Below are 288,358 nucleotides of genomic sequence, written 5' to 3'. Positions count from 1 at the left end.
CTATAATAAAAGGGGATTTGTGAGTATATTACAATGACTCTACCACTAGTACTAAAACTACCACCACTCTACTATATTCAGCCCTCAGGATCCCAGATTTTTCCCACCCAGCCAACCTCACATGCAAAACAGTATTTTTGATCCAAGGATGCAGAAGGCTTATTGTCCACATTGTCCTGTGCCATTTTATGTAAGGAACTTCAGCATCCAGGAATTTTGGTATGCGCAGGGGGTCCTGAAACTGATCCCCATGGATTACAAGAGATGACTGTACTACTATATGATACTACTACTAATAGTAATAATGGAAGTGTCACCAAATGCTCCAGGTAGTCCTGACTGTATTCTAAAAAGAAAATAAGTAGTAGCTTCTTGAATGTAAGGGTTTGTGCTTAAATCAATTAACTTGGCCAGTGATTTTTGAACAGAGAACTGACATTCACTTAAGAAAAGATTGAGCTGAAAAGATTTGAGTAACAAATTAAAATTGGGGGGAAAGGGAGAGGGACTAGATAGGCATGTGTTGCAATGAATAATCATATATATCTGAGATGCTGACAGTCACAATAAGGCAGATGTAATATACATGAGAAACACTGGAATTACTAGTAACATCTGTCTAATGTGACAGTGAATTAGATGTGGGGGATCAGAAAGCAAAGTTAGCATTCCTTGGTCGCTCTGAGTTTTCTTAATGGAGAAGTGGATGAGAGGGAGTCAGGGTAGAGCTGATTCTGGCGGGATCATGCTTCCTTTAGATTCGCTTTGGGAAATTAAAACCTCAGTAATGCCTGAAGCCATCACAGCAGAGGGTTCCACAGAAGGGATCATTTAGATATGGAAGGATAGAGGAGGAAAATCTGACCAATGCCCAGCTTCATGGCCTGAGAGAGAAATGAAAGCCAAGTGCTGTGGGAGAGCAGATGAGTGCTCCGAATTGAGCCAAGAGAGTTTCTGACTTTTCAAAGTGCAACTTCGTTTGCCAGAGGGAAAAGTCATTATAAGGCAGTAGAAATAATGATATACTTTTCCCAAGTACTCAGGAATGCCCGTATTCTGTGCTGCCCAAACTGCTTGAATATTTTCAGACTTCGTTATCTGGACTTAAAAATACACATCTGTACTTATCTCCAATTAGTCTCAAGTATTACACAAGCACAACTACTTTAAATTCCTGAAACTCTCTTTCAATAACCTACCTATGAAATATCTCTGCTCGACATCTTGTCATGTCTTTAAAAGCTCACTTATACAACCCCAAGTAGTCTATATTTTACCTTTTTCCCCATTTAACTTCCTTTCCAATTACACCATTAATAAATGAATAGTGTTATATCATTTTAATCATAAATATATATTTAATGGATATATTTTAAAGATTATCTCACCCACTAAAATTTAAAATAGTCTCTTAATATCATTGTATAGCTATTCTGTTATTTTTTCCACAATTGTCTCAAAAATATTTTTGTACAGTAATATTTTTGCACTGGCATCTCAATAAGTTCTATTTTGTGATTGGTTGGTATATATCCAAAATCTATTTTAAGGTTTTTTGGTTTGGAGTTTTGTGGGGTTTTTATAATTGTATCATTTGTTCTGAAAATTTTTTATATTCTGCATTTTTATTTGGCTGAATGTGTCCCAATGGTGTCATTTAATATATTTTTCCATCACCTATATTTTCTGCACATTGGCAGTTAACTTTAAAATCATAACCATTTTTAAGTCTTCCTTTCTTCCTTCCCTCCTTCCTTCCTTCCTTCCTTTTTTCCTTCCTTCCTTCCACCTATTTTCCAAAGGCAGTGCTGTGTATTTCCTATAGTATTTCTATAAGGAGAAATAATGTCTGTTTGAGTCACTTCAACTCACTTTTTGAGGCCCACTCTTCATATTACTCCCCAAGATATTTTTCTGAATTCTCATAATACTCCTCTGAACACATGAGGGTGAGCAGGCCAGCAGGGGAGGATAGTAGGGGGAGACCCAGTTCTGCAGAGAAGGACAGTTGGGGGCAACCAGGCCAGCAGGTGAGTGCAGCTAGGGCTGACCAGGCTGGAATGAGAGGGCAGTTAGCGGTGACCAGGTCAGCAGAGGAGTTGGAGGAGACCAGGCCTGCAGGAGAGGACAGTTAGGGGCAACCAGACCTGCAGGGAATGATAGTTAGGGTGACCAGGTAAGCAGGGGAGGGCAGTTAGGGGCAATCAGGTGAGCAGAGGAGCAGTTAGGCATCGATCAGGCTGGCAGGGGGGTGATCAGGCTGGCAGGCAGAAGCAGTTAGGGTCAATCAGGCAGGCAGACAAGTGGTTGGGAGCCAGCAGTCCTGGATTATAAGAGGTATGTCCCAGATTGGAGAGGGTGCAGGCTGGGCTGAGGAACACACACACACACACACACCCTCGTGCACGAATTTCATGCACCGGTCCTCTATATCCATCTAATGCTTCACACAACTGTGCAGTCAATCAGTGCTTAACAATTGCATGCCAACTGCATCTTACATGCTATGCAACTTGTTTACTATGCATCATCTACCTTTCCAATATATTTCAGGCTACAGCTCTTTGCTCAGGAAGCTCCTGTCACTAAGGAATCTCTTGTCACATTGGAAAAGGCAGTGGGGTTAGCTGCTCCTTTGTGTTTGCCTAGGCCTGCTGCACTGAGCCGCTTCCTGTGTGGCTCCAACAGCACTGCTCCTTCTCAGACAGCTTCCCATCTCCCTGGCAGGGGGAGGCTCAGTAGCTAGAAGCCACGCCCGCTATGCTCTCCCTTGAGCACTCTATTCTGAGCTGCACTGTTTATAATGACTAAGTCTTTACCAGGTATTTTGCCTTCTTCGTCTTATCAGTTTTGTGGGGTTTTTTAATCTATATTATTACCAAAAGTTCAACTCTCACTCTTATTTCTCCCTTATTTTTACTATTCCTTTTCCCCACTCGCTGTCCTCTTCCAGAAGTGAGAGGTCATTTTCTCTCACTGTCTCCCTGGCCTCCATCCCCTGCCCTCCAGTGGGAGGGAGTCGCCAGGTGCTCCGAAAGAAGGAAAGCAATCCCAGGAGCAGGGAAATGGCCAGACCAGGGGCTGGGGTTCTGCAGATGTGGCGCTTTTCACAAATGCACACATAGCTCTCTTTCAACATCAGAGGTCTCCTTGGTTTCCTTGGGAAGAAATATACACATATTGAATGGAACATGCATATTTTTAATTATGTGATAATAGTTGTTATAAAATTAGCACAATATATCCATTTGTTGATTTCAAATGAGATCTCCTTATGGGTTGGGCATTTAAGGGGAAAATATAAGAAAAGCCACATGCTATTTAAAGATTTCCTGGTCATTCAATTATAGTGACTTTGATTGAAGCTAAAATGAGGGCAATTAACCTCAATGATGAGAGTTTCGAAGAATTAACCACTAAGACCTAACCCTCCCATATGTTCCTTGCCTCTCAGCTCACAGAAGCCATAAAGGTAACTTAAATTTTGATGAAAACCATTCTTCAGGGTACAAAATGGTAAAATAATGGATTAATATTTCATGTTAGCTCTATGCTTTACTCGGCTCACATAAGTAGTAAAACAAACACCTTATGTTCCAGGTTTGTGCTACATCTATAAGCTGTCTTTAAGCCAGTTCATACGTTAAGTAGACTTCACATATAAACGATGAATCATTCAAATTAAGATGGAAAATTCTGGAATGGAGAAAGAGGATCTTTGTATAAAATTTAAGCATCATTTACACCTTCCTTAGGCAGCAAGTAGTAAAGTATGTGTGCACATTAGGTCTGTACAAAGCTCTAGGCACTTTACAAATGGATTACAATTATGTAATTGCTTTATCAACAGAACACTTCCATGAAATAGATCTTATAATTAGCACCATTTTTTAAAGAATAAAACTGAGGCACAGAAAAGCTAAATAACTTGTCCAACTTTATAAATCCACAATACAGTAACCCCAGATATTAAATATAGAGAATTTGACCCCAAAGACTAAAATGAACCATGATGTTCTGTATATGTTTTCCAGGCTGTATGTGCCATTCACCCCACACACACATAGACACACACTCACATACATAATTATTTTTAATAATGTTTGCCACTGAACTTGCTACTATACCTTGTATATACACTGCATTATTTTCCAGTAACATTGTAAAATGGGTATAGTTTATTCTTTTAAATATGTCTTTATTGTTGAAAGCATTACAGATACCCCCTTTAATCCCCATTGACCCCCTCCACCTCACCCCTGCAAGAGGTATTATTTTTATTCTCATTTTATAATTGAAAAAAATATAAGATATAGAGGGGTTAATTAATTCTTCTAGAATCACTGAGTAATACACAGTTAGGATTTGAATTCAGCCCTTTTTCCTTTTTTCACAGCCTCACTCCTGAACAGACCTGGCTACTGTCTCTCAATATTTTTAAAATAAAACTCTATGTAGGACTCCACTATAGATTTCAAAAACTGGTATGCCGAAGTATAATTCTAGCCCATTCTATTATAGCTGTAGGAGAGTCCCTGTGCATGAAGACTCGTGCACTGGGTGGGGGGAGAAGAGGGGTTCCTCAGCCCGGCCTGCGCCCTCTCACAATCCAGGACCCTCAGGCAGGGTCTCTAGGCCTGGCCTGAGATCAGGGCCTATCGGGAATTTCCTCCCCTTGGCTGCAGGCAGCTGGCCCCACCCTGCCTCTGCCACTGCTTGCCATCTGTGCAGTGCTGCCCCTCCTCCCTTGCTACCAGTGGCCTCCTTCTGTAGGCAACATGTGTGGGGTGGGATGGCTTGGCTGGCCATGACATCCCTCTGTGGGCGATTGTTGGCCGGCTGCACACCTGCCACAGAGTCGAAGTTGGTAACTTGGTCCTCACTTTTTCTTTGCTGGGGGGTGGGGCCATCTGCCTACTGATCGCCCTTAACCACTTGCCTGCCTATCTGATCACTCCTAACCACTTTGCCTGCCTGATTACCCCTAACTGCTTGCCTGGGGGCAGAGCCATCGCAGGGAGGGGCCATCTGCCTACAAGATTTCTCTTAACCACTTGTCTGCCTACATGATCACCCCTAACCACTTGCTTGGGGGTGGGGCCAACCCGGCAAGGGGCTGTGGTGGTTCTAGTCTCTGGTTATTCTGGTTGTTACACTTATGGTGGCTGGCCTTTTATTATACAAGATAAGTCATACCAGTTTCTTGTGGCTGATGTAATAAATTGCCATAAACATTGTGTCTTAAAACAACAGAAATTTATCCTCTCACAGTTTTGGGTACCCCAAAGCCAAAATCTCAGTGTTGGCCAGGCTGCACTCCCCACAGAGGCTCTGGTGACTGTCAGCATCCCTTGGCTTGTGGCCTCATCTCTCTAGTTATCAAGATCATCCCTTTAAATCCCTTTTCTGTCTTTTCATTGCCTGCTCCTCTGTATAGAGTAAAATTTTCCTCTGCCTCTAGTTTGGATGGATCATATGAAGGCCTACTTGTATAGCTCAGGTAATCTCCTAATCTCACTTCAAATTCCTTAATTTAACAACAGCTGCCAAGACTCTGTTTTGTCATATGATGTAACATTCACAGGATCCAGGGATTAGGAAATGGATAAATTTCTCAACTATAAAATACTCCAAATTGACTAATATTTTAGCCATAATTATCACATTCTTCTGGACCCCAGGAAAAGAGCAAGCTTATTTCTTTGCCGAATGAATCTTATTGCCTTGTACTAGAGATCCCATTCTCTCTAGTTTTATGAGAGGGCCTTATCCCATAAAGTTATCCCCTTACTCGCATCTCTTCATCTCCCATAGAGGCACCTTCCCTAACACCTAAATGCAAGTTTAATTCTGTCCTGCCATTAAAAACAAACAAAAAGGAAAAAGCTGTCCACCTTCATTCATATTTACCTTTCCAACAAGATCCTGCCCCGCTTCTCTTTCTTTTCATCATCAAATTTCTTAATTATATCAGCATTTCTAATTCTCGGACAATAAGATATCTGATACTCCTCAATTGCTTTCAGGATTCAAGTTCAATTTCTTTTTCATGACATTTAAGATTGCTCTGATTCTGATTTCCACTGCTGTCCTAATCTCACCTCCTACTCACTATATACTCCTATGACCTCATTTTCCAAATGTGCATGTGATGGATTAAGTAGGAATGCTGAATAAATCCTTTACAAATATACCCCACACACACACTCCTCCACCACCATCACCCACCCACCTCCACCCCCTACACACACACATCTTTAATCTGGAGAAGCCTTGTACCTAGATGCATCATTGCAAAATGATGAGATGACACTGTCTGCCATAGCAAATGGGCAGCTTCTGTATCAGCCTCCTGGAACTTCCTTCTTCAGCAATCCTCACCCACCATGTGAGCCGTTGGACTATCTGACAACTATCCTGGAGGGCTGAGTGCTGTCACTATGATTAATAAATAGTCTGAGCTGAGTCTCCCTCTCCTGCCACCTTTGACCAGGCATCAGGCACATGAGTGAAGCTGCTCTGGTCCCCCTCTAGACTAGCCCATCCACCAGCTGGATACTATTGAGGGGCCTCAATCAATACCACATGGAGCACAAGAGTTGGCCTGCTTGAATTTCTGACTCACAAAATCACGAGATAAAATAAAACCCATACTGCTTTAAACCTCTCATTTTAGAGGTAATTTGTCGTGCAATAAGATGGAATTTGGAATTTGGAATCATCACTGACCTTTGGACCATGTGGCAAGCAAAGTTGGATGAGCCCAGAGGAGCTTCTTAATAAAGATCTGGAAGGTTCTCAATGTACCTATGGGTGAGGGCTGCAAGGACAGAGAGGAATTTGTAGTCGGTGGTTAGAGAAAATGATACCGCTGTAACGTGTGGCAGAAAGCTTGGCAATACTGTAGAAAATAGAAAGGGTACCTACTTAACCTGTGGTTCTGGCTCTGAAGATTTCCAAACAGAAAGCAGAAAGTGACAACTCAGCCGAAACCGGTTTGGCTCAGTGGATAGAGCATCGGCCTGCGGACTGAAAGGTCCCAGGTTCGATTCCAGTCAAGAGCATGTACCTTGGTTGTGGGCACATCCCTAGTAGGGGGTGTGCAAGAGGCAGCTCATCGATGTTTCTATCTCTCTATCCCTCTCTCTTCCTCTCTGTAAAAAATCAATAAAATATATATATATATATATATTTTTTTTTTAAAAAAGTGCCAACTCATTGCTCTTCAATGCCTATAGAAAAAAGGAAAGGCAGCTATGAACTTCAGTAGGAACGGCTCAGCTTTGGAGCACACTATACAGACAATATAAATGAGCAAGGACTCCCTGGTTGGAAAATCAGTCTGCTTCTCTCCATATTCTCTACCAGCAAAAGATTCTCTAAGTAGGAAATGCTTTAGGATCGATGCCAAATCCAGCCTACAGCTGAAACCTCTGTTAAGACCTCATGAAGATCTGGGGCAATGCCACACTTACCGTTTCAGCGAGCCCAAAGCCAAAGGGATTGCTGTCCTCATCTATGTCACAAAAAGCCAGTGGCCCTAAGGCCATAACGACCAAACAACCGGTCACCATGAAGTGCATGGAGCACCTCTCGGTCCCTCCCCGGCAACCCACAGGTTCTGATGGCAGCAAGGCTTGTGGCCGGCAGGTGGGCAGGGCTGCGGGCAGGTAGGTCTTATATAACAGTGTTCCATCGCCTCAAGAAGCCTCACACAGCAACGCCTTTCCCAAGATAGAGATGAGTCTATCCGATTGCGTGATCTAAAAATACTCCTTCAAAAGCCATAACACTTTGTAGAGAATTATAGTCTCAGAAACTACAACAGCTTGGACTAAAAGGGACAGAGATAGTACAAAATGAAAAGGCCTTCCACCCCCATTGTCTCCTAATCAGGCAGAGAAGGCCATGTGGTTGCGAACATGGGCCAAGAAGGATAGTGCAGAGGACAGAACCGCCGGCCCAGGAGACAGAGCTGAGAGCCAGAGGAAGTATTCCCAGGACACTGGGCTCAGCCCTAATCAGGAACTGGTGACATCTTCCAGGCTGAGCTGCAGGGTTGCTATGAAACAGCGACTTCCATATGCCTCAGAATTTCCTTCTCTTTGATTAGAAATGTCTGTTGTGGTTATCCCATCTCAGTTTTATCATTCTGCGGCGGTTTTGGGGAGGAGGAGGGGTACAGCAAACTAAATTAGTTCACACACTTTTAGAACGAGAAGCTCATCCTCAAGAAATGACCCTAACACCTGCGTCTGACTGATATGATAAGATCCAGAACTTTGAGCTAATGCTGTTATTGGGATGAAATTCTAAAGGCCTTGGAATGTAGTGAATGTGTTTTGTTTCAGGGCAGAAGATCAGCATATAAATAATATGTGACCAGAGGGAGAACTACAGTTTACTAAAATTGATCAAATATTCTTTAAATCTTCTCCCATCAAGAGGTGGGGCATGCTTTCTCTCCCTCAACTATGGGAGGACTCTCACTCCTTTGACCACCAGAGTAAGACTGAAGGGAGACTGCCAGGTTTTTGTCTTAGTCCTTAGGACAATGGCAGTAATATGTCCTATCCTTGAGAGACTCCCTTTTAGACTCTAGTTGCCAGGTTGTGAGAAGTGAAAGCCACAGAGAAGTGCCACATGCAGGCACCCAAGGAGACAGCCCTGAGTTCCCAAAGGGCAGCAAGGATCAGCCCCCAGCCCCCTGAGTGTGCCTTCATGGATATTCAGCCCAGTTGAATTTTCAGATGACTGCATCCCCACCCCTAATTGACTGTAACCATGAAAGATTCCAAGTAAGAAGGACCCATCTGCTCCTAGACCAACCTCAGTACCATGGGAGATAATTGCAAATTCTAGTATTAGGCCACTATGTTTGGTGGAAATATCTCTATACTAAAGAGCCAATCACGACCTTCATGTACAAATTTCATCCACCGGGCCACTAGTATTATATACTAAGCAAATGAAAAAATGAATTACCTGATTTTGTTGCTGTCGAAAAATTTTCATAGTGTCTCCAAACTTGTAATTTTTGCTCGAAGTAGTTGTGCAGCCATGGGCTATCTTTTGCACACCTTCTTATATTCAGGGGTGTCTATGAGATGATTTTACCAACTGAAAGTGAAGAGAAATGAATTACTTTACCTAATCCACCATGTCTCTGCACAAAATTTAATTTCTGCTTGAATTAGTTCATTTCTTCTTCTTTTTTTTATCTATAAACTAATTCAGTATTTTTTTTTTTTTTAGGTCAATTGAAATCTCACCTTCTACTACACAACTGCTTGGCACATTTCTGTCACATTGCAATAGTACCTCTTTCTCTGTTCTCCCATCCCAATTTAATATAATTATTTTTAACTCATTATAAGTAGTTAAACAGATCTCCCCATTATTGTTTTAGTCTATTGGGGCTGCTGCAACCAAATGCAATGACTGGGTGGCTTATACATAATAGAAATTCATTCCTCACAGTTTTGGAGGCTGGAAATCCAAGATCAGGGTGCCAATATGCTTAGATGACAGCTCCAATTTATATGCTCAAATTGCCAAATGGGCTAAGGAGCTCTATGAAATCTCTTTCATAAGAGTGCTATTCCATTAGTGAGGGTGGAACATCCAAAGGCCCCACCTACTAATTCCATTGCCTTTGAGGGTTAGGTTTTCAACATGTTTGGAGAGGGTGGGGGAGACAAACGTTCATACTATAGCAAATATGTTAACATCTTGACATCCAGGAATTAAATTTCAATTACTACTTAATCCAAGGCCAGATACATAGTACCGTACATATTTTAACAATGCTGAATAGAAGATGAGCACATTAATTAGTTGCAGTCTTTATTTAAATTCCTTAGCTATATTAAGTTACATTTTAAAAGCCAAATTTTAGATATTACATTTTATATCCTTTATAGACCCAACTAGAGACCTGATACATGAAATTTATGCAAGAGTAGACCTTCCTTCCCCCCAGTTTCCGGCACCGGCTTCCCTCTGGCACCTGGGACTTGGGCTTCCCTCGCAGCCCCAGCTTCATCTGGAAGGTCCTCTAGAAGGATGTCCAGTCTAATTAGCATATTACACTTTTATTAGACTAGAGTAGGGGTGTCGAACTCAATCAGAGAAGGGGCCAAAATCTAAAATCCAGCCTAAATCGCCGGCCGAATGGTTTACTGAACAGTCATAAACTGTCATTGTGATGGAAACGCAGCGGAGTGCAGTGATGACAGCGCGGTGCGGGCCACATTGCAAGGCCTGGCGGGACGGATTTGGCCCGCGGGCCTTGTGTTTGACACATGTGGACTAGAGGCCTGGCGCACAAAATTAATGCATGGGATGGGGGTCCCTCAGGCCAGCCTGCACCCTCTCCAATCTAGGACCCCTTGGGGAATGTCTAACTGCTGGTTTAGGCCCACTTGCCTGCCTGATCAACCCAAACCCCTCTGCTTGCCTGCCTGATTGCCCTTAACCCCTCTGCTTGCCTGCCTGATTGCCCTTAACCCCTCTGCCTGCATGCCTGATTGCTCCTACCTGCCTCTGCCTGCATGCCTGATCACCCCTAACTGCCTCTGCCTCAGCCCCCAGCTTACCGTATTTTCTGGCATATAAGATGACCCCCTAATTTTACAGTTAAAACATAGGTTTAGGCCTATATTTGCTGTAAAAGTCTACCCCCCACTTCCGAGGTAACACCAGTTCCTTTTTAATAGACCGCCTCTCTAACTCAGCCAATCCAAGCAGGCTTTTTAATGCATACAAATTATACATGTTCTGTACCCGAAGCTACACTGTGTTCTAGTAAAAAGCCTGCTCAGATTGGCCAGAGTCAGAGAGGCGGTCTATTAAAAAAAAGAACTGGTGTTGCCTCAGAAGTGGGGGTTAGTCTTATACAGCGAATATAGGCCTAAACCTATGTTTTAACTGTAAAATTAGGGGGTCGTCTTATACGCCAGAAAATACATAAGCCACAGTCTGGCTTCCCTCTGTGGGAGGTGACCTGGCAGATGAGGGGAAGACGCTGCCTCCATCACCCAACTGCTGCTGCCACTGCCAGTCTCCATGGCTGCCTGAGCCTGGGGACTCACAGTGGACAGCGGCTGCCTGAGTCTCCACCCTCAAAGCCGATTCAGCTTTGTCCAGAAGACATCCAATCTAATTAGCATATTACCCTTCTATTAGTATAGATAGGTAATACCTTTTAATGGATTCCTTAATGGCTTTTTCTGTAACAAATTTTTACATTATTTTTTTTGGTAGATACAAATGAAGGGATGAAAAAATATATTGAGAAAGTGACTTGAAAATGAATTCACTTCAATTATCTTCCTCCAAAAAAGGCTTTCACCAAAGTTGGAAAACATTTGAAATTGTATGAAGTAAATTGGTAAATTATTACATTTGAACGAATATTGTTAAATCAGCCACTTTGCCGTAAGTTTTAGGGTGTAGAAGCTATTAAGATTTTTAACACTAACTCTTAGCAAAGAGTATTTCCCTCTTTCTATGGCAACTTCCGGCTGAATAATCTTCACTTCTTCAGAGCAAGTTAGAGCTTTTCTTTCATATACTTTGAGAATGCCGGTACCATTTTAGAGCGAACACAGAGAAAAAAAATTCCAAGCTGGAAGTAGATTATTTATTTTATATTTATCAGAGAGTAACATTTATCAGTTCAATCTGTACTGGCATGTGTCCTTAAAACTTTCCTAACAGAAAACATACCCTAATTCGAAATGCTGTTTCTTCCTTAAAGCCCATGCATGCAGAGCATATGTTTGGAAAAAATTCAGTGTTTTTAAGATAACTTCAGATGAGAGACAAAATGTGTTGTCTCTTTGGTGCCTTACGATGCTAACTATTTCCCTGCACCATGGAATGCGGACCCAGATTATCTTTCTTTTGCAGGGAAGTGGCCTGCTGGAGTCCCAGACCTTTCCGTTGGAGTGGTAACCCTGTGTCATTTCAAGCCAACACTTGGGACCAAGGCAAGGAAGGAAGATCTTGTCAGCACTGGGAACTTGCCGTTAGATGAGGGAAAACAGTCTCAAAACACTCCTTTTGCGTTTTTCCTTCCCAACATTACTTTGCATTTCAACATTTTTATGTTTGGGGAAAACAATATGCTCTGTGACCTGTAAAGTATAAAATATCACTCCTTTGACTACCAACAGAGGAATGGTTTTTAAAACGTAATGCTAAAAGAAGCCTGTAGTATTATGCTCAAGCATGAAGTGTATGTGAGTATATACCTAATGATTTTTCTGCTAGAATGTGTAAGATGCTTAGGTGTATGAAGTGATTACATACTAATATGCTGAGAGCGAGAACTGATACTTTTGTACTTCTAATTTTGTGACATTCTTGGTAGATATGACTAATTCTATTTAATGGAAATTCTACTTTAAGTGTCTAGTTTGGCACTTTACTTGTCTACAAAGGTAAGTAATCTAAACTCACGCCCTTGCACTTTAAACCAATAGAGCATATTTTTATTTATTTTCCTTTTTCTCATCAAGTCTTAACCTGTTCTTAATGTGTGATTCTATTCTTGATATTTTAACCCTTTGCACTCCGCTGCCCCCTCTCAGGGGACATCGGAATTCTAGCATATCACGCGGATGTCCCCTCTCAGGGGGGACATTGCAGTTTATTAGTGATTACGGGGAATTGAGTTAATTCAACGCACGTGTCTGCCGCAAAGTAGCGTCGAGTAGCCGGTAGCCAATGTCCAGAATGGTTCGGAGTGCAAAGGGTTAATACATGCAAACTATATACATTCATTTCTTTGAAAGTTAAGGATAAATATTTTTCAGTGTAAGAAATCTTTCCCTACTTAGAATTCATAAAAATATTCTTGTCCCTTTTTAATTTTTAGGATCTCATTGTTACACCATCTGTGTTTATCTCTATAATCCAATAAACATGGTTTTGAATACAGTGTCAAATATGTGACCAAATTTTATTTATTTTTATAATTATTCCATTCATTCTGGGAGTATTTATGAAAATATAATCCTTCTCACTGCTTTACAGTACAAGTGTTGTTAAAAACCAAGTATTCAAATATGAATGGGTCAGTTTTTTTACTCTACTGTGATTTATGAATCTATCATCATGTCAATGCCGCAGTCATCATTCATGTTACTTTATGAAAAAACTAGAGGCCTGGTGCACGAAATTCGTGCGCGAAGGTTGGGGCTGTCCCTCAGCCCAGCCTGCACCCTCTCAAACCTGGGACCCCTCGGGGGATTTCCCACTGCCGGTTTAGGCCCAATCCTACAAGGATCAGGTCTAAACCATCAGTCAGACATCCCTCTCACAACCTGGGATTGCTAGCTCCCAACCACTCGCCAGCCTGCCTGCCTGATAGCCCCTAACTGCTTCTGCCTGCCAGCCTGATCACCCCCTAACCACTCTATATGCAACTTAGAATTAATTAATTTTAAGAGTAGCTTTAAAACTACTCTTAAACTTAATTTGAGAGTAGTTTCCACACTGAGCCAGGCTCTAAAAGAATTGGTGTTTCTTCAAAAATACTCTTACATTTTCTTTGTACTATTGTAATAAAGATAAGGAAGCCTATGAACAATGACTGCTTTAATTATATATCATGTGCTAGGTACCCACTGCTACAAAAGAAAAGGATATTTCCATGACATTTTATAATTGTTTTTTTTTTGTTTTTTTTAATGTGCTTTGAGTAGAAAGATAATACTTTCAAGTGTAGATCATTTCTACATCTCTGGTTTCAAAGACAGAGAATAATATGCATACAGTTGTTGCCTTGGAAACATCTTAAGTTTTACATTCTTGCTAATTCTGTGTAGAATTGTGGAACATTGCCCAGAACCTCAAGTAAAAACCAAACAAAAACAAAAAATGTATTTAATTATAAAGATAGTTCTTAAATATTGATATTGTTTCAGGGCTTAATAGTACAATAGTTTGATAAATTATCTAGGATGGTTTTTTCTAGAAAAAAATACAAATTACATAAAATTTTAAAATATAAAATGAATACAGGATGTATTAGTCTCCTAAGCAAATGGTTAGGTTTTAATATTTTTAAATATTAAGTGAAATAATTTTTACCTAGTTGGAAGGTTCAGTTGAAAAATTGTCAGGTTTTATCCAACTTTAAAATCCAAGTGTTCTTTATTATATTCTGAGAGATAATCTAGTTTGAAACAGTTATTCCCCACAGTGAAATGTTAAATCAGCAGGCCTTGATTACTTACACAGTAGGATGCTTTTGAATTGGTTAATTCAAATAACTGTCATGTTGGACAATTCATAGAGGACTAATGAAGTGGATGGAAACTGGTAAAAAGCCAAAACAGACTTTTGAAAAGGAAAAACAATAACCATGAAAATTATAAGTCACTCAGTTTAGGTATCCACCTCTTAAGTTATATTAGTTTATTACACAAATGCGTACTTTAAAGAAAGAATCTGTACTGACAACCAATTGGTTTAGATTCTAATCAACACCAAAGAAAATAGATAAACATTTTAATCTTGTTCAAACCATCTGTGTTTGATTAAATCAAAAAGTTAGAGTGAAGAAACTTATACGAATAAGCTTCTGTTAAAATTTTCCACTTGTAATAAAGAATCGTCTGTCTCCCAAACCAAAGTTTATTTTACATTTAATTGCTTGCTACTGGTATAAACATCAATAAAAAATAAAATTTCTGAATATTTTGAACATTATAAAATTTTTGCATTCATGATATTAAGAGGTCACAAATTTACAGGAAATGTTTATGCTATTCAAAAGGGAGAATTTCTTATGACAGGAGAAGCCATTTCTGGATTAAATTAGTGAACTTAATAATTCAATTTAGCATCTCAAAATCAAATTAATGGATTTGATTCAAACAAGTCCATTTAATGCTATTTTACTTTTTAATTTTTCTAAATTTACACTGAAACTCAGTAAATTTTTCCGAATGATCTGTGGGGTTTTTGTTGTTGCTGTTAGGCTTTTGATTATAAACCATTAATTAAAACGACATTAATTTTTCCAATCCCTGTTTTTTAAAATGATTCAAAATTTTAGTAGGTGGAAAAGTTAAAGATGCTTAATGTTTTAAGCACAGAGTGACTGAAATTTAAAAAGTAAAAAATAATTAAAATCTTGAATTTTTATCAATTCCTTTATGATATTTTTTAATCTTAATCATTTTCATCATCACTAGCTCAATGCCATTTCACTGAATACTTTGACAGTTGCTATAAATTCTTAATAGACTATGTTTTCACACTGTCCCTCTATCCCAATACAAATTACATAGTCTGAGAATAAACCTTTTTCAAAATTTTAATAACTCTCTAATATCTAGCAGAACAAGTCCATAGCTTTTTACTATCATATTAGAACTCTTTCTCAAATTACTCTTCATTTATGTTACTAAATTTGTTTTGAATGTTTTCTGAACAATATCTTCATTCTTAGACTCTATCTGATCCATTTGTATATTCCACAGTTTTAAGCCTTTTGATACCTATGGTCAAATTTTTCCTGATATTACAGCTCTTGAGGTACTTCACTGCCAATATTGCATAATTTTGTGTGTTTTCAACAATATCATCTAATTGTATATTCATGTTGTAGTTCCTTGGTTGGTAAGAGTTAATAAAATTAGTAATAGCAAATAGATGTGTGAAAATAATTAACATAAGTAAAAGTTTGCCATTTCAGAACCACTGTGTTAAGCAGATTATATGTATTAATGCATTGACTATGCTCTATAACACTGTTTTATTATTTATTTTTTTAAAAATATAGTTTTATTGATTTCAGAGAGAGGAAGGTAGAGGGAGAGAGAGATAGAAATATTGATGACAGACCGAAAACGGTTTGGCTCAGTGGATAGAGCATCGGCCTGCGGACTGGGACTGAAAGGTCCCAGGTTCGATTCTGGTCAAGGGCATGTACATTGGTTTGTGGGCACATCCCCAATAGGAAGTGTACAAGAGGCAGCTGATCGATGATTCTTTCTCATCGATGTTGCTAACTCTCTATCCCTCTCTCTTCCTCTCTGTAAAAAAATAAATAATATATATATATATTTTAAATTCTTTAAAAAAAGAAAAAAGAAATATTGATGAAAAAAAGAAAACCATTGACCGGCTGCCTCCTGCATGCCCCTAATGGGGATCAAGACTGAAATTAGGGCATGTGTCCTGATCTGAAATTGAACTAGTAACTCCTAGTGCGTAGGTATGATGCTCAACCAACTGAACCACACTGCCAGGCCACTATTTTATGACTTAAATGATATCTAAAGAATGTAAATAATGCACCCAAATTCACAAAACTAGGAAGTGATATAGATGCAACTCATGCCTATACTTTTCATTGCTCAAGTCACTGTTAAGAATACAAAATGGGATTCTGTGTATAACTAAAATAGCTTTATTCTTGATATGCCTTAAATGTTCATAAAATAGTAACTTAAAAAATACAAATTCTGAGCAACTTGTGCTCAGAAGCATAGCTTATTAATTTTCATACCTGTCACTTCAAAGCAAATGACTTGGGACATGCAAATATTCAATAAATGTTGGCTTAATTAAATTATTTTTCTGATATACATATAGATATAGATATTTTAATTTCCTAATTCTCTCCCCTATACTGCAAAAACAGACCATTTACTTCAATAAGGGATATGATTATACCATCAATTGTTTGAATTTTTTCTAGAAAGTAGGATCCATTATCATTAACTTGTTCATTATTTAATAAATATTTATTGAACATCTATTATATGCCATACACTGTTCTAGATGCTGGGGAAACCACAGGTAATAAAACAAACAAACAAATCCTTGGCCTGATGGATTCTAAATTGTAACACAGGACACAGACAATAAACAACCTAACAAACAAAATGCATACTATATTAAGTCATGATAGTGATAAATGACAAGAAGAAAAGCAGAGAAGAAAGAAGTGTGTGTGTCAGAGTGTGGGATTTTAGGTGGGTTGCCAGTGAGACTTCATGAAAATAACTCTAAAGGACCTGAAGGATGTGAGACATCACATGGATTTTGGGGGGCAGAATTCTACCTAATGAAAGAGTAATATGCAAATTAACCATCAGTCCACTCAAGCCACACGCACCAACCATGCCCACCAGCCTATCAGAGCAAGTATGCAAATTAACCCCAACCAAGATGGCAGCAGTCACAGAGAGCAGTTGAGAGGCTTGGGTTTCCCTGACAATAGAGGAAGCTAAGATTTCCACACACCCTGACTGGCCTAGGCCTCCACTCAAGGCTACAAAGTTTCAATTATAGAAGGTAAAAGAATCCAAACAGGAATGACTGCAGCCATGGAGCAAGCAGGAGGCTTGGCTCTGCTCCAGGCTACAAGGTTTCAATTGTAGAAGGTAAATAAATTCCAGATACCAGGGCCTCTGCTTGGGAGGTGTGGCCAGCCTGCAAACCACCACAGGCCCCTTGCCCTGGCCACCCCACACCCCAAGGAAACCCCCAGCCTGATCTGGGACACCCTTCAGGGCAAACCAGCTGGCCCACACCTGTGCACACGGCCTCTATCCTATCTAATAAAAGAGTAATATGCAGATTGATCATCACTCCAACACACAAGATGGCTGCCCCATGTGGTCAAATATCCTGCCTCTATGTGGACACAAGATGGCCACCATAATATGTCCAATAGGGGAAGGCAGTTGGGAGGCACCAGGCCTGCAAAGGAGGGCAGTTGAGAGGGACCAGGTCTGCAAGGGAGGCCAGTTTGAGGCAATCAACCCTTAAGGGGAGGGCAGTTAGGCGTGGCCAGGTCAGCAGAGGAGGGAAGTTGGGGCAAATAGGATGGCAGGGGAGCAGTTAGATATCAATCAGGCTGGCATGGGAGTAGTTAGGAGGTGATCAGGCTGGCAGGCAGAAGCAGTTAGGGACAATCAGGAAGGCAGGCAGGCAAGCAGTTAGGAGCCAGCAGTCCTGGATTGTGAGAGGACTGTCCAACTGCCCGTTTAGACCCAATCCCAGTGGGTCTAAACGGACAGTTGGACAGTTTAACATTCCTTGAGGGGTCCCAGATTGGAGAGGGCGCAGGCTGGGCTGAGGGACACCCCCCTTCCCTCATGCATAAATTTCATGCACTGGGCCTCTAGTATTTTAAATAAAGAAGAAAGAACTACCAAAAACTAAGATGGTATGTGCCTAGACCAGTGGTTGGCAAACTCATTGGTCAACAGAGCCAAATATCAACAGTTCAACGGTTGAAATTTCTTTTGAGAGCCAAATTTTTAAACTTAAACTTCTTCTAATGCCACTTGTTCAAAATAGACTCGCCCAGGCCGTGGTATTTTGTGGAAGAGGCACACTCAAGGGCCCAAAGAGCCACAGTTTCTAGATTATTCAATAAATAGTAAAAGGCCAGAGTAGTGAAAGGAAAGGGAAGGAGAACAGGCACAGGAGATGATGCAGAGATCATGTGGGGCCTTGGAGTCCATCAGCAAGACTTGGTCATCTGCTCCCAGTGAATTGGGATGCTGCAGTAGGATTTTAAGCTAAGGAATGACACAATCTGATATGTCTAAACAGGATTTTTCTTGCTCTCAGTATTTTTCTATTGAGAAAATACTTAAGGGAGAAACATGAAAGAAGGGAGGCCCATTCAGATGTTATTTCTTTTTCTTTTCTTTTTTTGTAATATATTTTATTGATTTTTTACGGAGAGGAAGAGAGAGAGATAGAGTGCTAGAAACACCAATGAGAGAGAAACATCGATCAGCTGCCTCCTGCACACCCCCCACTGGGGATGTGCCCACAACCAAGATACATGCCCTTGACCGGAATTGAACCTGGGACCCTTCAGTCTGCAGGCCAATGCTCTATCCACTGAGCCAAACCACTTTTGGCCAGATGCTTTTTCATAAGGTAGGCAAACACATAATGGCAGCTTAGACTCACAGTATGAGAGTAGGTAGAAGGGGTTGCTCTACTAATAGACTGATATGATTCACCCACGGATATCAAACAAGTTGTTGGGGAGAGAACAGTCAATGATGATTTCCAGATATTTGAACTAAATAATTGAAAGAATGGAGTCCTCATTTCCTGAGATGGAAAAGATCATTAAAGGAATTATTAGAAGGGAGGGGACTGAGGGGGATTAAAAGTTCTGTTTTGGACATTTAAGTTTAAAGCAGAAAAGTATCCTAAAACCCAAACTCTTCTGGGGATCAAGCCCACAACCCAGGCATGTGGCCTGACTGGGAATTAAACTCCAGGCCATTCAATCGAAACTCATAGTGCGAGAGTAGGTAGGAGGGGTTGCTCCCAGCCTTCTCCAACCTGCTACAGTAATTAGCATATTATGCTTTTATTATTACAAACTAAAGGCACAGTGCACAAAATTTGTGCATGGGGGGTGGTCCCTCAGTCCGGCCTGCACCCTCTCATAATCCAGAACCCCTTGGGTAAGGTGACCAGATCGTCCTGCTTTTGGCCGGACAGTCCTGATTTCTAAATTTTTCCCATGTCCCGAGGCGTTTTTGAAGTCCCGACTTATTGAAAGATGACTGGAAATATTCTTTCCAAAAGTTGGGACTTTTTTAAAATGCGGGACGCAGGAAAAATTGTTAGAAATCAGGACTGTCCCACCAAAAGCAGGATGATTTGGTCACTTTACCCTTGGGGGATGTCCGACTGCCATTTTAGGCCCGATCCCACTGCGGCATCAGTTCTAAACTAGCAGTCACACATCCCTCTCAAAATCTGGGACCACTGGCTCCTAACTGCTCACCTGCCTGCCTGATCACTCCTATCCATTCTGCCTGCCTGCCTGATCCCCTAAAATTTAGGGCCTAAATACTCTGCCTGCCTGCCTGATTGCCCCTAACCACTCACCTGCCTGCTTGATCACCCCTAACCACTCTGCCTTTCTGCCTGATTGTCCCTAACCGCTTGCCTGCCTGACTGATGGCCCCTAACCACTCACCTGCTTGATCATCCCTAACTACTCACCTGCCTGCCTGATCACCCTAACCATCTCTGTCTTGGCCCCTAAGAAAGATGTCTAGAATGACGTCCAGAAGGTCATTAGTCTGTCTGGTCTAATTACATATTATTATTATAGATGTTTATACAGCAGTTCATTAATTAATTGTGCAAACAACTTAGACACATGTATATTAACAAATCCAACAAATATTTTACAGGATACTGTTGTTTTACTTTGGGGTATTTATTCCAGAAAAATCAGTTGATGTTTTTTGAAAAAACAATTCATTAAATTACAGAAGAGAAATTCATGCAATCAACAACAAAAAATCATTTGATAAATTCAATGACTGTTCATAAGAAAGAAAATATTGCAAAACAAATAATACACAGGAACTTTCTTATTGCGATAAAGGTGCTGTCAGCATTTTACAATCGTTGTATTTAATGCTTAAAAACTTCTTAGAAAGCAAGAAAAAGACAGACATGTCCACTTTACTCCCCTGAAATTTACAGACACAATGCTTGTGCAGTAAAGCAAGGAAAAGAAATAATATGTACATATTGAAATAAAAAATTAAATTATCATTATTTGAAGATTTTATAATGGTATGCCTTGACTATTCAAGGGTCTATAAGTAAATTATTAGAATTAAAATATTTGCAAAATGTGGCTCAATATAAATCATCATGTTTCTAAATACAATCCATGAGTATTAGAAAATTAAAACCAGTTTATTTATGCATACCTTTGCAATAGTTTTTAAAATATCTCAAGTAAGTAGGAATTAATGTAATAGCCATTCTAGAAGACCTCTAATGTTTCTAATCAAAGGAATAAAACGTTAAGAGAAATCTAAAAAGACCTAAACAATTAGAAGGGTACAACATAGTTATTATTCAAAAGTCTCAATAGGGTAAAGGTGTCACTCTACCCATGGTTTATAATTCATTCAATCCCAATCAAAACTTGCTATGCTGGTCTAAAAATATATAGCAAAGCACTAAGAACAACCAAGGAAAAAATTTATATTTAATTGAAAGGACATACTGTAATCAATTTAAGACGTTCTTTAGGTTCCAGTGAGAAAAGAATTGTTGAGGAGGATCTTCAAAAATAAGGAGGAAAGCAGCAATTGAGAGCAAATTTCAATAATGACCAAGAGGAGGAATGAGGGCCAGAACAAAGAGAATGGAAGTAGAAACAAAGGAAGGAAACCATTGTAGAACAAACATAAGCCTTGACGATGGATTGAAGATGAGAAGCAGCAAAGGGAAGAATTTCTTCAGAATGAATCATAGGTCTTGAGAGTATGACTGGACAATTATGGAAATATTAATAAGTAGATTATACTTATGCCCTGGTATGAACACACAGAGAGAACTAGAGATATAGATAGAAATAGAGAAAACCTACATTTTCTTTTCAAACTGTTGAACTTGAACTTGAGCCTGAAGTCATAAGAATAGAACTTCTCAACCAGAAATACCATATAGACGGGACTTGAAATTAAAGGAGTGGTACCAGTACTGTAGAGAGACGTTCCAATTCAGCGTGCAATGTGGGTCTTATCAATAATCAAGTTTCTTTATGGTACAAGAAGAAAGGGAACACAAAAAGAGAAAAATGATTCTTCTTGGAGGCAATTGTGTTTAATTAGCTCTTTACAAGTGGTGTAATAATTGGCAGCATTCAAATTGCTGACAGCTTCTCTTTCTCACTTCTTTCTTTTACTCCCTTCTTTTTTCTCCTCATTTCTTTTAAAAGAAGATCAAAGCTGTAGAGCTGAGTGAATGCTAATGGCGCATACATTTATTTGAAATGCTCTATGCCCTTGAAAATCTGCACATAACATTTTTTTTTATTCCCAAATGTCTGCCTGTAAGTGTATTTGATACTATGACAGGCATTATCTTTACTCCCCACCCCCCACCCCCCGCCCCCGTCCTTTTCAAAAAACAGACAAAAAGAAAACAAAACAAGTCTACTTTAACGTTTTGGGAAAGTTGTTTAAAAGGAGAATTCCATAACCTTTTTTGACTCCCTACAATAGATACATTTCGAACCACACACTTGCCATGGAGTTAATGAGTCTTCCTCATGCACATGGACTTGCTGTCACAGTGTACGCAGGGTGGGAGGGGCCTGTGAGCTTGGGAAAATGATTAAGCCTCTTGTTGGCGAATATATAACTCTGACAGGTGGGAGGTATTGCTGCTGCATTTTGTAAAGAAAGAATGGAATATTTAAATTGAACAAAAACTTTTCCCAGATTCTTAAAGGAACAAAATGCCTTTACACTTTTCTCAAAATTGTAAGAACTCCCCATGGCAACTTTGCAATACTGGCCCGGAGTTCTTTGGGAAAACAAGAGCTGAAAAACGTTAGTGCTGATGGGATGGTTAGGAGGAATTAATTTTCTGAAGCATTGGCTGAAACTTCTAGTGTTTGATTTTGGGGTTTTACTCTTTGGATATGCACTGTAATAGAACATCTGGTGTTGTTGAGTGTTGTGCTTAGCCAGGTTTCAGGGTACACAACATGTACCTTGACAGTCTGAGATGCAGAATGCCTTACTTCACCAGTCATTTTTGTTCAGAAATGAGAAAGAGAAGAAAGAAAAGAGGGGGAGGAAATAGAAGACTTAAAGTACCATAACACTCAACGACCTGAGGAAGCTGTCTTCATTTTCCTGGTAGTATCTCCCATTTTTCTGGTAACATTACAGAGTCAAGAATGGCTGCCTTGTGTTAAAATGACACTCTACTAATTAGAAAACACAAACAGACATGAATATGACTAACCTGAACTAACCTCAGAATTTCAAGCACTGGGGGAGGGATACAAGCACCTGGAATTCGTGCTAAGAAATAGACCTCCCAATGCGTCCATTTATACGGTAGAATACTGGAGGGGAACATTTTCAACTAAGACTCCCAAATGTTACACACTAGCCACTCCTAAATTCCCAAATGTGGTTTAATAATACCCTGTGCACAACACACTGAGTCAGGCACCCCTCTTTTTTGTCTCTTGGCTCTTAATGCCTTCCCCTTAGAGTATTACAGAGGGTAGAGCACAGGGGCCAGAGTGGAGGGAACTAGAGTATTGCTTTACAGTAAGACTAGAGGCGGGGAGTAGCAGGGGTCCCTCATCCCAGCCTGCAACGACGCTAGCATCCCACACCCCAGCCTCTGGTCAGAGGACCCCCACTCCCTCTGCACATCTGGGGCATGGGATACTGGCCTGTGTCAACCCCAAAGGCCCCTCCCTCCCTCCATGTGGCCAGGGCACAGAACACTGGGCTCTCATCACCAGGCCGATGCCACCAATGTCCCACCCCGGCCGCTATTGGCGCTGAGGGAGTGCTGGTTAATTTACATATTGCCCTTTTATCAGATAAGATTGTTATTCACCTTAGACACCCACTGATCACACCCCCCAAGCCAGCAGAGACCAGGAGAGATTCCTTTTAAAGGCGGTGCAGAATTTTGACAATTTTACAGCATGAAACATGTTAACATTATAAAAGTATATTATAAATTGAGATCCGGGGGAAGAAAAGTCTCTCAATTGTATTAAAAAAAAAAAAAAAATGGGCCAGAATTATCCCAGTGAGGCCCAGCTGGCGTGGCTCAGTGGTTGAGTGTTGACCCATGAACCAGGAGGTCATGGTTTGATTCCCAGTCAGGGTACATGCCAGGTTGTGAGCTCAATCTTCAGTAGGGGGAGTGCAGGAGGCAGCTGATCAATGATTCTCTCTCATCACTGATGCTTCTACCTCCCTCTCCCTTCTTCTCTGAAATCAATAAAAAATGGTTGGAAAAAGAATTGTCCCAGAGAAAATGGCTGTCGTAGGAGCCGTTGTCGGAGAAGAAAGCATCTTTTCTGATTATCCCCAGTGAGTCCTACTTAGTCAACGTACTGATCATACTGGACTTGAAGGGCCAACGTTTGCTTCAGAGTTAACTTGCAGAACCCTTCCTATGTTCAAATCTCCTTCGTGACCATTTTCTGGCAAAATTAAATCCAATTCAGGAATTTGAACAGGGGTGTCTCGTCCTCACTTCAGTCCTTGTCAGTCCTGTTTGTTATTTAATACTCGGCTATCTCTATGGGTCTCTATGGTAACAAAGAAGTGTTTTGGCAGTGACTGGAGAGGTTCAGATGATTGAAAGGGTGATAAGAATTATTATTTCTAAAAATTCCAGGCCTCCTGCCAGTATTTTAGAAACCTGTCCCTCTCCAGGCTTATGAAATTGTTTAACTGGACGTTTTTACAAAGGAAGCGCTTCCTCAGAGGAAAAGGCTACGTCGTTGCGAGGGCAGTCCTGAAGCTCTTAGTAATGTGCTGGCGAACAAAGAATGCTAAGGTGTTTATTCGCTTTTAAGCCCAGATTGAGAACTGATTGTAAAAAGCAGGATAACGAATTCTTATTAAGTACTCTGAGCTTTTTATGTGAATTACTTCATCGAACGCTCAGAGCTACAATGAACAGTAGGTTCCCTTCTCATTACCACCCTCTTTACGTAATTGAGGGAACTAGAGAGTCAGAAGTGCAAAGAACTCCTCAAGGTCAGACAGAATTAAGATTGTATGTAATCTGAGTGGAAGCCCCATGTTTTTAATCAGTTCACTGTCCTATGGATCTCACTCTTCTTGGTGGGCGCGTCCAGGAATTCTGTTGAAATAAGTGTGTACTTGTTCTGTGAATTTGTGCATGTGCGGTATGTGTTTTTCATAAACGCTACAGTAATCCATGTATCGATATATATATATATATATATATCTCCTGTGATCAGAATGCCATAATGACCATAACAACAGGTCACTATGATGCCCACCATGGCCAGTGAACCAGCTGATCAGGGGTGGGGTGAACCAGCTGATCAGGGGTGGGGTGAACCAGCTGATCAGGGGTGGGGCTGGCTGGCCAACCTCCCATAGCCCCTCCCCACTATCTGCCCCAGGCCCAATTGGCCTCTCCCACCACAATCAAGGCCTGGGCAGCTGGCCTACACCCCCACCCCCGTGACTCCTCCTCCTGTCCAGCACCACCCCTGATCAGCTCCCCTATGCCAATAGGGGATTGGGCTGGCTGGCCAACCTCCTGCACCCCCTCTTCCACTCAGCTCAGCCCAAGACCGGCCCCTGACCCTGATCAAGGGCAGGGCAGGCCAGCCAACTGCCTGTGGCTTCTCTCCCTGGCTGACCCTGCCCCCAATGGGCCTCCACCACTCTGATCAGCTTGTGACACTTCCACCCAGCCAGCTCCACCCACAATGGCCCTGACTCCAATCAGAGGCAAGGCTGGTAGATATTGCCCATGGCCCCTCCCCCTGGCTGGCCCCACCCCTGATCAGTCCCCACACACCAATTGGGAATAGGGCTGGCCAGCCAACCCTCCACAGCCCTTCCCTTGGCTGCTGATCACTAATGGGCCCCCTACATCAATCAGGGGTAGGGCCCACCAATCTCCCAGAGCCCCTCCCCCCAGCTGGCCCGGGCCTGATTGAGCCCCGATTAAAGCAGGCCAGCCAGCCAATCTCCTGCTGTCTCCTCCTTCCAACAGGCCCAGGCCAGCCGAACCCCATTCATGCATGAATTCATGCCCTGGGCCTCTAGTTTATATAAATAAAAGCCTAAGAGACCAAACAATCATTGGACCATTGGACCATTCCATTGGTAGCTATGACGTGCAATGACCAACAGGGGGCAGACACTCAACGCAGGAGTGGAAACCACAGGCATAGAAACATGGGACAGACTGATGAAACTCAGAGGGAAGGGGAGGGGGGAGAACAGGAAGACATTAACTAAAGATCTTATATGCATACTACCCTGTTTCCCGGAAAATAAGAGTGTCTTATATTAATTTTTGCTCCCAAACATGTGCTAGGTCTTATTTTCAGGGGATGTCTTATTTTTCCATGAAGAAGAAATATGGTACACATTTACTGTTAAATGAAAATAAAGGATATTTATTACCTGTATATGGTACAGTAGTACGGTAGCTGTCAACACAAACCAGACAAACTGTGAATCCTACAGTATCAAGAATTTACTCATTTATTCAATGACAATAATGTCATCATCTTCTGGAACATCATCATAACAATCCAATTCCTGAATTTCCTGGTGAATTTCTTGTGACTCCATTTCTTTCAGGATCAGTGGACCAAATCTCTCATGTTTAGCCTAGGGGGGTCTTATTTTCGGGGGATGCCTTATATTGCACTCAGAAGGAAACCTGTAAGTAGGTCTTATTTTGGGGGAAACATGGTAGCAGCCTGGTGCATGGATTCAGCCTGATTCCTGCAGACCAGGCTGAGGGACCCCACCAGTGCACCAGGTCTCTAGTTTCCATATAATAATAAGATCAAATCCTAGCTTTCACTGTCTTGAGAGACAGGCTTTAAGAAAATAAAAAATAAAAAATAAAATCTCTTTTCTTGCCTAAACCAGTTTGGCTCAGTGGATAGAGTGTCAGCCTGCGGACTGAAAGGTCCCAGGTTTGCTTCCAGTCAAGGGCATGTACCTTGGTTGTGGGCACATCCCCAGTAGAGGGGGTGCAAGAGGCAGCTAATTGATGATTCTCTCTCATCGATGTTTCTAACTATCCCTCTCTCTTCCTCTCTGTAAAAAAAATCAATAAAATATATATATATATATATATATATATATATATATATATATATATATATATTTTTTTTTTTTTTTTTTTTTTTTTTTTTAATCTCATTTTTTTTTCTCCCGCTATGGCCTCGCTCTCTCCCATCCTCTCTGGCCTCTGGAGTCCAGTCTGACATGTCTGGTGAAGGGCATGATGCCAAGGCCAGGCTGGATCTGCTGTTTGCTTTGATGCTCCTCTCGCTCTGAGGCCCAGCATGTAGGGTGGGGCAAGGGCACCTTCTCCTGGCTAACCCGGTGACCTGGTTGATGAGTCTTTCCTTTCTTTCAGGTCTGCCACCATCCTGTGCATCACCTCTGTATGCATTAGAAAAGAGTGCTCCTCGCTCCTGCATTGGGGTACAGCCCGAAGAGGGGAGCACAGGCCAGATTTCATCACCAGCTGTGTGTGCTTGTACAGCAAGCACCCTGCACCAACATGTGCAGCAGCTACTGTGTACAGACTAAAAACTGGGCAGCTCCAAAAAAAATGGCTCTCCTGCCTCAGATGCTTTATATTTCTGGTTAACAACAATGCTCCACAGTAGTATCTCTTAGTTAGAAGAACCAGAAGTGGAAAATATGAAGCCTGGCTGATTGATGGAAATATCTGGGAAAACATAGAATTTGCTTCCTCTTATTCCTCCTGCCTGTTTCTAGCAGGGGCATTCCACTCTTAGAAGTTTTTTTTGTTTGTTTGTTTAATATCCTTTTATTGATTTAGGGAAAGAGGGAGGGAGAGGGGTGCCCCCACTGGAGATTAAGCCCCCAGACCAGGCATGTGCCCTGACCAGGAATCAACCTGTGACCTGCTGGCTCATAGGTCAATGCTTAACCACCACACCATGCCAGCCTGGCCACTGTTGGGGTTTTTATTCTTTCTCTGGCTTAATGCTTTTCAATTCTGGCTGGATATTAGGATCGCCTGAGAACTTGAAAAATAATTCACCCTCAGGTGCAACTACAAACCAGTTAGATCAGTGATTCCAATGGGCAAAGTTGAGCATCAGAGCTGTGTGTAATGATAGAATTATGCAATCATCTCCCTTCCTCGGACCAAACCTCATTTAACGAGTCTCTGTGACTTACCTTACTCATAACATAAAAGATCCATTTTATTATTTCAAAATTCTCAACTACAGAGTTCAACTCAAGTCAATTAATGATCTTTCTTCAACAAGATTATCGAAATGGCTACATCCACGACATTGCCAATTAATTAAACAATGCATTATAGGTGCTAATAATTTTCTTTCTAGAAAGTTCTAGGGGAGTAGCTGCAAATGAGCATTATCTGGGTATAAAGATGCAGTTTCTGCAACATAAACAATCTTGAAGGAATTATTCATACTAGAATAGTCTTTCTTTAACTTTTAACTACAAGAATTACAAAAAAATTTTTTAGCACCAAACAGTTCCCTTTCCGAATAACTGTTTAATAATAAATAATCCATGAGTTATAACAGTACCAATAAACATCACCATCACTAGTCCTAGTGCTATCGTAGCATGTTACAAACCACAGCTAACAGAACAAATATTCTTGGCTCTGGAGAGGTAGCTCTCCAAACACAAATTAATCTCCTTAATGGATTTTCCTTACCTTCATGAAAAATGCATTATGGTCTCTTAAGTCACACTCAACACATTGTTAGGGTTTTATGTGATGTGGGGTTGGCACAGAGATGATTTTTCTTTCACACTGTGGGTAAGAAAAACAATGAGCTGGGTGGTTCGGAGCCAGACCATTTAATCACTAGGTAAAGATTGGTTACCAAGAGGAGCTGCTTTATTCCTCAGCTCCCTCTTCCTGCAAGAGGCCCGTCAAGTTTGTGGAAAGTGAAGAGGAATTGCATTAAAGGGCCTAATACTTGTTGAATTTTGAAAGTACGAAAACATGTGTCCCAGTTGACCTTTTTATGAATTGTTTTGATTTTCTCAAAAGCTGACTAAAGGACAATTGTCCTGTCCTAACTACAGTCACTTCTGGCATGCCCTGCCTGCCTTTTATAATGATGACTATTTCTAGGTCACCATTTCCTAGGCATGTGTCTCCCGACATACATGTCTATGCAGAGGGACATCCTTTCAGGGTGATGGGCCACAGGACCCAGGCCACATGCATTAAGTCACCGCGCGGATACTGCCTCGGACACCCCAATGTGGGCAAAAGGGCTGCGCTGCCACAATCCCAAGAGTGTTTGACCAGAAGTGCAGCCAGCTGTGACCTTGGTAAGAACGTTTAGAGGACAGATGAGTGGCCCTCATGGCCTTCGGGGCACGCTTGAATTTTATGGCAGAACCTGCCTTGTCTTTCCCGCAGCTTCCTCCATTTCAGTTGTGTAAAACTGTTTTTAAAACTGCCAAGTTGTCTTTTAAGTAGAGGCCAACAATCAGCCTTCACATGATTCAAATTAGTCAACAGAGCTCAGAGGTCAGTGACCCGTGCCTAGAATATGGCCATAACCTGGGCTGCAGAAAGCACCTGCGGCAGAGCCACCAGGTGAGAGAATGTGCCAGCTGGGGAGCCTTCCTCCTTCAAAGGACAGGACCCCATCTGGTTGGCAACACAGTGTCTCTCCGTCACTGCTGCTGCCTCCCGCCCTTAAAGGATCTGGATTTGAGAACCGTCCAGAACAATGTCAGGGATTCATAGCAACCCTGAGCTTCAGGCACAGTGTTTTCCAAACACATCCCACACATAAATCAGTGACCTAGATACTTGGCTTTGTCAACCTGAGGACCATATTTCATCACAAACCAAGTGAGGAATTGTTCGAAGGGCATTACAGAATTTTATGAGCATGGACGAAGTAATGGGGCTGGAGCCATCAAATTGAAATCCTGGTGAGAACGATCGCTGTGATTATTGTGTCTTAGATTAATTGTTCTCGGTTACATAATGCTGGAACTATTTTCTTTTCCAATTAACTACGTGCAGCAAACCATATACTTCTTCTGAGAGTTTACTGCTGAACTCTAAACTCAAGTAAAACCGAATGTGTTGTATGACTTTAATTTCCCAAATTTTACAGTTAATGATTTTTCTCACGTAGAGGCTAAGAATCAATGCTCCTTTTTAGAGTGAACTAAGCTAGTAAAATAAAGTATTTTATCTCACAAACGCCAGCCTAATTGTTACTTGCTTTACTATATGAAAATATAGAAAACAAGTCTTTATTTTTACTCTCACTCGACTCTAACCATTGTCCACAGAACAGGTGAGATAAATTAGGTCATGTAATTTTCTTGATTGGGGGAGGGGGGGAGAAAGCTACCCCACAGATTCTTCTTGGTGTAATAAATTCACACTGAATAAAGAAGCATCGTCGGCCTCTGCTTGTACTCCTGTTTGCCCCACAATCTCAGATCATCGGTCCCTCCAGGAGGTTCAGGGGTGGTCCCCCAAAATGTCCACATCCTAATTTCTGGAATCCTGTACGTCACCTGACATGTAAAAGTAACTGAGAATGTGATCAAGTTAAGGATCTGGAAAGAGAAGATTATCCTGAATGACCCAGTTGGGCCCAGTATCATCACATATGTCCTTCGACCAGGGAGGCAGGAGGATCAGAGCCAGAGAAAGAAATACGAATGGAAGTGGAAATCAATGAAGAGAGATTTTGTGATGCTGCCTGGGAATGTGAAGGAAGAGGCCACAAGCCAAGGAACACAGGAGCCCTCCAAAAGCTGGAAACAGTGAGGAATGTTCCCTTAGATTCTCTAAGGAAGTTGACCTCCTGACCTTTATTGTAGTCTGTTAGGGAGGAAACTGGACTTGAACGGCTGGGGTGGGGCCTGTCTCAGGGCCCTGACAGGGCAGGACCAACATTGCCTTCAGACTGCCTCTCTCTGGACTGCCTGGCAGTCAGCAGTTTCTGAATCAGACCACCAGGGGGCAGGTTCTGAACTAGCCAGTTCTTGGTGAAAGCTCCTAGGAAAACATGACCTCAGTGCTAGCTTACTAGGGCTCCTCCTTAATTACAGTAAAACTAGAGGCCAGGTGCATGAAATTTATGCACAGAGGAGGGTTTCTCATCCCAGTCAGCACCCATCCCAATCTGGGACCCCTTGAGGAATGTTTGACTACCAGTTTAGGCCCAATCTCCTAGGGATCTCAAAATCTGGGATGACTAGCTCCTAACCACTCACCTGCCTGCCTGCTGATCACCCCTAATTTCTCTGCCTGCCTTCCTAATTATCCCTAACCCCTCTGCCTGTTGGCCTAATCACTCCTATCTTGACCCCCTGATGGCCTGATCATCCCTATATTTCCCCCTGCTGGCCTGATTGCCTCTAACTTCTCTGCCTGCCTGCCTGATTGCCCCTAACTGCCTCTGCCTCAGCCCCCACCACCATGGCTTTGTCCAGAAGGAAGTAAGATGTCTGGAAGATGGCTGGTTGACCTGGTTTAATTAGCATATTACCCTTTTATGAGTATAGATAGATTATATAGGATAGGATTGATTAAATGGGAGGAGGGGGGGCCTTTTTCAGCAGGAGGAGATGCTCTTGGAAGACAAAAATACAGAATCCCTATATCTGGACTAATAGCCAGCCATATGCACTATACTGCCAAACCAGTCATTAAAAAATTGAACTGCTTTCTTACACCTTACACCAAACAGATGTTGCCCTTAAAACTCCTCCTCAGCCCCCACGTTAGGTTCTGTCTTTGCCATTCACCCAGATTTGTTTCCGATCGGTCTGTTTCTATGCCAGTCAGCTTCAAAAGCTCTGCCTTCTAGGCAGCCATTGGCTCCTTGCAATTCACCCAGATTTAGTTCTGACTGCTCAGTTTCTATGTCAGTCAGCATTTCCAGGCCTATCTCTGGGCCTGATCATAGAGGCAGGGCTGGGCAGCAGCTGCCTCAGGCTGCTGGCAAGCAGGCTGAACTGCTGACCTCTGAGAGAGAGAGAGAGAGGCTTGGCTGGTAGCGAGGCCGGGAGAGAGAAGCAGGGTCTGATCACCAGCTGTGTGCTCAGCCTGGCGTTCAGTTAAGCCTCTAGTCGTTGTGGGTGTTATGACCCTGGCTCTTTATATATTATATATAGCTTTGCATTGCGGTTTTGACCACCCCCACTGTATGCATTACGGGTAAATGCATGTGTTGAAGAAATACAGTTATATAACCCTTTTCTATCCATCATTCCTGAATGCAAATGAAAGTCACCCAGAAAAATCCCTCATTTGAACCCAGGGAGTTGAGGGCCATTGTCTCTCTTGACTGGCTGCCTCCTCACTTAAAGTTTATTTTCGATAAATCACACTTTACTTTTGTTTTCCGTGGCCTTAAAAATCTTTTCTGCACCAATGAAAGGAAACGAGGTCCCAGCTGGTAACCACAGTCAGTAACAAGCCCAGTGAAACTGGCTTTGGATTTCTGACCTCCAGATACGTATGATGATAAACTGATGGTGCTTTGAGACCCTGCATTTGTGGTCACTTGCTATAGCAGCAGTAGGAAACCAATGCAGCCACATGGTAGTCTTTCCTTTTCTAACATACATGGGACTCTTCCCCTACTAGGGGTGTCGAACTCAATCAGAGAAGGGGCCAAAATCTAAAATCCAGCCTAAATCGTGGGCCGAATGGTTTACTGAACAGTCATAAACTGTCATTGTGATGGAAACGCAGCGGAGTGCAGTGATGACAGCGCAGTGCGGGCCACATTGCAAGGCCTGGCGGGACGGATTTGGCCCGCGGGCCTTGTGTTTGACACATGTGCCCTACACAGAGGCAGGCAGGTCTCCAGACTCCAGGAGGATGAAGGAGAGTCCCTACCTCTTCTTCCTCCTTGGCTCCTTCCCAGGGAGGCACTGATAGAAATTCATTAAATGAGGGCTTGATTAGATTAGCACACCTAACAGTAAATGTGTTTACCTGGGAGCTACTTTAGGGAAATGACATTTCGTGTCCCAACAGGATCATTAGAAAAGCGTAAATAGGAAACTACTACCCTGTTTCCCCGAAAATAAGACAGTGTCTTATATAATTTTTGCTCCCAAACATGCGCTAGGTCTTCTTTTCAGGGGATGTCTTATTTTTCCATGAAGAAGAATACAGTACACATTTATTGTTAAATGAAAATAAAGGAAATTTATTACCTGTATATGGTACGGTAGTACGGTAGTTGTCCACACAAACCAGACAAACTGTGAATCCTACAGTATCAAGAATTTACTCATTTATTCAATGACAATCATGTCATCATCTTCTGGAACATCATCATAACAATCCAATTCTTGAATTTCCTGGTGAATTTCTTGTGACTCCATTTCTTTCAGAATCAGTGGACCAAATCTCTCATGTTTAGCCTAGGGGGGGCCTTATTTTCGGGGGTATGCCTTATATTGCACTCAGAAGGAAACCTGTAAGTAGGTCTTATTTTCGGAGGATGTCTTATTTTCGAGGAAACACGGTAGGTACCAGGTGTTATCTGATTCACTGGACATGTTCTCATCCCTCATTCCCCGAGCTCTGTTTCTACACAGATGTCCTTTAGATAAGGCCCTAGAAAGGAACCCATGAGAGCAATGGGATATGAATCACTCATCTTCCTTCCAAAGTGCCAACCGAGTCCCTGATTACTGCAAACACAAGCTATCACCCATTTTGTGATATCTCCAGCTGCTGTGCTCTCAGACCGAGAGTGGTCGTTTTCCAACAGACACACCTGCCATCAGGAAAAATATCGCAAAGAGCTATTCCTTAGTGATTTCAGAAATGCTGCTAATTGATTGGTTGTATGACCTACTGATCAACTTGTGTCAAAAGTCTTCTCTTGTACCAACTCCTACAATCTTATTATATCTCATTAAAGAACTTCCTATTGTTCAACTAGTTCCAGCAGAAAACAAACAAACAAAAAAACACTAGCCTTCTTTATTAATTTTTCATACTTTTTAATGTCTGTAGACATTCTAATTTATACAACTGACAGAAGATGATGGATTAGAGCTTGTTTTACAAACCATATTTTAACATATCCAAGTAAGAGCACCTATAAATGTTCTTTTCTGTGCAATTAGGAAAAGCCAAGTTTTTGGATTTTGAGTATTTGTTATTAAATATCTTGACCACATGTAATTTACATTTGCTATTCTTTTTTAAACTGTGATTTTAAACACTCTTGTTCTTTTAAAAATGTGAACCACACTTTGTATGTGCAAAGAAACAATTTTAATCTTTATATTTATACCAGTATTTTGAGTAATGTATCAATATAGTGAAATCACATTATTTTATTGATTAGAAATACTTACACCAGGTTTGAAAGTGTAGGATTGTTTCACTTTCACATTGATTTATGAAACTATGTCCTCTTTAGAGAAGAATGCTTTATTAAATTTTTACAAAAAAAAACCCACTCTCATCTGGCTTTCAAATCTTTTATATTTATTAAAGTCATACTATAGTTTTTCTTACAAATTATCTAAAAGCTAGGAATCATTTTCTTTGGGATAATTTATGGAAGCTATTGTGGAATTATGAAATTCCAGAACTTCTTTTTGTTAGATCTAGGCTTACAAAAATACAGTTTACAGAAATTTTCTACCTAAAAAAAGGTAGCATAATATACTCTATTAAGAGTTCAGGGAAACTTATATTGACTTTTTTCCCCCTTAAAATTTTATTTATTTACTAGAGGCCCAGTGCACGAAATTCCTGCGTGGGGGGGAGGGGTCCTCTCAGCCGGGCCTGCACCCTCTCCAATCTGGGACCTCTCAGGGAATGTCCGACTGCCTATCACAATCCAGGACCACTGGCTCTTAACTGCTCTCCTGCCTGCCTGCCTGCCTGTTTGCCCCTCACCCCTCTCTCTGCCTGCCTGATCACCTCTAACCACCTCTGCCTGCCTACCTGATCACCCCTAACTGCTCCCCTAACCACCTCTGCCTTGCCCTGCACCTGGGACCTGGGCTTCCCTCCCTCTGGCTGCCCACAGGCACTCAGGACCAGGCCAGTTTTGCCCAGGCCAGCCACAGCTTCAGGGGACCATGGGCAGGCAGCTTTGCCTGGGTCACAGCCCCAGGCACTGGTGCCAAAGAATGCAGGGCAGGCAGCTTGTCCCTCTCCTGGGCTGCAGGCACAGGCTCAGCTGCTGACACCCAGGACCATGAGGCAGGCAGCTTGTCCCTCTCCTAAGCTGCAGGCGCAGCTGCTGGTGCCTGGGACCACCTGGTGGGTGGTTTGTCTCATTCCCCAGCCACAGCCTGGCTGGTCCCCATTCCTCTCTTGTGAGCTCATTTGTGCCTGGCTGGTCTCCATTTCTCTATCCCTAGTGTTGAGTGTCTGAGCTGTTATTGTGTAATGGCATGACAACCATTTGCATATTAGCTCTTTATTATATAGGATTTTAGAGAGATAAGAGAGAAAGAAAAACATCAATTTGTTATTCCACTTCCACTTATTTATGCACCCTTTGTGGATTCTTAATTATGTCCCCTGACAGGGATAGAACCAGAAAACATGGGTATCAGGACTGGTCATGAGATTTAAATCCCATGACCTTTCCTCCATAGAGATAGCATCTAGAGGCCCAGAGAAGCCTTGGTTGACCCTAAGACCAGCTGCATTGGATAATAACACCCTGACCTGGCGAACCAATCAATCAGTGGAGACCTAGACCCTGAGAGGACACACCTGGAAAGCTGCTGAATATATTGAGACCTTCCTCTGGAACCGGCCCTAAAAACTCCATCCTCAGAACCCTTAGGGCCAGGGACCCCGTGTGCTCTCCCTCCCAGGAGCCTGCCCACGCCTTTCCCCTCCTCTTCCTTTCCCCATCCCCTTCCCCTCCCCCCTTCTCCACAGGCCCTTTCTTTGCCTCTATTTCTTCTATGAATTAGTTCTACCTCTGGGAATTTGTAAATAAAGGTCCTCTTATGGGTTAAGTCTTGGCTCTGAATTCTCAGAACTCAAGTACCAATGTTGCTGAACCCAGTCAGCCTGACCTCACTGGTCTTACCCCACCACCGCCAACAGGATATTGCTCCGACCGAGCTGCCCAGCCAGGGCTATGTGGACTTCTTGATAAGGGAAAATGACTATAAAACAAATAAAATATATAACAAACACGCACACACACACACACACACACACACAAAACAACAAAAACCTGAGATCCAAACTTTTCTACCTGAGGAGGCTAATGATAAAGGATGAACAAGTGCTTTCTTTAGTAGCTTAATGAGGAACACAGAGAACCATATTATTGTTAAAAACAAAATCGTTTTTTCCCCCCCCCTAAAACCTGTAACGGAAAAACTCCTGCTAAGCATCTAAGACTAGCAATGGATGTCCTCTGGGAAAAAGAACATTTAATGATTTTCAGTTCCGTTCTAATTTTTTTTTTTTAGCTTTCTTTTCTTTTTCCTTACAAACTCTTTCCTTTGTAAATTGTTTAAAGGAAGAAAAGATTACATCTTTCTACAAGAAGTCCACTTCAGTTAAAGAGACTAGAATCCAAAACCTGCAAAGATCATATCAAATGTACAACTATGCATTAAAAAATTATCTGCTTTGCTACCAAGTTACACAACTTCAGCTGATTCAAATTATGTCCATGTCCTGGAAATAAAAGTCAGGAGATTAATTTGCTACTGGAGGGGGAAAAAAGATCAGCTGGCACCAGGATTAAACTTCCCTTGTGTTCCAAGTACTCTCTTTTTTAAAAGTTAGGCTAGACACCAGTGAATCAAAAATCTTGAAGTAATTCTTTTGAGAAGTTTTCTTTTGTGCCTTTTCATTTTGATATCTTAATGTCCCAGACTTTCTAAGTAACAAAATTAATTAGCAATTTTATTTTAGCTTTATTTTTAAAATTTGTTTTTGTTAATCCTCAAAACATATTTTGAGGATATTTTTTAAACTGATTGTTAGAGCGTGGAAAAGAGGAAGGGTGGGGAGAGGGAAACATCAGCATAAGAAAGTCACAGCCATTGCCTCCCGCATGCGCCCTCACTGGGGCCTGAGATAGAACCTGCAACCCAAGTACATGCCCTGGACCAGGATTCAAACCTGAGACCCTTCCATGCACAGGCTCTAACCACCGAACACACCAGCCAGGACAAGTAGTAATTGTAAGTTCCATTCTGGAGCCCTGCGGATTGCTCTGCCCTTCAGTGAACGCCACTGGGGAAATTTATCTTTCAACAGAAGGACATTCTGGAGTTTTGACTGTTATTGACTAGAAGACTGAGCAGCGTGGGAGCTGGGAGAAAACAGAAATGAGGGACTGTAAGCCACTGGGCTTGTCGGAATTAACTGCTCACATCAGACAGCCCGCTTGTTTTGCTCCAGCCCGAGTTTACTTACTAAACTTAGAAGTGGTTTCAAGCATTATTACTACATTTACAACATAGACAGACAGCTAATTGCCCTCTGTTGAATATTTTAATGCCTTCCTCTGTAATACCATTTTTAATGATAGAGAATAAATTAAACTTACGTCGCAGGAAGGAGGAGAATCTACGAACCGCTGCCTCCTAATTGTTACCAAAGGAAACGTCCTGAGGACGCGGGGCCGAGGGGAGGGCGTTAATAATTCAATCAACAGATGGCTAAGCGTACCTCTGCAAAACACAGGCACATTAATCCTCCTTTGCTCCCAACAGTGGGAGGATGGAAGTAGAATTATGACTTTCTAGCTTAATATAGTTGAATTATTTATATGTCAAGATATTTCCTGGAAATAAGCTGCTGTAAATAATAAAAGGCTCGGAAGGGTTATTCTGAGAGTTCCACACCACGTTAGCTTCATTTGCAATTTAGTGTTAAGAGCATCTCACGTGATTACACTTGAAGCTCAGCGCTAGTGAAGTCTCTGTGTCATGGGCTTTTGATGGGCTCTGCTACAGTAACAAACCCCCCATCTCTCCCTGGCTGACGAGAAAGATTGCTTCCTCGCTGGCAGTCAAGTTCCTTGCAGCCCCGGGTTCCAGCCCCCTAGGGGAGCCGCCGCCTCTGCCTGCTGTAGGCTGTCCTCCTGGCAGAGGGAACGGAGCGAGGGTGTACCAAGAGGATGCTTTCAAACTGGGGAGCACAGTCACACATAAGGCTTAGATTAGACGCGACAGAAAAGTGAGGAGACAATACAGCTCACTATCAAATACGTTGCCACGTACTTGCAAGTTTCCTCAATTGGCTGAAAGTCAAGGAACCTGTTCTGATGATCACTCAAAGACCTTCCGAAAGAGGACAGATCCCTTTGTTAATTAAACTATCCTTCTGCTCGTAGGTCTGGTGGAGGGCTAACGTGGCCATATCGAAAGCCTGCAATTAGAATCAGTTCACTTCCTCTTCTGCCCTTTTAATCAGTAGCATGCACACATACCTAATCAATGGATATATCGTGTATCACTGGGTGAAAACTTTTAGAAACAGGAACAGTCCTATGGATCATGCCCTGTTGTTGCAAATAAAGAGATGGTGATAAGAAATCTCTCTATTAAACCCATGTTTTAATCCTAGGAGTGGGCTCCTTTTTAATCATTGGCAGTATTTTAAGAACAGCTCACAGTTTACTAAATACCAGAGCAATGTCAGAGCAGAAAGATGCTGCTCCAACTATGAAGTCATCCGCAGAGCCTACAGATTCATCACCCGGAGCAATCAGGCTGAGCTCTGAGCCAGAGGAACGGGGCTGGCAGCTCCCTCGCTGAAGGCAGGATGCGGCCCCAGGAGCTCACTCCCCAGGCCCGAGAGAAATGTCTCCATCTTTAAACTCACAAGAATAAAATTTATTAGTGTTTTAATTGATATTACATCATGAGCAACAAAGATATTTTAATACCCCAATAAATCTTGGTCTCCATGCTATATATCTCCATCTGCTTTATTTCTTGTCTGAGAACCCTAATCATTTATGTTCCTAAGCCAAAAACAAAAAGGGGAAAAAAAAAAAAATATATATATATATATATATATATATATATATATATATATATATATCTACACCTCCAAATGTCTTATTATTCTTGTATTTAGGGATCAGATATTATATAATTTCAAAGTATAATTCACTCAGAATTATATCAACATTTTCTATATTAACCTTCATTCTCCACACCCACACAAATTCAACATAGAAAAACATAGCTTAAAACTTTGAAGTCAATTCTAATTAGGTGTCTTAAATCATTCCCTTATCTATGGAGACATGATTTACCCAGTCTTCAGAAAGCCTTAGAAAAAGATTTCAGGGGTGCAAGAATGGGGCACTTCATGCACATTTTCAATATATTTGCATTTTGCATTGCAGTCTACATTTGCATTTTCATATCATTGAAGATGAGAGAATTCATCAGCTGGGCACTCAGGGGACATATTCAGAAAAGTAGCCTTTATTGCAGATTGCACAAGCACCGTGACCCAGGGGAGTCAACCTCCAAATCCTGAGTGGTGAATGTGAATGAAGCTTTCCTTTTATATTTGTAGTTCCTTTGTTCGCCCAATATGGGTCAGGCTTCAGGCCCTTTCTTGGTTTTGCAGCCCCTCTTCCCCCCACGCCACGAGTTGGGATAAAGGAAGTGAGACCACTCCCAGAGGTTTGCCAGCACAGGCACCAGCCCCTCCTAGGATTGTACCAAGTATATGGTTCATGGTTTGTGGCCTGTGTAAAATGGAAGTATTCTAGGAAACAGGTTCTGCCAAGGCAGGACAGGCATCACAGAGAAGAAGAGAGTTTGATAAGAATGGAGTTTATTGGCAAGCAAAGGTGCATGTCAGAAGGCAGGTTGCTGGCACAGATTCAGACAGCCAGCTCCCATTCAATGCCTTATTTTCCCCTTCAATGTATTCTACTTCATTGAGCCTCTTGATCATTGGGAGCAACTTGACAATTGAGCTACTTGATCAATGCGCTTCAAACTGAGGGTGTGCTGGCAGCCCCATCCCTAGGAGGCTGTGCTCAATAAGCCCAGTCAGAGGAGCACCCTCAGCCTCCTACTGCAGGGACACCCCCCCCATCCAGGCCTCAGCAGGAGGGCTCTGGCATTCTTTGTTCCTGGGCTTTGTGTACTGTGCTTCACATAGTGCTTTCCTCTTTCTTCCCCCTCGGGCGGGCTTTTCAGGTGGAGGAGTAATCACTGTGAAACATCATCTCACTAAACTGTGCTCAGGAGGACGTTAGAACAAAATAAATCAGCACAGTGAGTGTAGATGTGATGAAATAAAGGGAGAGAGAATCTGGTACAACATTTTATCGATAATAGAATTACAAGAATTCAAAGATAAGGGATGCTTTGTCCTTGGAAACTTCAGTTTCCACTAACGTTATGTATTTACATTTTAAAAAATATGTTTTTTAAGGATTTTAGAGAGATAGGAAGGCAGATGGAGAGCGAGAGAGAAATATGACCAGCTGCCTCCCACATGCCCTCTACTGGGGATCAAGCTTACCAACCCAGGCATGTGCCCTGACCAGGAATTGAATCTAAGACCTCTCGGTGGGTGGGAGAGCGGATCCACATTTGTTGGGGCATTTGGTGATATTTTTAATTCACAAATATCGGGCATAAGAAAACTCAGGATTTTATAGTAGTACAGTTTCCTAAATAGGTAAACGAAACACTTCTATTTATATCTAGGCCGGATATTTTTACTGTAACATCTTATGATCCTTAAGAGAAAATAGATTATGTCTGGCCCCTGTGGCTCAGTGGTTGAGGATCAACCCACATGAACCAAAAGGTCATTGGTTGGATTCTCAGTCAGGGCACATGACCAGGTTGCAGACTCCATCTCCAGTAGGGGGCGTGGAGCAGGCAGCTCATCAATGTTTCTCTCTCATTGATATTTCTTTTTTTAATAATATATTTTATTGATTTTTTTTTTTTACAGAGAGGAAGGGAGAGGGATAGAGAATTAGAAACATTGGTGAGAGAGAAACATTAATCATCTGCCTCCTATACACTCCCTACTGGGGATATGTCCGAAACCAAGGTACATGCCCTTGACCGGAATTGAATCTGGGACCTTTCAGTCCGCAGTTCGATGCTCTATCCACTGAGCCAAACCAGTTAGGCTCTCTTTGATATTTCTATTTCTCTATCCCTCTCCCTTCCTCTCTTTCTAAAAAAAATTCAATAAAAACATTTTTTTTTTTTTAAAAAGAGAAAGTACATAACACAAAGTGATTCACACAACTCACAGAAACAGGAAATTAATTTCTAGACAAAAGCAATCAACTAATGCTGAGTATTTTAATGCCAATTATCCTGGGCAATGTGAATATTGACCAGCAGTTACTAATGTGGGCATCAATGCAGCATTACTTAAGTGACAACTAAATCAAAATATATACTTTTGAATAAAGTGTGGATGGGAAATGTTTAATCCTTAACATTTATTTTTGGGACTTGACTGGAAACGTACCTTTGTGGTCGGCAGTTCGACAGACATGAGCAGAGCAAGGACGATGGATCAGGTCCAGAAGGTCACCAGGGTGAAAGCCTTGGATGCCTAGAAAAGGACAATGGTAGGATGGGACCCCCCATGGTGAACTTTCCTCCCTAGAGATAACATCTAGGCCACAGCTCCAGCCCAGACTAGCAACAAAACCAGCCTCGGATGACCTCAGGACCAGCTGCATTGAAGAACGAAGAACAACCCAGGTGCTACCCAGTAATCAGTGGAGAGGACACACCTGGAAACTGCTGATTATTCTGTGGAGATCTTCCCTGGGATGGCCCCTAAAATCTCCCCCTTCAAACCCTTAGGACAGAGGACCCAGTGTGAGTTCCCTTCTCCTTCTCCTCCCCCAACAAATCCCCGCAGGCGCCACTTCACCTTCCTCACTTCCAAGCTCCAAGGGTAAGGTGAATAGGCGTCCCGCTTTTGGCGGGACAGTCCCGATTTTTAACAATTTGCCCCGCATCCCAGGCCTTTTTAAAAAAAGTCCTGATTTTTGGAAAGATTCTTTCAAGGGTCCTTTCTTTACCTCAATACCTTTGCAAATTACTTCTACCTCAATGATTTTCCAAATAAATGTTCTCTTATTGTTCGAGTCTTGACTCTGAATTTTCTTTTAGCCAGATTTAAGTACTGAGGTTGCTGAACCCAGGTCAGTCTGACCCCACGGGACTAACACCTGGCGCCCTTCTCACTACCCCCAACACCTACTCTTTGTTCAGCACAGTTCTGTTCTTTAGAACTTATTTGTCAAATACAAGATGTCAAAAGAAGAAAACCATTTTTGAAAAATTAAAATGACCTTTTCCAGAGCATTGTTACTTAAGAATTGTAAAGAACTTCAGGGGTACTTTCTTGTCTCGAGAATGCCACTGCCTTGCTGTTATAATGTTTTATAAATCAGCACACTTAGGTTAAAGGTTAAATTAACAGCTACATTTTTGAGTGATGGCCAGTGTCTACATCAATTACCTTAAGGAAAAATGAATTATTTATACATTTATGATTAATTGATTATTTAATTTTTATCTAGGAAAAGGCTTATAAACCATATGAGGTTTTGTATTTCAGCAAAGATTCATTTGTAAGTTTTCAGTATCATGTCATTTTTTTTTCTCCAGTATTACTGAGATGTAATTGACACATAACATTGTATTTGTTTAAGGTGCACAAACCGAATGATTTGATATATTTACATATTGCAAAATGACTACCACATTGTTTAGTTAGCATCCGTCACCTCAGATAGTTACAAATATTTTTTTTTTCTTGTGAGGTGATCTTTCAAGATCTCTTCTAGCAAATCTATAGATATAAAAGCCTAAGTGACCAAACACCTGGTCAACACGTTGCTATGATGCACACTGACCCCCAGGGGGCAGATGCTCAATGCAGGAGCTGCACCTGGTGGTTAGTGTGCTCCCAGAGCCAACCTCCAATGGCTGGCCAATCTCCCATGGCCCCTCCCCATGGTTGGCCAGCCCACCTGATTGGCCCTGAGGGGGCAGCCAGCCTGCCAACCTCCCTTGGCCCCTTTGAGGGGATGGGCCTTAGGAGGTTGGTTACCGGCCCCTATTGGGACTGAGCAAGATGGCCCCAATAGGCCCCTATTACCAGCCAGGCTGAGAAACCCCAGCAATGCATGAATTCATGCACCAGGCCTCTATTGAATAGTTTCAAATAAGTATGGTATCCTTAACTGTAGTCAGCATGCTGTGCATTAAGGTACATCTCCATTACATGCTGGCAGCTACCAATCTGTTCTCAGTTCCTATGAGTTCGTGTGTTTTTTTATTTTATTTTTTATTTGACTATAAGTGAGTGCATGCAGTATTTGTCTTTCTCTGACGTTTCACTTAAAGCTTTTTTTTTTTTTTTTTTAGTATTCTATTATCTCACAATAGAAATTGATGAGCAATATTACTAAACACAGGGTTTCCCTTTACAAGAGCACTGGTTTTCCCGGAGACCACATGACATTTGTAACGCTGGTACTTGAGAAAGATGCTGAACTGGCTGCTCTCAAAACCCTTACTTAACTGAACCAGCTTCCATTTCTGCCTGGCTGCAAACTTCTCTGGCTGAGAACTGCAAGGGAAAACAATTTCATCTCAGCAGAGGAGAAACCTTAACTTTAGGTACATAAACCAATGCAAAAAACAAAAAACAAAAAAACAACAAAAAAAAGACTTTCTGAAAAGAATATACTTTTGACAAGAAATATATAAAAGTCTGAACTCATGACCTCCAGTCTAATAAAGCATCCTGACTACAAGATACATCGCAGTCGCTCATTTCCAATCTGGATACAAACCTCTAAGCTCTTCAATTGAGAGCTTTATATAGCAAATGCCTTAGAGGCTTGAAGTAATATCAGAAAGATCTTCCACATTTGTTTTCCTCCTCTGTGGAGCACGAAGCATATATTTTAAAACCAGAAATATTCGAGGACTCGTTTAGCATTTTTCTGTTCCTTTGACTAGAAGCGAAATCAGATTCCACTGGTCTGTGACAGCAAGCCCAGCCTCAGGATTAAATCTCTGTAAAGGAGCTTCATCTTTCTCACGGCCAATGAAGTTCTGATACCTGTGAGGCACTCATGGTCTGCACACTTGGCCTGAATTAATCCACTTAGTCCTCACACCACCGTCCTGTGAGTGGGTACTGTTATCATTCTCATTACTCACATAGAGGAACGGCAAAGTAGAAGTAATGGAAGAAGCACATTGGAGCAGGGGCCGCCAGATACACAAAAAGAAAACAGCGGAATGAGCCAGCTGTGTAAGCCACGCTGTAAGGACACACCATGCGAGGAACCGTAGGCAAAAGTCAGGGCATGGTGACCAGTAGAGAACCTTGCCTAACTCTCAAGTTATTGGGACACTTAGTAACAACATTGACTTTGAACTCAGAAAGACATGGGTTTATATCACAGTTTTACCCTTAGTTCAGTTATAGAACTTAGAACAGATCCCTAATCCTCAATTTCTTCATATGCAAGTCAGAGAATAAAATCACTACTTCTTTTTCATTTTAATTGTATTTTGCAATTACCGTTTACTTTCAATATTATTTTGTATTAGTTTCAGGTGTATAGTATAGTGGTTAGGCTAGGGGTGTCGAACTCAATCAGAGAAGGGGTCAAAATCTAAAATCCAGCCTAAATCGCGGGCCGAATGGTTTACTGAACAGTCATAAACTATCATTGTGATGGAAACGCAGCGGAGTGCAGTGATGACAGCGTGGTGCGGGCCACATTGCAAGGCCTGGCGGGACGGATTTGGCCCGCGGGCCTTGTGTTTGACACATGTGGGTTAGGCAATTCCATACTGTGTTCCCCTTATATTTTTAGTACCCACCTGGCACCTTATATAACTATTAAAATATTACTGGCTATATTCCCTATGCTATACTTTATATCCCAGTGATTATTTTATAACTACCAATCTGTACTTCTCAATCCCTTCACCTTTTTCACCAGCCCTCCACCCTCTCCCCTCTGGCAGCCATTATTAGACTGTTTTCTATATCCGTGAGTCTGTTTCAATGTTGTTTGTTTATTTTGTTCTTCATATTCCATGTGTAAGTGAGATCATATGGTATTTGTCTTTGTCTGATTTATTTCACTGGACACAATGCCCTCTAGGTCCATCCATGTTGTCACAATGGTAAGATTTCATTTTTCTTTTTGTCTTTTTTATGACTCAGTGATGGGCCATTGTATATATGTACCACTGCTTTTTTAAAATTCTCTCCGTGGGGGACCTGCAGGAGGCAGGGGATCATGTATCCCTTTCAGATCGATATTTCTCTCTCTTTGTCCTTCTCCCTTCCTCTCTCTTTAAAAACCAGTAACATTTTTTTTTTTTAATTGCAAGCTCCTTGAAGGCAAGAGTCAGCTTCATGCGCCTGATCTGCCCTAGTGCCAGGCACACTGTGTGGAGCAAATCAAAACATGAGTGAGGGCATCATCAAGCCCTCCTTGCAGGCTGATTTGTAGGGAACATGGTAAGTAGTTATGCTCTAATTTGCTGTCGCACAGACATGCTTAAAAGTGGCCGTTCAAATGCAGAGTGGCCAGGAATTGTGCTTTAATCCAGATAGTAAGCTCTCTATAAATTAGAGATAATTGACTTTGCCACTTTAGATTCCATTGAGTGTTTCCTGGACTCATTCTGTGCTTGATGTGAAGCTGTGTAAATTAAGGCCATTTCAAATGCAAATGTACTTCTTTTCTACCTCATGCCGCTGGCGGCCCAAACTGTCCTCTTTCAGGGAGCACTAGCCTATGCTCGCTGTCTGTAAAGCGTAACAGAAACAGAAATGCTGGTTTTGATTTGCTTCCCAGATCCATGCACGTGTGTGTAGCACATGCTACCTTCAGCCCTGTGCCTGGGTTAGAAGAAATATTTCTTAGACATGAGCGGTTTCCTGTTAAATAGGAGATGATTGCCAACTAGAGTTTCTCCATGGCAGGCCTGCCGAAGTGAAGGAGAGCAGCCCTCTTTTCATTTCTGATTTATCTGAAGCCCTTTCTCAACTTGATGTTTCCCGTTGAGCCCATCTCCTCCTCGGGATGTCCCACTCACATGACCCCCGATTCGGCACAGGGGAGCTCTCTCCTCCCTCAGACTCACAGCTGTAAAAGAATCCATGCAATGTTAGAGCCAGTTACGCTGCCCTCGGTTGTCTTAACCTGGCTGTTGCTCTAGTCTAAGGAACATTTCTCTGGAATTCTAGAACGTTTCACTTCTTGACTCCGCAGTCAAGTATCAGTAACTGCTTTCAGCAGCCTGCAGGCCTGAGGCCTTGCACAGGGTCAGAAGCGGATGACTGGAGTGAGGAGACGGCTCTGGCAAAATGGAATTGTATTTTGCTCAGCGTCTGGACCCCAGTGTGGTTTTAATCTGAAATGGGGAACACAGGGACATTGCCAGAGAACTTTGTACATTGTTGGTTCTTTTATTTGGGCTAGTGTGGTACCCAGATTGCGGTACCAAACTTTCTGCCAGAAAACCCTGAGGACTGCACTCTTTACTTAGCAACCTGGTTTGGGAGTTTGGCAAACGGATTCATAAGTTAACGAAATTGGAAGTATCCAAATGGGTCCTCTGAAAGTTATCTGCCTGTAAGTAGCACATGCTAAATGCTTTGTGGGTCTTTCCGCTTTAATGATATATCTTCAGATATGGAGACTCACTCACAAAGGGCTTCAGGATATCTCCCTTGAACATGTCACAGGCTACGTAAGAATTGGATGAATCTGTCATTCCTCGGCATATTCCTTTAATAAGTTCAAAGGGTTCTTAGGTTAGCTGTGTGATAACAATTACACATTTTTCTGAATTGCCTATGTGAATTCTAACATATGCATTATTATGAGTCTGACATATGCACATTATTTATAATAATAAAAGCATAATATGCTAATTAGACCAGACAGCCGAATGACCTTCCAGACGTCATTCCAGACGTCCTTCTGGATGAAACTGTAGCGACGGGGCCAAGGCAGAGGTGGTTAGAAAAGATCAGGCAGGCAGGCAGAGTGGTTAGGGATGATGAGGCAGGCATGTGAATAAATACGGGTGATGAGGCAGGCAGGAAAATAAGTTAAGGGTGATCAGGAAGGCAGGCAAGTGGTTAGGGGCAATCAGACAGGCGGGTAGAGGGGTTAGGGATGATGAGGCAGGCAGGTGAACGGTTAGAAGCCAGCAGTCCTGCAGGGATCCCAGAAGGATTGGGCCTTAACCAGAAGTCAGACATCCCCCAAGGGGTCCCGGATTGTGAGAGGGTGCAGGTTGGGCTGAGGGACCCCCTCCTCCATGCATGAACATGGACCTGGCCTCTAGTCTACGTATATAAAAGCCCAGTGACTAGAATGGCAGAATGACCAGAATGACCAGAATGACTGGTGTCTATAACATACATTGCAGCAGCCAACCAGACTGATCCAGTCATGCCCTCCCTCTCCCCCATTTACACCCAGTACCCCAATCGGGAACTGCCCGTGGCTCTTCCCCCCTGCCAGCCTGGCTCAATGGGTCCCCATCGGGGCAGGCTGTCCAGATTCCATCCATGCATGAATTTATGTACCAGGCCTCTAGTAGAGTACATAAAATACTTCCTCAAGAGTTTTCATGGTAAATGCCAGAACTATGTCTGTAGCTTAATCCTTAATTCACGACACTGGCCTTGGATCCTTGCTGAAATTTGAACATACTGTGACCAAGGCTTATTAATGATGCAGAGATGAAAGTGAACTACATTCATTATGAACAAACCAACAAAAACTCATTAAAATTTATTTGAACAGTCTTAGTTGCCTTGAATTCAGTATAGATTTATCCTTGTGTCTTACAGATGCATTTGCCATCATTTCCTCCCACCAATATAAATCTATCTCCTTCTACTCAAAAAGTTTCCCTTTACTTTTAATAAGTCAATTTTTTAAAATGAAAATTTCTGTAAACTCCTAATCAGGAGATATCTCATACTTTGCATGTATAAATGTCTCAGCAATAACAAAACCTTCAGACCCTCTATCTTTCTGTTAATATGCCTACAGGTTTAGCTCAGTCCTTGGGAACAGGATGACTGTACTGGTGTTAGCACAGACATTCATCTCCACTACACACGTATCTCTGTCCATCTCCTGGACCTTGAACATTAGTGCACGGTGAATGTATATCTATCTACATTCTCAGGATTTACTTTGCATTTGGAAATGCTCTTATTTTGCAAGATAATACACATAAATAAAGATTTGCTTCAACAATAATTCTGTTTCTGCATCTGTTCTGAATTATCATTCTTATTCTATCTTCATGTTCATTCATCCCCAAGGTTTTTGTGGTACAGTATTTGCTGATGTATTGGCAATGATCTGGCTTATTGACTTTCCTGCTCTTCCTCTACATGGAGTATTTTCCCACTCCACACCTCCCCATGCCTCCCCATGCCACAGCCTTTGCCTGCTGCCATGTCACCCATGTGTGTCCATGGCTCCCTCTCTAGCCTCAGTGGGCAGTCAGCTCAAATGTAATCTTCTCAGAGGTCTGCCCAAATCACCATCTCCCCCTTACTCTGCTTCAGTTGGCTTGCTGGCACCTGTCTCCACAAGATACTACGGTACACAATTATTGCTGTATTTGTTGGCTGATTGCCTAGCACCTCTATTGCAATGTAACTTTAATCAAGGAAGGTACTTTGTTTTCTTCACTATTTTATTCCATGTTCTAGATGAGTGTTTGGCATGGAAAATGTACTAATTATTGTTTGTGGTTGAATAGATTTACCCAGGACACTGAACTTCTTTACGTCTGTTATTTCTCTGTTGAAGGATATTATTGTACTTCATGGTCTTTAGTTAAGAATATATTTGTTTGCAACGATATCACAGATGCACAGTTTATGTGAGGATCTATTCATTAATACTTATTATGCACCAAAATTTACAGGAACTGTGTGCCTTTCCCCTTAATAATAACAAATGAAACTATTAGATTTCTTTATCACACTGACCTATAACTCCTGGACCACGAGTACTACCAGGTGGCTAAGTGGTGGTAACCATATAAATTCTTAATCATGTGGCATTTCATTCAAAATATCTTTAAGGAATATACAAAGTAGGAGGTATCACAATACCAGAGTTATACTACAAAGCCATTGTAATCAAAACAGCCTGATACTGGTACAAGAACAGACATATGGATCAATGGAATGGAACAGAGAACCCAGAAATCAACCCAGGCCATTACACTCAATTGATATTTGACAAAGCAGGCAAGAGCATACAATGGAGTAAAGACAGTTTCTTCAATAAGTAGTGTTGGGAAAATTGGGCAAGTATATGCAAAAAAATGAAACTAGATCACCAACTTACATCATACACAAGAATAAACTCAAAATGAATAAAAGACTTAAATGTAAATTATGGAGCCATAAGCATCCTAAAAGAAACCATAGGCAGCAAAATCTCAAACATCTCTCTTAGCAATATGTTTACCGATACATCTCCCAGGGCAAAGGAAACTGAGGGAAAAATAAATAAACAGAATTACATCAAAATAAAAAGCTTCTGTACAGCAAAAGAAACCAACCATCAACAAAATGAAAAGGGATTTAACTTTATGGGAAAACATATTTGCCAATGATATATCTGATATATAAATGTCCAAAATATATTTAAAAAAAAAAAAAACTAATACAACTTAACAAAAGGAAGACAAACAATCCAATTTAAAAATGGCAGAAGACCTAAAAAGACACTTAAAAGTGTCCACTCTAAAGAGAACATAGAGATGGCCAAGAGACACATGAAAAAATGCTCAAAGTCACTGATCATCAGAACAATGAAAATTAAAATGACAATAAGGTACCATCGCACATCTTTCAGAATGGCTACCATCAACAAATGAGCCGAAACCGGTTTGGCTCAATGGATAGAGCATTGGCCTGTGGACTGAAAGGTCCTACTTAGGTTTGATTCCGGTCAAGGTCATGTACCTTGGTTGCAGGCACATCCCCAGTAGAGGGTGTGCAAGAGGCAGCTGATCGATGTTTCTCTCTCATCTATGTTTCTAACTATACCCCTCTCTTCCTCTCTGTGAAAAATCAATAAAAAATATTTTTTAAAAAAACAACAACAACAAAAAAAACACACACAAAAAAACCAACAACCAAAAAAAAAAAAAAAAAAAAAAAAAAGACAAGTGCTGGCCAGGATGTGGAGAAAAAGGAACCCTCATGCACTGCTGGTGTGAATGCAGACCAGTGCAGCTACTGTGAAAGACAGCATGGAGTTTACTCAAAAAATTAGAAGTAGAGCCGAAACCGGTTTGGCTCAGTGGTAGAGCGTCGGTCTGCGGACTGAAAGGTCCCGGGTTCGATTCCGGTCAAGGGCATGTACCTTGGTTGCGGGCACATCCCCAGTAGGGGGTGTGCAGGAGGCAGCTGGTCGATGTTTCTCTCTCATCGACGTTTCTAGCTCTCTATCTCTCTCCCTTCCTCTCTGTAAAAAATCAATAAAATGTATTAAAAATAAAAAAATTAGAAGTAGAACTCCCATTTGACCCAGTGATCCCACTTCTAGGAATATATCCTAAGAAAAAACACCAGTCAGAAAGAATATATGCACCCCTATATTCATAGCATCATTATTTACCACAGTTAAGATTTGGAGACAGCCCAAGTGCCCATTAGCAGATGAGTGGGTAAAAAAACTCTGGTACATCTACACAATGGAATAAAATGCAACTATAAAAAACCCATTGAGACAGCATGGAGGGACCTGGAGAACATTATAAGTGAAATAAGTCTGTCAGAGAAAGGCAAGTATCATGATCTTACTTGTATGTAGAATATAATGAACAAAGTAAACTTACAAACAAAATAGATCCAGAGACACGGAAGCATAGGATAGACTGACCAATCTCAGAGGGCAGGGAGGCAGGGGAAGAGATTAACCAAAAGAACTTATATGCATAACCCATGGACACAGAGAGTAGTGCAGTGAAGGCCTAGGAGTGGGGGGTGAGGGTGGGCACTCGGTGGGGGGAACAAATTGGAGAGGGATGGGGATATCAGTAATACTTTCAACAATAAAGACAATTTTTTAAAAAGTGAACAAAACTTCCAGCACAGAGAAATTAAAATAAAACATACTAGATTAATCACAGACTTTAATACTTTATTTCACACTAAATGCTCTAATAGTTGTATGCTGTAACACATTATATTTTAGGTTTGTTTTTCCTAGGGAATGTAAATTTAATCATCTAAAAATGTTAGTCCATTAAAATTAGATCTATAACATAAACTGGGAAAAGTAAAAGTGCATTGCTGAATTATTGATTTAAAATTTAAGAATTATTTCCACCTTTTACAGACTAATTTTACCAGGATGTTGAATTTAAGTAAGTAAAAAAATGCATTTTCATGAAAACAGTGACTTGTGCTTAGACAGAGTGTCTGGAAGTAATCAAATCACGTGGTGATAGATTTGACTTTCCTTTATAAAAAAATGTTTATAAAGGACATAACTTTCAATAGTTTGTCAGTTACATTTCTCATCAACCACAGTGTTGGTAAACGTTTTTATAGCAACATGTAAGGGAGAACCATTCCAAGCCCTTCTGATGGTTCCAATACCTTCTTAAGATAATTTTATTTGATTTGAATAAGCTATCAATACAATCAGCTAATTTAGAAAATTCCAGAAACAATCTAGAAAGCAGCAGCAGTGTGCTCCTTGAGAAGAGAGTGAGTGCGTCCTGTGCCAGGTCGCCAGTTCAGGCCTACAGATCTGAGGCCCAGTGCCTGCCTCTGCTGGCCAAATGGCCAATGAGTGTTCACAGTGTGTGCCTGAAAGAAAACGTTTGCACAAAAGCCCCAAAGAATGACTGGTTCCAGGTGGTCCAGGAAACCCTTACGGGGGCTGGATTAAAATTCCCAGGTCATGATTTTGGGTGCAAACATACCAGTCCAGGCCACTATTAGCCATTTATTTGAGGGAATTGCTGCCTTGTCAATTTGTCCATAACCTCCTGGTAACCACAATACACACTGCATGGCTTCACTATTTCAGTGAGTGAAGCATGAATCTCCATTGCAAGTGAGACTTTTGTCCCATACGTTTCTGATTTGTTTTGCTGTAAGTATTGCTTGTGCTTCAGTGAAAAAGGTTTCCAAGAAAAACCAGACAAGAAATTATCCTAGAAAAGTCCCGAGTCCCAAACCGGGATTGATTAATGAAGGGAACGGCAATTCTCTGTCTCACAAAGAATTCCAAAGAACTGGAACACAGTCTTGGTGTCAGGTTCTTTCCCCTTAACCCTTCCTATAATCGTGTTGATCAATTTACTTTTGCTCTGTTCTCAATTGTGGAGTTTATATCCTTGAAGACATTGAGATGCTTCAGTGTGTCTGCAGAAAAAACACACCCTGTATTCTGTTTTGAGTTATACCGTGCAATCAACATGTTCCCACATTTGGCTCACACATTCATAATACCAACACTCAGAGGGAAATAGGAAAACATGTTTGGTCCTCACCGGTGACAAAAAAAAAAAATTGAGTGTCTGACACTCAGGCTAAACCATGCTATAGGACTATCATAATTTAGATTAAACTCACATTTGATTTCCTCTTCTGAAACCAAAAAATGCAATCCCAATATTATTAAATGACAAAATAATTCTGGCCTAAATTTCAGTTTGTTGGTACTGATTTAAAACTATTTTATTGACTAAAAACTTCTACATGTTGTTAAAAACCCCTATTCAATCTAGGTCAGTCAGGGGTGCAGTTGGAAAATCATATTCTCAGCAAATATTAGGTCTGGGGCAGATGTTGAATAACTGGTTCTGAGACTGTGCCGAAGTCCTGTTCTTCAGATGTGACTGTTTATGCACAGACGGATCCTGTCCTGGGCTGGGGTCCTTTCCTGAATTGTTTCGCTCCTGCAGGTAGACATTTGTCTTGGCGAAGGTAGCAGAATTCGTTCCGAATGTGTGCAGCGGGAGATCAAGGACTTAGACGGGCACGAGGAGGTGAGCTTTCACTGCCGTTCTTTCTGTACCACTGGACTTCAAGGAAATTTGGGAGAAAATGAAACCCAGACATTTTTTCCATAATTAGCTTTAATTCACTGCTGCTTCTATAACGATAAGCCTGGTCCAAAGCTGGCCTTCAGTGAACATACTCTGCTGGGAACGTCCAAACATTTATGGCCAGAATGCTTACACCAAGTTCACCACCAAGTTAGTCCCCTAAGACCCAGGCTAGTCGAGACGCATTATGCTCTTGGGAAGTCCAAGGACTCTGACAGGTAGGAATGCACTAAGTCAGCCTTAAAATATCTGTTCTGGCAACTACCCACACACGTGTTTTTTTTGAAAGAAAATGAAGTTACCCATTTGCATGGCTCAACTTGCCACGCCCTATGGACAAGCAGAAACTATTTTCAGATGGGTGAAGAAAAGAATGCCTAGAGGTGAAAGTTTAACATTACACTATGAATGCAACATATTTTAAATAAATATTTTAATTCTATTGTTGGCATTTTACAAGTAGAAAGCATACAGTATGTTACAAATATCAAAAATGTGAAAAATATGAACGTTACATAAGTAACAAATGTAAAAAAAGTATTTTCTTACCTTCCCAGAAAGTAAGAAAACTATTCAGCATAAGAAAATATCAGTATCAAAAACACAGCTTAGGTGTAAAAAAAAAAAACAACCCAAAAACACAAAACACGTTTTTACAAGGTATTAAAAAATGATCTACAAAATGACAGAAAGCAAGAAGTGATGAAATTTGACTCTATATAAATTATAAAAACTGGGTACTTGGGGTAAATGCTAACTGGTTGAAAAGTATGTCCAATCATAGGCTTTGCTTAGGTCAAATCTTTAAAAATTTAAAAGCATAGAACATTTTTTTTAATAAATAACTTTCAAAAGTGTCTCTGAGAGGCGCGGCTGGGCCTTATTCCACGGCAGCAGGCGGCAGGGTTCTGGGACAACATGCAATCACTTTGCTCCTTAGCGGACGCCTCATGAAAATACGAGCACCCCTGTTTTACACAGAAAAGATTCAGAAGTTTTAACTCAATTTCCGTAAGAAAGTTCTAAAGTGCTGAACACCATGTGACTTCATTTTAGTACCCAAGGTCATATACAAGGTATTCCAAACCCTCAGACGTTCTCGATAAGCATCGAATAGGGAGACTATGATCCTGAAAAGTGTTAATACTTAGTCTTTCGTTCAAGGGGTATGAGGAGGGCTCTTGGCTACAAAGCTACAAGGATTGGTTGAACCTCAGGGGTCTGGCAATGCAAAAACATAACAATAGCAACACAACGGCAACAATACACAACCCCACCGTGACAGCGACAGGTTCATGTCTGCAATGGCCATGGGAGTCATGTTCAAAGTCACACCGCGGGGCCTTGGTCAAAAGTAAGAAAGAAAACCCTTCCGAATGCTGCGCCCCTATCACGAGTCACACCACACGCAGCATGCATGCAGGACCATAAACTCCACGGAGCGCGTTTACATGAATAGAGAGAGAGCTGTTCCGAGCCGGTTTCAGCAGCATTGTGGTTATTATTTTTCAGTCTCCCTCCAGCACCTGTCAGTCCTTCCTGGCCGGCTTTGCAAACACGACCCGCCCTGCCCTGAGGGCCTCTGGGCCACCCCTTGTGTCTCTGTCTTTGTGTCCTGCCCCCCTCACCGGTCGCTCACACATACTGTTCTGCTTCCCCGTCTTTGGGGACAGGCTGACTCGTCCCGCTTTTGCCGTCCTCGCTGGCCGCTGCCTTTTCTGGGAGAGATGCCAGGTCTTTAAACACGTCCACATAGTGCCCGAAGCCGGGGCCCCAGTTCAAGAGGTTGTCCCAGTTGAAATTCCCTGCCTGCTGCCCCAGCTTCAGGGGCAGGGTGCTGTCGGCGGCCGCCGCGGGGGCCTGCGCGCCCACGGGCGCCCCCTCGGCCCTGCGGCCGTGGCCGTGGTGATGGTACCTCCTGGGCTTCAGCCTGGCGCCGTAGTTGTCCTCGTCGTCGGCATCCGACTCGTTGACCTGGGACAACTTGGGCATCCTGGACGTGTAGACCATCGGCTTCTCCCGGTCGTACTCCATCTCCGAGCAGGTGAAGGACTCGTGCGAGTCGCTGTCGGAGGACGACTCCGGGGCCGGGATGCCGTCGGCGGGGTTCCGGGTCCGGGACAGCGGCCTGCGGCAGTCCTCCTCGGAGGAGGAGCGGCCGTGGTCCGCGCTGCAGATGCTCGGGTTCCTGGGGCGCGGGGTGTTGAGCCTCTCCACCTCCTCGATGGACAGTCCCACGGGCGGGGAGGACTCCAGCGGCATCTGGCCCATGGGCTGCTGCTGCTGCTGCTGCTGCTGCTGCTTCAGGCGGCTCCCGGGCCTGGAGCCGTGCGGGGGGGCCAGGGCCTGGGGGCTCTTGCTCCTCCTCCCCAGCCGCGTGGGGTAGTTGAAAAGGCCCGGCTGGCAGGCGTCCCCGTGCATCTCGGCCACGGTGCCGTCCCGATCGCGCACCCCCGGGGGCAGGTGCAGCTCGCGGGCCGGGCTGCTGCGGTGGTAGAAGGTGGAGGACTTGGAGAAGGGCGCGGGGCTGTGGCGGGACAGGGGGTTGGGCGTGGGGCAGGCCGAGTGGCTCAGGGAGCTGGTCCGCAGGCCCGGGCCGCCGTAGGCGGGCTGGTAGGTGAGGCTGCTGGCGCCCAGGGGCAGCGGGGACTGGCGCGCGAAGCCCAGCGGGCTGTGCCGCTGGATGGCGAACTTGGGCGTGTGGCTGCGGAACTGCTTGTAGTGCTGGACGATGTCGGCGTCCGAGGGCGCGATGCTGCTGGCGTTGTCGATGTCGTAGTGCTCCAGCATCATCTCCTGCTCCGGGGAGGCCAGCGGGGCGCTGGGCAGGGTCTCGCTGGCGGCGGCGGCCGCGCTGTGGTTGTGGGGGAGGTCGGTCTCGTCGTAGATGAGGTAGGGGTTCTCCCGCTCGATGATGTCCGGCTTGGGGTTCCCCTCGGGCTGCTTCCTCACCGTCATGTCGTCCCCGTAAGGGGGGATGTTGTCCGGGTCGTCGAAGGCCACGTTCTCGCTCCCCTTTTTCTTCTTCTTCTTCTTCTTCTCCTTGGGAGGCTGCTGCTTCTTCTCGTCCTTGGGGGGCTTGGTGGCCCTCTTGCCCCGGCACTGGTTGCAGAGGATGAGGCTGAGGACCAGGAGGGCCAGCACGGTGGCGCAGCTCCCCACGATGGCGGGCACGGCCCACAGCGGCAGGGAGAGCTCCTCCGGGCCCGGGCCCAGCACACAGACGTGCCCTCCTCCTCCTCCTCCTCCGGGGCTGCCGGCCTGGCACACGCGCCCCTGCGGGCACACGACGCCCAGGCAAGCCACCACCGTCTCGCAGGTGCTGCCCGTGTGCGACTCCGGGCAGCTGCAGGTGAAGCCCGCGTGCAGGCCCGGCTCGCAGCTGCCCCCGTTCTGGCACGGGTGCGAGGCGCAGTCCCCCGGGGGCACGCACTTGTAGGCGTACCACTGGTTGATGCACAGCAGGTCGCCCCAGCAGGGGTTGCTGGCGCAGATGTTGGGCCCCCGGCAGCCGATCTTCACCGAGGGGTCCGTCTTGGAGATGGAGGCCAAGCTGTGCTTCCCGCTGAAAGGCAGGCTCTCGCCCCCGTACAGCACGGAGGAGATGCAGCCGTCGAAACCTGCGGGGAGAAGGAGCCGTGGGGGCATTTTTTTTTTTTTTTTTTTTTTTTTTTTTTTTTTTTTTGAGAAAAACCAAAGGCTGATGGGATCTGGTCTAGAGAAGCTTCACAGTCAGGTCACGGGCGCTTAGAGAGAACCGTCTAGGAGCCACCAGTCCGGTTCCAGGGCAATACATCCGTGCATGTGACACGCTACCTTCTTAGCAAGACTTCCACCAGAACATGGGGGTGGGTCGCTCAGACCCCACTCTTCCCGAACATTTATGGGTGACCCGGGTGGGCTGGATTGGCTTTTTCTCCTTCTTTTTATTTATCTGGTTATCTATTTGTTTTATTTTTGTAGTCTATAGGCCAAGAACTGCAAGTGCAGAAATAACATGTATTTGAACAAATACTTATAAAGAACACGAAATAGGCCAATGGATCCCATCATTAGATCGTGCATTCTCAATGGAGGTGATATTGCTTCCAAGGAGTTGAGAAAAGAAAAAGAAAAAAAAAAAAAGGAAGCAAGAGAAATGCCTTGTGGATCTTGAAAGGGCGGATATAGAGTATCTACAATGGCTCCTTCAAAGGCAAAGATTTTTTTTTTTTTTAAGAAGTTGAGAAAACGTTGCTAGACTAGAGTGTGCCAATCTTGCTAATGCTCCTATTAGCCCAAGACTCTGTTTTGTCACTAACAAAATGCCTGATTTACAGTGATTTGTTTTTCTGAAACACCCGAAATAATTAACATTCCTATTCTCAAACAGGCTAAATATAAATGACTTATGGCCTGGACTTGGATATTGATGCCCTAACTCCGTGACTCTCTCATGCATTTTTCAATCTTCCTCTTACTGATGCATCATTCCATCCCAGTGACCTTTCCATCCCTGATCCACTCTTTTTCCATGAGCTGCAACATCTCCTGCATTTGCTCCTGCTCTCTCTGTTTTCTTTCTAGGCTCTCATTCAATCACATCCATGCTCAGTACTTCAATTATCTGCTGGACACTGATAGCTCCTAATATGGCTTTTCAGGGGAAGTCCACTCCTCATTCTATCCCATCTTCCAAAAGGTCTTTCTCAAAGGTGCTCCATACCCACAATGTCCCCAACCAAGTCTTGATGTTTCTCAAAGGCCTGCTTCTTTTTATACTCTTCTGCACCTGCCTTTCTCAGTGGAACTAGCCTTCTTCTAGTGGAAAAGTCAGAAACTTCCTTGAATTTTACCAAAATCATCAATGATTTGGTTGACTTAAATTTTCAAAAATACATTTTCCCTACCCACTTTACAACTCCTCTCCACTACTCTAGTGAAAGCTCAAGTCACTGCAATGTTTCCCCAGCTAATTTATGCAAGGTCACTGGTGTCCTCCTGCAATGCATTTTCCCTGGCAGAGCCTGGAAGATCGTTAACATCACGGGACACTTCTAAGACTACTTTTTTAGCAACTTCCCGCTATTCTGAGAATAAGACCAAAACTACACTTCATCCTTTTACCTGTGACATCAGTCCCCAAGGTGCTGGGTTCTGTGATCTTGAATTACTCTCCTTTTTTTTAAGTTTTTATCAAAATAATTCAATCTTTTATATTCTCCTGTCCTCATCTTCATAGTTCAGATTTAAGTACATATGCCAATTTTCCAGGAAAGCTTCTCTTTCTCCTTTTTTTGGGCAATCTCTTCAAATTCTATATTCTCTCTTCACATCATTTGTTATAGCTTAAAATGATATATTTACTTATTATTTGATTAATGTTTGTCTCCCTTACCGGACCTTGTATTTTACAAAGAAAATGGCTATTTATTAAGTCCACCATCACACTCCCAGTGGCCAATATAGGGTTCACAAGTGAGTAAGTGAATGAATGTATAAATAAATGCTTGGTGGACAAGGAAACATCAACACACCATGGGCTGAACTATGACTTGGTAGAATCAATGTAAATGTCTAAGTTAAGTGATGGCCAATAATTCATTATAAACTTTCCAAGGATAATTATGACATTCTTAGAATATGCATAATAGATATTACCAGAAATCCAACTTCTTTCAGAGAAACAGCTTTACCTTGCCTTGTGATGGGACTCAGCATGAGCATTTACCTGTTTGAGCATCTCGATGAGCTTGATTGGGTGGAATTCCTCCAAGGGATATAGTGAGCACATCGAGGCCACCGAAATTCTGGGTAGGGTGGGCAATATCTCTGTTGTATATCCTGTCGATGGACAGTACTGTGGCTGTTCCATTTTTTCCGATTAGAAAAGTATGCCAGTGGCCATCAGCTACATACACTTCAGGAATATTTCTCTCCACTTTCCCAGCAATTCCTGCATCTGATGTAAAATGGACTTTGCCATTCTTAATCTATAAACATATTAAGACAATGTATAATTAAACTCCAATATACTTGAATAAAAACAAAATAAAATATTAAAATATTGGTTGGTTCAAAGCAGCTAGAAGAGCTGAAGAGACTGAATATATTAGAGTATACTTACTTATCAACCTCTATGATTTTTAGGTAGCATATATCTTCACAGTTGATAGTTTCAATAGTTTTTAAGGTATTATTTATTTTTACTTAATTATTTCAGATGCAGACAATTATCTTTCAGAATACAATTGAGATAATAATGGGATGAATGGCCCTTTTAAGATAAGTAAATTAATTTTTTTAATGATTTCCTAATTTTTAAAAAAAAATGTTTTTATTGATTTTAGAGAGAGAAAGCAAAAGGTAGAGAGAGAAAGAGAAACATCAATGTGTTGTAGAAACCTCAGTTGATTGCCTCCTGCACATGCCCCCTACCAGGGATTGAACCAAAAACCTGAGTATGTGCCCTAACAGAGAATCAAATGGGTGACCTTTTTGTGCTTGGACGATGCTCAATCAATTGAGCCATCCTGGAAGAGCATGATTTTCTATCATTTAATGGCAATGGTGAGTGTAAATAAAATTGGTCAGTTTAGTACATGGCCAACAATGACAAAAAAATATTGAAACTACTTGCAAAATAAATCAATACTTAGATAAAAATGAAGAATAGTTGGAAAAATAAAGACAAAAATAAATTGTTTCACCTATGACACACTGGAATCTTAGAAAGAAATCATGTCTAGTATTTACATCAGTTATTGAGATTAAAAAGAACTATGATGAATAAATGTTAAGTTCTTGATAATGAGGTGTCTGGGCAAGTCTTCACTTTGGCTCTCTTCCAATCTATCTAAGGGATATTCGGTTTCTGTGACTTCGCCCAGTAGAACATTGGGTAACAGGATGCTCCTACTCCCATTTCCAACCAAGTTCCCAGTATTCCGAGTAGACACTTTGGGAAATAAAATAATTTATGAGGCAGATGAACATTTGGTTCAGAGAGCATCATCCCATCAAACTCCCAGACAGAGCTGGGGCCAGCGGGAGGATGAAGTGACACCATGTCTCACATGACAGGCATGAAAGGATGGATCAGTTTATGTTGTCGCTCAGATCAAATGCCGTTTCTCCACGCAACAAACACATCTGGTGGAACGAAAAGTCAGTACATCTGTACTGTGGAAAATACTCCTCGCACATTTACATATGTTATTCATATTGTGATATTTTATTAAAGCAGTCTCTCTAGATAATAATATATTTCAGTCCCAAACTCAGATAGAAAAAAGGAGTTGTGGTTAAATGACAATAACATTTCATCAAATGGGCAACGTCTCATGGCATGCGGTAAAAACAGCCACCCGTCTTTGGTTGTAGCCAGAGTCCTTTCTGGAAATAGGCCTTGGGAAGAGCCTTCTGGCAGCTCTGTGTCTCTCGCCTGATGGATCACAACCCGTCATCCCTTTATCTGAAGAGAGGCTCTGTGGATATACCACAGCGTGGATTCACTAAGAACAGTACACTGTCTTAATGTTTTCCTTTTCCCTAATAATACTCTACCAACAAACTCCTGTATTCTTTTTAACTTCCAAACATCCTGCTAACACTTTGCTTTGTCCATTTATTTATTTTTTAATCAACAGACCTCTGAATCCCTCTTCCCAAGTCTGTACACTATACCTAGCCTCACTCAGAAACAAAACAAACCAAAAAGCTCTGCACCAAACCACAGAACTGATTTGGAGTAGGAAGTCCATCATCTGTTATTACAGAGCTCCAACACCGAGAGGCACAATACGCCCTGACAGATGGGAGGTTTGGGGAACACTTCATAGTGTCAACGCGCTACACACAAGAGGACTTTCCTTCTGCTTTTCTGGCTGAGATGTCCTCACCCTCATTTCTTTTTTATCCAAACAGACTCTAATGGTATATTCGCATCTCTTCCCGCATTGCTATTGTTACCTACCATGGACCCTCTCTTCCACAGCCGTTTACAATCCCGTCCTTTTCCATTTTCACAGAGTGAGTGTGTGTGTGTGTGTGTGTGTGTGTGTGTGTGTGTGTGTGAGAGAGAGAGAGAGAGAGAGAGGGAGAGAGAGAGAGAGAGAGAGAGAGAGGTGGGGGTTGATTTAGAATATGCAAAAAGGAAGAAGGAAACTGTCAGAAAGAGAGCCAAAGGAAGGAGAGAAGAAAACCAGGGGCCGAGGCCACTGATAAGCTGGCTGATAATTCAGTCATCTGAACTGGCTCCCAGGCTGCACAGGCACATGGGATTCCTGTCATCCAAACGGGCGGCGGCATGCCTGCTCCCAACAGTCACCCTCTTCCTGTCTGCTGACTTCTCCTTTTTCACCGGTTCTGGTTGTTATTGTTTTTCAATGTACTTACTTTACCTGCCAAAGCCCCTTTCATCTCTGAAAAGATGCTTTTCAAAATCTCATACAAAAGAAATGTGCCTTTTGGTCTCGTTAGTCATTATTTTTATCCGTTTGCACTGACTTTGCCCTTCTCTTTCGAAGCGCTCCCTACCCAGGGCACCCAGTCTGGAGAAGCAGCCTGCGGCCGGGCTGTGGGAAATGCAAGGTTTTATGGGGACAAAAATGGGTCCTGACATTCAGCCTCTTCCTCAAGGAAGAGGAAAGTCTGCCTCTGGTGTCTTCAACCACGTTGCATTTTGATGGTCTTGGCTTAAGGAGCTACTGCACAGAAATGTTTGACCTGTCATCTCAGTGGCACAGGACTTGGAAGCAGCTTAACAGATAATGTTCAGACCTCCATGTCAGGCCTCTCAACGCAGAGGAAACATTTCCTATAGACAGGCAGGCCTACTTCTCTCTCTACTTCTTTACTTTCTTGGCTTTTAATACACTTTCCAAAGAAAAGGATAAACGCCAACTAATGACATTATACAATGACTCGCCTGCTTTGTTTTGTCGCTGCTCTGTTAATTCAGGAACTGGCTCTTTGTTTCCATAGTGGAGGGAAAGTTACAGGCCGAGGACGTTCCCTAGGCCTGGGTTAGGGCAGTTTCTCACGCTGGCACTACTGACATTTCAACTGAATGATTCTTTTTTGTGGGGTGCTGGGTTGTGCACTGTAGGATGTGTAGGGATATACCATCCCCCCAAACCATAACAATCAAACGTGTCTCCAGACATTGCCAAGTGTCCATACAGGGTAACATCACCCCCAGATGGGAATGACCAGACTAGGGGATTACAATGTGAGAATTTTTAAAAGATTTTTTTTGGTTTGTTTTTTTACTTCTTATTAAAGATGTATACATGGAACATAACAACCAGAGTTGGCTTGGATAAAGAGAAATTTTGAGAATGAAGAGGCTGAAGTTTAAAGGTGAACATCTGTTTTTACTTTTAGTATTATATGTGAATTAAACCTAGCACTTTTCTATGCATTTTGGCTTTATTAGCTAAGCTTTTAGTAATTTTCAAAATATTGCTTTATAGGTAGAATCAATTTAGGAAATTTGGGGTTATTTACTTAAAGAATTTACCAAAATTCATATAAAATTATGAGTAGCATTATAATATACAAAGTAATGTAGAAAGCAGACAATATAACTAAACTGAAGAAAATTATTATCTAAGAGATGTCTTATTTGTAGGATAGAAAGCAGAATGATCATTTTAGGAATAAAGAATTCTGGTTTGATGGAGAATACATGCCTAATGAAATTATTCACAAGTGCAGTGTCTCATTTACAGTCAGGGAAAAAAATAAGAAATGATGTAAAAGCCTAATGATAAATCAATCCACTGTTTTCATGAAATACGATGTTTAAAAATATTTATTTAGAGATTATTTGAAGAATTTAGCTATAATTTTACTTATAATAATCCCAAAGATACTTAATTTCACAGGATTTACCTGGATGTAAGTTAAAAATATGCTCCAGAGTAAAGCCAGATAATTTCAAATGTTTGTCTTTATTCCAGTCCTGTCCTTAAATGTACGGAGTGGGACAAACATAGGTTTATAGTTGTGAGTACATAAAACACAGTTTATTCTTGAACCATTACTTATTAACCATTGTTCTTATTTTCCAGGAGAACAATTGTAAACCTACTTTTGCCCCACCCCGTACACATACCATTGTTTTAAATAATTCTTGGAGAAAAGTATTTTTCCTTTTCAAAGACACATTATCCTTTTGTTTTACTTGGTTTAAAAGTAGGGGGAAAAGCAACATAAAATTTTATTAGACAACACAGATCACAACAAATTCTTTCCCTGCTGGCCCTACCTAGCAGTGGTCTCTACTCTAAACCAAGACAAAAGTGTTTAGAAACCAAACCACGCAGACCTTTGTCACTCTGGCCAATGCCAGGGGAATGGCTAAGAGAGATGATATTGAACTAGTGCCCAGCATCACTCGGAACTCTAATGGGCACAGAGGACAGAAATTGTGGGAGAAGTGATTTAAACCATGACACAGCAGGCGGTCTAATCAAATGAAGTCACCATTAGCTTTTATCCTACCTTCACTGTAGTATAATTGCTGCTTTCTTGGATATGGATTAAAATGCCATTCTCGCTTCTTGTCCTGAACTTTACTTCCAGACTGTTCACACCAAAAGGCTCCACCGTGGCCCCTCGGATGCTCTGTCTTAACAGATACTCCCGCTTCTCATTCTGGCTCATGTGGTAGTCCAAGCGCCCTTTGCCTTCCAATGACAGGGCAGTGTCAGGAGTGACAGCTGCAAGCCAATAAAGAAAGGGACAAATAAATGCACCCCCATTTCCTAGAGAGTGTTTACAGGTGACAAAACATTATAAAAAGGGACAATAAAAATATTAAGTGTTTAGAATTAATGCCTCCCAATTCCCCTACTGAAAAAATAATTGCCACATCAGAATTATTGTAGGAGTTGATTTCAAATATTTCAATCCATTTCAGAACCATGCAATATAAAACATTTTATGATACACACAAATCATTTGGGAAATTTTCATTAAATATTTGATACTTGATATAAATTACAAATAGCTAAAGAGATAGCCACCTGTTAAGATTTAGAGGAAACACAGTGAATCATTATTTATTTATAATGGTTCACTGTGTTCCCAAAATTCATAAATGAATATATATTTTCATAGTTAAAATGATTTACAATCTTTAAAGTCTCTAGCAATTAGAAATTTGAAGAAAAATATGCAATCACATATTTTTATTTGTAACTAACTTTATGATTACTAATAACCATACAGAATTTAATTTATCATAAATTAATTACAACTTATCATAATCTGATAAAGTTTTCACATACTGAAGTATGATAGTTTGTAATAGCACCATAGCTAAAGGAAAAACAACAAATGAGCACAAAAGGGCTTCAGCATTAAATGCTACACTTCAAAAAGGCAAATTTTATAATATGTAAATTACATTTTTTAAAGCAAGATATTTCTAAAACCAATGACTCATTTCATATTCAGATATAACTGAGTTCCTACTTATTAAATACTCATGACTTTAAAAAATATGTGTCAAAGTCCTTTTTCTATGTTGTGATTTTCTCCTAAATAATTGAACACAATTATACCTTTCTACTAACATATTTTTATTATAGTGTCCTTAATTTAATCATGAATTTCTATTCATTCTCATAATAGAACCAAATGACTCTTTTAAAAAGTAGTCAGTTAAATGCAGTGATTTCAGTACTAACCACTTATTTGAAAATGAAGCAATTTTTATAAAAGAGATCTCATTAGGGTTGGATAGTTAGTGGATGTACAGCTTGAAATTAGAAAAAGCCACAGTGTAATGATGGCTTGAACATCATTAAAATCTTTTGTAACATTAGGGTTGTTTAGAAACAAATCACTAATAAAAGGATTTAAAACCAATTTTAATAATTGAAAGTTAAAATTCAAGTGTCACTTTAATTGTAATAGATTATAATGCATTGTATGTTTTGAGTCCTGTGTTCAGTGATTTATCATTTACATTTTTCTACCAAATAAAAAATATTCACCAGAGAAATATTGCCAAAAGGCAGATAATATGAAGTCCCTGGCCTTGGAGATTGCCTAGCTTTCCTAAAGGTAAACCAAACATAAGTGACATAATTTTAAAATAGAGCCCTAACCAGTTTGGCTCAGTGGATAGAGCGCCAACCTGCAGATTGGCGGGTCCCAGGTTCGATTCTGGTCAAGGGCACATGCCCAGGTTGTGGGCTCAATCCGCAGTGTAGGGCTTACAGGAATCAGCCCATCAATGATTCTCTCTCATCATTGATGTTTCTATCTCTCTCTCCCTCTCCCTTCCTCTCTGAAATCAATGGGAAATATATATATATATATATATATATATAGTAAAGAAAACTAATGAAATATTTAGTAAGTGATTTTAAAAGGATGTCACTCTTCCTCAAGTTAAAAATATAAATTTTAAAATGTCACTATATTCACAATGATTGCCCATTTAATATTTTCAATATTTAGAATGAAAGCATAATTTAGTTCCTTATTTAGAAGCATGTATCTATATCGTCGTAGTTACTGTAATTCGCAGTGAAAGGTGAGACGCTTGCATACATTTTTCACAGTATTTGCCGGTCAGCCCCTCTCTGCAGTGACACTGCTGCCATGACCAGTAATCCGTGCACGTGCTGCCGTGCTGGCAGGGGCTGCGAGTACATGCGCCTTCCAGTCTGGGGCATCTGAAACCAAGTCACAACAGAGACTCAGAAAACACAAGACATGGTGGGGGGAAATGTGTTAAAATTAAACACAAAGGTTTGTTAACCTGCTTCGTTTTGTGCATTCAACTCTTTGAAACTCAAATGACAACAACATTGGTAACATCTAATCAAACTGTGACAAATGACCCGCCTCATTCATAAAGAAGATTAAACAGAGTAACACTTTACATGGTAAAGAAAACGAGGTGATAATTTTTTTTTTCTTTAAGTTAATTCTAAATGGAGCAAGTCATGTTGGCCCAATAACCACTGTAGTTAAAGTAATCTCAGGTCTAAGTATTTATTTGAAAGCACTTCTCCTCCATTAGACAACTCATGCAACTAATGTTTCTCAAATGTCTTCTGTATGGCAAACACTATCCCAAGCATGGACATAACATGATGAAAAAACCCATGTGCTCATGGAATATTTGCTTTTCCTGTGGGGGAAACGGGCAAAAAAGCAAATATAGACAAATGTTCAAAGAAGGAGGTTTTATGGAAACGGTGGTTCTGTGAAAAGAGGTTCTATGAGACCGAGAATGGGTACAGGGAGTTTTGGGGGTTACTGGGTCTCTAGATTAGGCAGTGAAGGAAGGACCCATCTCTTACAAAGACCTAACCAAAGTGAGAGAGCAAAGTAAATCTGGTAGGAGATTATTCTGGGCAGAGGAAACAGTAGGTGAGAAAGCCCTGTCATGTGTGAGGAACATCAAGGGGCCCCAACATCATTAGATCATAGAGAACAAGGAGAAGTGTAAATCGATGAGGAGATAAGGGGGAGGCCTGGCCGTGAATGACTGGTACATCAGGGTAAGAAACTGTCTTGTTTTTAAAATATCATTCTGGTTGCTGGTAGATTACATGTGCCATGTGTCAGAGAGAGGGGCCAAAGGTAAGTCTAAAAGTTTTGGCTGAGCCAGTGGGTGGAGTGAGATATTCCTCCCTGAGAGAGGAAATCTGTGAGAAGAGGAGGTTGGGAGGAGTCAGGAAGGAGGGCCAGAAGTTCAGTTTTAAACTTAAGTTTGTGATATTTGTTAGAAACACACATGGGAAGTTGAGTAGGGTGTTGGATATGAGGGTCTGAAGTTCAGAGGACAGGCCAAGTTGATAATAACTATTTAAGGGTCATGAGCTTTAGGGATAGTAGTTAAAACCAAGGACTAGAAAAAGTGACTTCAAGAATTGAAAATAGATACAAACTAGAGGATATTAAGCAGGATAAAAGAATTATAGTAGGAAACCAGGAGTTTGTGCACAAACTGATAAGCTACTTTTAGGGAGACAGAGTGATGGACTGTTCCTAACAGTGCGGACATTCAAATAAGATGAGAATTGACCACTCATTTTAGCAAAAGAAGTGAATAATCGCTTTTTATAAAGATAGAACAATTTTTCAAAGAAAAGACAGAGAATTAAAGTGGTGGGGAAAAGAGGAAAATGGGATTAATAAAGGTGTGTTTTTTTTTAAATAAAATAGGTGAAATAACGCAGGAAGTGAGATGAGAAAAAGACAGTTGAGTGCTGGAGCACTGTTTTTTGGAAGGCAGCTATGCTCACCACTATACCACCAACGCGGACTGGAGCACTGTTTTTTGGAAAGTTTGCAGGATGTAGGCTCTTGCTTGGTCTATGTGGGAGAAGGAAGAGTTCATTCATGACAGGTTACAAGGTCAGCTACAGGACACATGGGCAGATGTGGAGGAATGAGCTTTGAGGCATTTTCATTCGACTGTAAAATGTTCTGAACTTTGGAAGCAAATTCATTAGCTGAGAAAAAGATGCAGGGGATGGTTGGAGGTCTGTGGAAAGAGGAGGCTATGATCTAGTCATGAAGAGAGTGTGAAAATTATTTAACTAGGGGAATATAATAAACTGCCAGGCTATATTACGTCCACACTAGAGGTTAGTAAACATGAACTTAAACAGACTACAAACTCATCAGGAGCTCCAGGCCAGGTGCTACCTCATGATTTAACTCACTAGCTGGTTGACTTGGGGCAAGATGTTACAAGTCTAAGCAGCTCAGTTACTTCACCTGTAAAATGAAACTATATCTACCTCACAAAATGATTGTAAACATGGAAAGAACTGATAGTGTAAAATGCTAAGAATACTATCTGGTACATAGAAGATATCAATGAATGTTGGCGTTTGTAGACACCAGATAAATCTGAAAATTAAAAACTAAAGTAAATCCTCAAATTTGGAAGCTTTGACATAATCCATCTTTAAGTCTCTTTATTCTAACTTACCCAAAGAAAATGACACCCATCATATAAAAAATAAGATATGTTTAGAAATAAAACTCAACTTAAGTATAAGATATAATTATGTTTCCAGTGAAGCTCCAGACTTAAATTTAGAAACTTTTATGACAGAGTGATGAAAATTAGATAAAATTCTCATTGAAAGAGAATTCAATTTCAATTTATAAATTTTCTGAGAAGTCATAAAACATATAGATCACATGAAGCATGATTTGAGGGAAAATCAACACTAGACTATTCCTTATAAAAAGGCATATATAGAGGCAACATATTATGTACCACTCTAACCTTTGGGGAAAGCAATTTGGCAATACCTGTGACATATCTCTATGTTTTAACCAAAACAGATGTTCACAACGTATTTAATATTTCTGCCCAGCCAACATGGCTCAGTGGTTGAGGGTCCACCTATGGATCAGGAGGTCACAGTTGTAGGCTCCCTATTGGGGTGTGTGTGTAGGAGGCAGCCAATCAATGATTCTCTCTCATCATTGATGTTTCTGTCTCTGTCTTCCTCCCCTTCCTCTCAAATCAATAAAAATATTTTTTAAATTTCAATATTTCCAAAAATATCTGCAAGATCATGAAGATACAAAAGAATTCACACCCAACTATTTAAAAATGGTTGGCAATGAGAACTCTGTATTTTCCTGACTGTGTGATTAATCATAATGCAATAGTACAATTTCATAATAAAACAATGATGACATAAGGAAAAATAAAAGCAAATGCAGGTTGCATTAAAATACTTAAGTTATAAACATGAGGAAGTATTCACAGCTTTGTCTTTGAAATTTTCTTTTTAGATATCTCAAGTAAATAATGTGAGCAAAGAATTTTGTAAGTACATATTAATCACAGGGCTGTTAATATATAAATAAAACTGGAAACAATTGAAGCGTACAACCACAGTTAAAATAGGGCACATCCCTATTATGGAATAGTCCTGAGCATAACAATTACCTAAGCATGTCTGCGTGTAGTTAGTTTATAGGCTACTTTATGTTTTTCTGAACATACATTATTGCTATCCTCTACATCACAATGTGCCAGGTTCCTCTCTACAAGATTTACCTACTTTACCATAACTCTGTAAGATAGGGAATATACACATATGCATGCATGTTTTGTTTTGTTTTCCCCTTAGGCTTCAGAAAATAAGAATTAACTTTCTAATTAAATATTATAGTCCATTCCAAACAAAATTTCACAATTACGAATAAATATTTAAAACTCAAAACAATGTGAAACATTTGGTACTTTTAGGGCTTTGGCACAGCAGTTTTATAATTTGATGGTCAATTAGCATACACTTTTTGCATTTTCTTTAAAAGGGTAAGATGTAAAATTGCCATACTGGTCTAGGATGCCTTGAGCAGCCAGAGCTTGGCTGGGTTCCAGAGGCCTTCCGTTCACTGCAAACTCCATGATGCACCCAATGAAATCATGGCTTTCCACGTGCCCTCTCCTCTGAAGAACTGGGTCTAGGGATCTGATACCTCCAACCGTGACTCGATTTGGCTGAACGTCAAGAGTCCTCCATAAGAAAGAAAAGTATATTAGTACCAACATGATAGATTTTTTAGCAGGTTTCATTTAAAAAAGTGTGAAGATAACTTTTCCTGGCATGTGTTATAGGATGGTAAATTTGAGTGGAAAACATCACCGATGTGTCAATGTCCACCAGACAGATACCTACCAGGATTATTTAAAGTCTGAATAATAATAAAACTTATGGAAATGGTATTTGCAGAGAGTCAAGTGGGATGTATATAACAATGTTGAATTAGCAAGGAACACACTCTCAGAAAGAATATAAAATGCATTAGGAGTAGTGATTTCCCTTCACTACAGAGATGATAAGGAATGTTAATAAGTTGAATACTGCAATGGATTATGTAACACTGTTTATTTTTCTTTTTGTTACTATTTCTACTAAAGTTACTTATGTTTTAGATCGGGTAATGATGTGTTCCAGTTTGAAGTGCTATTGATAAATACCCATCGGTACTTGTCACATACAACGTTCAGAGAGAGCGTCTAGAAGGGGTGGAGCCATTATCCTAGCCTTGCGGGACCCAAGTCACATGCAACTATTTCCCAGAGATTCTCAGAGTCTAGACTATGTCCATCTTTTCTTTTTGTAACTGTATTCTCATCCCGACCGCTTCATCTCACATCTTCTTTTTAAAAACAAATGTTGTACACCACTTATTAACTTTTTATTTTGCAGCACAGGAATCTCTTTGGAGAGGATGAAAGACCTTAAATTTTGATGTAATACTTTGCATAATAAAATTACTTTCAATTGTGTCATTTCCTTTTTAATGCCAAGTAATGGTAAAGATCAGACTAATAGCTGTACTTACCAGTCATCTGAGATGGCCACGTTGCTGACAGTGCAGTATCCTGGTTCTTGGTTCTCAGAACAGGAGTCCACAGTTAAGGAAGCTGCCTATAGAGCAAGAGAAGGAAACGTTCATAATGAATACTAACATTATAGCAAATATTTACACTTCCAATTCTATGTCAAGACTTATTTTTAATGTCCCATCTAGCTAACTCTTTCAATAATTAATAACTTTCTAATGTTCTATGAAATTGAGTGTTATTAATCTCAAAGGCAGCATTAAGTTTTCATGATATAATTTATATTACTTATGTAGACTATTTAATTTATTTCTCAAAAACAAACAAACAAACAAAAAACACCACAATATAACAAAACGTTAACACATCTCTCTCTCTGCATATACGATGCAAAGTATCCGACAATTCCAGAGATCCCTAAAGCAATAATAAACTCGGGAGTATCACTGGATATTTATGAATGTCTCATATAGAAAAAAAAATATAAAATATGGTATCATATTTTAGTCAGACTTAATGTTTTATATATATATATATATATATATAATTATTTATTTTTTATTTATTTTTTTCCGAAAAGCTTAGTGATACAACTCAAATCAAAAATACCTGAGGGAAAGTTTTATTTGAATAGTAGCTCATGAAATTTAATCTTCTGAGTTAAATGAACCTTCTTTATTATTGAATTTTTCTACCAATACTGCAATAAACTGAGAAGTTTCTGTCCTGTGGATGAAATGATTCAAGCTGAGAAGTTAATGATTTTGCCAGTTTTCAACAAAGCCCTTCTGAACTGTAGAAAATAGATTAAAAATCCAGTAGGGGCCTTGATTTGGGTGTTTTCTGAAACGGAGGCATTTTCCTGCTGACTGAAGTCACACAAGAGTTTCTTTTCCCCCCATTTAGTATTATTCAAAACCTGATGACTATGGCTACATACCACAAACAAACTGAAAGAATCCCTTTGGGCATACCTCAAAGTACCTTTTTTCCTTTTATCTCTCTCTTGCTCCCACACCCTTGTGTGACACAATCCAATGTTCATGAAGTTGAAAGGGACCTTGGAGGTCAAGAGGCAAAATCATCCACTCCACATAAGAGTCCACTGACAACACCTTAGCTATCGAGTTGTCTTACCTATGCTCTAAGAATTGGGATGGGGCGCTACCTACTATCCCCTATCAGAGTAACTGTCCACATCAGGAAGTCATCAGTGCCTTACCATTCCCGCTCTCCTGGCAATCACGGTGTGAAAATGTCCATCTGACACCTTCTTCATGGTGGTGAGTTTATATGTTCCGCTGCCTAAATTGTAAGAGAATCTTAGTCTCTCTTCAGCAATTTCAAGGGCCAAAAACTCAGCCCGGTCTCCTGTCTGGTTGTCATAGTTGTAAAGCAATAAAGCATGACTTTTAATCGTCGCAAATTTGACATAAATATAGTTGTTATTGGGGTCCAAGCTGGGAAATTCCATGTAAGATAACTCCTCAAATCCGTAACTATTCAACTCGCAGTGTTTTCCAAACACACCTGGAGACAGAAAAAAAAAAAAAAGAAAAATCGACACACCAAATTCCGGTGACATGTTATTCAATAGCTTTGATTAAAATACAAAAATTAGTCATACTTACAACATTTTTTTCTTATTCTCCAAAGAATACTATCTAAACCAAATTGAAATAGAATGAATCAATGATCTTTAAAACATAGAACAGAGATGATAAAGTGGTTTAAATGCATTTCTTTGGTCAATGAGGGAACATATTTAGGTATGCCCCATTTCTAAAAATTAGAATTAGTGGAATGAAGTATGTCCAAAAAGATTTCTTTCCTGGAAAGCTTTCAAAATGAGTTGGTCAACCTTTTTAAAGTTTCATATGTTGCAGTTTTCAAACAAGGTACTTTCTTCACAATATATAATTCTTTCTTTCTCCTAGTTCATAAATTCTTAAAAACAACTTTAATTCAATTGAGCATGGCAAATTTTGTATTGAGTAAAAAATAAAATAAAATAAAATAAAAATCAGTCCCTGTACCTGTGGTATTTTTAAGGGTCGCAAATTACAGAAGGGAACCTCTGCTTTTAGGGAAATTAACTGTCCTAGTTTTTATTTCTTGTTTCATACCCACTCTGGGCATGATTTATACCAGGCTCCTTGGAAATAGTTTTCTGTTTTTTTCCCCAAATCAAGCATTCCCATTTGTTTGTGCTGGTTCTTTTTCAAACTTGAAAAATGAGTTTTATTGACGTTACAAGGCTATGCCAAAATTCTTTTCCCACAAATATTAGTAGACTGTAGCAAATGATTGGAAAATTAACCCATGCCAATGCATCGTGACTTATTAACTTGCAGAGGTTTCATGCCTTCATTTTGGCTGCACATCTCTTATAAATGTGTTACATTTAGAGAAAGGGAATTGTTCAACCAGAAGGAACCAATGCCATCATTTTACAGAATATTTAAAAATCGTCCAAGGTCACAGAGCCATGGGAGTCAGAGCCAACACTGAAGGCCAGATCTCCTGATTGTCTAGTTGTTTAGCGCTACCACATTTTATATCCAAATGTTCTTTAAATCAAAACAGCTTAGTAGCTTCTATAAAAGCATGTGTCTACTATCTTTTCTTCTTCTTCTTTTTTAAAAATATATTTAATATATTTTATTGATTTTTTGCAGAGAGGAGGAGAGAGGGATAGAAAGTTAGAAACATCAATGAGAGAGAATCATTGATCAGCTGCCTCTTGCACACCCCCTACTGGGGATGTGCCCACAACCAAGGTATATGCCCTTGACCGGAATCGAACCAGGGACCTTTCAGTCCACAGGCCACTGAGCCAAACTGGTTTCAGCTCTACTATCTTTTCTTTTTCTGTAATCACACTCATTGTAAATGAGTAGAAATATAAAGAATTTATTTTTATTGTTAACTGAAGTTTAAAAAGGGAAAGGAATATTTGAGTTGCATATTATAAATAATAAATATTACATGTGGTATACATTTATTTATATTATAAATATATTATATCTATCATATATATTTATATTTTATGTTGTATCTATAATTTATACTCACATACAATAAGATTTTACAATTTATTTATATTAAACATTTATGTGACATATAGCTTATATATGCAGAATGAGTAGCCAAAGTTAAAGAAAAAGCAAAGATAAAGCATACAAATTAAATAGATTATTGCAAAAATCTTCACTATGTATTTCCTCAGGTCTCTTCTGATTAAATCTATGAAAATGTGCTTAAATTGTACATTCACATATGTAGAAAGTATACAGATCTCAGAAACATTCTACATTTTAACTAAAATCAATACTGTATATTAAAACATAAAAATATTTCTTTATGGAATATATATTTTTTCTTTTTAAGGAGTTTTGATGTAGTTTCTAGAGAAAAGTAAATTTCCAGTTTGAAAATATAAAATTTGAAAGTTGAGGATTTTAAAACTGCCTTCCATCTGAAATGCCACAAAATAAACTTACACAAAAGTCAAGAGCAATTATTAAAATTGCTCTAATAAGGGACTTTTTCTTGTGTGTGTATGTATATGAAGTTACACATATACAATTATACAGGCTCTCTTTATAAAAGTTTTAAGCATTTTTTAAAAAACATATTTATTGATTTCAGAGAGGAAGGGAGAGGGAGAGAAAGATAGAAACATTGATGATAAGATAGAATCATTGATTGGCTGCCTCCTGCACGTCCCACACTTGGGATTGAGCCTGCAACCTGGGCATGTGCCCTTGGCCGGAACTGAATTCCGGACTCTTCAGTCTGTAGGCCGATACTCTATCCACTGAGCCAAACTGGCTAGGGCAACTCTTAGCATTTTATGTCTTTTTTCTAAAATATAAATCTAAAAAAAAAAAAAAAAAAAAAAAAGAAATCCAAACAAAATTTTCACTGTTGAAAAGGTAAACAGTGCAAATTTTTTTTTTCCAACTTTGAAATTACGGTCAAGATGTTGTTTTATAGGATGCATGTGTAACAATCCCCAGCATTCCATCTGCCATTTTTATTTGTATGTTTCACCCACATTCAATATGAAAATGAAAATGCTTTTCCTTTCAATTCTTTCTGTCTGTAATCATGTATTACTGTTTCAAGGTTTCGTTGTTTTGTTTTGTAAGTCCTGTTATTGTCTGACAATATTTAAGTCTAAATAATTTTTTTTCTTTGCCACTGTTAGGAGCAAGGAGAGAAATTTGTACTGCCAGCCACATATGTTCCATCTCTCTTTTAATTTATGTGGTCACACTAGTCACCTTTCCCTGGGGAGCTCTAAAAGGGTGAGGACCCAAAAAACTTCCACCCAATAGGCAGTGACTGTTGTATTAGCTACACTGCAGCAACCGTTTGTTCTGCTTTCCTATCAATTACCTTAAATCCTCATATTTGTGATTGGGATGCAAAGAAATTTTTAAAAATGTAAACAACCTTTGTTCAGTCACTTGAAATCATTTTTCCACTTTCCACTCCAATCCCCTTATCTTTTATTCCAAAACTTAAGTTAAACCATGCAATCTGAATGTGATTATGAGCAGAAGACAGCACCCGTTAAGGATTATAAGATATCACTGAGAGAAAGAAATTGTAGATCTAAAGTTGTGGTTATTTTGACCTTGATCTACCTTTCCCTGTATCATGAGCATTGTTTGTGAGCATCTCACATACATTTTAAAAAGGAGGATACTATGAATGTCATGCTGGACTGAAAATAAAAATTTCTAGCCTCTGTAGCCTCTAGAGTCATAATAATTCTACCAATTATTATGTAGTAATTTTGTTTTGATATTTTAAAAAACATTTTTTATTGATTTTTTTACAGAGAAGAAGGGAGAGGGATAGAGAGTTAGAAACATCGATGAGAGAGAAACATTGATCAGCTGCCTCCTGCACAATTCCTACTGGGGATGTGCCCACAGTCAAGGTGCATGCACTTGATCCTAATCCAACCTGGCACCTTTCAGTCCATACATAGGTCGACACTCTACCCTCTGAGCCAAACTGGTTAGGACTGATTTTGTGGGTTTGTTTTTTTTTACTTTAGACAAAACCCTCAGTGTCTGGGACTCAGAACCATTGCTAAAATGCCTGGCTCACAATAAGGTATTTTCATATCTTGTATTTCTTTATCATTCATTGATGTGCTGTATAAAAACTAGAAGGAGTCCTGGACTTATGTGAAAACCAATTAGCAATATATTCCACTGGCTACTAGAAACCTGAGTTTATTTTTAAGTTCTATTCTGTACTATACATTAGAATTTATTTTTTAGGTCCACAGTAATATGTCCAAAGAAAGACCAGAAAATATCCTTCTCCTCTTTTGCTTATAGAGGGTCTCTAATTACTGCAAGGCATTTGGAGATGAATACTATAGTGTGAATTAAGTCAGCCTTTAAATTGATGGAATGGTCCAGCTGGTATGGCTCAGTGGTTGAGCGTTGACCCATGAACCAAGAGGTCACTGGTTTGATTCTGGTCAAGGCACATGCCCGGGTTGCAGACTTGATCCCCAGTAGGAGTCGTGCAGGAAGCAGCCGATCAATGTTTCTCTCTCATCAACATTTCTATCTCTCTATCCCTTTCCTTTCCCTCTCTTTAAAAATCAATAATTTTTTTTAATTGATGTAATGTTCACAAACCAAGGTCAAATGAAAGCTTCCTCCAAAGCTTTACTCATAGTCCTTGGCTGTTTCAGTGCCTGGCAACATTTGAGTGACACCTGGAAGGAATCCTTTCATTCATGTCACTGTGGTGAATAGATAGGTACGTGTACAAAAAAAAAGTAACAACTTTCTTCTTCAAAAGAACACCACATTAGCCTGAATTTTGATTAGTTTTGTTGATACTATCTACAAAATGCCTATAAATCCTTCTCACACAACTGTTTGAATTAATGTAAAAAACAGAAGCAAAACAAAACAAAAATCATTTTGAGGATTATTTTTAAAGATTTGAAATAGAGAATGATGCCCAATAGTGGCTGAAAGGTTTTTTCACATGATCAGTTCTAGGCTGAAAAGAAGACAGCAGTAAGTATTGAGGGGAAATGTCCTGAGAACACAACATCAAATTCAATTATCTTCAGTTGATTATTTTTCTAGTAATGATCAAAGCAATATATTCAATGGGATTTCCATAATTAACTTTTAAGAATGTTAAACCTTTGAGATTTTATTTTGCCAAAATCTCCTGTGTAAACATTTCATATCATCTTAATCACTCGGGGCCACAATAAAACAAAATTGCTAAACTGTGAGTCAAAATAGACTGACATTTTCTATGGCCAGCAGAGCCGTACTCACCAAAGGGACAGTGGCAATAGTAGGACTCCACACCACTCTGGCAGGAACCACCATTAAAGCAGGGGTTGCATTCACAGTAATTGACTGAAGATTCACACATTTTCCCTGAAAAGCATCAAGCTCATTTAAAAAATCTTATTAACAGCACCACTACATAACCATATTAGAAATCTCCCCTGAGAGATTATATCTTAAAGAAAAGGAATATGAGACCATTCTACTTGACTTGGGGAGATTGAAATTTATCTGAGAGTTCAAAATCTTATATAATTGTCCTAGTGTAAAGATATGCATTATAATATTTAGAAAATAATTACACATACATTTTAAAATAAACACTATTTTTAGGGAAATCATAAATGGTGAAGAAATTTTCAATGTGATATTATCGATGTCTTAATTTCCATTCATTGACAGGAGGGTTTCACTATTTATCTAATTAAATAGAGTTTGTTTCTATAAAGCATGACTGCACTAGTGCTTTCATTAACTGTCTTATGAAAACATGTAAGTTTTATGTGCACAATTAAACTTAATGTTGAGCACCGATAGTCCACTTCATCACCATGTTTAAAACAGTCAAAGTTTCTGTTTAATTTACTTATGTTTTTGTGGCCTGAGTATGCAGCCACAATCGTTCTGGTTTGAAATGACAAGTGTGAGTCAGACCTCATGACACTGCTCACAGAAATGTTCCTCTACTTCATGGGGTCATAAACACAACATTTTTCCTTTTATAAATAACATTGGGAACCTCCTTACAAGGCAAAGCACCAACAATTTCAGAATACTTCTTATTCTAAGGGGAAGTAATGAACATAATTACCACTATGGAAGCACAGAAATTATGCTTTAAGTATTGTAATAACGTGTCACAGGCAGGACAATGTTACCTAAGCCTGTCCAAACATTACACCAGAGGCATGCTGTGTCATAGAGAACTCGCTCCTATGGTGTTTTCCCACTGAATGTGAGACAGATTATTCTAATGAAGGGGATTCTTTTTCTTAACAAAACATCAGTATTGCCCCATAGAGAATAAATGAGACCTATTGGCTATACTTTTGATTATGTATTTGCTATGAGGAAAGTCACAACTTCTACCATTTCCCCCACTATAAGAGCATTCCTATGTGTTACTGGACTCAGTAAGGTTTTGTGCTCTTTTTAAAAAAATCCTTTTAGAGCCGAAACCGGTTTGGCTCAGTGGATAGAGCCTTGGCCTGCAGACTGAAAGGTCCTGGGTTCGATTCCGGTCAAGGGCATGTACCTTGGTTGCGGGCACGTCCCCAGTAGGGGGCGTGCAAGAGGCGGCTGATGGATGTTTCTCTCTCATTGATGTTTCTAATTCTCTATCTCTCTCTCTTCCTCTCTGTAAAAAATCAATAAAATATATATATTTTTAAAAATCCTTTTAGAGTTGCAATAAAAGTAGCATGTATTGAATACATAGATTAATATACTTTATAGATGTGGTCAGTATCACCTTTATTTTGTGAAAACATGCATGCAAACATTTACAAAATTACAGACTTCCCTTTGTGAAGCTAGAATTGGGGGGTCAAAGGGGAACCAAAAGAGTGGTTTGAGAATGAAGTTAAAATAAATTCTCAACAGAATCTGATTTTTTGCAGATATAACAATATAAATACAAACTATAAGAGAAGAAATTCAACTTGTAAGCTTTTAATTTAAAATTGTTTTTGTTTACTTATTTTTTCTTGGTATATATTAATAATTATTTAAAAATTTCAAGAAATGACTTTGGTAGGAGTCAAATTAATTTATAATTATGTTTGGAGGAAACTAGTCTTATTTGTAGGGTGTTAGAGTATGTAAATTATTTACCATTAAAAAATTTTGTTTGAGTACTCCACTTAATCAGCTAATTGTTTTACAATTAGTACATGTGAAAGTGGTTGCCATACTAGAAATGGAGATTTGAAGATACAATTTGAAAACTCTACTTAAAATTATTCAAAAAAGCCTTTTTTTTTTAATGTGAGGGAAAGATGTTATAATTTTACTTCAAATCAAAAGAAATCTCATAAACACCTATGTCTCAGGTTGGAAGATTCATGCATGCGCACTCACCCAACTAAAGTCAGCACTGCAATCCGTATTATTTTGCATCGACTTCAGTTCTAGTGTTAATGGCATGGTGATTATCAGGGAATGCAGCAGTTTGAATTGCACTAACATGCTTCTGGCAAAAATAACTTGATGTGTTGAAGCACCATGAAACAAAATCTTGGATCATTAACTTAATTACCGCTGCAAGCCAGCTAACAGTATTTGTCAGTGCCTCGAGGCTTGGAAGACACTGACAGGGCTTGCACAAAGAAAGGCATCCATGTCTTTGGAACTCAAGGAGCCTCTCCTATTAAAACTCATTAGCTGTCATATGTTAGCTGTTAGCTGCCTAGAAGAATAAACCGATCTCACTGCTTTGACGTCCATCAATGAGTTGTGCTGATATACACTATTCCTCATAGGTAGAAGGAATCGTGCTTCTGGAAGTGTAAGCTCTAAGCACCTGAGAATGGGAATTGTGGACGATGGAAATGAATGCATAACAAGAGGCTAGGTAAGATACTCGTGGAATTTCCAAGATTACAGTAAGCTTACTGTAGAAATTTAGCAAATGTCTTCATGTTCGGAGGTAGGTGTGGTGCATTGCTAAACTCCAATTGAATCTATGGTGGTCACCTGTGGTCTTTATAACAGGATGTATACCGGAGTTTCACTTGTACTGATAGCACATTTGAATGTTAGATTGTATAGAGCTGAGCTACATTTATTCTTCCCACCTGTTCAATTCAGCCAACTGATGAGGGTAGGATGATTCTTGATATCCTATAGCTCATGTATGCTTTAATATCATATACACATATATGAAATATATGTATATGTTATATCACCACAAGAATTTTTGCATTTCATATTTATACACAGAGAAGGGAGATTATGTACAACTATCAAAGCCTATTTATATCTAAATTAATTTTGCTAAAAATACAATTCCATAATGCATCTATGCTATTTATTCTGAATATTTATGCTTATAAGCTTTTAATTATTTTAGCAGAAAGTAGCTGTTTTCTGCATACTATGTAAATGTTTCCCCTTATTGTACAATGTAATAGGAAGACAGTTAATCTAAATATTCTGTTCAAACAGCAGTATGTCTTTTATATCAAAACAATGCAAAAATATCATGTTTAATAAGGGCTGCTACAGAGAAAAGCTATGAGGGGAAAAACTGTTCTGCCTATATATATAGTTTTTATTTTTATTGATTTCAGGGAGGAAGGGAGAGAGAGATGGAAGCATCAATGATGAAAAAGAATCATTGATTGGCTACTTCCTACATCCCTACACTGGGGATTGGGCCCACAACAAGGACATGTGCTCTGACAAGGAATTGAACCTTGAACTCCTGGTTCAAAGGTCAATGCTCAACTACTGAGCTACACTGGCTGGGCAGCCTTTGTATTTTAAAGCACATACAAATACAATCTCAGTGAGGCTGCAGGTGATCATGTATAATGACATACATAATCTCCATGAGAAGCTTACAAATACATGCTCATTTTCTGCAGAAATAAGAAGCATTTCAGCTACTAGAAACCTGTTTTTAACACTTTAATAGGGTAATGTATCACTTAAGGTAAACTGTCTAATTCCCTTCTGGAAAAAAAAAATCAAAATATGAATCGAGGCTTTTACCTTCTCTTATTCATATGAACCACATACTCCTCAGTATCTCAGAAAATTTCACTTCATATCACAATGGTTTCCTGGTCTTGTGGTCACTGAGGACTTAATACACGACTGCTGTGATTTTAAGAGAGTGACTCTTATCACTCCCATTGTCATAACTGCAAACGGTTGCCAAGATTCATAGTAAAATGACTGTGCACAAGCTGTATCTAACTTCATAGATCTGGAAAAATATCCTATTTATACAGTCAAATAACATAAGAGTGAGGAATGGACAATCTCCTCCTCCCTGAAATGCGAGGGCTGGCATACACCACAGCGAAAATGCCTCCAGGTGTGTGAAAGCAAGCGGGAAGGTGAAAGGGGCTGTGAACTCACTCTGGTTACCTGCTGAGCTTTATAATGCCGTGCCTCCTGATGAAGCAAACTAGGGAGAAACAATGTGAAAGGGCTCCTTCCAGGACCAGTCACGAAGTCAGCCCCATTTATGCTGAAATCCGCATACGGTGCCCTGGCTCCCACCCACGGGACTTTCCCTGATCCCTGTCACCTATCAAACGCATTCACACTTTCTCCATGCTCAGGCTGTGTGTGAACTCACTCTAAATCTAAGTGTGAAGGAGTCTGTTACACCAAAATGGGACAAGTAGCAATCTTTACTGTTACATTCCCAGTAGAAGAAGCAACTTTTTTGAGATGGGGTGAGGGGGGAGGTTAGAGGGGTGAGGGTAAAGGGCGGGTGGAGGAGTGTAGGTTTTGTTTTGTTTTTTTCTTTCGAAATCCTGAACTCCTAACATGTATATAGCCCTATTATTCATGATCCTAAGACTACAGCTCTGGTAAGACTCACATCTACCTTGAGCCACTGAGGTTTCTTAGTGATTCTGTGGCTCCCCTCTATTACCACCATTATTACACTAGCACCTCTACGAACACTACTTATTGCCATTGCTACTTACTGAGTGGATTGGTGCTAGGTGTTTTATAAACCTTATTTTAATTTATTAAAACAACCCTAAGAGATAAATAAGCATTTCACAGATGGGGAAATTGAAGATCAGTTGCAACTCTGGAATTCACTTAGGTCCCAGCTCTATATAACAAATCCACTGAGCCACCTTAGAAAACAGACTTCACTTCTCCGTACTTCAGTCTTCTTGCCTATACAAAATAATTAGCCCTGCTGCGTAGGTTTCTTATCAGAAGTAAATAAAATAAGCACAGAGCAAAGGCCTGGAACAGTATCTGGCCAACGGGAGACGCTGAAAGCACTTTCAATGCTTATACCATTGTTAAGTAAAAAAAAAAAATTACTTAAAAACAAAAAAAGAAAAAAAGAAAAGTATTCATTCCCTTCTATCGTACCTCACCTGACATGGCTAACGTCGTAGTAATGACAAGAGCCGAGCATCACCACGTACCTGTGTACCCGGTTTTGCAGACGCAGTGGAAGCCCCCGGGGAAGTTCTGGCAGACGGCGCCGTTCTTACAAGGGCTGGGCAGGCACTCGTTGACATCTCGCTCGCAGGCCCTCCCGGTGAAGCCGTCGGGGCAGCTGCAGGAAAACCCTCCCACCAGGTTGTGGCAGGTGCCGCCGTTGTGGCAAGGGGACGGGAGACACTCGTCGATGTCGGTCTCGCACCCGCTGCCCGCGTAGCCCGGCAGGCACTGGCACAGGAACGGCTGCAGAGGCTCGTTGGCCACGACGATGACCGGGAGGCTCTCGTGGCTCCGGACCGCGGGGCTCACGGCCAGCCTCCGGAGGCAGCTGCCCCCGTTCTGGCACGGCCCGCGGGCGCACGGGTCGTGGTCCACGGACTCCACCCTCACCCCGCTCTGCCGGAGGAGCACCTCTTTGATGCTCTCGAAGAAGGTGGCCGCCCCGCTGGGGTTCACGTACTGGTTGTGGCCCCGCTTCACGGCCGCGGAGACGAAGGTCCGGTTGTCCTCCTCGTAGGCCCCGTAGAGCTGCACGGCGGTGCCCAGGCCCGTGAGCTGCGAGCCCGCGATGCGCAGGAAGGGAAGGTAGTGGTTGGTCAGGAAGTCCCTCACCGACGGCACGCTGAGCCGCAGGAGGATGCTGCTGTCGATGGTGGCGTTGGAAAAGCCGGCGAAGAAGACGCGGATGCTGCTGGTGACCGCGCTGTGGACGCCGTCGCTGCTGAGGACGGTCAGGTCGAACGTGCCGTCGGTGGACCTCGGCTGGGAATGCAGGTCACACGTGCCCCTGGGGACGCTGAAGAGGCTGGTCACCCCCGAGGTCAGGGAGCAGTGGAAGGTGTCCAGCACATCGGGGTCCTGCGGCTTCACAGAGCCCAGCAGCCCCCCGGGGAACACGTTGCCGTAGTAGTTAACAAAGATCTCCACCGCCCGAGGCTGGGAGGGGTTGTCGTTCTGGTCCACCACGGTGATGTGCACGGTCCCCGTGGAGGACATCTGAGGCACCCCGGAGTCCCTGGTGACCACGGACAGGTAGAAGTCTGCGATCTGCTCCCGGTCGATCTCCCTGGTGGTGCTCAGCACGCCGGCGGTGTTCAGGCTGAAATAGTTGGTGGCGGGCCCCGTGCTCAGCAGGTAGTAGGTGAAGGGGCCTTGGTTGGGAGGGAGGTCCGGGTCGGTGGACTGAAGGGTCATCACCAGGGTGCCCGGGCGTTTGTTTTCCATAACTTCTCCTTCCCGGATGGCCAGCAGCGGCCCGTTGTCGTTTATGTCTTCCAGGGTGACTAAGAGAGTGGCGCTCCCTGTGGCGGAGGGGGTCCCTGAATCAACAGCCAGCATGGTCAGGTTATAGACGGGGAGGGTCTCTCGATCCAGCTCCGCAGTTACCGTGATCTGGCCCGTCTGCGGGTTGATGGAAAAGGCGCCGTTTTCGTTCCCTGACCCGATGCAGTAAGAGAACCTGCTCCAGCTGGGGACCGAGTCTGAGTCAAAGGCGCTGACAAAGGTCACGTGCGTTCCTGTCGGGACCCCTTCGCTGATCTGAACGCTGTAGACATTTAAACTGAAGATGGGCGGGTCATTGGCATCGAGCACAGTGATATTCACAGTGACCTCATCTATGTCTGCACCCCGAATGCTGCCAAAATTCTTGGCCAATACCTTCAAAGATACCCTTTCTTCTTTCTCTCTGTCAAGAAGTCCAGACACGTAAATCTGTCCAGTCTTCTTATTGATCTGGAAACCCTTCTTCCTACTGTTTCCAAAAATCAAATAATGTACCTCCCCGTCAACGCCCAAGTCCCGGTCACTGGCAAAGACTTCTCCAACAATCGTACCTCTAGGAGCCGCTTCTGAGATTTCAAAATAGTAGAGTTTGGAAACAAAGCGAGGCACATATTCATTTGTCCCTTTTAATTGTACATTAACCGTGGCAAAACTGCACCTTTCCTCATCGGGGACATTGAAAGCTTTCACAGTGAGGTGGTAGCTCTGCTTGGTTTCAAAATCCAAGAAGCCTTGAGTGGTGAGGACGCCCGTGTTGGGGTCAATGACAAAGAGGTCGCTGTCAGATGACTGTACAGTGTATGCAATCACAGCGTTGGTGCCAGAGTCAGCATCCGTTGCATTGAGGTGGATAACGGTGGTCCCGCTTGGGGCATTTTCCAAAACAGTGGGGAAATACTCCTCAGGGAGGAACACTGGAGAATTGTCATTCACATCGAGCACATTGACAGTCACACTGCAGTAACCTGTCCTTGCCACCCACCCGCCATCAGTAGCACTGATAGTCATCTCATGTTTCTGGCAGAGCTCGTAATCAAGAGCTTTGGCTAGCGTCAAGACACCTGTGGAGGAATTGATGGCAAAAATGCCCTCTTCATTTCCGGAAGAAATGCTGTATCGAATCAGGCCATTCATCGCTGCATCTCTGTCTCTTGCAGAAACCGTTCTGACAACGGCCCCAGCGCTGTGGCTTTCTGGGATGGTGGCACTCATGTGGCTTTGAGAGAATTCCGGAGTGTGGTAGTTTTCCTCCGTGACAATGATTTGAACCGTTGCTTGGGATGAAAGTGGAGGGTTTCCTTTATCCTTGGCAGTGACAGTGATCAGAAAGTTTTGATTCAAGTCAGAGATGAGGGAAGACGCTACGGAAATCCACCCTGTGTTATTGTCCAACTTAAATTTCCCCAAATGATTTTCACCGGACACAAAATACTCCACTTCAGAATTCAACCCGAAATCTTTATCGTCTACTGCAGTAACTTTGATTAACTTGGTACCAACTTTCACGTTTTTGGTGACCGGAGTGAAATATTTACTTTTAAGAAATTGGGGTGCATTGTCATTACTATCCACGATGTTGATGGTGACGGTGGTCTCGCTGAGGAGGGAAGGATTACCTCGGTCGGAAGATGTCACTATGAAACTGTGTCTGTTGATGTTCACGTTACTGAAGCCGCTGACGTTTTGGTATTTCAAGATCTGTTTATTGAAAATCTCTCCTGTGGTGGCATTAATCCTGAAATACTCTGACTGAGATTTTATAAAATAAACCACTTGTCCATTTGACCCCTCATCAGGATCGGTTGCGGACACCTGCGTCACTCTGGAGCCGATTTCAGCAAGTTCGGGGCAATCTAAATAATAGGAGGGCCTGCTAAATCTCGGAGCATTGTCATTGACATCTGTCACAAATATCGTGACATCTGTACTTACAGTCCAGCCGGAATCATGTGCAGAGACTCGGATTCTGTAACGGTCGGTATCTTCTCTATTTAAAGGTCTACTAATGACAATATCCCCTGTGCTGGGATTAATGGTAAATGGGAGGCTCGTGTCCATGATAGAATATCTGCTGATGGCATTTACCCCAGTGTCTTCATCAGAAGTCGTGACACGTGTAACTGTGTATCCTAGTGGGGAGTTTTCAGAAACATGGGCACTAAAGATCTGAGAAAACCTTGGGGCATTATCATTTTCATCTAAAATGTGAATGATGACCTTGACTGAGCTGCTCTGAGAAGGGGAGCCTTTGTCTGAGGACTTTATGGTGAGCACATACTGGGACACCTTTTCCCTGTCTAGAGGCCGGATGCTTCTAATTTCCCCAGTGGCATGATCGATGCTGAAACTGTGTTCTTTGTTGCCATTAACAATATCATAATCTAACTGTCCATTGGGCCCACTGTCCTTGTCCGTTGCTGAGACAGTAAGTATTTTTCGAGGAGAAAGGTTTTCCAATATTTCAGCTACGAATGGATCTTCCTTAAAAATCGGGGCATTATCGTTGACATCTAATACGGCTATGTCGAGTTTCTCATAAGAGGAGAAAGGAGGGAAACCTCCATCTCTGGCCTCTATCCACACCACATACTTTTGCATCTTTTCAAAATCCAGAGGCCGACTAATGGACACCTGCCCCGTTAACTGATCAATCTGGAATGTGCCGCCAAGGTTCCCACTTGCGATGTAATAAGACAAAGGTTCCCCTCTCAGGGAGGACCCCGTGACAGTGGTGACCTGCGTGCCGACCGGCTGGTTCTCAGGAAACATGAAAGTCTGTTCTTTGGCCCTGGCTTTGGGGAAATCTGCCTTGTTCACAAACCTAACAGTCACCGTGGTGGAATCCGTCTTTGGAAACGAGCCGCCGTCTTTCACATGGACAGAGAATGTCACTTCCGAAGCCCCATTCAACGGCCCGGCTGCCATGATAGCTCCCCGCAGCGGGTCGATGTGAAATTTCTCAGAGTTTCTCCCCGACAGAGAGTAATGCAGCTCAGAATTGGGTCCGATGTCAGCATCCGTGACTGTAACCGCAAAGACGAAGGCACCTAGGAATGAGTGAGGGTGCAGTGAGAATCACGGGGAACCCAAACAGAACATAGGGTAGTAGGTGAATGCATAGAAAACACTATTTCTACCTGATGTAATGTTATTTCTCACAATTCCTAGGGGAGGATGGTACCTCCTCTATTGTCCCGGAAGTTGCAAAATCAAATCGTCTTTAGGGACTGACCTGCCATTTCCTAACTAAAGCCCATGCGGTCTACTGGATTTAATATTCTGCAGTATGCCTTTGAGAGGAGCACAGGGAAGAGCAATGGCTAATCCTTCCGAATTATAGTTCCTGGGAGATCAATCTGCACATCATACCACTCCCAGCCCACAGGATTGTAACATGCACTGTGCTAACAGCTGTGCTGTTACCCCATGAAAAAGATAATTGTTTTTTTATGTATTAAAACAGTCTCAATTACCATATATGTAATGATGACCACAAAAATAATATGCTTAAAAAATCACTGTTGATTCCTATGTCTATTGTTTTATAGTAAAATTCTTTTACTTATGAGCTGTTATGCCATGAAGACAAAATGTAAGCATAGATATACATATAAGTCTATAATTCGACTTGAACAATTATAAAGTAGTAAGAAATAGGAACTGAGAAAGAATGGACCCAATGTGGATTCCAAAAGTCAGTGCTTGGGACGAGTGCCAACAAAACAGATTGTAGGAAAAATATGCAGGGGAGCTGCCAGAAGGACATGTTTTTGATATTCTCATTCAGAAATCTTTCCCAAACCTGCACTCCCAGCCCTACCAAAGAGTCTGTGACAAAACAGAAAAGTCTTTTATTAAAAAAAAAAAAAAAAAAAAAAAAAAAAGCCAGTGATCCTGATTAATGGTGTCTAATGAGGAAAAGATGCTGGCGTGTCCCTCACTTTGTGTAGGAGATGGATATTGCATCACCGAATACTAGATGTGATTAGAGTCATGTCTGCCAGCATCATTTCAGCTAAAGGCCTTAAGCTGGGACTTACAACTTTGATATCAACGTTTCCTTTTAATAGAAAGTTGGCAAAATTTTATGGATATTATACCTTCAATTGGTATTAATTATACATTCTCGAGTGCATAGAAGATCAAAGACCACTGAGAGGAGGAATCCTGGATCCATTTCTTTCTTTCTTCTAATTAAAAATATTTTAAAGCAAGGAAGATTTAAATGAATCCTGGTCTTTAGTTGTGTTTATTCTCGTTTGAAAACTCATCTCAGAAACTGCACATGGCAGATGATTTGTGTGGTTCTGAAGAGAGTGTGCCATTCTTTGCAAAAAAAGCAAACTAAATTTGAAAGAGATGCAGAATGATAAATGCATGCTGTCAGCATGAAAGTGGCTCATTAATGGCTCCATAAACTTACTAACAAATAGACCTGCAACCCTCAAAACTGGAATAAAATTTATTAATGATAAGAATTAATTAGAATTATTCATTCATTAAACATTTAAAAATCTACCTATGAAGCATTAAAGTAAAATATTCATTTTCTACCCACGAATATAGCTGAATTCTTATCAATTCCAGATAATGTTCCAGGCACTGGGATATGGCATGAAACAAAGAGAGACCTGTCCTTCCTCTCAGGGAACTTACAAATTAGATCTCCAGGCAGAACCCCACCTGACTACAAGTCATATGTATTTTAATCACCTAATAATATTCAAGTCCTAGTAAGAAATAGTACTAGGAAAGATATGGCCATTATAAAATCTCAAACACAATTGGTTGATGAAGAAGGAATTAATTTTTGAGATTCAATGTTCCTTTAGTTTTGTTAGGCAAAACAAGTTGAATTTCAGAGGATTTGCAAGCATAGGCTATATCAAAGCTATACATGTAAAAATGAAAGGAATGTGTTTTATAGGACATGTCTAATGCATCATGTGATTACCTGGAAGAGTGGGCGATGGGATGTGTGTGACATATGGGTGATGTTGAAATCTTGGTGGATTGTCATTGACATCAGTCACGGTGACCAGCACGCTGGTGGAACTGGAAAGAGGCCCCGGGGACCCAGCATCACTGGAAACCACCACTAAGGTATAATTTTCTCTCGTCTCCCTGTCCAGCAGCGCACTGGTGATGATCTGTCCTGTGGATGGGTTGATGGTGAACTGAGAGTTTCCACCGATGAGCCTATAACTAAAGCAGAAAGCAGAGATGGCAGGTTCCTTTTAGGTACGACATGATAGTACCCATTTACTGTAATTTAAAAACTGGCAGAAATGTAACCAAAGACATGACAAGTCAGATCACACAACAATGAAAAAAATACAGCTGGAAGACAAATCTTTCAAATGTTATGTGAATATCACACTGACACTCTTGATTGTGAGATGTCCGATGACCTCAAGCAGGTCCTCACAAGCTTTGTGGGCTTCTTATATCATGCAAGACCCCAAAATATACTCAGAAGACCATTGTCTTTTAAATAGAAGAGCCAGAAAGCAAAAATCAGGGCATTATTCTAATAGTGTGGTTAATGGCCAGGATCACAGATGAACATCTGTTAAATGAATCTAAAAATTATTTTTCTGCTGTGTGCCATAATGTCCCAGGGAAGAGCAGTTGAGGGCTGCTCTTTCAAGATGAAAACACTGTATTTGATACACATCGACTATCCAGAACAACTAAAGAACTGATTATTTACACAGAGACATTCCTAGTTACTAGTTCTCTCATTTTTCATTCCTCCCATGGCCATGCGGCTCTGCTTTCTTGTTGTCAGGAGAAGTAGGACATCTCCATGGATATGTTGATGCTAACCAGATTGGTTAACAGACAGGATTTTCCACTGAGAATAGCTTCTCTCTTCTTTCTGGAGAGGAAAGCTATCTGCATATATTCCTGAGAGATCTGCTAGGGAAAAAGTCCCGAAGCTTGAAGGTTCAGAAATTGGCTGGGGTCCATCATTTCTAAGGTCGGAGGTAGCAAAGAAATAGATGTCTTTAAAAGCTTTCTCCTTTAGACCAACAACGAAATGCCCTTGCTGGAATTAGGTGCGTGTTTCTGTAGTTTGGTTTGCGTTCATAAAAACATAGCAACAGCATGTGTCTCACAGGAACAGCAGGAAAAACCTACACTGCAGCCGGCAGAGTGCATGTTCCTCCCTTTAAGCTCACAGATTAAAAGACTCATTTCAGCATGTTCATCATTTTTTTAGAGAAACTATAAACTGTTGGAGAACTGGTATTTAAAAAAATAAAGGCAAAAATGGATTCCTTTCATTTGGTAGTTTTCTGTACTAAATATCATTCATATGATAAGCATGTGTCAATATAATTGATACATGATAATAATTCAAAGTCTAGACTTATATAAACATAGTATATATAAGTCTAGACTTATATATACGTAGTATATATACATAGTATATATACAGTAAATCCTCATGTAACACCATTGATGGTTTCTTGGACACTGATTTTAGGCAAAACAGTAAAGAACAAAACCAATTTTACCGCAGACTAATTGAGACAAACAAGTGTTAGGTTCCCAGGACATCTTATCAATGTTCTAATAAAACAACCTGAAGGAAATGATGCTACTCAAGGACCTGCTTTAATCTATTATAAACCATCTATGTATTTAGTTAAGTGGTAGATGGACTAGTAGAGACATGGATAAGTGGGTAAAAATTCTGTCCTCAAGCTTACATCCTAAATGGAAGGAAGGCATGTAGGAAAGTAAACGCAAACCACGGCGGTTATGTATAAGTGCTAAGAAACCGCGCAGAAGCACTGCTCCAGGTGTCCAGAAGACAGAGAACACCTTTGACTGGAATGATTAAAATGAAGCCTTCTTTGGAGGATAGTAAATCCAAGCTCCGTGCTAAGGGGGTTGCCCATCTTACAATAATGTTGAAGAGGGAGAAAGAAGGTGTTCTAGGCCAGGAAATTGTCCCTGTAAAGGGCCAGGTAGTAAATATTCTCAGCTTTGCAGGCTGTAAGATCTCTGCTGTGGTACACAATTTAGTATAAAAGTTGCCTCAGCCGATAAGTAGGTGAATGGGTGAGGCGAAGCTCCAATCACACTTTATTTACAAAAGCAGACCCTGAGATGAATTGGGCCTGCTGGCCACAGTTTGCAGAACCCTGGCCCAGGAAATAGAAAGACCAGGACAAAGCCCTAAGGCCAGGGAAGCACAGATCCTTTTCCCAGGAGCAGAAGGCCATCTAGTGAAGCTGAAGGATTGGCTATATGTGGGAATCCATGGGGGATCCTGGGGCTGTTTATGCAGAGAGTGCAATATGGAGACAGCAAACGGGAGGTTGAAGATTCCGAGGAAGGAACAGATCCTTGTGAAAGCTGAGCCACTAGATGCCCAGCTAGTTCATATTGCTGCCACTGCCCTGTCACTCCCTGAGTCAGTCTTTGCTTCATTCAAATAACCTCCTACATCGATAGAGGAATTTTCATAAAGGGAAACCAGTCATGTGATTACCCAGCTAAAAACACTTCGGTGGTCTCTCCCATTAGGTGCAGAAAGAGATGGGAACTGTTCCCTTGGTAAACAAGGCCCTTCCTAAGCCACTCCACGCTATGAAGAGCTTCTCTGATGGGATGCTTCTGCATGGCTCTTTGCCTTTGTACCTGTTACTGTCTTTGTCTAGCATGCCTTACACAAATTACTTCTCTTTCTTTCTCCAAAATCATCGGTTACTTGAAGCTTCTACTGATTTCCTCAGGTCGCACTAACTATGCTGTTCTTTCCACCCTTCTGTGCTTAAACTATACTTGTTATAAAGTACTATCATTACAAGATTAAAAAAAAATTACCTCCTATATCACATTATCCTCCTATGGGATCATCTAATTCCTCAGAACTTAACATCATAGTAAGAGCTCCAAAGTTATACAGTATAGTATAGTATAGTATAGTATATTGATTGGAGGGATAAGAAACCAGAGCCAGGAAAGTAAGATAATTTTTATTGTAATAGTCCAGGCATGATGTAATTATGGACAGAACTAGAGTCTTGGCAGGAGGAATGCGTAGAAAAGAATGAGTATCAGAAGCATTAGAAAAGGAGAAATATGAGTACTTGCCTACTGACTAAGTAGAGGAGAAATGATAACCCATAGCCATCAAACATGGATGAAGAAGGTAAGGCAACAAAATTAAGAGGAAGGAGAATGCCAAGATGAGAAGCAGGATTGGTTAGGAATTTCTGATGTGTTGCACTTATGATGCTAACAGATGCCAGGTAAAGGTGTCTTCTAGAGAGTTATTAATGTAGGTGGGGATGTCTGGGATGGAGTCATAGATAACGAATTTAGAAGTTGTCTACATTTCTGCATAGTGTTTTGTGTGATGGAAAGGGATGCTTTTCTTTCTCTCTCTTTGAGGGAGAGAGAGCGCGAAAGAGAGAGTGAGAGAGAGAGGAAACAAGGACTGAAAAAATGCTGTGAGGAATGTCCAAATTACTTTGTAGAGAGAGAGAGAGAGAGAAGATCTAGTCAGCAAATCTCATGGACACAGATAAAGGCCTGGGAAGGGGGTGGGAGCAGGTTGGAGGGAGTCAATGAGGGAAAGAGGGAGTATATGTAATATTTTTAACAATAAAGTAAATTAAAAATGCATAAATAGAAGGCAAATTAGAAAATATGGTCAGAAACACAGAGTGAGAAATAAGAAACATTTATACAGACATTAGGAGGAAAACAATGCCAAAAAAAGAAAGCAGACCTGTAATGGAAATATTGCAATAGGTAAAGGAGACTAAAGACTCAGAAAGTCACTGCTCTTGATAAATTTCAGTAGAATCTTTAGATAGCATCTTTTTTTTTTTTTTTTTTTTTTTTTTTTTTTTTTTTTTTGTAAAGCAATGGAGAAAAAGCAGATTGAGAAATTGGCAAGAAAATATGACTGGAGAAAATGTGAGGTTGTAATCCACCCTCTCAAAAACATCAGGGAACAGACATTCAAATCTCAGAGGGAAGGCAGAGGAGGGTGGGAAGGGGGGGGGGGGTTAGAACCAACCAAAGGACTTACATTCATGCACACATAAGCACAACCAATGAGCACAGACAGTAGGGGGGTGAGGGCACGTGCGGGGGGGGGGGGGGGGGGGGGGGGGGCGGAACCCGGTGGCAAGAGGTCAATGGGGGGAAAAGGAGACATAGTAATACTTTAAACAAAGAATTTAAATTTAAAAACAAAACAAAACAAAAAAAAAAGTGGGGAAAAATTGAGTAAAAGCTAAAGTTCTAAAAAAATATTAGAATCATTCTTCAATGCATTCATTTCAGTGCCAGTCACTATTATGTTGCAGACATTGTGCAAAGAAGACAATATTAAGAATAAAATAGCCCTGCCTGGTGTGGCTCAGATGAGTATCATCCCATTTACTAGAAGGCCTCATGCACCAGAAGGTTGCCAGCTGGTTCCAGGCTCCATTCCTTGCCAGGACACACACCTTGCCAGGGCACACATGGGCTAGATCCCCATTTTGTCAGAATCCCCTGTTAATTAGCACTTAAATGGTCTCACTGGTTTCTCTCTAAATCCTCTTCCTGCAATTCTGCCTCCTCCAATCCAATCCAAATACAAATCCGTGTATGTTGCTCTTGATTAGAATCCATCAATAGTTTCCCATTTAAAACACATAATTTAAAATCCTAATTCTTTACCATGACTTAAAGGTCCTTATGTGGTCTACACGATGTGGCCCCTGCCTCCCTCCCTGACCCTTTCTTCACTCTGGTCCAGACTCACAAACCTCCCTAAACACACCGGGCTGACTTCTAGCCAACAGCCCCGGATGTCCAGGCCTTCCACAATACTCACACCTAAAAGTCCTTGTCACTCTCCAGTGCATCATCCTGTTTTATTTTCAAGGCTGTCCTCCCTGTCTGAAGTAATCTTACCTATTTTCAATGTACTTGTATATCTGTCTGAAACAATGCAGTCTCAAAGAAAATGGAAACTTTGTCTTGTTCATCAATGTTATTCATATTAGCAACACAATTAATGTTTACTTAATTAAAAAAAAATACATTGAGGCCTCCTACCTAACTCAGTCATCTCTGCCAGGGGGAAGAGACTAATTACTGCCAGTTTCCCAAAGTGAGTTTTAAAACAGGAAATTAGTAACAAACAAAATGAACCATTAACCAAATCATCGCTAGGTCTAGATGGCTATTCGACAGCAGGTTACCACAATCAGGTATGTGTTAATAAGATGACATTTCTGGCAAAGTTGAGCATCATATTCATCTAATGCAAAGTCTAATGTTTAATGAGAAAAAAAAAATCAAAATGTACAGAGGAAAAGGCCCTGACCTAATGATGGCGTTGGTTGATGTGTCCGCGTCTGAGGCATTGACCAATAGGACGTCTGTTCCTGTCGGTGCATCTTCGGGAATCGTAAAGTACAACTTACTGGCAAAAGTGGGGACGTTGTCATTGACATCATCTACGATGACATTGATTGTTCCAGTTCCAGTCAGGGCAGGGGACCCTGGGGGGGGGGGGGGAAATCAAGTCTCAGATGTTTAGAAATAACAGTAATAATAATGAATTTAATACCTAGCTGTAGACAACACTCCTGGAGAGAATTTAGAAACTGTTCCACATTCAATTTCTGAACAGAGACAAGTATTCATTTTAAATTTTGTGACAAAAAAAAAAAAAAGTTAATTTGTGACCTGGTCTTTCAGTTCTTGCCTAGGGATACTGCAGAAACAGAGTTTCAACATCTTCTATTTTGAAGGTGCTGATTCGACAGGATGGAACACAACAATATCATTAAAACACCACAAAAGAGGCATGGCGGGCTTCTCTGAAATCACATTAAAATAACCCAAACCAGATCTGGAGAATACCCGGGGGCACAGAATTGCTGGCCCACTTAGTGTAAATAAAGGCGGCGTTAAGAACTGTTTTCCTAGCAGTGACTATCAACGTTAATGTCAAAATGTTCTACGGGGTGCCTGAGGCCTCGCCATCCCCATCACTGCACTAACTGATACATATTTGTTTATGGGGAGGGGGGGAAAGGCTTCCGGTTATATTTCAAAACTGTAATCTCCCACTTTCTGGAAATAACATTATGTCAGCGAGCTGACTTGGAATCATTTTTTATGCATTTACTTAATATTTAACATAAATGTGAAGCAATTCATGTTATTTCCTGTTCCAGCTCTGATATCAACACATAGTGAAAAGCCGACATTGACCAGAACCTCGGATACACTGTCCATATTACACAAAGTTGGCAGGCTCTCGTGGTGAAGGTCGGATGTCCCATTTGGTGAGATTCTGTTGTTTGTCCCCCACCTCAGAGGCAAAGCATCTGCCTTTAGTTGTGTTTTTAAGATAATTTTCTGACTTTCATTTGTGCTGGGCTCTGGACAAGCGGAACCCGGAGCATGGCACCCTGCAGGAGCTGTAGGAACTGCAGGCACCCCAGCTATTTGCAGTTGGAAGTTTGTGGGTCAACTGAAGACAATAATCTTGTCACAGACTTTGAATTTCTAACAAGGGACATGTTAAAGCTAAAGTAAATATCTCCAGGGGTATTATTGATGGCCAGTGTTTGGCCTAAATCTCTTAAATGTGTGTTTAATTATATACAACATGGCAAAATGGAAATCAGTGATCTGAATAATGTCTGTGTTTCTCTCGCTGATTGAATTAGAAAATAAAGTTAACCAAAGGACACCTGTGCATTTATGTGGGCAAAAGGGAATGCCACGGGAAGGATAATTACACGAGGTGAACTGAGGGGAAAACTAAATCAAGGCCCCTTGGCAAGGAATGGAAGGAGATATAGAGCTCTTTTATCTCTTTTACTGACACTGTGTTCTACTCATGGACTCTCAGTCTCCTCGTCTGTAAACTGGAATAATGAGACTAGAACCTACCCCAGAGAAGTACTGAGGGAATGTAACAGGCTTAGGATAATGCCGGCACAGAGTTAAAATATATGATATGTTTCTTATTGTTCTTGTAGTTGTAAAGACAAGAAAAATGAAAAATTGCCATATCAAAGGCCCACTTTTAATCTAACAAATGTCTATGTCATAGTTCTCAGGATGTTTGCTGCCCACAAAACTTTTGACTTGATGCTCTAATACTATTATTCAAGAAAACATTTTCAATAATCACTTGCTCCTAATGATTGCCTAGTAGTGTAAACACATGTACACTTAGCTCTCCTCAGTTTCACAGCTTTGTGGATTTTTTAAAGTACACAATTTTTAAATTTACACAGAGAGTTTAAAGAAGACTTGAATATTTCTGATATGCACATTGCTCGATTGTTAATTGACAATGCTTTAGCTTGTTAGGGAATAACCCAGCAACTGTCAAGCAGAGGTTTTTCTCTTGGTATACTAAAGTGTCTGATGACACATATATGGAAAACCACATAAGATGGTGACTAACTCCTTCGGTTAGGAACATGTGATTTCTTTCTTTGTCTATAAACTATATAAATATTGTTGGTGGTGTGTTTTCTGAATTAGTAAGCAGAAAAGAAATTGTTTACCCAGGAAAATATTCAGCAAATTCAATCTCACTGTCTTCATACCAGAGGATATCTCATTTTTCTGGAAGGTTTTAAAAGCACACCAGTGACAGCAGATGATTCTGGCTGGAAAGCTACCCGGCAGGTGATCTCCTATCCACATGGGGCCTCCTCTCAGGCACAGAACCATCTTCAGGGTCCCCTTGCTCCCCTTATTAGCTGCCACAACCCACTCCATAAGCTCATGGGTTCTTCACTTCCTGTTCTCCTCCCACTTCACGAATGGATAACTCTAGAGGCACAGTCTTGCCCACGGCCTCACTTCCTTGTCACCTGAGATGTGGATGACGGTCTTATTTTCTCTTTTTTCACTTTTGTAAGGAAAAACTTACAAAGGCATTGTTCTAAATTTCTGCTTTTTACTACAGTTTACCTAATCTCTCATTTGAATTCTGCCTGCAAGATTTTTCACTTTTATTACTGGGGGCAGAGCCAGCCCCCCTCCTCCCACCTCAATCCCAGCCTTCTAACTTGTCTACTGACAGCATGAGCTCTGAAGTCACTGCCTCTCAGCTTGAGTCAGGAAGGCAAGGTCTAGAGAGAAAATGGGAAAGCCCCTGCTTTCTAGAGAGTAAGTCTCATTTCTGCAGCACTCTTCCCAGGTGGAGGACTTCCTCTTCTCTGAGGGCTGAGTGATGAAAACTTTCGTTGTTTTTGTTTGTTTGCCTCTTTTTGAACTTTTCCTTTTAACTGTGTGAAGAAATGGTCTAACAAGCTTATGTTCTTGGTTCCCAACATATTTTTGGTTATATTCCATGTGAAATGCTGCATAATATTTACTATTACTCTATCTGCACTCCAGTACTTTCTGCTGGCTCAAGACTGATATATCCAAGTGACTATTTTTTATCTCCTCCCACAAGTTACCAAAGGGCCCAGCATTTATAAGCCCAAAACTGAAATAACAATCTTCATTATTACACTAGCCCATATATCTATAATAATAAAAGCATAATATGCTAATTAGACCGGATGTCCTTCCAGACAACCTTCTGGACAAGGCCGGGGCTGTAGCAGCGGGATCGAGGCAGCCGCTGAGGCTGAGACGGAGGGATCCAGGCAGCTGCCAAGGCCTATTCTTGCATGAATTTTGTGCATTGGGCCTCTAGCTTATATATAAATTGAAATACATCTATACATATACATGTATACATACGTACTTATATATAGGTGTTATTCATTTAAAAGGCATAGCCTATGAAATAGGTATTATTATTAAAATTTTAAAGTGGAGAACTTGAGACAAAGAATTTAATAAATTTATTTGCATTCAGACAGAGTGGACAGTGAGAGAGCCAATTCTGAACTGAAAAAAGTGTCTTCTTCATTCATTAGACCCCAATAACACTATGGCACTCATTGCAGGTATTTCACTTATTATTATTATTATTATTATTATTATTCCAATGCAATTCTGCTATATCCTTTATTAGGTTATAAGTTAGTTGAGAGCAGGGAAAATTCTGTGTGTGTTTTTTAAAATATATTTTATTGATTTTTTACAGAGAGGAAAAGAGAGGAATAGAGAGTTAGAAACATCGATGAGAGAGAATCATCAACCAGCTGCCTCTTGCACACCCCCCTACTGGGAATGTGCCCACAACCAAGGTACATGCCCTTGACCGGAATTGAACCCAGGACCTTTCAGTCCGAAGGCTGATGCTCTATCCACTGAGCCAAACCGGTTTTGGCAAATTCTGTTTAATTCTTCTCTCTCTAAACCCATAATGCATTCTATTAGGCTCTGTCCTTTATCTATATTAACTTTTCCTTTGATTCTATATATGGGAATCTGGTCTCATAACTACATGGCTCAAAGTTCAAAGAGCTGAACACTTCTGGAAATACACATCTGGGAATATAGCCCTTAGCCTAATACTAAAGTCAAAGAACTAAACTGCAGACAAAGGTCAACATTTTGGAAATAGTTGACTACTTATAAACAGAGGGTCCCAATTAATTTTGAATCCCATGAGAAGAATCTGAATGCTAAGGGCCAATGTTGAGCGTGGATAGAGCTGATAATTATGAATTATATAGGTAGTGGCATAACAGGGCGAGATTGTTCAGTTTCATCTGGGACTACTTATGAGAACCAGATGCAGTCAGAAAAAAAGAGGCAGGATGCAAACACAGACTCCTGGTAGAGGACAGTGAGCCAATGAAAAGGGTAGGAGATACAAATGAAATAACAGATCAAGGCCTCAGAATTGTAGACATGTAAAGGCTAGGAGCATGCAGTGGACATTCTAAATACAATTAAAGTCAGAAGATAAAATACATTTAAAATGTCAATTCATAAAATTATATGTATTGTATGTATACATATACTTATGTGGGTAATGTATTCATATACTACATATAAATATAAAATAAACATGGGTAAATAGGAGCCTTCTGAAATTTTTAGAACAAATAGAAAAGAATATGTATGGTTTTAAAGAGCACATTTTAAGTGTTTAAAACAAATTGAGCCTGCAATCTGAGTATGTACCCTGACTGGGAATTGAACCGTGACTTCCTGGTTCATGGGTCTATCCTCAACTACTGAGCCACACCAGCTGGGCTCCAATTTTGTTCTTGATATCAAACATTTGGCAAATAGGTCCCTCACTGGTTGTGTTTGCTATAATAAAATATCAGCTTCTTGCCCTGGCAGGCATGACTCAGTTGGTTGGGTGTTGTCCTGTGCACCCAAAGGTAGGTTGTTGGTTTGATTCCTGGCTAGGGCACAAGCCCAGGTTGCAGGCTAGATCCCCTATTGGGGCATGCAGGAAGCAGCCTACTGATGCTTTCTTCTCAGATCAATGCCTCTCTCTCTCAAAAAAAAATCGATAAAAAACATATTTTTAAAATATTAGTTTCTTTTTTCCCCATGAAGTAAACATGTTTTTTCTCAAAGTAAGTACTTAAATTTAGCCACTTTATATTAACATTAAAGATTATGTGATTATATTTAAATTTGAAACCAGAAAATATACAAAGCAAAACAAGTATGGAATTTTCAATATAACCCAACAGCTTTGTATTTTAAAAATTCTACTTTATAATACAGTAGTTTCTTACTACTAATTAGTTCTGTAAATATGTTTATATAAATTAGATATATAGCCAAAACCGGTTTGGCCCAGTGGATAGAGCGTCAGCCTGCAGACTGAAAGGTCCCAGGTTTGTTTCTGGTTTCGGGCACATCCTCAGTAGGGGGTGTGCAAGAGGCAGCTGGTCAATGATTCTCTCTCATCAATGTTTCTAACTCTCTATCCCTCTCTCTTCCTCTCTGTAAAAAATCAATAAAATATATATATATAAAAATATAAATAAATAAATAAATTAGATATATACACATTTATTTAACACCTGACTGTTTATTTCTAAAGGAATCTTTAAAAAACCGCTATATGTCCTTAATATATATTCTTATGTAAAATAGAGGTGATAAGAAAAACTATAGAAACTATTTAGTGATGTTATGAAAGGATACTGAAAAGTTGTACAACATTGTGAATTGTGTACTTAAAATGATTAAAATGGTACATTTTATGTTATGTATATTTTACTACAATTTTTAAAAGTTTATAAAGAAAGCATAATGTTAACTAAATATTTTATTCTCACAGGTCACAAGTCATCTGTAGAGGACATTAAAAAATCAAAACACATTGAAACTTGGAAACCCAAAAGGCACATTCTAAACACAACCTGCCTCCTGCCTGTTTAGTGGAAATATCAAATTATATATGTATGGAATATTTATCAAAATAGGCTACAAAAATAACAAAAGTTTTAACAGGATAAAATTATAGGGCTTTATGAGATTAAGTTGTTTTCTACAGTATTTAATGTTTATCTTTTAGGTAATATAAATTTTTTTAATCTTGCAAATTGCTTATTTGCATTTCAAAGTTGGGTTTCCTTGGTGTACTCAGATTTATAGCTTATATGAAGTACATGAAGAGTAAAATGAAATTATTTTTATCAACTTTAATTCTATGAAACAATGAGAATTCTAGCTCTTTTTTAGTAAAATTTTAGAAGATAAATCTTTTATTGTATTTTTATCAGAATATATAAATAAAAGTTTATGTAGAAAAATGTATCCTACTATAGAGTAGCTGATTAAAGATAATATATATATTTAAAATTATCTTTATTGTTGAAAGTATTACGGACACCCCCCCCCCCCAACTGAGTCCCTCCTCCTCACACCTGCCCCTTTCCCCAGGCCTTCACTGCTCTATTGTCCATGTCTGTGGGTTAACCTCCCCCCACCCCAGAATGAGAATCCTCAGTCTTTTGCTTGCGTCCATGTTTCTAGATCTAAAAACAATCATTAGGACCTAATATGAGGTGACAGGAGAAGATTTGACAATGGTGGTGGGCACACGGCCCTATATACAGATTTTGTAAATTAGTAATCCACACATGTAACCTGTATGTTCATGTAGACTAATGTCGCCCCAAGAAAATTTAAAATAATGAAAAATAAACAAATACATAAAAATAAAAACCATCACTAAATAAATGATTTATAATACTTACATCACTAATAGATATGGTACAAGGTCTTACTGGAAATAAAAGAAAGTAAAACAATCACCAGTTATCAACCTTGGAAACACAATTTTCATCTAAGATAAAAATTCTCTATTAAACCAACCAGATTAGGATCATCATGGAGTTGCTCATGCAGAGCCCCATGTCAGAAAGCCAGAACCTAACCAGGTTTCTACCCTCAGCTCTCCCGGAAAAGGAAGCCCAGGTCTTGCAATGGGCACTTGCTTCCTCAGCACAAGCTACCTGACCTGCTCCACACCTTCCCTTTGCTGCACATGGGGAAGTGGCCCTGCTTTCATCAACCAGCAAGTGCCCGCTGCAACTTCCTGCTCCTGCTCACTTTGGTCTATAAGAATCTCTGGCCTGTACAGCTCCTCAAAACTCCTTTCTAGCCGAAACCGATTTGGCTCAGTGGTAGAACGTCAGTCTGCGGACTGAAAGGTCCGGGGTTCGATTCTGGTCAGGGGCATGTACCTTGGTTGCAGGCACATTCCCGGTAGGGGGTGTGCAAGAGGCAGCTGGTCGATGTTTCTCTCTCATCGACGTTTCTAGCTCTCTATCTCTCTCCCTTCCTCTCTGTAAAAAATCAATAAAATATATATTTTTTAAAAACAAAAAAGAAACTCCTTTCTATCTGCTAGACTAGATGCTGCTTGAGTCATGAATCACTGAATAAAAAGCCTACCGCATCAGTCAATTGTGGGGGGAAAAATGCTTATAACTTATTTCCACTGGAAACAATCAAAACTTCCTCAGATTCAAATATAGAAGCAAGTTAAAGGCATTTAACTTTTAGTAATTAAAGATAACCCCAACAGTATTTGACTTATGGAATTATGGGTGCCTATGGAAAGTTTTCAAGCAATATTTCTTAATAAATATGTTCATCAAAACAGACAAGTCAAACTCTTGGGTAACATTTTCCCACAAATAATAGTGACAAATGCAATCTTAGTGACAAAAAACAACTGTCTTCAGAGGCAAAATGTCATATTCCACACTCCTTTTGACCTTCTTTTGATAATAGAACTATTTATAGTGCATTGACCCTCTCAGCTAAGGAATGTGACAGATAGCATTAATTCAACATGTCATCATATACTCACCAAAATAATAAAGCATGATGGTTCACCGTTTTAGCTTTTAGACTTAACTTTTGCAAAAGCATCATGTTTCCCCTCCATTAAAAAGTAATTTCCAATCCCTGCATAAGAATGAAGTTTATTCTGTCTTTCAGTCAGATGATAAATACCTTTAATTAGAAATGCTAATAACTGAGCTTTTCCCCTCAGACCAATCAATTATGCTGACACATAGACACTTCATAACTAAATCTTTTGGCCAAATCTATAGTCAGAATATATCTATATCCCTTTAGCATATTAGACTGAGAACAGTTAAAGAATACTGTGTTTAATATGTGTACAAACGAATCTCCCATCCCCAAATTAAATGCAAGCACACACACATACACACACACAGCTCAACTGACCCACTGTATGCGCATGTGTCTGTATATCATACATATTGATTGCACATTTTAGTATAATATCTAACATTTGCTTTGCAGTCTGTGCTTTCCAAATCCCTTGGATATGCATTTCCATTTCCTGATCCGATGAGGAAAGCAATCCTTTGATTTCAAATTTATGCATATTCTTCTTTTATGAGCTATTTTAATGGCAGAAAAGTACAAGGTGTGTGTTTTGCTTCACAAATCAGTGCCCTTTTAAAAATAATAATACTATTTAATCCAAAGAGAAGAAAGTGTTATACACATGGTCTATAAAAACCACAGCTCGGTGGACAAGCTCACAGGTGGGAAGCAGGGAGCAACTGTTGACTGGCATCACATCCCGTTTTCACTGATAGACAGCTGCCTGCCTGTCAGGTTGCTTACTTTGCCTAACACCCAGTTTTGGTTTTCTCTTAATCTATACAATTAGAACAATAGTATCTATCTCATTTACTGAGAGATTAAGAAAGATAACATAGAACACATTCTGGCACCTACAAGCACTCGGTCTAGAGGTTGTGACTTTCCAAGTTGTATGTCTACTCTACATGTCTTCCCTGGAAACTAAACTTCCATACCTAACTGTCCACCTGACAGCTCCTCTGCACGTCTCATAACTAAAATATAACATAGCCAAAGGGTAATTATTAATAACCTGCCTAAAATATTTACTCTTGCCATCTCCAAGTTTCTCAGGCTGAAAACCTAAGACTCATGCTGATTCATCTCATTTCCTAACTTTCCCTTCTCCCAACTCCAAGGGCTCAGCGTTCAAATGAACAAAATGTATGACTACGCCACACCCTCCTCCTGTCACTTGATTTCACACTAGCATCTCTCAGGGACCGCTGGAGCAGCCTTCCAATCCTCAGTCCTGTGTCTACCCTTGATCTCCTCAACTGCCCCAAACAGATCTGTCCAAACCGCGTGTCACTCCCCTGTTCAAAGTTCCACAAGGCTTCTCCTCACTCTCGGATAAAATTAAAGCTCCCAACTGTGGCTTTGAAGGCCACTGGTCTAGCCTCCATCTGCCTCACTTCCCCACCTCCTCTGTCTCTCTCTCTCTCTCTCTCTCTCTCTCTCTCTCTCTCTCTCTCTCTCTATATATATATATATATATATATATATATATATATATATATATATATATATATATATAGTTGATTCTTTTACAGAGAGGAAGGGAGAGGAATAGAGAGTTAGAAACTTCAATGAGAGAGAAATATAAATCAGCATCAATCAGCTGTCTCCTGCACACCCCCACTGAGGATGTGCCCCCAATCAAGGTACAAGCCCTTGACCGGAATTGAACCTGGGACCTTTTAGTCCACAGGCCAGCACTCTATCCACTGGGCCAAACCAGTTAGTGCTTCTTCTCTCTCTTACTCTCATCCCCCTTGCTGGTATCTAGATGTGACAAACTTAATCCTACTTCAGGCTATTTCATCTGCAATACTCTTTACCCCGAGCTCATGGTTCACCTTCTTAACTCTGGTTCTATTGAAACTGACACCCCCACTCCCCACTCTCTAGCCACTAACCTGCTTTATTGAACTCCACAGCATCTCATATAAGTCACTCCTGTCCTATGCATAGTATTTTGTTTACTGTCTATCTCATTGCTTAGAACATAACCTATCTGAGGACAGAGATGTACACTTTTTATCACTATATCTTCAATGTCTAGGGCAAGGGTCCTCAAACTTTTTAAAGTGGGGGCCAGATCACGGTCCCTCAGAGAGCTGGAGGGCCGGACTATATGAACTACTAATTCCTACTGTAACACCTCGGCTGGGCTCACTGCCCAAAAAACCTGGCGGGCCGGATCATACTCCTCTGCGGGCCGCATGTGGCCCTCGGGCCGTAGTTTGAAGACGCCTGTAGGGGAATAGCCAGAAAGGACTGCTCTGTAAATATCCTCAATACATAACTTTTTCTGTTTAATACAGCCCATAGAGGCACAGAGTCTGACAGACTATAATCGAATTTCACATACAGGGTCTACTCAGTTGGCATCATAACTTGATTTTAATAAATGCAGAATGACACCTGGCAGTGACAACTGACACTACTACCACCTTCCACCTGTAAAGCCTAATGGATTGTCAATGTCTTTCCCTACTCAGCATTCCAGCTGAACAATGCCTAAACTTAAGCGTATTTGCAAAAGATCAAAACTGAAATTACTGACTTGAATTAATTTGGCATTCCTTAAAAATATTTTGAAGTGTTTATTCATTTGAGGGAAGAAAAATAATTTGAATGTTTTATTCATTAAGGCACCAGGAACAGCAATAAGAAAAAGGGTCTCTTGAAACTGTGCTTTTAGAAATGTGCTCTACGCAGAGAATCAGCAGACCCCGGTGTGGAACACAGCGCAGGGAAGGGAGAACAGCCGCGAGGCAGAACTCCCGGGCCCCGTTCTGCCTCTGCCACTCTCCGGGGCTGCAAGCTCTGGCAAACGGCCTAATTATCCCAGGCCTCCATCCCCTTATCTGCAAAATAAAGGAAATGAACTGGCTTATGGCCAAGAAGTCTTCTGGTTATAAAATCATCATTTTATGTCAGATTTCTCTAACTTGTAATTTTGTTCATATGTACTTCTCTTTAAAAATGGCTCTGTGTTACACGCTGAATTATAACCGTAACATCCTCCATTGTCCTATCAGCTTGCTTTTCTGCTTTCTGCCCTCGTCGTTCAGTTCCCTGAAAGAACAGTGGCAGATATTAATGGCTCACAGATTTTGCATTCACTGGTGAGGGCATAGGATTATCTTAAGTTAAAAAAATATATATATTTTCCTAAGAGACCAAGAATAATTACTTGTATAGATGTCTATGTATTGAAAGTATTGAAATACTTTCTTAGACACCAAATTTGCATAACAAAAATCAACACAAGTAAAACTTTTCTTATTGTGCTTATGTAAAGTATCTTAGGCCCTTACATGTAAGCTATGTGAAGCCAAAAGCACATAGAGGGCATATTTCTGATAGCTAAATGGTGCTTGGGTATTTGGTAGATATGGGAGGAAAGCAGCGCAACACACAATGGAGACAAGATTTACCTAGAAATGCCTAATAGAGAATGGAATTGAGTAAGAGCCAAAGGTGCAGGGGAGAGTCGTGAGAATGCAGCCCAAACAGTACTTTAAGCACTTGAAACGGAATTAAAGCCATAAAACGCTTCAATGGGTCCTTACATATGACTGCAATTTATCACATCGTACTAACCACCGCAGAGCCTTAAACACTTGAGCTGCTTTTCAAAGCAGAGGTCAGTTTGGATGACCACAACCAATGTAGCAAAAACTTGTGGTATTTCAGCAGTGAGTTTTTAAAAGATTGGCATTTTTTCCTTTTGGTAGGTCCTTTGAAAAATCTGCCAGCGATGACTATATAACCATAAACTAAATACAAGTATGGTAAATTAATATGAAATAACAGTTGCAAGTAGAAATAACAGGATGGTGATTAATTGATAAATAATTATCATCATTTCGCACTCATTGAACCACTCACTCATTCAACCAATGTTTATTAAGGTCCTGCTATGGTGCAGGGTCTCTTTTGGGTGTTTCTGGAAATTCAGGTTTGAACAAGTCAGGAGTTTCACATTCTATTGCAAGGATGCTAAATATTGATGCAGTGAAAAAAATTATACATATGTTATATCCTATTGTATATAAGCATACATTTTAGGTAGCAATTAGTGTTAGGAAGAAATCACAAGGTAAAGCGATGGAAAGAGACATCAGAGAGAGAGGGACCATTAGAGTGATAGTAAATAAGTCCTCTCAGAGAAGAAGATATTTTACTTAAATACAATGACAACCAAGTTATGAATGTCTCCCCTTAAAATAACAAAACAGCTGGCCATAGAGTAAAGCACACAACGACAGGTGCAAAGGGCCACAAGCAGGGAAGGTTGGCATTTCTAAAGAGGCCAGAGGAGTCAAAACCGGTTTGGATCAGTAGAAAGAGTGTCCGCCTGTGGAGTGAAAGGTCCCAGGTTCGATTCTGGTCAAGGGCATGTACCTTAGTTGCGGGCACATCCCCAGTAGGGGGTGTGCAAGAGGCAGCTGATCGATGTTTCTCTATCATCGATGTTTCTAACTCTCTAGCCCTCTCTTTTCCTCTCTGTAAAAAATCAATAAAATATATTTTAAATAAATAAATAGGCCAGAGGAGTACAGAGGCCAGGTCATTTGGTGCCCTGTAGTCACTGCTAATAAATTTAGGTTTTATTATTTGAAACCTCCTAAGGGTTTTTAAGCAAGTCATGGGGGATGATGATCTAATTTATAGTTTCAAAGCTCTGGAACTGCTTGCTGGAGAAGGCCTGGGTGGGGGTGGGGTGGGGTGGGGGAGGCAGTTAGAAGGTTATTGCATTAGTCCAGGCTTAGATTCCAGTGGCAGTGGTAGAAAGGAAAAGCAGATATGCTCCGGAATCCTTTTATATGGTTGGAAGCACAGTCTACTTGTAAAAGGATTTGCTGAATGTAGGGTACAGAGAAAGAGGAATGCATATGATCAAAAGGTTTGCCTTTAGCAACTTGTTCAAACCTGAATTTCCAGAAACACCCAAAATCGTAGACAGAGGTTATTTATGCAGATTAGGGAGGTGGATAGAAGTCCAAAAGTTTTACTTTCTAAGTTTCACTCGTCCAGCAGACATATTGACTGCTATTAATAACTGCAATAAGTCATTGCCTTATTTACTCCTGCCAATATACTTTTTCAAGCAGGAATTGGTATTTCCATTCTATAGATAGGAATGTGAAGGAAATTTGTCCATTGTCATGTAGCTAGAAATGGTAAAGGTGGGATTTGAAACCAACCTTTAAAAAAAAAAAAAAAAACACAAAAAACTATAAACCTATGTATTTACTTCTAGGACACACTTCCATTTTGTAAATTAATTCTCTGAATTACTTTTTTATAAAGTAAACTGCTCTGGGTTCCTGATTATTCCCTGCAACGTACTCTACTAGAAACACTATCTTATTTATTGCACACATGAGAACACGATGAGAAACAGCCTTGTGAGGAGGCTTCTTGAACAGAATGCCAAACCACTAGCAATCAGTGCCAGCTTCCCTGACAAGGAACCGAGAGCTGGATCATTTGCAGTACCTGCCTTACTGCACCAGGTTGAAGCTTTAACTCCTAGGAATTTCTGCTTGGTACCCTCTATATTTCTGGAAGAAATAACAGTAAGTAATATAGAATAATGGCAGATGATCCATACTTTAAACTAGTTAACCAAAATAGCTCTAATTGAGCTGTAGTTTCAACTCATTAAGTTGCTGCTTAGTAATTTAATCCTACATGGAAAAAAAAAAAAAAACATGGTAGAATTATGCTCTTTTCTGACTTGGTTATTTAGCAAGGCAACCTTCAGTCCCACACGCACAGGATAGTGTGGTCGTAGCTCATTGGAAGCCGTAGTCAGGAGTAGCTAAAGAGTTTCCAGATGTGCTACTCTGGAGCCACGGAGTCAGTAAATAATAATATGATGATAGTGCAACGCTGATATTTTTTCCTAAAAAATATTCAAAGATTTAGAGGTTTGCTGATAAAAAATAAAAGAAGCTCCTGCTTTAGTTTCTGCTGTATCAGCAAAGCTGAGCCATCTCTGACACCAGGTAAGAATTTCAAAAGAGCAAAGGAAAAGTGATTTGTGAGCTAAGGAATAAAACTGCCAACCTTTTTTGTTTAGAGCACGTTGATATCTGCCTGGTTCTTAGAACACTGCCAACTTGAGAATAACGTGGCATCTGGAATCTAAAAGCTGCCATATTTTTGTCTGAATTTTCTCATGTCATCGACCACTTTGACTTTTAAATCATAGCAGGGAATATGTATTTTACATCCTGTGTCAGAGACTTCATTCTGGAATATAAGATGAAACTGCAGATTCTGAAGCCTGGTATCTGACACTCTCACAGCATCCCATAAAGTGGTTATTTATGCTACGTAAGGTATGCAATGGAAATGAACATAAAACCATGGTCACATAGGAGTTTTCATGACTCTAAGATCATCTAGGCCAACTCCCCTCATAATTTCTGGTTGCTTTCCACATGATCCATATTCAGTGATATTCAGATATCTAACTGAATATTTTACCCCAGTGGCCTCAGAAACACCAGTCCATTTCAGAGCAACTCAAAAAAAAAAGAGCACTAATAAAAATCTGTGCTTTGAGACAAAGTTCAACAATGCTCTAATACCCAGGGCTGCCAAAATACTGTGACCTACCCAGTGCCACAGAATCTCACTCATGTTCCTTGGCACCATATCTAAGTGTGACAAACTTCTAATACCTTTGTGTTACTGATAATCTAAATTGTCACTATCCATAACTCATAACTCTCCTATCTCAATATGGGGCAGAATCTGTACAAACTTGGTCTTCACATTAATGGCAATGGTCCTTCACAGAAGTTAGAGTTGTACTCCCATCATTTATCCTTCTAGTAAAATGTCCAGGCCCCCGGTTTTCCTTGGGACCAAGGCTGATTGATGGCCTCGGGAAGTTGGTTTGCTCCCTGAAGCAGGCCTGGGCTCTTGCACAGTCTGCACGTTGAGACCGATGCTTTGTGGAATCTCCTTGTGAACTTTCTCCTAACAGACTGACCCATCCCTGTCTATCACAAGAGAATGTTTTTTAGCTCTAGGACTTCAAGTTTTCTTCCCTTCTTTTCCTTTTCCTAATGAAATGTCCCTTTTGTGTTGTCATTACAACCTGGGCTCTCACTGATACTCTGGAGCTCGGTGGGGCTTCATCACATGTCTCATTCAGCTCCTTAGAGATGTGCGGAGCCTAAGGACCAATGAAATAGAACTCTGCCCCCGCTTTCTTATCTCCATAACCAGTCAGAACCCTGTGGCTGCCTTCAAAGCCCCGGTGCTTGAAATGCCTCATGGCTCAAGTGGCAGAGTATCCGGGCACCCCCAGTGGCACTCAGCAAGAACACATTGTGCCTTTCAGGAACAGAGCTTTGTTTGTGATGTGCTTAAGCCCGCCTACTTATATTTAATTTCCAAAAGTGATAAATGTGCTATAAATTGTATAGCTGCGATTGAAGTTCCAAGCATTAGTAAATTTCAACAAATATGGAACATAATGCTAGACACAAATACTTTCTTTTACTCCTCCTTTTATGAAGCAATTCTTTACACCCAATCAAGGTCAAAACACACTTACCCGAATCTGTAGCTGTGACCGTCAACACAAAATGCTCCTTGGTCTCACGGTCCAAACTCTGTGTCACTCGGAGCTCCCCGCTGTCTGAGAGAGTGAAGGCACTGTCTTCATTGCCACCAAACAGGACGTAGGAGAGTTTGCTGTTAGAACCTTGGTCATCATCTCTCGCCACCACCTGGAGGAGGGCAAAATACATGCCACGGTTGTCAGTAAATCTAACACAATGCACATCACCAAATAAAATGTAGCATGAAGCTAATGAGACAGAATCCTATGTACCAGCGACTTTTAACCTTTTTCCTCTCATGGCACACATCAACTAATTACTAAAATTCTGTGGCACACACACAAAAAAAATACAGTTTTTTGCTGATCTGACAAAAAAACAACTGAGGTATAATGTTGATTAATTCACATCGGATGGTTATTGCTGAGTTGGCTGTTGTCATTTTTTTTTTTTTTTTTGACAATCTAAGGAAAATGAAGTCAGTGCCCCTGACTAAATAGCCAGCTACTTCATGTATTAAAAATTCTTGTGACACACCAGTTGAAAATGGCTGATACATATAAATAATAAAAGGTTTCAAAGGTAAAGTTTTAAGTAAAAAATTCAAATGATACAGAGTAGTATTTATTATTGGTGTAAAAACAGGCATTAAATCAATTCATAGCATTTTTGGAAGGCTTTTAAAGAAATTTTAACAGCAATTCCACCTCGGTAGTTGCATTTGTAAAGAGGAAAGGCAGAACCATGTTTGCAACCAAGTTTTCAAACGTTTATATCATTGCATTTTCTTACTACAATATATGCAGAAATTCCTGCTATAGTGAAAATTCAGAGATGCTCAAATACCCAAATGTGTACAACATGAATATACATATTGATAGAAGAACGAACGGGATTGGAATGTAATATTCATTCTACCAGGAGGTCAATAGGTATAATTTTCATAAACCTTTCAAGATTTGCTATATCTGCAATTAAGCACTTACGGATGAGAACGAGGAAGAGAGAGGGGTTGTATGAATGTTATCATTAACTTAGATGTCTTATAGAGAACAGTATTTGTTTAACTATACTCACCTGAAGGATTGTTCTGGGTAGTGTCCCTAAGTTCTCAGGGACATGTATGGAGTATGGAGATAGCTCAAATACGGGGACAAAATCATTGCTATCCAACAGCACGATGCTGACCGTGGAGGTATCTGTTCTAGGGGTGCTGCCCCGATCTGCTGCCTGAATAGTTAGAGAGTACGTAGGGGTCTTCTCTCTATCCAGCGGCTTAGCCACAGTGATGGCTCCTGTGACAGAGTCGATCCGAAATTCCTGATTGGCATTGCCATCCACGATGCCATAGCGAACCTGTCCGTTCGTGCCTTCATCTCCATCTGCGGCATGTACCTGTATTATATCTGTTCCTGTGAGTGTGTTCTCATTAATCTCCACTTTATACAGAGCCTGCGCAAAGACGGGGTTGTTGTCATTGATGTCCAGCACCATCACCGTGACCTCTGAGGACGAGGAGAGGGGCGGGTGGCCCTTGTCCGTGGCCACCACCGTTAGCGTATAATTAGAAGCTTCTTCCCGGTCCAGCTCGCCAGTGAGCCTCACTTCCCCATCGATGGTCCCGATGCTGAACTTGTTCCCCAAGGGGTTCAGCAGGGTGTACTCAATGTAGCTGTTGGGGCCGCTGTCCGGGTCCGTTGCCTGAGCTTTGAAAACAACGGTATCGATGGGCGTGTTCTCCGGAATGTACGTCAGTCTGGGGGAAAGAAATGCCGGTGGGTTGTCGTTCACATCCAGCAGAATAATGGAGACCTGAGCGGTGCTGGTGAACCTGGAGGCCGGGAGAGGCGGCAGGTCGTGCACCTGGACGACCAGGTTGTAAAAGGACTGGCTTTCCCGGTCCAACGCTTTGAGGACGGTCAGCACACCGTTCTGGTCAACTGTAAACTGCCCGAGGCTGTCACCTGAAGCAATGCTATACGCCAACTGGGAGTTGATGCCTGAAATGAAAGGGGGGAAAAATTAACTGTTCTCTCATGTGTGCTGATTGCCAACTGAGCTGCAACCAAATTTTTTATACAATGAAACTGCATATTAGTGACATATGATGCCTCCAAACACGCCTTATAGATGATTTAGCTGCAGTTAATTTTCTTTGTCAGTAATACATATTGCATGATTCTTTTCCTGTTAACATTTGATCTGAAAAGATGTTTACAGCCTGGTGAACAAATGATATATATACTGTTTGCTATTTACTACGGTGTTGAAATGTTAAATTACACAAGTAAAGAGAGAAAAAATGTTTCAGAGAGTGTATATTTTTTCTATACATTTCCTCATTTCTGTCACATAATTCCTGAGGGTTGAACATTAATGGTGCCACACTCTATATTATTAGCCCAAAATTTATAACTTCAGTAATTTATGGAGGCCGACACCAATTTTCAGAGGAGGGTAATAAAATGTTCTAATGTATGGCATTAGTCATGGATGCTTTGAGTCTACTTTTACATTTCTTGTCAGACCAATAAATACTTTTTAATTCCTATTAGGCACCTGGCTAATGGCCTTTGTGAAAATAATTCTCTTTCAAATTTTATTACTATGTACAATTAATGTGTTTTAAAAATATTATTTAAAGGAAATGTCAGCAATAAAATTATACATGAAAGGCTACACATAAAAATGCTCATGATATTATTGGGCCGTATTTACATAGTATTTTATCTATTTTTCCTAGAAACATGAGTTACTTTTTAATTAAAAATGATAAATACTTTTAATAATAAAGATGAGATTTAAAAACTATATGTAAATCCTCATTTAAGACACTGATTGCTGACATCCTTCTAAAAAAGATGATGTGGAGAATGGACTGAGCTCTTGTTTTAGTAAGTCATTGACAGGTAAATAACAGGTAAGCAGTGAAAACAAAGAAATATAAGACTTCCTAACCCAGAGTAGTGTTTTCTTCATTGACCCAGCATGCCTTTTACATTTTCATATTTTATCATAAAGATATTGGGATATTGTAGGGTATTAAAAGACTTACTGAGAAATATATTGTGTACCTAGATAACCCATCCTGAATAAAGATTTTATATCCTGGGATTTTATACCAGGGAAATTTTATTGAGTTAATAAATTGCTTACAAATAGCTCCTGTATTTCTAAAATTAATGTCAACTATTCAGGTGTCAGAAATGATATTCATTGTTTGCCAACAGTCTTCTAGAACAATTTTTTCTCTTTTTTGTCCTTTGAAAAAATACTTTCTCAGGATTGTATGAATACTGGAGTGACCTTTTTGCCTTTTCTTAAAACTCATCAAGATGCTCACAAAGGGAAGTTTAGTTGAATAATAGTTTTGTGTTTTTTGTTTGTTCGTTTTTCTACCTAGTAGGATCTGCCTGCTTTTGGGTAAAAAATGTTAAAATTACACTTTTCTGGTGGTTTTATGGTCTCTATCCAATGTGTTTTGTCTATATATTGATGCAGAGAACAAATATTTATGAAGAAACTTTCAGGCACTGGCTTTTTCACAAAAATGTCTAATATAAACAAGGGTTGAGTAGATCTTTGAAAAGGTAAATTCTCCTCCTCTCTGTGAGTTGTGGCTTTTAATCTTTATAGTTTATGACTACTCACAAGTGAACAAAGCAGAGGTTATAAAGTTCAGAACACTTAAAACTCTGAGGACCAGGAAAAATATGAATAAATAAAACTAATGGGAGGCCAGTCAATTCAACAGCAGGAGGTAAAGAGAATTTTAAGATCTGAGCAGAACAAGGTCAACAGCTACTTCAACTTGTCAACTTAGAATTCCACAGGGATGGGGGGAGAAAAGCACCATGACAGAAAGTCCTATGGGAAGCACCACTTGCCAATACTGTCAGTGCACCAAGGAATGCAGAAAGCCTATGGACCTTGAGGTTATCAGGGCTGACACTAAGAGTGTGGATATAGCGGTGGCTCAAGGAAATTCCCTAACCTGATAATCATTTTACTGTTTACCAAACTTTACCTTTGATATGCCTGTATCCATTTTGCTAAAGGGAAAATGTGTATTCAAATAAATAAAAAGCGAACCGGGTCAGATGTCAGTATGCTCTTCACGAAAGAGACACCCCCTGGTCCCCAATGCCTTCTAAATTCATATTTCTTTTTTTTTTTAATTCATATTTCTTGTATAGCATTTTCATTTGTGCATCAGCCCCTCCTTCAGATCCTGAACCCCGAAACGCAGGTCATGGCAGGATCCCCCCTAATTACTTTCTAAGGATATATATAAGAATAATTAAAATTAATTTGATTTAATATTAATATGTATTTTATATATAATATATGTATATATTTAATATATATTTTAAATCTGATCACTCTCTAAGATAATGTTTTTGCATTTCCTATAGCTAAATCAATCAGTGAATACTGAATTCTTATTCGTTGAGGCACAATTATATCAAGAAAAAGTTGTGAAACCATCTGGATAAAAATAATACCAACAAGCAGAGATATAAAATTTAGTTCTATGCAAGCCTATAAAATCTTGCATGTCCAAGGTCAAAAGAAATGAAAAATACCAACAAAATGGCACATGGCCACAAAGTGATGGCCTAGCAGATCTACATGAAACAAACCAAGTGGGACATCCACTGTATATGAGTAAACCAGAGGCAACCAGAGAGCCTAATACTGAGCTCATATAGCCAAGCAGCAAATAGCAGAACAGCCTCTTTTTTAGGGAAAGAGTTTGGTGGGGGAGGTTGGTGGAGTCAGTTTAACTTCAAATAGAATTATGAAAAAGAAAAATTTGACTACATAGTTAAATTCATCGTGACAAACATATTAGGTGGTACTATTAAAAATAAACTGAGGACAATTATCATTATCTTTGAGGAAAAAATAGAACGATATAACAACTGCTGCACACAATATGGCAGCACCATCTAAGCAGCAGGTCTCAGCTCCCAGTCGGGACCCTCGCTGCCTCCATCAGCCCAGGGAGGCCTCTCCATTGACTTCGCTGAAAAGAAAAGGCCTTTCCACTCTGGACAAGTCTCCATGACACTGGCATGTGCTCTCCATCCACAGAATTCACGTGGACATATGGAAACTCAAAACTCTCCCTGAACACTTGCAGCATCCGAAAAGAGCCCAGACATTTCTCTCTCTCTCTCTCTGCTCTTTGTATCAAATATTAGAATCATAAAACAATAACGACATTATTTTAAATTCTACAATTTATCCAAAGCAAGGAGACTTGAATCTAGTGGGCTTTTACAGCCCACCAGGTCCTCAAATTTAAAACAGTCCAAATTTCTAACATTTGTGTTCAATATTCTGAAAGTGGTTTAGCTACATGATTCTTTCTGGCAGTTTTATTGTGTATGTGTGGTTGTATTGCATTTGGGCGGGGGGGGGGGGTATTTTTCATTTCGGTCTCATGAATAACTTAGTTCCAGAAAACGTAGCACATAACTATAGATATGTAGTTCTGTTGTAAAGTGTGCACACTTATTCACAATATGAAAACCATCCACAGGTCAAATGATCTCCACTGTGTAGCATACATCTAGAGGTGAGTTTATTAGGCAATATTTACAATCATTTTATTCTCAAAATAGCCTATGACTCCCAAAGATTGTAAAGACTATAAGACTTATTCCTAAAGTAATAAAGAATTATCAAAGCCATCATATTTCCATAAAGCTTCAGTTGATAATAGTTTGACTCAAAATAGTACTTCTTAAACTGAGCGCAAGGAAGCCTTGAGATCAGTACATACTCTAATTATCTTGTGAAAACAGTAAAATGTTTGCTTTATTTTTATTAAATGATCATGTAACCAAAAATTTTAGGTTAATCTCATGGAGAATTTAGATAATGATAACAAAATACTTTATATTTATTATCATATAAAATGTATTCATCTAAGAAAGTGACAATATTACCTCCTCAGGAACACTTTGACAGAGGGTAAGATAAATTCATTAATTTTAGAAAGTCTAAACAACACTGTTTGCAAAATACTTTGAGAACTATTTAATGTAACTGAGTAGGCAATTTTAAACAAACAAGGTTACTCTTGTACAGTCTTATCATTATCCTTGAAATTCAGAGAGAATAGGAACTGTGTCCTATATTTTAGGTCAAGGTACAGGAAATTACGCTGATAAAAGTATTCAAAACTAAAACAATGGGGAACTGTAGCTTGAATTTTTTTTTAATCCAACACAATTAAAGGGGGGGGTGGCGGGGGAATCTATGAAAAGCAACTTGAAGTCAATGGTTAATGAATGTCTGTGCGTACATGCGCAGGGACTATCCCAGCATATTTTCACAAAGAAAGTTTCTTCTTTGTTATTTTCCCAGTTCCCTACATTTTAAAAATATATATTTTATTGATTTTTTTTTACAGAGAGGAAGGAAGAGGGATAGAGAGAAACATCAATGAGAGAGAAACATTAACCAACTATCTTCTGCATATCCCCACTGGGGATGTGGCTGCAACCAATGTACATGCCCTTGACCGGAACTGAACCTGGTACCGTTCAGTCTGCAGGCTGATGCTCTATCCACTGAGCCAGTTCCCTACATTTTAAGGCATGAGGATAAATGAACTGTATCCCAGAAGAGCACCCAATCCTATGAAACAATGGGGCCTCCCAAACACGTAAGAAATAAGTCACAAAGAAGGCATGGCACAAAATTCTTCACTGCAGAACAGAATGGGCCAGTCAGCCACAAGGACATTTAAGAAAACATTCCGATCCAGGAAGCAGGTAAACTAATTAAGGCTATCCTAGAGAGATCAACTTCTAAAATAGAGACTAACCTCACTTGTTTATAAATGTCTATTTGGAGCCAATCCACAGAGTGGGGCTGATGTACAGGAAGGAAACAGAGTCCGCAGCGTTCCTAGGCCAAGACCTGTGCAAACTTAGCACTGAACTCGGCAAACGCTGGCTATGGTTTGTATTATTGGTAGTAGTAGTGGTACTAGTACTACAGCTACTTCTATCATTTCTTTCTTTTTTTTAACTTTCCATCTTTTATTTTCCATCTTAGATGTAATCATGTGTCCAATATTCATTGTGCTTGAATAAGAGGAGAAAACTTTAAAAAGGACTTCAAAAAATTTTAAAGAAAGCATTTTCAAATTTTTTTTAATTGAAACATATAAAATACATAAAAAACTGATACTTTTTACCCCACACATCTCTGTCAGGGACATTTCTAGATACTCCTGAAAGGGAACTAAGTATAGAGCAGAAGGCTGAAACACAGTGATATTCTGCAATTGCCATAAATCAAGTTAGGGAGAATTGGGAAATTCTAAATTAAGATTGATATGCCTGCGTCTCTAAGCAGATCCTCGGGCTAGGACTGCCCCTTGTTTTCCCTATTGACTGGACACTGAGCTGCATCCAATGCAGGGAAAAGAAGGTAGCCACTTTCCCAGCAGTTAGCTAATGACTGATAACCTGCACAATGTTATCACTAACAATAAGTTATCTGATATGTGTCCTTACAAAGCAGGCCTTAGAAGGAAGGCCAGGGGAGTCATATGTGTTGTTGTTGTTGTTTTTTTAAAGTTTATCAAATGCTTTTGTAATGAGTAAAAATCAAATACATGGAAAGCCTAGATTTAATGAAGAAAAATCTCAACTTGATTTTATAGCCTAAGAGCTCTGAGACTATCCTTTGAATCAAAGCATGAAAGCTTGCCAAAATATTATTAGTTAGCAGTTTTCAGTTATAAATACAAATATATACATTCCTAAGTATTTTTTGAAGACTTTGGTTTTACTTTTGCTTCCAAATTTTATTCTTTTTATATTAACATAATACTATATGTAAGTAACTATTTTTATTTATCTGACAAAAATCTACCAAAAAGTTGTTTTATGATTTCTATGTTACTAAACTGCAATACTCTCACACTTTTTGGGGGTGTGGGGAAGATAAAGATGATAAAGCTTATAAAGCAATTAGCTATCATAAATAAGAAGTTAACTGATAATTACTTAACTATAGCTAAATTATAGATTTATTTCTTAACTTTAGACCTATATTCACAAAATGCAATTTTGTGACAGCTGAAAAATGTAAATAAAGATAAAATAAATCCAATAACATTTTAATAAAGTTTTTAAAGTATATAAAACAAAGTACGTACCGTCATCTGCGTCGGTAACATTAAACACAAGAACAGTAGATCCTAGAGGTAGATTCTCCATTAAAGATGTGCTATATGAACTCGAGCTGAAAATAGGTTGGTTGTCATTTACATCTAGTATATTGAAATAAACCCTGATGGTAGTAAATTGTCCCCCACCATCTTCAGCTCGAACAGTGAGGATATAATATTGCTGTGCTTCATAATCTAATATTCGAGTCAAATTAAAGACTCCGGTAACTGGATTCAGGAAAAATATGCCATCTTCATCATCTTCATTCACACTATATGTAATTTCTCCATTCACACCAGAGTCATCATCTGTAGCTAAAATAGCTGCTACCAAAGAACCTATCAAAAAGAATAAATCAATAGTCCAAATTAATGGGGCATGTATATTACTAAGTGCATACACACACAACACCAAAAAATTATTTGTACAATGGAATATTTTAAATAGAGAATCACTATTAAAACATAATGAGCCGAAACCGGTTTGGCTCAGTGGATAGAGCGTTAGCTTGGGGACTGAAAGGTCCCGGGTTCGATTCCGGTCAAGGGCATGTACCTTGGTTGCGGGCATATCCCCAGTGGGGGGTGTGCAAGAGGCAGCTGATCGATGACTCTCTCTCATCGATGTTTCTAATTCTCTATCTCTCTCCCTTCCTCTCTGTACAAAATCAATAAAATATATTAAAAAAAAACAAAAACAAAAAAAAAAACATAATGAACACAATATCCAGCTGATTTCTATGTTAACACTGATATCAACATTCCCAAATATTAACATATCGACTATTCAATATCCAGTAGCTCCTATGTTGCAGTGTAAATATTCTGGGTATTCATGGACACAGACAATAGTGTACTAGAGGCCTGAGAAGGGCAGGTGCAGAATGGGGGGGGGGGGGGTTAATGGGGGGGGATAGCTGACATCTGTAATACTTTCAACAAAAAGATAATTTTTTAAAAAGTATTCTGGTACTAATACCATTTCTGACATTATTTTGCTATCTGGCACTACCAATTCATAACCACATTTTGATGAATTTAGGGGACATGGATGGGGGTCATTGCTCGTGTCAGGACTGGGCATTCCAAGAAATAATACAGACTTATGCCAAGGAGGTACCACTTGACAGCTCACATGGCCATTGCTATAATTAAGCAAGGAATAAATGTGATGGGAACTTCATGAAGAACAGGCTCATCTTGGGGAGTGAGGGGAAAACTGCAGTGAGAAAGTTAAGAATCTTCTATAAATGCTTCTTTCCTTGTCAAATGAGTTTCCAAAAAATATGCCTTATTAGGAAAACACATTCTAAAATGTGATTTAGAATAAAATTTCAATTTTAGGTAAGAATTCCCAATAATGGGAATGAAACAAAAACACATAGATGCTGCATACTCAAACTCAACAATCACAGCATCATATGTTCCATGAGGCAAGACAATAATTCAGGATTCTTATTCTACGCATATTTATTGAGCACCTGCTACTTCTCAAGCACCGCTTTAGGAAACTCACATGTACATTCTAAATTAACCTTCACCCTACTTCTAATGGGAGCTACTCTTTTCATTTTATAGCAGGAGGAATTGAAGCTTAGAGAAATGAATTAACTTGCCCTGGGTCACATAACTAGCAAGGGTTAGAGCCACTTTTCACAGGTTTCCTTAGGCTTTTTCTTTGTTTTTTCTATACATAGCAGCATAATCACAATTGACATTTCTGAAGTGGAAAAACAAAATCAAAAGTGCGGTTGCCAGAAAAATTAACAACCCATGCTACAAGTACTTTCAGAAACAGAAATATCTGTAACTAGTAATCAGATGAAGGACTAATATCACTGGCTTTGAAAAGTCTAGAAATCTGCTTAGGAATTATAGCCAAGATGGCTAATTAAAAAAAAATTGAAAGTCCAGCAAATATATTTTTATACCTAGTAGCATATGATAAAAACTAGTCACTAATGAAGGGCAGTTAAAACACAGTCCATAACTGGAGTCAAATGTGATCCTTGCAAAATACACCTAAGGGCATGCACGCCCCTCCCTACCTGGGGTTGTGTCTTCTGGGATGTCGAAAGAGTACACAGGCCTGGAGAACTTGGGCGAGTGGTCATTCACATCACTGACGGTGATGTTGATTCTCATATCTGAGGACTGGAGACCATCATCTGCACGGACCAGCAAGGAGTATTTGGAACGGCGTTCTCTGTCCAACCTCCTAGTTGCTATCAGATCTCCAGATTCAGGGTCAATGCGGAAACTGTCATCAGCTCCACTAATGATGGTGTATGTGACGAGAGCATTTGCACCCTAAGAAAGAAAAACCGGCATCTGAACTGTCAGAAGTGGAACAGTGAGGGCACCCCACTCCTTAGGCTGAGTATGTATTTGACAGTGAGAGGCTCTGGACTTAATTTCATAGGACGCTATGAGATTTCAAAAGGTACAGGCTAGTGTAGTAGGTCACCTAGCCAGGCTTTCACCATTCACTCCATTAAGTAATACAGAAAATCTCAGCCTTCAGGATTAATTATATATATATATTTTTTAATTCATAAAATATACACAGGGGAAGGAGTAAAGCTGTCACCATAGACGGTGTGCTAAAGGCTTGCCCTTTGCCAGGCCCTGTTACAAGGCTACGAGGTATGAGTTCTCAAAGGAAGATATGGGTTCCGAGACATGAGCTAACTTACACATCGTTACACATAGGTGCCAGTGAAGGTTTCAAACCCAAGTCTGCCTGACTGAGCTCTGTGTTCCTTCTCATTTAGCAGGAAAAGTTATCTAAATGAGGCTTGCAAAAAGCACCATCAGAACCAAAGAGAATAGAGATTATTTTGAGTTGATTTATTAGGAAAGATATAATGGTAAATGTGCAGATCTGGACTGGATTTTGAAGAAATGTAGTTTTGTTTTTTTGTTTTTTTAAGCAAAGAACACGAGAAAGTGTTTGAATATGAGCAAAAGCGCAAAGGGAAGAAGGATGTGCTTGGTGTAGTTACCATTGAGCAGGTTAGTTGTATCGAAAAGGTTAATGTAGAACAAAAGAAGAAAGTCGAGTAAAATACTAGGTTATGGGTCTATATTGGAGAATCACAATCATAGCACATATTAGCTTGAATTATATGGCCAAGAAACCACTGAGCTTGTTTGAGTTGGAAACAGTCCTTAAGGCGATCGATAGAGTAGAATGGACAAGAGCTGGGGGAGGCCACGCAGGGAGACAGTGAGGAGTTTGAGCCCTAAAGACTGGAGCTTCATTTCCTCAAAGCAAAACTGCATGCCATGCACTCTGTATTCTTTGCAGGTCCCAAGTCCCATTTCTGTAAAATGAAAGCAGGGATGATTGCTTGGGTTCTCCCAGGTTTTTGAACCATGGCCCTCAGAAACTTTGAAGTATGAACTAGGAAGTTGGCAGAAGGAATGGAAAGTTGAGAAAAAGAGCACATTCATTAAGTGTTTATTACTTGCTAAGCACTGCTCTGTGCATATCGCTTTATGGGCATGAAATGACTTAATCCTCAAAGGCAATGGCCTTAGATATGGACTATTATTATCCCCATTTTGATGATAAAGTGTCTGAGACAGGAATTTAAACCCTGGCCTCTTGCTCTAGAACTCAGACTCTAAGTCATCATGTGGCATAATACAAGGGACAAATCAGTGATATCTGATAAGTTATTGGATATAGAAATAAAAGTAATAATACTCTCAGTTGTTCAGCATTCCCACAGGCTCATGTCCTTCTGTTAACAAGATTATGTGATGGGTACAAGTGAAAGCAAAGGGAAATAATATCAAAATTACTTTAGCTAGGAATTAAAAGACTACTCTTGCTAAAGACACTTCAGGGTAAGATCTGCTTTGATGCAGGAAAAATTATGCAGTGGTATATGGCATGTTAAGAGACTGAAGGATAGCATCATAGAAATGGTTATGTATCAATCAAAGAGTTGATAAAAGGTCTGCAAAAATACTTGCAGGTCGATATGCGTACATGACAGTGAAAGTCACAGATCTGTTGAGAATTTAATTAGGTTAGATAAAGGAACAGCAGTGAAAGGACTAAATATAAACAGCTGTGTAAGGTCGTTTTAAGAGTGGAAAGAAGGAGCAGATATATATGTATATAAAACACATAGACACAGACAACAGTGTGGTGATAGCCAGAGGGAAAGGGGGCAGGGGAGGGGAAAGAGGGCAAAGGCGGGGGAGCGGGTAAATGGGGAGAGAAAAATATTTTACTTTGGGCAATGGGCACACAATGCAGTGTGCAGAAGTTTTGCTGAGTTATACAGTCGAACCTGTATAACAGGTTAACCTGTTTAACCTATTACACAATGTCATCCCAATAAATTCAATTAAAAATAAATAAATAAAAAGAGTGGGAAGGAGAAGCAGCGAAGTTGAGGAAGGAGGGCAGGACCCAGGGGGAAACCCAGAGGAACAGCCTGCCACAGAGGTTAAAGTAAGGTTTCAAGAGTAGGTTTTAAAATAAGGAAATTAAAGAGAATTAAAGTAAAAGCACCCATCTAGATTTGATGATAGAAGATACTAACTCCACGGCATTTTAAAATCTGTTTTAAACTTATCTGTATATTGTTGAAATTATAAACAGGTTGACTTAGGTCTCTTAAATGTACTGGTTGAGATGTGATGCTCTGGAGCTGGTTTTCAGGTGGAATCTCTGCTCCACTACTTACCAGTGGTGTGTCATTGGGCCACTGCTCAACCTCTATAAGCCCGTTTCTTTGCCTGAACTATTGGAATAATAATATTCTCGGCCACACCCCGTAGGGCTGTTGTGAGAATTAAATTAATGCATCTGAAGAACGAATAATAATCTTTGAGAAGCAGCTAAAGATATTACAGTGTTAATTACATTTATTCCTATTTTTAATATTTTCTTATAAGTAAACTAGAGGCCCAGTGCATGAAATTTGTGCACAGGGGGGGAGGCTTGCCCCTCAGCCTAGCCTGTACCCTCTCTAATCCGGGGGTACAGGCTGGGCTGAGGGGCAACCCTAGGGGGATGTCCGACTGCCGGTTTCCTAACTGCTCACCTGCCTACCTGCCTGATCACCCCTAACTGCCCCTAACTGCCCCCCTGCCAGCCTGGTTGCCCCCAACTGCCCCCCCCCACAAGCCTGGTTGCTCCAAAATTCCCTCCCTACCAGCTTGGTCACCCTTATCTGCCCCCCACTGGCCTGGTCACCCCACCCAGCCTGCTGTTCAGTTGCTACTGTGATGGCATCCTGGACAATTTACATATTCCTTATTATTAGTATAGATATAGTGTGTCAAGTATATTAAGTCTTGACATTGAAGTATAATATTAAAACTGTTGATTTCAAAAGTTATATTTTAATTTAAATATACACACATGAGACAAATATTTCCTTTACTGTTGTTAACCACTAGAAATTTATTTATTATATAGGCAGCTAAAAACTCTTGAGAAAGATGTTAGGAAGGACATACATTCAGCATGTGCAGGAATAGAGAAGGCTGTGTGACAAGAGATGACAATAACCACAGCTTCTCTACATTTGTTTCATCAGAATTAAATATGTTTTATCCTTCAATGTCAGCAGATACATAAGACAACAATTTCTAACAGTTTTAGGCAAAAATACTCTTTCAAAATGTATGTTTAGTGGCATTTGCTATATTTAGTACTGCATTTCCCTAGCCAATCTTAACATTTTGTAAATTGAATGCCTAAAAGCACATTTTAATTTAGAAATTGCTGAGTTTAACACACTGCCTATATTTATCTTGTATATTCAGGTGCACGTGGAGTACCTATCGTATTTATTGTAATTGTACCGTCTTAACAGAAACATTCGATAGGATTTTGAGTCTTCTAATCTGACCATGTTCTGCTTTATATTGCACAAGGAATTTCATTATTCTAGTACAGCAGTTCAGGTAGGAAAAGAGCTATTTTCTGTTCTCAGTTTTTGAAATGGTATTTGGAAATCAAGGGAAAGCAAAGAAACAAATATACATTAAAAGCTATTACACAAATGGTCTAAAAGTTAGAAATGTTCTATCTCCTAAAGTTATAATTCAGACTCTTTAATAAGTATCAGACTCTATTGATGAAATAATTTTTTTTTTCTCTACTAAATATCAGATGATGTGGTGAATTAATAGTTCTAGTGAATATCTGGAAATGTCTGACCAAGAGTCATGATTTAATTAGGTCTTTTGAAAAGCCTATTTATTTACTTAAATTCAAAATATGCAGTATAGGCACTACCACAAGAAACAAATATCGTATTTCAGCTATAGCAGAGTGGAAATAATGCTGTTAAAATATTTTACTTTCCTGAGGAACCTCAGAGACAAAAGCTCGTGAAAGGAATTCTGAAAGTAAATAGCTATAAATTGCAAATTCATTTTACATCCTCAAGTAGTTTCAAAAACAAGTATGGCACCATGAAACAAAGCTTGAGTATCCTGGCCCATTACAGGCATAATAATTCTGTTTATGGAAGGAAATGGGAGACTCAAAAAGTCACGTGCTTCTGAAAGATGTGTATCTTGATCCAGCACATGTTTCAAATGATATTTAAATTAAGTTTACATGTATATGTTGCTTTCTAAAACTGAATCCCTGACTCACACATTATTCTCCAGGGCCCAACTAGAGTTTCTCTAACATTACTAGTATAGTATTTTTATGTTTGATTTCATTATTAAGAAAAAGTATACAGCCGAAACCGGTTTGGCTAGGTGGATAGAGCATCGGCCTGCGGACTGAAAGGTCCCGGGTTCGATTCCGGTCAAGGGCATGTACCTGGGTTGCAGGCACATCCCCAGTGGGAGGTATGCAAGAGGCAGCTGATCGATGATTCTCTCTCATCGGTGTTTCTGACTTTCTATCCCTCTCCTTTCCTCTCTGTAAAAATAATTAAAAATATATTAAAAAAAAAAAAAGAAGAAGAAAAAGAAAAAGTGTACAAATAACAAAAAAATATATGGACACAATTTGCTGATGACCTACATAATCTTAATGTTTTAAAGAATTCCATTCATCTCTCAACATCAACCCACCATCTGGGTAGCTATGTAACAATTTAATGCTGATGTGAAACGTGCTATAAATGGAGCCACTGCAAAAGGGAGTCTAAGTTGCCATCCCAGAGAAACTGCCTTGCACATCTGTCTCGGGGAACATTAAGGATTTTGAACCATCAAAGTAACCTTGAATGGGCCAAACCAGCACTGTCTTACAAACTGTTATAAAGCTACCAGGATAGCAGACCTGCTGCCCACAAGGACCGATGTTCTGGACATCCTTTACCCTCCATCAGCAGCCATGTACGGCTAACGGGTAACTAGCCTGTTAGCAACAACACAAATTCCTTTTTTATTCAGGTAATGACTTCCCTTTAATTTCTCATTAAATGCCTTCACTCCAGGATCAGAACATAATTTGGGTGTCTACCTGCATCTGTATTCCCGGATTGCTTTATTTATTTATTTATTTATTTATTTATTTATTTATTATTTTCATCTCAAAGGCTTGTAGCATCTCACTTTGGCTTTTAATTTTCAGGTTAACACTGACCCCAGGCTCCAGCCCTCACTAATACTCCTGCAGATATACAATTCCTGGGGAGCTTTTACTAGTGGGTCCTTACAGAAATGGGAAGATTTAACTAGAGGTGGTATCAATTAATGATGTCTAAAATAGAACTCTTTTGACTCCTAAAACAAAAAATTTGCATGCATCATAGAGAAAATAAATGTTGGCTCTAATACCAAACCAAATGAATGAGTTGCTTACCTCAATTGGTACGTAGAAGCCCTTGAAATGGGTCGCAGAGAGCCTTTCTTCTGCGCAGAAGTGAGTAAGCAAATTTTGGAGACTCTTTGGACTTAAGTAGGTTTCTGCAGCTGCTCAATGTTCATACCCCATTTTTACCTCTTTCTCCAATGGCCACTGCACCCTTTACTTCCTTGTCCAGGCTTATTCTCCTTTCTTCCTCCTACCTTTCTCTCTCTCTCTCTCTCTCTCTCTCTCTCTCTCTCTCTCTCTCTCTCTCTCTCTCTCTCTCTCTTTCTTTTCTACACCACTGCTCCTTACTGACCTAGGGGCCCTCAGAATAGAAAACTAGACCAAGATAGACTAAGAAAAACAAACACAGATTCTGGCAGCCACCTTTGGGGAAAAGCCAGTCTCAGGCAAAGGGGAGCCAGTGAATGTGTCCGTCCCTTGGACTAGAACAGAATTAAGGAATCTACCTACAGATTTCCTTGACTCTCTCCAGCGCCCTGATGGGTATACAAAGAAATGTAACTGTTAGAGGACGTAGGATCCTGGCGATTCCAATGAATACACCTACTGGTTTCTGAGGGGATTTTAGAGTTCACTGAGAAAGTCCTATAGAGGACTTTTTAAAATGGAGAGAGAAAGACTAGGAAAATGCAGGGAATTAGCCCATAAGCATACCTGAGATTTTTCCTCGGAAAATGGACTGGACAAAGGTCCATCAAAGGTCCATCAATTTATGTTTCTTTGAATGTTTCAAAAAAGCTTTCAAACCTTACCCAGTCTGTCTCCAGACAGTTTTAAGGATCATCCAATGATCCCTTATGAAATTTGGCATTTTGGGAAGGTTTAAATGAAGAGCTTATAACTCTGATTAAACAATGTAAATTAAACTGGCCAACCATGTGTACCATGAACTGGCAATTCTGGCTGATCAACTAAAATTATTCAAAAGAGAGAAAAAGATTAAGCTGCCAAATCATGAAGTTACAGCTCCAGCAATTAAGCAATGAGGTCAGACCTCCCCAAGGTCTCTTAGAAAAGGGGAGAGAGAAGTCTGTTCTTACTTTAAAAAGTCAAGTCACCTTAAGAAGGAGATTTGAGAAAGTGAAATGGGATTTAGAAAAAGAAAAGAAACAGAAGCAAGCATAGTTCTGCTCCAAGGACGATGAGGGCATTTCCCCTTCTCCTTACTAATACTTTAAGAGAAACTTAAATTACCATAAAAGGGGGAATTACTGGGCCCTTGCACAGACTGGGGCTACTTCTCTTCTTAACCACACCCAACTTAAGTTGGCCTCTCCTTCAGAGCAAAGCTTCTGTACAAATGGTAGAGATATCTAATCCACCAACGTCTGTTTTGTTGTTGTTTTAATCCTCACACGAGGAGATTTTTCCATTAATTTTTAGAGAGAGTGAAAGAGAAAAGCTGAAGACAGAAAGAAACGTCAATGTGAGAGAAACACACTGACTGGTTGCCACCTGCATGAACCCCGACCTGGGCCCAGGCCAGGGAGGAGCCCTGAAATCGAGGAATCAAACCAGACCCTTTGGTCCACAGGCCAATGCTCTATCCACTGAGCAACACCAGCTAGGGCAACCAATGTTTGTCTTTTAATCAGCACCTGCTAACTAGGGAATGATATGGGCAACATATATTTTTACTAGTCCTAGTCCAATCTACTCCAATTCACCAGATAGGGTGAGACTTTCTTGAAACCACCACATAGCCTTTTCCCTGAAGGGTGAAATGTATTTAGAACTAAGTGAATCAGATTCTAAAGCATTTGGGAAAATAATAATTTTTAAAGGAATCTCTACAAGAGGAAACTAATCTTGAGACTGATGGAATGTTTGTTGCAGGATGTTACAATCTAATTCGGGACCTCTTCCAGTACAGATATTGGCAAAACCAATTCAGCCGCTACAGTATGTTGCCTCTACCTAATATTCACCAATATCCTTTAAGACCTGATGCACAGGCTGGAACTAAGCCCATTATGTAAGGTTACTTTAAAGGGGGTGGGGGGGGGCTTATAATTCCATACACAAGCACCTAGAATTCTCTTGTCCTCAGGTAAAGAAACCCAGTGGGAAGTGATGGAGATTTGCACAGGATCTCAGAGCTATAAATAAAACAGTTATTCACAGAAGCCCCATGGCTCCAAATCCACATACCCTATTATCAGCAATCCCTGTGGACTGCTAATATTTTGCAGTGATAGATTTATGTAGTGTCTTTTTCAGTATTCCTGGTTTATTTATTTATTTATTTTTTTTTAAAGGCAGTAAATACCTCTTTGTTTTCACCTGGGAAGAAGGGAGTTTACTGGGACAGTTACGCTGAGGGATATGTGAAATTCCCACTTATTTCTCTCAGATATTAAAGGGTGATTTGAATAATATTGAATTTCCGAGAAATTCCATTCTAATCCAATATGTGGATGATTTGCTTTTATGCCTTAGGACATATTAGACTCTCAAGAGGATGACATTTACCTTTGACAACAGTTAGTCATAAAAGGGATAAAAGGTCTCAAAGGCGGAAACCGGTTTGGCTCAGTGGATAGAGCGTCAGCCTGCAGACTGAAAGGTCCCAGATTTGATTCCAGTCAAGGTTGTGGGCACATCCCCAGTAGGAGGTGTGCAGGAGGCAGCTGATCGATGATTCTCTCTCATCGATGTTTCTAACTCTCTATCCCTCTCTCTTCCTCTCTGTAAAAAATCAATAAAATATATTTTTTAAAAAAGTCTCAAAGGGCAAACTTGAATTCTGCTTACCTCAAGTAAATGTCTTGGTTATCTAATATGTAAAGATGGACTACGAATTAACCCTGAACGACTCAGAGGGATATCCTTTACTCTTCTAAAAACAAACAAATAAAAAAGTTTGTTTTTGTATTAGACTAGATATTGTCACTATTAGAGTCCAAATGTTTCATTAATAGCTCAACCTCTCTATGTCTGATTAAAATCAGATTGACCTCATCCATCCAAGTAAAAGCTCCAGAGAACGAATTATTTAAAGATCCTGCTCTGAGATACCATATTTATAACACCTTTTAATACATGAAAAAAAGGAAATGCTTTGGCAGTTTTAACCCAACAACAGAGATCATCTGTCAGAGGAGAAGGAGGTTGCATGAAAAAGATGAAGGGATTAAACAAGAAAACCCAAAAACCTTTCAGAGACAGACAACAGCATGGTGATTACCGGAGGGAAAAGAGGTGTGAGGAGGCAGGAGAGGACAGAGGGGGTATGAATGATGATGGAAAGAGACTTGACTTGGGGTGGTGAACACAGAATACAACATACAGATAATGTGTTATAGAACTGTACCCCTGAGACCTATGTAACTTTATTAACCAATGTCACCCCAGTAAATTCAATAAAAAATAAACAAAGGACCTATAGGATATTAGAGTCAGTATCCAAGAGGTTCCCACCCTGCATGGTAGCTACCTCTGCTAATGACGTGTTATGCAAACAATCAGAGGGTATAGTTATGGGCTCTTTTTTATTTATTTATATTTCTCATTCTGCTGATTCTGCACTGAACACTCATTACATTCAATATTCCTGTCAGTGGACTGGCTTCTTATGAAGTACTCTTGCTTTCTGTGCCTAATATCACCTTAATTCGATATAGCAGTCTTAACCCAGCAACATTTCTACCTGCTCTGCGGGATGAAGACATGCACGGTTGTGTTTTACTAACTGGCCACCTTCTCGTTCCTAGGAAGAATTTATTGGAAACTCCTGTTGATCATGCTGACTTAATTTAGCTCACAGATGGATCTTATCTGAAAGATGAATAGGGACATTACTGAGCTGGATATGCAATAATGTCCATGGTGGATATAATTGAAGATTCTTATTTACTTGCATAAGATCTGCCCAGTGAGATTAGTCAACAGCTCTCACTTGAACTTGTCAATTGGCCAAAGATCAGCTAGCTAATATTGACCCTCCCCTAAATGCCCAGCCTTTAAATCCCCTGGAAACGAAGGTTCCCAGCATGTTCTCCCTGCAGGGAGCATGTCCATGCCATTCCCTTCCCCTCTCCTTCTCCTTCCCCCATAGACATACTTCTCCTCAACTCCAAGGGGTCACACAAGACTTGCAACCAAGGGAGCAAGGGGCAGCTGCGGCTCACCCTGAGCTAACCTGTCTCCAAGGCCCCACTTGCTCTGACTTCCCAGGGAGCTAAAGCAGCCCAGCCTACGCTTCCCTGTTGCTTATTTATGCCCTTCCTTATTTCACTCTCCTAAGTGTATTCTTGCTTCAGTGAATAAATTCTTTACTCAATAAAATCAAGTTTTCCAATCCTTCTGGAGGTTAGTGTAAGCCTTAAGGTAAGAAGGTTAAATTCTCTGATGGGAGCTGGGCTTAGTTTAAGGAGAAAGGGAATATTAGTGGCTGGACAAGTGACTCCTCTTTCTCAAACATTATAACCTGAATTAACCCCTTTATCTAGCAAGAAGGAGAAAACAGGACATGGACTTCCTTCATGGGGAAAAATATAAATTACAAATTATATAAGTTTCTATGACATTTGGAGCATAATGTTAAACTTAAGATATAAATATAGAAGATAGTAATCTAAGTTATGCTCCCAAATTTCATATTCACCACCAGGAAGGAAATTTCTGTTCATTAACAAAATTGAAAAAGTCATTGAGTTGACTAGATAATTTCCTTAATATATAAGGCTATCACTGAATTATATATTTTGTCTTACAAAATAAAAAAAAAATTATAAAATAGCCTTAATTTTTTTTAATTTGAAATAATTTGCTTTGTTTTAAATCCTCACATGTTTTTATTGATTCCTTTACTGTTTCTAACCTGAAACCTAGGCATGTGCCTTAAACAGGAATGGAATCTGCAACCTTTTGGTGTACTGGACAACACTCCAACTAACTGAATCAGCTGGCCAGGGTGATAATTTGTATTTTTAGCTATAATAATAAAATAAAATCTGCAAATAATATGGAAATCAACTGAACAGCAGAACTACCATCTGGATGACCTTCCAGAAGACCATGCTATAACCAGCCCAACCAAGGAGGGTGTGATGTCCCACCATCATCCCGTGATCATCCCTGCAAAGGGAGGCCCAGGCCACCCAGTTGGTTGTACTGCAGGGTGGGTGGGGCCTTCCTCTGCAGGGGTGACTGGTCATGGGACTTCCAGACTGTGAGAGGGCACAGGCTGGGCTCAGAGACCCCTTCCCTACTGAATGCACAAATTTCATGTACCAGGACTCTAGTATTAAAAACAAACAAACAAAAAAAACAATCCTTAGCTGCTATAAGATAGAAAATTGAAATTATAAAAGCATAAAATGAGTATATTTTTATTTCTAAGAATTAAAATAATTTGGCTAAGAAATCTAAAATGCAACTAGAAATTGAGTTGTGAATAGCTGATCTAAGGAAAATTACCTCTCCATAATCTCTAGATTCACATTCTTATAATACATTTCAATAATTAATGTTCTCTTTGGAAAAGAATACACACTGCTTAGCCTTAGTTATTGGGTAATAAAAGTTGTCAACATGTAGCAGAAATTGGATAGATCAGTGGAATATGGTTTCAAAAATTCAGACACAGGCTCTGAAGTACCTCGTCAGCATCCATGGCTGTGAGCTGCATAATCTTAGAGCCATCTCCAATGTTCTCCTCCACGGTGAGATCCAGCATGTCTGTAGGAAACACGGGTGGATTGTCATTGATATCCTGAAGGGTTATTTCTACCTGCAAGGAGAGAAAGGAACAACATGTGAATGATCTACATGTCTGCAAGATATAAATGCAAATGTATACAAGAGACCATCTGGCCTTCCAGAAAAGAACCAGGACCTTCACAAACAGCATCCAAACAACAGGAAATAGCCCAGAGGAAGTTGTGAACTCTTTATAGAGTAAATATAAATCCAAGTAAAAATTATTTGACTTGTTGACAGTACTGATTTTAAATGGTCGCCTTGGTGTTTATACTAAAAAAGGTCCCCCGATCAACTGTCATTTTAATCCCCAGATTTGTGCCCCAGTGTGTCTGTCACCCAACCAGTAAATGTCACTTGTCACACAGATGAGGTGGTGTACAATTTCCTCTTGAAATGTTTACAGATTGGCAACTAATGTCTAGGGGAAACAAAGGAGTACCCATTTTGTTTTAAGAAACACTCAGCATTTTCCCTTTTAAAGTCAACCTTCAACCTGTGGGGGAAGGAAAAATACACATATCTTCTTTTCTATTTTCACTCCTATCAGCACGTCTTAATGTGATGAAAGCTAAGCAAGCATTCCTTTCAGATGCCCTGTTTATATAGATTGCAAATTTTACAGCTCTGTTTGAAAGATCTTAGGCATCCATTTGTTTGTTTCCTTACCTAAGAAAAATTGTTTGGAAGGATTTGTGAAGTCTATATAATAACTTCAAACCATGTGTTTCCTCTTCTGAACTAGGTGCTAAAAGCTGAATATCTGATAAGAAAAGAGAAGACAGCTGCTAATAAAACTGAAAGTTTTCCCAATTGGGTCACAAAATTAAGTCATGATGAAAAATCCACCCATCCATTTAGCTGGGATATAACCAAGACATTTTTCTCAGAGGATGAAATGTCATCTTTTATAGTTATATTGTAAAAACTACACCAGATCCAAGAGTGATGAGGATAAATTTGAGCAGAGGAGAGAGAAAAAGGATTCTGATTTCTCATTTCCCAAGAGGAGGGCAGGGCAGGGGGATGAAGGAAGAAGCAACAGCTAAGATTCTCATTATTTTGTGTCAAGGAATGAGTGGGAAATACAAGAGAGCAAAACATGTAAATGAATGAGCAATTGATAAAAAGAAGAAAACCAGAAAACAGTATACCAAATTAAGTACTAAATAGTTACTATAACTTTAGGTAAACATTTAAATAGGAGAGTTTGGATCATAACCAATGACTCAGATTAGTTTAGGGCAGTGGTCGGCAAACTCATTAGTCAACAGAGCAAATATCAACACAACAGTACAACGATTGAAATTTCTTTCGAGAGCCCAATTTTTAAACTTATACTTCTTCTTTTTTTTAAAAAAATATATACTTTATTGATTTTTTACAGAGAGGAAGGGAGAGGGATAGAAAGCCAGAAACATTGATGAGAGAGAAACATTGACCAGCTGCCTCTTGCACATCGGCACTGGGGATATGCCCGCAGCCAATGTACATGCCCCTGACCGAAATCGAACCTGGGACCTCCCAGTTCACAAGCCAATGCTCTATCCACTGAGCCAAACCAGTTTCAGCAAACTTAAACTTCTTTTAGTGCCACTTCTTCAAAATAGACTCGCCTAGGCCATGATATTTTGTGGAAGAACCACACCAAGGGGCCAAAAAGAGACATGTGGCTCTCAAGCCGCAGTTTGCCTACCAGTGGTTTAGGGGATGGTTACACAGGCAGTCTCAGCAGGTAGGCACCTGCTTATCTGGTTTCAGCTAGCACCATCCTCTACCACTTCCTTTACGGAAAGGTCCAAGATGGCCACCACCAAAACCTATAAGGAGTGTGTCCAGCTTCTTTGCATGGTTGTAAATAGCAAGTTTTGCTGGCTCTGTAATTTACTACTATTAGCTGGGTAAACTTGAGCACTTAATTTCTTTTTTTTTTTTTTTAGTGTGTTTTTATTTATTTCAGAGAGAGGAAGGGAGAGGGAGAACGTGATAGAAACATCAATGAGAGAGAATCATTGATTGGCTGCCTCCTGCATAGCCCCTGCTGGGAATTGAGCCCACAACCCAGGCATGTAACCTGACTGGTAATTGAACTGTGACCTCCTGGTTCATAGTACAATGCTCAACCACTGAGTCACACTGGCCAGGGGAACAAATAATTTCTAAACCTCATTCTCTTATTTTTAATATTGAGATAAGAGCAATTTATGAAGAGTAGATTTTGGTGATGTCAGAAAAATGCTTAGCTCAGAGGGAAGTGTTTGAGGATTTTCTATGCATATATGGGTCCTACACATATTGGATAATCTTTGAACTGCCTTACATTCTGCCCTTGGCAATTACCAACTTGATAATTCTAGGTCTTAACATGTGCTTGGCCCACTCTTGGGTCTATCCATCACAATGCTCTCTTTGAACTAAGACTGGTATGATTTATTTTGAAATGTTATCATATAAAACACAGGAATCAAAAGCTGAAATTTAATAAAGGAATCTAGAAACAAAAATTAAGACATAATAATTTTTAATATGTTTTATTGATTTTTTATAGAGATAAAGGGAGAGGGATAGAGAGTTAAACATCGATGGAAGAGAAACATCCATCAGGTACCTCCTGCACACCCCCTACTGGGGATGTGCCTGCAACCAAGGTGCATGCCCTTGACCAGAATCGAACCTGGGACCTTTCAGTCTGCAGGCCGACGCTCTATCCACTCAGCCAAACCAGTTAGGGCAAGACATAATTTTTAAAAACTCCTTTCTTTCTGTGCAAATTAGACTGCCTTAAATAATATAGACACTGGCTATTATTGGTTTATTTTAAAATGCCAAAATTTTAGGGGACTCTTTACTCCTCTCTACATGGGAGTCTATGCTCATTTTTCAATAAATTTCCACTTTTTGCTATAAAAATAAATAAATAAATAATGTCAAATTTTTAAACTAGTCTACAATATTATTCTTACACTAATATATATATATATGTGTGTGTGTGTGTGTGTGTGTGTGTGTGTGTGTGTTGAAAAATACATTTCATTATTTTAAAATATAAACCAAAAATCACTGCTTAGCTTTCAGTGCTAGCATTGCCCCTTTAGTGTGTGGTATTTATCTTTACATTTGTTTAGAGCTGAAATAAGTAAAATAATTGCATTTAAATTTCCATTTTGGAAAAAAATAACCACATTGTAAATTCAGAAGCTCCCCTTCACAAATGGTTGCATTTAAATAAAAGTAAAGCAAATAAAAACTGCCAACAGCTTCCATAATTTAAATCCAGAGGGAATTTTCAAAGTATCAATTCTGAAAGTTTGTGAAAATTGACCCTCCAAACTAGAAGAAAGCTTACACCAGGACGATAAGGCACGTGCATATTTTATGCCTGCCTATCAAATGCTGACCTTGTGCCCTTCAGGAGGAACATATGTGGTTTCACCAGCTACAATTACACTGGCAGTTGGTAGCTTTGTGGTTGACTTATTCAAAACAAAAACATCAATTGTAGCTTATGGTTGAGCCATAGGTATTGCCCATAGCCCTCACCTCTGTCACCATTTAGGGACCTTCAGAATAATGTATTTCTTTGCTGAGACAACTGATCTCTAGCAAATGAAACCCTGGTGAATAAAGAATCATATTTAGACACAAACATAGTTAAAATTGAAGGGGCTAGTGAGCAATTAATTTAAAAATGGTCTGTGCGAAAGAACCAAGATGGCAGCATAGGCAAATACTTGTACTTGCTGCATACCATAACCACACCAAAATTACAACTAAAATACAGAACAACCATCATCCAGAACTGCCAGAAAGCAGGCTGAATGGACATACTGCAACTAAAGAAGTGAAAAAGGCAGCAGACTGAGACTGGTAGGAGGTGGGAGGTGAGGAATGGGCTGGTTCAGTACCCAGTTGTGCTGCTTTCTTCATCAGGAGGGAGATTATCTCTGTGGAGGCCATTTGGAGGAACAAGGGTCCCAACCCCACACCAGCCCCCCAGCCCAGGATACCAGAGCTGGGAAAAGAAATTACTAGGGCAGTAGAATTATGGGCTGTGAAAACCACTGGGGATTGGGGCTCAGGGATACAGAAGCTGCTGGAAATCCAGCTGCTCCTCTTAAATGGCCAGCACAAAAACTGAATTTACAAGTTCTCACTTCCACTGAGCTCCAACGCTGGGGGACTCAGACATATAGAAGGAGAAACTGGACTGTCTGGTATCAAGACAGGAACTTAGGGGCAACCTTCTTCCAGAGAGAGGTACTCACAAGGATCTTTGTTCCTGTGCTGCAGGGGTCCTCAAACTTTTTAAAGTGGGGGCCAGATCACGGTCCCTCAGAGAGCTGGAGGGCCGGACTATATGAACTACTAATTTCTACTGTAACACCTCGGCTGCGCTCACTGCCCAAAAAACCTGGCGGGCCGGATCAGACTCCTCTGCGGGCCGCATGTGGCCCGCTGGCCGTAGTTTGAAGACGCCTGCTGTGCTGGGACCTCCTCAGTTGCAGAGCTGACTGGCAGCCATTTCCGTTTGCTCCACCCTGATGATTCCCTGAGACCCTACCCCATCCAATTTACAATCCAGCCCAAAGCTATGAGCAGGTGCTTTTGCATGTGAATGACCTGTCCTTAGGCTAAAACCTGTCCAACAAGCTGCAGCTGGGTCAAGGAGCCCCAAACCTATCAATAAAAGGCCCAAGACCCAACAGCAGCACCAGCTTGCCTTGCTTCACAAATAATGAAAAATAAAAATAATGAAAATAGTCTGTCTTTTGGTAATTTAAAAGGTGAAAGTTAAATGGAAACTATGACTTTAAATATTGTCCCCAAATTTCTTAATTCTGAAGGAAGAGAGTCTTTAATATTCACCTGGCTGAATAGTTACAAAGGTGTTTAAAACCCCAAAATCTTATTGTGCAAATAGTTGCTATGAAATGAGTACAATGCTTTCCTCTTCTAAATATCGCTCTGTAATAAGCAATCCATATTTTTATCCTGAACTGCATCAAGAATGGTATCACATCTTGGGGATTTATTTTTATTTTTTTAAGTAAATAAATCAGAATACAACTACATAATCAATGAGCAATTGTAAATTAACAACAGCAATTATCAAATCATTATATATATGTAGATATAACTATAAAACCAATTTAAATTAATATTATGAAAGTATGTTACAGTCAAACTAAGGAATTGACTAAAATAGGAAAGTCTAGCCTGGCTGGTGTGGATCAGTGTTTGAACATCCACCCATGAGATCAGGATTCAATTCCTGGTTAGGGCACATGCTGAGATTGTGGGTTCAATCCCCATTAGGGCATGTGCAAGAAGCAGCCAATCATTGATCAATGATTCTCATCATTGATGTTTCTATCCCTCTCTCCCTCTCCCTTCTTCTCTCTAAACTTAAGTAACATAACACTGTAAGTCTATTATATGTCAACTAATGGCCTAGTGCATGAAATTCATGCATAGGGGGTGTTGTCCCTCAGCCCAGACTGCACCCTCTCCAATCTGAGACATCCTTCTTGCAATCTGGGATAACTGGCTCCTAACAGCTCACTTGCCTGCCTGCCTGATCACCTTTAACAACTCTGCCTGCTGGCCTGCTTGCTCCCCAAATGCCCCCCTGCTGGCCTGCTTGCTCCCAAATGCACCCCCCGCCTGCCTGCTTGCCTCCTACTGCCCTCCCCTGCCCACCTGATCACCCCTAACCCTCTATGCCTCGGCCCCACCATTATGGCTTTGTCCGGAAGGTCTCCCAGTCTAATTAGCATATTACCCTTTTATTAGTATAGCTGAAAGAAAAATTCAATACAATAAAATGAAGATGAGAATTCCTCTCCCAAGTTGGTTGCAAGCAAAAAAAAAAAAAAAAAAAAAGAATGAAAAGAATGTTTCTAACAGATATAGTTTTCTACTTAAAGAAATACTAAATCAAATTTCCCATTAAAAAAAAAAAACTGTAGCCTAAACCAGTTTGGCTCAGTGGATAGAGCAACAGCCTGTGGACTGAATGGTCCCAGGTTCTTTTCCAGTCAAGGGCATGTACCTTGGTTGTGGGCACATTCCCAGTGGAGAGTGTGCAGAAGGCATCTGAACCATGTTTCTCTCTCATTGATGTTTCTAACTCTCTATCCCTCTCCTTTCCTCTCTGTAAAAAATCAATAAAATATTTTTGTTAAAAAAACACCTGTAAAATACAAACCTTGGTAGTAAAAGAAGCTATAGAAAGTAAAAATAAATCACAGGTAAAAATGAGTAGAAAAAAAAAAGCAAATCCAGGTTATTTGTACATTTTCATTAGATTTACATTTTTTTATTTTTTACAAGAACATACATTTATAAAATCAAAGAGGTAGAAGTATTTTGTAAAAAAGAAAAAAGAAAAAAAGTGTGCTTAGAAAACAACTTACAGAGGTGTAGGAAGGGCCCTTGGAGCTTGGGAGTGAGCTAAATGGTAACATGCTTGGGGTGGTGGGGGGAAGGGAGAGGGGAAAATGCTAGGTTCACATGTTTGGCAAATAAAATAGATACTGGTATACAACAAGTGCATTCATCAAAGTTGTCCTGTATTATAATGATATTGAGAAACAATTTAATCCTACTGATTTCCTAGTTCATGCGTGCCCACCATGCCACCTTATAATAGTTTTATGATGTGAAATCATAGTTGATGATCACTCAATAACTTTATACTCAGGATGACGACTTCAAATTAAGAGCTTCAGGAAAAACCTCTCACCCTGGAGACTGGAACAGAAGAGACTAAGTAATGCCCATCACTGCTTCAGAAGCAGTTACACTGAACACCAGGAGAGGCATGCACATGAGTACACATGGAAGAATAAGGTGCATTACCCTTCAGGGATCATTATGATGTCACTCCAACAGCGCTTGGCTACAGGATGCCCTAGTTTATATTGCACAGGTACTAATGAAATTTGGTGAGAAAAAAATGTCTAATCTTACAGTTAAAGCAGTTCTTACTTCATCCGAGTGAAACGAGATGCTGAGACTGACCCTTTAATTTCTGTATGGAGGCTCAAGTGAGGAGTTGAAACAGAAAGGAAATGAACCAAGTTCAAATCCTCACCAGGATCAGTGGTGGGTCACTTCCTTTGACCTTGGAAAGGGAAACTCCACCTTTCCTGTCTGTGTGGAGCTGACTGAGCTCAAGGCTGGGTGGAGGTGGCGGCTGGAGCTGAGAGACACCTGGAAATCCCTCTCAGAGTGGAGCGTGCAGGGGACCCTCTGTGACTTGATATTAAACGTGGGAATCAAGAGCAACATTGACTAAACGAAGACAGCAGCACAGAAATAGCAAAACCATGGCTCAAGTAAATAATCACATTAGTACTTAAAATATTTGGCGATAGCTTTGCATGCTCTCTTCAAACGAAGCCAGATAGTACATGATTCAGATAATTCAATGGGATTGACACACTTTACATGCTTTTAGGCTTTCCGATAACAAGTCATTATTTAGTAAATTTATGTCAAAGTCGGTATATATTGAGACTCCATAGCAGAAGGTCCAATTAAATGATAAATTTCAGCAGAAAGTTTGATATTATATATTAGTTATTTTTGTTTGTTTGTTTGTTTGCGTGTGTGGGGGGTTGTTTAGAAGAACTAACCATATAATGTCACTTATTAGAATACATAACTGTTGCCTTTTTAAAATTTAAAGTTTCAGGTTAAATTTAGTCATCAGGAAGAAGAAAATGCAACAGCTCCTTGTACTGTCATTTATGGGTTTATACTCTAAGCACTTGCACTTCTAACCACAGGAGCAAGGAGCCCTATTGCCATGAAAGGAGGGTGCCAGGGATTGCATAGCTCCTTTAATTTTTCTCTTCATTTCTTTCCCTATTTGGGGTGACCACTGGGGATACTCTGCTGCCATGAGTCTGGGTGAAGTGTTTCGCTGCATCCAGAACACTTCATCACGCCGAACAGCCAGAATCTATTACGGTTTACAAGTGACTCATATTTTAGTTATGAGAAGGCCCTAGCAAAGAGCAGTCTACATTTAAAAGTCCTAAATGTCAGGAATGTAGTGTTTGGGTTACATAGGCATGCGAGATCTGATCAGACGCAGTGAACAATGCTTTTAGGTATTTATTTATGATGGACAGCCGACTGAATGCAAAAGGGTCTGTGATGGCTATCCCATGTTGATGGTATTTCTGAACTTTAAAACTGAAATCTTAAAGAAAATGAAAGCCATCAAACTTGGGAGGAAAGGCCTAGAATACCATACTACGAGAACCTGGCAGGGGCTAGGTGTGACCTATAAGGAAAAACCAACAGCCACCGTGGCACAAAAGAGGGAACCAGGAATGCTTGGGCACACTGATCTGTTACAGGTCTAAAGCCACTAAGTCCAGGGTTCATTACAAAGTCTGTCTATGCATTTAGCTAAAGGTTTTGGGGTGTTTTTTTTTTTAGACAAGAAATTTTTTGAAAAACATTGTATTTTACTAGAAGATGAGCAATAAAATATCTTCTATATACTGAACATTATTTTACTATATATATATTTTTTATAAAAAAACACTTTCATACAAGAAACATGATGCAATGATAATATTTGAGGAAGCAACATTTAACTTTGGGATAGGAATATTCTTTTTGGAGTCCTAGGCTAATTAGTATTTTGCCATTTAAAACTTTATATCTTCAACTTAAAGTATGTAATGTGTAAATTTAGATGTGTCTGCATGTATATCACAAAAAATTTTATCTGAGTATTCAGGAAAAAGGAGGAAAGAAGAAAACAAAGCAAAGTAAAAATAAACATAATGAGCTTTAAAACAGAACATATTTTCCATATAAACTACATGTATGCAACTGCGACCAATTATATTTCTCAAACAGAAGCAATTACATAAATCTCTCACAACTGAAATTCTCCTAGCAGTCAGCAGAGCAAGTTCTTAGGCTTGCGATGCATTATTCTTACTCGGAAACAAACATGCATGAGTAACAGGCAGGCTTGGAAAGCAGCCAGAAATGGCCAGAAGTGTAGACAAGACATAGTTAACTCCATTCTTGAAACAAAATGCTTTCCATAACTCACTAAATGTGTGGTGACATAATAAAAAGTTAGTTCTGTTGTGCTTTCAATATTGTTCAAATTAGAACCAAATAAGGATTTCTTTTAAGGCAAAGGCAATCATGTGTAACCACTTCAACTTTTCCTGAAATCAATACTGCATAATTTCTGCATTTTAACAGATTCTTAAGGACTCCCAAAAGTAAATGCAGAAGAAAAGATCAAGTTAAAATATGTGTGGTTGCATATGAAACTTAGGGAAATCTTTATACTATTCTTCAAAACAAACACTCTGCAAGAGCAGCCTGTAGTATACTTTTCAGTAGATCTGAATCTGGACATGGTAGACACATTAAAAAGGGAATGTAATATAAAACAAACAAAAAGAGTCTTCCATTTTTTTATTCACTTTTCTTTTAGCCAAATAGATACTGGATTTTATAAAACACATAAGGCTTCTCTTAAGACTGATTAAAAATAGAAAAGTAGCCGAGACCGGTTTGGCTCAGTGGATAGAGCATTGGCCTATGGACTGAAAAGTCCCAGGTTCGATTCCGGTCAAGGGCATGTACCTTGGTTGCGGGCACATATCGATGATTCTCTCTCATCGATGTTTCTAACTCTCTATCCCTCTCTCTTCCTGTCTGTAAAATATCAATAAAAAAACATATAAAAATAGAAAAGTAGTTTGTTTCACATTAAAAATACAGGCAGTGGTGGATTGAATCATTGACCCTAATTCTTCACTCACCACCTCAAACAACCTCACAGTCCCTCCTACTAAAGATGGAGTTTCTTTCTCTGCTTTTTTGAGTTTGGGCTCATCTGTGATAATTATTTTGGCCAGTGGGGTATTTGCGAATCTAACACAAGTAGAGACTTGAAATGTATTTGCTTTGTCTCTTGTACCGCTGTCATAGTCAGTAAACAGCATTCTTTCTAGACCATTAGTACCAGAAGGAAGATAGCAGGTAGTGAGGAGGCAGTCCCAGCTAACTCAGAGACTGGTTGAGCACCACCTAGATCAGTCCACCTCTAACCTGATCACTGATGTATGAGTGTACTGTTCCACATATATAAGATTTTGTGGCTATTTCTCTGAAATAATATTATGACAATAGTTAACAGATACACAAGTGAAGACAATGGATTCATCAGTTGAATATTTTACTTAATTTTCATGTTCTCAATAATGAATTACTGTTTTGTTTAAAATAAAAGGCAAAAATAAAAGAAGAAAGCTTATATATATATATATATATATATATATATATATATATATACTGCTATCTGTGATATACACTGTGAAATAAGTTTTTAAAAAATATATGTATTCATTTATTTTTTTACATGGTGAGGGGAGAGAAAGAGAGAGAGGCCAAACATCGATCCACAACCCAAGACATGTGCCCTAAGAATTGAAGCTACAACCTTTCAATGCATGAGATGACGCCCAATCAACTGAGCAACACTGGCCATGGAGAGACAAGTTTTATTACTATGAACCTATTAATAAATGTCCCTACCCTGTATAACTTTCCATTCTCACTTAACATGCCATACCCCTATTTTTTTTAGAAGGGCAACTTAAAATAAGACATAATTTCAAGTTTCCCTTGTCCTCCCACAAGCCAAAGATTAGGGAAAGGGGGTAGGAGTACATGAACCAAGAGGAGCAAATCATGCTATCCATCAGATTGTCTTAAGAGTAAGAAACTATGGAAAGAGGGGTATGCTACAGAGAATAATAATGTCACACTATAAGAGAGGAGGCAGTCCCTATATATATATATATAGTCAACTCTGTCTTTTGTAGCTTTTTAGTATCCATATGAGGCCTGGCTAGACTTTTTTATGGAATTACTACAATGCCAAAGTAATCCCTCAGCCCCATCTCACCTCTGCACATTAGTCTTCACCTTGGAAAAATTTTCTATTACTTGATACCCTAACCCTAACCCTAACCCTAACCCTAACCCTAACCCTAACTTCTAGCCATTCTATTTTATTTTAGTTGCTTATTAGTATAATACTTCCTTATATATTTTAAACAACCTTTAACTGTAAGGTCAATATCCCATTTTAGGGTTTTGTGGACTTTTCTAAAGAGAAAGCTATCAATGAAAGAGAAACACCACATGACCTCACTCATTTATGGATAATAAAGAACATTATAAACTGAAGAAACCAAAAGATAAATATAGAGACAGTAAAGCAACAAGAAGACTGTCAAATTACAGCGGGGAGGGGAGGGAGATCTGGGGGAGATAAGAGATCAACTGAAGGACTTGTATACATGCATATAAGTACAACCAATGGACAAAAACTCTGGGGAGGGAAGGTAAGTATGGAGGGGGGTGCAATGTTAAAATATGTAAACAGATAATAATTTAATTTAAAAAAAAGAAATAATCTCAAGATACAGAAAAAAAAGAAGAAAGAAAAATGATTAGTCTTTAAAAATTAAAAAAAATGTCAAAAAAAGAGAGAGAAAAGCAGGTTTCATTTATAGCATTTTGGCTATCTGTGCTCCTCAGAATTTATTTTTAACCTCAAAACTATAACAATTTTCATTTCTATAAAACAGAATTGGCTGGTTCATAAAAATATAGTTTTTTAAAAATATATCTTATTGATTTTTTACAGAGAGGAAGAGAGAGGGATAGAGAGTTAGAAACATCAATGAGAGAGAGTCATTGATCAGCTGCCTCTTGAACACCCCCTACTGGGGATGTGCCCGCAACCAAGGTACATGCCCTTGACCGGAATCGAACCTGGGACCTTTCAGTCCGCAGGCCGACGCTCTATCCACTGAGCCAAACCGGTGCCGGCCGTAAAAATATAGTTTTGATCTGACGTTAAATGTAAAATATTTCTTCTCAAAGTCTTGAACTCTCAAAATAAAATGCTTCACAGTGCACTGTTCTTTAATGCTTATTTAATCATTATTTACAAATCCCATTTCAATGAACTCAGAAAGACTGCCTCTCTTCTCAGTATCAGTGGAACATTTAGAGTCTACCATTCAGGAGACAACATATATATATATATATTCATTGACTTAAAAGCCAACATGCTCATTGTAGTAGCACATTGTGTTACATACACTCAAATGAAGAGAATGGTGTTTTACTAGCATATGCAAAATTAAGAGCACAGGACACAATCAGGGAACCATCAACTATTACAATAACATTGAGTAAGAAGGTCCTAAGAATGATGTCCTGGTGATTATCAAAGTGAAACTAATTACTAGGAGAAAAAAATTTAAATGTCAAACAATAAAGAAATAAACGACAAAACAAATTTTCTTTAGAAAGATGTTTCAGTGTGGAAGGCTGTTCGACTACTCTTTCTCGTCATCAAAGCCAAAGTACCAAAGTTTTTGAGTGAAATAACAGTATCAAAAGAAACAACCAATTTAAAAATATAACTTACTTTAAATATATATCTCATCTGCTACATAAAGGTATTTTCCCAGCCCAGCCAGTATGGCTCAATGGTTGAGCTTAGACTTATGAACTAGGAAGTCATGATTTGATTCCCAGTCAGGGCACATACTTAGGTTGCAGATTTGATCCCCAGTGTGGGGCCCTGTAGGAGACGGCCAATCAATGATTCTCTCTCATCATTGATGTTTCTCCCTCTCTCTGCCTCTCCCTTTCTCTAAAATCAATTTAAAAAATTAATAAAAATAAAGGTATTTTTCCAATAGAAAGGAAAAAATTGTGCAAAATACAACAAAATATCTGTATACTTATAAAATTTATGAGATAAGACTCAAGAATATTGAAAAAGACATGTCCCTTATAACTTACTCACTATACCCACCATCTCCATAAAATAGAAAATAGCACGGTTTGATATTTTGTCCAATACATTCACAGTCTTCAATTTGTGACTATATGACTATAAGTAGAATGATATCAATGGATGCTTTGATTTTATTTTTCAAAGATATATTCTCTTCACTGAAATAAAAAAGAAAATGTTTTGCGTAACCTATTTCTAATTATTTTTTTCTGCACTCCTATTTTAAAAAGTATAGCATTTAAAAGCACCTAATAAGTATGCAAAATTAAACTGTTGCTGAGTAGGGAATTCATGGAAACCATAACTGCAAGCACTTCAAATCTGTCAAAATTAATAAGGAAGACAAAAGAAACATTTCAGTTCTCCTGTCTGGACTAATAGAATTCTCACAGGCTGCATATATTCATAAATGTTACAGGAAATCTATCCCTTCCCTCTTGTGGTTATATTTAGATATTAGAGCCCATGATTGTTTGTTCAATCAGAGAATAGATTTTAATATGAGAATGAACTACAATTTTAATAGTCTTCATTAACTTTTTAATTAATATATAAAAGTGATTAGGCATTATCAACTTGTTTTTTATTGGAAATTTTTAATATTCTATGTATTATTTATGAAAAAATGCTACACAAATTTTCACATGAAATTCTACCTAAGGTACCAAAAGTTTGTACATTACTTTGTATTGGTCCTTATTTTTTAAAGCATTTTCTAAAAAAAAAACAAAAACATCAGCAACAACAAAGCAACATGGACTGCATCGTGACAAAACGGACTTGACTTTGCAGATTAATATTATTATTATTTCGTTGTATTAATAATTTTCAAAACAACCAAAGTTTAGCTCTTTTAATTTATGTCTTTTTAGTAGATAACTATCTTCACCCACTTAATTTCCCTAAGAATAAACTTGATATAAGCATCGAAAGTACGAGGTAGAAATTTAGTTCTTCAAAATATAGCAGTATAAAATAAGTTCAAACTTTGAAGAGAAAGATTAAATGCAAACAATTTATTTACTAGAAAATATCAATGTGTTTCTTTTAGAGTTCTAAAATCTATTACTTTCACTCTTCAAATGTTAGCTTAGCATGTTAATATTTTTCATTCTCTTTAAAAATATGGTTTTAATTATGTCAATAAAAAAATTTGTTCTATTTTTTAAAGCATATTCTTTGGCAAAACTAAAGCTTTATGCTTCCACACAACTGAAAACTAAAAGAAATGGAATAAGCCTCTAATCTAACCAATTTTTATACTTCATTTAATCAAGGGTTTTCTGTTTACCATTGTGTAAACACATTTCTTATTAACAAAATGCATCTTTTTTTTTTTTTTGTACAGAATGAACTTTCAGTACAACCAATGAGGTTGCAAATTGAAATGTTCATAAACATTTTACAACAGAGGATAGTCCCTAATTACTCCATAACCAATAAAACTTTCCTTTAGAAAAACTTAATATTAGTTCATTGCACTCTTTCATTTTAAATTTTCATAGTAGCAATTGAGAAAGTAATCTAAGTTATATCACAAGGGTGAATACTGAACACGAATTTTTCTCTTGGTTTATTGGATAGTGTTTTGAATGTTGTTAAATTTAGAGGATATGATCATATCTATTTAAGAAGTTGCATTGCACACTTGGGACAACAGGAGTAACAATAAATATTTACTTAGTCATATGAAAAAGTAAGTTTGCCCTGCTAGCATTGCTTGGTGGTTGAGCATCAACCTATGAACCAACAGGTCATGGTTTGATTCCCCGTCAGGACATATGCACGGGTTGTGGGCTCAATCTCCAATGTGGGGCCTGCAGGAGGCAGCTGGTCAATGATTCTCTCCATTGAGATGCTTCTATCTCTCTCTCCCTCTCCCCTCTTCTCTGAAATAAATAAAAAATATTTAAAAAAATTTTTTTAAATATGTTTGCAGAACCAAAGACTAGAAGATATGTATAAAATTCTTAGAGGCCAGAATTTATAGTTTAAATAACACTATAGTCCTTAATGCATTGGTCTATTTGTCCTACTCAATCCAATATATGCAACCAGTAATGCACCTAGTGTTATAAGTCTTATGAGATAGAGTTGGCATAGTTTTAATCTGGTAATATCTCTGCTATGTCTATAAAATTTTCTAAATTATAAGAGTTTGAGTAGAGCAGTGATCATGTCTTGTTTTCCAAGTCTCAATAACTTATTACAACCCTGTGAGGACCTGCAAAATTCTTACAGGTTTTCTGCTTAAGTAAACTGTTAAAGAAACTAACAACATAGAATTTTCACTCATGTACTAGAAAGAATAATTATGTGAATAAATAAACAAAGTTTTCTTTTACTTTAAAAAAAAAGTTTTTTTTTTATTTATTTCAGAGAGGAAGGGAGAAGGAGAGAGAGATAGAAACATCAATGATGAGAGAGAATCGTTGATCAGCTTTCTCCTGCATGCCCCACACTGGGGACCAATACAACCCAGGCATGCGCCCTGACCAAGAATCAAACACTGTCCTAGGTTAGCATTCAACCACTGAGCCATGCCAGCCAGGCAAGTTTTCTCTACTTTTAATGAATATTTTGAAAACATCTAAGTTCTTATTCTATATTTGTTAAGGTAATATCAAAATCAATTAAAATGCCCTAATTTTGTTTCTGTTTGTGAGAGTTTACTAACATCTTCAAATCTATTATTCATGATTGGAGTAGTTTTTAATTCTTAGAAGTTCACTGCTCTGAACTTCTGCAGATGAAGCAAATTTTATCTATAAAAACCCAAAATTTAAAAGTGTAATTAGGTTAATAGCTTTTAAAGTGTGTATGATTTCTCAGAACATATGTAACAAAAGAATAAATAACCACTCAAGTATGTTCTTATTAAAATGAATAAAATAATATTTTAACAGTTTCTAGAACTTGTATTTAATAAAATCTTAGAAAAACTAAAATTAACTTGGGTCTAGTTTTGGAAATAATGTTAATTGTAAAGCAGAAAAATACAAGGGTGGGGAAGCAGCATAATCTGGAGTGGAAACAATATATATTGAAATAGGTAAAAATAGAAACTTGGTAAACATTTTATAAATGTAAGTTCTTACATAAATGATAAAGCAATAACAATTTTCAAATTAAATACAAACCCAATACAATTCAAATTACTAACAATAATTAAATATGACAAAAGATGTTTTGCTACAAATAAGTTCTGTATTAGCACATAGGTGCCTGGCTACTTCTATGTGACCTGAGTTTGAGTCATCATGTCATTATCCAATCATCTATCACATCCAATCGCCTCCACCTCTTCATATATAAAACCGGGCTCCCAAATGCAAAAAGGATGCAGCTTTGCATCATGTCAGGCAAATATACAGTAATCAGAAAGATAGGTTTTGTATTAATGTAGTTGTAAGTCTAAGTAATTACTTATTGAAATGAAATATTAACTACAAATCATCACATCCTAAAATGTCTGTTAAAAAAATCTTGTAATTGGCTAAAAATAGTAATTAAGTTGTTTCTTAAAATGTTTTTCTGGATGGCATCAGAAGTCAGGAAAATCTTTTGAGCCAAGTTACAAAGACATCTATTGGAAAATGAAAGCCACTGAACCCAGAGCAGAGACCTAAAAGAGCTCCCTTACTTCTAGTGCCATGGTTTGATACTAATTTACAAATTAGAATCACACATTTGCAGGGCAACCTCACTCATTAGGGCACCCAAGTGGGTTGTCAAGGCCTGAGCAACTACATAAAAATGGTCATTCAGTGAGATGAATGCAAGAAAAACTCATTAGAAATACAGGCCAAACAGGGTACAAAATGAAATCTTCATTATTTCTGTCTTTTCCTTTAGTATTATAGTAACTGCCTCAATCAAATATATGCATGCGAAATAATTTAGCTGCTTTGCTAAGTGTGTGGTGTCATTAAATTTTAAGACAAAGGATATTGCCAGTGAAAACATTCTCCCTGTACTTTCAACATAGAATCACCAAGAAGGATCTTAAAATAATGATTAAACTTTCTTTCCTCTTTTGCCTGTGACTACTATACTGTTTTATTCTCTAAATATCTGCTTGATATTATTCATGTATTGCAAATCATTATGCCGTACACCTTAAACTTTGACAGTGCTGTATGTCAACAATTCTCAATAAAATTGGGAAACAATGAGCTAGACATACAACATCAAACGTATAATTTGATCAAGCTTTCTTTTCGTCAGTTTTATTAGTTATTAAATCACCGAGACCCATAGGAAAATTTCAAACTTTGTCATAGAATGTTATGATTCTGCCTTTTCCCAAGTGGTAATCTATTTTTTAAAAAAATATTATTTTAAAACTCCTGAATGTTAATTCATTGTGTTTGAAGATGACAATATGTCTCTGGCTTTAAATCACACATAAAGTTAACCCAAGGTATAGACAAATGTCATAACTGACAACTTATCTGTTGCCAACAAGCCTAAATGGTTTTTATAGGTGCTAATATTACAAATAACTGTGTTCTTTTAACCATCTACTTGCATGCTGTTGGGGAACTATATCTGAATATTTAATCATCCCTTGGGTTTTTATAAGTGATTTCAATTGGGTTTAGACAGGACTCCCTGGATGCCTCTTCTCTGCCCCGTAAGTGGATTATGCAGCAAATTAATGGAATGCTAGTTCTGGCACTATTGAGATAGATGCTCCTGACAGGTGGATCTGGACAGTTCTACATATTTAATAAAAGCCACTGAATTGTACCCTTTAAAACAGTGAATGTTACGGTATGAAGTTATATCTTGCTAAAGCTCTTAAGAAGTAGGTAAGAGGCCTTTTGAATCAGTATATCTGTTATAAGGAAGTGATGCTTACTGCATGTCCTGTATTTGCACTGAAGCTAACATGGCTTCTTTAGATAGCACCTCCATTGCTGATTTTCCCCAAAGAATGTTTTTGATAATTTGTTATGAGAGATTGTTAAGCTCACCAATTTACACTGATGTTTCATTACTTTGAAAATAGAGGCTTGTCACTAAACTTGTGAAATACTGCAAGAACTTCAAAGATAAGCAAATGGGGCCATAGGTTTCCATTCTTGCAGTACACTCATTTTTACTTTTACAAGGAAAAATGCAATTGAAACATAGAGAGGACTGAAGCCACCACTACTCTGTAGGACTAATAGACCATCAAGTGTAATACAGAGGGTGATAAACATAATTTTTTAATTGATAAAGATCATCTCATATGATTCCTTGGAATAAAAATTACGAGGCCAAAGAGTAGGCACTGTTTGAAGGCTGGTAGGGGTCTGTGCCTGAAACTGAGAATTTTCCTAACATTTCACCCTTTAGCAAATACCCTATTTATCCTACTTTTAAGTGGAAAGCATAGTCTAACATCAAATGTTCATAGTCTCTATTCTTCTCCAATATATTTATTATCTTCATCTGGATGGTGTCTGAAATTAGATATTAAACAAAGGTTGTTCCTTGCCCTCAATCAATTTCTAAAGGAAGGCATGGGGTGCTCTAGCCCTGTTAGTGGGTTTAAATCCTGCTGTTGTCATTTTCACTCCACAGGATTTTGGAAAATCACTTAACCAGCATGTGCCCCTGTTTCTTCATCAATAACCGGAGATAATAAAGGTACCTCTCACACTAGTTATTGTTGTTGTTGTTGTTGTTGTGTAGGGGAGGGAAGGGTAGAGGGATTGAGCAAAAACAAAAAGAAAAAAGAAAAAAACTCATGCACACGGACAACAGTGTGGTGATTCCTGGGGCGATGGGGGGAGGTGTGAAGGGGGATAAATGGTGATAGACAGACTTGACTGGGGTGGTGAATACACCATACAGTGTACAGATGATGCAGTGCAGAATTGTGCATCTGAAACCTGTATAATCTTCCAGTGTCACCCCAATAAATTTAATAAAAAGAAAATCCTATGTAATATGCTAATTAGACTGATCAGCAGAACCAGTCTGGACGACCCTTCCGGACTAAGCCTGGGCTGCGAGGGCCGAGCCCCTTGCATAAATGTTGTGCATCAGGCCTCTAGTAATAATAATAAATAGCAAAAATAAAAAGCACTGTCATGCTATGCTTTGTTATCAGTATCATTACTACTAATATCACTTTTGTTGACCCATCATTCTTCCTTTTTCCTTATTAACACAGTATTTATTTATCTCCCCTCTGTCAAACCCTGAGCCTACCACTTTCTCCAGCTGCCTGGGGAGCTGCAGGAAAGGAAGGCAGAGAGCAGGTGAGACGGGAGGAACTGTGAGAGGAAGACCTGCTTGCTGCCGCTCTTTTTCTCTCTTCTCACGTTCAACAAATATTCAGTGAAAGGCACCATGGACACACGAGCCAACAAGGAAAATATGATGCTGACCCTGAGTAAGTAGGCTAGTGACAAGATTATCATTTATGACGTCCCTTTCTTGGTGAGGCATTGCCTAAATGACCCTGTAAAGGGGAGTCTCCATATACCTCCCTCATCGTCCATTACAACACTATGGTTCATTTTATTCATAAAATATTTCACTATCCATAAGGATCCAAGGTGTACATTTGTCTAATTCTCTTTCATCTCTCCCCACCATTGATCCTCCCAAAGAGAGATCTTGTTCATCTTATTCACTTCTATGTCCCCAGTCCCTTTCTGAAGGACCATCTCATCATAAACCTCAATGCAAAAAGATGGAAGCAACCTAAATGTCCATCAGTGGGTGAATGAATAAATAAAAAGTGCTAATACATACAATTAAATATTATTCAGCCTTAAAATAGGAAGGAAATTCGGACATATTACACATGGATGAACATTGAAGATATAGTTATGCTAAGTGAAAAAAGCCAGTCACAAAAAGAAAACTATTGTACAATTCTGCTAATATCAGGTGCCTAATACAGTCAGATTCATAGAGACAGAAAGCAGAATGGTGCTGCCAGGGGCTAAGGGCAAGGGAAATGGAGAGTTACTAGTAGTGTTTAATGGCTAAAGAATTTCAGTTCTGGAGACAGATGGTGATGGCAAACCTGTACGCTTAAAAAAACAACACTACTGGTAAGCATTTCCACTCTATTAAACAACAGGCTGAATTAATGAATAAAGGAGATAGCAATCTCCCAAATCGTTGCAGGAAAGTTAGGCATTTTCTTCTTAGTCCTTTCTGATGTATGTAGACAGTTGTCCCCTCTCCCTTAAAAAATTATGTTGTACATTGACTCACGAACCAAGAAGTCACAGGCTGGGTTGCAGGAGACTGCACATGCCCAGGTTGTGGACTTGATCTTCAGTATGGCTGTGTCGGAGGCAGCCCATTGATTTTTTTTTTTCTTCTCATCAATGTTTCTCTCTCTATACCTCTCCCTTTCTCTCTCTGTGAAATCAACGAAATCATAAAAAACCCTATATTGATAAGATTTAAGACATTAAGTTTAGATGAGAGAGCTGCTGATTTTATATTATTTACCTGATAAACTCACTTACACCCTCCGACCATAGCACATGTATATCAGGTATCTGATGTGGATTTATTTTAATAAAAAAGCAAAAAACTGTTATAGGTTTTTCTAACATAAGGAGATATACATATCACACATGAAAAAAAAATAACTTAAGCTATGTAATATGATTCTTTTGGCATATTTGCTCTTAAAGTATTCTAGGATTGTGTGGTGCCAAACACAATGTATGCTTTTGTCATCTCGCCAAAGTGAAACTTGACCACTGAAGTCTTCAGGATATACAACAACAAGCCACAAACAGATGAGCTTAACATTCACTCGAGTAACATTTGGGCCCATGTAAGCATGGAGAACACGATTACCTTCAAAAGCACAGTTTCCAGAAATTCTCAGAAGAATTCCTCAGCAGGCATTTGGCTAGAACCCAACTTTCCTCTTTTCTTTAAAAAAAAAAAAAAGAAAAAGTTTTGGATCTTTTCCTATCTTGACATTTTAGAGAGATCCAAAGCATTGCCAAATGTCACGTGTGCATCTGGTTGCTTTTTTAATCATACTTTTAAAAACCCTTAATTAGCATTCAGTTTGAGCTTCAGAATCAGGAAAGTCTCAAATTCAATGGAAAGAGTTAACATTTTTTTATCGAATACCACATATATATATCCTAACTAGAGAAATATCACAGACAACCTGGCTTCCCTCCAAAGACTCTACCAGTCGGGCTCATTGGCTCAATTCCCATTCTACTCTAAAACGTCTTTTCAGTTTGCTTTTCTTTGTCTTTATCATATTTTAACTGCATAAATTGTTTACCACTAAAGCAATGGCGCTTTCCTCCAAGCGATTCAGATGAAAAAAAAACAAAAACACAGCTATTTAATAATCACTAAGTCATTTTGGAAAAGGCGACTTTTTTCATCATACACGTAACTTCCACAAACCCACACTTACTCTCTCCAAATCTGGATTTGCACTTGAATCTGCTCAGGCTCTTCTGCCACAGTGAAAGGCCATTTCGAGATTCTCTATAGCCTTTGCCAAAGTTCCTGTCTATAAATACTTAACACCTCATACTGGCTCCAGAAAAAATAATCTCTAAACTAGTAACAAATACTAAATTGACTATTTAGGTCGTATAAAACGTAAAACAGAAGGGGGAAAAAGCTGGACTGGCAGATTTAGAGAGTTCCACACCATCAGGTAGGAAATTGCCTTTTCCCTTTTGTTCCTAATATCCACCTATCTGAGACAGTGTGGAATTTCCACACGCGCCTAAAGAGGCACCGACCTGATTTTTGTATGTACTACAATAGTTAGCAGCAGCTCTGTATGGAGTGCCTTAGGAAACATGAATGTTGTAGATGGTTATGGTCACCCTCAAATATCTCCCACAAAAAAAAAACACCTTTTTCATTTCACCCATCTCTCATTGATCTTGACTCATTTTGTATTTCTTATGTCTCCCTTCCTCGTTTTAATAAATATTCATTTTCTATTCCCACTTCCCGTAGCCTGTATTGAACTCTCTCCATTTTCCTCCATCCCCACAGCTACTACCCCTGTTCAAATGACAGTCATCTCTCTCCTAGCTTACGGCAATAGTCTACAAATCTCCTGGTGCCCACTCTGCTGCCCTCAAATCTGTAATAGTTCTGGTGAGAAATAAGAAGAACCTAATGAAACTATTGGAAATAGACATATGGTATAAGCAAGAAACAAAATAGAAACCAAGCTGATAAGTCTTAATGACTGATTTACACCCAGGGAGCAGGCAAGAATGAGGGAGAGGGGTCAAAGGTACGGGTGAGGTTTCCAGCTGCAGAGCCAGCATTTCCTGTCAAAAGAGAGCACACGGTGGTTTTACATCTGCTCTCATGCCTACTTTCCTGATGCCGGACTTCAGAACTAGAGTCTAACCTAGACCACTCTGTTGTTCTCCAGATGCAAATATCAACGGCCTGATGTGTCTGTTGGGTGTCTCGGCGGTGTATTCTCACATGGAATAGGCCCCAACCACATTCCCTGCCTCCCTGTTACTGCCCCTCCTTCACTGCTCCCTATCTCACCACCCACTTAGCCTTTCAAGGCAGAAACAGAGCCAGCTATCTTGCTACTTCCATCAGCCTCCACACTCACATTCAGTTCCCTAAGAAACACCAGCACCATCTCGCCCAGGCATCTGAAATCAGTGCCCGGCCCCCTACCTCACTGCCACCACCTCCTCCCGGGTTCCATGTTCCCCGTGTGAACTTCGCAGCCCGCAATGCCTCCAATGCAACTGGTCTCTTTACATCTACTCAGGGGTGTATTCAGCTCAAAGGCTTTTTATAAAGACAGAAAGATGATCAGATCAATCATTAGATGAAAAGTCTTCAATGACTAATCCTTTTGGTATGAGAAACACCAAGCATGGCCGCTCGCTCTGGGGTTCCTCACAGGCACACCCCGCTATTCTCCAGAGTCCTGGCTCACTTCTCTCCTTTCAACACTTGAGTGCTGACTCCATAAATTGTTTCCGGTTACTCAGCGTCGTGCACCCCCACCTCGAGGCATTTCTGTCAGCTCTTCTTTCTGCTTGGAGCACAGGCTCCTGACCACTGAACTTTGCCTAATTAATTTCAACTGATCCTTCAACCTGCAGTTTCAATATCACTTCCATGGTGACACTTTTAGTGACCCATGGTCTAGTTTTGGTTCCCTTCCAACATAGTCTGAAAGTGCCCTGTTTTTTTCCTTTCATACACTCATCATAACTTATTGACACATCTAGCTAATAACTTTTTTTTTCAATGCACTGGGTGGACCTGAACAGGCTTGTCAGCTAAATAACCAGGTAGAAGTTCCCAGAAAATAGTTGGAAAGGGGTGCTGAAGCAAAGAAAGGCAAAAAAATAAAAAGTTCTCCACATAAATGTGACAGTTGCCACCATGAAACTGCTAAGGAGACACTGTAGAGAGAAGAGAGGTAATCCAGAGAAAGATCATTGATAAGACCTCCGTTAACTTGTAGCAGGAGGGGGGCTAGAAGAGGGAGAGAGCAGGAGAGAGAGAGAATATGAATCTTGGTACAAGAGGGAGTGAGAAAAAGGAAAGATATCACTGTAGTAGTAAGAGGACGTCATGAATCCAAAGTCATGCAACAACGCAGCTAACAGCAGTGGTGTCAGGGTATCGGAAAGCTGCAGAGGTCCTTCAGTGAGAAGGTCTGGTCCCAAATCCACCAGGGAAATAACAAAATGTAAAACACAGAGTAAACAAGGCAACAAATATTGTCCATCCCAGACAGTCTGGACTTGTACGTGAGGATGAATGAATGGAGCTCATGACTAATGAGGGACACAGAAGGACAGGGGCTCAGCAACCAGACAAGAGAAAATGATCACCTTTCTATATGGATGTTCTCAGCTGCTCATGTCCGACTTTTACTTCCCCGGTCTCCATTGCAAAACTCAGGCTCAACAGTGTCTTCCCGGTCCAATCTTGTTCTACCAATAGTGTGAATAAGCCTTTCCCTCAGTGGCTTTTGTAGCTTATGATAACCTAAAGTTTGCAATATCACAATTTTAAAGTCAACCAGTTAGCTGCTTGTTTTCCTTATTAGGGCATGTTTTTAGTTTTTTGTTTTTTTCTATCATCTAACACAAGGCAGCAGGCTTCCAATGAACACGTGTTAGGTCACTTCCCAGCATCACGCCTGCCTGTACACCATCCTAAGTTTAAAACAGACAATGACTTCGTATTTCCCAAACCTCTCATGGGCATGCAGGCCTCTCCCCTCATTAAGTCTTGAAAGTGCATCCTCCTTTGTTTACTCTGCCAAATGCCATCTCCCTCAGGATGTCTTCCCTGTCACCGCAGTTTGATGGAGCTCTCTCCCTGTACTCCCACTGTACCTTGTTCTATCTATTGCATCTTATATGTGATACTGAACTGCCTTGTGTGTATAACAGCTTCGAGTGCTTCACTAATAATTGACTGAACTCCCAAAGACCACAGACACTTTTTAAAAAAAATTATTTTTGAATTCCTTCCAACATCTATCACAGTTCCTCTCTGAGAGAGTTGAGGTCTAATACATATTCATTGCAACTAATCGAATTAAACTTTGCCCCATGGGGGAAAATGCAATGTTCAGCCTATCCAGTAACCTATCCAGCAATTTGACACTGACTTTAATAAAAAGTATGTGAAACAATACACATTAGTGTACTCATATCCATAAATATTTATCCCAGAATTAAGCAAAACCATATTTTACATGTTTATAATTCTTACTTCAGTAAATTGAAGTTTTAATGAAGTAAAGATGACAATACCGCTCATATTATATCTGAAATCCATCCCCCTACCCGAAAGGTATATTGAGTTTTGCAAGTCTGTCAGGGGAGTGACCACAATTAAGTGCATATGTATTGGTTTTTCAATGCAATTGGTACAGTTGCATTAAATTTATCCCTCAGCTAGTCAGTCACCCCTACTAGACTATGAGCAACCTGAGGACAATAACTGTTTCCTTGGGTCCTTGGACATAGAGGCTTGATTTAAAAGTTCCTGAATTTGGCCCTAACTGGTTTGGCTCAGTGGATAGAGTGTCAGCCTGCAGACTCAACGGTCCCAAGTTTTATTCCGATTAGGACATGTACCTTGGATGTGGGCACATATCTAGTAGCGAGTGTGCAGGAAGCAGCTGATCCATGTTTCTCTCTCATGGATGTTTCTAACTTGTCCCTCTCCCTTCCTCTCTGTAAAAAAAAAAAAAAAAAAAAAAAAAAAAAAAAAAAAAAAAAAAAAAAAAAAAAAAAAATCAATAAAATGTATTTAAAAAAAAATAAAAACAAAAGTTCCTGAATTTAACTGAGTGAGAAATAATGACCTAATAGTGTGGTTGTACTGAAGGAGCAAAAATAACAGGTAACATGTGATCTCTGTCAGGCTCTCTGCTCAGAACGCTGTATTTATGAACTGATTCTATCCTCCTTACAAGCCTAAGAGGGAAGTGCTATTATTCAAGTTTTCAAGATGGAGAAATGGAAGCTCAATGAAGTTCCAAAGTCACAAGCCAGTGAACTGGGAAAGTGGGATGTGAAGGCAGACATTGTGCCTCCAGATCTCTCACTGGTTAGGGAGGGAAGGTGATAATTCCCTATGATGTGAGGGCTGGTAATGGTACTGTGTGCACGAGAAACACTGGGAAGAGCTTCTACACTGTGAGAGGGTTAAGAGAAAAGCATAAAAGATAAGCTAACAGAGTGGAGAAACCAATGAAAAGGCGATAGGAAAAGGAGGGACAGAAAGAGAGGACTTTAGGACACCTGACTTTAGGGCATTGCACAATATTGTGTGAAGATCCACCTAGGGAATATGGGTGGGTCAACTCCAAGAGTCATTAAGTAGTGGTGTGAGGTTTTGAGAATAAGGTCAGGAGTATACATTTTGGAATTCTCCCAGAGATCCAGGCTAGGGCCTATGAGTATCAGAAAGATAAGCAAACAAGGAAACAAAACACACAAAATAAAACAAAAACCATGAAACTCAAAATATTCATTTCCTGAACGCTGGTATCACAGTTATATTACAACTAGAGGCCTCATGCATGAATTCATGCACAGGTGAGGGCCCTCTGGGTGGCCTGCAGCAATCAGGCCGAAACCTGCAGTCCAATGCCACTTGAAGCTCCTACCTGCTGCTCCCGCTCATCCCAGCCCCACTGTGCCTGCTGCAGGCTTGTGCCCAATCAGTCCTGATCATGAGAGGCTTGAGCTGCCACAGCAGCACTTGCCAGCCAAGAGCCCTGCATCTGACTCCCTTCCAAGGAGAGTGGCCTGTGGGATTGGGCTGAAGCTGGCTGTCTGACATCCCCCAAAGGGTCCCAGATTACAAGAGGTCACAGGCCAGGGCAGGCCTGTTGGAGGGCTCCAAGGCATGCCCAGTCCATCTTGCTCAGTCCCAATTGGCCGGACCTCAGTAGCAAGCTAACCTACTGGTTGGAGCATCTGCCCCCTGGTGGTCAGTGCACATCATAGCGACTGGTCAACCAGTCAACTGCCTGCCCTCTGATGGTCAATGCACATCATAGTGAGCTGTTGAGCAGCCTTAACATATCATTAACATATTACGCTTTGATTGGTTGTTTGGTGGTTCTGCCATTCAATCTATTTGTATATTACCCTTTTATTATATAGGATATGCAAGTATGATTTTCCTCTGAGGGTTACTCTTCACTATTTCAGTTTTTCCTTTGAAACTTCTAATTTTATTTTGGATCACTATACCAATACCAAGAAGAAGCACATGTGTTTTATTTAAAAGAAAAATTAGGCAATAATAGATAATAAATAATGATCATATAGTTGTTTTTAAGACTGATACATCCCATACTTCTCATTAGTCAATTTGTTGAGTATAACATTGAGACAAGCCATAGTGAAAAAGATTATTTGCATTTGGATATGTCAGTAGAGTATTGCCTAATTAATATCAGGCAACTGAGAACACTGCTTGGATTTATATAAATCAGGATTAAATAACTATAAAAGAAACTGATCCCAAAGGGCAAAAGGAAGTACCCTTACCGCTTCAGGCAGTGGTGAGCTATTCCTTTCCTAAGTGAAGGGGAAGAATTGGCCCAGTTCATTAACCAATGGGATGTGACAATGGAGAGGTGCTCTCAGGCCATTTCCTACAAAGCATCTGTGGTCAAGGACAGCCCCCAGGGAGGGTCTGAGCTCTTTGTCAAGTCCCTTGACTCAAACCTCAGCAGAGCACATGCCAGCTGGGCTCAGCAACTTATGCTTTTGTTGTTACACTAAAAATCAGGACTGCAATGAGGAGATAAAATAGTTTCTCTTTAGTGAAAGGAGTAAAATCTATAAGAATAAGCAGTAAAATAACATCTCCTATGCCTTTGTGTGAAAACTTTAAGTTATCAAATACAATTGGAATGTGAAATATATTTCATTTAGCTAAATACTAGTGGGCATATTAGCAAAACAATTTCTATTAAAATTCCATGTGATGCTTTTGATTTGTGATCACTACTTAAAGGTCCAAAATTGTCTGGGTTAAAATGTAAATCTATCCCAGATCTTGTTTTGTAGGCCTTTGGGGGCACTGTTGGAATCTGAATCAATTTAAATAAGCAAATGACAATTTAAAAAAAAAATACATTTTTATTGATTTCAGTGAGGAAGGGAGAGGGAGAGAGAGATAGAAATATCAATGATGAGAGAGAATTACTGATCAGCTGCCTCCTGAACGGCCCCTACTGGGGATCGAGCCTGTAACCCTGGTGGCATATACCCTTGACTGGAATCAGACCCAGGACCCCTCAATCCACAGGCAGACGCTCTAGCCACTGAGAAAACCAACTAGGGCACAAATGACAATTTTTATTATAGATCAGGAAGTTGTAGGTCTGCCTAAATTCTTCATAAAAACTGGAATTAAGAATATTTTATTCAGAATATTTAATCACTAGAAACAAATATAGCATTTTACTCTACAATTGCCTGTAATACTTGAGGTCTTAATGCTTCTTTTTATGTACAGAAGCTCAGATCTCAGACTTTTCTAAATGAGCTCACTGATGATCAGTTATTCTGGCCATTGAAAAAGTGCTTTACCATAACCGGTTTGGCTCGGTGGATAGAGCATCGGTCTGGGAACTGAAAGGTCTCAGGTTTGATTCCAGTCAAGGGCATGTACCTTGGTTGCGGGCACATCTCCAGTAGGGAGCAGGTAGGAGGCAGCTGATGGATTTTCTCATCAATGTTTCTGAGTCTCTATCCCTCTCCCTTCCTCTCTGTAAAAAAAAAAAAAAAAATCAATAAAATATATATTTTTTAAAAGTGCTTTGCATTGCATTTTATATATCACATAATATGGTGTATTCATTTTTGATTTTATTCATTCATTACTGCCAAGTGCTGTGTATGATAGTAGGCATCAGAGAGGTTAGGGAGTTATAGTTAGATTAAAAGGAGAAGCAATACAAAGATACAGTCACATGATTGGGCAACTTAATTTTCTTATTTTTAAATTCATGATTGTTCATCACAGAAATACTGGGGATTCAATGCAGAATCAGACCATCTATCTATTGGTGAATGACTCCTATTATGTGCATTTTATTAGGCTAATAAAAAATTCTCTAGTTTAACTATATCCTATTTATATTATCACTTGTATTATATAGTTACTTTTGAAATAACTCACATAGGATATTTTCAAATATATAAACATGGCTCACGACCTATAAAATTGCAAAAAGGAAGGTGTAGAGTAGAATATTATAATGATGATCTGCACATGTAGAACACTTTTTTCCTCTTTTCCTATCCCTTTACCTAACTGATTTAAAAAAAAAAAAGTCCAATTGCATATGTAAGTACCAATCTGTTACATATTAGTTCAAGAATCTGTATAAGATAAATATTTATTCAGACGTGCAATAAATCCATAAACAGCACTTCTGTACTTTTACTTTGAAGACAAATTACCCTGGGAAGTAACGATGTCCTTTCCTTTATCACGGATCCAACTTGAAGACATGTCAGGGAATCCAAATGTATGACTCTTGGGCGCCTTTGCACTTCCCAAGCTGAGGAATGCGGACCAGGGTGTCCTATTATTGTTAGACTACAAAGATAGGACCACCCCGCGTGGCTCGTGTGAACACTGTCACAGCTGCTTCTTCTTCTCTTTGAAATCATTCGAAGTGATGCATGGAGATGAGCTGCTTTTATCAGCCTCCCACTCGGGGTCTGTCCAGCCCACTGGGGAAAACACTTGTGATACACTGCTGACAGAAAACAAAACATGATCCAAACAGCAGGCTGCGACTCTTAGGATGTGTCAATCAAAGGGCTGCAGCTGGGATAGAGAAGACCCTCTAAATAGGGGTGTCGAACTCAATCAGAGAAGGGGCCAAAATCTAAAATCCAGCCTAAATCGCGGGCCGAATGGTTTACTGAACAGTCATAAACTGTCATTGTGATGGAAACGCAGCGGAGTGCAGTGATGACAGCGCGGTGCGGGCCACATTGCAAGGCCTGGCGGGACGGATTTGGCCCGCGGGCCTTGTGTTTGACACAGGTGCTCTAACACAAACATATTGGGGCGGGGTGGGGGAAGAGACTGTTCATGCTTCTATACTTCAGTTAGGCGAAGTGTCAACGGCCCTGCTAGAGGGTCTGGAAATCGCCTTCCTCATCATCACCGAAATTATCATATGTTTTTTCGTCTCCCACAAAGCCCCACCCATTCCAATTCACTAGAGTCCGTTGCTTAGCAGAGGTGGGAAACACGAACCATCCTCTCCAGACCACCCGAAACCAATGACTTAAAGATGTAATACCTTTTACCTGTACCAGTAAAGGAATCATTTTATGTGCAATACATCAGTTACATCCTTTCATCTTTACAAAACCCTTACTGTGGTTTCCCCATTTCACAGGTAAGAAAAGTAAAGGAACTTGACCAGGAGCATAGCGCTGGTAAAAAGAGCAGAGATTGCTGGGGCGGGGGAGAGGGGTGGTGGTGAGGGAATGTGCCAGGTGTAGGGGAGGCCGGGGAAAGATCAATGGGGGGGGGGGGAAGACATATACACTACTATTTGTAATACTTTAAACAATAATAAAAAAGAGCAGAGGTTCAAACCACACCTGGGACAATTCTTCCATCATATCAACACCAGAGCAAGTTTTCGTTCCCATTGACCTAAATGCATTTGGAATCAGACATGGAATGCATTCTGTAATGAGGCGGATCAAAGGGATTTCTATTTTCTCTATCTGTTGGATGTTAAAATATGGGGAGGCTATGAATTTACTGAGAGCACTCTGCAAACATGCTGTTATCCTAGCAGCTAACCAACTCTAACAGACATCATAGAAGCTATTTAGTTTTGTTGTAGGAAGTACACATATTTTAGAGAAAAGAAATAAATGCACTTATAAATCATTTGCTCAGAAATTAATATTTCTTTTTAAAGGTCTTTAACCCTCTTATCAATATCAGTACACCATGTGAAGCTCCTCTAAACCTAATATAAATTGTTGGTGATATGCAGGGAATTGTTTGGAAAAAGTGAATTATAGAAATTAATAAGTAGAGTCTGTACTAAATTTCTTTCTATGCATATCTAAATGAAAAAATATGTGGATTTTAGGAAAGGCAGCCAATGATATAAATTTAGAATTAGAGCTAAACTATTATGATTTTCTTCCACTTTCCTGAATCCCAAGATTCATAAAGTCTCAGAAACCATTCTAAGAACAATGCTGTGAGCAGTTCCTTTAAGATACCAGGTTTGATCCAGGACTCTGATCAAATTAAAACCTAAATTTTAGATTTGTTTCACTCTTGCCTAATTTTCCCCTTTAGTTCTCTCATTATTCTCCCATCACCCAATCTTCTCTTCACTCCAAAGTCCATGCACATTTTCCTGTGGGATTGGAGGCTTCACACTCATTTCCCAGCTGCAGCCTCTGACCCTCGAGACTACGGTTTAATTTCTCTCCTTAGCTGGCCTCAGGGGACCGAGAGGGGGAACTCCTTCCCAGTTTCTATGGCCCCGAGAATCTCTTCTCTTACTTGGTACACAGGATTCCTCTAGATTGGATAAGAAAAGGAAGTGATAATTTGCTTGACATTCCATCAGCAAAGACCTAATCACAATTCACTTGGACAACGAGGGTAAAAGAGCCCAGGTGTTTCATTTTGAACCTTGATTCTATTTACATATAACATCAACATTTCTTAGTTATTTCTTTCTGCACAAACGTATCTAAAAGAAGATAATATATATGTTGAGTGCTACAAATAGAAACTGTTCATTACTAAAAAGTCCCTCATAAATAAAAATTCTATTAATTTTAACTTCAGCTGATTAGAGAGAATTATTACTTATTTGCTCATTCATTCCCCAAGGATATCTGAGGCAACTTATAAGTTAAAATTTTAAAAGATCTTCTGAGTAATAGCATAGACATCTATTTGTCTATGATGATTAATTGAATTCAATCTGAAAAAAAAAGGATGACTGATTATCTAACATTTCTGAGACCTCTGGGTCAAATGTATAATGATCCTTTTGCAAATTCTCAAATGCCACAGTTCATCCAAAGGATAATTTACTTAATATTCATCTGAAACTTTTCAGTCATTAAATTTTTTTCAAATTTTTATTTATTGATTAGTGAGAGAGAGAGAGAGAGAGAGAGAGAGAGAGAGAGAGAGAGAGATATTGAGATTTGTTCCACTTACTTAAGCATTCAGGGGTTGATTCTTGTATCATATATGCCCTGACCTTGATATTGAATTCATAACCTTGGCATATCAGGGCAATGGTCTGAGCTTCCTGGCAAAGGCTCAATAATGAAATATTTTACCCTAAAGATTAAAATGTAATGTTTATTTATAAGTAAAGATGCATGTAACTCATATTACAGAAACAACAGGTGTCATTTATAAACTAAACCGACCCTGAGACTTTTTAATATATATCAATAACAAAGTGAAGTGATGCCATCACCAGTTAGACATCTGGGGAAGTGATCTGAAGAACCACTCTTTGAAATAAGGGACTTTTTCAAAATATTATACCACACACACACACACACACACACACACACACATGTACTAGAGGCCCAATGCACAAAATTTGTGCAGGAGTAGGCCTTCGCAGCTGCAGAGGCTGCCTGGATCCCTCCCTCACAGCTGCTGCAGCTTCCTTGACCCCCGAACTCTTCCCCCCTCCCCCCCCCAGCCCCTAGGCTGCAGCCCGGCTTCGTCCAGGAGGATGTCTGGTCTAATCACCAAATTATGCTTTTATTATTATAGATATATATCTATTTATACCCATGGTCCTTCCAAATATGTGTCACTATAACCTGCTATAACATTATTTTATTATAAAGACAAATATTGCATTCCATTTTTAAAACCATAATCAAGTCTTAGAGAAACTAACAGATCAACAACAACAAAAAAAGGTATTATAAAAAGGTATTATGAAAAGGGTTTATTTTCACACATATTTATCTCACTTCTGGGCCAAATACAATGGGGCCAACTACTATTTTAAATGAAAAATAAAACAATAAATTTTTTAATTTACATCGTATTCTACAACAATATAAAAGTGGACAAGTCAATAGTGGACAGATGTTGAGACGATGCCGAACAGGCAGTGAATAGTTTCTTTGTTTGTGATGAAGTAATGTTTTCGTGAAACTTCTGTAGACTATCATCGCTAAATGCTGGCTGGTTTTCATTTTCAACTTATTGTAGAACTGCTTGAATAAAGAAGTCATTCTAACTAAATGCCAAACTTTCTATAGAACTGGACACTTCTTGAAAAATGAGATCTGGTTTGGGTCACTTAAAATCTTTATTAGTTGTTAAGAATGCACCTTTTGCATCCTTCTAAACTTTGCCAACTTATAAAATTTTAGAAGGATTTAAAACATCTTCAAATTAGAGTGGAATCATATTTTAACTTGAGGATACCAAAGAGGGCTAATTATGAATTAAAAACACATTCCTCAAGGACCTAATCTGTGCAGAGCACTCTGCTAGGGACAGGGCAATACGGAAATGGTTCATGCTTCTAATACCACCGCAGCATCCTCAGAAGTTAACATAGGCTTATGGCCTATAAGGTTGATGCTAATTTTTTTTCCTCTAGCGCAGGTTGTAGTGTGTTGGAGACACATCAGAAAGCCCCAGCTCATTGCATAGAGGGACAACTGATACATATTGAGCATGCGAAGAAGACTGGTCACCCCCAGAGGATAGAGACTCATCACTAGGTGCCCATCTAGGGAAGCATTCCAAAGAACCACTCTTTGAAATCAGGGACTTTTCAAAACCCCACTTTAAAAATACCCTGATTGTAACATTCGCAAATGGAATACTTGCAAATACTGATAGGCTTACAAAGCAACAATTGAAAAAGAATGCTTTAGCCCTAATCAGTTTGGCTCAGTGGATAGAGCATCGGCCAGTGGACTCAAGGGTCCCAGGTTTGATTCTGGTCATGGGCATGTAGCTTGGTTGCAGGCACATTCCCAGGATGGGGGAGGGGGTGGTGGTGCAGGAGGCAGCTGATCGATGTTTCTCTCTCATTTGATGTTTCTAATTCTATCCCTCTCTCTTCCTCTCTATAAAAAAAATCAATAAAATATACTCAAAAACAAAACAAGTCTTTCTTAAAAAAGAAAAAGAATGCTTTATTCAAGGAGGAATAGTCAAGCATAACAGATGTATTTCCCAAATCTATTGGCAACCTGCATGCTGGTACATTTTCAAACAAAACACTCAGTGATTACCTATTCTGTTGAAACTTTTTAGTCATGAAAAATGAATTATTATATTGAAAATAAATGGTAGGTGGAAGAAAACATTTGAAACATTTCCCCTCAGAACTGCTCTGGTTGAAACAGTGAAGAGGGAGACAAGTCCAGGAGACAGTTTTCCTGGCCCCGAGGCCAGTTCACCTCTAGTTTGGAAATCACCACATTGGGTGATCAAAGATGCTTCCGAAATATTTTAATTGCCCATCATGTAATCACTTAGAGTTAAACCACAGGTAAGCACATTAATTCAATGCATGATAGTAATTACTGCTGCATCTGTTATACCAATGATGAAAATTAAAGTAATTATATGCAACTATCTAAATTCCATTATAAAATAAGTGTTTGCTGGAGAACACAGGAATTATGATAAAGCTAAAAGCTTAATATATCAACTGTTTGTAAAAAAAAATTGCAATATTAAGTACTTTGAAAAGAAGTATTTTTCTTTCTGGAGTGATATGGATTCCTGCAGTTAATATTGTACCTAAAGTGAGGGACACCCTCAAAACCCAGTTTATTCCATGGTCTTGTGTTCCATCCATACATTTTAATTCCAAGTTGGTGGCACCAAGCTTACATTCATAAAATATCCAATCCTAAAATTACCCATTCATATGACTTATTGTCCTTAAATAGAAGTTCATTAAATAAAGATGGAGAGTCAACCAGGATTTTGAAAACAAGGTTTACTCCAATATGATCTATATGACCATCCAACTCTCTTGTTGACTCCTAAGAAACCTATCACTATGCCCATGTGTCTAATCCAATTATCATTATTATAATATTATTATTTTTTAAGGGTATTTTCATTCCAACTTGTCAGAATGGGAAGTTTGATGAACCAGCCTGCCTTAAGGGTCAGGCATTCTTCTTCAAATGGAATGGCCAGATGAATAGATACCTCAGAAGTTTTTCTGCTTAGTGTCTGTCCTCAGTGACATGAAATGGCTCACTGCAGAGCCCGAGGGGAGAGAACTTTCCAAGGAATCAGCGGGAGCTCTGTTTGCCTGTGGATGCCAGCCAGTGCCCATTCCTCCAAACTCATACCGATCCAAGCCTTCCTGGAGGCCGGCTCTGGGGACAAAGGTGTTTCTCCAGAGCTGTTGCAGATGGGCACATTCGGGCTGAATGGGAAACACAGTGCACAAAAGTAAAAACCACCGACTCAAAACTCTGGCTATACAACACGTGCTTCCTAGCCTTTCACTCCTCACAAAGACCCAACTGGGCTCTTTCTGTGGTCCGCAGAAGCTAAGTCACTGGCATGGGTGTTTTTAAAAATCGGCACTAAGGAACAGGACTATGAAAGAGCATCCACATAAAGTAGGATGACGCTTTAATTTCTGTCCTTGGAAAAGAAAGATAAAATTATAGTGATTATAGGGCTCCGGTTTTCTCATGGTCTTTGAATTGACACGGCACATAGAGAAAAAGCTTCAAATCTCTCTTCGTGTTGAGGAGAAAAGAAAGAGAACACTGTGACCAAAGATAAACACCACCGAGTTACTTCAGCATTCAATGGGCTCTACAGCATGTGAAACGCTGGGATCAAACTGGACTGTTCCTTTGTGCTCCTCCCCTGCGCTGTCCTACCCAAGAGAAGCCCTACTATAAATTATTCTCTCACTATGTGAAATGTGCATTTTTATGGAGGACCAGATAACCAGGCTCCACCAGATACAAATCACATTTAAAAATTCAATTCTTAAAAACCCGGGCATCGTTACAAAATAAATTTAATGTAGTCAGGAAGCATCCATTCAATATGCGTGTCTGAAATTTCCCATTGAGTCTGGGGCCCTCGGAAAACACTCTGAATCGTAGGGAGCCAGATTCTAACCAGTTTTTATTGTCTTTCATCTTTATAGACATTAATAACAGCTATGTGTTGCTTATTTCTGTGCTTCTTTATAGTATCTGAATCTAGTTTATGTGACATAGAAATGTCAAACAAAATGACGATATTCTAAATCAATTTATGAATATGTTCCAAAGTGCACTGTTGGCATCTATAAACGTTTAAAAGTGGACATCTATGTTCCATCATGCCATGGCATACATTACAGATATAATTCCGTTTGTGTTCTTTGCCTGCTGAAGTCCCTGTCAATCTGTCTGGGTGTGAACTTCACCTAGAATGCAAGAACTTCAGTATAGTAGGCCCAATATAGCGTCTCCGACTGTGGGAGCACAAGACTATTTGTGGAAGGGTGTGCAAGTCGTTCCTAAAGTAATTTAAACCTCTTTTAAAATGATCATGCAATGCATTTTACCTCTTGTGCTATTGATGTAATTTAATCTGTAACATGTGTTAATATAAGAGAAAATGTTATAGAATATTACTTTTCCTAAATACATACATCTCTTTTAAGCTGCAAGTGTTAGCCATTACCTTTAATATTCTGGCGAATTGTGGGTGGTGAGGGGGAATTGCCAGTATCGCAACACTTGAAATCATCTTATAAACTTTACCAAAAAGTACCTCTTATATTTTCTTCTCTTGATTTTAAAAGCCCTAATTTTCATATTTTCGTTATACTCTTCTAAACTCCTCTGGATAATTTATGTTCCTTTCTCAGTATCATTGCATCTTTCTCAATTACGTAAAGCAACCAAAGTTATATACAATATCTCTAATGCAGAGATTCAGGATTCCCTATATGATGACTTATTTCATTTCTAACATTTTCCCTGGAATTTGGGAAAATAACTATTTTCAGAAAATTATCTATAGAACTCCCAGATTCTACCATGTTTTTAGCATCATAAACTATGTCTGCAATTTTCTCTTAGATGTGATAATTTTTATGTAAGTTATCCTTATTTTTATAATAAAGGTAGCACAGTCTTTTAATGCCTTACTTCATTACAAGTAAAATATAGCATACCAATGTGATTTTGGCTGAATTTCTGCAAATACACAGCATTGTATGGTTCTAAGTTTGAATATTTACTTGATCATCTGTACCTATTCTATGGGATTATTACTTCATGGACCCATACAATAGAAAAACAGCCCTTCCAAGTACAACTAGCTTAAGAATATAATTTTCACATTAATTAAATTTTCTCCTATTCCAGTCTTGTGATGATTATTCACTTCCTCAATAAATCATTATTGATTCTCCCTAGCTGTTTGGCATTGGACTTAGCTCAGGGCAGACAGTGAGAGGCAGAACAAATAAGGACAGAAAGGATCCTCATCTTTCCAAAGTGTGCTCCTTAGACAAAGAGCTTCGTTCTACTGCACATGTGGGAACTTGATATTTTGTTGTGATGTTCTTTGGCCTTTGATGTTATGTAATTATTGGGCCATTTTATAATAGCAAAGGATTCGCCCCAATTTATGTGATAAACAATTACTTCCCTAAGTGTACTGTGTATATTATAGAAACCACTATATTATATGTCCTGCTATATTAACTAAATAAGGGTAAACCCTAAATTGATAAGGTATGTATGTATTAACATAATTATTTTAGGGATAAAGAAAGGGTAGGTCAGAAATTTTTTAGGGATAAAGAAAGGGTAGTTGAGAAATTTAACAACTTTCTTAAAGTTATAGAGCTAGTTCAGGAGCTGAGAGATGTAAACTTTTAATCCTGATTCCACAAACTACAAAATTTATGGTTTTTCATCATCATTGAACATGGTTGTGTTATAATTTTTCTTAATTCTTAAAATTTCCAAGTAGTAGGTGCAAAGGTTATCGCGCATTAGTATATAATTATCTTAAAATTGCCAATTCTTAACAGCTGGTAAACCCAATTAAAATAGCTAAATTAATTTGTAAAATACCCAAATCCAAAAGTCAATAAATTCTCAGTCATTTATATCACAGGTTCAATGATTATAAAGTTTGGGATCTTTTCAAAATTTGAAGAAGTTTGTATTAAAATCAATTCAGCATTTTAAGTAAGCTATATTTATTTGAGAAAAATAAATGTGATTATATTTCAATCAGGTGAACAATGGATTCAAAACCCAATGGAAATATACTAAAGTGAGTATTCTTATATATTGTACTTATTAATAGTATTTACTTATGTTTTATATTAATGCAATATATTCCATACTATATACATTCAAATCAGATATCACATGTATTTTCAAACATATAGATTAATTCTCTTTTCTGAAATAAATGTTTTTGGCTTAGTGTGAGCAGCTTGTCTTTAAATATCAAAAAAACTGAAGAGTTACTGGCAAAATAGAGGTAATTCTAGAAAATCGACTATTTTCCCACTGGAAGTATAATTGACATTTACTTTTACTTCTAAAAATATTTGTAGATGTCACTATACTGCCTTTTATCTTTCTTCTTTTACCTTTTTTGTATTATTTTAAATTAGTACAATTACTTAGCTGGTCTTTCTATCTATATGTCTCTGTCTTTACATATAAAGTAGTTAGATCACATGATTGAAATATATATAGAGATCATATACCGTATTTTTCGGACCATAAGACGCACTTTTTTCCCCCCAGAAGTGGGGGGGAAAAGTCCCTGCGTCTTATGGTCCAAATATAGCCTACACATATACTTTAAAAAAAAAGTTTTTTTACTTGCCCGGCTCTCTGTGGTCTCTGTGTGCTTGCCCGGCTCTAAAATGGTTCTAAATGCTCCTGTTTACTTTACAGGGTTGATTACATGTGTTTATGACTGTGATGTTGGGTTTTAATGCACATAAAATATTTTAGGACACTATTTGTTTCAGAATCTTTTTTTCTTCATTTCCCTTCTCTAAAAACTGGTCCGGAGCGTCTTATGGTCCGAAAAATACGGTATGTTATGTATATTCTGTATTTGTGTGATATAAGCTATATTTAGTTGGTAATATAAATCTATGGTTAATGTTCATTAATTAAAACCATGGAACCAAAGGTAAAGCACTCCTCATCAGCTATTCTCACAAAAGAACAGTTAAGCCTCCCCTTTATTCTGTTACCAGTTTTTAGAAGACTACTTCATTAAAAACAAATATTCATTTTTGTCATGGCACAATATACATTATTGATCATTAAAAATGCAGTAAGTATCTATATTCACTGTCAGCCACTTGTTTCTCCATTACCTTGTCAGAATTTATTGATGTTTTCACTTGTTAAATAAGAGCACTTATTAAGTCCCCAGTGGATATATTGATATTTTTTATGTCAGATCCTGCCTACATAATAGCATTTCTATTAGGTTTCCTTACAATTAATTCATAGAAAATATCCATGGATTATATTTTTAAAAAATAATGCCTTCTAAAATTCAACAAGTAATAACTAAATGCCAAGCCATCGTTTCTTATATAACTGAATATATAATACAAACACACAAATTTATGGCTATTAAGATTTTTTAAAAAGACACAGAGGACTACAAATTCATGCTGTTTGTTGGTGTTTTGGATATGCCAGTACTGACAGTGAGGTGCCTCTCAGGCTCCTGCTTTCTCAGGGCATTTGCAACTAATTGCTCTCACCTTATTTTCTTCAGAGTCTAAGTGCTTCTACTCCTGAGAGTGACTGAATTATAACTTAAATATTTCTAGCACAGCACAGACGACGTAGAGGGAAGGACAGCACTTTCATAAGCACTTCAGAGGAGAAGTCAGTCCGCTTCAAAACACAAGGACCACTGTTCCTATTCACAGCTTTGTTTTAAATCTCCCCTTGTTTTTCCCCATCAAACCATGGCACAATGCTGCTCTCCTCCCAAACTCGCCTGTCAATACAAGGTTGTTGGGCCGCTGAATATGCGAGCAGGCTCCAGTCAGGCTTCCCATGAAAATCAAGTCAATGACCTGCCTCCGTGGCTTCTTGTGAACCAAAAGACAACCATAATTTTTCAACCTTCCCATTCTCATGTGTTGTAAATGTTCACTCAAGTCCACAATCTAATACAAAATGCATTAATTCCTCCAAAGTGAGTTCACCGTGCATGATTTAATTATAGCCGATTGGACATACTTACACTTTAAAAAAAAAAAAATCCATGATATAGTTCTAAGGCATTTTTCATTCAATAGTTTTGCATTATTCTTATTTTACCTAATCATATGGAAGAAAAGTCGGTTTTATTCTACTGGTGTGTTTAAAATATATATAGCCATAAAAGTTTTATCCACCAAGACCCAAGTTTAGTTAAGTGGCTTCTCTATTTCCCAACACTCACTGTACCCCAACTTGAGAAACAAAACAAAAAAAAAAAAAAGAAGGAAAACACTGCTACCACTTTTATCTTAATCCCTCACATTTGCAGTCTGCATTAAGTCAGATTTACAAAATTACACACAGTTTTCCAAGATTTGCATTTAAAAGATTGTATACAAGCTTCAATACAGGTTGCTTTTCCGTGACCATAGAAACATCAGAAAAGTTGGAAAATTCAGTCCACTGAACTTCAAATGACTTTATTAAAGTGTCACTAATCAGAGTAAAAAGACACAAGGTTTTAGTGTTTGGGCTAACAAAGTGAATAACTCTCAAAGTCTAATGACCTACTAACAGCATTACTTAAAATTTAAAAAAAAAAAAAAACAAAAAAAAAACACAACGAAGTCCGGTTGAAAGCAAATTAAATAAGAAAACCTCAATTGCTTTCCCCAGAAGATTGATCTCATCCAGATAAGGGCGGCTCAGCTGACCTGTGACACTGAATACTGGGCTCTTTGGCTAGGCCCCTGGGAAAATCTGACTGGTTAACATTTACAGCACTATGTGTCTAGAGTTGCTTAAAATACAGATGTTAGTAATTCTTTAAGGATGAATCTATAACTCCATTTATAGCTAGCAATGCGAGTTATATAAACGACAATCCCTCTAAAACTCTAAGGGTACTCTAATTTGATTGTAAGCCTAAAAGAAATTCCGGCATGCAAATGCCAATCAACGCTCATTAATAATGCATGCCAGAACAACAGGAGAAAGAAAAATCATTAAGTGCTACTAAAAGTCTGCACCCTAGCTATAGGTTTCAGAGATGAGAATTTTTCTAAAGGTATGCGTTCTCCTACTAATGGGAAAGTGAAGGGAAAAAAATAACACATGCATTATGCATTACTTTTCTTTTTTGTGGTATCCAAGATAATCTTTAAGATGAGCTTCATTTCGATGGTTAGAATAACAACATTAAGAAAATACCAGGAACAAAAGTAAAGGACAATAATAACTTACTAAAATGAAAATATGTATTACTATCACCCTTTTCCCTTTTTTTCCCCACCGCCACCCTCCCCCCTCCCCTTTTGCCCCAGTGCCTCTTAAAGAGTTCCTTAGACCTTTCTCTTTGGCCATAAGTAGAAGGGTACCCAGGGAAGAAACCTTAAGTGTAGCCCAACAATTCCCTCCAGGGAATTCATTCTCTCAGCATTTACTGATCACTACCATGTGCAGAGCACCACCACAGACACTGACAACGCAGGTCAGGTGAGAAATGGACCAGACATAACGAACGAAGTCAGAATCAGGTGGGCAAGACTGTTGGAAATGAAAGTAGGTTAAGTCACTGTGGGAAGTTGACATTGGTGGTGTGAAGAAAATATTAAGGAATAGAGGAGAAGGGGATAGATAATTATTATAATTCTACCGGGAAGACACCTGAGGATTGTTTTTCCCGTAGGGTTGTTTTTTACCTAAAAGTAAGACCGCCCATCAGCTGTAGCATACAAAGAGCAAAAAGTAGACACTCCCAAACTGGGACTGGGGTTTAGGGTTTGCTCTGGAAATTTTGAAGATGAAAACTCTAATGGAGTACCTCTACATCAAGTTTTAAGTGCTAGCCATTAAATTAGACAAATAACTTCAGATTTTTTTTTAATATTTAAAGGAATATTCAAAGTAAAAAAGTAAATATATATATTTACCCATTTTTAAAGTTAATGGATATATGAATATGTGTTTGTGTTTATGTGTGTGAGAGAGAGAAAGAGAAGGCAATTTGACTAACAAATCTTGAATACTGCTCTTGTTGCTGGTAGTGACAGCCTAAAATAAACTTCCCAAGAAAAGAAATATTTTGCAAGTGTAATGAAATGATTTATAACACAGATCAGAATGTATTGCCTGATACAAGAAGCAGAAAACCAAAAAATGATACTACGGCCATCATTCAGTAATAACAATCGAATCGTCACAGATGAAATTTAACAACCTAAAGCATAATAGAAGCCATAAAATATAAAAATACAAAAACATAATTTTTAGTATGAAAAAAACTAAGAGAAACTTTTCACAGATTAAATTAAAATTGGTGTATGACAAACTGTTCTAAATATATAACATACTTCACACTCTCAATATTAAAAACACAATTTCAGTTTGTTTCTTAAAATTTAGATATATTTACATTAAAACTCAAAGCATACTATAAAATTACATAAAATACATCATATAACTATTTAATAAATTATTTAAATATTTTCATTAGAAGCCTATTCTTAGTCAATGCATTTACTGTAGGTAAAAACAAATGAAATGTAAAAGTATATTTTACATTGTATAAATTGTATTTGCTAATTTTTCTAACAAATCAATCTGTGTCTCATACAGACATAATTAAAGTAACTCAGAAATTCTCATATTACTTTGTTTTAAAGATATTAACCAACTAACTATAAAATCTCACTATAATTATAATTATTGGGTAACTTAATGTATACTTTTCATAAGATAAACTACCTATTACAGACACCATACAATGGGTTTTATGAACACATATCATGGCATTTTAAAAATATGTACTTTTACTTTTTTATTCAGAATATACGTGGCAGTCAGAATATACGTGGAGCTCAGATAAGCCAATAAAGATCCGATTAATTAAATTCATTCACTTTTAGCAGGTTTTCAGGGTTTTGCTTGTAATTCTAAAATTGTTCTTTCCTGTTCTTGTTGGTTTTACAATTTTGCACAGCCCTGTGTATACAAAACAATCTAATTTAGTTGACTGTGGAGATTTGCATGTCTCATGGACAAGACATAACAAAAATCTATACCTCTGGTGACTATGGTTTTTATTTTGACTGTAAATAATAACTTTATAAATTTATTTATAAATGACAATTTCATATTCCATAGCATAAAAACTGTTTTTTAATCAGTTGAATGGTAAGATTTAGAATTGTTGAGCTTAACAAAAAATTTATTCTCAAAAATACCTTCATATAAACTACTTCATATTGGTAAGACTAGGTCTGTCTGATGCTTTAAATTTATCAACACCAATCACCATGTTGAAATTTTAGAAGTCTGTAGACCAAAAGCAAGAATTATCTTCCAGTACTCTATAATGTGTTTCATAAAACCACTCATGCAATATTCATTCATTCATCATTCTTTCAACAACATTCAATAATGCCAAGATCAATTCTTACTATAGGAAAATTTATATTTTGTATCATTTGATGAATTAGTGAAGCACGCTTTGCAGTATTTCCTGTCACCTTTGTTCATAGAACCTCAAAGATGTCATTTTGTTTAACTGTATGTATTTATTTTATAAAACGAAGGAATGAATGCACATTTAGGGAATCATTAATCTTCTGTATATGAGGGAAAGTCACACATAGTTTTAATAAATCAATGTCTTCGGAAGACACAAAAGATTTCTGGTTTAATTCAAAATCCTTTATTTGAAATGCCAAATGTCTTTATAGTATGCAGAAGTGCTCCAGATGGCTAGGCACATGTTTCAATTAAGCTGAATTATCCTTTTTTGAAGGGTTCTCTCACTCTGCTACATAGAGACTCAGCTATCCACAGCTACCCACTGTCTCTTGGTAAGACTCCTCAGGTAAGACTCCTCTGCTCTCTAAACGTAAATGCTTCTTGGGTAAGGGAGACTATACATGAATCTAAAGGCACTGCAGGTAACATTGAGTCAGAACTTTAAATGATATTGAACACCTGAGGGATCCATCATTTTTTTAAAATTACTAATCAATTTTCTTGTATGAGGTATTAATATACCTCCCATGATTTTACTTCTCAGAAGACCACAGAAATAAGAAACACGTTGGGACTCTAGCTTAATATTAATTCCACAGTTACAGAACTATAGTAAGAAAACTAAGAGGCCTTACTCAAATCAATGAAGTTCATAATATATCATGTACTATTAAATACAAATCTCTAATATTAGCATAAATTCCTATATATCTACTGCCTCAGGTCACCTCATGTACACTAAAACAAAACAAACAAACAAACAAAAACAACCACACATTATGTTCTAAGCAAAATATCCTTATTTTAGTTCCTTTGCAATATACTCTCCTAGGAACGGCTCATAGAGCCACTCCTTGTACGTGAACATCACACAGTCCTTTCGTATTGTTCTTTTCCCCCTCTGTATCTCTCAGAAACATTGTTTTTTCTAAGAAGAGTTAAACCCTTGAAGTTTGACTTATGCCAACAAAAATGTATTGTTTTCCTCTTCTTTCTAAATATATAATACATGTAAAAATAAAGTTATCCTGTAAAATGTGATCTCTGGGAATACATGGAGGGGTTTTGAAGTTTAGATAGCTATGTATAATACACTAATATGATCAACTAATCAATACATAGGGCAGGTACATTTTTATTTATTTCTATTTCTATTTCATTATTTCACTAGCTACTATATATACTATTACTTGTCATAGTTGGTCAACTATTACCAAAGTATCCCAGTATTTTTGGGTAGCTATCAAATTAGAAAAAGTAAATGTCCATTTGGGCTCCATGCACTGATCCTGCTGCTACTGCTACCACTGCTATTCCTTCAGAGAAAGCGCTACACATTTGCAAACATGTAATTAATCTCTTACATAAAACCTAGCGTAGTAAAGAATGGTTTCTTGCAATGAGGTCTGCGGGCCATTTGCATGAGAATCCTTGAAGGACTTGCTAAAATGACAGGTTCCAAGGGCCTTCCTTGAATCTTCTGAAAAAATAATCTGCATTTTAAATAAGCATCAACACAAGAAATTCTCACATGAGTTAAGTTTTGAGAACTAATCAAACTATAATATGTCACCATATGAAAACTGAATATTTTTAAAAGTTTAGATTTTTCTTAAATATCTATAAAATAGGAGCGATAAATGTTGTTTTCAAACATTCTCATATTTTGTATGGATCAGTGATATTTTAAAACATTATTTTTTCCATATTCATCATTTGGTTAAAGTCCTGCTTTTTTAATTCAAACTATTTTTTATAACTCAGCCCCAAAAGGAGTTAAATTGATATCCTTAAAACTGTCGATGCTATAGACACACAAAATTATACCAATGCTATTGTCATGCACAGTGAAAATAACAATTACTTCATTTAAAGTTTTATTAGAAACTTTAACCAGAATGTGCTATTGGTGGGCATGAGATTTGGAGTTAGGCCTGGGCTCCAGTCTCAGCTCTGTGCCTTGCTAACTGTGTGACCCAAAGGGAGCAAATTTATCCTCCCTAAGCCTGAGTCTTCTCACCTGTAAAACAGCAAGTTCATAGCATCATTGTGAGATTTGAATTATAAAGCACACATAGCCATGTGTTCCTCATAAATAGATCCTATTGTGTTAGGAGTAATTGCTATTATTACTTAAAAGGCATTTAAGAACCATACTGCTATTGTTCAATACTATTACCAGGGATGGAAATAATGTTGAAGACATGAATAAATCTATTTCCTGCCCAATATGTACAAATACATCATCCAATGGAAACACACATGGAGGGCAAGGGTAGCTTTCAGGGAGGAACGAATGCACAGTGAGACCAAGACGCAGCCTCAGAGCAGGTGCACTAGCTTATCTCTGGGATGAGCCCAAGGGGGGCATGCATGCAACCAAACTCCACTTAGTTACATAGTGAGTGGTAGCTCATAGCCAAGACTCTGAAGTGAAGGAGACAATACAGGAAGGTATTGTTTTACAGATGCTTTTTCAGAACATACACCAAAAACATTATTTCACTTAAAATCACTTAAAATATGCAGATAGCCCAGCTGGCATGGCTCAGTGGTTGAGCCACCATCTATGAACTAGGAGGTCACAGTTCAATTCTTGGCCAGGGCATGTGCCCAGGTTTTGGATTCAATCCCCTGTGTGGGGTGTGCAGAAAGCAGCTGATCAGTGATTCTCTCTCATCATTGATGTTTTTATCTCTCCCTCTTCCCTTCCTCTCTGAAATCAATAACAATATTAAATAAATAAAATATCCAGACAACCCCTTGGGAATACAAAGCTTGAGTAGGATAAATAATCTCAATGGTGTAAAATTGGTTACTATAACCAAGTGATAAAGTTTTTATCATCATAGCAATCTTCTACATTTTCTGATAAATGGTTTATGTGATGTTTGTCTTCCTATTAGACTATCTCCTGAAGGCATACATCTGGAAAATGCAAATTTGCATCCCTACTACTAAACACCAGGTCTAGCACATTGAATCCTGGGATGAAAACTGAGGATGGAAAGCCAATACAAAAGTAAGTGAATTATTCACAATAAAACTTAAGAACAAGGTCCCAGTACTTATCCCTCCTAAGTTGGAAGTCCTTGGTTACTGCCTAAGTGACAATGTGCCGAAACAAGTTTTTTGCAAGGGGGACATACGTATCTGGGCAAATGGCCATGGAAAAAGATTAACAACATCTCTTCTGCTCTACGTCCGTCTTCTGTCTCAGAAGAAAACTGGAAATCCTAGGCTGGTCGAATTCTCTACTGGGAGACGCTGCAAGAAATCTCTCAACTGTTTTCTCATTTAAAGGCAGGTCTTAAAAGATGGGGTGTCATCTATGCAGCTCTCTATGCTGTAGCCTTGCTATCCTGCTTGATCCAAGGCAACATCCGTGCTAATGAAAAAGGAGAGAGGAAAGTGAACTAATACTTTGCATAGATTCCCAATGCTGCTGCTGATGGGACATGAAAGGTCTGTCTGTACTAAATGTTTCTAATATGATATTGAACTGAAATAAAGATCTTTTAGAGCCCAAATAGGTGTCAATTTCTGGCCTACTTATTAACAAATCCTCACCCTATCTTACAATAAAGTTTTTATTTTTATTTTTTTAAATATATTTTGATGATTTTGTACAGAGAGGAAGGGAGAGAGATAGTTAGAAACATCGATGAGAGAGAGTCATCGATAAGCTGCCTCTTGCACACCCCCTACTGGGGATATGCCTGCAACCAAGGTACATGCCCTTGACCGGAATCGAACCCAGGACCCTTCAGTCCGCAAGCCGATGCTCTATCCATTGAGCCAAACCGGTTTCGGCATGTTTTTATTTTTATTGTTTTTTCTAGGTAAACTGCCTATATTTTATTTTATTTTATTTTTTATTTTTTAAATATATTTTATTGATTTTTTACAGAGAGGAAGGGAGAGGGATAGAGAGCTAGAAACATCAGAGAGAGAGAAACATCGACCAGCTGCCTCTTGCACACTCCCTACTGGGGATGTGCCCGCAACCAATGTACCTGCCCTTGACTGGAATCTAACCTGGGACCTTTCAGTCCACAGGCCGACACTCTATCCACTGAGCCAAAACGGTTTCAGCTAAACTGCCTATATTTTAAATGACTTCAGTGTTTAATACTCTTATCAGAACACAGTCTATAAATTGCATAATACTTATTTGGCTTCGCAATATACTAAGATTTAAAATAGATCCTGCAATTTACTTAAGTCGTATGTAAAAATCGGTAGGTTGAAAATTGCATCCATGTCCCAGTCTTAGCTATGTCATTTGGCTCACTAGTCACTCTCATTTAAAAATTATTTTTCTACCTGATACAGCATAATGAGGCAAATTACCACAGAGGCATTTTGTTAATGTGTTTCCCCAGTAATTTCTCTAAAATCAGGAAATAGAATTTGTAAGTGGTTTTGTTTCCCCTCTACATGGTATTATTAGAAATGTCATCACAATTTCTGCATGAACAGTAGCTATTTACATGCCCGGTCACTGTTTACATTTTTTTTAATCATTGCCTTCTGGACCACACACGGAGTAACTGAATGCAGCATCAATAAAAGTAAACCAAACAGCCTTTTCAGAAAATGCGCAGCGCTTTGTGTACCGGGCATTTTCATCACGACACTTACTAAGTGGTTGGAATTCTCTCCCTGGAATAGATGAAGGCACCGCAGCTCAGAGAAGTTTAGCTTATGCTTCAAGGTCACACAGTGTGAAAGGGTAGAACCAGGGTTTGAACACAGCTATTCTTACTTCAAAATTTCTGTTTGTTTCAGTATTTAACTATGCATTGCACAGAGGCACTTAACATTACGAACAACAGAGCTCCTTCAGAAAGTGAATACACATTAAATCCTATCTTTGAGGTGTGAGAAAAATTGCATTTAGGATGAACTAAGTTTATGAAAATAAAATTTAAATTATAGTTTCACTTCTTCATATGTGTACCCTGTGCATTATAACATAGTATTAACTAATATAATGCACTTACTTAGGTGACTTTTTTTTCCAAACAGTATTTGAGGTAGTAGGTAGAGACATGCTAAGAAGAAAATAAACAATGAGATTTGTTCAGTTTTAAACACTTATTTACTAACACTTCTCTCCTGGAAAATCCCCTCTATTAATACCAACATTGTCCAATAGCAACCCTGACCTACTCTCCACTGTCTAGTATCTATGACTAATTAATTTTTTTAAACAAAAATGGATTCTCTGAATGGTTGCTAGGCAGCAAAAATTCTCCATCCAAATGTAAACAGACTCACGCCCAGTGCTGAGGAGAAAATACAATAATTGACAGCTCTATGTGCTACAGCCAACTGTGTTCAGTCTGACCCAAAATTTTGGCAAGCCTATATTGTCCCTCCCATCACAAACTACCTTGTCCTGTAAAGAACAGCTCTACTCCCACTTCCTTCATTTTCCAGCAAATCAGGGTCATGTGATGCTCTAACTCTGCCAGATTCTGGACTTTTACTATAATACTCAGGATTCATTACTAACTGATTACAACTTCAATGAACAGATAACTTTTCCTATTTTGTTATGCAAAGTCATAAAATATTAAGCTGGCTTGCATCACAGGAAGTTCTGCCCACTTAATCATACTCATGAATTAGGATCTTAATCTTTTTAGTAGAGAATTTACTATCTTAAAAAAAAATAGATTGAGTCAAATTTTGCTAGAAATTGAAGGACTGCCATGCCATTTCGGGGGAGGGAAAATGCAACAATAAAAGCAATATAATCAATTTAAGTATCATTTATGAACTCCAAATTACATTTCTAAGAAATGGTCACAATCTAAGACACAGATTGCTGCTAGATTTAAGCCAAGTGTTTTTAGCCAACTGCCCTAAATTAACCAATTTTGCCTCTCAAAAATTTCCAGTGAAGTCTCCCCATGGATTAAGCTAAAATTTTACTGAAAACCCCCTATAGTCTGGTTTCCCTGTGATGTGCTGCAGATATGCTAATGTGGAAACCTCAACAGAATTGTTCTTTGTGTGGTTATAAAATATTAACCCAACACATGCAATAAAACCAAGCGTGAGCACTTTACCATGGGGAGTCTCTTTTTGATCCATAAATAAATTATTTGCTAGAATTGAAATTTTACAATTTGTCATAAACCCACACTAAAAGACATAGATGTCACAAGAAAGAGATGTTAAAAAAATCTGTCATACTAGTGATGGTAACAATGAAAGAATCATCACTTAAGAATACATCCTTTATGAGCATCTGTGAGACAAATTCCTCTTAGGTCCCTGGGTTTAGAAAATCTGTATTTCTTTTGTTAACTAACTTATGCATGGATGTGTTTATTTAATCTTAGAAAACCATGACTTACATACCTGTTCTGACTTTCTATGTTTGATTTGGTCTTTAAAAAAAAACACATATACAGTCCGAGGGCTGCTTAAGCCATACATTTATGTACACCAATCTTATATATCCAGGATCATTTTATAGCTACACTTATTTTTACTTTCTGGAGATTCATTTAACTATTTTATCCTTTCAAGGTATATATACTCTTGTAACCTGTTTCACATCCACTGTAGAATGAAGTGGATGTATATATAATATCAAGGGTAAGCATTTTGACTAAAGAACAAAGTGTTACAGACTATAGAACACTACAGCAAGCAGAAGGGGTCCCCACTCCCTTTGCATATTTGGTTACTATGAAATTTTTAGTAAGTAATAAAGCATTTTAGGGGAAGGTTTTAATTATGAACTATAAAGCTCTCACTGGAGAAGTTACTGGAATTTGTGTGTTTTGTAAAAAACAGAGTCCTTTGGAAGAAAACATAGTTTTGCCTTAATTTCACTAAGCCATTTTGACTTCAATTATAAGAAGTGCATTAAGTAGTGAATAATACAAAAAAATATTTTCAAAATATTTCACAGGTAAACACATAATTTCAAGGGAGTCAACATTACACTATTATCAGTAGAAATTGAGAGACAACATTCCCCATGTAAATCAGAGGTAAGGTTTCAACATTAAACACCTAAAAAACCTAATATTTTAATTTGTCTATTTCATAATCAGCTAAGCTTTCAACAATGTGGTTTCTGGATTCATAAGTTACTTTTCTTAAGGAACTATAAGTATTTTTGAATTATCTCAATAATAAAATGGTGCAAAATGATGGGTAAATAACATTAACTTAATCATAGAATGGGCATAGGGTTTAATGTCAAGTATGCTGACCCAAGGCAGAAAAACTTGGATGTTTGTCTAGGTGTGTGAGCACACATAAATCATGAAATTCTCTAATGTCTTTTTCTTAAAAGGAAGAGAAAAACATCTGACTTACTGACTTACAGATTCAGGAAAACGAAGAAGGAGAAGGAGAAGGAGGAGGAGAGGGAGGAAGAGAAAGAGCAAGAGAAGGAGGAAATGAAGAGAAGAAGGGGAGGAAGAAAAAGAAGGAAGAGGAGGAGGAGGAAGAGGAGGAGGAGGAGGAGGAAGAGGAGGAGGAGGAGGAGGAAGAGGAGTAGGAGGAGGAGGAGGAGGAGGAGAAGGGAGAGGAAGAGGAGGAGGAGGAGGAGGAGGAGGAGGAGGAGGAGGAGAAGGAGGTGATGATGAGGAGAAGGAGGAGGAGATAATGATGAGGAGAGGAGGAGGAAGAAGAAGAAGAAGAAGAAGAGGAGGAGGAGGAGGAGGAGGAAGATGAGGACATGAGGAGATGAGGAGGAGAAGGAGGAGATGAGGAGGAAGAGAGAAAAGAATATGAAGAGGAGGAGGAGGAAGAGGAAGAGGAGGGAGTTCTAAAATACTTTGGAAATAGAAAGTATTTTTCATGATAATAGTTCTATGCATGTCTGCACTTTGAAGAAAACAGAAGGAAACTAACAAACTTCACTGAGTATCTTTTCTTTTTTCTTTTCCTCTCAGTTAGTTATAAAATTGGTACTGTCATTCCCATTTTACAGACAAGGAGACTGAGATTCTGCAAATAGCTGCAACATGTTTGAATCAAGCTTCAGTCAAACCAAACTCTTTCAACTGAACTTTAGTTAGGATAAATTTTTAAGCAATATTTTCTTTGCTGCATTTTATTAATCAAGTTTATTACTATTATTGATATTAAATGTTGAGCCAGGATAGTAAATTTGAAAAAAAAAGAAATGACAGTATTTCAATTTATCAATCTTGAAAGTAGTAATTATTTTAAAAGTGTCTATCTATACTCTCCTAGTTTACAAGAAGTTGAAATTTGTTCTCTAAAACAAAATTAGGTAGGCTCTAAGGAAATGAGAAGACAGGGTCATAGTGTAGCATGCATTATTATATACACTCTGAATGTTCTACTTTACCAAAATAGCTATATAGTAAGCATTACTGATATCACTGAAGATTTCTGGAGACTGGATTACAAGGCTGCTAGCTAGTGTAGGCATGCAACCACTATCATTTTATTCAGAAAAATCAGTCTTTGCCAATTAACTAGTCTCACTAATTTCCAAAGAAGGTCCACAGCTTGGCTTGAGAAATGATAAATGAGTCTTTTCCTTCAGTATGCATCACTGCCTGAGCTCCTGGCCCCTCGGCAGTGTATCTGCAGCGTGTTCAACAGTGACTCCTTAGCTTATCAAACATAAGCTTACTGAGTGTGGGCACTGAGCCAGCCCTGTTATAGGTGCTGGGAATACAGCAGTAATAAACAGATGGAAACCTCTCCCCTCATGAAACATATATTTCAGAGGGAAGATGGACCATAAACAAAATAAAGGAGTAACAGGTGTGTTTTGTTCAGTGATGATAGAGAGTAAAGAGAAACAAAAAAGAAAGAGAAAGGAAGACTGAGGGAGGGACTTTGTAAGCTGACTTTGAGCAAAGGCGAGGGAAGCAAGAAGGGACCAGTCCAGGCCAAGAGCACAGCCAGCATGGAGACCTGAAGCAGAAGACCTCTCTGTGTTTTGATTAGATAAGGGACAGATAGTAGGAAAGAAAAGTAACTGACAAGACAGGTTACAGTGGGCCTTACAGGTCAAGGTACAGATCTGGCTTTCACCATGAGAGAAATGGAAAGCCACGGGCAAATGAGTGAAATGATCTAACCCTAGCTGAAGGACTAGTCTAAAAGGAACAGGACAGAAGCAGGGAAGTCATTTTTTCATTCATTTATGCATGCAATTGATCATCCAACAAAAATTTATTCTCTGCCTACTATGTTCCAATTAATCTTCTAGGCTCTTGAGGTACTTCAGTGAACAAGGCAGATAAATCTATCTGCCCTATAAATTCTATTCTAGTGAAAGGTGACAGAAAACATAATCAGAATTATAAATTGGTAAATTATGTTATACACACTTACATATATCTAATGTGTTTCTATTACTTAAAGTGATGATATTGGTTGAGCTCCTCAATAGAATAGTATAAATAAGAAAGAGAAGAATTTCAAGAACTGATTTCCTGGGCGTTCCAACATTTAGCATTTGGGGAGATGAGAACCTGGAGACTGGTAAACATTACCCTGGAGGAATATGAAAAACTGAAACAGGGAAATGGAGATTGGGCAGGATGAGGGCATGGGTACAGTAATAAGTTAGCAAAGGAAGAGTGATTCTCACTTAGAATATGAAATATAAACAAACACTTGAAGCACAAAAGGAAATTATCCTAATAGATGTCTGAGAGAAGGAGTGTTTTATGCTAGGGAAAAGCCAGGAACAAGAGCTCTAAGGCAGATGTGTGCCTAGAAAGTTCTGTAAAAAGCAAGAGGCCAATGTGGGTAAAACAGATAACAAAAAAGGAGAATAGAATCAATATGAAGATGTCTTCAATAATACGAGAGAAGGATGATGGTGTCTTAGACCAAGACAGTAACATGGGAGTGATCAGAAATTGTCATTTTCTGGATATATTTTTAATATGGAGCCAAGATTCACTAACAGATTGTACAAAGGTATGAAAGTGAGGAGTCAAAAAGGACTCCAAGTTTTTTGGTCTGTGCAATTTGAAGATTGGGATTGTCATCAAGGGAGAAGGAGATGGCTGAGTTGGGGTAGGTTTTTATTAGGAAAGATATCAGGAGCTCAGATTTTGGATTGTTAATGCAAAACATTTAAGAAGAAGCTAATTAAACATAATGTGTAGTAGTTAGTTATAAGAGTATGGAATACAGGAGAGATTGATGGATCAGAGACAAAATTTTAGTCATCAGTATATACGTTGTTTAAAACCATGAGATTGATTGATATCCTCAAATAAATAAGTATAGATTTAAAAAGAGTTGCCAAGAACTGATTCCAGGAATAGACCAACATTTAGAATTTGAGAAGATGTAGAGAATCTGATAAAGAAGATGGAGAAAAATTGGTCCAAGAAATAAGATAAAAATCCTAAGTATAATGACTTAGAAGAATTACAGAGTATGAGGACTCAGAAGTGAGTGTCCAATAAGCACTAAGAACTGACTCTGGATATAGAAACTTGGCTGTCAGGGTGGTCTTGACAAGAGCTACAGAAACCAAGCTGGAGCTATAGAGACCAAGCCTGGTGGGGGTGGAGTTAAGAGATAATAGAAGAAAAAAGGCAGGAAGAGGCAATTCTTTCAAGAAATTTTGCTGAAAAGGGAATAAAATAAGTGAGGCAGTAATTAGAAGACTAGAAATATATTTCTACTTCAAGTTTAAGAAATTAAAATGAAGAACTGACTGATTATATTGATAGATCTACTTGTTCAAGCCTAACCTAAGCAAAGGCTGATAGGGACTTAAAGTAATCCTACCACTGGGTCATTATCTAAATTTTACTTGACACTATATTACTTTAGTCATCCTTATGAAGAAATATAGAAATACAAAATCAACATTTTACACAGTAAAGACTGTATGCCTGTGAGAGTACAGAAAATATCAACCATCCTTATAACATGCAGTGCTGTGTTGGGATCAAATGTACACAGTCTGGAGACAAACTACTGGGTTCATATCCTGCTTCCTCCCTAAACCAGCTCCACAAACTTAACCTCCATTAGTCTCAATATTCCCATTTGTCAAAGGACGTGAGGTCATATATCGCCCAATTTGGCAAGTCAATGCCAGGTGCTTACCAGTGTCTGACATAATGTAAGTACTTTAAATATGTCAGAATCCATAAATGATAAAAACATTTCAGAAAAAAAGTCAAATAATCTGAAATAAATAATTAGTAACAATTAGACTGACTCCCAACTGCCAGTCATCAAATGTGGCTTGTAAATATCTTTCAACATTTCTTCCATATCTACAGAGTTAGTTTTTGCTCCCTGATTGTTTCTTAAAAGCATGACTAGAAGCTAAAGAAGATGTACACCTAGAGAAAAATCTTGATCAACACTTATACACTATCTGCCAATTAGGTTATGTTTTATATTCATAACTTTATCAACCTATTTTTTTCTCAAAATATTAATACCCAGGGATAATCCAGCAGTCTTTGAATAATGGCTGCACACATGTTAATATACAATACTATATATTAATAGTATATATTAACATAATATATTACATGTGTTTTATAAAGGGTATTTGTCTAATAGGATTTTTTTTTACTTGTCTGAATTCCTCATATTCTCTGATTCTTTTTTTTAAATATATTTTATTGATTTTGTACAGAGAGGAAGGGAGAGAGATAGAGAGTTAGAAACATCGATGAGAGAGTCATCGATCAGCTGCCTCTTGCACACCCTGTACTGGGGATATGCCCACAACCAAGGTACATGCCCTTGACAGGAATCAAACCCGAGACCCTTCAGTCCCCAAGCTAACGCTCTATCCATTGAGCCAAACCAGTTTCGGCTATTCTGATTCTTAATTGATGTGCAGCTGTAATTGTTCTCTGTTGTCACAGATGACTTGAAGCCTGAGAGTACTAGAAAATATTGAACATATTCTGTATTTAGGACACTTTAAGGAACTTTTTAATTCATCTTGGCCCATATAATTTGCCAATTATTCTTTTCTTATTTCCACTCACAAGCTCTAATTCAGAATACTTTCAGGAGTATCATAAAGAGCTGAGCCCTAGATTTATTAATTCTTGGAACAGAGGATTCACCTCAGGGCCTGTGGAATTCTTTATAGTCACTAACTCAACATTCCTCACTACTAATGAGGTTCGTGGGCAGTTTTTCACTGTAATGATGACAAAGTGCAAGATGCAGACAATGAGATGAAAAATCGATTCCACAAAACGCTAAGTACATAAATATTTTTCAAAACTAGTTACCTCCACAGTTAATGGAATAATATAGGATTTAAATGATTAAGGCTTTAACAAAGGCAAAAAAACAAACCAATAACTTCATCAGAAGATAAATTATGTCTATGGAATCTACTACCAAACTGAGACCAAATCAAACATCCTGAGCCATTTACAAAGTATGCAGCATGAGCTTAATTGGCCATCAATATTCCTGCTTGTACTATACACACTTGTACATGTCTTGAAAACTTATAGAGCCCTTTGAGCTCTTTTAAGTATTTTGTTTAATACATTTAAAAACATACCAATAGGAAGAAAATATCAGAAATAATCATGGGTTATTTTTTAAAATTCTATTCTGGAGATCAGAAGAGGAAGCAATAAAATGTTTTCTCCTTTTAACACTATCTCCACACTCCATCCACTCCAACTCCACCATCATTTCTTAAAAGAGTTGGTTTATCATCTGGAAATCCAAAATCACATTCTCCCCCTTCACAAATTACAGCTTGCAAATCACACAGCTCGTGGAGCAGGAGAGGCCCTAGGCAAACCTGGGCTTTTCATCTGCCTCTGTTCCCCGCCTCGTGGTCTCTCACCCTCTTCCCTGCTCCAGAACCACACCCAGAGCCACTCCACCATGGGGATGGGCACTGCCACCATGAGCTGACCCACAAGCGTGTCCAGCATCTGCCAATAGCCTTGACTGAGGCAGGCAACACTCATGGGTCCCTTAGTTCAAACAATACATAATACTACTTATCAAAGACTTTTCAACAGCCATCAAAGGTGTGCAAACAAGATTGGTAAAAGCATACATATATGTTCATTTCAACACACTGAGAAGTCCTGCTTGTAATAAAACCACAGAGGGCCCTGGGTTTTTTGAGTAGTAGCTGTGAGTACAAATAATGGACCTATATAAGTCTGAGCATTGTTTTCCTTTCTATCTATCCAAACTTAAATATTTTTTAATTTCACTAAATTTATTAGAGTGACATCTCTATATAAAAAAAAGCCAGTGACCAGAACGCCATGATGACTGGAACAACCACTCACTATGAGGCCCACTGCATCAGCGAACCAGCCACATCTGGGGTGAGACCAGCCTGCCAACCTCCTTTGGCCCCTCCCTCTGGCTGGCCCCACTCCAGATCAGTCCCCACACCCCGAATAATGTTGGAGCTGGCTGGCCAACTGTCTGTGGGCCCTCTCCCAGCAAGCTCTGGCCCCAGTCAGTACCCTTCACTCCAATCAGGGGCAAGGCCAGCAGGTATCACCTGCACCCCCTCTCCCCTGATTGACCCACACATACACCAATCGGGGGCAGGGCCAGCTGACCAACCTCCCACAGCCCTTCCCTGCAGCCACTGACCCCTGATTGGCCCCCCAGCCCAGCCCACTGCCCACAGTCCCTCCCAACAGTTGGCACCACCCCCAATCGCCCCCCAACCCAATCTGGGGTGGGGCCCACAGGCCAATCACCCTTGGCTCCTCCCCTCCAGCCTGATGTGGGCCAGGCCGGACAACCAACCTCCCATTGTTTCCTCCTCCCAACAGGCCCAGACCCCACCCATGCACGAATTTATGCACTGAGCCTTTAGTTGGTTAATAAGATTATACAGGTTCAAGTGTCCATTTCTATGATACATCATCTGTATATTGCATTGTTTACCCACTACCCAAAGTCAAATCTTCTTCTGTCACTATATATTTGACCCCCTGTACCTTTTAACTTTTCTGAGACTGTTTCCATAGCTATGAAGTGGGACTGATTATTACTAGTGTTGTCATGAGGCTCAAATGATAAAATCCCTAAAAAAAGCACTTAGCAATACTCCACATATTTTATTGTTGTTGTTGTTGTTGTCATCATATTAGTATATATTCAGTTTTGTTGCTCATAGTTTGTCTGTGATGGATGATTCTCCACATACTTCAACCAAAACAATATTTTTGCAATACACTGAAGGAGATTTGAGAATCTAGCTATCTTCTCCAAAGCCAGATATTAAAGAGATCTATGAAAATGTAAAATAATGTCTGTTTTTTTCATTACTTTTCATTTTGGCAAAATAAAGTTTTATTTTATATAATAAAATTAAAATGTTATAGGTTTAATGTGATTTTTACATGAGTTAATATTTTAACTTTTTCTCAATTTTAATGTTCAAAATGGTAACTATCAATAACTAAGACACACCTTGGGATCCTTGGGGTTCTAAGACCAACAAATTTGAGAACTGGGACCTGGACACAGACAACATTTCCTTCCATTTAAACCCTAAGTTCCATGTGAGATCACCCACTTAAGTTCCCCTTTTCCTTTTTTTGAGTTTTCTAACAATTCTCAATTCATTTGTAGAACAGAGATAATTGATATGCCCTGGTCCTTAGGTCAATTAATGACCAAGATTAAATTCACTAACTACCTCCACTCCCCTAGTTTATCTTGGTTAATTTATTTCTGAGGCACAAGAACACCCACTCTGGATTCAGTTCCCCTACCATCTCATTCAGCAAACATGTGCTGAGCAGCTACTATACATCAGGCAACAGACTAGGCTCTGAGATCCAAAATGTCAATGAAACTAAGCTTCTGACCTTGAGGAGGTCCAACACGGCCCCTCAGCTTCATGATCCCTTGCAACACATATTAAAAGAGAGATGCTTATTGGAGTACTACACATCTCCATTGTTTGTTGAACCTAGGAAAACAATTCAAAATTTAAATGAGCTATTTTAACCTCATCTAGATTTTTCTGGGAATGTAAAAGCACAAAATAAAAGGATAATAAAGCTTATGTTTGCAACCCAAAGTCAACCTTCAGAGACACTCTTATTCAAGCCAAAATGTAAGTTCTGGGAATAGGGTAAATGAAGGCATACAACTGGAGAGATCTTTGAAATAAGCAAAATCAGAGCCACAGTCCCCAGCCCTGCTCCACATGCATCAGAGCTGGATAAAGAATGCAAATGAAATCATTTCTCTTTTACCCACTGACCCTCTGCTTGCCCATGAAATGTGGTCAACCATGACTCTAGCCAGAAACCTGAGTAAGCAACCCAGATGCCTATCAGTGTACATGAGTAAATGTTTTAAAATACATTGGAATGAAGTTTGCACTTGGAAACAAACAACTGAAAAATCACCTCTGACAACCAGAAGTAATTTATAACTTCTCTTTGCAGAATCATGGTAAATTAATTGTTTCAGCAGAAGGAAAAAGTATTTTATTGCATATACTTAAAAGATATAACCAATAATAATATGAAATCCTAGCTCCCAACTACTGCTTTCAATATTCTTTGGGGAAGCACATTTGCTTTTAATTTTAGGAGTGGTTGGACCTTGGGAACTCAAACTTGGTTTACAATTTCAGCACTTTTGTTCACAGAAGACACCCTGACAAACAATTTTCCTTCTTATAAAACAATCAGCATAAGGACTTCACCTAGATTTTTAAATAAATAGGGTATGGTAAATATATCCTATTCATATAGGTGCTACTGATGTTTAAAAAAAGCAACAAACACATTATTCCCTATTACTAACAAAATGATTTCTAATTACTTTTTAATCTGTAAGCCTATTACAGAGGCAGCACTATTTAATAAATTTAATCTAAAACAATCTTTATATATCCAATGGGTAAATAATAATACAAACCTTCTAATGATAACAATGGACATTTATTCTCATTCTCCATATTCTCTAATAAATGCAATACACTGAACCAACCAGCAACAACCAATAATATAATTTGTCTTATAGTTTAACAAGTTCATCTAAAATCTACCTTTAATAACTATTTCAGCCTTCAAACTAATGCAATCTCTTCATCTAAGTAGTGATTCCAGAGAAGGGAGGAAGAGACAAGGAGAAGGTTTAGGGGAGGAATATACCAAATCAAAATAAAATTATATAAATCAAGGCCTGAATCTAATCAAATAGCTCAACATAAAAGACCTATGTAAAGATCTTTAAAAAACTAATTAGGTAAAAGAGGACATTTGGGTTAGAAGTCCCTTCAGGGCTATGTGTAAAAGAAAAAAACTGAATTCCACTTAGGATTATATCTCTGAGAATTATATCTCTATTAAGAATTATATCTCTAATTATATCTCTAATATCCTCTAGGCCATGAATTTGCTGATCCATCCACTGAACAGACATAGCTACTTATTATGAAAAAAAAAATCACACAGGATTCAAAAAGACAATAATAATAAAGGAGCATTTTAAATTAAGAAAACCCTCACCTCCCCCATATAGAAAAGAAAGCAAGAAAACTAATACATGAGCCTCAATCTCACAAGCAGGTTATGTCTGGTTTACGGCCAAATATCACAAACCACATTTGATATTTTGTGTTTTTGGCTGAGTGGCACCAGAATGACTTTGAGGGGAGTAAGGAGGGACAGAAAGAACTTAGAAAATGACAAACAAGAGCTTTCCAAAGCACAGCTATTTCATTTCTGGTAGACATCAAGACAACATTGGCAGTAGTTCAATTTAAAAAACCAATCAATGATACACGAGGTAATTTCCTAAAATATAACCCAGAGAAGGCCAAGCTTGGAATTCTCTTGGCTTATCCTGTGAAACTAACTTCTCACCCATCAGCAGACAGAACAATGCATACCTATACCAGGGTATTGAACAACACAGTCTTATCTCAAGAAACAGCCTACTATCTCTGATCATTCACAGGACATTATATGCTTTAGGCTAAGAAGGTAAAGAAAGGATTACCCTAAATCAAAAGTCAGTGCCTAAAATGTGAAGGCCGATGAAATTAGGAATCTCCTTGAACTTGGCTCAGCACATTGAAATTAGTCACTGTCTATAAGGAAACTGCTAAGGCTGCTGAGGATGTGAAAGTTAATACTGTCCCCCATAGCCAAACCCCCTGGACAGCTAGGCTGTAATGCTGATTTCTACCAAAGTTCTTAATTTTGGAACAGAAAATTCTTAAGTCTGAAATCACCCATTCTCTGGGCTTCCTTACTGAGAGGTGTTTAGTTTAGCGCTGAGATTCAACTTATGTAATTGGATGTGGGATGGTTGTTTGTTTGTTGGGGGGGGGGAGGGGAGGGCACTTCAGAAATGGCTAAAGATTTCTCCCTAATATATACATATATATATACATATACATATACAAATACACATACATATACATGTACATGTACATATACATGTACATATACATATGACTTCTATGAGGTGAACTATAAAGTGAAAAGTGTTCCTGTTTAGTTCTGACCAGGATGAAAGCTAGATTTTATGTAACTCTTGTTAGACTTTGTGCCAGAACATTTTTATATACTCCTGTCAGTAAGAATCAATTATCATCAACACTTTCTTAAAGGCATAGCAACAAATAAGTCATAAAGGATGACAAAATCATTACCTCTGCTCTCTGTGTTCTGGGAAAAGCAGTTGATTTCTCTATGGCATAAACCTCCACCAGGTAAAGGCAAGCTCCTTGCTCCCGGTCCAGAATGGCTGCTGTCTGAATCATGCCAGTCAGTCGCCCAATAGTGAAGAGACGCCCAACGGTTTTCTCTTCACAACGAACCGCAACAATATAATACTCCACCGGGGCTTCCGATCCTCTGGGGCTGGCTGCTTCTATGGATATCACATTGGTACCAATGGGTTCCCCTTCCTTCAAAATAGTGATATATTTGGGCTGAGTGAAAACAGGCCCATCGAGGCCCTGCAGAATGACGGTCAACTCGGTGGTGGACTTCCTCCTCTCCGGGCCAAGGTCAGTTGCTGAAACGATGAGGTTATAGATCAGCTGTGAAGGCACCAGCGCTGAGGCCACTCTCAAGTCCCCACTGAAACGGTCTACCACAAAGGTGTCTGTGTCCCCATTGATGATCTCGTACTCCACCTCTCCGTTGGCACCTTCATCTGGGTCGGCAGCCATGACGGTGGTCAGCACAGAGCCAATCACAGCCGAAGGGTCTGCAGCGAGGGCGTTCTGGGATATGAACACTGGAACATTGTCATTGAGGTCTGTCACCAAAATGGTCACGTTTTTCAAAGCATACCTTCTAGTTTCTATAGGCACAGCTTGGTCGTTGGCTTTGACAGTTAACTCAAAGAGGTTAGCAAATTCCCGGTCTATTTCAGCACTGGTGTAGATCGTGCCTTTGACTTCATCTATGCCAAAGTGGCTGCCCCTCGGCATCTGTTGGATGATCGTGTAGGCTAGCTGCCCATTAATGTCGGCATCGGGGTCGTGGGCAGTCACTGAAATGACGGACGTACCGATGGGAATGTTCTCAACAATAGACTTGAAAATATCCCCAGGAGGAAAGCTGGGAGGGTTGTCATTGAAGTCCCTCACGTGGATAACCACTGACATTGTAGATGAGCGAGGAGGCCTCCCTTGGTCTTTCGCTGTGATGTTTAATTTGTACAAAGACTGTGTTTCAAAGTCCAATTTCTTGGCAAGAAAAATACTCCCAGTGTTGGGGCTAATGCTGAAAGTCCCATGGTTGTTAGTCCCAGTAATGCTGTAGTGCAGGTCAGCATTGTCACCGGAATCTGAATCCGTGGCAGTAACAGAGGACACGAGCTCACCGATTCTCATGTTTTCCAAAACATCAACAAAGAGTGTTGATTTAGGGAAAGAGGGGGTATTGTCATTTTCATCCAAAATATCAATATTTAAGGTGCAGGTTGAATTGAGGGAGACTGCCCCCGAATCCACTGCTTGAATTACAAGGGAATAGGCAGGTGTCGCTTCATAGTCTAATTTGCCAATTAGGGTCACTTGGCCAGAGGTACTTTCTATAGCAAACTGTCTTTCTTCATTTCCTTTCACTATAGAATAATGGATGAGTCCATTATTACCTTCATCAACATCTGAGGCAGATACTCTTAAAACCTGTGTCAGGTTGGCCGCAGACTCTGATATCGTAGCTTGGTAAAAGTCTTTTACAAATTTGGGAGCGTTATCGTTTATATCCTTCATGTAAACATGGACAGTGGCCTGATCCTTGAGAGGCTGTGGGAGCCCCTGGTCTGTGGCAATGACTGTAAAGCTAAACACTGCAGTCCCCCTGCGCCTCATAAGAGACTCCCTGTCAAACTGATGAGTGTTTGTAATCTCCCCACTAAGAGCATGCAACTCGAAATCTGGCTGCACCGTTTCAAATGAATACCTTACTTCTCCGTTTGGCCCAAAGTCTTTATCTACAGCACTTACTTTGCCCACAAATGACCCAGCTTTCTGCTCCTCTTCAAAATAAAACGAGTAGTTGGTGCTGTTAAAAAGAGGTCTGTTATCATTTACATCTTCTAAAATTACAGTAACGTTCACAGTAGCACTGAGGGGCTCCACAGCTCTGTCAGAAGCAACAACCAGTAAGACATATCTGTCTTGAAGTTCACGGTCCAGTTCACTTTTTATATACAACTGACCATCTGGGAATATGCCAAAAGCATCCCCTGTATTTCCTTCAGCAATGCTGTACGCAATTTCACCGTTTGCTCCTGAGTCCTTATCAAAAGCTTGCACTTTAAAGAATCGAGAATTCACAGGTTCTGACTCAGAAAGGGTGACCTCGTAAGAGAGCTGGTCAAATACTGGCGGGTTGTCATTCACATCATGGACATACACCGTTAAGATGACACTAGAAGAGAGCTGTGGAACACCCATATCAGATGCCAAGATCTCTAGCTGGTAGGAACCAGCATGGACATCCAGGGGCCCTAGCAGACTAACGTGCCCATCCTTTTCATTGATAGTAAAGAGATTCTTGGGGTTCTGCTTCAGGCTATAGTGTACCATGCCATTCACACCTTCGTCAGGGTCCACAGCTTTGGCTTGGAAAATGCTGTGACCAGCCTGCCAGTTCTCCACCACATTCACACTCTCTACTGCCTGCAGGAAGTGGGGGGAGTTGTCATTCAAATCCTTAACAGTTATATTAACCAGAGTGTCTCCGGTCACTGTGCCCCCGCTGGCCACTACCTTCAGCTGATAAAAGGACTGCTCTTCTCTGTCAATCACACTCCCTGTGGTGAGCTGCCCAGTGACCTGGTTGATAGCAAACATACCTTTCTGATCCCCAGTAGTAATGAGATAACTGATGTTGGAATTGAGATCCATGGTGGAAGCAGACACACTACCCACATGATATCCCAGAGCCACATTCTCAAAGACCACGAAGCTATAGGCAGCCTGACTGAACACAGGTGGGTTGTCCTGAGTGTCCAGTACGGTGATGGTTACTACTGCCTGGTTGGGAGACTGTAAATTGCCACCATCCATAGCCACTACTTGTAGTTGGTAAGCTGTCCTTTCTTCTCTGTCTAGGGCCATTCTTGTAGAAATAACCCCACTCTGAGCATTGACCTGAAACCGAGACCTGTCGCCAGCTGATATGCTATATTTGATAGTTCCGTTGAGACCCAAGTCCGGGTCCGTGGCAGACACTGTGGTGATGTAGCTACCTCCGGGCTCATTCTCCTGAATATGAGCAAAGTACTGGACTGGGTAGAACACAGGGCTGTTGTCATTCATATCCAGGAGGCTCACATTTATGCGAGCCACTGAGGACTGGGGAGGGGAGCCCAGATCGGTGGCCAGAACCAACAGGGAGTAGAAGGATTGCTCCTCTCTGTCCAAGGAGGAGATAGTACTCAGCCTCCCGGACACCGGATCCAGCCGGAAAGACCTCTGGTCATTCTCAGCCTCTTGTAGGGAGAAACGCACCGTCCCATTGTCACCCAGGTCCCCATCCGTCGCCCTGAGCACCAGCAGTTCTGTCCCTGTGGGGGAGTTCTCAACCACAGACACCTCATACCCTTCTGGCTGGCTAAACACAGGCTTTTCATCATTCACATCCAGGAGAGTGACTACCAGCTGGGCGTAGGAGACCTTGGGGTGAACGCCCTGGTCCCGAGCACTAATATTCAGCACAATCTGGGAAGCAACTTCCCGGTCCAAGCCCCCAGCAGCCCCGGTGGTCACCAGGCCGCTATGGTCACTGATATGGAACCAGCCTAGCTCATTGCCAGAGACGATGCTGTAACGCAAATTAGCATTGAGACCGGAGTCACCGTCCGTGGCGGACACTCCACTCACGTAGCTTCCCGGGGGCGCCTCCTCGCTCAGGTTCACTCTGTACACTTGCTGGGCGAAGACCGGAGGGTGGTCGTTGATGTCATTGACGAAGATCACCAGGCTGGCCACGGAGGAGCGCGCCCGGCCCGCCGCGGCAGGGGGCGCCCCGGCGTTATCCGAGACGGACACCGTGAGGTTGTAGGAAGGGATGCGCTCCCGGTCCAGGGCGCTGGCCACCTTGATGAGGCTCAGGTTGGGCACCTTGCTGCTCTGCACCTCAAAGTGGCGCTGCTCGTTGCCAGCGAGGATCTGCACAGAGATGTTGCCGTTGGCCGCGGGGGAGTCCGCGTCCGTCACGGTGAGCAGGGCCACCACGGTGCCCACCTGGGCGTTCTCGTCCACCGAGGCGTAGCGCGAGGTGGCGGGGAAGTAGCGGAACTTCACCACCGGGTCGTTGTCGTTGACGTCCAGGAGCTGGATGAGCGCCTCGGCGCGCCCGGTGAGCGAGGGCACGCCCCGGTCCAGCGCCTGCACCGTCAGGGAGTACTGGCGCCGCGCCTCGAAGTCCAGGGGCTCCCTCACCGTGATGAGCCCCGTCTCGGGGTCCATCTGGAAGGGGGTGCCCTCGTCCTGCAGCCGGTAGCGGATGTCCGCGTTGGTGCCCTCGTCCGCGTCCGCCGCCGCCACCTGCAGGACGCTAGCGCCCACGGCCGCGTCCTCGGGCACCCCGGCCTGGTAGCGGGAGCTGCTGAACACCGGGGGGTTGTCGTTGATGTCCTGCACCGTCACGTTCACCTGCAGGTAGCCCCGCCGCTGGGGCTCGCCCTTGTCCTTCACCTCCACCAGCAGCTGGTACTGCGGCGTGAGCTCGCGGTCCAGCCCGCCCTCGGACACCAGGTGCAGGAAGGCGCCCTCGCCGCTCGGGTTGAGGGTCACGTCCAGGCGGAAGCGGCCCTCCTCGTTGCCCTGCACGATGCGGTAGGAGTGGTGGTCCACGCCGTTGGAGCCGGTGTCCGCGTCCGTGGCCGTGTCCAGGATGACCTGGCGCCCGCTGCCGCTGTCCTCCTTGAAGGCCACCACGATGGACGGGTCCGGGAAGACGGGCGCGTTGTCGTTGAGGTCCCACACCAGCACGCGCACCTCGGTGGGGTAGGTGGGAGAGCTGGACAGGACCACCAGGTTGATCACGTCGCTGGGCAGGCTCTCGCGGTCGATGGTGGCCGTGGTGTACAGGGTCCCCGTGCTGCCGTTGATGGCGAACAGGGCGTGGCTCTCGCTGAGCCGGTAGGTGAAGCCCGGGCGCGTCTGGATGGTGCCCACCAGCGTGCCGGGCGGCTGCTCCTCCAGCACCTGGAACACCTGGCGCTGCTCGGCCCCGCCGACCGGGGCCGGTCCGGGGAGCAGGCACAGCAGCAGCCCGAGGACGAGGCGCAGGAGCTGCAGGGTCGAGGGGGTGGTGGGCAGCGGGAGCCCGGCGGCGGCGGCGGCGCGGCCAGCAGCCCGGCGTGTGGTCAAGTCCATGATCGCGGCTCCCTGGAGTGGCGCGATCAATAGGAGGAATAGGAGAGGCAACAAAAATGCAAACGGCCGGGGGGATGGAGGATCCCGGCAAATGCAACGGATGGTCCGGGGAGGAGAGTTCTGTTATTTCAAGGAGCCTCCAGCCCAGCAGAAGCAAGTCTCAGCGAAAGGCTCCATCCAGGTAGCCGCGTAGAGAAGCGGGGGCGAGAGGCGGTCGGGCATTCCGCGGGGCGCTCCAGAGCGCTGCTGAGTTCCAAAAAAAAGTTTCTCAAACCTCAGGATTTCCCCCCCTTCAGGCTGGTTCTGAGTCTGGAGGCTCTGAGCGTCCTCCCCAGGCGGCTACGAGCTGGGAGAGGTGGCCCGTGTCTAAGGTGTAGGAGCCACCGCTGCAAACACTCTCCAGAAACTTTGCAGCTCGCCCCGCGGCCAAGACGCGGACGGAGGAGGGGAGCACCGACGCGGGTGGCGCCGCGGGCAGAGGACGGCTGCGTGCAGGGAGGGGCGGGAGGTGAGCGAATGCCTCCCCTAAAGGCTGGAGTCGACCCCCAGAGGTCTCCGCGAGCCCCCCCAGCGCGCCAGGAACGCCTCTCCGCGGGGCTGCACGAGCCGCTGCGAGGCCCCAGGCGCCCGGGGCGGCGGGCGGACGGCGCTCCCGGTGCGGGCGCTAGGGCTCCGGTGCCCGCGAGCGCTCCGCCGCCGCCTCCTCCTCCTCCGGCAGCCGCGGCCGCCGCCCCAGCAGCCGGCGCAGGCACCGTCCCGCCGCGCTCCTCGGCATGGTTTTATTTCACTTCAGCCGGAGCCCCGCCTGCCTGCCTGCCTGCCGGCCCGTTATTTGTACATCCACAGCGAGCGCAGGTCGTTCCCCGGTCTTCGCGGCCTCGCGGGGGGTCCGGCGGCGGCGGCAGCAGCGGCGGCGTGCGGTCCCCGCGTCCCCTCCCCTCCGCATGCCGAGGGGGAGACCGTGGTCGGGGCGGCCCCGGCAGAGCCCCCGCTAGCGCGCCTCCTCCCTGCCTGCCCCGGTGCTCTTTGCTTTTTACGGTCCCGGGTCAGTTTCACTTTGTAATCCACAAGGCTTTAAGGTTTGGGGATGGGGGCGATTGGACCCCCTTTCTCCGGTGCCGTCGGCGGGGAGGCGGGGACGCGGCGCGCCGAGCAGTGGCGGCGCCCGCCCGCGGCAGCTCGGGACGGCGCCTGTCAGCGCTCTGCCGCTCGCCCGCCCGCCGGGCTGGAGGGAGGTTGTGCGGCGGTGCAGCCCGAGCTCGGGAGCCCCTCTCCGCGCCCCCGAGTCCTCCTCCCTCTCCTCCTTCTCCTCCCTCTCCCCGCCCCTTGGCCGCCGCGCGCGCGCACCCGCCCCGCGCGCCGCCGCCGCCGCCCAAACAGAAGGGCGGGCGGACCGCGGGGCGAGCCCGACTCCCAAACTTTGCTCGCGGCTCGGGGATCCGCTCCGGGCGCGCGACGACGCCCCCCGCCTCCCCGCCTGTCACCCCCGGCCCCGCCCCCGCCCATTGGGCCAGGAGCCGCCCCGCCCCGCCCACAGGACCCGCCCCCGCCCCGCCCATTGGGTCCGGCGCCATCTCCCTCCCCCCCCCCCTCCCGCGCGCGCTGCTGCCCAGGCTGCCGATTGGCTGTTCCCGACGCTCATCACTCCCTTGGCCTCCGGGGAGGGGGGTGAGGTGGGGGGGAGCGGTGGGCGTTCCCGGGTGGGACCCCCGCGAGTCGGAGGCGCTGAGAAGGGGGCGATTTTTTTCTCTCTTCCTCCCCCTCCCCCCGCCACCCTTTTGGTCCAGTCTTGGCCGGCGTCAGAGCAATAACAGCAAAAAGCTGCCACAGAACTGATGGGGGTTAGGTCAGGTTTGCAGATAAATAACTTCAGCGGCGGGGTCCGGGGAAGCTGTTGGGTGGTTATGGCAGTAATAACTCAGGGGGAAGGGGGCCGAGAGAAAGAGAAGAAAGGAGGCGGGGGGGCGAGGGTCTGCTGGAGCGGGGAGGAAGGATTAAGCAAAGCCTGTCTGGGAATGCACAGCGCAGATTGGCTTTAACCGTTTCCTGCCCCTTCTCTTTCCACGGATCCGACCAAATGCAAAGGACCCGACCAAATGCAAATCAACGGCTCTTCTTCCCCGCCCCCCCCTCAGGCTGCAGAGCGAGCTTCCCGCACTGCCCGGCTGGCTCACCCCTGAGCCTGCACCCAGCTCCCCTCCCCAGCTCCCAGGTGACTGGGGCACCGACGCCTCAGTGCCCACCGCGCTGTGGACTTCCTATAGGAAAAGCTGGGGAAACTCGGTGTTTGTTTTGTTTCCCTTCCCAAATGGATCCCAGGTGCCAGTAGTCAAACCTTAAGAGTACAACAATAACAGCGGTAGCCCTTGGGGAAAGACGGGCCCTTTTCCTGTTGCAAAGTTTGGAATTCTCATCTCTCTTGGAATACGTCCCTGACATTCTGTAGCCAAAGGAATCCTGACAAAATTTGGAGTTGTTTGTTTTGTTTGTTTGTTTCTTTTTCTTCTCTCTTTGTCTGGGGGAAAATAGATATGAAAAAATATATATAAATAGAATGAACTTTAAATTTGAAGAATGTTCGAGTGCCAAGTATTGCACTCAAATTAACTCCCCAGGTCTTTACAGTAGCTGATTTTTGTAAGTCGCGTGCATCGCCTTTTTAAAATAAAATAAAATAAAATAAAGTGACTAGGAATCCGGCCAGTATTCCTTTCCCTTTAAGAGAAACCAGCTTGAAAATAAGCATGTAAACCAAGCAACGCAAATACAATCTAGGGCATATGGCATATATTTTTGCCACAGTGACCCCTTCCAAATTTAAAACGTTGACTGAGCCCTGGGATATTTCAGCGACGGGTAAATGCTGCCCTCTGCTGTTCGTCAATCTTAAAAGGTCTTTGGTCGCCTAGTTTTTTCCTTAAAATTAAATGCAGAGACTACAAGGATCGGATTGCCAGGCTAATTCCTCTTTCTTGCCTGGGGATAGTGGCAAAGAAAAAAAGATCTTTAGGAATCTCCTACTGCCTTTCTTTTATTTAAGGTAAAACAAATAAAAAATAAAAAATAAAACATTTAAGAGCAGTAGAGCAGACAGTAAATTCAAGTTCTCTGATGCAGACAGCCCGTAACCCACAGTATCTATGGAAACCTGAATATGAAAAATGCTACCACCAGTTTCTTTGTTTAGGTTAGAAAGTTCACTTCTGCATGTTCCTCTACTATGCGTGCCATGCAGTTTGTGCATATGGCAGTATATATACAGTATATGCATATTGAGTGAATTGGAAACAGACAAGAAAGTTAAATTTTACCATCTCTGTATTTTTTAGGACTTGAAAACTTTTTAAAGCATTGAAAGCTGTTCTTTTAAAAGAAAGACATCTTTAAGCCTTTTCTCAAAACTTCCTCTGCCAAAAAAAAATACAATCTTAATAACACTATTTTGAGGTAATTTAGCCAACAAAAATATGTAAGTTAAAATAGAACCAAATATTTTTACAAACCATGGCTATGATGTGTGATTTTAAGAAAATAATAGGAGTTTTTCTTTTGGTTGTTGTATGCTAATGCTCCATTCAAGTACGAAGAAGTAGAAAGAAAACATTTAGGTACTTGTAGGTGATCAAGTTCTTTAGAGAGCCTGTGAGATACCTTTGTATTTAGCATAAATACTGTTACATTTATCATTTATGGGTGAATTTAATTTGGGGAACAAGTGAAAATCATTCATTCTGTGGAATGGGAAGTGTTTATCTGTGTAATCCACATTTTATAGCATACATATTTATTTTATAAAACAAGATATGGCAAAATTAAGTAATACAGAAAGTGGGTACTATTCAATACATGAAATAACTTTCGAACAATTCTGAAAGAGGATTATGAAAATGGTGTAGCTAATGGTAGTTATTTGAATAAATGGAAGCTCTCCATGAAAACTTCTTTAAAATAACACATTCATTTTATAGCTAAAACCTACACATAGTATTACAACTTATGTATGCTGGGTACATAATTTATTTATTTATTTTTAGTTGACAAATAGCATTTTTAGAAATGTTATGTTTAAATAGTAGTACACGAGTCTCTTTTTTTTCTTCACTGACTTCTTCCCTTTCCCTCCCCCCCTCCCCTTCCCAAGTGTCTTGAGTCTGTTGGTTGTGCTTATATGCATGCATACAAATCCTTTAGTTGATCTCTTACCCGCCCTCCCCTCCCCTACCTTCCTGCTGTAGTTTAAAGTATTGTATGGAGAATGATTTTACTGAAAAACCAGGAATGAGGCATTCATTTTATTTTATTTTTCTCCCTTGGTTTTCAAAAATTGTGGTAATATAATGCATGATAAAAAGTAAGGGTGGTCCTCTTAGTAAATAAAAAAAAAATTTTTTTAAATAAAGATGCTTTCCAAAATATAAATAAAAGAAAATAAAGATATAGAGAGATTGTATGCGTGAATAAATAAGGTTTAGGTTATTTTTGCTCTTCCACTAAAAGTTTAGTTATTTTAAAAAGGATTACTTATGACAGCTTTCACTAAACATTAAATTAGATACTTCTAAAAGGGAAGATATTCAGCAGTTTTAACAGACTGTAGGGAAAATTACATTTTTATGTTCAGTCATGAAAGAAATTGGAGAATATAGCTCATTTGAACTTTAGGCGTACATCAAAACAAATAGCTTTTATAACAATTTGTTGCCGGAAACCGATCATTGTCTCACTAATAGAAAGATGTAAAAGGCTGGTCAACCTTGAAGCTCTGAAAGGTCAGAGCCAACCACTCCCTATCTAATTGAGACAATGGTATCTGAGGCAACTTCCCCATCTTGTAATCATGTAAATCCTTACTGATATGATAATCCACTTATTACCTGCCTAAGGGCTATGGTGTTTCCCAAAGCTGCTTAAGGGTAATGGGTATATCCCATAGTCTCAATAAAAGGGATAGCAAGGCCAGAGCCTAGTGGTAGTCCTCCCCCTAGAGGTGGACTCCTGCCTGGCTCCCCATTTTTCCCAAATTAAAATTAACTCATTTCCAGTCTCTTCATTTGTGTGTGGCCTTCTCCAGAAACCGGACTCTGAACAGGAATCCTGAACCTCGCAGGACATGATAAGGGATCCCACAATTTGTTATCCTGATCTTTACACATTCGCTCTCATTACTTTATGTAATGTCCAGTTTTGTTTTGTTTTCATCTTTAGACCTCAAGTGGAGATGCTTAGGCTAATCATACTCATTTTATTTTTATCTCACTCTCATGTCCTTGTCATTCTTCATTCCCTTTATAGGTCCCCAGAGGCAAACATTCTTTTTTCTTTTTTAAATATAATTTTATTGATTTCAGAGAGGAAGAGGAAGAGAGAGAGAGAGAAAGAATAACATCAATAATGAGAGAGAATCATTGATTGGCTGCCTCCTGCATACCTCACACTGAGGATCAAGCCCACAACCTGGGGATGGCCCCTGATTGGGAATTGAACCATGACCTGCTGGTCCACAGGCCAATGCTCAACCATTCAGCCCAGTGGGCGGGGCCAGAGGCAAACATTCACATAGTCTAATGAGCCTGTTCACTTCTTCTGGACTTTATATGGTAATTCTTATCATATATTTATCAGCTCTTGATCTTTTGAGAAAATATTTTAAAATGAAATAATTTTAGTGGCTTTTAGTGATAAGAATAGCCTGGCTTTTTACCAGAATAAGAAACCTGTCTCCATTATTTCTGCAAATATTTTCCTCTTTCCATTTTTTTTTTTTTCCTTTTTGATAAATTTTATTATTTGGTACTTATCCATATGCTGGGTCGATTTAGTTTTTCTTGCTTTCCTCTGGAAAATTCCACAATCTCTCATTTCAATTCACTCATTCATTTTTCAGGTATATCTAATCTACCACTGATTAATCTTTTATTCTCTTCGTGTCAACTCATATTTTTCATACTTACTATTTCTACTTCATTTTTAAATAAATTTTAATTCTGCTTTCTATTAACCAGACCTATTCATCAGTCATCTATCTTTAACACACATTTTAGATTCTTGTCTCATCTGTTAAAATTCTCTCCTTATTATGAGTTGCCTATGTTATTAAGTTTGTCTTCCTCAGACATCTTGTTTTGGTCGGTGTCAGCTGCTCTGGCAATGTGTGCTGAGGACGGATCTTTAAAGTACAGGCAGGTGCTGAAACTGGTTTGGCTCAGTAGATAGAGCGTCAGCCTGCTGACTAAAGGGTCCAGGGTTCGATTCCGGTCAAGGCATGTACCATGGTTGTGGCCACATCCCCAGTGGGGGCTGTGCAGGAGGCAACTAATTGATGTTTCTCTCTCATCCATGTTTCTAGCTCTCCTTCCTCTCTGTAAAAAATCAAAATATATTTACAAAATACAAATAAATAATAAATAAATAATAAATAAATAAATAAATAAAGTACAGGCAGGCCTCTGTGAATTTAGAGCAAGGTTTGGCAATTTTTTTATTTATTTATTTATTTTTTTTAAAGCAAGATAGAGTTGAAACTGGTTTGGCTCAGTGGATAGAGCGTCGGCTTGCGGACTGAAGGGTCCCGGGTTCGATTCCGGTCAAGGGCATGTACCTTAGTTGTGGGCACATCCCCAGTAGGGGGTGTGCAAGAGGCAGTTGATCGATGATTCTCTCTCATCGATGTTTCTATCTCTATCCCTCTCTCTTCCTCTCTGTAAAAAATCAATAAAATATATTTTTTAAAAAAGATAAGAAATATTTTAGGTTTCTGAGGGCCAGACAGTCTCTGTCACACTAATATTTAACCTTGTCCTTGTAATATGGCAGCAGCTATAGCTAACATAGAAATCATTGGGTATGTATGGCTGTGTTCCAATAAAACTTTATTTACAAAAACAGGAAGCAGATCCCATTTGGCCTATAAGCTGTCATTTGCTGACCTCTGTTTTACAGCATAAGAGATAGCCTTATACTGAAAACTCTACCAGGACACATTTGTTGATAATTTCCATTTGTAATCTATATATATATATATATATATATACATACATACACACACACACACACACACATACACAAAAAATCAATAAAGTCAATGTTTGAATAAGTCAAAATTTCTATTCCTGTTTTACATTGATTGTGTTTTTGTCTGTTTGATTTTTTGGCCTTTTATCTTTTGTAATCTTGAATTTTGAACGAGGCAGTGTGGTATGACTATCTCCCTAAATTTTAATCCACAGCCCTGGGGGTTCACAGAGAGTTGGATGGGACATTCAATGCTAAAGGGCCAGTGGTCACTTATATGAGGACACTGATGTCTTGGCTGCTGTTGTCTATTTCTGCAGAGAAACAGGCAATAATTGCCTCAAGGCAACACGGGGGAGAGGCAAAAGCTGGTTTTTCCCTAAACAGTTATCATTCCTAGTCTTTTATGAAAAGTTTCTGACCTTTATCATTTGGTTCTTAGCTTCTCCTTCCATATGCATGTATTTAATCTTTCTTTTCTGACCAGTGTTCAATTTACAAAGGGTAATGGTGAAATACCAGTGTATGTAAATAAAGCTGAAACTACAAGATGGAAACTAAAATATTTTTTTTTAACATCACACTTATGGGAGAAGCAAAATAAAGGGTTAGGGTTTCAGTCCTTCATAATATAGTACATGTGAGTTTGTGAGCAAAGCCACTGGAATGGAAATTGCTTACACTAAATGTGAGGCTAGGTCTCTTGGTATTGTGGTATTTGCCACAGACTAGTAATTACCTACCATAATTTGGAGAAACTGCCCAGTCCAACAACTGTTTGTGACAATCTACCCTTTTGTTGAAATATATATCATACTATGTGAATAGTTGATCATATTTTAATCTTTATTAAGTATAAGTATCCAATTTATCTAAGACTAAAAATATATTAATATGGACAATAAAGACTGCATTAACATTAAAATGAAATTGACATTGAATCTCATGCTAGAATATTAAAAGGATAAAGAAAGTAGGTGCCTTTCATTTATATGTAATATCAGAAAGTGTTAAGATGAATGATATATTCAGTCTAAGTTTACTACTTTTTATTTTTTATTTATTTTTTTAAAATATATTTTATTGATTTTTTTACAGAGAGGAAAAGAGAGGAAGAGAAAAAGCTAGAAACATCGATGAGAGAGAAACATCAATCAGCTGCCTCCTGCACACCCCCCACCGGGGATGTGCCCACAACCAAGGTACATGCCCCCTAATGGGAATCAAACCTGGGACCCTTCAGTCCGCAGGCCAACGCTCTATCCACTGAGCCAAACCCGTTTCGGCTGTTAAGTTTATTACTTTTTTAAAAATTCAAAAAGTGCAGAAAAATTTGAACTGTCATTTTTGTCATCTATAGTGAGTAGAGAATTAAGAGAATTCTACCAATGTTGATTGTAAAAATACAAATAACCTTGACCCACAGCCAATATTTTATCATATGTTGTATTTAAATTTGTTTCAGATAATGAGGTATAGACTACAATAAAACTACCTGATATTGTATTAGTGTTTAATGAGCATTCTCTTGCTATTGAATAATTTTAAATAAATGTTTTATTGGCTAAATATTTTGTCATATGAATTGGCCAATTTTTAAAATTGTTCCTTTGATGTTGACATTCAGGATTTTTCTAGGTTATATTGCTATGAAAATTCATATTATTATCACCATTCATCCAACAATTTATTGGAAAGTAACTATGTCAGATACTTTATTTGTGTGTGTGTGTGTGTGTGTGTGTGTGTGTGTGTGTGTATGTATGTGAGGTACTTTAAAAGCTACAGAGGACACAGTGACAAACAAAACAGATATGTTTTCTGTTTTGTCAAATTACAGAAGTTTTAAAAAAGAATTTTAACTTTTAATGATCCTTATTGATTATTGCCAAGTTGCTTTCCAGAAATTATATCCCTATTAATAAGCCAAACAAAAGCATTTCTTCAAGCAAAACAAAGAAACATATATATTTCAATACAGCACATCTTAAAAACTGGCCCATCTAAGAAAAATAAAAAGGTGTCTTCTATTAACATACATTTTTATTATATTTTTACATAATAATTGTTTTGCTTTTTAAAAAATAAGTATTTATGTTTGTTGCCAATTTAATCAATTGGAGTCTCCGACAATTTTTTGGTTGTTGCTACTATTGTTGTTAAATGTATTTGTTTTCCTCTATTAACACCTGTCTGTCTTTTTAAATGTATAATTATTTCTTTTATCCAGCAACTAAATAAGTATTCATAAAACTCTAACTCTAGTTTCTTCTTTCTGTTCTTCCCCTTTACTTTTTTGTTTTAATTGTGTTGTATCAATTAGCATGATGCTGCCAGGGGAGGGAAGCAAAATAACTGGTCTTCTCTGAATCTAATGAAATGCCGAATAGTTCCTGAAATCACAGGCCCTAAAAAATTATACCATTTGCATATATTTCAAATAATAAAGGAGCAATTCTAGATTGGTATCAGAACATCTACTTCTTATTTAACATGGTGTATCTTTCTTTTCAACAGAGAGTGGTCTAAGTGAAGAGTCATATGACAAGTATAATTCATCAAGATTTGATTAACAGAATACTGTTTCTACTGTACACAAATAGATTCTCTTTAATAAAGAAGATTAAAATCAAACATGAGTCAGAAGTAGTGAACACAATAGACATTGCAATAAAGAAGAAACTCAGACTTGGCTTATATTAGAAGACAAAGGAAACATAACAGAGGCCCTCGGCAGTGCTTTAGAATTTGACATTTTATGGTACTTAAAGCCCTTATTAAAGAAAGAGTGCATTATCTGTACTGTTTAGTTGGAATATTCCAGATGTCTCTAGTCTTTATAAACATATCACAACATCTTAATTCTTTGTTTATTTGAATTGCTCTTTAGTCATGTCTCTTTTTCATTCCATTCTTAATCACTGAGTCTGTGATTAAAAATGGCAAACATGTGTTTTGAGAAGAAACTAAACTATGATTTTGGTTGTGGGTAGTAATTTTGGAGTGGCAGAATATATTAACCCCTTCCTTTGCACCCTATTCATGGACTCATAACAGACACAAGGAAACAGTAAACACAAAATAAGCAAACAAAGCATAAAAAGTGAAAGACTTTTAGTTCAAGTACTTGTATATGGTTATACTGAGAAGATGTTTCTGGAGAAACAAATTAATAAAAAGTGACAGTTTAATATTTAAAGACAATGTCAATCTAAAATAATGTAGGCAATTATATTTTTGTGGCTAAGACTTAAGTTTTGCTCTTAAATACAGCTCAGTTTTAGAATCAAACAATCATTGAATCAAGTGTAAGTTGTTTCAACATCCCATAATTGAATTCTTCACATGTAAAAATGAGAGAAATAAGATTACATGTTAACTGTAACTTCAGGATTGTCAGAGTGTGATGTATACTTCAATTTATGAAAAAGTACTAGATAAAAATTAAGTACTAATCAATGTACCTTTATGGGGAAATTAATATTGCCTCCCAACAGCACTCACTATGAGAGTGTTTTGCTTAATTTTCTTTATTGCACTTGTCACTGTCTGAAGTTATGTTAATAATGTTTACTTGTTGACTGTCCGCTCCACTATAATCTAAGCTTCATGTGGGTAGGAGTCTGTACTTACTGAAGTTCTATCCTTGGTATTTAATAACACAGCCTATCATATAGTGAATATGTAACGAACATGCTAAGTGAATAAATACAAGGCATATTATTACTAGTCATATCCTCCCCATCTGAATTGCCTAAAGCTTTATTTTCCTGCAGGACAAGCACCTGTCAAGATTATTTCTCTATGACACCTGCAGACAATAACAGAAAACAGTAGTATAAGCTGAATATAAGGAGAGGTGCAACAATGATGTGTGTGGTTTTTAAGTATAAAAAGTGAGGGTAATGTATCGCTCCAGTGCCAAACCAACTTAAAGCCCAAGTACAGCAAATACTGACAACGTTGCACTTTAACTCTATGAGAGCATATTTTAAGGCCAGGGATGGGAACCACTTTCCTGCCAAGGGCCATTTGGATATTTATAACATAAATATAATTCACTTACTATAATTCACGTAAAATAATTCACTTAATATACATTTATATTGCTGTGAAAAAAGCTCCTAGATTTATTAAATTTTGAGGCCCACCTGTGGTTGCCTTGGCAAGGCCAGATTAAATGATTTCAAGGGCCCTCAGGCCAGACATTCCAGACCCCAGTTTTAGGCTTTAAAGAATTGGAGAATGATCAAATCAGACCAGTAAGTCTCAAATTGGTGATTTTTTGTTGTGATTTGTGAACAAAAAAGAAATGTATTCAAATTTCTCAAAATTTTCCTGGAGTTCTAGTCCACAGTTCTTATCTATATATATAATTTTTTTTGAGGGTGGGGGGGAGTGTGCGAGGGGAAGGATAACTCAACCTTATTTAAGAAGTTTGAGACTTTCCTCAACCTATAATTTTTCGGAGGGAGTAAAAGACAGTGGTTAGTTAGCCTTTTTCTTTTCCTTTCTGGCATAACTTTATCAAGAAGAAAGAGTTCTGGCTGGTTTGGCTCAGTGGATAGAGTATCAGCCTGGGTACCAAAAGATCCTGGGTGTGATTCCAGTCAAGGGAACATACCTGGAGTGCGGGCTTGATACCCAGTAGGGACATGCAGGAGGCAGCTGATCAATAGTTCTCATCATTGATGTTTCAATCTCTCTCTCCCTCTCCCTTCTTCTCTAAAATGAATAAAAATATATATATATATAATAAAATAAAAATAAATAAAGAAGAAGGAAAAACATTTGGAATAGTAAGTTAACTTTCACTTGAATAATACGTTACCTAAATTATAAATGAAAAAAATTTATATTGAAAGTAGAGCATATATGATTGCTCTTATAGAAAGAGATTATTTTATGCCATTCATCATGTGATTCTATGAAAAAAAGAAACCATTGTGGTCCATGATATGAGTAATTCTGAGGATAAAAAATAGGCAACTTCACCTTATAAAATTTGTTTTGGGATTCAAAACATAAATTTTAACAATTCTATCTAATAAAAGAGAACATGCAAATTGAATGTACCTCCACTACACCCACCAGCCAATCAGAGGGAATATTCAAATTAACCCAACCAAGATGTCCGTGGCCATGGAGCTGGAGTGAGCAGGAGGTTGGGGTTTCTCCCAGCAATGGAGGAAGCCAAGCTTCCCACCATTCCTGGCCAGCCCTGGCCTCTGCTCAAGGCTACAAAGTTTCAATTATAGAAGATAAGTAAATCCCAGATACCTGCTTTCAGCTGGCCCTGACCCTCAAGGAGGCACTAGGGGGGAAAAAGAAAGAAAAAAAGGAGGGACTGGGAGCTTGGGTCACCAGGGGCCGTGGCCAGCCTGCAAACCGCCCTAGGCCCTCACCCAGGTTGGCCACACCCACATGGGGTGATGATGCCTGCTGGGGGGGCTTGGCCAGCCTGCAAACAACTATCAGCCTCTCACCCAGGCTGGCCAGGCACCCCAGCAGAACTTCCACCCTGATCTGGGACATGCTTCAGGGCAAACCAGCCGGCCCCAAACTGTGCAACAGGCTTCTATCTACACTAATAAAAGGGTAATATGCTAATTAGACAGGAGACCTTCCGGGCATTCTTCTGGACAAAGCCATGGTTGCGGGGCCAAGGTAGAGGTGGTTAGAGACCAAGACGGGAGGGCAATTGTGGGTGATCAGGTCGGTGAAGGGCAGGACTGTTGGGGGTAAGCAGACAAGCGGGGGGCCAGTGGGGGTGAGCAAGTCAGTGGGGAGGAAAAGTGGGGGTGAGCAGGCCAGCAGGGAAGGCAGTTGGAGGTGAGCACACTGGCATGTGGGACAGTTAGAGGTGATCAGATTGGCAGTGAGGGCGTTTGGGGGTGAGCAGGCCAGCAGGCAGAGTGGTTAAGGGCAATCGGGCAGATAGGCAGGTAGGTGAGAGGTTAGGAGCCAGCAGTCCTGGATTGCGAGAGGGATGTCCGACTGCTGGTTTAGGCATGATCCCTATAAACCAGCAGGACATCCTTTGAGGGGTCCCAGATTGGAGAGGGTACAGGCCAGGCTGAGGAACACTCCCCCCCCCGCCAAGCATGAATTTTGTGCATCGAGCCACTAGTCCTATATAATGAAAGCCTAATATGCTAAGTGTCTGGTCATTGGTCAGCTGTTCAACCAATCAAAGCACAATATGCTAATGATATGCGAAGGCCGCTCAACTGCTTGCTATGACTTGCACTGACTATGAGGGTGCGGACAGTTGACCAGTCAACCAATAACTATGATGTGCACTGACCACTAGGGGGCAGACGCCCCAACTGGTAGGTTAGCTGGCTGCTGGTGTCTGGCCAATGAGTGAGACGGGACAGACACACCCTGGAGCCCTCAAGCAGTCCCTCCCGTGCAGGTCAATCTCCCACATCCCTCCGTGCTCCAATCATGCACCCGTGGGGCCCCTCGGCCTGGCCTGAGCCCTCTCACATTTGGCCCGATGGTGGAATGACTAGTTGCTATGACACACACTGACCATCAGGGGGCAGATGCTCAATGCAGCTCCCATAAGGGGAGTGATGCTCATCCAGAAGCCAGGCTCTTGGCTGGTGAGCACAGCAGCAGCATCAGGAGCCTCTCCCGCCTCCGAGGCAGCGCTAAAGACACCCCTCCGAGGGCTCCCGGCAGAGGGCCAGGCTGAGGGACCCTCCTCTCCCAGTGCATGAATTTCACGCACCAGGACTTCAGTTTATAATGATCCTTAATCTAAGTGCATTACATAATATTAGTAATTCGTCTTTCCACTGTGATAATAATTTCTTACCTGATTTTAGTAGCAAGTTCATAAAACAAGCACATGATATGTATTTATTGGTACCACATCAATAGTGGGCTTTATTTTAATTTTTTTGTGTGGGTTGTTTGCTGTAATGTGAAAAAAACTTTTGAAATCCTTGTGTACTAATCGCTAATAAGATGATATTTACTTGTCCTTACACTGTTAATATATGCTATACTATTACTTGGACTATTATTAATGTGATGTCAAACTTGCACAGTAAAGCTCAGATATTTTGGTTATTTGACAAATATAGGTAATATACTAAAAAAAAAAAAATAGATAGAGACTTCAAGGCATGAGGAAAAAAGCTTAGACCCTGATAAATCTAGTTTCAGCTGAAAGTGGGTAAAAATCCAACTACCACACAGCAGTCATATGATGCTGTAGTGATACAGCTCATTGATGTCAGAGACCAATCTAGAATCTAAGGCTTCCTGACCATAAGGGCATGAAGGATATAATACTTGCAGCCTTTGTATCTACCTCACAGGCTGGTCGTGAGGGATAAATAAATAATCCATATATAATGTTTTTCATAATAATATCATTACCAGAAATAGGCCCTCCTGATTGATTGGATTAGGTTAGGGGTGTCGAACTCAATCAGAGAAGGGGCCAAAACCTAAAATCCAGCCTAAATCGCGGGCCGAATGGTTTATTGAACAGTCATAAACTGTCATTGTGATGGAAACGCAGCTGAGGGCAGTGATGACAGCGCGGTGCGGGCCACATTGCAAGGCCTGGCGGGACGGATTTGGCCCTCGGGCCTTGTGTTTGACACATGTGGATTAGGTAAACAATGATGGAAGCTCGGTCCTTATTGTGTATCCTGCTGTCTTCCCTTCTATATCTATCAAATGCTTAAGAAAAAAAATCACTTTGAACATGTTGTTTTTCAAAATAGCCACACGGTGGCAGACTTTAACCAGAAACAGTTTTCAAGAAATCATTTCTAATATTTTCTTTTTCTTTACATGTGTAAAAGCACAAAGTTTAAAAAAGTCACACCTAGGACAGGCACATATCTTATTCATCTTTATGTCTAGACACCTAGAAATAGGATTTCACATTTTAAAGGAACTTCTGTTTGGTATCAGATAGGGCCTTCTTTCTCCTGCCCCAAAGGTGGCTGTGTAGGTTATAGAAGGAGATCCCCTTTGTTTACACTGGACAGCTTTTTCTCCCCTGAACCTCTTGTTCTGACCAGGTGGAGACAGATTCTGACAAATAGGAAAAACCTATTGTGTTATGAGACTGTAAAAACATGAATACGGGGGCCAAAATCACAAATGCTACCAGATTCTTATTCTGACGTTATTGCCTACATTTGTGACTTAACTTGGACAGTTTCTTAACGTTCCCTGCCTCAATTTCCTTATTTGTAAAGTGGATATAATAAAACCATTTGGCTGGAAGGTTCCTTGTGAGAACTGAATGTGTGTGCAGGGCGCTTGAGCGAGGCTGTTGTTATTGTTACTATTAGCCATCGGAAACAAAAGGAAGGGAAGGAAGTAGGTCTGTGAAGCTTATCACCTACATAGGAAAATTAGGAAGATGTCACAGACTGAATTTGATTTGCAGATGTTGGGGGGATAGCTCAGAGTTTGGAAACCTTCCACCAGCACAGGTGCCCTCTCCTTCCCGGGCACCTTTCTACTCCATTTCTCATCTACGACACCCCTGCAGTGATTTCCCTGAAATACACAGACCCCAATGCACTCAGGCCTGTAAACATCGATGAATGAGAACACTTTGGTGGTAATCTGATGTAACTAGGTTATATTAACAGCAGAGAAGGAACAAAGGGAATGCCCTCCATGATAAGCATGGTCATCAGGGCAGCTTCATCCATTTTTCATGTACCTGATTAAGAATTATGTATCAGTCTGGCTGGTGTGGCTCAGTTGGTTGGATCACTGGCATTCTGGAAGATCACCAGTTCGATTCCTGGTCAGGGTACATATCTGGTTGTGAGTTCAGTCCCCTGTTGGGGCATGAAAGAAGGCAATCAATCCATGTATCTCTCTCACATAGGTGTTTCTCTCTTCCTTCCTCCCCCTCTTTAATCAATAAAAATAAAATATTATTTTTAAATAGAATTATGTACCAACTAGAGGTCCGGTGCATGAAATTCATGCACAAAGGTGTGTATCCCTCAGTCTCTAATATGGAACCCCTCGAGGGATGTCCAACTGCCCATTTAGGCCCAAATCCAGTGGGATTGGGCCTAAATGGGCATTTGGACATTCCTCTCACAATCCAGAACTACTGGCTCCCAACTGCTCGGCTGTCTGATTGTCTCTAACTGCTTCTGCCTGCCAGCCTGATCACCCCCTAACTACTCCCCTGCCATCCTGACCAACACCTAACTGCTCCCCTGCTGGCCTGACCACCCCTAACTGCCCTCCCCTGCCAGCCTGGCTGCCCCTAAATGTCCTCCCCTCCTGGCTTGGTCCTCCCCAACTGCCCTCCCCTGCTGGCCTGGTCCCCCTCAACTGCCCTCCCCTGCAGGCCTGGGTCCCCCTAAATGCCCTTCTCTGTAGGCCTGGTCCCCCCTTCCCCCACCAACTGCCCTCCTCTGCTAGCCTGATTGCCCACAACCTTCCTCCCCTGCTGGCCATCTTGTAGTAGCCATCTTGTGTCCACATGGAGGCAGCCATCTTTGACACATGGGGTGGCCACCTTGTGTGTTGGGGTGATGGTCAATTGCATATTACTCTTTTATTATTACATAGGATTCTCTTGAAAATTTTACCTGATTTCTAAAATGTATGACTCTACTGACACTACTTAAAAGATCTAAGCAAGTCAACATTTACTTTGTTGTTTATAGGACAGCATTTTTTTTTCCCCCTAACCTATTCATATTGCTAAAGAAAACTCCCAGTATTTATTATGGAGAAACTGGTCAACCTTCTTCAGAGCTTGATAAGCAGCAGACTAAGACAACAGAGCCTCAAAGTGCTGTTGATGAAATGACACACTCTATGTGCTCACCCCTGAATCTTGTGTCCGGAAGTTCATTGTTGCCTCAAAGGAACACACTTTACAACACCTGAACAGTTAATTACCCTGACTTTTTAGATTGATGGAATTATATTTAATAATTATAGTTATTGATTTTTTTAATTAAAAAATCCTCTGGTCTAAAAATTATTTTTGCATATTAAAATATAATAAATTTAATTAAAATAATGTTGTTTATACTTTTTTAATTTCATTTGTATTTTCCCCCTGTTTAATGAACCCCTCTAAAACACGTTGGCACTGGCATTTATATTTCTGCTTTAAAATGAGCTTCATCGTCTCTGGGGTTATGGAGTTATATTTCCAAAGGGCACTAGAGCCAGCCTGCGCAGGCTCCCAAGAGCAATTACACACAGCTCAGTGCAAGCGTGTTCCCGCGAGGTGTGTTGGGAAAGCTTGAAATCCACCACAATAGGAGTTGTAGGGCCTCAGAAACAGACAAATGCAACATATCTGGCTTCCCTCCTCTTCTCCTTCCTCCCCCTGCCCTGCAAACTGGTTGTTACACACTGCTATTTATCACTTTTATCTATGGATATTTTATAAAATGTATATATATGTATATGTGTGTGTATATATGTATATGTGTATAAATAAATAAAAAATTACTGTATTTTAAATATCAAATCTCTTTTCAAATTAGCTTAAATTAATTAACCATTTAAAAAACGTTATGCCCTCAGATGAAAATTTCTGCCACTTTTTAGGTCCTCTCTAAAGATTCAAAAGGTCAAATGTGTATTCAATTAAATGTGAATAATAAAAGCACCTATTCCAAAAATTTGCATTGGATATTAAATAATCAATGCAAATGCTTATTTTAGTGTCTCCCTTATAGTAAGTGCTTTTAAAATGTTTTTCCCAACAGTAGCAGAATTAGAAAAAATTATATTCATAGTAAAATGATATTATATAACTGCCTCCTACCACATGAATTCCACCCCTCCACACACACACATTATCCAACTATTCAAGCAAACTTTATATACTTGTATATGGAGTCACTGATTTATATCAAGCAATATAAAATAGAATATATAAAAGAATACCGTATTGAATATATATATTCAATGGGATTATGCCATATTTTTAAAACCTAAAATATCACTGCAGTCTTTCCAGGCCAGTACATAGATGCAACTTAGCATGTATTTATAGGTCCACACTTCCCTACATGAAACCTTGGGTCTCGATGGATTTTGAAATTCAGATTTTTTTTTTATTTGGAAACATAATACACATACTGTGTATTATTATAGCATTTCCAATTATGGGTGGCACCCCATAATCAAATACATCAATATTTCTACAGGGACCTGCATGCATAGTCACACTGAATGAGATAAATAAAGATCATGAGTAAGCTCATGTCAAGTTGGGATAGGCTTTTACCTCCAAATAAGTTCATGTTAGATTTGCAGAAGAGATTATGAATATTTATAATTCTGTGAATTTCTAAAAGGTTGTTAACTGGTAACACATCTAAAAATGCACTGAGACACGACGGTCTGGATGAGGCAGAGGAGCAATGGGTTCAAAAGGCCAGAGAGTTTTCTGGAAGCGGTGATCTCAGACGTGGCGTGACACTCCCGGCGAGGAAGAGGTCTGCGGAAGGATGGCTTTGCCCGATGTCTCTGAGTCTGAAATGCACACCGGGCACCAAGCCATAGTCAGATTCTTGATCAAATCCCAACATGTATGCACCACAGACACGCAGCACTCTGGGAAGGGGCTGGTGCGGCGGGAGCGTTACTGATGAGCTGAAAGATTTACTGACTCACCTGAAGAGAGCCAGCGTGGGAAACTTCTGTCCTGCATCACGGGCAAGAAGCAAGAGGGAACCACAGGCTCACGGATGTGTTCCCACATGCAGAGACAGGCACAGGGACGTCTGCTGGCCCCGCACTTGGAGGAATATTGTGAAATAAGACGAGGTTGTATCCTTGGATTGACTTTGACGCCTCTGAAAGAATTCTAAGAGCTGCTGAGAATTCATCTGTAGTAGGTATGAAAATGAAGCAGTATTCCTTTGCAATCCCATGCTGCATACGATCAAGCATGTTGTTAGGTACATGCAGGCAGACTAACACAGAAGGCATCCCTTCTGGCAGAGGGCTCTGTCACCGCCTTTGATGTCCAGTGAAGATGGTGTGAGTCAGGAAAAGTGGACTTCAGAATGGATGCTCACATTCATACATTCTTCTGCTCAGACATTTTAAGTAATACCTTTTTAAGTGTTTCACAGTCTATTTATTAATAGTACTTCAGCATGGTTTTATAGTTTTCATAATGTGTAAAAGCAGTATTGCAAAACATCAATGTGTACTTTCAAAATTTTTTTTAAATGTAAGAATCACTGGTATACAATCTAATATTAGTTTCAGGTATGTCATACAGTGATTTGATATTTATATACCTTGCCATATGAGCAAAGAGACAGACTAAACCACGCCAAAACAATGTGTACTGTATAAAAGTGAGTGAATAAAGAGGTCATCAGTTAAAATGCACACAATGAAATCAACACAGACATAGATGTAAAACCAAAAACTTGATTTTATTCATGATTCTGACATATTTGAGCCTCACTCCTCTTTTTAAGCTGCTTAACTTCTTTGAAACTATTCTGCCTTTATCAAAGAATTATTGTGATTGTGTTTTAACATTGGATAATGACTGTGAGATATTTTATGGAAGTTTAAAGCACTGTTGTTTACCACTCAAGAAGTTCTCAAACATTTCTTGAGTCCTTTACATGCCAAGCATTGCTAGCTCCTGGGGTACATAGGATGTAGAATGGGCATTTTGAGAAGGCAGATGGTGAGTGAAAGGTGAGGTACGAAATGCCTATGGAATATTCCAGAAGCCTGTATGGGACACATTCTGTAACAATGTGTGTGAAACAGGGAGAAGAGTCTAGAGCAATAAATATTGGGTTATTAGCTTGATGGCACAGTGGGCGGAAATGCTCATGTAGGGAGAATATGGGGGAAGCAAACAGAGATGGTCAAGAGTTCAGGTGAACCCAAGAGACCCATCTCCAAATGCAACGGGGTGAGAAGTAGAAAGGAAGAGGGAAACAACAGATTAACATGGGTTGTTAGTCCATCTTACAGTTAACAAACAGCATAAAAGGGGTGGTGATCCAGGGCACAGATCAATGAAATGAGGTAGCAAATAGATGTTGTAAATGACTAGATGAAAGCTCTTTGTAAGAGAACTACAAAACAAGTGACCTCTCATTCTTTGCACATCTTGAGCTGCCTCTTTCCAATAGCCTGCTGGGTGTCAGGTTTACTGACAAAATGCTGTGCACAGTACTCCTGCTGTGGCAGGTTCACCTTGGGAGGTATCAGCATAAACATGAAGGTAGTCCTCGCAGTTACGTACAAAGTTTATCAATAAACTTTGGTGGTGGAATCATGAGAAATAGAGACATATTAACATTTACTTGATAGAGGTATCTATTAAAATGTTTCTCTTTTTTTCTTAATATGTTTTCTTTGATTTCAGAGAGAGGAAGAGAGGAGTGAGAGATAGACACATCGATGATGAGGGAGAATCATTGATTGGCTGCCTCCTGTATGCCCCCTACTAGGGATGGAGCCCAAAACCAGGGCATGAGCCCTGAACTGGAATGGAATCTGGACCTCCTGGTTCATGGGTCGAAGCTCAACCACTGAGCCAACTGCCTGGGCTGAATGAAAACATTTCTAAGAGCAATTTAAAAATGAGGATGTGTATATTCTCTGATCCAATTTCACTTCTAAAAACCTACTTTATCAAAATGGAAATCCCAGTTTTTTAATTGTATAGGTAAATGGGTGTCTGTGGCAGCACTCTTTATTTAATGAAACACTTGCACCAGATATTTTTCAGAATTTTGATGTTTGGAATTTTTATAACAATAATATAAAACATTAATATAAATAACACTAAGGGGTTTGAGGAAGCATCTCAATCAAACACATTCATACTTTTTGCAGCAAAATATATGAATATTGAAATTAAGAAAGCTAAAGAAAGATTATAAACAGCCTCGTATTGCTTCAGGTCAAAGATTTCCCAACAAATAAACTGGAGAAATTTTTTAATTTGGACCTATAATTAAATTAATTTTTAAAAAGGAATAATGTGAATGTCCATAGAAAATGTTATACTTCTATTTAAAATATTAGGTTAGATTTGCACATATTGACCTAGAATAATGGCTGTAATAAATTGTGTATGGGAAAGAATAATTTTTCAGATTAACATGAAAAATTAACAATCATATTTCTATAAAAAAATCACCTGTGTATCTACATTTATATTTTTTATAAGCATGGGAAGAAGTATAGAATTATGTTTTCACAGAAAGTGGCCATGTAATATAATTTTTAAACATAACAATCTATTAGAAAAATTAAAAAGTTAAGCAGGACTCATTAAGTGTATCATGAACTTTGATCTCACAGGCTTGGCTTGCAGCCACCTGGCTATTTACAGATAGTTTGCAGCCAAAAGTATGAAGTGTTACCTCATATTCTCTGGTGAGGCAAGCAATTTACCAATGTATGATTAACATTTAGGTGTAAGAATGTATTAACTCAATTAACATGGTAAAAAAAAAAAAGCAATTAAAATGTACAGGAGAATGCATCTATTTTTCCTGACCATGAAGATCATTACCTTTAATTAAATGTAGAAATGATATTTAGATCAAAGAAATTGTGGCCTATAAATAATTAATCCTCTTTATCTAAAAATAATAAAGATCATGATATATAATGAATGTATTAAAATTCTCAAATATTTAATCATAGACATGATTATATATATATATATATATATATATATATATATATATATATATATATATATCATAGCATATGGCATAATAAACTAATGAAAATAAATATTAATTATCTTTCTATATATAAAAGCCTAAGCTACTGTCTGACCAAGTGACCATCCAACCATCCAACTGGTAGCTGTGATGTGCAATGACCACCACGGGGCAGATGTTATGACCAGTAGCTATGATGTGCACTGACCAGCAGGGGGCAGAAGCTAAATGCAGGAGCTGCCAAGCTGCAGTGAGGGCAGCTGCAGTTCTCAGGTGACGCACTCAGAACCAGAGAGGAGAGAGCCTGATTGCAGAGTGTGTCACCCGAGAACCTCCCTCTTACAATCTGGGACCCCAGAGGCATATTGGAGAGCCAGATTTGGCCCTATTCCTGCAGGCCAGGCCAAGGACTCCACCAGTGCACAAATCTGTGCACCGGGCCTCTAGTTTAATGTAATATTCCAATTCTGTTGTGATGGATGAATTTTAAATATTAGTGACTTGCTAAATGTCCTGTCTCTGTTATAATTTTTTAAAACATATGGGACATCTGAACTTCCAGATTATTAAAATTGTTTTTTTTAAATATATTTTATTGATTTTTTACAGAGAAGAAGGGAGAGAGATAGAGAGCTAGAAACATCGATGAGAGAGAAACATCGACCAGTTGCCTCTTGCACACCCCTACTAGGGATGTGCCTGCAACCAAGGTACATGCCCTTGACCGGAATTGAACCTGGGACCTTTCAGTCCGCAGACCAATGCTCTACCACTGAGCCAAACTGGTTTCGGCTTAAAATTGTTTTGAAAGTTCAATTGTATGTAATGGACTGAGGTAGATTCTATACTATAAGGCCCTACTAGAAAACAATTTTAATAAATATCACAAAGTAGGAGCTCCAGTCTCTTTTTGCTTGGGAGGCCATGCAACCTACTTGTCCTGTTCAACCACGCTGGCCTGGTTTGTACTCACTGGCATGGGCTTGGCTCTCTTAGATAACTAAGACTGTTATAGTTGGTAAGGGCTTAGGACTTGCTCTCCATTAAATATTTATTGAATATTCTTCACTAAGAATCTTGAAAATTAATATATCTTCTAAAGAGTTATTAGAATTTTTTAAAAGTTCAGATTGTTGTAGTAGCTTTCAAACTCATCTTTCTGATTATACCACTGCTATTACATAGTCTTCTCTCAAAGAGCATACAGAGTAATTCAGCTTAGGAAAAGTAACGTTATATTTTACTTTTGCTCAGAATCCTTTCTCACTCTGTAAAAACTAAAGTGTTTGCAATAACCTGCAAGTCTCTACTTGATCTGGCTCTAAGCTAAGGTATTATTCTTACTTCCTCACGCGCCCAATGCTCTAGGCATACTGGCTTCCCTGCTGTTTCAGGAATACATATGACCCACTCTTGACTGACAATGTTTGCACTTATTATTTCTTCTGACTGGAATTTTCCCCCCCAAAAAATGTCCGGATGACTCAATCCTTCACATCTTTCAAGTCTGCTCAGTTGTTACCTATGTGGTGAAGCCTTCAAAAAACACCCATATCTCTCTTTATCCACACCCTCATTCATTTTTCTCCATACCATTAGTAACATTACAAAGTAGTTTATAGTTTACATTTTAATTTTGTTTATTGTCTGACTTCCCTACATATATATGTCCCATGAAAACAGGATATTTTTGTCTAAGTGTTCACTATTGTAGCTTCAGAACATGGGAAAATGCATAGATAGCACTTAGTAGGCTCTCCGTGCCACTATTTATTGAATGAGAGAAATACAAAGAGAGGAGTCAAAAATAATGCTAACGTTTTGACTAAGCAACATGAAGAAGTGAATTGACTTTGGTTGAAATGGAAAGGCTAACAGAGAAGTAGCTCTTGAAGGCAGGAAGAATGAAGAATCAGCAGCTAACCTGCTCTGCGTGGCAAGCTTATCCAAGTGAAAATGTGAGTGAGAAGTTGGACACATGAGTCTGGAGTTCAGGGGGTAGCTTCACACAAAATAGAGTAGGGGGTCAATTGGATATAAAGAGAGAATGAGATTGAAAAGGGATAAGTGAACATAGAAGATAGTAAGAGCCTAAGTTATGGACCTTCTTGGTGAGACCTTCCATGGTATACTATTTAAAATTTCAAACTGCATCCATACCACGTGCTATCCCCCATCCTTCCTTATTTTCCTCTCTACCACTAATAACAACATTTCAGCATTAACAGGCCAAGGAGACAAATATTCAGTGAAGAAGAGAACACATACCACTAGCAAAAGTTTGGAAAGTTCCTGAGTGGGTTGTGTTCAAGAGAAGAAAGCATTTCACAAGAGAAAGGAGTGACAAGCTATATCAAATACTGCTGACAGATCAAGCAAGATGGGGACTGAAAGGTGACCACTGGCTTGGAAAAGTGGAGGTCACTTATGGCTACCACATGTACAAATATTATATATAATTCTTTCTCTTTGTATTTCTCTTATTCAGTGTTTGTGCTGGTGAAAGCCTGATTCAGGTGTTTCAAGGAAGAAGGGAAAGCGAGGAACTGGAAACAGTGTACACAGCCACTGGTTTCCAATAATTTCATTAGAAGGAGTGAGAGAGTTAAAGTGGTAGTTAGAGAGAAAACTGAAATGGAATGATTTGTTTTTTATTGTTTAGTTTTCTTCTTTTAAAGATAGAAGACATGATGGAGACATTATTATGGAGATAGCCAAGAGAGAAGAAAAAATACATGATGCAGGAGAAATGTCCTTGAATAGTGAGTGAGTTAGTGAAATAAAGTACACATGAGTAGATTTTATTGTAAATTAGAACATCAATAATTCATATATAGCAACAAGAGAGATGTCAAGTGTAGTTGGCTAGGTGTAGGAAGGTGAAGAGATATGATAATAGTAATTGTTTTCTGAGGCTTAAAGTTTCAACAAAACAGGAAGCATGATCATTAGGTGGTGAACTCACAATACAGTGTACAGATGACATGTTTGGAATTGTGCAACCTGAAACCTATATAATTTGTTAACTATTGTCACCCCAATAAATTCAATAGAAAGAGGGGGAGATTAAGTGAAAGTGTAAAATGGGGAAGTAACTATGAAATGTTTGTTAAGGAAAAAAGAAAGGAGAGTGGACTAGAACTTAATTGCTCACATTTCTGAATTAGTGATCATACATTGAAAGTAGGTCAGGTCATCATGCTCATGTTTGTGTGTGTGCATGTGTGTAAGTATTTTTCCTTTATCCCATACACTCTAGATGCAGGCATGAAGTAAATAGAGCATTGCATTTGTGGTATAATATAATGATTGTAATGCATAATCATGAGACTTAAAAGAACAAATGAGAGCAGGAAAGGAATGAGAAACAGTGAAAGATGGCAGTGTCAAAGCTCCAGAGTGGTTAATAAATTATTGTAGTTGGGATACTGTGGGAAATGAGTTGAAGATCGGGGTTGAAATTGAGGATGCTTGAAATCATAGCTATGGAGAGGTAGCTACTATAAATGACAAGGTCTAGGTTATGACTAAGAGAATATGTGGCTGAGGCAAGGAAGAGGAAATCATTAGTGAAGAGAGGGCAGAAGATCTAGCATCAGAGGGATTACTTACCTGAATTATGACTGTAGATAGGACAAGAAAAAAATTAAATCTTTCAGGAAAGAGAAGAATGGAACAGGAGTTGGTAAATAACTGCAGCAATGAGGATAGTTGTGTGATATTAATTCTATATTATAAAATCCTCAGCTGGGAGTTCTCAGTGAAGAATAAAGGAGAATGGTCTGGGAACAATAAGGGAACCAAGCAGACTGCCTTCAGCATCATATCAGAGGAATACCATAAGGTCTGAAATAGCCACTACTAAAGAGGACTGGAAACCCATGCTGCCTGGTGGCATTTAGGTGAAGAGGGGGAAAGGAACTTTCAGAGAAAGATTTGAGGGAATTCTTCAAATAATTGATCTTCGTTCATTGATAAGGTACCAAGGGAGGGAGCTGTGGGAAATGAGGCCAGAAATTTGATTTATAGAGCATTATGAGTAGCAAGACGGTGTCATTTATTGTCAAAACCCTCCAAAGGGCCCCAATAATAATTATGCCAAGATAAGAAGTGTTACCTGGGACTGACCCTGGCAAAGCTTGCTGAGTGGTCACCCTCACCATGAAGAGGAGGCTTGTGAAATAGGAGCTTATCTGGAACAGCAACAACAGAAGAAAAGTGAGTGAAGATAATAGTCTTGATGGTCCCAAGCCAGATTATCCCCAAGCCAAGACCTGTGGAAGCCGTGGTAAGGTAGGCAATAGGCAGTTGTTTCTTTACAGAAAAGTGTTAATAGACTGAAATTTAGGTGAATTTTCAAATCCTAATTTTAGTACTAGTATTTACAAGGAAGTTTCAAATCATTACCAATCAAATGTGTTTGAAAATTAAATTAGGATTGTTGTGAATGTACGCATGCATGAAATCATAAAAGATTTTTTAAAATCTATGCATCTGGAGTGCCTTACGCACTGTAGTAGTGAAGATGGCAGTTCCTGTTTGAATGAAAAATGATGTACGTTAATTCACTAACCTGTACAGAGTCCTTTTCTGAGGGGGCTTCCTGTGAAAGACCATACTAATCTTTCATCTACTGGAACGAACATTTCAGCAAATCATTGAAATTCATTCTCCTTTGAATAGTTTAGAAATTCCAGTTCTGTCACTTCAGTTTTCATATCACTAGAGGACACTGTTGTCTTTTAGATATATTTCATAACTAAAAAGTCTTTACTGTCTGAATAACCTCAAAAAGTATCAATGTTAAAAATAGGAGGAAAACGATGTGAATATTATCTTTTGCACTGTCAACTTACTTAAAATAAAGAAATAAAAAATAGCCTTTAAGTACTCTTAAAGAAAAATGTGAAATTTTCCTTTAAAAACTCAGATGGCATTTATTTTCCCCAAAGCCTGTGGTTTAATAGAAAGATCATAAACCTACTTCCAATGAAATATCTTTGTAAAATGATGGATTCTAGAAGATACTAATAGAAATAAAAGACAAAGTAGAATGGTTAAAGTTATTAAATACCAAGGATTGTTCTAAGAATGTTATATATATATATTTTTAATATATATATTTTTTGATTTTTTACAGAGAAAAGGAGAGGGATAGAGAGCTAGAAACGTCAATGAGAGAGAAACATCGACCAGCTGCCTCTTGCACACCCCGTACCAGGGATGTGCCCACAACCAATGTACATGCCCTTGACCAGAATTGAACCTGGGACCTTTCAGTCCGCAGATCGAAGCTCTACCACTGAGCCAAACCTGTTTCAGTGTTACATTTGTTATGCCATGTAATCCTGTAATAGTTCTATGAGTTATCTACCAGTGAAAATTTAAATGTATATATGAGGAAACTAAGGGATAGAGAATTGAAATAAATGGCCCAAGAAGGTATACCACTAACATGTTGTTACAAGAGCTTCCACAAAAATGTAGATATGGATGTATATGTATGTGTGCATGCGTATATAAAATTACATGTATAGAATCATGTCTGTACACACACATATTTTAGTACTTCAGTCATTGTCCAGAGCTGTGTAGGGTCTGAGAGTTCACCCTATCTATAAGCTAGAAAATTAGCTTATTACGGATTCATATATGCCCATAGAAAGTATGAAATTCCTGAATCAGAGACAAGGTCCGTATCACTCATAGCAAAGCAGTAGCCGGGGCTTCATATTTGCGCCAATTCACCCTTGCCCTCCAAATCCCATGGATGCTTGAACATGCAGCGGATTGCACTGCAGCAGAGGAACACTGAGCTTGGAGGAGTCACTGCTTTTGCAGCAAGTAAGAACAAGCCTGCTCCCTGTCCAGGGAGAAATGCTATCTCATCTTTCAAGGTTGATCACGGCGGTCACGGCCTAGAGAGACGGCTCAGGTAAAGAGTGTCACAATTACACATTTTCGGAATGCCCAGCAAGAACCTGCAGGGCCCCATGGCAGATCCCCTCTCCAGACAGTCCCCATATGTGGTTGATATACAGACTTCACCTAACTCCCTGCTCATGGGTGCAAAATGGCTGCTTTGTCGCCATCCATCCATTCTATATCCCCAACTGAAAGTGGATTCCAAATGGTGATATTTCCTAGATGTACTGGTCACTTTTTAACATACAAAAGTAATCCCCTCCTGCCCCCCCCCAAAAAAATTCACCTGATAAACTTGAACTTAGATCTGATTGGTCAAATTTATGCTATACAGCCATATTTAAGAGCAGGGAGACTTTGGGGATTAAAAAACTTTAACAGGATATAATGCAACCTCAAACACAATGTGTCTATTGTTAATAAAGACAAAAGAGTTAATGGTAAAAACCTAGCAGGGCAAAGGCAAAATAAGCCCAAACCGGTTTGGCTCAGTGGATAGAGCCCAGGGAACAACAGAGGGACATAAAATGGGGACGCAGGACTGAGAGGTCCCAGGTTCGATTCTGGGCATGTACCTTCGTTGCAGGCAAATCCCAGTGGGGGGTTGTGCAGGAGGTAGCTGATCGATATTTCTCTCTCATCAATGTTTCTAACTCTCTATCCCACTTTCTTCCTTTCTGTAAAAAAAAAAAATCAATAAAATACATTTAAAAAAAGAAAAGGCAAAACAAGATAAATCTACATATCTATACAGATACCCATACCTATATCTATTATTTAGCTACCTAACTATATGTAAAGCTGGTGCAGGCAGTCACATATTTGTTCATCTTTAATTCATAATAATGTTATATACATAGAGATGTTTGTTAAATTAATAATATCTAACATCTTGGATTTGGAAAAGGCTTTAGAGACTACTTTTTAAAAAAAATCTTTTTCATGTTACACAAGTTATGTGAGATTCGTGTAAGAAAACAGACTTGTTCACAACATACAGCAACTTGGAGTCCTGGTTCCCATTCTTCCAAATCCAGCCATGTACTCTTTTCTATCTTTATTTTTTCTTAATATCACTCTGCCTTTAAAGCAAGAGACTCATGGCACAGTAGAGTTTGGGGATTTAGATTCAGTGAGGTTTCTAAATAGCTCTTATTCTGAATATTCTTACCATATATATTGCATATCTAGCAGGTAGATAGCTGAAGAGAGGCTATACAAAGAATTAGAAAAAGCTCATTTTACTAAAACAGAAAGCTTGCATGGCAGCGGTGAAAGTACACAGGTATATAAACTGATAGGAAACAGAACTATCATCACGCATTTCTAGGGAGGGGGGGAGTAAAAACACAGAAAGCACATGCACGTAATGTGCACACGTGTGAAAATGGTCATGACTCGGATGGAAATGTCCAGGGAACAACAGAGGGACATAAAATGGGGATGCAGGTCTGGCCTCCTAAGGGCTCAGAACAGATGGAGCAAAAGCTAAAACAATGTGCATGCAAACATCTTTTTAGCAATGCTTTCCTTTAAATTCATGGGAACTAGTATTTTAAAGTTTTAAAAGATGTGATGTTTTAAGTTATATTGGTTATTGTAAGCATGCTTCACTTATTTTATAGCAACCACTCTTTTGTATCACAAACATGACACACACAGAGTTGGACAAAGATGAGTCATCCCCAAACTGACTTAATTCTTGATGTAGTTGACAAGAATTCTTATGGTAATACCAAAGAGTGCTGTTGATACTCCAACCCCCTTTTTATTGTTTGTCATTATAACTTTCCACCTCTACAAGGGGCTAGGATGATTTTCTCCTATACTAGTTCCTCTTACAATTTGAACCAGTGCTCAAAGGATTATATTTAAAAAGATGCAATGAAAATAATACGTTGCTCTCTACATGATGTTCTTGGATGGACCCAGGCTCTCTATCCACATGGCTTCTTCTTCTTTTTTTAAAATTATTTATTGCTGTTATCAGTTATAACTACAGGTTTTTTTAAAAGATATATTTTAGTGATTTTTTTACAGAGAGGATGAGAGAGGGACAGAGAGCTAGAAACATTGATGAGAGAGAAACATCGACCTCAACCAATGTACATGGCCTTGACTGGAATCGAACCTGGGACCCTTGCAGTTCTATCCACTCTGGGACCCTTGACGCTCTATCCACTGAGCCAAACCAGTTTCGGCCACACGGCTTCTTAACTTAGTCCAGATCAGTTTATAAAACCGTGCTTACACATGGGTCTCATGTTGAAATGCACAGTCTCAATTTTATTTATATCGTAAGTAGGAGTTTTGATTGAGTTTCTCGTCAAGCAAACATATATTCGTTTCAGTCTCATAATTTCCCCGTCAGTTGTCTACTTCAATACAGTCATTATGAGGAGGGAGAGAGCGTGTAGCTGCCATACTTACCTCCGCTACCAGGAATTCCGAGATGCTATCACACGGCATCGGCAGACAGGAGTCTGGCGTGGCGCAGTGAAACCTTATAGTCCACCTGGGTCACGGCTACTTTTGTAACACTTAAACTTGAATCCTCTCCAGCACTACAGATGCATGCTCTGGCAATAATCTGGAATCAGTCACTTTTGTGTTTTTGTGGTGAGATGGCTTCTCAACCAAATTGATGCCTGGCAGCTGTGAATATCAGATTTTGCATGAGCTTCTAGAAACAAAAGAAATAATTGTAGCACATGCTTCTCAAACCATATAGCCAGTCCGCAGGAGTTCCTGTCATATGGTTACAGATACTCTTAGGTCACGTCGATAAGGTCTGTTTGCTAAATTATCAACAGCTCCTGTTCCACTCTTAAAGGGACCAAAGTCACAGTTAGCTGTCCAGCCATCCCCATTTGGCGGTGACCTGGGTGTGAAACATTGGGCTATACAGAAAAGGACTAATGAACAAAAGAGCTTGTTTGAATCACTTAAAGGTAATGATTGTTAAGTTACTCAACACATATTAGTCGGGGGCGAGGGGAAACAATGACCCCCCCCCCAATTTATTTTATTTTATTTTTTTAGTTACTGTCCAGGATATTAAGGAATTGTTATTATTATGCCAAGTAACGAAGAAGGGAATGACACAAACTCAAGGGTGGACCCTCAGGCGGGGTTCATTTGACCTGCTTTTACCGTTGTCCTTCCTGGAGGTCAGCAGCGAGGCACTGACTAGGGTGCTTGTGTGGGCAAGCACAATTCCTGAAGCTCCAATGCTCTGCCGCTTCACAAGACCGGACCCCCAGTTCTGTAAGCGTGGACAATGGCGCATTATTTGTTCAAAACCCTGACATGTGACACTGGGAGATGGAGCAGTGGACGGAGCAGCTGCTGCCCGCTCAGCCATTTCGTCTACAACCACTTCCCTCCCTACCCGGGGCAGAAGGAAGTGTTTCCATTCAGAGACAGAGATGAATTCCTGTTTTTCAGTAAAAGTAGCTGGAGAGGAAATGTTCCACATAGCATGCAAACGCTCTGCCAAAGCAACACAAGGGGATTATTTTTAGTATTCATTGAACAGCCCATGCAGGGGATTCTGTAAACCTGTATCAGTGATGATATCTAACATTTTAAATAACTGATAGAGGTTTTTTTGCAATTGTATATTCTAATTTCACAGAATGTGCTACATACGGAATTTTTATTTTATTTTTTATTTGAGGAAACTTCACATATTGATGCAATAAAATGTCCATGGAAACATGATAACATCTGAGGTTATAGTCTAACTTCTTCATTTTAACTCCTAAAATGTTTACTTCTCGGTAAAAAGTAGAATCCTGTTTTTTAAAAGATCAGGTTGATTCTTAAAACAATACTAGTTCTCCATGAGTAATGTGCATTAGCATTTTGTTGGTAGAGCACAGAGCTGTTTTGATAAGTAAGCTGCTTAAGCATGAAGAGACACTGAATTGAATTTGAACAGTTTGAACAAAGAGGAAGAAAGGTTGTGAATCTAAAGCAGGCACCACCTGAACGTGGTGTCCTTGAGGAGGAAGAAACAGGATTGCTTATAATCCTTCAGCTACAAAACAGAACAACGCAGAACACGGTGCAACAAACCAAACTGAATCCTTTAGGGATGAATCTTCCTTTGCCTTTTGCAGCAATTTCCATGATATCTCCCACTAACACATCCTGCCAACTGAGACTTTGGGCATTGAGTTATATATGTTCCAAACTCCCACAATAAAAAGGAGGAGACTCAGGGTCGATGGCCCTTTCTCTTCAATGATCTCCAACTAATAATTAGCAGTTGGTCATCTATAGTATGTTGCTAAACCTTTTAAACTTTCCCGTGAAAGGTCTAGCTAATTGATCCTTTGATGTCCTTTTTAACTTTAGGATCGATAATTGTATGCTCATCCTATCTAATAAAAGAGTAATATGCAAACTGACCATCACTCCAACTCACAAGATGGTCGCCCCCATATGGTCAAAGATGGCTGCCCCCATATAGACTCAAGATGGCCACCATAAGATGGTCACCAGGGGAGGGCAGTTAAGGATGACCAGGCAGGCAGGTGAATGATTAGGAGCCAGTGGTCCAGGATTGTGAGGCGGATGTTTGACTGCCAGTTTACTCCCAATCCCTGGGAGTCAGACATCCCATGAGGGGTCCTGGATTGGAGATGGTGCAGGCTGGGCTGAGGGGACCCTTCCCCCTCACCCCATGCACGAATTTTGTACACTGGACCATTAGTTACCCATAATGTTGTAAAACATGCTTTATGTAAGTCATTTTTGTAGTGCAGACTGAAGTGTGTGTAAAAAGTCACTGCTTTTCTTCTACAAGGCAGTGGGTCCTATATGCATATAATTTTTGCAGATCTGAAATTAATCCACTACTCATTTTATTTAAAATTGCTGTATAAATCAATCCTTTGAAAACATGGTAAGTACTTTTGGTAAAATTCCTTACTCACCACTTTTAACTTTCATTCATGTAAATTTGGATTTTCATACTTGAGGTCAACTGAAAACAACCTGTTCTGGCATTTCCTTAAAGTCCTATGAGGCTCTTAAACTGAATCCTGATACTTTGGAGTCAATTACAAAAAGATGAAAAATGATTAACTGGTTGACATGGGTTACAGGTACATGTAATTGAGCAAGTTAGAAAAAAAATACAATAGCACATACCATTGCTTCCCTGTCTCTCCATACACACACACAGACACACACACAGAGACACACACACAGAGACACACACACACTGATTTCAGAGAGTAAGGGAAAGAGAGAGAGAGATGGAAACACCAACGATGAGAGAGAATCATTGGCTGCCTCCAGGGATGGAGTCTGCAAACAGCATATCCCCAACTGGGAATTGAACCGTGACCTCCTGGTTCATAGGTTAATGTTCAACCACTGAGTCATGCTGTTTAGGTTCTGCCCCCCTTTTTATAATTGCACACCCTTCATTCTGTTATTGCCTGTATCGGGTTTAATATACCATTATATGGCACTTTATTCTGCACACATCTGTCTCCCTATTGCTTATGCAAGCTCCATGGGAAAGGGACTTGGCCTTACTCTCCACCGAGTGCTTCATCTCTCAACCTAGAAGGGTCTCTAGAAGGTACAGGATTTGCTCCATAAATGACCTGCAGACACAGCCTCTAGCCCAAGCTCTGCTTTGTGAACTCGAGCAAGCTACTTCACTTCTCTACAAACAGTAAGCGCAGGTAGAAGTAAAAACACCTAAAGATTTACACCAATTAACGTTTCACTGAATATTTCCTCTGTGCCAGGCCTGGTCCTAATAACCAAGAGGAGGTCCCAGCCCTTAAGGAGCTCCCTTTGATGTGAAAAAGATAAATTATCAAAAAGAAATTCCTGAGTGATCGTGGTAGCATGGTACCATGTTCGACAGTCACTTGTTGCTACCCTTAGCATTCTTATTCCAAGATTTGGCCTTTTACCTGGACCCCATAGTAGCTTTTTAGGCTGAACCTTGGGATTCTAAACAAGAAAACCAATGATGCTGAAATGACAGGTGTAAATCAAAGAAACCCAGGGAAAAAAAATGAAATCAAGATACAATGAATGTGTCAAGGAGAAGACCATGTGGAGGTGGATACAGAGACAAATACATTCAGGGTTCAGGAGCCAGATTTTTGGGAAGGAAGAATGAGTTTGTGTAAGCTGGGATGAAATCAGTCAGGATGGTTAGAAAAGGTTGGTGAGAGGTACTACTGCGCTGGGGCAGCCTGGGCATAATGTTCAGTAGGAATAGTCAGGCATCAAGGGCTGTGAGGACGAGCCTGGGAATTCTTAGCATATGTTTTGAGATCCCATATAAACAAACGTTTGCTATGTTAATACAGAATATACACTGAGTGGCCAGATTATTATGATCTCTGAACACATAATAATCTGGCCACTCAGGATATATCCTATATAATGAAAAGGACAATATGCAAATTGTTCCCTTGACTAGGAGTTCAACCAGCAGGCAGGCCAGCCAACCACCCATGTCCTCTCCCCCTTGCCAGGCTGGCCAGACTCCACCCATCCACGAATTCATTCACCGGGCCTCTAATATATGTATACACATACACACACACACACACACACACACACTCAGTGGCCAGATAATTATGCATTCAAAAGTCATAATAATTTGGCCACTCAGTGTATATACAGTGGTGCCTCGCATAAAGAACGCCTCGCACAGCGAACACTGCACACAATGAACTTCATTTCATGATTCATACAACGAACTTCGTTTCACACAACGAAGTCGCCCGAGCTTCCACGACCGCTTCGCCCGAGCTTCCACGATTGCAGCCGATGTATTGCATCCTTCCGCGCAGGCACTGCAGGCAGTCGTTAGTCACTGCGCTTAACTTAAGCACGTATCGTGGCAATCGTTCTTCATTACGAATTAAATCACGCACGTATCACGGCAGTCGTCCTTTTAAGTTAAACTCAATATTTTTTTTATATCATGGCTTCTAAAAAAAGCAGGAAGGTGATTTCTGTTGAAATGAAACAGGAAATAATTAGAAGGAGTGAATGTGGGGTAAAACAGTGTGACCTTGTCAAAGAGTTTGGCCTCAGCAAGACCACCATTTTCACCATTTTGACAAATAAGGATGCAATCAAATCAGCCAAAGTAGCCAAAGGAGTATCAAAACTATTTCATGAAAAACATAGGTCTTCAATCCACGAGGAAATGGAGAGGCTATTAGCGATTTGGATTAAGGACAGGCAGGTGAAAGGTGACGTAACAACCCAAGATATTATCTGTCACAAAGCCAAGAGAATTTATGACGATCTAAAGAAAAACGTCCCTGGAAGTAGCAGCAATCAAGATAATGAAGAAGAATTCAAAGCCAGCAGGGGGTGGTTTTTTAGATTTAAGAAAAGGTGTGGAATCCACAGCGTTACTATGCATGGTGAGGCTGGCAGTGCTGACAAGAAAGAAGCAGAAAAGTTCTCTATTAACTTTCAAAAATGTATTAAGGATGAAGGATACTGCCCACAACAAGTGTTCAATGCCGATGAAACGGGTCTTTTCTGGAAAAGAATGCCGAGCAGAACCTTCATTACAAAAGAGGAGAAGAAATTGCCAGGACACAAAGCCATGAAGGACAGACTTACCCGAATGTTTTCGTCTAATGCCAGCAGAGACCTCAAGATCAAACCTCTATTGGTGTATCACTCTGAAAATCCAAGAATTTTCAAGAAAAATAACGTTATTAAGTCCAAACTGCCCGTCCATTGGAAGTCCAATCAAAAAGCCTGGGTGACCCAAGTTATCTTCAACGAATGGATTCTGGAAACCTTTGCTCCTGCCGTGAAGAAATTCTTGCTGGAAAAAGAACTGCCGCTCAAAGCCCTTCTGATACTTGACAATGCCCCTTCTCACCCAAAAGACCTAGAGAAAATATTGCAGGAAAATTATCCTTTTATCAAGGTGCAGTATTTTCCACCAAACACCACATCCATTCTTCAGCCAATGGATTAGCAAGTTATTGCGAACTTTAAAAAACTCTACACTAGAGCCCTCTTTAATAAGGTGTTTGAAGAATGCGAGTTTGGTGGAGACAATATGACTGTCTGAAAGTTTTGGAAGGAGAAATTTGATGTCCTTATGGCAATACGACTTATACAGAAGGCCTGGGAAGAAGTGTCACAAAGGACCCTCATTTCTGCTTGGAAGATGCTTGTGCCTTCGTGGACCCAGGAAGAAGCAGTAGTTGATGACACAGAAGTGGTGAAGGACATCATCACAGTGGCCCAAAGGTTGGAATTAGAGGTAGAGGAAGAGGATGTAGAGGAGCTTATTGAGGAACACGAAGAAGAGCTGACAACTGAAGAGCTCCAAGCACTTCTGGTCCAGCAACAGGACAATGCTCAAAGGGAAGCATCATCTGATAACGAGGAGCAACAATCAAACAATCAACCAATCCCAACTGCTGACATCAAGAACATCCTGGTCAAATGGAAAGCAGTTCAGGAGTTTACCAATGCCCACTATCCGGATTCAGCTGAAGTAAACAGGATCAACGATCTTTACTCCGATACTCTTGTCCGTTATTTCCGGCAGATGTTGGAGAAAAGAGAAAAACAAACGACTTTGGACAGGTTTTTCATGAAACCGTCGGCCAAAAAGCAGAAAATGGATGAAGATGTGCAAGATTCGGTAGACTCTACTTAGTCTGTCTTAAAATAAAAAAAATGTGTTTTTTTTTTTAAATTATGTTTTTAGATGTATCTAAATAAAAATAATAACAAAAATTTTATCTTTTTTTATGTCATCTTAGCATATTTTATGCTACAGAACGAATTATTTTTTTTAACATGTATTGTTATGGGAAAACGTGTTTCACATAACGAACTTTTCGCATAACAAACTTGCTCCTGGAACGAATTAAGTTCGTTGTGTGAGGCACCACTGTACTATATATGTATATATATATATAATTTAATTCTCACCTGAGAATAGGGAGAGAGAGAAAAAAAACATCAACGAGAGAGATACATTGATTGGTTGCCCCCTCTCCTCATGTACCTCAGAAAGGGGCTGGAGAACAAGCAATCGAACTAGGTGCCTTTGACCATGAATCAAACTACAACCCTTTGGTCCTTGGTCTTATGCTCTAACCACTGAGCAACAGGCCAGGGCAACACTGTTTTTAAAAGCATAGGTTTAGGACTCAGAAGGTGTAGATTTTACTTTACTTAGTTTCTGATCTTTCATAAATCATGTAGCTTATTTACATCTTAGGTCCCTTCTTTTAAAATGAGGGGTCATAATGTCCTATGAAAACCTATAGAATATTCTAGGAGCCATCCCCTTATCTTATCATGACCTTATGTTATTCACTCTATAAATAAATGATTTCCCATCATTTAAAATATGCTTTGAATAAAACCTTACATTTATGAAATTATAAAATATACTTTATACATGTTACAACTGACATAGTTTTACACATGGTTTCGAAGACACGCTCAACAAATTAAACCAGACTATGTTTATTTTGGGGGGACATGAACTAGAGAAAGACATTTTCAGTTAGCAAATTAAGGTTATGGATTTTATAGAGTACACGGATATTTTTGGCAGGAGAGTGTGATTGTACAGAATGTTTAACTTTTAAGGTAAAAGTTAAACTACTTAATTTAGCTCACTTCCGTGTAAGCTGGCCACTCCAGCTCTAGGTCAACAGCAGGACATCAAACAGTAACTTCCACACGGCACAGGCACCATCCATGGTACAGCATCAAGCAGGAACTCTCCCTCAGCACAGCTGTCGGTCCTATTAGCAGTGACATTGGTCTGCCCACACTGCGTCCATGATGGAAACATTAGGACCCAGATCTCAGGGCTTTCTGGTGCTGCCTAGTTTGTGTTTGGTTCTCACTCACAGTTGAGAACCTTCAATATGACACCATTTTTAATACTTAGTTGGTATCCAGAGTCCAGAGGCTAATGGTCTGGAATCCTATGGGGAAATCTTGGTGAATCATTTTCCAAGGGAGTGTGGCTTTTCACTGCCTCTGAGAGTTTCAACCATCTTGAGCACAGACCTAAAAGCAAACAATGAGTCCCAAGGTGCTTCTAGGTTTGGAGAATATTTCAAATGCCGTATTTCTAACGTTTGGGTGAGGGCAGCACCCGCGAAATACTTTTAGGCTGTACTTTGCTGAGAAGAGTTGCTTCCCACAGTGCTATTTTGTTTCTTCTTGAGAAGCTTACACCTCCACGCAGCCTGAAGGCCATTAACTGTACAAGTGTTCTTGCACTGAGCTATTATTTGCACGCCATTGGGATGAGTTAGAAGGAAAGATCATAGATCTCTCCTCTCCCCTTGAACTTGGCAACAAATTGGCTCTTGGAAGAAAATTTGACTTGGATGCTTCTGGTTATCTGGGTTGCCTGAGACTGCTAACAGTTCATCATTGTCATGTGACAAGGAATGATATTGATGAGCTTATTATACACACTAATGGTTCTTCCTCCTATATGCTAATGTGAATTTTGTCTTTGTGCCTTCAGCTCTTCATTCCACCAAGGGAAGGCCTGTGCTTGCCAACCTACATCACAACCTATTGGTGACAAAAAAGTAAAAAATGTAAGCATGGAAAGCTAAGATCAAATAAGTAGTTGGAAAGACTATACAGTAATAGTATTGTTTGTTGGGATATTTCCCAAGCCTTGGTTTATTGCAGAAAATGTGAACACAGAACAAAGAATAAGAGGTGAAGTTCTACTTTTTCAAAACAAAGAATAGAGAAAATAACCATGAACAAAAACGACCATAAACCAACTCTCTCTCTCTCTCTCTCTCTCTCTCTCTCTCTCTCTCTCTCTCTCTCTCTCATACACACACACACACACACACACACACACACACACATGCACACAAGGTGCAGAGATTTTTAACTTTCCTATTAAAATAAAAATAGAACTGAGACAGAGAGGTCGAGAAAGTGAGGAGCAGAGGATCTGGAGGGTGTGAGGAAGTTCAGGTGCATGGGAGAGTGGAAAGGAAGAGAAAATGGGATTTCGTTTTGGGTTATGAAGTGGAAACTCTTTCATATTCTTAGATGTATGCACTTCAAGAGTTTTAATTAATTATTCTTGGCAACTTGATTACATCTTTAATTGGGTCACAAAAATGAGCCCGAGCCACGTGGGAGTCCACCTGGAGCCCTCGAAGGCTGGACCACGTCACCTCCGCTTCACCAGCTGCCAAATTCAGTGGGAACGTTTCTCTTTCCGTCCTTATATTTCTTAAGCTCTGACAGAATTTGGCAGGATCCACCTCTCCCTCCTAGTGGAGCACCGTCCTCTCTCTCTCTCTCTCAGATCCTGTAACACCGTTTTCTTCTTGTTTCTTTTCCAAATTGCTGGCCACTCTTTACCCTGTGCTCTCCCCTGTCCCTAGTTCGGTCCTCTCAGGACTCAGTCCAGGGTCTCTCCGCCTCCCGTCTCCCTCTCCTGTGCCGAGCCCCTCTGGTCATGTGAGTTTAGACACCATCTGCAGTGCACTGATTCCCACATTTAGTTCTGCAGTCAAGATCATTATAAAGTTGACATTTTCCTTGGATAGCAGGCTTGGGTTTCAAAATGAAAATTGTAAAACTAAATTTCTGCCTTTACCCTTAAAGCCTCATTTACTGGGTTTTAGCAAATGGCACCACCACCCATCCAGTTCCAAACTCTGCATTCCTGGGAATTGTGCTTCTTTCTTCTTTTCACCTTGATCTTCACATCTGATCCACCCTGTCCCATCAATTATTCCTCTAAAGCATATTTCACATCTGCACATTCCTCTCCATCTTTCCCAGCATGACCCTAATCACCTCCTCATGTCTCCACATTCTTCCTCTGTTACTCTTATTCCACAGATTCTCCAAACGATGATGGAATATTACCTTTTACAAACACTAACTGGACCACATGCTATCCTAGTAAAAATTTTCAATGGTTCCTTATTTTCTCTCAAACAAAATCTAAACATCTAATATTGGCAGCCAGGAACCTTGGTGACCTGTCCCATCTGTTGTTCAGTTCCCTATCATTTCCCCTCTCCCCACATCCCAGCTAACTGGACCTCACTGACCTTTTAAAAAGCGACAGTGATTTCTCTTGTTTTGAACATACAGTTTTTGTTCTCATAAAAGCGTTTATTTCAATTAACCATTGTTAGACAATTGTCAGATTACTAGGTGTGGTGAAATATCACCTCCTGCTTCAAGACTTTCCTTGATTACACTTAGGATAAGCCACATCCTTCTATTATTCTCTCAGGAGAATGTGTGTTCTTCGTAGTCCTTCGGCATTGGTGACTGGATGATTGGGGTGCTCACTGTCTTCTTCCTCCCTGAGAGGCAAGCTCCAAAAGGGAAGAAAGGAAGCCAATTTGCTTTAGGTATCGTGTGCACCACTTGGGAAAAGGAAGTCACTCAATAAATATTAGATAAGTGAATAGCTTTTAAACTATACATTTATTTTCTTTGGTCTATGTTGGGGTATTGGATGGGTCTTTAACCCATAGCTTTTAAACATATATACCTAGTATGTCTTTAAGGGCACAGCCTTTTAGAAAGAACAAATTCATTACTACTATAATGACCACAACCACCTATTATTGGAACTGTCTCCTAGCCACCAAATGAAGGTCTTTACATCCTCTATGCCATTAACTGCAGTACTATTTCTATCTCCATATGATTAAAAAACAGAGAAAGATTGGAATGGTTAAGTTCATATAACCTCTTAGAGTGGACTAGAGGCCCGGTGCATGACATGACAACTTGGTGGAGGGGCCCTCAGCCCAGCCTGAGCCCTCTCACAGTCTGGGACCCCTCAGGGGATGTCCACCTGCCGGCTTAGGCAGAGTGGTCCTAAGCTGGCAGGCAGACATAGCACTGCCAGGGAGGCAGAAAAGGCTCCCGCCACCGCCACTGTGTTCACCAGCCATGAGTTCGGTTTCTGGCTGAGTGGCGCTGACCATGGGGGGGAGGGGGGAGGGAGCGGTTGAGGGAGGGGTCAGCTCCTGCATGAGCATCTGCCCTCTGGTGGTCAGTGTGTATCATAGTGACCAGTCATTCTACATTCAGTCTATTTGCATATTAGCTTTTTATTATATAGGATTAGGAAAGTGGAGTCCCATGATACCACAAAGTTTCATAGTACTCACCCCTCTTATGTCAGAACTATTATCCTAGGATCATGGTGACTGAATTCTTTCATTTTTTCTTTGTGGATCCCACAGTATTTAACGGTAGAGCTCATCACTTCCTCCCATAAAAATCCACATTTGCCCTAGCTGGTTTGACTCAGTGGATAGAGCACTGGCCCACAGACTGAAGGGTCCCAGGTTTGACTTGGATCAAGAGCACATACCTTGGTTGCAGTGGGAAGCAACCAATCGATGTGTCTCTCTCACATTGATGTTTCTCTCTGTGTGTCTCTCCTCTCCCTTCCACTCTCTCAAAAAATCTATGGAAAAATATCCTTTGGTGAGGATTAACAAACAAAAGAATCCATATTCAAGGATCAATAGAAGACATATGTAAAACTTTAGACAATAAAAATAATATTAAATTTTTTTTTAAAAGGATCAAGAAGATGTCTCCAAAATTTTCCACCATTATCACATACATATAAATTGAGACTCACTATTTATCATGTAAGTCTCTTTGATAACCTCAGATTTCCTGGAGGAGGGGGACATCTTTTAAAAGGACCATTTACTCTGGTCATCAAAAGTTAAGCAGTGATTTTCATTTCACTTAAGCTTTTGAAACTTCTGCCTAACTCTCTCAGAACACTCCCTTTGGGAGAATTTAGCAGACAGTGTGTAATAATTCTTACTACCCTGAAACTGTAGTGCTGTGGAGAAGGTCATGTTGGTCACCTGGAGAGGAGAGAGAGAGAGAGAGAGAGGGAGAGAGAGAGAGAGAGGGAGGAGAGAGAGAGAGAGACCTGGCCAGCCTCCAGCTCTCTGGGCTCTCCTAGGTCTGCTACAAAGTCTTTAATAAAGAGGACAACTTGGATGTTTAGTGCAGCACAACCTTCCAATACTCCACCACACCCTCCACCTGTGTGGGACTCCACACGAGACCTCTGGTGAGAGCTATCCGCTGAGCCTCATCAACTCTCCAAGTCTGAAAGCTTGGAACGGCTTATTACACAAGCACCTTGATACTCAATGTTAAGGTAACAAGAGATTTTTTAAGGAACCATTTACTGTAAATAGACACAAGCAAATAAACAGTAATTGGAAATGGAACTCATCCTATCTCTAAAGTTATGCACAATTTTGATGTCTTGGTAATGAAACACAGATGGAATATATACATGTAATGCAGGGAGAAACAAAGACAACATTAAATGATATTTCATAAATAATTGAAAGAAAAATCAACCCAAAATATTAAGATTTGGGAGTTACAAAAGAAAACCTATGGAATTTTTTTCACTTTGCTTGGCTGCCAGAGAAAGCAACATTTTCTTATGCGTTCGTTTTTCTAATTAAAAGCTAGTGAAGGCTACATGCTTTACAGCTGGGAGATATACTTAAATAAATGCACCTGACTGGTAAGAACGAGCAGACACCCTCCAGCATTCTGTTCCTGGGCCCGCGGGTAACTATGGCAGCACAATAGTGGATGACGCATTGCTCTACGGAAGCACTGCCCAGTCTTAATAGAAAAATCCTCTTTTCTCAGAAGAAATTTTCTTATACAAAATAACAAAAGACAGAACAGAATTCACAGCTCATAGGATGATATTACATTTTTCCTGAAGAATAACGAATATGCCTACAGGTTTCAGCATAAAGAAAAAAATTAAGTAGAGGTGATGAAATAAGTTTTAAGATCCATTTCATTGAAATCAGTTTTTAAAACATTTTAAAGAAAGTAAATTTATTTTTATACTTATACATATTTTCCCCTGAAACATGTAATTTCTATGTTAACAATATTACCTTTAACTCCATACAATTTATTCCAAATTTCGCAGGGTCTATATTGTAAGATTTATAGCATCTGTTCATACATTAATATTGTAAGTGGTGGGTTGGCTTAAAATTGAAGACATATTCTAAATTCCAAAGAGTATTTCAATATGTAACAAATATTTTCTTAGCATTTTGGCTGATGGATTGAGAAAATGCTTATTCTGAAATCAAGAATACTTTATTGATTTACAACGGGTTTGTTTTTTTTTTAATTCAACTTGGCTTTCTGCTTCTAACACAAGAACAGATGATGTAGACACAATTTTTTTTTTCCAAGTGAAAGTTTCAGAAGCTTATTTTAAAGGATATGTTCAGTTTCTTTAACCTTAATATACTAAAAAAATAAATTAAAAAAATGGCACTCCTGAAATGACAATATTTCTTTCCAGACAATGCTTGGAATTATCTTTAGAACAAGACTGGCCTTGCAGAAAACAATGCATTATTATTGCAACTAATATGTCTAGACTAACCACATGGAAAACTCTGCAGCTCAGAAAATAACCCACAGGCCAAACAAACCAAACCAAATAACAAACAACTACACATGACACACAAAAACGAGCTCCAGCCGTAAACCCCTGTGAAGATGCAGTAGGCTTCGGTTTCTGCTTACTGGAACATTTGCAAGCCATTTCTTTGTTATAAATAGTAGATGATAAAAATCAAGGAGCTGCATTTTCAGAATTTGCCACGAGTTATAAAAGAGAAAATAGCTCTTTTGTAAACACGGCGGCATGCATAATCAAAAACCTTACCAGGGTCCTCAGATAGGTTTCTAAAGGGTTTATATTTATCCAATCATCCTGAAAATGCCCCATTAGAGGGTCACTGACTTGAATTTACTCTTGTCTGCTACTGCAAATGTTTTGTGCCCCAATGATAACTGCAAGCATCCATCTCTATGCAATGCATAATTTCAGTAAAAGGTACTTCTGCAATAACAATGAAAAAAAAAGATGATTTGAGGTAGAGCCATGTCCTGAATGGACCTTTTTAAGTTTTCAAGATGTTCTTGACTCAGTATAAATGGGGACATTTTATAACACTGTGGCATAAACAGCAAAACAGAATCAATCTCTCTTGCTGGTTTAGAAAAAGAAGATGCCTATGCAGTTTTGCAGACTGGCTGTTTCACGTAGATTATACACTTCATAAACGTCACCTTTCTTATCGGGGAGTGCCATACACTTGTGAAGGTTTTCTTAGGACTCAGAGTCACAAATTTCTCACGCACAGTTGAGACAGATAAAGATCAATTTTAAGACAGTGCAATGTATTGATATTTGAAATAACCATTACCAATACATGTCTTTTACAGCTTGTATTAGGAGTTCTTTAAGTGCTCTAACAGCTTAAAGAACTCCTAATACAAGCTGTAGAGTGTAAAGAGTGTTAGGGTTTGATTCTGGTCAAGAGCATGTACCTTGGTTGCAGGCACATACCCAGTAGGAGGTGTGCAGGAGGCAGCTGATCAATGTTTCTCTCTCATCAATGTTTCTAGCTCTCTATCCCTTTCCTATCTGTAAAATTCAATAAAATATATTTAAAAAAAAATAGAAGTTCTTTAAGCATTATCGAAAAGGCTATTATTATCAATAATACTCTCCCCTTAGAATAGTCTACCCCCAAATATGACTCAAGATAGTTTTGAAATCCTAGAATTTCCAGAAGAGATGGTACACTATAATTTTGGATATGTTGTCATAGATAGTCCAAGGAATCAGGATTCCTAACTATCTTCCAAGTCTCTGTGTGGACACATTCAATCCTTAAGAATCTGATGTTATATACCTGGGAACAGTATTGTTACCAACTTTAGAAAAAAGTAAGTCAGGGATGGCTATAAAGATTGCTACGAAACTGCTTGACTCCCATACACGTCCTGGAACTTAGCTTTTATGTAGCTCAGTTTTCTATATGACAACGGTTCTCTGACATAAGCCATTAGTGTCTCAAGAATTCCAGCATCTAGTGGGAAAAGAGCCCTACAACATTTTAAATGGAAGCCATGGTGAAACAGCCGTTCAATATTCTTACCATTTTCTCTTTCAGTGGCTGCTGGGATACAAGATACTTTGTTCTTCAGGGAAATGAAACACAATATTATTTGGGTCAGTGTGAAGAAAATTCTCATTCTCTTCCCCCCATCCCACCAAAAAAATAAAACTAAGAAAAATATGGGACAATTTATGACAAAGTAGAAAACTCTCAAATGTGGTGCAATAAAGCCATTTTAATGCCCCAATTTCATTAGTACAGAAAAAAAAGTCTAATGATATTATGGTTCTTTTGAAAGTGCATTTATGAACAATATATTTAGTCTTTCTCCTATTTACAAGTTTAGAAGTATAAGAAGACACTAATTCTATTACAGAGTTATACAATCTGTTTCAACATTGCAATTTTTGGAATTATTTAGATAATTAGATCTTTGATGAGAACATACTTTATTGTTCTAAAAACTACATCAGATTAAGTTTATTCAAACTCCCTTCACTAGTACTAAAAAGGACAGTGGGCGAGGGCACAGGATTTGACAAAGACAGTCAATTGAAGTCCCAGTTCCACTGTTTCCTAAACTGTGCAATCTCGGGGAAGTGGTTAATTTGTTCTGGTCTTAGTTTTCTCACTTCTAAAACAGGAATAATAAGTACCTAACCACTTGGCATAAAGTGAGGGTGCAACAAGTAATAGTATTATTATGTGCTCAGAGCAAAATACTAATAATGAGCAACACTTACCAGCACTCATTTTTTCCTTATCATTAGATCATTTAAAAACGAATAACATTTTCCAGCCATAATGGTAAAAAAAAGAAAGAAAGAAAGAAAGAAGAAAGAAAGAAAGAAAGAAAGAAAAGAAAAGAAAAGAAAAGAAAAGAAAAGAAAAGAAAAGAAAAGAAAAGAAAAGAAAAGAAAAGAAAAGAAAGAAAAGAAAAGAAAAGAAAAGAAAAGAAAAAAGTGGAAGGTAAAGAAACTAGGGTAGTGGAAAGATATTCCAGAATCATCTTTGGTAGATATGAATTGATGGCTGCAACTAGTAAAGATATGGATGTGGGGAAATCAGGCATTATTTTGTGCCTGAACGTCACAATGATTAGAAGGTACACCCCTCTCTTTAGAAGAATCAGGCTCAGTCTATTTTAATAAGCTGGAAATTATTCTTGAGGACTCATGAATATGAATTAATTGCCAGTGGTCAAAAGTACATTGATTTCTCTCTTTTAAGAAATATAGCATTCACAGAAAATGTTATTTAAATGACAAGTCACAAGATAATTTGTGGCAGTCAGAATTTCTCACTGCCTTTCATAGCTAACCCACAGAGGGAGGGAAATGCATATATTGTGTGACCCCTTATAATTCCTCCTTCTAGACTCACCTCAACAACAATCGGAAATTGGCCTCCTTACATGGAAATATATTTTGTAACAACAATACCACAAGGCCAAAGAAATAACAAAGACTTAGTTATAAGAAAAACAATTGCTGACAGCTTTGTGAATATTATCCAAGGATAAATTAATAGGGGATTTCCCACAAAGATAATTGCTACAAAAAGTAAGGGTGCATTCAAACAGCTAATTGGGAAAAACCAAAAAGAGATTCCAAGAATGTCTTACCTAATGAGCTTTCTGCAACCTTATAGTAAAGACTTAGCTTTGCCTAGAAAAAAAACTATTTTAAACCAATTGTAGGTGAGCATGCAAATCTCTAAGTCTAGTTTATTTAGTCTAGTTTATTTCATTTCTCCTTATTTTGGATTTCTATAAAACAGTGATTTCAACATTTTCATTTCATTGTACATAAGCAAATTACTACAATTCTGTGGCACACCAAAAAATATATTATACCAGAGGCCCGGTGCATGAATTTATGCACCATTGGGGTCCTTTGGCCTAGCCTGTGGGATTGGGCTGAAATATCCCCTGAGGGGTTCCAGATTGCAAGAGGGCACAGGCCAGGCTGAGGGACTCCACCAGTGCACAATCGGGGCTAGGGAGGAATGTGGGAGGTTTGCTAGTTGGGGAGGTACCATGGGAGGTTTCTAGGTGTGTTCGGCCCATCTGGCTTAGTCCCGATTGGCTGGACCTCAGCAGCATTCACACCTGTCAGTCAGAGCATCTGTCTCCTGGTGGTTAGTGTACATCATAGTGACTGGTGGACTAGTTGACTGCCCCCTGGTAATCAGTGCAAGTCATAGTGAGTGGTTGAGCGGCCTTAGCATGTCATTAGCATATTATGCTTTGATTGGTTGATCAGCCAACTGGATGACCAGACACTTAACATATTGTGCTTTTATTATATAGGTTTTTTTTTCTATCTTAAAAAAGAAATAGGTACAATGTTGATTGATTTACAAAATAATTAATAATAATAATAATTACCTATCCTTTTTGCTCTAAAGTGGCTTTTTAAAAATTCAGATGCCTATACTTGTACATAGAATTTCTGGTACCAAGAATTAACCAAATCAGCCCTATCCAGTTTAGCTCAGTGGATAGAGCATCAGGCCTATGGACTGAAGTGTCTTGGGCTCAATCCCTAGCCCTGGTTGGGATATGTGCAGGAGGAACCAATTGATGTGACTCTCTCATATCAATATTTCTCTCTCACTATCAATCTCTCTTTCTCTCTCCCCTACTTTACATTCTTTCTAAAAATCAATGGAAACATGTCCTTACTATGTGATATAAACAGTAAGATGCAACTCTATTATATGATCTATATATTTATGGTCCAAGACACAACATTCATTCTGGATGGCTATTGTTGTGTTGGCTGTTGTCATTTTTTTTTTTTTGACAATCTAAGGGAAAAGAGGTGAATGTCCCTGACTAAATATACAGGTATAATGCTATAGAACCTCAAAGAACTACTCATTATTAATCAAATGTAGAGTCTATCTTGGAATTCTACCAAAGCAGAAGAGACTGACAAGTACCTTCACTCCTCCCTTTTTTCTCCTCCATCTAAACTGGTGATTACTGGCCATACACATTTCTAAAGCAAATTTCCAATTCTTACAAGAAGTAAGCATGGGAGTGTCTAACTTGAAATGTAAGCAGGAATAATTTAAAAATTTTTAAAAATTAGTAGGCAAAATCACTTTTCTTTTACATAACTTCTAGTTTAATTCTCATTTAAAAAATAGGAGAAATAGGATAATAGTGCAAATATCAAAATCACCCTCCATCAAGAAAAATGGTCAAATATATACTTAAGTGCATCCCTTTATGTATGTAAGTTTAAGATAAAAAAGCAACTGCTTCTTAAAATGAAAATAAATTAGGATTCTTTCTCTGTATGTTTTTTAGTCTCAGAATCTACTATCTTTAAGGAGGCAAGAAACTTTCTCCAGGATCCCATTGTTTTAGAATAATGCTCCTGCCAAAATAATGAAACTGATACACGAAACTTGTCAAACTCCTCATTACTGATTGTGGCTCCAGGGAGTCTCTCTGTTTCTTAAACACACAAGATATAAATGATAGAAGAGACACCTACCTCCTTATGCTACTGGCAAGAGAAAAGTTAATACTGCAAAGTAATTTTTGTGAACATGTGTTTAAGTAGTTGAATTCTTAGCTGCTTTCAACTTAATATTTGAATGACAGAAAATGACAAAAGTGAAGGTTAGTGTGAAATATCTAATAAGAGTAATAAATGGCAGTATAAAATGCAAATTTATATATATATATCATATATATTAATCTATACAACATATTACCTATATTTATATATATCATGTACATATAAAACTTAATATATATACATTTATATATACACTTCAGGCCTAGTGCATGAAATTTGTGCGCTCGGGGTGGGGAGGGGTCTCTCAGCCTGCCTTGTGCCCTCTTGCAGTCCAGGAGTCCTTAGGGAGGTCCAACTGACCATTAGGCCCATGGGAGCAGGCCGAAGCAGGCAGTCGGACATCCTGAGCACTGCCGCGGAGGCAGGAGAAGCTCCTGCCGCTACCTCTGCGCTCACCAGTATGAGCCTGGCTTCTAGATTAGCAGCTCTCCTGTGCACTGACCTCCAGAGGGCAGCTCCTGTGTTGAGCATCTGCCCCCTGGTGGTCAGTGCACATCATAGCGACTGGTTGTTCCGCCATTCAGTCTATTTGCATATTAGCCTTTTATTATATAGGATTTAGATCTTTAATATAGCTATGTATCTATAATAATCAATGTATTATATTTAGTATATAAATTTAGTATTTTTACATACATATAATGTGATAGGCATATTTGTTAATTTATGCCATAATTTAACAAATTTCATTTGTTCATTCAGTATTTTGACAGAGAGGGAAGAATTTAATGAGATTCTAGTACACTAATGTATTTCCTCTGGAAGAGTTCATTAAATTGTGAAATGAGTGAATTAGCAGTGGTTAAATTAAAGATATACATACTGAGTGGCCAGATTATTATGATCTCTGAACACATAATAATCTGGCCATTCAGTGTATATCCTATATAATAAAAGGCTAATATGCAAATTGTCCCCTCAACCAAAAGTTTGACCAGCAGGGAGGCCGGCCAATCGCCCATGTCCCCTCACCCTGGCCAAGCTGGCCAGACCCCACCCATCCGACTCATGCATGAATTCATGCACCGGGCCTCTAAAATTAATTAATTAATTAATTCAGAGATCATAATAATCTGGCCACTCAGTGTATATGCCAAAGAAGACATACTTAAAAAGATTAAATTAAAAACAAAAACAAAAAAATCACACAACAAAAGACAGACAGAAAACTAAATTCTTAGCATCTCTGATTTGATGAGCTTCTGGGCTGGTGTGAAGCTGAGCTACCGTGGAAGCACTGGCATAGCAATAGAAGATGACGATGATGTTGGTAGTGACATTGGACTTGCAAGGCCACTGATTGACTCAGTGGATTGTGCATCCCTTCCTGACCTTTAGATGGACTGTGCATGGTTACTGAAGCCCTTTGCGGGAACACTCCCTTCTCCTGCTTGCATGAAGAGGATTGGTGTCTTTCCCCTTCTGGTTTTTGCTTTTCTTTGTCTGTTTTTTCTTGCACTCATCCTCCTTGCTTGCATGCCTTACATGAAGTCAGTTCTATGTGTAAGGGGATGCCTTCCTTGATAAGTAAAGTCTTTTTCTTCTTGTGCTGCCATGTTGGAAACTGACAAGTGACCTTCCATGCAGCTATAATGATGTCTCCGGCACTGATACACAAACCCTTTTTGCACATTTTCTCTATCACCTGTGTGGCCTGCTCAGATCCACCTCTACTGGCAGGGAAAGGAGTTCCTAAAGGGACATTTGCCAAGTATGGCCCTGAAGGAACTGCTGAACTGTATTCCAGATGGTTGGGTTGGCATTTTGGGGATGTGTGAAGTGAAAGGTGTTTATGATTCTCCCAGCTCCACCTTCTCTCAAAGTTTCCATTGTGGTTTGGGGTGTCCTGGATACTTGAGATATAAAACACTTTGGACAGATTTTACAGCTTACCTCAGTTCTGAAGGACAGAAGGTGACTCCTCAGATATGCTGCTCTGCTATCCTAGAGAAATCATGGCCTTTTGATTCAGAAATACCTACCTAACTCCAGCACTGTTATACACAGCTCAGCTACCTGGAGCAGTCATATCTCCTCTGTGAAATTCATTTTCCTCTTCGGTGAAACAGAAGTAATAATAACTATCCCAAAACAATCATTAGAAACCTGATAGGAGAATGCCTATAAAATGCCATTACAAAGCCTCATATACCGAGTGCATGCAATATACTAAGTATTATTATTAATTATTAGAGGCCCAATGCACAAAATATGTGCAAGAGTAGGCCTTTGCAGCTGCAGTTGCCTGGATCCCTCCCTTGCAGCCCCAGTCCCTGCCTTGATCCTGCAGCTGCAGCCCTGGCTTTGTCCCAGAATGACATCCAGTCTAATTAGCATATTATACTCTTAGTATTATAGATATAGATACTAGAGGCCCAGTGCACAGATTTGTGTACCAGTGGGGTCCCTAGGCCTGGCCTGCAGGGATCGGGCTGAAACTGGGGAAGGAGAGAGGGGGTCCTGGATTGCAAGGGGGCAGTTTTCAGGTGACGCATCCCAGAATTGGGCTACCTCCTCTCTGGTTCCGGGTGCATCACCCAAGAACTACAGCTGCCACGTCACCACACCTCAGCAGCTCCTGCATTGAGCATTTGCCCCCTGGTGGTCAGTGTTCATCATAGCTACTAGGTGGATGATCACTTAGGCTTTTATATACAGTACATAGATTACATAATTCTATTTTACTCAGGAATCATTCTCAGGCCCAAGCCCAGCATAAAAGTTGGGAATTTTTAGTTCTCGCACAAAACACTGATGCCAGTGATGTGCTTCCACCTCCCCCCCTCAGGTCCTCTCAAGCAAGCTGAATTCTGTACACATACACCTGTGTGCAAACATACACCTTGTTAGAAAGGTAGCTTTGATGTTCAAGGGACTTTACTTTTTTCTATAAAAAGGTTTCACAATATTGTAATCTGAAATGCTTCGTGTTCTTTTGGTGATCTGATCAAAATTAAAAAAAAATAATTAAGACAATGTAATAAATGTCAATTCTATGTCATTACTAAGACGCCACCAGGCCAACACCATTGCACACTGGAGTAGACTGAAAATCAGCTCCTGGTAACGAATTATGTGTGTTTTCTTCGTTGATGCTTCCCAGTCTTTGGTTACATTTTCCTTGGTCCTTGGCTGTATCCTCTGATCTGTATTTTGACACTTTTCCCCATTCCGTTTCTAGGCTCTCTCCCCAAATCCTTAATATTCCTCCTCACTCTGCCTCATGCAGGTACCATAGGTTGTAAATGCTTCATGTTCTCATCCCAGCTGCAGCTTCTATTCCCTCCTTTCCAGAGAGGTCTTCCCACATAACCTTTATTTTCCTGGAGTCCATGTTCTCTGTTGTTTTGATGCTGTGCCTGAAGGGAAGGGTCCAAAGCATTAACCGGGAGATACACATTCCCTGCATATTTGACCTCTGGAGAGAAAGATGGGGAGGGAGTGCAAGAGACAGGGAAGCTTGCCCCTGAGTCTTCGTTGGGTTTTAGTTGAAAATAGAACAACCATTAATTTATTTGTCAGTGAGAGACAGAGTAACATCTCTGCAAGTGAGAAATAAGTGGTGAGCACATTTCTGATTGCAGAGGTGTTCACGCAGGTAAATCAGAATGGAAGATCATCCCTCTGTTATTTCTGCAGGAACAGTCATGGCCGGCTTCCCCTGACAACCTGTGCATTGGCCTCCGGCTGTTGAAGTCTGCACAAGCACTTCTGCAGGCTCATAACCTCAACTGCCTCAGGCTCACACTGACGAGAAAAACCACACAATGAAGTTTCCAGTCCTCACTTCCTGCTGGTTTGCCTTTTGGCTTTTAGACAAGGGTATTGGTCCCGGAAGGTATATCCTGGGAGCAGCGTGGATACCTCTGTCTGCTTCTCATTGCTCTCTGAACCATGACTGTAGGCCTACGGAAGTTTACTTTTTACTTATCTTTGAGTAGGTCTTTGTATTTGGTGAACAATAGGAAGAGGCACACAGAGTTACTAAGGAAACTGGCAATTTGCTGAATGCCACCATGAGGGCACCATGGTGCTTCCTGATTTCCATAGTCTCTCTCCCCTGCTCTCAAGTCCACCAGGGGCTTCTGCCAGCATCTGGGGAACTACCATGGAACAGGGATTGCGAACCCACCTTCTTACTCTCTCCCAACACTGGGCACGAACCATTTCCTTCCTGAGCAATACGAGCCAGGGGAAGGGCTTTGAAATAAGATGCATCAGTCATCCTCATGGCATGAATAAATATTAGCAAATCAAGCTGTAACCAGAGTTAACAAAAAATGTCAACTGATATATAAGAAGGCATTATGAGACATACAGAAGAGAGCAGCAAAATGGTACTGACTCAGAGGAAAATCCTTCCCCGCAATGAATTTAGTTCATGACACAGAATAAAATATAGTGCTCACTTGTTTCTTATCCTTAGCAATCCAACAGAAACCCTTAATTCTGTTACACAGGACAGGCCTGGATAAGAAAAGCATGAAATTCAGTGGGAAATAATTGCCCAATAAAATGGTCACTGGAAAGAGTAAAAGGCAGGTTTAAAAAGAAGAAATTCAAATGAACAATAAATAAGATAGACTTACAAAGCATTTCCAGATTCCATAAGCAAGATAGAAATGAAAGGTCTGAGAGAAGTGAGTGTATGTAGAACACTAACCATAGCAATCTAAGTTATGCTAGAGGGAAAACGAGAAAAATTAAATATTACTGTCAGAACTAATGATCAGAAAAATAAGTGAACAATCTTCTGTGATCACATTGGAACGTGGGCCACCCTGAAGACCTGGAGAATGCACCTGTGCAACCCTGGAGCATGTCATTCACATGGAGTTGGGAACGGGTGCTGGGCCATTCAAGAAGGCAAATCATTTATTAAAAATGCATAAGAGAGATAATAACTCCATGGAAGACTTTAAAAAATGATTGCCTACAGATCACTAAAATCAAATTAAATCTTTCCTTTAGCATAATAGATGCCTAAAGAAAAATCTGTACTACTTATAAAACTTTCACTGGAAAGAGTTGAGTAATGTCACTTCAAATAGTATTAAGCATTTGAAAGCACAAATATTCAGGTATAAATGCCTCTGGGGAAAGGCTCAGTGATGTGCTAGATCACCATGAGGGAAATCAGGAGGAGAGAATTCTCTTCCTATGGGGTAACTGGTTTTTAAATGAGGATTAAGTGATAGAGAAATATGTAAATAAGCTTTTATGTAACTAATAATTATAAGAATTAAAGATCCATGCTGGTAAATCTGTATTTCTAAACCACAGAAAAAGAAATAGTTGAAAGGATAAGGCAGGCAGGGGACATATTTCTGAAACTGAGAAGACCACCCAGATGTGAGTTTGCCAGTGAAGATTTTCTTTAATCTGTTTTATTTCTTTGAGGGGACCTTCATGCAAACTCAGAGACACCACTCTTGCTCTGAAAGGAACTCATTGGGGACAAAAGCAACACAGTTTTGAGAAACACACATACTTGGTTGGGTATTTATCTACCAAGTTTGATTTCCAGTTATCTCCTTTGGCCTATATTTATGTCTGCCTGGGACATTGGGTGTCCACACCTGAAGGAGGCACATCCTATTCTAAAAAAAAAAAAGCATAAAAAAGAGAGAAAAAGCATAAAAAAGAAATAGTTGAAAGGATAAGGCAGGCAGGGGACATATTTCTGAAACTGAGAAGACCACCCAGATGTGAGTTTGCCAGTGAAGATTTTCTTTAATCTGTTTTATTTCTTTGAGGGGACCTTCATGATAAGGGGACCTTATCCTTAGCAATCCAACAGAAACCCTTAATTCTGTTACATAGAACTACCATGGAACAGGGATTGCGAACCCACCTTCTTACTTGGTGATCAGTGATCTTAAAAGATCATATAAACAAATTAGAAACTTTAAAGGGTTGAGGATGGAAAGAAGAAAGCAGAATTATGATGTCTTCGGTCAGAAGGATCAGATGTTATTGTTCTGTTTTTTATTGAGACTAGAGGCTCGATGCACAAAAAATTCGTGTAAGAATGGGCCTTCCTTCCCTGGTTCTGGCATCACTTTCACTCTGGCTAGAGTTGCCTTTCCACCTCCCCACACTGCCCAGAGGCCCTGCTCCCAGCCACTTGTTGCCTGTGTATGCAAATCAACCTACCATATTTGTTGGGTTAATTTGCATACTCACTCTTGATTGGCTGGTGGGTGTTGCAAAGGTATGGTCAATTTGCATCTTACCCTTTTATTAGTGTAGATCAGTGTTTCCCAAAGTGTGGTATGTGTACCCCAGGGGTACTGGAAGAGTTCAGTATGCACTGAACCTTGCTTAGCTGCGCCTAATTCTACATTCTCATGAGTACGAGGGGTACTCAATGTTACGAAAATTATAGAAGGGGTACACATATGTCAAAAGTTTGGGAAACACTGTAAGATGATTAAATGAATGCAAATTAGGAATGTTTGTGAAAACTCTCATTGTTAAATTAAAAGTTCAGATTATTATAATATGCATGCAAAATAGCTGTTTGTGGCAGGCTACTTGCTCATTGTTTCCTAATCTCTTGCCCCTTTGTCCTCAGCAATTGTACCTCAAAATTATAGCTGGGCACATAACTGCTGAGGAAAAGGTTATATCTTCTTGTCCCCTTTGAATCTGGATTTGAGACTATAACTAAGTAGGGGACAGTAGGGCACAGATAGAAGATGTAAGTGAAACTTAGGGGAATGTTTTAAAGAGAGGGGCCATGCCTTTCTGCTTCCTGGTTCTCTTTTTGGCTGGCTGGAATGAATACAGTTCATAGGTGACATAATGCTTACCTCCAGGTAAATAATGTTATTCTAAGTGATATGTTGTCATTTGTTTTTTTTGAGACAGATAAGATTAAGAATCTTGCTAATAAGAATAATTCAATAATTATATTTAAAATTATTTGATTACTTCCAGAGACTGAGAGATATACTTAATTAAAGTTTAATTTTAAAATTTCTTAATAGCAAGTTATACTACTAACTTGTAAATAAAAACAGTTTTAAATTAGATTTATCATATCTATATATAATATTAAAAGTACTTGCCACTGAAGACATATTTCTTCACAAAGTAAAAGATTCAAATAATATCCTATAGAATGTGTTGCATTTCATTTCACAATTGGTTTGTAAAATAAAATAAAGTTTTACTCCTGGGAAGGGAGGTCTACACATTTCCTCAGAATTACCACATTAAGTTTTACTGGTCTGAGTAAACTGACCTTGGCCTATTAAAACATTCTCGACTCATCGGTTTTACTGCAGCTAAAGCCTACATATTTGGAAGCATCCTTGAATCCCAAAATACCTGCCTGTAGACACCCCTGTCCTCTAACGTAGGGGGGCCTTTCCCTGTGGCCTTTCCCATAAAGGCGTGCATTGTTCTCTGGGACCCTCCCAGGAAGCACTGGGCCAGTTATCTAAGTACAGAAAGCGATGCTGACGTTTTATCAGATAAACATGATATGTTCACCTGATTCATTTAATCTGCATTTTGAGCAGGGAACATAAATACAGAGACCCTGCGAGGCCCTGCAGCCGATTCAGTGAGCAGCAGAGCAGGGGAGCGTGCTGAGAGCCCGTCAATGCCGCCGCCATCATCTTCCCTGTGCCGACTCAGTGATTCCACCCCTCTCCTCCCTGTACACAGCGAGATGGGGGCTGCAGTTCCCTTCCTGTAACTTCTGGATAGCAGGGCGAACGTTTCCTTATATTTCAGAAGAGGAATGGGATGGCCTTGATGCTTCGCTTTAGAATGTATCCCTGGCCTCTCTCTTTCATCCACAAGAGCCAGAAATGTCGACCCTGAGTACCACTAATTCTGAAAGAGGTTCTTCACACCTGATTATCACACGGGTTTTATCTTCCATGCCCATCCTGCTTATTTGATATTGTTTTGTGTTGTGTTGTTTGTTTTTTTAAGGCTTTTTCTGATGTTAGTGGAGAATAGCAGATTTTGTAAATTCCATTCCCATGATAAATGAGGAATCATCATCCAGGGTTTAGTAACTGGAATCTCTAACATAAAATATTGGCCTGGGGGACTTTATATTATAGCATCATTTTTAGAAATGATGTTACTATAAAATAGTAAGTGACTTTATTTTGTTAATAAAATGAAAGAATAAGTCATTTTTACAAAGTGTCATAATTTCTCCTTCTGGAGAAATTTATAGCCATTTAAACAATAAATTTAGGTCAAACAGTCATAAACGTTGTGTCCAATAACAGGGTTTTACATTTAATATTGTCATTTTTAAAATAATGAAGCATTTTAGTACTTAGTGATATTTCTAAAATATAGAGATAAATCTAACATGTACGCTCTGGTGATTAGTTTTATGAAAGATGGCTGCCCTTTCTCTATAACACATTCTAATTTTCTTATTTCCCCCCCATGATTTTAAGCCAGAAATATAGTTTGGAAAAGTGATTTTAATATAGTAACTTAGAAACATATGCCCCTCACTATGGTTAAAATTAAACTATCTGGCTGGAGTTAAATACTTTGAATAATAAAGAAATAAATAACTTAAGAGTACAAAGTAACCTAAATAAAGAGTATGCAGAGGATATTGACCAAATAGAGAATATGGTATACTTTCAATCATATCCATTGCTTTAACCTGAATGTGATGAAAAAATGTAATGAACATTTGGTAATATCCTATCAATTAAAAGCAAACTAAAACAAAATTGGGGTTAGGGCAAGATTTCAAGAGTGAAACAATCACAAAGATCATACACAAAAGTGCAGCTAAGGGACTATTTGAGAATGATATATTTGTTAATAGGAAGACATGAATATACCTGATGGATTGTTTTTTATTATGCAAAGCAATGATGATAAATCTGTAGGTTTGACAGCTGGACTCTCTTTTTGTCATGTTGCGTGCTTTCTCCTGCTTTCTCTTTTGCACTGTTATTAAAGGACACATCCACACACGCAACGTCAGAGTGGCATTGTTTGCTTGGTAGACATATGACTTCTTGGAAGCAGCACGTTTCTTTTGTTACCACTTCCTTAAGCAGCGTCTCCTGGACACACTACACTCAATGGATGAATGCTCTTTAAATATTGTAAAATGGTTTATGCTATGACATATAATTTGTTGCTTATACATTATTGGCCATACAATGCTATTGTTTTAATCCTCACTTGAAGATGTTTTTTATTGATTTTTACAGAGAGAGGGAAAAAGAGAGAGAGAGAAAGAGAGAGAGAGAGAGAGAGAGAGAGAGAGAGAGAGAGAGAGAGAGAGAGACATGGATGTGAGAGAAAAACCACTCCGTTGCTTCTAGTATGCACCTTGACCAAGAATCGAACCCACAACCCAGGTATGTGTCCTGACTGGAATTAAATTTCAACCTTTCAATACACAGGATGATGCTTCAACCAACTAAGAAAACTGGGCAGGGCTGACCATAGTTTTCTAAATTCTCATTTACTGGTCCTGGCTAAGTAGCTCAGTTGGTGAGAGCATCTTGATACTCTGGGCACATACAAGAATCAACCAATGAATGCTTAACTAAGTGGAACAACATATTGATGTTTCTCTCTTTCTCTCTTTCTCTCTCTCTCTCTCTCTCTCATTAATAATAAATAAATTAAAATTCTTATTTACTTAATCAAAAATATAGAAAATCCCTATATACTCTAACAGAAAGCATTATTATTCTATCCTTTTGATAATATATTTTTGGAAAATGCCATATTTGGATTCCTATGCTTTTACAAACTATAATTTAGCACAAGCAACATGTATATTATGGAGGTTGCCCATCTTAATAGGAATGTAATTTCTCAGATAAATGAACACAATGAATATAAGATAAACAATTTACAACCATTAAGTAACATTGGCTTACATCATCTAAATAATTATTGTCATTACTTCATTAAAGTAATAGATTTTGTGTCAAAATCCTTTGCACCTGTTTTAGTAAACATGTAGAAAGATTCGTATTTCAACCTTTTTCTTTTTGGTCTACATTAAAGAACAAATTATATTGTTCTCATTATGACTAAGTCTGTTGTCATTCAGATAGGTTATTACCAAGGGGAAAAACAAACAAACAAAATATTGCAAAACTAACCACCAAAAACTGACTTGACATTGCTAAGTTTGAGTTATGGTTATGATTTCAAGTGTTACTTTCTCTCATGCATAGCCAGAACTTCAAGATATCTGTAAAGCAATGCAGTCTGAGCTGAGAATCCTTAGAGATGCTTGTAATTTTCCTGCCAATATTTTACGGTTGTCCCACTCATACCTGTTTTATCAGCAATTTATTTTCAAGCCAATTGCTATTATCATTTCCATAGTATTCAAAATAATTTTTATGAAAGCAATTCTCTTCTGACAATCGGATACTATTGATTTGCTTGATCTTGAATGACACTATGAAATTACAATATTGAGGAACTCTGGCACAAACAGGTTTGAGAATGAGCCCATGTTCAGCAAACCCCAGTAGACAAACGGTTTCGATGGCTTGGACGCTATCAGCCTTGAGTGTTCAGCTTTTTATAGAAGCAATGGAGACCTGTCACTGTGATATTACGATTCTTAAGAGACATATTTGGTCATAAATAGCCTTTAATGCTATTTCTGGGTAGAGAGTGATAAAATTTAGTTGGATTCTCAGACACCCGCCTAGTTTCAGAGACATTAGAAATTGATTTCAGAATGCAAAAGAATTATTACACTTGGCAATCAATTAAGCAGAACTTAGTAAGACAGAGTTTCTGTAATGTTTTCCAAGTTCTTCATAACTAATATGTAGTATTTTAGTGATAAGAAACTGGCAGAAGAATTTGCTTATCATTAATAATAAATCATATTTCCTTTAATAACCACTAGAATAAGACATACAAAAAGTCTCTGGTGACATGTGTGTGATGAATGTCAAATAACCTGGTTCCAAACTACTTGAAGCATGTGTTAAATTGATAGAAATAACAGGCGCACAACATATAAACCAGACTTATTTTAAGTATTTTATGCATCTTGATCAAGCTATTTTCAGATCTGTGATCTTTGTAAAATCACAGGAATCATCCTACATCACATGCTTTACTGAAATATTAGTTAAAAGAAAGTTAATAAGGTAAGTATATATGAAACACATCAATAAGGAATGTAAGAAGTTATTGTAGTGAATTATTGTTTTGTGTTCCAAAGATTTTCAACGCTTAAAAAATTTATAAAAGTGGCAAATACATTTTAATATTCAGCGTCATCTATTACAAGATTGTCAAAGTTGATCCACTTATATTACTGTGAAATGTTCTCAGAGTTCTTTTTGAGAAGTCATAAAATTTCTAACCAACTACTTAGTGCTGACATGCAAGATAGAAGTCTCAGAGGAAATCCAGATAAGGTCAGTAAAAAGGATCTGAGAAGGCTGTTTTTGAGTTTGAAAACAATGAAGGTGAGAGCATAGAAAACTGCTTTATAGTTCTGTTCACATAGCTAATCAATATATTCATATGATTTTTGTTTAATTTGGGTGCATTTAGGCTAACTTTGCAAAATAATTTAAAATGTTTATTATTCTCTGCTAAAAATGGTTTTGGTGCACCTAATATTAATTCTACACACTTATCAAGATTGTTACTAGATTTCTATCTTTTGTGAGAAATGCTCATGAGAAGAAATAGATAAGTTCTCTCACTTTCCACTCTCTTCAAAGTTGTAATTTTAGTAGGATTTAAACCTAATATTTATTCTACTCACTTAATAATATTTTCATTTTATAAAATACAGATTTTAGAAGGCTTTTCCACGGACTTTTTAATGAACTAATAAGAAAAAGGAATATTTTAAATATCATGTAATGAACATAATCTTCAAACAAAAGAAATTAACAGAAAAATGTGCTTATTCCTGTGATAGTCTTAACTGTTCAGTTCATAAATCACTTTATTCCATATAATAATACTTCCAACACTCTGCCACATATGATAATATATATGTGGAAATTACATATACAGTACACATTTTTATAAATATACAGGCACACAGGAATATATAATGTCATATATTTATCAGAACTAGGACATGCATTTTAATTATGTTTTAGCAAATGACATGATTGCCTGTTGTAGGAATCATGGACTGGACATCTTTTTCTAAATTGTATGTATTCCTAGAGTGATAAGGAGAGGTCTGTGCTGGGCGGGATGGACCCTTCCATGCACAATGAGAAAAGGGTGATCTGTCCCAACTGAATATGAGCACAACCTATGTTCTCATACACTTACAACAGGACAGCTCTTTGAGGTGACCTCTGGTAGCTAATGTGATGTCTGACTTACCTTTACTTTCCTATTTAAATATCCATAAAAATCACACAAAATGATAACTGTTTGAAACAGCACCAGAGTCTCATTCATTTTATCAACTTACTGTACTGTGTACCATTATAGGTTGTGGATTTTGATGGTAAATCTGGAAGCAGAATTTCTCTGCTCTTATGGGATTTCCATTCCAGTGGAGATGGAGATGAGAAGTGAACAAACAAATAACAGAAAAATTATTCTACAAGATGAAAAAATTTATTTAAAACGAGGCTTATCAAAATCAATAGATTAACCTGCCTCAAAATATACGAAATTAAAAACAGTGACAGGCCATGTCTTTCCCTTGTGGCCATTCAAGTCATTTATTTATTTATTTATTTATTTTTCTCATCAAACCTAGTATTTTTCCAGTTATAAAGATCCAGTGACACTCATGTAGGCTGCTCATCTAGCCCATTCCTAGATCCCAAGGTCACTGCATCTCTGTCAAAGCTCTGATTGCCATCACCTCTCCTTCCCTTATGGTGATCATAACACCACATCTGTTACTCTACCAGGCCTGTACGGTGGCCCACAGACCCAATATAATGGTGCCCTCGCCCGCTACCATATCTGTCTTCTAAGGACAGCATTGCAGAGCCTTTTCAAGATCCTGGGATTTCTCCCACCCAGGCTCTCAGTGCTTTGTGGCTGGCATCCTCCTCTTGACACTCTTCCCTTAGTGCTTTACATTGGCCCAAATTCCTCAACAAACAATTGGCAAGAGAGTCAGGCTAATGTGTTTTCAGAAGTTAGTTACCTAAGATATAACCAGTGCAGAGGAAGTTCAGAGAATTGATTATTGAAGGAATAGATGAAAGAACACCACTGCCATGCATATATCTTCAGTGTGTCTTAATAGAAAAGGAGAGTCAAAAGTAGCTAAAGGTGGGTGAGGATTAACTATTTCCTCCATAATCTCAGTGTCAGATAATAGTAAAATCAGCTTTCATGTCCAAATTTGTCAAAAATTCCAATATTGATCTACTTCTTCATCTCTTATTATAAAGAACCAAATCATTCATACATCTCTTCTGTGAATTCCATTATCTTTCAGTCTTCTTTTAACGTGCTCTAACCATGGAAGAGTCACTTGTAGATGATAACAACCGCAAACTCTGTGACACTTGGAGTTGATAGCAGGCAGCTTTCTGGACACAGGATCATATCGGATTCAAATTACAGGTACTTGCAACATAGACTCTATGACGTTATCCCTCTCCATGCAAAGGGGGCAAATGTCTTCTCCAACGTGTTTCAGCTGGTGTACCCCCTGTAATATCTTGTGACTTCATTGTACTGGGATCATTCTCACTGGAGTCACCAAAAAATCTTTCACATACCAGATTAAAAAGATAATTTCAATCCTTATCACATTGTAACTCGCTGTACCATGCAACAGCACTGCACATTTCATCCTTCTTAAATCTTCCATTTTTATTTCTATTATCTTCCCGGGTTATTTCCACCTCTTTGTACCTCTCTCAAACACCTCTTCCATTGTTCGTGCTTGCATTGCTGGTGTCCCACTCTTCGGCCAATCTCCTAGTTCCACCAGCACACCGCTGTTCCTCACACTGACCTCTATAGTCCAGACCTCTTTCTTTGCTTCATCATATAGTCTAGACATCGTACCATCTATTTAAAAGCTTTTGTATATGTGGTTATTTTTAAGTAACTGGGATAGATAGCTGGCTTTGTACTAGGTGGAGACAGAGTTAAAATGTGGTAGGCATAATTATAAAAAAAAATGCTGTAAAGGTCTTGAATAAAAGAGGGTCAGAAAGTTGAGAAATATGAAAAGAGAAATGTCTGGTAATTGACAATATAGCATCGTTAGATTTCTCCTGCTTTAGTGTTTTACAATGAAATAAGCATGCAACTTTAAAGATCAGGATTTATGAGTAAAAGAAAAATAAGAGTGAGGATAAAATGATTAAATAAGAAATGTCCCCTGCATCCAGAAGGATATTATTTGATGCTATTGAACATAAAGCATTGAATTCTATTATTTCTGCCCAGTAGAGGATCGGATTTTAACTCAGACCCCATGAGGAAGTCACTTCCTCTATTATAAGGAATGAAATACAATAAACTTCTCTATCAGTGCTGTGTGACAGAATATCAAAGGCACCAGTTATACTAGCACATCCAAGTCTGAGAGAAATACCATCATGTGGTACCCAAAATTAGGGATGGGGATTTTTCTTTCTTCTTTTTTTTTTTTTTTAAATATATTTTATTGATTTTTTACAGAGAGGAAGGGAGAGGGATAGAGAGCTAGAAACATCGATGAGAGAGATACATCGACCAGCTGCCTCCTGCACACCCCCCACTGGGGATGTGCCTGCAACCAATGTACATGCCCTTGAACGGAATCAAACCTGGGACCTTTCAGTCCACAGGCTGACGCTCTATCCACTGGGCCAAACGGTTTCGGCAGGGATGAGGATTTTTCATAGTATTAGGGGAGATGCAATTTCTTTAGCAACACAATTGTCAGTTCACTCAAAATTTGACAACAGAGTAAGTGTGGTAGCATAGCCCAAGGAATCACTGCGCTGGCATAAGAAAGTGATACCCAGAACAAAACAAACTGGAACGGGACATTATCTGTCATCAGAAAAGGAGCCAAGAACTTGTGCAAAGAGAGAAGTGGAGAGATATGTACCAAACAGAGATACTATGCCACACCTGACAATGGGCTTTACTGGATCCTCAGTAAAGAAAAAATAAAATTACTAAGAAAACAATGTATATAATTTATATATTTTTCATATTGTTATGACTCAGTTTCTATAGAGTACATATTTGCCATATCAGAATTTGGGTCAGACATTAACAGAGAAACTTTTCTTGTTTTCATGAAAGATGAATGAAATGATCACTTCAGGGATTGAGGTATGGGTTGTCCAAGACATTTTCTCAGTAATGCATGAAGTTTTATGTACTCAGAGTAGGCAATGCCAGGTTTAGCAAACAGCAATAATAAGTGTAATAGTAAGGGTAACTAAGATGACTTTCATATGGAAGTTTTCTTCTGTGAACTTGACCCGTAAGGATATCATTGAATTAAATGCTGTCCCCCATAATGCTATTCTTTTATACATTTTTATTTACTTTAGAGAGGAAGGGAGAGGGAGAGATAGATAGGAACATCAATGATGAGAGAGAATCATTGATCCGTTGCCTCCTGCACGTCTGCTACTGGGGATTGAGCTCGCAACCAGGCATGTGCCCTTAACTTGAACTGAACCTGGGACCCTTCAGTCCATGGGCCGACATTCTATCCACTGAGCCAAACCAGTTGGGGCCTCCATAATGCTATTTTATTATAATTTTTATCAGTGTAAGTGAATTATGAATATATTTTATGCTAACTTTAAAATATTGAATCATAAATACATAATCTACATATGAGATCAATGTATCATTCTTTTTATGTAAATAAAAATGTAGTTATTTAAATATGATTAATTGTATAACTTATTTTGTGAGATGTGGATGTATCCACCTTTAAAACAGGTGGAAGCTTCTGCTTTTGTGAAGTTGAGAGGAGAGTAAATGAATATATCAGTCAAAATCAAAATCACTATATGTTATAAAGCCAATTGTAACAGGGATGGTAACAGCAGTATGTTTAGGGCAAGGTCAAGAGTGTCCACAAGGCTTTTGACCTTAACTACTGGATAAATGAAGATCTTAATTGTAGAGACGATGAAAACTTGGAGAGGACAAAGTTTGGGGTTAAATTAGACAATGTGTAGCCAAGAAAACAGATGCTATCCCACCACTTACAAGAGAGCAGCCAAAGGGTATTTAATACAGAGAACTGGAGTATGTCAAAACCTCTGCAAAGGCCAGCAGAGCGAAGACCAGGGAAATTGCCACCAGCTGGAAGACCTCAGGGAGAACAGAAATCACAATAAACTTCCACCAATGGTCTCAAGTTCCTGGAGCACCAAAATGAGTGATTCAGAAGAATATGCACAAACACTGGTTCCAAGAAAACCTCTCTTTTTAAAATAAGTCTTTATATTCAGATTATTACGGTTGTTTCTCCCTATAGCTTCCCTCCACCTGGTTTCCACCCCCATCCCATATCCTTACCCCCATTGTCCTTATCCATAGGTGTTCTATTGTTGTCCAGACTCTTCCTGCACCTGCCACATCCCCTCATCCCCAAGAATTGTCAAAAGCCTCTCTTTTGTTGCCTGCTGAAGCCCATGGCTCTTCATTTATTGCTAAACCAATATTGACTTTGGATCAATTGCCAAATACCAGGGTCAAAACATTCTGTTGGTTGCTGATTCTGGAGTCTTCAATTAATTCTATGTAAAACAATCCCCATCATTCTTCACGTCACTTTTAAACATAATAAACAGATGAGGTAAATGAATCATGAATCAATGTCCATTCATATTTCAGATCTCTCATGGTGGTACTAAATTCTGCCTTTCCTCCAAGGATTTGGTGCTGATCTCAACTTCCCACTTTATTAAAATATAAATTAGTATTGGGAAGATAGAGCAATTCCAGGAACTTCTACTGTGTCCTTCCTAATGTAACATACATACGATTCAAGGGGCCACTAGCCAAAGGAAGAATTCTGAGAGTCTCCAAATAAGGAGAAAAACTCATGGATAAGTCCACAAACACATGAGTTCACTCAAACATAGACTCCATCTGGAACTCTGTTCATCACCACACTGTCACAATCCCCTTTCTGATTCAGGACCTGCAGTGATTTTTTTTGGATCTTTAATGTCAATTTTAACTTCAAACTTAGGGCTCATTAATTCTTTTAAATCGTGGATATTTTCTTTTCCACAGTGACCCTCTTAGATGGTCATGGGATCATTTTATGCAAAATAGAAGGATATAGAGAACATGTGCTTGGTCCTCCTGTAAACAGATCCATTACCCTCTCCCCCCCCCCCCCCCCCCCCCCAAGAATTATGAGACTATAAATTGTCTCAAGTCTGGAAATGGGTGAGAATTCATGATGGTCCATTGTACTGATTCCCAAGTCAGGTATAAACTCACCAACCAAGAGATAATTATTTCTATTCCCCAAGTTTTTAAAAAAATGGATTAGTCTGCTCATCTAGCTCAGTTCTGTGACCCATGTGATCAGTTATTCATGGCCAAATATTGATGCTTGCCCAGCGTATTGATTACAGCTCAGCCTCTGCTTCCCATTACAGCTGTCATGTCTAATTGTGTCTTCAGCAGTTAAGCCCTGCCATGGCCTCTGCCACCCTAGAACCTTACTTTTCACATAAATGTCAGTCAACACACATGTCTGGCAGCATTTCTCACCTTCATTCCTGCTTGCTAGTGCCGTCCAGGCCTCTCACCAGTGTCCTTAAGGTTGTGCTACAGTGAATTGTCTTCTGGGCCCTCCCAGGGAACAGAGTTGGGTGCTAACTGTCATTAATCCACGTTAGCATACCTATCTCTCTGACTCTTGAATTCCTTGCTCTGCACAATACCAAAGGATTTCTGGCACATCACCTTTTTCTTTCTTTCTTTAAAAAAATAGAACATTTCATGTTTTTAAATATTTAATAGTTATTCTATAATTTTTTTAATTTTTTTTCCATTACCAGTAATGCCCCCTATATCCTCTTTTATCTCCTCTTATCACCTACCCCCCTTTTAAATTAAGGTGGCAACAGTATCTAGGTTTGGGTTAACCACCTGAGCAAACTGTTATTGCCACTCCTAAAACCTTGTGCCACATGCAATTCTTAAAGTATGGTGCCTATTCCTAATTGATAACTGTGTCTTCATCTAATGTTATACTCTTTTGTCCCTGTTCTCAATCCTTTAGAATCCATTCTAGTTTACCCTAGATATCTACTGACATCTCTTTGTAAAATTGTGTTACTCTTCTTATGTATAATATAAGTCACCTTAACCTATGTAGGATCTCATTCACTTTACTGCTTTCTAAATCTATAATAGAAAGAAATAAAAGGAGGCAATACATGTGGGACTTAAAAATAATGGCTATGTCCTTATAAATTAACTACGTTAGGTAAGATCGAAGGGAGGATGATGTCAGGATATTCTAACTGAAAATGAGTGTGACGGTGTAAGATAATCAGATTAATTGGCATACACCCAAATTTGCCCCATTCCAATTCACAGGGCCCTCAATGAGACCTGAAGTTTCATACAGGGTTATTTACTGGTAATATTGTGAATGAACTTGTGTAATAAGTCAACAGCCCATACATAGTTAACTGCTCTCCACTGAGGGGCATGGGAAGAAAAGGAGGCATTCATCATGGAATCTCATTAGTCCTCTGGACCATGTCTTGATGTAAGAAAGCAGTCTGGACTTGTCATTTTCATTCTGTTGCCCTTTATGTAGTGAGAAGCAGTCAGTCTTCCCCAGATTTTTTTATGCTAAGTATTTCCAGATAATATTTTAATATTTTATAGCAATAGCTAACATATCATCCTACACCTGCTTTTGATAGGAACTTCATTCCAGGTAAATAAAGGACATAAGTTATTGAATTAATTTGCTACTGAATACCATGGGAATTTTTCTCTTTTCCCACCTGTGATGAGATCAGTCCTGCCTTCATATCGAATCAGTTACTTCTGTCTTTGAGTGTCTATTTCCTGAATGGTTGAAAAGTTAGGGTTCGGTCAAAATGTAGGAACTAATTATATCATAAGCAAGACAACCTTTATTTAATAAATGGAATTATCTTAGAACAAAATTCTTGGATGGCTGAGGGCAGACCGATCAGGGAGTCGCTGCTGGCTTTAGGAAGTCAGTACGTACCGGCATTTATCTCAGCTGCCTCTGGCAGCAAATCGAGCAATTCGTGAGCACACAAACAAGCTGCTGATCAAAGGTCACATCTGCCACTTTCCTTATCACGGCCACAGAAATAATTGCTTTTCCCGCAAGACAATCTCTCAAATTCCAGACAGGTGCTTGTCACTGGCAGAATCTATATGGGAACTGTGGCAATGGATTCTGTGAAATACACTTTGTGTGTGTGTGTGTGTGTGTGTGTGTGTGTGTGTGTGTGTGTGTGTTTCCCATTGGCATTCATTTCCTCTCATTTTTCCCAGGCTCTGATATACAAGGGAAATCAAAGAAATTAATGGGTAATTCATATTAGTTGAAAAAAGCAAAGAATGAGAAAGGAAAGGTAAAACAAAAGATAGCCACAGAGTGTAAAATCAAGTGTTGTTTAGCTTGTGATACCTGTTAAGCATAAGTGAGGTAGTGAGTAGACAGCTGAGCAAACAGCTCTGAAATCAGGAGAGAGGTCCCAGACAGTGTCTGTACATAGTACAGGTACAATTTAAAGTCTTAGTTGCTTCAAATGAGAACCCCTATGAAGTATGTCTAGATAGACTGACCACACCATATGCCATACCCCATTCCAAAATCACAGATCAGGTAAAGAAGCATGAACTAGCTACCCCACTGAAAAAAGAGAAAAACTAGGGATTGATGGGAGAGGAAAATGAAGTGGATCCCAGATTTAAGCAAATAACATGTTTTCAGAAGAAGCCTTCAATTACACTCAATGTATAATTATATTACATTAATGGGTTGTATAAAATGAGGACTCTGAAATGACCATGGGTTTTATAAAAGGAGTTATTTTATTCTGACAAGAGTACTTTGGGGAACAATGGCAGAATTAGAGTATTTTTATATAAATTTGACATTGGTTTTAATCATAAGACACATATGTGAAGATTGTATAATCAGTAAACCTGTTACTTTTGTAGTCATGAAAACTATCTAAACTAATTAAATAACTAATCCTATATTCCCATTATGACTATGACCAAATATCTTAGAAATGAAATAAGACTGTGAACTTAGTTGATGGAAAAGGGGTCTTTGACTTTTCTGGTAAATATAAAGAAAAGTGGGCAAGTTAAAGAGACAGAGGCAAAACATGTTAGTGAATAAATCCATTGACAAAGACAACATATAAATAATCCAACTGAGTCCCTGTGAGGCAACAAAAGTAAACTATAAACAATTTTCTTGATATAATTATTCTAGATTCCTAAATTATTCATGCAGTGCCTTCTAACTGAATGATGTATTTGAAAGAAAATAAGACAGAGTCACCGTGAAGGAAATAACATAAGATTTATGCATAAGGGGCTCTTCCAATTCTTTGATGTTAATCTCATTTCTCAAATGAGGAAACCAAGGCTTAGAGCCATGATATAATTTGTCCCCAATTGTTTAACTAATAAATACTATATCTGGAATTCAAACAATAAGGCTGAATTAATTCCTTTCACTTTCACTCCCCTTAATTTTAGTTTCTTACTCTTGAACAAATGACAGGTACATATGCTGTATGTGTGATAAAATATATGTCTTGCATTAAAATATAGATGAGATAAAACATCTTTCCCTACCACATCCTCAGCTTTATGACAGGATTAGGTTAAGGCAACTATGGAACTGCATTTTATAAACCACAGAACTGCAGATCATTACACACAACAGAATTCACAAATAAATTTTTTACATTAAAAAAATAATGATATTGAATTACATCTATCACTGCTCTTCAAATGGTAATTTTTGGCAAAGTCAGACATAAAACAAACAAAAACCAGAATACTAGAAATTATGACCACGTGGTAAATTTTATGCAAATTGTTCATTTATCTAGAAAAACTCTAGAAGATGTTCAACAATGTGGTTTCCACAGAAAAGTCTCCCAGGTTGGTGAAATAATTCTGAGAGATTAATACACCATCCTAAATGTAAAGCAAAAGCTGGCAAGAGTGAAGGAGTTTGAATAATGAAACCAACAAAAGATTCTGATGGCATTCTGAAAATTTAACACATGATTTGATTGGTAAATTAAAAGCAAAATGTCTGTCTTCTTAACTTACATACAAACAGTTTGTGTGTGTGTGTGTGTGTGTGTGTGTGTGTGTGTGAATGTCTCTTTAGGAGAAAGGTCTTCTGAGGGGTCAATAGGATCAGCAATTTGAAACGTCAATTAAAAACTTACTTTATAATTAGCCATATTGTGCAACCTATTGATCTGGTAGCTAAAGCACGAAAACTTATAGATAAGGTAATATCACTATCTAACTTTTAATATCTTTTCTTTGATTCTTGAAAATAATTGCATAACATTCAGACCTGCTATTTCAAATTGAAAATATACTATTATAAAATGATGACTTGGTTTCTGTCATTTCCAAAACTTTTAAATAGCACAAATTATATATTTGATGTTTAAAATTTGGTATTTATTATCCTGCTAAAATCAATATTATTTCTGTTCAAAATAAATTCTTTAAAATACAAAAGTATATAAAAAGAAAGGCCTGCTAAATTTCAAGTCAGTATTTGATTTGCTTATAAGTTTTCTCTTTCACTTTAACCTGGAACATATATCCATTTTTCTATTTACATTTTAAACATTTAGTTCAGAACAGAATGACAATAAATATGGAGCACTAAACCCATGTCATTGAATCTGTGTAATTTAAAATTTTAATATTCTATTCTATACATAAGTGTCAATGATTCCTTTAGAAAATAAAAAAAATAGAAAACTATTAAAAATATTTTAGTTTAAACCACTTGCCACCAGTAAAACACTCACATGACTAGAAGCACAGCAACATTTCAGGGGAGTTAAAACTAAACATAGCCAGTAACAGAGTAATCAAATTAACATAAAGAGTATGGGACCCATCTGTATTATAAGATAGGCAATAGAAGTAGATTAGAAATATTGATGATGGATTTTCCAGGAGATGCACAAGTAATGACTTTCTTATAGTCATTTTCCTATACATTCACCAAAGTTGTTATTACCAAATCCTCCAGCTTTGTCTCATTGTATTTCCCCATCACTAAAAGTACTAGGCGCTGTCCTGAGACTAGGTTTACAACAGTCTGCCCAAAGGATGGGGCAGAATTCTTCCAAATAAATATTCGCAGCAAGTCTGTTAGCGGAACTCATAGAGAGTTAGTCACATGACTTGAATTGTCTGGCCTGCGCCATGGAAAAGAGAAAGGAAAACAATCTTCCAGAACCTGTTAAGAAATAAAGAGAATCCAATTGTTTAAGCCAGGGGTGGGGAATGTCCAGCCCTCAGGTTGAATAAGGCCCATGAAATCACTTGGTCTGGCTCTGCGAACGCACTGGAGTGAGTTAATTAAATGTTGGATCACATATAGCAGGCTAATTTTTAAGCTGTTCACTTTTGTATGGCCCCAGAATGTTGTTATAAATATCTAAATGGCTCTTAGAAGGAGAAAAGGTTCCCCACCCCTGGATGTGAAACAATCCAGAGTATTTCAAGAATTAGAGAAAATCTGAATATGATATGTAGCTTTCTCATTTGGGTATGGATAAAGTAGAAGCATATTTATGGCCAAGCTTTGAAAACATTTTTCTCTTCTAATTGTTTCATTATATTTATTTCTACATGTGAATTGCCACATAACATAAAACAAAAATAAATAAATAAATAAATAAATAAATAAATAGCCTTAACCTGTTAGGCTCAATGGAGAAAGCATTAGCCTGAGGACTAAAGGGTCCCAGGTTTGATTCCCGTCAAGAGCATATACCTTGGTTGCGGGCACATCCCCAGTAGGGGGTGTGCAGGAGGCAGCTAACCAATATTTCTCTCTCATTGATGTTTCTAACTCTCTAACCCTCTCTCTTCCTCTCTGTAAAAAAGTCAATATATATATATTTTTTAAATCCATGGTTTATAAACAAATGAAATTGTATTTGGAGAGCATGAAATTGGAATTTACTTTCAAAATTTTATCTACATTATCTCCTTGGTGATATACATTTTAGGTCAATACTGAATTTCCATCCAGAAGGACATCTAGTCTAATTATCATATTACACTTTTATTATTATAGCTGTCTTCATTTCATTCCATTTAATATGAGTATTTTGTAGTACTTAAATTCTATTTCTCAATGCAAAAAAAAAGTTGTAACAATTTGAAGTACACATAAATAAATGCCAGAATGTTTAAAGAAGACATTCTGCAGTACCACTGTACATCTTGGCTCTGTATATCATGATACTTATGCGTTACTCATATATTATTTAATGGTCTTCCTGTTTAGCCTACCCAAGATATTATGCTTAAAGAACTGAAAAGCATTGGGACATCCATAACAGGAAGTAAAGAGACACCAACTTTAAAATTAAAATATCCTTAAAAGTAATTTATCTATTTAATTCTGTCTCCTTCTCTGGGTGGCTCAATGGCTTCGTTTTCTCAAGTCTCAAATGAGAACTTCTGTGTAAGCTTGGAACTTCCTATCATTCATATCTTTCCCAAGGCGCCTCTACATAATACATCATTTCTTATAATGGAAACCTGCAACTATATTGCTAGGCAACAAGGTAATCAAGACATGTATCACTTGACCCTATTTCAGTTTTCCCAGCTGAAAGCTTTCAGTCACGGAAGTTCTAATTCAAACCTAATTTTATCCAAGTGGGTACTGGGACAAAGAATGGTAATGCTCTTAAAAGCAGCTTCACACCCAGTGAGGACAAAGTAAAATGGGCAAGCCTATAAAAAAAAAAAAAAAAGTAGGTAGGAAAGGTCCTACTTAGGCACTGCCTTAATTAAGGATTCCCTAGTCATAAAACTGGAAAAAAGCATTGAAATTAGAGAAAGAATTTCATATTGTTTGCCCCTGTTTTAGTTAAAGCAGTAACCTTCAGTATTTAGAAGGTCAGCGGCAAGGATCCTTGTAAGACTAAGGCAAGAAGGCCAAAGGAAGAAGATGATGTGATATCAGAAGCTCGAGGGCAAGAGGTGGTATGATGCGGGGCGATGACCTCAGGAATGTAAGGGGCCTCCAGGGAGAAGGTAAGGAAATGCCTTCTCTACAGCTTCGAGGGAGAACCTGGCCTGGAGACACATTTCAGGATTCTAACCCCTGGAACTGTAAGAGAATACATTTGAATTGTTTTAAGCCATATGGGTTTTGATAACTTGCTACAGCAGCAATAGAAAACCAATATATATATATTTCTTTGCTACCTACTATGTCAAACCCTAGCACTTAGAGTTCAGTGCCCAGGTGTTTAAGCTTCCTCCCTTGCACATGGCTCTCCACCCCTGAAGCTCTGAGAAGGCGGAGACTTCTTCTTCTATCTTTATGATGTACCCAGTTCAGTGGCTGGCAGAAGATAGCAAATATATCATCAGCTTATCTATATTCATACTGCAATTAACAACTGAATAAGCACTAAAATGACTGCACTTAATGTTTTAATGGAAGTCATAATATCTTTGTATTTAAACATACAAAAACTTAGAAATTGCACAAAATTTCCACGTGTTCAGAAGTACAAGGCCTCATTTGTTTCTCAAAATAACTTTGTTGGTAGGCTGCCCAGGCACCCGTATCCCCACGAAAAGGTAAAATAGCGAAAAAAAAAAAAGGTAAGTCAGCTGTACACACTACAAACCAAGCAAAGAACCCAAATCCAAGGTTTCTAACCTGATTAATGGTCCAATTCCTTTATCTCGCTGTGATAGATTTTCTTTACATCTTCTTGTTTATTCTCACAATTTAGAGCACAGAGGAGACAGTTTATCAAAAGAACTAGCCTCCCATGATACGAAGTTAATTACTTAGAACCACAACATTACAAACTAAATTTTATCATTCCTGAAAAACTGAGTTAAGACTGAATCAATCATCCCATGAAATGAATCATGCGTGCCGGTTTTGGGTTGTTGTCAAAAACAAGATATATCCTGCAGCACAACTGTGCGATGATGTAAAATGCCACACTGCAGGTAATGTAAGCAATGCATAAGTGTGGCACAAAGTCTCCAAGGTGATAAAATTTTTCATCCATAAATCCAGAAACAGATGGAGAGTTTAAATGCATAAGCCAAGAAATATTAGATCATTTAAAAACTGCACACTGTAAGCACTAGCCCTGTTGTGGTGCACAAAATTTTAAGAGTAGTTTTGGTACCAATGAAGGGTGTATCTATACTCATGTACACATTCTTATAATATAACTATCATATATTTATCCTTATAATATACAAATTCAAACTGTGGCACTTGTGTTAAGATTGCGGGAGATGGAGAATTGGCACTATAAGCAAAGAGAATGGCCAGGACAGCCAATCACAGCAGGGAAAGTGCAGGATCATTTCAGGCAATGGTTAGGGTGGGCTCTCCTTGAACTTGAGGGTCAAGCTAGAACTTGATGCATCTACTAGAGGCACGGTGCATGAAATTTGTGCAGGGGGGGGGGAGGGGGTTCCTCAGCCCAGCCTGCACCCTCTCCAATATGGGATCCTACCAGGATTGGGCCTAAATGGGCAGTTGGCCATCCCTCTCACAATCCAGGACTGCTGGCTCCCAACTGATCGCCTGACTGCCTTCCTGATTGCCCCTAACTGCTTCTGCCTGCCAGCCTGATCACCCCCTAATAACTCCATGCCAGCCTGATTGATGTCTAACTGCTCCCCTGTCAGCCTGTTTGCCCCCAACTTCCCTCCTCTGCCAGCCTGGTCACCCCTAAATGCTCTCCCCTGCAGACTTGATTGCTCTCAACTGCCCTCCCTTGCAGGCCTGTCCCCTCCCAACTGTCCTGCTGGCCTGATCACCCACAACTGCCCTCTCTTGCAGGTCTGGTCCATCCCAACTGCCCTCCCCTGCTGGCTATCTTATAAATTTTTCTTAATTGGATATCATTAATTGAATATCTGTGTGAAATATTTTTCATTTATATAGTCTTTATATTCATCCTTTCCATTTAGGGTATACAGAAAGCATTTTATGAGAAATATACAAAATGTTACATGACAAATATTTTAGAAAATGTTTTGAAGAAACATAAACATCTAAAGCTTCATTATATACCTTCATTTCTTTTTCATAAAATCTTAGTATGTCATATTGCTAAACCATGTAGATTCAGTAATGTAAGTCTCATAGTAGGAGTGAAAATTACTCGGCAGAACTAGATCATCCCTGAGTCTTAATATACACATAACTTTCCCTGGGACTCTACCAGCTCTCTGGAACTACTCAATTATGAAAGAAACCATGATTATGTTGTCTTCCAGAATTGCTTTTCTATAATAGAAAGTAAGACGTAAATAATTTTCCCTCCTTATCTTCCCCTACACAGTCTTGATTTGCATATGGCTAGTGCATCATTTAACAATCTTAATTGGATCATCCTTTTATTCACCTAAAAATAGCTATTGAAACATTCTATGCAATTATTTTGTACCAGACCAGGCAAGTCATTTGTGAAAGATCCGTCTATAAGCAAAGTCATGTAGTCTAGCTCACACCAGGAAAAATGACTCGTCATGAGTAACAGACCAAGGAGTCATTTTTAGAGAAAACTACCTGTTTTTATAACTCTAAGAAAAGAAAAAATATTAAGACATCTGGCACATAAATCTTCAAGGAAATACTGAAATACATACTTTGTTTGGAGGATAATTTTTACCCTGTAAATATTTCACATCATTTCTTTACATGAGAGAAAAAATATTACCATCACTCAACTCATTGCTACCAACAGCGCATTGTAAGAGGAGACATTATATCATTTGAAATGGCAAAATGTTTCCCATTTCAAAGTAGTTTCAAAGATAGGAAGAAATTTCATTTCTTTCACTTTATATCCCCATTTCTAATCAGTAATTTCTGCTATCAGGCACAAAGGTGCTGAACTGTGGAATTGGGAAATTTCATCTTGCAGGTACCTGCTCAAAAGAAAAAAAAATGCATTCCAAAGAAATTCATTAATTTTTCTTCAGAAGTAGCAGAAGGAAACTACCTTCTGTCTGTGTGGCACAGATGCAAAGTTCTCTGCCTAATCAGCTATCTCTGGGAACAGAAGGTTCGCTTTTCAGAAAATTTTCCACACGGGCAAACTTTCTACAGGAAATGACTCACAGTGGAGACTGTCTCAGAGTTTGGGTAGGTTTACCTTAAAGGACTGAATAATTACGATGAACAATAAGTACATGGTTTTGTTTGATTCTGTCCTAAAAATGAGTTTCCCACTGAGCTGAATACCTTGTCTGATCTACTCTCTCTTCACTTCTTTAGGCCTCCATTGGGAAATCAACTCCTCCACAATGTCGGTTCTGACTCATCTGGCTTCTCTGAGAATCTTAGGCCTCCTCCTCCTTGCTTTTTTGTTAGCATCTTGTTCTTAATACTCTCACCGTCCTTCACACCACACTGTATTTATTTATGTCTCAGTATTGGATTCCAAAATATAAGTTTCTCCAGGCATGGGTATGACCTTCTACTCATTTATCCCCCAATCAAACATAGTGTGTTATTTAAGGTTTTCAAAAAAAGTCAACTTTGAGTCAAGCATTCAAGTGCAAGTAGTTGATTTGGGCAGTACAGAGAGCTCTGGCAGAAAAGCAGGGTAAATGAGACAGAATAGAGGGGGTGACTAAGTGGTGAATTATTACGTGGACCACTCTGTGTTAAATGTTGGGGGAAACTTTGAGAACTAGCCTTCAGAATGATCCTTCCTGATGAGGGAGGAAGCTGGGTAACTGAACACCTACTGAGAGTAATAGATCGAGGCCTGTCAATGCCTTGTCACTCTAGCCTGCTGCCTAGTCATTGCAGGGACCACCGGTTTTTGGAGTTTTAAAGAAAAAGAGCCCTCAGGCTCATCTATCTCTGCAGATATTGGCACTTGGAAGCTTACCGGAACACAGGTTCCAGGGGTAGGAATAACTGTAGGCTATAGATGTCAATATGTTTTATACCTCTCAGAGTCACTCATGACTCAACGTTCCATTCACACTCACCCACTGCTGCTGCTATAATAGGGTTGCCAGTCACAGTTACTAGGGAGGGGAGAGTCATAATAATGGGAGTTCATGAGACAGTCACAGTTCCCACTACTGCAACTGATATACATCCTCTTCCTCTGCTGCCCCACACACTGCACACTCTCTGCCCGGGGAGCCAGCACAGCTGTTCTGGCATGCCTGCCTGATGCAGGACTCAAACATCGTGCCTGGGGAGTCTCAGCCTTGCCACCATGTCTTCTCAGGCTAAAACTGCTGCAGGTGCCCATGTCTGACTATTGCTAAACACAGATGTACCAAGAGTCTCTCTCCCAAGTGAATCTCCCTTCCCTTATTTTATAGTGCCACTCTTTGCCCATGATGATCGGGACCTGGTTCCTCTCCCTTTTTAACCAGCCAGCGGTAGCCAGAAGTTCATTTTAGTGAGATAAAATTGTGGGTGCTGCCAATCTCTACCAGATGACCCATCCTCTCCGTTTTTCTCTAACTTGCCTCCTCTATCACGGGTGCTTTTTAGTATCAGCATGAGACACAGAGATCCACCATCTCCATGCCTAATGCCATATTTACAGCCACACATTTTCTCCCTAAGAACATCTTGTCTTATATTTGAACTAAAGGCCCTATGCATGAAATTCATGCATGGTGGTGGCGGTGTGGTGTGGGAGGGGGTCCCTCAGCCCAGCCTGTGCCCTCTCACAATCTGGGACCACTCACTCCTTACCACCTGCCTGCTTGCTCCTTATCACTTGTTTCTCTGCCCCTTAGTGCTGTGGCAGAGACAGGAGAGGCTCCCACCACCACCACTGTGCTTGCAAGCTGTGAGCCAGGCTGTGTCGAGCTTCTTCCTCCCGGTGGTCAGTGTGTGTCATAGCAACCAGTCATTCTGGCTGTTCTGCAGTAACAGTCACTGGGCTTTTATATATGTAGATGTTGTTATTTCTGGTCCCTGACCCACCTGCTAAGCCATTTGCTGCTGCTCATCTGTGAACATCTTTCTCCCAGGTCAGCTCTTCCCCTTCACACACCCGATGGTTAGGAGCTGTGCTGCTGAGATGCATTTCTCTCCTCGCTGTCACTGAGAACAAGACTTATGTGGGACTTTCCTGCACAGCTGTGCCTCCTGAGTTCATCTCTAGCCAGCCTCTGTGTACGAGGCCTTCGTTGTTCTCTTTTTTTCATGGGGAGCCCTCTAGGAGAGCAGAGGTATACGCTGTGGAGGAATCCTGTACCATGAGAGTTGAGGGGCCACTAGTGCAGCCTGCTCAGGTGCCCAGCATCTACCAGGGCTGAATAGCAAGTTAGGCTCTGCCTTTTTAAGTTAGGGAATTTTTTGCTGAGGTGGCATGTTCTTGCCCTAAAAAATGAGGGGCCTTGACATGACTTTTATTGGGCTTGCCACAGCATTTTCTTATGCCAGATAGCTTAAAATGGACAGTTTTCCAAGCCCATGTGATACACGGAGAGGAACCGTATTTGCAAGTGTGGTACTAAGAAGAGGCCTACCAAGCTCTGTGCCTTTTCCTTAGTGACAATAGCTTGTCCTTCTTCTTGGAGAAGATATCCTGGCATACCCCTAATCTCTGAGCTAGAGAACCTCTGAACTTTTTTTTTATTTTTTTATTTCTGGTAGCCACTATTATACATATACTCTTACCAGGACACCTAATGTGCTTGCCACTTACTTTTGTCCCAGTCAGATTATAGGGTGCCCCATACGGTAGATCAGTATGAAATAATCTGAGCTGTCCCTTCTGACTTTACTGTGACAAAGGACCAGAGAGTGAACGGGGTCATGTGACAATGACTGTGAATCTATACTGCTGTTCATTCCAGGTGAATGTAAATGATTGTGGTTTTTCAAGTCAGGGTTGGAAAGAATCTACTTGCCAGGTCAATAGCCAGATACTAAGTCCCAGAGTTTACATAAAACCTCAGAGGAAAGATACCACTACAACACACCAGCTGTGATTAGGAACATCACTTAGAATCTTTTTATATTAGTCATTCAGCCAAACATAAATACCTCAAAGAGAAAATCATTAATATCTACTTTTACAATAGTCAATAAGCATCAAAATCCTCCGGAATTAAAATGTAAAAGCTGTAGGCCTATTTTAAATGTTTATAACAATGTTAATGATCACAAACATTTCTGAAAAATGAGCAAGAGAAAGAAAATAATTTATGAGGAAAACTATTTGAAGACCATATATAGCTAATTCACAAAAGAAAGCAAATAAATAAATGCATGTAAAAAATAAACAATCACAATAATATCAAAGAAATGTGGGAATGCAGACTGGTGCAGCCACTATGGCAAACAGTATGAACTTTTCTTAAAAAAATTAAAAATGGAACCTCCATTTGACTCAGTGATCCCACTTCTAGGACTGTATTTTAATAATCCTGAAACACCAAGCAGACAGAATATATGCAGCCCTCTGTTCCTAGCAGCACTATGTTCACAGCTAAGATCTGGAAAAAGCCCAGGTGCCCATCAGTAGATGAGTGGATAAAATAAAGCTGTGGTACATTTGCACAATGAAATGCTACGTAGCTCTAAAAAAGAAGGATTTCTTACCTTTTGAGACAGAATGGAGGAGCCTGGGGATTATAATGCTAAGTGAAATAAGCCAGTCAGAGAAAGACAAGGATCGCATGATCCCACTTATATGTGGAATCTAATGAAAAAAACAACAACAAATTGACAATCTAAATAGATCCAGAGGCATGGACGCCTGGAACAAACTGACAAATCTCAGAAGGAAGGGAAGAAGGGTGGGAGGAGATTAACCAAAGAATTTATATGAATATACGCTTTGCCCGTGGTGACAGACAATAGTGCAGGGAAGCTGGGATAGGGTGGGAACCCGGTAGAGGGGGTCAAAGGGAAAATAAAGGGGAGGCATCTGTAATATTTTCAATAATAAAGATTTTTTCAGAAGTATTTTTAAAAAAATACAAATCAGAGATAATATTTTTGTGACAAAATGGCACAAATTAACAACAAAAATAATAATAAGATTCAGGGATGATCCTGAAAAATAACACTCTTGTCAACTATTGATGAAAGTTGTAACAATAATCTAGAAGATGAAATTTATAAAATTACTCTGTACTGATCAAATACTCTTGATTTGCCTTTTAAAAATTACTATAATTTCTCTCTTATTCCTGTGAGTTAAAGATAAGCATTTTTATCATTATTTGAAGATTTCAAGTGGTAATAAATTGATTCTGCAGGAAAAAATAGTATAGTGATACTAATACAAAAGTCTTATGAAAATGAAATTAAACCAGTGTTTCTTTTCTTTTTTCCCTTGGATCTGGGAACTGTGCATCTTGCTTTACAGTGCATATTTTCCAGCTTTCATCCAGTGAAATAAAATTAATGGGAAGATGTGGTAGTAGCGGAGCCCAAGCTAAAGTCTGTGGAAATCATTATTGGTGTTCTAATTATTGACACCTGCCACATTCCTGGGGCAAATGGGTAATTAAGACTGTCCCAAATAATGATTAATCCTACAGCAATATAAATTAAGTCCCCAAAGACAATACATATGAAAAGGTGAGACATTTTCCATCCTTAATAGCAATTCGAGAAATAAGGGTTTTCAGAAACAATCTAAGTAAAATATATTGCTATAGTTCTGGTGACTTTGGATTTGTAAATTGTATTTTTCTGGTACGAAAAATTACAGCCCTATATGTTCTTCAGGAAAAAAAATTCAACAACCACATGGATAATTTAAAAGGAAGAAGCATTTTATTGTTATAAAGCTTCTTATTCCTAGGAACACTTGGCAATTGTGATTACCAGTTACCTGGCTTCACATCTGAATATTTATTGATTTCATCTAATAGTTGCATAACTTCCTATTTGTGCTGTATAATACGGAATGGAAGATTAGCAAAATCAATAATGGATGTAGCAGAGGAAGAAGTAGAAAAAAATGCACCTCAGCAAGACTGCTCATGGACGTCAAAACAAATCAGCGAGAGCACAGAGGCACTGTTTCAATTATATTTCAAGCAAGGGCAGGAGAATGGGGAGGGCATCAGTTTCCTCTCCTTTATTGCTTAAAATAAAACTATGAAGCATTAAATGTCTTCTGGGAGCTCACCCAACTTTTGGAAAAATAAGGCTTGATTTTTTGGAACTTGATGCATTCCTTGCCAAAATATAAGCTCATCCAGCGTTACTGGGTTAAATAAATGCTGGAAACAGGATACAGGAGAAAGGGGAGAAAAACCCAATAAAATCAGTGATGATGAGAAGACAATGTACAGTGTCATACACATTACTCACACTCATTTTGAAGGGTGACATTCAAGTGAGCACGAAAAGTGAGTCACTGGAGAATTGAGATTTAAGTTAAATCACAGGCTTGTTTAGTAATTATTTGAATAGAAGCTAAACACCTTTATTAGCAAATGCAAATGATAATTTTAATTAGACATCCACAAATGCAGTCCAGTGGCAGAAGCCAAGCTGTTTGGTCCTGGTAGATTTTTATTATGGAATTCCCACATCTCAGCAATTTCTCCGTGGCTTTCCTCTATAATCCCTCCCAAGCAATATGAGCTTCAAACTGTTTTAAAACTACACTTTCACATTGCCCTCACTGAACATTTTATGCATTTTACCTTATTTTTTATTATAGTCAAAGGCAAAAAATGTTTATCAATTATCCAATAAATTCAATCAATATAAAGTAAAGCTATAGTTTGAATATCCCATGTTACCTGTGGTGGCATATCATTTTAAAGTCAACACGTTTATAATGAAAATATTTTATGGGAAACTTCTCAACCCTGAAAATTGGTGATGAATTTAATTCAAAGCAAAGAAAGATTTTTTTCTTTTTTTGGGGGGGTGGGAGTGGTGGTGGTTTGTAACCCATAGAATTCACATCCCATAAATGAAAGGAAAATACTATGTGAATATCTATACAGAATTGATGTAGTGCCTTTGGTATCACTTGCTTCATTAAAATTTCCCAATAATGATGATACATTAGTGACATTATCATGTTTTAGGGTTGAATAAACAGTGGTTCATTAAAGTGCTCTAGTTTACACTGTTAAGTGGAAGAGCTGAGATTTAATATGAGCTTGACTACTAACCTCATATTACTTGTCCAAACAGTCTAGCACACAGATAGTGAACATGGTTGTTGTTTTTAAAATCCATATGGTGAGTTCTAACCCTGTTTATTCAACTTCCTACTTGACACCATAATTGGGTGCTTCACCCTCAGAGGTACCAAGGTGAACTACCCCTACCAGCACATCGAAACCATCTCTTCTCCAACATCTCCTACCTCAGGAAGTGGAACCACATTTCATTTCATTTCATTTCATTTCATTTCATTTCATTTCATTTCATTTCATTTCATTTCATTTCATTTCAATTTAATTATTTTATTTTAAGTTTTTAAACAATTCTTCATTGTTGAAAGTGTTACATATGTCCCCTTTTCTTCCCATTGACCCCTCTGACCTGCCCCTTCACCCCTCCCCCCAAGCTTGCCCCAGGCCTTCAGCACCGTATTGTCTGTATGGGTTATGCATATATGCATAAAAATCCTTTGGTTAATCTCTTCCCCGCCACTGTTCCCCTCTTCTCTCCTCTCAATACCCACCTTCCGTCTGAGATTCTGCCCTCTTTTCCCTGCTTCAAGTCCCTGGATCCACTCTTTTCATCAGTTCATTTTGTTACTTAGATGTACCACATTTTATCAAATTGAGTATATCTGAAATTTCACTCTCGTCTCCTCTTTCTGAATTCCCAATGAAAACAACTCCTTATTTCTGCCACTAACAATCTTTAAATGCCTTAACTTCCTTCTGTTCCCCATTTCTACCCCTTAAGTAATGTATTAAATAAATGACATTATTTACAATTACAAACTTCCAACTCTGGTGACATAACAACCCTAGACAAGTTGAACATTCATTTAATCTAATAAAAATAATTCTTAACGTTTGATTCTTAAGTCACTGTTTGCAGTAAGTATTAAAACTATTAAAATATTTGTAGGCATAGATCTAAGTTTTAATTAAGTACTAAATTGCCTTTAATTTTAATAATAAGAAAACAATTTGTGATCATTTTACACTGTCATCTATAAAGAAATTGAAGGACAAAAATTTAATTTTTACTTTTATTTATTTTTTAAAAATATATTTTATTGATTTTTCACAGAGAGGGAGAGAGAGAGAGATAGTTAGAAACATTGATCAGCGGCCTCTTGCACACCCCCCACTGGGGATGTGCCCACAACCAAGGTACATGCCCCTGACTGGAATGGAACCTTGGATCCTTGAGTCCACAGGCTGATGCTCTATCCCCTGAGCCAAACAGGTTAGGGTTAAAAATTTAATTTTTAAAATTCTATTTTAAGTTTATAATAGACAATTTGACTTGTGTTTCTTCGGATATAAGAAAGGTGAAAAAAATTAATGTTAATACATCTATTGATTTGTTTAACCTCTAACACAATCAAGGTCAAATGGAAACGTTTATTTTTTTTAATATATTTTTATTTATCCTCTACCACAATCAAGGTCAAATGGAAAAGTTTATTTTTTATTATATTTTTATTGATTTCAGAGAGAAAGGGAGAGGGAGAGAGATATACCGTAGAAACATCCATGATGAGAGAGAATCATGGGTCGGCTGCCCAGGCATGTGCCCTTGATCGGAATCAAACCCGGGACCCTTCAGTTTGCAGGTTGATGCTCTATCCATTGAGCCAAACTGGCTAGGGCAAGTTTATTCATTTTTATAAGTTTGTTTATCCATTCACCAATAAAAGGATATTTTGGCAGTTATAAATAGAGTTACAATAAATATTCATGGACAGGTCTTTTTATGAACATAACCCAGGTGTGGGATTGCTGGGTCATATGGTAAGAAGGTTTAACTTGGTAAGAAATTACTGAACTTTTTTCCAGAATGGCTACACTATTTTGCACTCTCATCAGCAATGTATGAGAGTTCCAGCTGCTGCAAATCCTAGCCATCATTTGGTGTATTATTTCTGATACTTCAGATTTCCATCTCTGAAAAACTTCCTTTAGAAGCTCCTTTAGATAAAATCTAAAGCCAAGAAATTCTCTCTATTTTTTTCATGCAAATGCCTTACTTTCATCTCAACTATTGAAGGATATTTTCCCTGGATATAGAATTCTGGCTCTATTATAGTAGTTGAAAAATACATTATTTTGCTTTAAAAATCCTTAAAGAAAGGTAGAGTCACAGTAGTGTAATATTAGGCAGTTGAAAATAATTCTTGAAATGGAGCTTAAAACTTTCATCAGAAAAAAAAAGAGAGTATAAATTAAAAGGATGGGGACAAGTTATTTCATACATAATTTTCAGCATTCATTAAAACTTTTATTCAATAAAAATAAATAAATAACCAAGAGAGGGGAAAAAACAGGAATTAAAAGAAACCCACAGGTTATCCGGGTATTACAATTATCAGTCACTAAAATAAGTATAAATAATAATGATATATTCAAGAAAATATGACAAAATAAAATCTAAAAAAAATGCACATAAATAGAACAAAAATACAAAAACTAATTAAGAATTCAAATGGATTAAAGCAGATTAGACTCAACAAATATGCATTATGAATTTGAATCAGAAATAGACTGCTCTGGCCAATTTCTCAGTGATTAGAGCATTGGCCATGAATCAAAGGGTCTGCAAGTTGGATTTTTGGCCTGGGCTGGGCATGTGTGTGAGGCTACCAATTAATACACCCTTCTCAACTCTCTCTTTCTTTCTCTCTCTTTTCCTGCTCCTCCCTCCCTTCCACTTTATCTGAAAATCAAGGGAAATAATATCCTACAGTGAGGATTAAAAAAAAACCAAATAGACTGAATATTAAAAAAGGAAAATAAGAAGAGAGACACATGGATCACAAAGTAAAGAGTCTAAGAAATGTAATTGGATTCGCACAAAGCAAACTAGCCAAGAACCACAGCTTTGGAGACCCAATCCTACACAATAAAAGGGTAATATGCAAATCAACCAGACAGCAGAACAACTGGTCACTATGATGTGCACTGAACACCAGGGGGCAGAGGCTCAATGCAGGAGTTGCCCCCAGCCCACAGGCTCCAATTGCCTGATGCGGACCTGCCGACCAACTCCTCAGTCCCTTTCCCTGGAGGGCAGGCTCTGATTGCCCGATGGGGAATGGGGAACTGGGGTGGGTGGTGGTGGATGCAGGCAGTGCCAGGCCAAGGCTCCCACCCCACCAGTCACCCCACACACAGAGGACAACCCATGGCTGGGGGGCAGAGCCGGTGAGCGGGTGGGAATGGCCAACCTCTAGATTACCCCCAGCCCCCTGGCGGGAGGCTCCAATTGTCTGATAGCAAATGGAGAACTGGGAGTGGGTGCAGCTAAAGGAGGGGCCAGCTGCCAGCAGCTGGGAAGATGGCTCTGATCGCAGGCCAGGCTAGGGACAGTACCTGTGCATGAGTTTCATGCATCGGGCCTCTAGTATTTAAAATGAGCTAAAAGCAAATCTGTTGAAATTTTCCCCTAAAAGGAAATATTAAATTTATTATACTGTACAGTAAAACATCTACCCTTTACTCAATAAGAAGACAATCTACATACAAGATTATATAAAATGGACATGAAGCAAATTAAAATGTTATTATTGTCTCATCATTCTTTACAGAAATGCAAGATTAAAAAAATTAGATTTCACTATACAGTCTCCAGGAAAGCTAAAGTTAAAATGAAAACAACAATAATAAGTCATGTAGGTGAAATGAGAAGCCCTTCAAGCTGGTAGGAATGCAATTGATACCATCACCTGGGCTTACTATTTGACAGTGTTCACTAAAACTGGATATGTGTACACCATCACTTCTACCCTGCAGGTATTTTCCCAAGTGCGATGTGTCTCTATGTGTATCAATAGCTGTATGTAGAAATGCTTATAGCCACATTATTTGTAATATTCAAGTATTGGAAAATTTACCAGAAGGGGTAAATTACATATTTATGCAATACAATATTGTTCAGTGATGCAAAAAAAAAAAAAAATTAACTAGGTTTTACACACAACTACATAGAAAGAATTGGCACCAGTTACAATATTTATTCTGCTGGCACTGGTTTGGCTCAATGGATAGAGCGTCGGCTTGGGGACTGAAGGGCCTCGGGTTTGATTCCGGTCAAGGGCATGTACCTTGATTGTGGGCATATCCCCAGTAGGGGGTGTGCAAGAGGCAGCTGATCCATGACTCACTGATGTTTCTAACTCTATCTCTCTCCCTTCCTCTCTGTACAAAAATCAATAAAATATATTTTAAAATATATATATTTATTCTCCCTTTACTTAGAAAAGGAAAACAGCATATTTAGCATTAGTTTTTAATTATGATGTACTTCACATCAAGCACATTAAAGATCAGTTAGGGAAGTATTACAAGGAATCCTTCACAACTCATAATTCCCAGAATCAACTTCCCCACACAGCCCCTATTTTAGGAAGTTTAGATATGACTCAAAAGATTTACTTCTAATTATTCTTAGTAGGAGAACCCTTAGATGACTTCATCTCATTAGGGAAGACCCTCTCCGGAGGTGATAGAAAACTGATATGGAAAATTTATTTGTTATTTCTCTCCTGTTATTGAGCACTTGAAACTCTGTTTTTATAAGACACAATTTTAGATTATTATTATAGTTTGCTTTCTTTTATGCAATTTGGTTTATTCATGTATTTACTGCCACTTTTATAAAAATTAGTAATGCAAGTATATGGTTTTTGTTGGTGTCCAAACACTTGTCATTTATAGGTATTAGAGTTATGCAGTATTATATGTATATTTAATAGCTCCACTTACAGGAATGGCTTGTGCTAAGTCACTATATCTCTACTGTGTTTCTCGTGGTGAGTGGCATATAAATTGGTAATATCTTCTACCAAAAATATTGGATTAATTAAGAATGTTTGATTAGTCTTAGGTAATCAATTTTTAGTTATTAGTCCTACATGCAATTTTAAAATATCTTTTTTGCAGAAGTAGAAGCATAAAAATAGATATCATTCCAAACTAAGAGTATATTAAAAAAAACAAAACACATTTTGATTAAGCAGTTACAATGGACATATTAATCACAGGCCTAGAGTGATTGACCAAAAATCAAAGTGCAGCTTTGTACTTTAACAACTAAAATGAAAAGGAACACAGACTGTAGGTAGAGTAGAAAACAAAAAGACAAGCAGCACTGGCTGATTTTGCTCAGTGGTTGGGGTGTCAAGCCCTAGATTTAAGGGTCGTGGGTTCAATTCCAGTCAAGGGCACATACCTCAGTTGCAGGTTGATCCCCAGCCTTAGTCAGGGTGCAAGCAGGAGGCAACCAATCAATATGTCTCTCTCTCTCTGTCTCTCCCTCTCCCTTCCACTCTGTCTTAAAATCAATGGGGAAAATATTGTTGGGTGAAAAGTAACAGACAAAAAAGACAAGCAAAAAGCAACTCAACTAGGCAAGATTCTACAGTAATTTCCTCAAAGGTATGTATAGTATTTCTTATACTTTGGAAGCTCATTTTAATATTTTATTTTATTTTATTTTATTGATTTTTTTACAGAGAGGAAGGGAGAGAGAGAGCTAGAAACGTCGATGAAAGAGAAACATCGGCCAGCTGCCTCTTGTACACCCCCTACCGGGGAAGTGCCCGCAGCCAATGTACATGCCCCTGACCAGAATCAAACCTGGGAACCCTCAGTCCACAGACTGATGCTCCACCACTGAGCCAAACCGGTTTCGGCTGGAAGTTCATTTTAAATAATTACACTTAATTTGAGAATTCACTGGACAAGAACTAGTAGTAAACTCTTAGATGACTAAGTTTTAGCAAGAATCAGATTTAAAAATAGCTACAATGGTGAATATGCATGCAACACTTAAACATGCTGTATAGTTATAGGTGGTACTGATGGAGATATATATAAGGCATTGTATGCATGTAAATGTATATCTATTTATCTACAGATCTTCTTGTTGCTTGCATCTGAGATGTTCAGATCATTGTTTTGTTTAAAGGACCTCAAATACTTGTAAAAAAAAAAAATAGACCCTTTTGAAAGAAATAGTATTTGAGCATATTTTTCAAGATAATTTTTATTGGATGGAACATATCCTGCCTTATCTCTTCCCGAAACTGAGATTCCTAACCCACCTTTCAGCAGACACATGGGCATCCTGAACACCTGACACTAACCATTGCTAATGTGTACTGAGGTCTGGCTGTTCGTCTTCGCCTTTGCTCCTGAGGACCCCCCCTCCTGCACTCTCCAGGGGACCACTGTGCTGACTCCTCCCAGAATGTGGGATCACTGCTACCCAATGGCCACTGCATGTCCAACTACGTGTCATGCACAATTATTCTAGATTCTGGGGATATACAAAGGAACAACAGCAACAAACAAATCCCAGGCTTCAGGAAGTCGCATTTTTGTTGGGGTTTTGGACAGATAAAGTGCTGAGTGCCCCTGAAGGAAGTGGGGAATAAAACTGTCACACACAAAAAAAAAAGAAAGAAAAGAGATTAGTCTCACTAGTCTAGCCAAGAGAAGAAAAAATCGCCCTTCTTTTCCAAGCATAAAGCAACATAAATAAATTAATAAGCACACAAACACAGAAAGTTTCTAAAGACCTGCTGTACTTCAAGAAACTCAGGTAATTATAATTGGTTGAGTTTATTAGGGAACCCTTAAAAAGACACCAGCATACAAGGAAATTTAAAAGATAGTTCCCTTGACCTTAAGGAAGGTTAGCCCATGTCCTGAGGCAATATTTTAACATCCCAGGAGCCAAAACCGGTTTGGCTCAGTGGATAGAGCCTTGGCCTGCAGACTGAAAGGTCCCAGGTTCAATTCTGTAAGGGCATGTACCTTGGTTGCGCACATCCCCAGTAGGAGGTGTGTGGGAGGCAGCTGGTCGATGATTCTCTCATAGATGTTTCTGACTCTTTGTCCTTCTCTCTTCCTCTCTGTAAAAAATCAATAAAATATATTTAAAATAAAAAAATAAAAAATAAATAAACATCCCAGGAGTCCGGTCTTTCTGTGGCTCTGAGGCCCACAGACTCAGAAGCAAGTCCAGTGCAAACCACCCACTGTCAGCACCCAGGGTGGGCCCCGGCTCCAAGCAGTAGGTGGCTGTAGATGTTTGAGGAACGTTGATTCTGACTGAAAAGCCTTTTTCTTTTTTAAAAAAAATCGGATGGGTTTCCAGCCCAATTAAAACTGACTTTCAGGAGCATATGACTTCCAGCTAAATAGAATCAGTTCCACAAAGCATGCCCGAGGAGGGCATTTGTCAGCAGCCAGATGTGGGAGGAAATAGGAGCCCCTGAGCCTCTCAGCCTTGGGTGCCTACTTCTTATCAAAGTCGCCGGGAGCCTCGTGCCGAAAGATCTCTATCTAAAACAGATGGAACTTACTGCATCTTACGTGGAAAGCTTTGTCTAAAAGGGGCTCCATTTAAAACCTAGCCATAAGTACTTTTAACTTATTCAATAGCCAAAAATGCCTTGGAAAACTGTTTTGTGTTTTCTGTTTGTTTGTTTGTTTGTGTTTGTTTGTTTCTGGAAGGTCTGTTACAGGCCCATTAATCCATATATGAAATGTATCCTAAAAGTCAGCAAGAAGGAGTAACTTTAATTAATTTGCCACCAAAAAAAGCTTTTCATTTTGGTCAATCTTACGTTTCGTTTGAATCATTCTGTCAGAAAACATGACAAAAATGAAATTCCTTTTTTCCCACTTCATGCACACATGTTTGCATTCACTTTATACTATAATATTTTTTTTCATGATGAAGCATTTCTTTATTTATCTTTAAATCTTTATTGTTGAAAGTATTTCATAAACCCTTTTCTTTCCCCATTGACCTCTTCTAGCCGCCTCTGTCCCCACCCCAGGCCTTCACCACCCTATCGGCTGTGTCCATGGGTTATGCCTATCTGCATACAAGGTCTTTGATTGATCTCTTCCCACCCCTGCCCTCCAGTTCTTAGTGGGTTTGCAAGTACTGCAAGTTACTTTTAAGTGGGAGTAATGGAATTAAAAGAACACTGGAGAGAAATGCCCTAATGTCATATCAAGTGTCCTCGTCCCTTGTACGCTACTGTGTGAATGCTCACTCTGCAAGCATTTGACTAAAAGCTCAATCTTTTGAGATACTGACCTCCCAACATCAGCCGGCTGAACACTAAATGCTTCCATGTGTGATAAAAGCAGAAACTCTTATTTTTCCTCCCCGCTGATTAAGAAAAGCAAACCTTTCTCACACAATTATCTTGGAGAGATTGAACGCATCAATGGTTCCAAGAGAAGGACCACAATGAAAAGCATGAGAACACGGAGATTTGATTACTAAAAGGTTGGATCCAATTGACTCACAGAGTCAAGTCACATTTCCTCTCATTCTCCCATGCTCTTCTCACAGGGCTCTGGGAATCAAGATTTAACTATGTGGTAACACAATCTGTAAGTAAGATGCTCAGTGTTTTAGTGCTCATTAGCTTAAAATTCTAATATATAGACAGGGATACCTGATAATGTTCTATTCATCAATATTGTTTGTTGTTGTTTTTTTTTTTTCTTTCCAAATAACCTTATAATGGATTCAAGTTTCACCTGCATACTAAGAAACATGTATGCTTTATGCTTTATGCTTGGCAGCCAAGTTCTGGTTCTGTATGTACCAAGATCCACTCACAGAGGAAGAAGAATAAAATAGGCAGCCTTTCTTGGTGGCTCATTATTTATTCCAAGTCACGGCAGCTGATGCCACCGAGAATTCATGCTGACTGCAGCCCTTAAGGGTCAGGCAGCCACTCCACAGCCACATGCACATGCACACTTGCATTCTGCATCGTCTGGCAGAACTGTCTCCCATGGAGGGTAACGGAAGGGAAAGGCTACAGTTTTCAAGTATTTTTCAGCCAGCAGTGCTCATGGCCTCCATTAAATTTCCTTGTAATGCTATATTCAGAAATTGTTATGAAAAATGGAGCCAAGAATTTCATGGCATAATAACATTATAATGCATATGACACAATAGTAAAAATTATCAGGGAAAGCAAAAATGCCAGAAAAAGTAATAAACTGAGAAGAATATCCATGTAACCTAAAAAAAGAAATAATACTATCTGAATTTTTTTTTAAAATTTGTATTACAATAAAAATGTTTCAAACTTTCTAGGTTTTTCATTTCTGTCTCCCCAGACAGTACTTTCACACAAAAATTCTAAACATTGTTCACACTTTTAGTTAAGATTGCATTATAAATTCACACAGAAAGTGGTCTCCTTCACCTGAACAAGTAAGAATGATACATAAAATACAAAAGCAGAAAAATTTAAAAACCTCTCCCATGCTCAAAACAATATAATTCCATGAAGCACAAAATGGAAAATAAGCGCTTAGAACTGAGAAGAACTGAAGCTGCAGATCTGCCAGATTCTGAGTCCAGAAAAACAAACAAAATATTTAAAATATATTTTTTAAAGTCACTGGAATTAAAAATAATCTATAAAAAGAATTATCTCTATAATAGAGTTTCCATATTAGTAAAAAATAATAGTAATAATAAAAATAAAATAGAAACATTATATGGAGGAATGAACCTAGCAAAAAATACTCAGAGACAAAGCAATAAGAAATAGAAAATGCACAAAGAGAACACTAATTTAAAGTAACCTGAAGTGCAATGGAGATATGGCTGAAAAGTAAGACTCAAGGAGATAATAACTGAACACTTTCTAGAACTGAGTTTTCATATTGAAAACTTGCTGGCTGTTAGCCTGAAGTCACCCTCAGTTCCTTGTCACATGGACCCCTTCACAAGGCAGCTCACGACATGGCTACTCCATTCATGGGAGAGAGAGAGAGAACCAGGTTGCGGTCAGTTTTTTACAACATAATCTTCAAAGAGACACCCCGTCACCATAGCAATATTTTATTTATTATGAGCAAGCCATTGGTCTCAGCCCACACCAAGGGAAGCAGATTGCACAAGGGCATGGACAGCGAGAGATAGAACACATTGGGGGCCATTTCAGAAGCTCGCCTGTCGCATTCTGACTTCTGGTCCTCAATTATTCATATTCCTCCCACATGTAAGATACACTCACACCACCCTTCTAGGGTCTCCAAAAGTCACCCCTCATTCCATCATCAGCTCAAAGAATCCCATCATGTAAATCATGTCTGGGTGTGAATGAGACTCCCAGGATGCAGTGCTCTCAGTAGAGCTACTCAAGTACAGTTTCCTTCAGTCTAGGAAGCTAACGAGAGGAGTCATCTGCCATCCAACATATAATGGTGGGGCCAGTGCGGGGTCACAGCGATGGGTATTCTTGTTCCACAAGAGGAAAAATTGGAGGCACAAAGAAGTCACTAGTTAATAGCAATTGTGAAATCCAGTCAGTCACATGTTGTAAGTTCCTTATTAGTTTTCAA

The 288,358-nt window shown here is 39.4% G+C and overlaps 1 protein-coding gene across 1 annotated transcript; it reads right to left on the bottom strand.

Annotated features, from left to right (window-relative positions):
• Positions 1–53,104: 53,104 nt before the first annotated feature.
• On the bottom strand, positions 53,105–197,681 carry FAT4 (FAT atypical cadherin 4). Its single transcript, XM_036423774.2, has 17 exons — positions 191,183–197,681; positions 130,304–130,435; positions 118,937–119,198; positions 116,877–117,227; positions 109,769–110,691; positions 108,685–108,859; positions 93,154–93,331; positions 87,760–88,010; positions 81,503–85,852; positions 76,359–76,463; positions 71,246–71,553; positions 70,023–70,108; positions 69,011–69,190; positions 65,238–65,362; positions 63,177–63,394; positions 58,399–58,660; positions 53,105–56,308 (listed from the first exon to the last, which is right to left on the bottom strand). The coding sequence occupies exons 1-17, from the start codon at positions 196,376–196,378 to the stop codon at positions 54,324–54,326; spliced, it is 15,087 nt and encodes a 5,028-aa protein (XP_036279667.1). The 5' UTR covers positions 196,379–197,681; the 3' UTR covers positions 53,105–54,323.
• Between the last annotated feature and the right edge of the window lie 90,677 nt (positions 197,682–288,358).

Source organism: Pipistrellus kuhlii, unplaced genomic scaffold (assembly GCF_014108245.1).
Source record: "Pipistrellus kuhlii isolate mPipKuh1 unplaced genomic scaffold, mPipKuh1.p scaffold_m20_p_8, whole genome shotgun sequence".
Taxonomy (NCBI): domain Eukaryota; kingdom Metazoa; phylum Chordata; class Mammalia; order Chiroptera; family Vespertilionidae; genus Pipistrellus; species Pipistrellus kuhlii.
This window is presented reverse-complemented; position numbering and strand designations above follow the sequence as displayed.

What these genes read in the sequence shown, in the direction of transcription:
- FAT4 (XM_036423774.2), bottom strand. Translation starts at nt 196,378, where the DNA reads ATGGACTTGACCACACGCCGGGCTGCTGGCCGCGCCGCCGCCGCCGCC. An exon ending in TGTTACCGACGCAGATGACG is followed by an intron (nt 110,692 to 116,876) that starts GTACGTACTTTG and finishes CTTTCATTTCAG; the next exon opens with GCATCAACTCCCAGTTGGCG. An exon ending in CGGCAAATACTGTGAAAAAT is followed by an intron (nt 63,395 to 65,237) that starts GTATGCAAGCGT and finishes ATTGGCTTGCAG; the next exon opens with CTGTCACTCCTGACACTGCC.